Source organism: Syngnathoides biaculeatus, chromosome 10 (genome assembly GCF_019802595.1).
Source record: "Syngnathoides biaculeatus isolate LvHL_M chromosome 10, ASM1980259v1, whole genome shotgun sequence".
Lineage (NCBI taxonomy): Eukaryota > Metazoa > Chordata > Actinopteri > Syngnathiformes > Syngnathidae > Syngnathoides > Syngnathoides biaculeatus.
In genome coordinates this window covers 16,345,597-16,628,049 of record NC_084649.1, presented here as the reverse complement: position 1 = coordinate 16,628,049, position 282,453 = coordinate 16,345,597, and the positions used below count along the sequence as shown (strand labels likewise).

Genomic DNA, 282,453 nt, shown 5'->3' with positions numbered 1-282,453 from the left:
GCATCTATTATGTCCAAGCATCCCTATATGTTTGAAGTGTGAAAATCAGTTCAACAATATCTCACAGGTGTCAAATCCAAGGCACGGGGGCCAGACCGGGCCTGCCTCATCATTTTATGGGTCCGACGAACACAAGTCCTGTGCCTCAACTTCTGTGATTGTGAAAACCGCCACCTAAGTTTCAAGTTGTCATGAGTAATAAAATAGATATTGGAAGTATTTTGATATCCAACCCCTATTTACACCAAATTAAACAAAAGATGTCCAAACTTTTAACCTTGACTTTGGATTTCTCCATCAATTTTTTTATCTACGTCAGAATATAATGGTGCACTTCAACATTCCCAGGATATAATTTCATTGTCATAATGGCCCTCTAATGCAATCCATATCTATAATTTGGCCTGTGAAAAAAATGCATAATACTCCTGTATGTATAGCTCCACTCAATATAGTACATGGTTTTTTTTCCCCTCTCCTGCAATTCTCTCCAAAAATGTTTAACCTACTTACCAAAATCCTGACTGACTCTTTTAGATGCTCTGTTTTGTTTTGTCTTGCACTGTACATGCCATTATTTTTATGCACATCCCACCTGTAATGTAAAATGTCCATGTTAACCTCCAGCTAGGCTTTACCATCTAAATTTGTATTTTCAGAAGCATGTCGAAAAATCGGGCACACAACTCGACAGCTGACATGATTCAAAGCAGCGGGCAGGAGACCAGGCCATGAACACACGATCCCATTCTAAAAAACTTTGGAAAAAGCCCGAAAACAAACCCATAAATGCTAAATATATAATAATTAACATTTGTTTAGTCATATTTTTTTTCCGGGCCCTCGAAGGACTGATTTTAGATAAGTGTCCAAAGCAAGAGCTGGGACTTCCCACCTCCCCCTCTTGAATTGAATCAGTCAACAAATTTGGACAGTTTGTGTCCACATTTCCTGGAACAACATTTTCAAATAATAATAATGACTTTGGGGGAGCAGGGGGGGGGAAGAAAAGTGCTTGAATTCAGCTTTGAGTGATTAGAAAGAGAAGGAGGGGAGAAAAACAGCATCCTTATTATAAATTTCACAGTTTGTTAGCAATGTTCCTTTTAAGCTTTCCTGTCACAAAAAGCAAACAGCTCATCGATTCTTCAAGCATTACTGAGGGTTGAAGTTCCGTGGAGTGGAATTGTGTCCACTAGTCGGCGGCTGAGCCCCCTCCCCCTCCCTCTCCCCCACTCTCATGAGCGCATGCAAACACTCTGCAATCTTATCTCCATCTTCAAACGCTTCAGTCTTATTTGCGCCACGGTGAATTAGCAAAGTTTCTTTTTATGCTTGTAGGTGTCATGTTTTTTTTTTATCTCCATATTGTTCAGCGCTGAAGCAAAGGAGAAGAAAGGCACACCATGAAAAGATGTTTGTTGCTTTGTTTAGTTTGTTTGCAGATAAAAGGAGAGCAGGGAGTGTTTCAATTTCTTACCTGTCATACAAAATGTAACGAGGTACCCACTGCTAATATGAAAATAGTCAAAACAATAAATGGCACACTCACGTGGCAAAGGAAGGATTACTGCATGTGCTTTGGAGGAGATTCTTTTTTCACTTTGAGCTCCACTGTCATGAAATGCATGATTTTTAGTATGTTATTGATGAAAAAAAAAAAATGGCAGCCGGTATGGACCCATATCCCCCCCCCCCCACCCTACCACCACCACCACCACAAAACGTGATTTTGACATATATGGCTTTTTGCAACTCCTGCCATGAAAATCCTCTCGAGAGGATTTGTTTTCAAGAAGAAGCAGGAAGTGACATACAGGGCCGTATTGCACTCAGGAGGGAAGGTAACTCTTTGTTCCTTCATGTTAGCCAAAATGCCGGCCCGTTGTATTGCTGGATATTGCTCGACCACTCAGGAGAGGATGGATTCGCTCTTCATACTTTTCCAAAAGACCCGGTTCGTCATGAAAAATGGATTCCACAGGTGCAAAGGACAAGAGCTTTGTGGGTTCCAAATAACAGGAAGGTGTGTATACAGCTACAAAAAAAATAAAGGTTGGGGGGGGGGGTAATACGTAAGTCATGGGTGCTAAATGTGTCGATGTGCCACCCCGGCCGAAGCCATAATCAGCAGATGTCGTGCCGCCGGGGTGGCTCATTGCGGTGCCGGGCTGCAGTGGATCATCTCCGCCGCAGAGGTGGATCGGACGGGGAGGCGGTTTGGCCATGGCGTCGTCGTCATTCATGGGTGGCATCATCACCACCGCGGAGTTGGATCGGGCAGGGAGGTAGTTTGGCCACATGCGGTTTGGCCGTGTTCTGCATATCACCTAAATATGGCTCGAAACGATAGGATAATATTGCTCCGGTCACTTCACTCGGTTGTGAGATGTTCTCGTCTGCGAAAAGAGCTTCCGTGTCAGATAAATAACAATATCTCTGTTGTTCGTCTCCCATAGTAGGTGGCACAGCGTGTTTTCAATAGCGAATGTCGCAGTGTGACGTCACGGACAGAAGATGCAGGCAATCTGGCTACCACTTGGATGTCGAATGACACTTCCGCAACTTTGCGCATGGATGACGCGCTCTGCTCATATTTATCTTTTTTGTATAGACATTGAAGTGAATAATGTTATATTTATTTTTCATTGCAATATCTATTTTAAAATGTTTATAGGGATGACACTTTACCTTTAAACATGCTTCAAGCAGTCCATTCTATTCCCATTATTTGTATTACTGTCAGTTTACTCTTGTACAAACATATTGTATTTAGCAGCCAGGTGAGAAAAACTTTGCAATAGTTATTTAAAAAATGACTGAAAGAAAAAAAGCAAATGACAACAAAATTGTAGAGTGAAATCTTTCAAAGTCAAAAACTGGTGTTGTACGTGATTTTTTTTTTTTTTTACTGGAGCAGATAAGGCAAAAATGTATTGCAGTATTTGTTAACCGAACAAGCCTAGCTGCTTTTAATTTGTCGGCTCAATACCACATTGGTATGTAATGGAAGTCTAGAACATTCACGGAGATTTTCCCATCCCCTGGAATGCAACACTGCATACTGATGGGAAGTAAAATCGAGCAAGTTTACCCGGGCCAAGTACATGAGTGCATCAGTATCCTCACATAACTTTTCATTTGACTAAAAGAAGGAATGCTCAAGTACTGATATCAGGTCATTAAAGTCTTATTTCAAGGTATTGAGTACTCATGAAGGGTGCCCGCCAGTGAAACTTAAAAAAAAAAAAAAAAAAGTTCTCTTCACCAGTAGTTGGCGTTACATTGACAGTTTGACACGTCGCTGAATCATCGTGCGTGCTATTTCTTATAAATGTCTTTGTTCACCATTAAGCATCATTGTGTTTACTAAAATTTCAAAAGTGCAATTGGTATAGGTGAGTACTCAAGAAGGCGTTTGTTCGTTCTGGTATCTATCTGGAAAAAAAAGTGGTATTTAATATCCATCCATCCATTTTCTGAGCCGCTTATCCTCACAAGGGTCATGGAGTGCTGGAGCCTATCCCAGCTGTCAACGGGCAGGAGGCGGGGTACACCCTGAACTGGTTGCCAGCCAATCAGAGGGCACATAGACAAACAGCTGCACTGACAATCACACCTAGGGACAATTTAGAGCATAGGTGTCAAACTCAAGGCCTGGGGTCTAGATCCGGCCCGCTTCATGATTTTATGTGGCCCCGGGAAGCCAAATGTACGGTGTCAATTTCACTGATTCTTGTAAAAATCTACCAAAATTTTAAATTCTCATGTATCATAAATGATAACGTTGAGATATTACAAACATTTTTGTGTTAAACATGAATTACCCCTGATTTCTGATTCCAAAACTAGTTCATAAATTAATGTAAATATGATGAGACGATTCAATATTTTTTGTTTCACAGTCATAACGGCCCTCTGAGGGAAACCAGAACTACAGTTTGGCCCACGAGAAAAATGAGTTTGACACCCCTGATTTAGAGTGTCCAATTAATCTTGTATGTTTTTGGGATGTGAGAGGAAACCGGAGTACCCGGGAGAAAACCCACACAGGCACGGGTAGAACATGCAAACTCCAACCAGGTGGGTACGGGATCGGGACCTCAAAACTGTGAGGCCAACGCTTTCCAGCCCTGGTATTTAACATTCCTACCAAAAAGAAGAGTTGTCCAAATCATATTTGAAGATATTTAGAGGAGGAAAAGTTATCTTGATTCATCTTTGGTGGATTACCGTGATCTGGATGACCAATAATATATCCAAAGGAAAAGAAAAAATTTAACGATCACATTGGTATTTTTTTTTCCTGTCACTGATATTGTGACACTAATTTAAAAAATGAGTTGGAATTATGCTTTTAGGCTAACAATTTGTTGGAACACAATACACGCTCACTATTTAGCGAGGTGAATCCGGAAGGAAACTGAGAAGTGACCAAGGGCAAAATAAAATCCCGAGCAAAAGTGATTCCAGATAAACACCACACAGGAGGGCCAGAGTTAAGAGCCTCAGCCAAGATTCAAACCCAGGATCCCTGGTCTGTGAGACAGACATGCTAAACACTAGCACACTATTTTTCCAGGTGAGAAAACCTGACAGTATGATGCAGTAATTCACTCAATGTCCAGTTCTACAGTATTGGTTGGGGTGGCACTAGAAAAAAGAAAAAAAAAAGTCCGTTGTAAAGTTCCCAACTGGCAAACTTTACAGGGTTTCCTTTGAATTTGGAGTTTGCTCTTTGTCTCAGTCAAGATTTGTCCTCAAGTGGTAATTCCATTACGATGAAGGTGATTATCAGTGCTCCACATTGACAAGAAGCGGTGGAGACGTGCTTAAAATATCAACTTGTGATATTTGTCTAATAAGTGTGCTAAATTGCCGCTCTTAAAAAGCAACCCTGCGCTCCGAAGAAGGCAAGTTTGTGGCGTTCTCCCGCTAACAAGAGTGCTAACAGCCATGAGATTGCAACAGCCGGACCTGCACGGACGCGTCGCGCTTTTAACCACCGCTTCCGCTACATCCTTGTTAACTTGTTGAAACGTCTCCACATCTGCTTGGAATTAACCATTGCTTCCTTGTTGGAAATATTTGATCACACCAGAGGGGAGGAGAGGGGTATAGGACGCTGACGGTGGCGGGGGAAGGGGGGTGGGGGGGGATGTCACTTTGGGTTGTAATTGAATGAACGAGACATGATGGGAGTCGTGCAGGTGTGACGAGGGGGGGCCTAATGAGCAGAGCGACGACACGGACATTCCTCATTTGGAACACGTTAGCCCGTGCGACTTGAGGTCACGTGGGGTCATAGTGAGGTTCACCCACGCTATAGACAATGACCCGACACCATATTGCAACCACCTGCACAGTCCAATGGCAAAAACAAAAGTTCTAGCAATCCCGCAAGTATAATGTCGACTTTTTGTCACATGTGGCTTTTGCGGTGAAAGTGTGCAAGTTAATGGTGGGAAGCAAAGAGGCAAGACTGAACGATTAAACAAGGTATAGAGTTGCTTAAAAGGGGCAACAAGGCAGGTGGAAAACACTAAATGTGCAATTAACAAAGCAAAAATTCAAATTAACAAGCCTGGGGAATAGACTCACCGTGACGGGAAACGTGACATGAATCGGTCGATAAACGATAAAAAATGATAGACACTGACTGAAAGAAATGAGGGAGCGCGGATCCAGGCAAACTCACAATACAATGAGGCACACCTGGAAGACACAGCAGGAGAAAGGTGATTGGTAGACAAAAGGAGCACCCCCCCCCCAAAAAAAAAAAAAAAAACACCGTAACACTTATTAGACTTTATGGAGTAGCACAGTTTCAAACAAATTTCCGTTTCTACAACAGATTTGGACAAGTTGGAATCAGAATTAGCGGTCTTAGCCAATTGTGTAACAACAACCCCCCCCCCCCCCCCCCCCCCCCCACAATATCTTAATGCAACGTTAACTGCCGATATGAGAGAAGTACTCATACAACACGTTTGTCTGACAAACAGTTCTACCCACAAGCATATTAAAAATATTAAGTACAGCCGTAACTAAACGTGTCTTCTTGTGACTACATATTCTTGGCCACGGTGCAAACTATTTCATTCAGGCCGTTTATAATTTCAACGCCATGCAAGTTCTTGCCGTCATAAATCAAGGAGCCCCGTTTTGAAAATATCTTGAAATATTGCATTCCATTTTTTGGTTCTCTCCATCACTTCATCATTCAGTGGCGGCATCATGAAAATGAAAACACACAAAAAGTCAGGTAAAAAGTTTATCCTTTAGACCAGGATCACCACTGGAGGAGAGTCGAGAGGTTTTGAACACTTCTCGAACTGGGGGAAGGGGGGGGGGTGCAATAACGTGTCAAGATGACATGAAGTCTGGAGTTTGACTTAAGAGTGTAAAATAGGGTAGCCCATAATTCAAAGTGGTGATCAAACACAGTCAAAGGCCACGTAAAGGGGGGCAATTGCTGGCAGATCCCCAGGGAGAACTAGAGTGGTGGACACACAAGGTGAATGCCAAATGGGATGGAGAATTGCTGTACGAGAAATAGGAGAAAAAAAAAAACATTTAACTGTCATTTAAGTACAAAAACTACATAAGTTGTGTTAATGATAAAAGCCAACTATACAAGATGTCATTTAACATCTTTTGGATCAGTCATTATCTATCTTAGAGGAAGGGGCCAGGTCTGTGGTTTTTATCCAAATTCAAACAATGGCAGGCGCAAAGAGATTAGCGTGGATGCTAACCAGAGCAAGCATATTAATTAAAATAACGTGTATGGCCGACCATGCTAATCTCGTTTGGTCCTGCGTCCCCACGCAGATTGTTTGCAGGGAAATGATAAATATTATCTCAAAATGTATTTATACTTTAAAGGTGTTGCCAGCTGCAAGCAAAATAAAGTAGGCAAAAGTATTTATGTTAAGTGCTAGCTAGCTTTATTTGCTCATGTGTGATGTCACATTATTTTGTGATTGTGTGATAGTTGGGCAAGTATGCCAGCTAGTACTTTTGTTAAGCCACATGTGAAAGGTTTTTTTCTTTTTTTTGGGGGGGGGGGCGGTGTTGACCAATTTAACTACTGAACAGTTTATGAAACATGGTTTCCTGACTGTGTACATGCTAGATGCATGGCGGTGGCACTATATGACACTTCAAGTGCTTTGAAGACATCTTGTGGCATCTATACGAATGAAATATATGAAATATACCCCTCTCAGATACCTTTTTTTTTGGGGGGGGGGCGTGTGGGGCTATTTCCGGCAGGGCTAAATTCCCATCCCCCTTCGAATAAGACTATAAATGAAGCTTTAGTAAACTACTGTATATAGTTGAAAGTGAAGCAACAGCGCCTCTGGTGGTGGCCTCCAAATAATGCACTCAACTGGTTCAAAATGACTGAATTTCTCACAAATCAATAGAATGAATGCGCCACAATCTACTTTGTATGTTTGTGCAGACAATATGTGCAGGCGACATCATCTGGATGGGTTCAGGTGGGCCGGGCCATGATCTCTGGCACACCAGTGACACATCCTGTCGCTGTTCATTACGTGCGTCCGTGTCCTCGCATGCGCGTCGCATGATGACGAGAGATGGACCACAACGGGGTAAAATTAAGGCTGATCTGGACAGGGAGGCAGCTGGAACCCAAAATGCTCCAACAATACGATGCTCGGAGCAGCCAATCAGCGAGAGGCCGCCGATGTGAGAGTTTGTCTCATGTGGAAGCCGGAAGGGACTCGGGGCTAACAAGCGGAAAATACAAGCCACATGACAAAATCAGTGAGGAGGTTGGGCTGCTCCTGCTCCAAAAAGGGCAACAATGCCCTTTTATCCCTCCAAAATAAAACATGTCATGCCATTATCCAAGTCTCTTATCCTAACAAAGGTTGCAGGAAAACTGGAGCCTATCCCAGCAAGCTTCGGGTGGAAGGCAGACTACACCCTGAACTGGTCGTCAGTCAGTGGGAGGGGAGATAGACACAATCACTGAGCGAGAATCGATCCCACGCTGCACGCACCAAAGGCAGGCAGGTGTGTGTACCACTACACCAGTGACCTAAAAATTATCTCATCACCTTTCAGCAGAATTCATCTGTCCTCTCGTCATCGACCGTCGCGGAGACAAAAACAGACATTTATTCAAAATGTGTTGACGTAGCGATGGTTGTGAGAGTTTGGCACATATGCTGATCTCGTGTCACCTCATAAATGTTTGAAATGGTGACAAAAGAGTCGTGGTCGCCTAAAATGATACCAAAAATAAGATGGGTGTGATCGTGTGTGTGTGTAATGCAGCCCTATGGGGGCACAAACCAGTGCAATCTGTAGGCCGGTCCCAAGCCCGGATAAATGCAGAGGGTTGCGTCAGGAAGGGCATCCGGCGTAAAAACTGTGCCAAACAAATATGAGCGTTCATCTAAAGAATCCCATACCGGATCGGTCGTGGCCCGGGTTAACAACGCCCGCCCCCGGCACTGCTAACCTGCAGGGCGTCGGTGGAAATTCAGCTACTGTGGGTCGAAGACAAAGAAGAGGAGGAAACCGGATCCAGCATCAGAAGAAGAAAAAGAGGAATGCACAGAGCCTACAACTGAGTGTAGGGACTTTGAATGTTGGGACTATGACAGGAAAGCACAGGAGTTGGTTGACATGATGATTAGGAGAAAGGTTGATATTCTGTGCATCCAAGAGAGCAGGTGGAAAGGTAGTAAGGCTAGAAGTTTGGGAGCAGGGTTTAAATTATTCTACCACGGAGTAGATGGGAAGAGAAATGGAGTAGGGGTTATTTTAAAGGAAGAGCTGGCTAAGAATGTCTTGGAGGTAAAAAGAGTATCAGATCGAGTGATGAGACTAAAATTTGAAATTGAGGGTGTTATGTATAATGTGGTTAGCGGCTAGCACCACAGGTAGGATGTGACCTAGAGTTGAAAGAGAAATTCTGGAAGGAACTAGATGAAGTAGTTCTGAGCATCCCAGACAGCGAGAGAGTTGTGATTGGTGCAGATTGTAATGGACATATTGGTAAAGGAAACAGGGGCGATGAAGAAGTGATGGGTAAGTACGGCATCCAGGAAAGGAACTTTGAAGGGCAGATGGTGGTGGACTTTGCAAAAAGGATGGAGATGGCTGTAGTGAACACTTATTTCCAGAAGAGGGAGGAACATATAGTGACCTACAAGAGCGGAGGTAGAACCACGCAGGTAGATTATATTTTGTGCAGACGATGTAATCTGAAGGAGGTTACTGACTGTAAAGTAGTGGTAGGGGAGAGTGTAGCTCGACAGCATAGGATGGTAGTATGTAGGATGATTCTGGTGGTGGGTAGGAAGATTAAGAAGACAAAGGTAGAGCAGAGAACCATGTGGTGGAAGCGAGAGAAAGAAGAATGTCGTGCGGCCTTCCGGAAAGAGGGGTGAGACAGGCTCTCGATGGACAACCGAAGCTCCCGGAAGACTGGACGACGACAGCCAAGGTGATCAGAGAGAGACAGGCAGGAGAGTACTTGGTGTGTCATCTGGTAGGAAAGGGAGAGAAGGAGACTTGGTGGTGGAACCCCAAAATACAGGGAGTCATACAAGGAAAGAGATTAGCGAAGAAGAAGTGGGATACTGAGAGGACTGAGGAGAGGCGAAAGGAGTACATCGAGATGCGACGTAGGGCAAAGGTAGAGGTGGCAAAGGCTAAACAAGAGGCATATGAAGACATGTACACCAGGTTGGACACGAAAGAAGGAGAAAAGGATCTCTACAGGTTGGCCAGACAGAGGGATAGAGATGGGAAGGATGTGCAGCAGGTAAGGGTGATTAAGGATAGAGATGGAAATGTGTTGACTGGTGCCGGTAGTGTACTAAATAGATGGAAAGAATACTTTGAGAAGTTGATGAATGAAGAAAATGAGAGAGAAGGAAGAGTTGAAGAGGCAAGAGTGAAGGACCAGGAAGTGGAAATGATTACTAAGGGGGAAGTCAGAAAGGCACTACAAAGGATGAAAAATGGAAAGGCAGTTGGTCCTGATGACATACCGGTAGAGGTATGGAAGCAATTTGGAGAGATGGCTGTGGAGTTTTTGACCAACTTATTCAACAGAATACTAGCGGGCGAAAATATGCCTGAAGAATGGAGGAAAAGTGTTCTAGTTCCCATTTTTAAGAACAAAGGGGATGTTCAGAGGTGTGGGAACTATAGAGGAATAAAGTTGATGAGCCACACAATGAAGTTATGGGAAAGAGTAGTGGAGGCTAGACTCAGGACAGAAGTAAGTATCTGCGAGCAACAGTATGGTTTCATGCCTAGAAAGAGTACCACAGATGCATTATTTGCCTTGAGGATGCTCGTGGAAAAGTACAGAGAAGGTCAGAAGGAGCTACATTGTGTCTTTGTGGATCTAGAGAAAGCTATGACAGAGTAGTACCAAGAGAGGAACTGTGGTACTGCATGCGTAAGTCTGTGTGGCAGAGAAGTATGTTAAAATAGTACAGGACATGTATGATGGCAGCAGAACAATGGTGAGGTGTGCCTTAGGTGTGACAGAGGAATTTAAGGTGGAGGTGGGACTGCATCAGGGATCAGCTCTGAGCCCCTTCCTGTTTGCAGTGGTAATGGATAGGCTGACAGATGAGGTTAGACTGGAATCCCCTTGGACCATGATGTTCGCAGATGATATTGTGATATGCAGTGAAAGCAGGGAGCATGCAGAGGAACAATTAGAAAGATGGAGACATGCACTGGAAAGGAGAGGAATGAAGATTAGCCGAAGTAAAACAGAATATATGTGCGTGAATGAGAAAAGTAGAGGGGGAAGAGTGAGGCTACAGGGAGAGAGATAGCGAGGGTGGACGACTTCAAATACTTGGGGTCAACAATACAGAGCAATGGAGAGTGTGGTCAGGAAGTGAAGAAACGGGTCCAAGCAGGTTGGAACAGCTGGCGAAAGGTGTCTGGTGTGTTATGTGACAGAAGAGTGTCTGCTAGGATGAAGGGCAAAGTTTACAAAACAGTGGTGAGGCCGGCCATGATGTACGGATTAGAGACGGTGGCACTGAAGAAACAACAGGAAGCTGAACTGGAGGTGGCAGAAATGAAGATGTTGAGGTTCTCGCTCGGAGTGACCAGGTTTGATAGGATTAGAAATGAGCTCATTAGAGGGACAGCCAAAGCTGGATGTTTTGGAGACAAGATTCGAGAGAGCAGACTTCGATGGTTTGGACATGTTCAGAGGCGAGAGAGTGAGTATATTGGTAGAAGGATGCTGAGGATGGAGCTCCCAGGCAAAAGGGCGAGAGGAAGACCAAAGAGAAGGTTTATGGATGTGGTGAGGGAAGACATGAGGGCAGTTGGGGTTCGAGAGGAAGATGCAGGAGATAGGCTAAGATGGCAAAAGATGACACGCTGTGGCGACCCCTAACGGGACAAGCCGAAAGGAAAAGAAGAAGAAGATCGTGTGTGTGTGTCCGTGATAAAATAGCAAAGCAAATTAATTTACATTGCATACAAAAAGGTATCTCAATGTGCTTTTCGTAAAAGCATTAAAAAAACAAAAGGAAAAAGAAGCCGCCGATAAGTACAATTAAAACAGCGTATAGCCGGAGAAGTATTTTTTAAAAGTTGAAATGCTCTAAAACTAAACAACAAATACGGAACAGCGAATGATGTGTGGCTCATGGCCAATCATATGCATGACAATGTTTACCCGTTGTTGTATGAGGTCGCCGTCCTGCTGACAAACAGCGTACGGTGAAGAAAAAGTCAATATTACAACTCAAATTGGGAAATATACTCACAATTTGTAATGTTCTGTTTATTGATAAAGCACGTTAATGATAACGACAGGGAAAGCACGGGTATTGGACCTTTTCACTGAGACTGTCCCTCCACGGGTGCATTGGACCTGGTTTCGTCCTCATTCTGTAGTCAAACCTTGTGATTGTTTTCAGGAATTGGGACCTACTGCACGTGTTCCAATTCAAGATAGCCCGAGCAAAGATACTGTTATGATTGTATTTGGCTTTGGGGAATGGAAAGTGCGAAAGCCGGGCCGTATTCCATTGATCGCAAACTAATAAAAAACAAATGGGCAAACGAACAAAACAAAAATTAAATAGAAGCACGTGTGCTGAAGCAAGTTTGGTCATTTTTTTCCCACTGTATCTTGAAATTGCATCTTGACTTACAAGTGACCCAACTTGCAAGCGTTTGAAATACAAGCCTATTTTGTTGCTTTGATCTGCGAGAAAAAAAAAAAAAGATATAAATTGACGCACAAATGCTAGAAGGTGGCAGTGAATTCCGCCCAATTCACAAAAAGCAGCAGTTTGGCACATCGCGAACAGTTCTTCAAAAAAGATGCTTCCAGCTGTTTATTGCAACTCTCGGCGAAGATTTACCGTCAATCTAAATATAAAGAATTACATGCACATTTAAGGCAACCACATAACTGCCTTTTGACAACCTGATAGCTTAATGCTAACACACAATGCAAAACGACATAGACATTAAAGGGGAATTCCACTGCTTTGCATTAATATATCCAATAGCTCATGTAATATGTACTCCATTTTGACAATGTGATGTTAAATCCTCTCTCATTTAAGTGTTTTGAGAAGATTTTTTTATCTTTTTATTATTATTTTTTTTTTTTTAAATCGCCAATTCCGAATTTTCAGGGGCGCTGCCATTTTCGCGAGTCACATGACCTACAAATGTGCACAGATGTGACGTGTTACGTGCCGCAACAAAGGCTCGATTACATGGGACACCATTTATGCCCAGCGCTGATTTCTCGGAATTATCCTCATCTGATGAAGAAATAGCAGTATCGGATGATCGGGAAGACGGAGGAATACTTCCATACACAGGCGTGAGCAGCACAGCCCCGGAGCTCACTCGCACGGCTCGGGGATTGAGCTCATGGCTCGGCCGCTTGGTTGATCTGGAAGACTGATGAATACTTTGGTACCGCTCATGGCTCATGGCCTTTGTTGCAGCACGTAACAAGTCACATCCACGTACGTAGGTCATGTGACTCGCGAAAATGGTTGCGCCCCTGAAAATTCGTAATTGGCAATAAAAATTTTCTCACAACACTATTAAATGAGAGAGTATTTGACATCACATCGTCAAAATAGAGTACATATTACATGACCTATTGGATACATTGTTAATGCAAACCAGTGGAATTCCCCTGAAACAAATAGGGTCAGTGGCAGGGTGTGATAATGCTTTAAGGAACCAATATTATAACAGAAATAATGCTGCCACACATGTAGCTGTACTGTACTGTTTATATTTAACTTTAGATAATTTTTAATTACAAGGGCAGTTGCAGAACAAATGAAAGTCGTCAAAGGCACCAGTGTATTACGAATTTGCGTAATGGTGGTTAGTTTCACCATACTGTGTTGGCAAGGAACTCTTGGAACTACAATAATTTGTGTTTATGTACTGTGCAGTGGTATAAAAGGTGCACTTAACCTGACTTCAGTTTACCAATTGGAATACTAAAAATCACGCGGACAATGAAAATGGCATTTGGAGAAGGGCAAGGGAAATTTGAACTTTTCTAGACGGAATGTTGGTATCTACCTCGGCGACAACAGTGTGAAATCGACAGACAGCGTGTAATTTCAACTAAAACTCAACACGGTAACATGACAAGAAATGCATATTTTTTTTCCTAACTTTATAAAACAGGTAACAGCACAAATTTTGGGGTTTTCCAATTTTACAGAGAACACATTCCATTAAATCCCAATGAAAACATTTAGAATGCAAATGTGACATTCCACAAACATTCCCTCCTAAAACACATTAAAAACACTTTATAAAATAATGAAGAAACTGAAGACAACCTATTGATGTGATTACAACATACTCTTTTATGTCAAAATGTGTGACCAACTGTGTCAAAAGGGTGGTTTTCAGTCATGGGGGGGATGAGGGGGGGGGGGGGGCAGAAGTAGACGCTGCGGCGCGTCATTGCGAGGATGAGCTCGAAATAGACGTCTCTACAAACTGAACCGCCAACTTGTGACTGAATGCTATAAAATGTACCACTCAAGCTGCAATAATAATCAAAATTGACCCAAGAAATTATTTCGGCATCGTTCTGACACTTGTTATAATGAGCGTCGTTTCTGGATCAAGTCCCTCGACAGTCTTAAAATATGTATCATATCTAGTTGGCATTAGCATTTGGGCTACAGTAGTTTCTTTTAAAAACTTGATATGTACATGAGTGGGGGGGGGGTACAGATAAAACACTTAACTGGCATTTTAGTCTCTGTCAAAGTTCTTTAAATCAGGTTGTAGTTTTACAACAAAATTTGTAAAACAGTGACGTAGTAAGACAGCTTTTGTGTAAGATTTTTACCCACTCCTATTTCTTTTCTTGGTAATAATATCAAAACAAGGCTCAACTCAATTCGCCGCGACTTAAATGTATTTATAGAGCACTTTTAAAACAGGTGAAATAAAGTGCCGCACATGGATTTAACAAAAAAAAAAAATTAAACATAAGTCAAATATATTTTAAAAGCAATTAAATAGTAACCGATTCCGCCCCCAAAAAAAACAGGTAATACACTAAAATAAAAACCAAAGTCTCGGATCTGGACAGTGGGGGTAACCACATTCTTCTTTTCCTTTCAGCTTGTCCCGTTAGGGGTTGCCACAGCGCATCATCTTTTTCCATCTAAGCTCGTCTCGTGCATCTTCCTCTTTAACACCCACTGTCCTCATGTCCTCCCTCACAACATCCATCAACCTTTTCTTTGGTCTTCCTCTCGCTCTTTTGCCTGGCAGCTCCATCCTCAGCACCCTTCCACCAACATACTCCCTCCCTCGCCTCTGGACATGTTCAAACCATCGTAGTCTGCTCTCTCTAACCTTGTCTTCAGGGCCACCGTCTCTTATCCGTACATCACGGCTGGCCTCACCACTGTTTTATAAACTTTGACCTTCATCCTAGTGGCTACTGTTCTATCACATAGAACACCAGACACCTTCCGCCAACTGTTACATCTTGCTTGGACCCGTTTCTTCACTTCTTTACCACACTCACCATTGCTCTGTATTGTTGACCCCAAGTATTTGAAGTGCTCCACCCTCGCTATCGCTTCTCCCTGTAGCCTCACTCTTCCCCCTCCACCTTTCTCATTCACGCACATATATTCTGTTTTACTTCGGCTAATCTTCATTCCTCTCCTTTCCAGTGCATGTCTCCATCTTTCTAATTGTTCCTCCGCCTGTTCCCTGCTTTCACTGCATATGACAATATCATCTGCGAACATCATGGTCCAAGGGGATTCCAGTCTAACCTTATCTGTCAGCCTATCCATTACCACAGCAAACACGAAGGGGCACATAGCTGATCCCTGATGCAATCCCACCTCCACCTTAAATTCTTCTGTCACACCTACAGCACACCTCACTATTGTTCCGCTTCCATCATACATGTCCTGTGCTATTCTAACATATTTGTTTGCTACACCAGACTTACGCATTCAGTACCACAGTTCCTCTCTTGGTACTCTGTCGTAGGCTTTCTCTCGATCCACAAAGACACAATGTAGCTCCTTCTGACCTTTTCTATACTTTTCCACTCGCATCTTCAAAGCAAATAATGCATCTGTGGTACTCTCTCGGGATGAAACCATACTGTTGCTCACAGATACTTACTTCTGTCCTGAGTCTAGCCTCCACTACTCTTTCCCATAACTTCATTGTGTGGCTCGTCAGCTTTATTCCTCGATAGTTCCCACAGCTCTGAACATTGCCTTTGTTCTTAAAAATGGGAACTACCACACTTTCCTCCATTCTGCAGGCATCTCCTTGCCCGCTAGTATTCTGTTGAATAAGTGGGTCAAAAACTGCGGGGGTAACCACATTAAGATTTGAAACCAAACTGCAGAATCTTAAAAGGAATTCTAGAGTGCACAGGTAGGAGGGAAGCCAAATGAGGAGTTATGTGCTCCTTCTTCCGTGTGCCAGTTCAAAGGTGAGCAGCAGCATTTTGAAGGAGGGATGACTGGTGGATTCCAAAGTAAAGTACATGTAGTGTGAGAAAAGGGTCACCTTTGTCAACTTCCTCAGGTGAAAAAAGTTGAACTTAGCTAACGCACACACACCCCCTCAATAAAAAGACCTTTATATAAAACCTTCCCCGCCCCCTTCCCCACATCAATAGTCGATTCCTGATTCAATATCCCTCCTTCATTTATAGAAGCAAGTGATTTTCCCAGCTTTTACTAAACTTCAACACCATCCATTTCATTCGCCGCTTATCCTCACAAGGGTCATGGGAGTGCTGGAGCCCATCCCAGCTGTCAACAGGCAGGAAGCGGGGTACACAGTGAACTGGTTGCCAGCCGATCGCAGGACACATAGAGAAAAACAACTGCACTCACAATCACACCTAGGGGCAATTTAGAGTGTCCAATTAATGTTGCATGTTTTTGGGACGTGGGAGGAAAATGGAGTACCCGGAGAAAACCCACGCAGCCATGGGGAGAACATACAAACTACACACAGTCGGGGCCAGGATCGAATACTGAACCTCAGTACTTTGAGGCAAACACTTTACAGCTGAGTCACCGTGCCACCGAACTTCAACATATATATATATATATATATATATATATATATAATATATATATATATATATATAATATATATATATATATATATTTTTTTTTTTTTTTTTTTTTTAAATTCTCAGAAAATATCAAAATAAATGTTTTCTTTTTAAGGAAAAAAAATGCTTTTTGTCCAAATGTAAATGTAAACACAATCCTCAATAAATTGCCATCACAAGCAAAGACTCCAAGACATGGACGTTGTTTGATTCCATGCAGAGCAAATATTACACTACTGCACTACTGCAAAATATTTTGCGGCTTGGAAGGAGCATAGCTCGGGTCAAAGGTTACCAGTACATTATGTCGCCAAATGACAAGAGGGCACATCACCTTTGGTAATATTCCGTGCGATTGACTCGCTGATTTTCTTCCTCTGGTCTCCTCAATTGCGATATAGATGGACAACAGTGAGAAAAACAATTCTCCTCCATTTATTAGCCCATCTTTTTTTTTTAAATAGTTGCGAGAGGGGTCGGAAATGCTGCTAATTCGGCAACACTGACTCAGCTTCTGTAAACTAACTCCTCTCCGTTCGCAGCCATGTTGTTAGTGCAAGTAGCGTGCATCACAGATTACCAATAAACGCTCATTAAATCAACAAACCCGATTAACTGCCCTGCCCTATGAATCAAATTCCTTGCGCGGATGTCGTCACTGTGCAAATAAATCTGTAATGTGATGTGTATTTCTGAAGCAGATAATTATGTTTTCAAGCTTTCTCGCAGGCCGTATTTGACTATGGGGCAACAAAGCATTGAAAAGACGCATTTGTGATCTTTCTGCCAAAATGAGAAAAGGAAACGCACTACGACATCGCTAACACAACTCTCCAAATTGCATGTCAAGCTGTGAATGTAAAGAAAAATACTTTTGCCGGGTTTCACTGGGGGTTGCCGCCGACATTTTATTACAGCAGCTAGTGTAACAATCCATTTTACGCGACTAAGAGTGTGTGTGTGTGTGCACGCGCTTGCGTGTGTGTGTCATGTGACGGGACCAAAATGTTTGGGTATCACGCTCTGATGTGCATGCCAAATCCACTTGTCCTCTCACACAAGCTAGCTGCGAGCTGAGAGGCTAGCGGAGGCCGCTGGGATGGAGGTCGCGACCTACCGCAGACGCATTTTGTTTCCCTTCGCCGATTATGTGCGCGTTAAGTTTTAATTCCATTTATGTACGATTACTTTGGATAATCTGTGCCAAAGTTGAGAAGATAATACAAAAACATTTCAAGCTGGCATTGGTTTCAAAATTTAAGTAACAGTTGTGGTTTAAAACCTGGTTTATAACTTCAAATAAGGGGGAGTTTATTCACAGGAGTACAGAAACATTGAAAAAAAAATGTATGCATAATGTTTTTACTTTTACCAACAAAGTAGGGATGCTCACAAAATATGGTACTGTGCCTTTTTTTTTTTTTTTTGTAATTAACATGTTGAGTGAGCGGGGCATCACATAAGTCCCAGCAGCTACACTTGATAGCAGCCACAAACAAGTATAGGCAAATCAATATTAACATTTGACCTGTGCAATAATCTTCAGTTACTTTTTCCTTTTGCACACACACACACACACACACACACACACACACTACTGTACAAAATGTTTTAATTCCCTATCACACTTTTTCTCATATGTCAATATGAAACAGTAAAGTCTCGGTTCTCGAACATCCCCGTTTTCGAACAAATCTGTTTTTCTATTTCTTTTTTTTTTTGCTTCTGTTATCAAACGAAAATCGATACTCGAACACCCGCACAAAACCCAAAAATAACATATTGCACACGGCCAGACCAGCTGTCCCACGACATGCTTTGTTGTGAATTCCCACGGCACCGAAAAAAAACCAGAAATGACATCACGCCCATGGCGCAACCAGCACACTTTTGTTATTCTGTATAACAGCCTCTGTAGAGACGTGTCCCGATAGTGACTGTTTTTCTTCTTAACGAGGTCTACCCGTATTAACCCCCAATTATTGCTACAGAGAAAGCAAGTTGCTTGTTTAAAGTTATTCTACACTTTTCTTAATAAAATAAGTTCACAAGGCTGGATATAATATGGCAATGCACTCCCAGCCTAATATATTCTACGACTAAACCATACATTTTAAGCAAAAATATAAATGTATTTCTTTAATTATTTTATTATATAAAGTATTTAAACTATACATGTATCCCTACTATGTAGTTTATTATCTGGAAAAGCTAAAAAAAAAAATGCTTTAAAAAGCCTAGTTTTTTTAGGCTTGGAACGCATTATTTCTTTTTCCATTCATTGTAATGGGAAACATCGATTTGGTTTTCAAAATCACTTCTTGAACCGTTTTCTGCAACTGATTGTGCTCAACAACTGAGGCCTCACTGTCATAGGATACAGCAGGTTGGCACAGATGAATATAAAAGATTGCTGCAACACTTTTTAGAGGAATGCTTCACGCTAGAACACCAATTGTCATTAAACCAACAATTACGTATTTCAAAAATTTTTTATCATCATTTTAATATGAGTATGTATTTTTCTTTTTCCTCCATGAGAGTCATCCGACCCCCAAGAATCCCAATGGTACTGTTTTCCACCGTCCATGAACCAGGACGTTACCAGAATCAGAATCAGCTTTAATGGCCAAATGTGTAAAAACAAGGAATTTTTCTCCGGCAGTCGGACATTCAAAACAAAGCAACAAGAACAAAGAACAGGACATTTCTGTTGATAGGAACTAGCTCTTGTGACAGGCCGTGGTCCTTCAGAATCCGCAAGTAGTACATCCTTTGCTGGGCTTTTTTGGAGGATGAAGTTGATGTTCGTCTCCCACTTCAGGTCCTGGGAGACTGTAACTTCCAGGAACTTGAAGGTCTTGACGGTTGACACAAGACAGTTGGACAGAGTCAGGGGCAGCTGTGATGAAGGATGCCTCCTGAAGTCCACAATTATCGCGACAGTTGTTGTTGTAGCCGAGTACAATGGTCGATGTTCCATATCAAGGTCGAGAAAGTAAGCCAGACTAGCCGGGGCGCTCCACAGGTGTTTCACAGTCAGCGTGGTCGGTTTTTGAGCACAGTTGAGATTATGTGTATCGTGGGGGGGATGTCACACAATGGGCATTTATCGACAATGTTGTTGAGTCGATTCTGATAGTGGTTGATCTTGTGACACTAGCCCGAGTGAAGTTGAGATAGCGTTGATCTCGCGGGCCGCGCGATTTGCCTTTCGGATTCGGCTACTTGAGGCGGGTAACCGCCCAACACGATGTTGGGTTTGTGGCCGGCGATCCCGTCAGCTACGGCAGTTCGATGAATCACCGAGGCCGGGCCTGTAGATCTCTGCATCGACGGCCGGCCGATGACTGTACTGCTCGATCACTGGCTCAGTTTTGCGCAATACTCTGGGGCACGCTTCTTGCCTTGTCATCTCGTGATTAGGATGTCCTGCGAGGTAGCACTGAAGCGGATATTGTTTCATGAGCATCACGTTGTGCTCGCGTACCAGAAGGAATTTCGACTCGGCGTGTAGGTGATCGATGGAAGCAATTTTGTGGCAGCATCGCTACAGTCTTTAGAGTGTTGAAGGCCAGGTTGTGTTGACCACACCAAAGTTCTAGTCTTGCCACTTCCTGTCGATACGCAGACTCGTCACAGTCTTCGATGAGGCCGATGACCGTGGTATCATCTGGGATTTGCTAACACGCAAACTAGCGGACAAACTAAGGCAAATACAAAACTTTAAGGCTTGTTTTCGCTTTTATTATTTGCTCAGCAATGGAGTGGAAATCTCGATGTAGATGATTGTCACTTCTATGAAAACAAAATCTAATGATGGCATGGACCAATGTAATTTCATCATGAAATGTGTTGTTGTGATAGCATCAGAACCTACCAGTTATTTACCAAAATGGAAGTTATTTTAGAGTAAAAATAATGATATTCCTGTATCATTGGTGTTAAGCCCGAGGCCCGGGGGCCAGATGTGCCCCGCCACATCATTTTATCCGGTCTACGAAAGCAAATCATGTGCGTCAACTTTCATGATTCATGCTCAAATATTTAACTGTCATATTTGAATATAATTTCAATAAGATATTGCCAGCATTTGTTTTTCTCAAAACGTTTTTGACAGTAATTTGAACAATAATTGAACAAACTATTATCTGTGACTTGTCATTTCAAAACTAGTTAATTGATTTCTTGTGTATATTTAATAGGACTATTCATATAATTTTACAGTAATAAAAGTAATTACAATTTGGTCTGTGACAAAAATGAATTTGACACCCTTGTTTTCAGGAAAAATGTAAATTACGGAAGGCGACATTCATTTGCAAGAGTCTATTTCAACATTTTGAAGTTCAATTTTGCTTCTAGCCATTCATTTACATTGCACCCGAGCCTATCCCGGCTGGCTTTGAGTGAGAGAAGCAGAGTATTCCCTTGACTGGTCGCCAGCCAATCGCAGGGCACAAATTGACAAGCAACAACTTACAATGGCAGCTAAGGACAATTTAGAGTCTTGAGTGAAAGCTAAATGGTATGGGAGGAAACCCACGCGAGCACGGGGTGAGCACGCTACAATCTGAGAACCGTGAAGCCGACGTGCTAACCACTAGCACACAATTACAGTTAAATAAGAGGAATAGGCAGCACGCTTGTCAGATGTGTTAGGTGGTTTTTCGCCCGCCATAGTTTTGCCACTTTGTTTTATTGACTGAGGCGTGACAGCACATGTTTCTTCATTCCCAAGAAAACAGTACATTTTTGCTGTAATCCCGCGGCTGAGATTGTACACAATTTAAAAAAAAAAAAAAAGGCTCTTTGTTAATGAAGATAAAAGTAATGCCTCCATTTTGCATGCTACCACAATTAGTCTCACTGCAACCATCTGAAAGATCCTTCCAGAGAAGGGAGATCACTTGACCGGCCCCCGCCTGTGACCAAATCCCATCTTTCCATTAGGTGCTCTCTCTGTGAGCACAACATCTATCAAGCACTCGAGCTAGCTGGACACAGATACTACTTTAAAAAAAAAAAAAAAAAAAAAAGCAGGGGGGGCATCACAAAGAGCTCACAGAAGACGAGTCACACGACGTCTGTGATTGAAAAGAGTCATTCTTCCGGCCAAGTCCACAGCAGAATCTTATACATTTGTGCTGGTTCCCTTTCAATAAATAAATACTTTACACAAGCCAAACACAGACTATAACCATTTCCAAAGCACAACCTTTAGGCCTTATTCCATTTTGATCACCTTTGAGCTTGTCCAAGGCCTTTTTGGGTGAGCTCCAACCTTCCCGAATGGATTTTGCACTTTTCTACGACAAGCCGAAAGAAAAAAGAAGATTCCCATATTCCAAAAAAAAAAAAAAAACATGAATGTTAAGATCATTAAAGAAACAAAATTATTAAATGTGAATGGTTGCTGGTCACCAGTTTAGGATGAACCGTGCCTCTCACCCTAAATCAGTTGATCTTGGTTCCATCTTAACGATATTAAAAATAAAAAAATGAATGGATGGAATCTGGTAGAAAACTTTTTTTTAATAATCTACAATTTATAGGGGTAGAACCTAGAATGAACAGTTTGGCCAAAAATGCACAATTAAATAAGGAATTAAAAAATGTTTTTGTTGCATTTTAATTGATCGAAATGGGCCACCATAGAACCGAAAGGATATAATTTGATGACAGTTTCAAAAAGATGAAGTTTAAAATTACAGACAATAATCCCCACCCTTGAAAAATTTCCTCACATACACATTAACAAGATTTTTTTTAATAAGTACAGTACAGATTCTTGAGGGAGAAGTTGCAATACATTTTTTTAGTATTTAGGTAATAATTTTTTTGTTAAAAACTTGTTAAAAATCTCTTGTGTGATTTTTATTTTTTAAAATTTTTATACTTTTTTGTGTGAGTGTCAACTTAAAAGAAGTATCCGGAAAGAGCACATCCATCCATGTATACTTGCATCTAGTCCCGGCCATGACGGCATTCGGTTTTCCTCAGTGGGTTCAGCAATTCTCCTGTTCGTTATGCAAAGTAATCAATTCAACACATGGGATGATCGATCACAATTTCATACACAACAACACTCATTAATGAGGCTTCAAACTGAATGCCAGCCAAAATGGGAGGGGGAGGGGGGGGGGCAAACTTAGTTTTCATTGAGCGTAAGCGCCATGCCCACTGATTTTCTCTTTCATAATGTGTCTTAGAATCTTTTTCTTTGGGCGAGGAGACAAGTAAGTGGCATCGATAAATCGCCCGTGGCGAAGGGATGTTCATCTCGCGAGTCCGTCTGATCCCTACTAGCCTTCCTAGTTGCCGTGGAAGACCAGATATACAGTTTTCACATCACTTTGTATCAGTTAAGTCCTTTGATGACCTCACTAAGTGTATATTTCGTATATATTCTGAGTCTTTGTGAATTGAAAATTAACTTCAAATGATTCGTATCCAAATAGTTGGCTCTTGGGAGTGCCTGTCTATCCGTTAAGTGTGAAATTAAATAACATTAAATCTTGGATCAGCTGGTTGCCAAGTGTGTGAACGCACCATTCTGGATTTTGCCAGATGTGCGATAACCGTGGCGTTATTTGACGTAACCCACCGACGTCGAGTTTCTCCTACAATGTCGTGGCAGCGAGGCTTGGCAATTACTTTGAGCGATAAAAATGGAGCCACAACAATATCTTAGCTATCAAGAAAGCACAGCTAAAGTGTCTGCTTCCGATAATCGATATTCCTGTCCGCAACGCGTGCACAAATCTGCGCTCTAATTTGCAACCGTAATTATAAAATAATACTTTTCAGAATCAGTTCTCTTTGAGATTTAAGAACAACTATCTGCTCCACAACTGTCAACGTCCCAGCTTGGTCAGCACTTGCCGTTGGTAATGGCGTTTAAGTGTTAGAACAGCTGCTTATTTTAAATCATGCCCAATTTCCATCATTTCTTGTGGGAAGTCTGTAAATAACTGTATTGGCAAAGTTTGTGAAACCAAGGCCTAGGTGAATAAAAGCTACTCTAATATATCAAAGATATGTAGGACAGTTCAGACCAAAGTCAATCATAAGTAAATAAATAACACGTAAACATAATGCAGATGATCACATTTTATTTGAGCAGAAGAGGCACATCCCAACACTAATCTGCTGAATTTTTTTTTTTTTTTTTTATAAATTAAAGTAGCAAAAGGAATATTTTTTCCAGACGTCAATGACGTGACAGAGCCACAGGGGTTGGAGCCGGGCCCTTTGCTTTTTTCCAAGTAAAATATCTGGTCATCTGAGCGTCCCTAACTGAGCTGTCACAGGCAATTAGCAGAGGAACAACTCGCATTGCTATCCAGGGAGCATGGGGCGCTCACGAGAGAGCGCCGGCCACAACTGGAATCAATGTCACCGTTCAGAGCATCACGCATTGCCGATTCACCATGTAAGATGCATTCGGTGTGCTCTCTGGCCATGTAAGGCCTCCATTCATCTGCAGAGTTTTTTCCACAGAAACATTGTGGGCCTAATAACGACACTTTCCTGAGGAAAATTCAGCCCTGCCTCGCGGGGGCTCGCAGCGTTGTGCGTGTCACGATGTTTGTCTGGCTCGCTCACGTCCAGCCAAAACGCTTCGCCCTCGCTAAACCCGCCTTGTAATCTTGTTATTCCTTTTTGGTTAACTTGTTTGTTGAGTAATGCAGGCGAACGAGTCAATTAGATGTATTTAAAATAATGTAAAGTGCAGTTGGCATTGTTGTTTTTTTTTTGTTTTTGTTTTTTCGTTGACGTTCCATTGACGAGACAGAGGTTCTCCTCCTCCGTTGATATACTTCCTGAGAAATCAGTCACAGTTTTTGGACGTATGAATGTTGAGGAACTGATTGATACATCTTGGACAAGCAGCGGCGCTTTCATGTAAACAATTGACTGGGCCAATCTTAGAGATGTAAACCTTACTGGAACAACGAGATTTAACAGGAACACACTGCAGCTCCAAGTCACCAATTAAAATTTAATGCCGGAATACCATTTTATTAATTTTCATCTATACTGTATTTCGAGTGAATGATACATTTTACACGGATTGAATGCATGAAACAACACGTACGCAAAAGGTGTTCAAATTGCAAGTAAATAACTCATAATAGCTTTGAAAAATAATGCAAGTTTCAAAAGTTATATAGCATTTAGTTGAACTGATTGACTCTCTGGCCTTTTGATTTCAATTAGGCTAAACATGAAAAAAAAAATGCAGTCTGTAAACATTTTGCTTATTTCGTGATGGGTACACCTTTAAATGTAGTATATTTAGACGAGTGATTTCCAACATTTAGAGCGCCAAGGCACATATTTTACAATTGAAAAATCCCACGGCACACCAACAAAAGTAAATGTCACCAAAAAGGAATCGATTAATTACTGTATGTATTTCCTGCCATCTAATAGAAGAGGATTTTTTTGTTCTGACTGTCATAAATAGATGAATAAAGATATATTATTTCTTGGAATATTTTTTTCATAGCAATTACATAAAATTGGATAACTTCTTTTTTTTAACCCATATTTGAAAGCTGTCTGATTCCAGTCTGAAGATGTGCTCCCCCCTCCATATCAGAATTGTCATTTTAACCATGCAGTGTACATTCAACAGCAAATATAGACAAAAATATTTACTATTACAAGCATTAAATTTATAATGTTAGGATTTTAAAAAAAAGGATTAAACGATTTTGGAATGTGAAACTACATGGGAATATTGTTTCACAACTCCAATTTCATAAACACCAAAACAGAATGAATAAAAAATGGAACAAATAGAAGATGTCTTAAATGTGTACCGATATGATTTGTAATTTCCTTAATGTTGTTCTGATGATTTTGACTTTGTACAAATGTCGAAAAACAAAAAAAGAATAAAATCGGCACATGACTGGTAACCTTTTATTGCTCAGTGACTGTGTTTTTATGTGTCAGAATCATTTACTGTCAAAATGGCTGTCAGTTGTCATACTAAAGCGACTCCAACCACCGGAGACAAATTCCATGTGTATTTTTTTTTTTTTTTTGATAAACATACTTCGCAAAAAAGATGATTCTGGTTTGCAATCTGATGTGTGACAGTTTGACTGCCAAGTAACGAAAATAAAATCTAGAGGTATTTTGTGACACAAAATTATCCTAAAAGTTCGCTCAGTAAACAGCAGTGGAAAGTAGCAAGCAGTGGTGGGGCCGCCCAAATTTGAAGTTTGCTTAGCCCCACCTAAAACTTGCCTTTACACACCTTATGAATTCACCCTCAAATTATTATTATTATTATTATTTTAATTCTGCGCAGACAGCACACACATAGGCAGTGACAAATAAAGTGAACCTTGTGAAAATAAATTGAGAAATGAGCAAGTTATAACTTAATTTCAATGTCCGCACATTGCCTTTGAAGGCAACAACGACCTTTCCAATATGGCCATTACTTAGGCACCTCCTGTAGTTAAATTGCCACAGGCCGCTGGCGTAAATTCTTCATATCCATGGTCAGAACCGCGGCTAACACACGTTTCCAGTTGTGTTAACGCTAACGACCAGGTAACACTTGACTGACAACCCTGACACAGACCATGAAATGACAGTTGACCATGCGGTGATGCTACAATGCCTCCTCCTGTATGTTATGTCTCACCGCAAGCTTGTCAAGACTTTGCTCTATCTGTTACGATATGATACTTCTCAATGAAGTATATTATGCCAAGTTTTTAATTATTAGCATACGTGTTAAGTGGCGTTTTTTTAAGAATATGCGGCAGAAAAAGTTGGCATGCCGAGCCAGATCAAGATTTTACAAATGTTTTATTTCTAGTTGAAACTAAATAAAATTAGACAAAGCATAAAAGTAACTTAGAAAATAAGAATTAAAAATGCCAGGGCTAGGAAAAAAAAAAATTGTCTACATAATTACAGGTTAAGGTTTGCTTGACAAAAGGGAACGTCTAAAAATTAGGTGATGGGTCTTCTTTAGAGATTTTGCGTTTTTGCTGAATGAGTGTTTTCATGCATCCAACCATTTTCTGAGCCGCTTGTCCTCACAGGGGTTGCTGGACTGCCAGAGCCTATCCTCGCAATCATCGGGCAAGAGTTACACTTTGAACTGGTTGCCAGCCAATCACAGGGCATGTGGAGACAGACCACAGTCGCACTCACAATCAAACCTATGGTCAATTTAGCCTTCAGTCAACCTACCATGCACATTTTTGGGCATATGGGGGGAAACCGGAGTACCTGGAGAAAACCCATGCAGGCACGGGGAGGGCATGCAAACTATACACAGGCGGAGCCGGTGTGACGGTCTGAGCGCTCCCTCGTGCTGAAAAGTCTCCTTGTGATGAATGCGTATGCGTTCCTAACAGGGGAAATCTGGGTACGTAGCAGACTCTTACTGGGAAATTTCCCGGTCCCATAGTTCCCCTTCTTCTACATAAAGGGAGCTAACATATGTTACAACTTAACCCTAACCTTGAAACATAAGTTGATAAAAGACATGCACATATATGTACGTTCCCTGTGTTCGTCTTTCTGAGACGTCCATAACGAACATGAACACTCGGCGACAAGTTGTTGAATGGCACAAGTTGAAGTATGAATGGGGATTTTTCAGAATGGCCGGAAGTTTACAAAATATCCGCGCATGTGCATTACTCGTAAAGAAACTTTGTAGCACCGGGAGCGCTCAGGTGTGACGGTCTGAGCACTCCTCCGTGCTGAAAAGTCTCCTTGTGATTAATGCGCATGCGTTACTAACAGGGGAACTTTGGGTACATATTAGACGCTTACTGGAAAATCCCCCGGTCTCATAGTTCCCCTACATAAAGGAAGCTAACATATGTTATAACCTAACCCTAACCTTAAAACAAAAGTTGATAAAAAGATATACATATAGGTACGTTCGCTGTGTTCGTCTTTCTGAGACGTCCATAGCGAACACGAACACTCTGTGACAAGTTGTCGAATGGCACATGTTGAAGCATGCACGGGGATGTTTCAGAATGGCTGGAAGTTTACAAAATATACGCGCATGCGCTATATTGCGTTAATCACAAGAAAACTTTTCAGCACCGGGGAGCGCTCAGACCGTCACACCGGGATTTGAACCCCAGTCCTCTGAACTGTGAGCCACCAGTTGCACCACAAGAGTGGGTCTTTTATTTTTAGTTTAAAAGAAGTTGCTGGCAGTATTCGGTTGCTTGCATTGCCAGAACTACAGTACATGTGCCAAATATAGTCAAACTCTAGTTTATGAAAGCAAAATTTGTGAAACAGTGCAAATGTATGCTTTTCAGTAGGTGGATAAATATTGTATTTAAAATTAAAAAAAAATCATTTGAAAAATGCCACAGGTGGGAGTGAGGGATTAAAAAAAACATTGCATGATGATGAATTTGCCTTTTTTGTGCAGTTACTAAGTTTCCAACATTATTGTCTATTACTCAGATCAAAAGGTGACTTTTTAAACTTCTTTAATCCTGCCTGAGACCAGCGCAAAATGTTTTAACATTCCTTTCCTCCGAGATGAAATCCTCATATTGTATTCTTGCGAGCAAACTTCGGGCCTCTGAAAAACGCCAGTTCACTTAGACACACACTGCAACAATGGCACTTTCATAATGAATCGTAATTAGTGTCAGTAGTCAATATTACACACCGTTATGCAGTACTGACCACAATGTGGGACACGCATCATATTACTCCATACTCAATAACTTCCAACAAGGCCTCCATACAGAGGATTCACAAGGGCTAAGCCAACACATTGGGAGAAACCTGCCTGTGCTCTCGACCGACAAAATGAAGATTTGAAAAAATAACGTATTAAAGTACGTTTCCACTCTAAAAATGAAAACTGACATAACGTCAATTTGGCACTTTAGCACGATTCAGTAGTACGAAAAGTGAGCGACAGCAGAGGAACTGCTACGAGATACCACGCCAGCTGCTGCAGTGCATTCTGGGACGCATGGAACCAGCATTGTAAAATATTATTTTGCAACATTACTTTTAGTCAAACATTTTGAGCGTTTTACTATTGTTTTCGCTGTAGTCCCCTTGTCCATTCGATCCAAAACCTTTTTCTGTGCGGCTGCTCCAGTAGAAAAGGCAGATCCCCCATTCTGGAAGAACAGGTTAAAAAAAAATTAATACGGTAATGTTTTGCCCACCTGACTAAGATTTGTTTCATTTTGTTAGTGCACACAACACTTCTCACAGCACAGTTGGAAATGGGAGATTGCATATAACATTAATACAATCCCTTCAAATATGGAAAAGCAGGTCACGCAAAGGTGCATGATTGTCATAATTTACAGGATTGCTTCTTTTGCCTGTTATTAATGATAACAGCCCTATAGTGTACTGTAAAAATGAATGGAATAACTTGAAATAATCCACATTTGAAGCAGTCCATGCTACTATTAGTTACTGTCTATTAAGATCAACAAATTTAGCAGGGCACTAAGGCCAAGCGATGATTATGATGATGAAGCTGGCACTGCCACCACCATATCTCAATTTTCCTCAAAAAAAAAAAAGTTGAATGACAGATCGAGAAACTAATAAATCAGGTCACTCCTCAAATTGAGTTACCACTGGACTAGAAATAATCTGCCTTCAAAAAAAAAAAAAAAAAAAGTCCACGGCCCATTTAGTCACATGTACATGCATCAAATGAATTTTATGGATCCTCGTCAGTTTTTCGTGATAACTGCGTATGTACAATAAATTCACTAATTTCATTGCAGCTCTTGCCAGTTATTCATTAGTCACCACCTTACACAGCAGAAACAATAATAATTAGTTTAAGAGTTAATTAGGGAGTCTAAAGAACAATCTAGACTTTGATACATGTGCCGGTCCCCCCGTCCTGTAGTCCAGGTTTGTGAAAGTTCTTTCTTCATTTTATAATACATACATACATACATACATACATATATATATATATATATATATATATACATACATATATATATATATATATATATATATATATATCCATTTGCCCTTCTGAAGTGAAAACAGCAGGTGACAAAATTCAATATAAAAAGATTATTTTCTTCCCTCCTGCTTGGCTCCATTTTGATACATCGACACCTATATGTATGTATGAAGACATCAACATTTTTAGAATTGCAAAGCCCCCCCCCCCCCCCCCCCGCCTGCCTCCAAATCTCTTTTTGTATCACAGATGACCTCTTCTCACGGGAAAAAAAAATGTCTCTGCACAAAAATCCACAGAGAAACAGAAAAACAAGCTTTACGCAACAAGAGTGTGAAATCAGCATGTTCCGAGACAGGGGGGGGGGTTGGGGGGGGTGGCTGAGCTCACAGTGGGCACAAGTGTTGACTTCAGGCACGGCGGTGACCCCCCCCCCCCATTCACCATCTTCCTGCCAAAAAAAAATAAAATTAAAAAAAAAAAAAATTACCTTTCATTCCCAGCAAGTTGCTAAGGAAGCGATTTGAAACCATACGTGCCGGTGATACAAGACAGCACGAGGGGAATAGAAATGAGGCAAGTGTTGATGTTATACATGGAAGAGATTCCTCAGGGCCGAGATAATCCACCGCAATATTGCAACGCCATTCAATTACAAAAGCCATCTATTGGTTTTCTTCTTGTTTGTTTCTGGGGCTTCCGCGAACACGGCCGGACTGCAAACATTCCCATTTAGGGTCGCAAAAAAAAAAAAAAAAAGAAGTCACCCGTAACGTGAAATGAATAAATATGGCCACACAACAAGTTTAAGATTAATTATAATCAGTCTTGAATAATTTACGTGAAGGGTTACTCGAGTAAACATTGAAGCATCTTTAAAGAGAATAAGTTTGTGAAAAGTGGAAGTGACTAATACAAGTATCTGACATTTGCTGTACTTCACATATTCAGCTTTTTGTTTTACATTTTTCAAAAATTGTTTGAACCAGGGCGGCACAGTGGATCAGCTGGTAAAGCGTTGGTCTCACAGTTCTGAGGACCCGGGTTCAATCCTGAACCCTCCTGTGTGGAGTTTGGGTGGTGACCAGTGGCGTTTGGGTGGTGACCAGTTCAGGGTGTACCCCGCCTCCGTGGAGCATAGGCTCCAGCACTCCCCATGACCCTCGTGAGGATAAGCAGCAAAGAAAATGGATGGATGGAGGGTTACTCGAGTAAACATTGAAGCATCTTTAAAGAGAATAAGTTAGGGAAAAGTGACCTTGTGGAGCATTATTAGAGATGAATACAAGTATGACATTTGCTGCACTTGATATATTCAGTTTTTCGTGCATGTATGTTTTACATTTTTCAAAATTTGTTTGAACCAATACAGGGCTTTCTCACTTTATGATGGAGTTAGGTACCTCTTAATTTGTTTATAAATCGGAATTTTAACTAATGGTATCGCATTAGTAAATATGTGGATGAAAAGTACTTCCAGGCTGTAAATTTAAGAAATTTGGGCGAAGTTAGTACTGCATTACTGAGCATGCCATTTTGTGACATATTCTTACATGATGCTGGAATCTATTACTAACCTATGCTAACACAGGCGTGACATCATAAAGTTAATATTTGTAGGATAAAAACATTTTCAGCCCATCCATATAAAAACAAGTAAATGAAAAACAAAGTGGGGCAGTCATCGGGAGCGCCTCCTTTCGCCACGTGACGATGTATTCTTACGTCAAACCCGCCTCACTGTCATATAGCACTAAAAGCAGTAGTGAAGCTCTGATTATTATTATTAAATATTTGCATGTCTGCGTATTCTTACGATGCAGTCAGTCCGGTCGTGGTGCGAGGACCCCTTGTATGTTTGCCAATGAGCAGCGTGACAATTATACGCATGCGCATGAAATTGATTGGCAAAAGGATGAATGTTGCCTCGTTTTCGTGGCTTTTTGTTGCACTATGCAAGTTTGTGTCGGTTGATGGCAAGCAAAGATATGCAGCGACATTTCTGCACGGCGGCTCAGCTGGAGAGCAGTGGCCTCGCAGTTCTGAGGGCCCGGATCCGATCCAAGCCCTCCCATGTCTGGAGTTTGCATGTTCTACGGGGACTCCTCTTTCCTTCCGCATCCCAAAAACATGCAACATTAATTGGACACTCTAAATTGCCCCTAGGTGTGATTGTGAGTGTGACAGGTTGTTTGTCTTTGTGTGCCCTGCGATTGGCCGGCAACCAGTTCAGGGTGTACCCCGCCTCCTGCCCGTTAGCAGGGGTTAGACTCCAGCACTTCTGTGACCCTTGTGAGAATAAGCGGCTAAGAAAATGGATGGACGTCTCGATATGTGATTTAGGCCAAATCCTCTTCATAATTTCCATAATAGTAGGCCTATTATAAAAGTGCAACTAGCGCCACATGTACCACAAACAAATATTTAAGAGTGAGATGCAAGTTATTGGATAGTGTGAGAGTCATCTTTTTTCATTTCATTGCTATCATGCCTAAAATGATTAAAGAGGAACAATATTACAGTGTTAAGTACCATCAAATATTGCAAAAATCTAAAGTTATGCGTCATGTTTATTGTATAACGCACTTCAAGCAAGTCAAAGGAGCAAGTAGAGGCTCAACTTGTCTCACTTGTGAGCTGCACAATCCGAAACTTTCGTAGAATTTCAGGTAATTTGATTCATTATATTTATCATTTATCATTTTTATTCTTTAAACTAGGGAGGGTTTACGGCCATGCTACCCTGAGAACGCCCGATCTCGTAAGATGGTTGGCACTTGGATGGGAGAATGCCTGGAAATACCAGGTGCTATAAGATTCTCTCCTCGGCTAAATATGGGTTCATCTAAGATGACACGCTGTGGCGACCCCTAAAGGGACAAGCCGAAAGGGAAAAAAAGTAATTCTTTAAACTCAGGAGGTTCTAATTTTCTCGTAGGTGTGAATGTGAATGCAAGTGCTTGTTTTTCTTTGTGCCCAGCAATTGGCTGGCGATCAGTCCAGGGTGTACCCAGTCTTTTGCCCAAAGTCGGCTGGGATAGGCTCGAGCACCCGAGTGAGGATAAGCGGTACGGAAAATGGATGGATGAATTAAAATAAATAACTGGTATACATTTTGGACAATGTTCAGAAATGGTCCGGCCATTGTGGTTTAGCAACACAACACTGCCCCCTACCGACCCTGAAACCTATCGAACTCTTTTGCGTAAACGGCGACGCAACTTCCGGTTGAAACATGGCTGCGCACTAACAAATGTCACATTAGTTTTGAGCAGCCGGACAAAAACAAGTAGTCAGTATTGCTTAAAACCTTAACTCTACTTACCACTCAGTATTGCTCGAATTCTCATCTCTGCTGACCCATTGCCCGGACGCCCCATTCACGACTTCAGAGGTATTCCGTTAAGTTTTCCTCGATATTGCCAGACTTTACTTTACTGTTAGCAATAGCTCGGCAGAGCTACAGCCAACGTGAACATTACCGCGACTTTGTTTTAAAGCATTTTCCTCAGAATTTGTTTTTCTTATTTTAGGGTACTAAAAGCATTACCCTGGCATCATGGTCCAACTGTGTAAGTATGCCTAAATTGAATAAGAATTCATCATTGTCCCGTTAGAAACTGGAGAGGCTGTCCTCGCTTTGCGACACGAATTCCGATGGTTGCATCCAGACCACATTTTGGACACAAGTCAGAGTCGAAGCTCACGCAGTTTTAAAGCCATCATTTCATATTCGTTAGAAAGAGTAGTTTGGAAATGTAGTTGCTTACAATTCCAGCTTTTACAGTTGACTGACAATCCAGGTATGTGAATGTTGCATTAAAAAAATGAAATTATACAGATGAAAATGTTAAAAAGTCAACGTCGTTTTCTGTGTTTGAAAGTAGAGCTATAAATTTATCCTTTTCCAAATCTCAGACGAATAGATTGCACCACAGGGTGGTGCTTCAAGGTCATCGTTGGAACTTTAATACTGCTCAGAGAGCTCATTTACAACATGTAGTAACTTGCTACACTTGAGTTGACCAGAGCGACTGTTTATGTGCTGCTCTGTTGGTTAGCAACAGCATTGGAATGGACGTAGCAGTCAATGGTTTCATCCATCAATTTACTAAAATACTCATGATCTTTAGGATCACAAGTCAGGTGGGTCTACACAAGCTGACTTTGGACGAGGTACACCCTGGACTAGTTGCCAGCCATGTACACTTTCACGTCAATGTCTACAAACTGAGCGCAGTGACAGTGTGTCACCATTTATGCTTCTGCTATGACTTTTAATTTACAGTACTTTCACTTACTGCATGGGGCCCCATAGCTCAATGGTTAGAGCATTGGTTTGGTGAACCAGGGGTCATGAGTTCATTTCTCACTGGGGCCTCCAGTCCCCAGAGGAGTTGCGTCAGGAAGGGCATCCAGTGTAAAAATTGTGCCAAACAAATATGAGCATGCATCTGAGATGACACAGCGTGGCGACCCCTAACAGGACAAGCCGAAAGAAAGTTTTTACTTGCACTTACTGTCATACCCTCGTGGGAAAGGTGAGCCCAAGTCACCAATGTATTTTTCAGCAGTTAATTGATCAACAGGAAAACAATAAAGCCCAAAAATAATTAGCACAGCCGCCAGGAGCTGCTAATGGCCACAGTTCATGCAGTTTTGACGACACCACATGGTCAGACCCCGCCTCTTAAAGGCCGTGTATGCATCTGACAGATGATACAGTACTGAATAAATTACATTAAAAAAAGCACATTTTAGTAAGAACATGCTTAGAACAGCTTGGGGGGGGGTGTATCATGGATTTTCACTTGTTACAGGTGCGTGTGGAATGTATCCCCCGCCATAAACGGGTTTACTCTCCTATGCATTTTTTTTTTGCCTCGTGGAGGTATTGTAAATCAAAACAAAATCTGAAACCCAATGTTTTGTTGCAGCGTCGCAGCTCTTAAAGCGGTACCACGGGGGTTACGTGGTCCTCCGCATGGCTCTGGCGGGCCACAAGCAGGCCAACAGACCCTTCTACCGCATCGTGGCGGCGTACAACAAGCGAGCGCGGGACGGCAAGTACATCGAGCAGCTGGGCACGTACGACCCGCTGCCTAACATGTACAACGAGAAGCTGGTCAGCTTCAACTCGGACCGCATCAAGTACTGGATCGGCTGCGGCGCGCACCCCACCAAGCCGGTGGCCAAACTTCTGGGTGCGTCTGAGTTTAGTCATTTGTTACAGTTATAACAGAGCTGTCTGTTATAAATCTATTGAGCTACGTGAGTGGAGAAATAAATGCAAAAACAACATCCAAATTTGACCGCTGAGGATCTTTTAAAATTCTTAAATAAGTTGAATGAGCAAACAAAAATGTAAAAAAAGGAAATAAAATGAAAAAGCGATAATACAGTGCTACTTCAAGAAAAATAATCCAATATTTCTAAAAGAAATGAATACTACAGTAAATAAGTTTCCAAAGGAAAATACATAACCATAATTGTTTAAAAATAATTCTAAATGAACATTTTGTTTGAAAAACAGAGGAAGAGACGTATACTTAATTTAAAGAAACCAATACGAGAAATATTTTGGAAAGAAAAACTTGCAGTAATTAAGAAGATACAAAATGTACAGTGTCAAATTGATATTTAAAATGCAAAAAATAAATACTATCATGCAGGAGTAAATATAGTTAAAAAAAACATACTGCTAATCCAAAAAAAACATTAAATGTACAATATATATATATATATATTAGTAAAAGTAAAAAAAATAAAAATGTAGTCGACATTCTTCGATTCTCCAAAAGTGTCAGCATCTTTGTTAAATGCAGTTTCCGCGTCACTTGTCTGGCGTACCTAATGATTAGCCCACTGAGTGTGCAGTCCCCCTGCGTGTAAGGAGAAATGAAAATTGATACGACACAAGATGGACAAGGTAGCCAAGCTCAAGTGGTTTTCCCCAGTTGTAAACGTTTGCGTTTCTGCAGGTTTGGCGGGCTTTTTCCCCCTCCACCCCATGACGGTGACGGAGGCCGAGCGTCGGCGAGCCCAAGCGGCTCAGACGGAAGTGGAAGTGAATAAAAGTCAGGAGGCGGAAGTGTGAAAACCTGCCATGTCACGGCGCCACACGGAGACTGTTTTTGTATTTTCTTTGTATATAATTATGTTGGACTTGTGTGCTTGAGCCACTGAGTCAACCACAAATGAAAAGTGAGGAAAATTCAAGCTTCTATTTATAGACACATTTACACAGCACTAGTGTATCAGACAACAAAGTAAGTGTGCCACCAGGGTTTGAATTTGAAATGTAAAATGATCACATTTTCAATAGTTGTCAATGTTAACAATTCAACCGGCTACAATTCGCTGTCTGAAATTCACCATCTGTGCCACCAGGCAGGGTTACTTCAGGTCAGAATCCAGTTACACTTTCTTAGTATGTGACGTCACGTGACTAAGAAAGCACAACTGCGATTGGCTGGGTGTTCGGTTCTGACCTGAAGTAACCCTGCCTGGTGGAACGGATGTTGAATTTTAGACAGTGAATTGTAGCTTAAAGTACAACTTTTGAAGGGTGGACCCTGCCTCTCGCCCAAAGATAGCTGGCATAGGCTCCAGGACGCCTGTGACACTTGTAAGGATAAGCAATACAAAAAAATCCATCGTGAAAATTGCTTTATATATATATAAAAACAGCTTTAATCTCAATCTTACAACTAATCTAAAAATTCTATATTGTAAAGCAATGATAGTATTCTCGCACGATGACAACTTTAAGCTTGAAAAAGTGAATTTTTTTTTTTTACTTGATCTTAAAGATATAAGTAAGATGGCAGAAAATAGTGGGTTTGGTGATCAAGAATTTAATGACTTCATTGCCAGAGTGAAAAAAAAAAAAAAAATGAATGCCTGCTAGTTTTGATTAGCATTGATCCTGACCTGATGGAAGGAGGTGGACAAGTTGGTGGCCGGGATGTGGACGCTCCGAAAGGATCTCACCCACTCTGGTCCTATTTTGAGAGGCGTGCAAGTCTTCAAGGGTGGGCAGGGTGGTGCAGACAATCCATTCAGCGGTTTTGAGTATCCGTTGCAGTCGGAGAGTGTCCCAAACCAGACTGATGGAGGTACACAGTACTGTAGAAATAATTGTGGACTTCAGGAGTCATGCTTCACCACAGCTGCCCCTCAAACTGTCTTGCGTCAACCGTCAAGGCCTTCAGGTTCTTGGGAATTACAGTCTCACAGGACTTGGAGTGGGAGACAAACATCAACTCCATCCTCCAAAAAATAGAAAATAAAACAGCAGAGGATGTACTTCTTGGGGCTTCTGTCACAGGAGCCGCTGAGACAGTTCTACACAGCAGTCAAATAAACTCATAACTGGAAAGAAAACATCACTGGTGGTATAACTGACAGGGAGAAACAATGGAACCAAAAGAACCAGCAATGAGGAACACTTGGACAAAACACGAGTGGCTAGAGGAAGCTGATTGGTCAACACAAGGTTGAGGTTAAACGAGAACAGGTGGGCACGACTAACAAAAAAAAAAAAGATTTCAAATCATGAATCCAATTTTAATATCACTCAAAGTGGACCCGAGGAAATACAAAATATCAGGGGATGGAGCCGGGGGCAAAAGGTATACAGTGCTCACACTTGCTGGGTACCGCTCACCACAAGCAACTCCAGAGTGGAAAAGGGTCCAATGCCCTCTTGGGACTGGTACCGGAGGCCAAGTTGTGCGTGGAGGTGACCCAGACTATCACTCGTCGGAACTTCTCGGCCTCCTTCTTAGAGCCAACTTCTGGAGCCAGGAATCGGATCACCTTCGGCCACTCTTCAGCTCACACTGCACCCACGTTACCCGTTTCGGGTCCGAACTCCATGGACGCAGGCCCGGCCTCCAGGCTCTCGCCTTCGAGCCCCACATCAAGGCCTGGAGGGGGTGACCGGTGATTGCACAATGATTCGCCGTACTTGTCTTTTTATGTTCTACAATCTATTTGTCGTCATGATCATTCTTATTCTGATATCATTGAAATAAAGGGATGATTTTATTAAACCTTATTATATTATAATTATAGTTTTGTCTTGACTTAAGAGTTTCATTACCACATTTGTGTCTGGAAATGTACCTCAAATCACATTTTCCTCTCTACATAACCTACAAATACAGAAAATTAGAGCACAACCATGGCAGTACCTAATGTAGTCATTGATCTAAAAAAAAAAAAAGACTGGATGGCTCATTGGCCAACAAAACTGAAGTCGCCATCCGCCATCTTGATACTCCCAAAACAACTCTCTTCATCTGCATTAATCGCCAGTTTCGTGGCTGTGAGAAAACATTCCACAGGTAAATTAGAAAGATTTACTTTGACACTGTTAAAGTTTGTCTGTAAAGTTTTTTTTTTAATTTTCTGATGAGCTTAATTCACTTGAACAAAGTTTTGTTTGCGGTTGTTGTTGTTGACTGTTCACTCTCTGCGTCACCTTTATAGGCCGACAGTTTTTCACGAAAAAGCCATATAAATATTTTTTCCAAACTTTGTCAATGGATAAGCAAGAAAACACATTTTCTGTGAATTTTTTTTGATGAATTTCATAATACAGAACTCTGCAAATTGAATTTGATTTTCAAATGCAAGGAAACTAGTTTAAATTTTCTGTCTGAAATAGAACATTGCAGAGACAACAAATGAACAATGCGTTTAGCATGTATTTGCCCATTGCGAGTCCTTATTTCCACAAATATAACTGATTGACTTAAAATTACATTTCTATATGACGAAAAAAAATGGTGAGTTTTGCAGTTATGATGCTAGTGCTTCACAGCGTATTTCGGGAAAAGTTAACGTGTCATGTAATATGCAAGGTTTCTTGGTTGTCACGGTGTTATATGTCTTTTTGCACTTAGCCTTTTTTGGCTTACCAAGTCGAATTAAAAATCCTTCATGTGACCAGAACTGAAAAAAATGTCAAGTTCACGCGACCAGTTTTGAGAAAAACCACGCCATAATCCGACCTGTTAACCATGTCCTCCACACGTTTTGGGAGTACCAAGATGGCGGCCAACTGATGCGTATGCTCTATCCGGTCTTTATTTTTTTTTTTTTTTAGATCATTGAGCGTCTTCCCAGTTCTTCTTCTTCCTCTTCTTCTAAGAATTCGATGATTCCTTACCGCCACCTAGTGATATTTTCCTTCTCCTCCAAGGAAACTAATGTCATTTGTTTGTCGCTGGATTTCATCAAGTTTGCATTAAAAGTTACACGCTTATGTACAAAAATAAAGTAAGCGCATGTGTGCGTTTGCCGGCGTGCGCCGTAACAATATTTAGTCACTAGAGGGCGGACCGGACCCGTGAGAAGCTGCAGAACCGATCTCGCAGCTCGACTCCGATCCTGCTGATTTGTGACGATAATTACGATTTACTGTCGGCTACGTGATGATCTGTCGGCGGTGACGATTGCCTAAATGCGTCAAGGCGTTGGCTCGTTGGTTCGCGTGCGAGGCCTTTTGTGCTCACAAAATTACAAATTATGTTTTCCTCTGCTGACCTGAGTGGAAACTGATTAACCACAGAGCTGCACTTCGCAGTGTTACGCTGTTAAATGTTAACCCACGTCGACATCATTTAGGGACTACTTACCTGTACGCATTTTTTTTTTTTTTTGGAGGGGGGGGGTGTCAGCAATACGCTTCTGTAAATGTATATGACATTCTATTTATATTGTTTTTTTTTTTTTTTTCAAGATCCAAGGTTTTTTTTTTTTTTGCAAAAATGAATATTTATTCAAGGACAGTTACATTTTTCAATCATAAAGTTTTTGTTTTTAAAAATAAGCTCTTGTTTTTTCTTTAAGTTGGATTTTTTCATGATTCAAATCAGATTTTTTTAAGGAATCAAAATGTTTTTTTCAAAAATTAAGTTGTTTGTTTTTCAGTTATAAAGTTGTTTTTTTAACTACAGAAATCATACTTTTTTTGAAAAAATTAAGTAAATTTCAACACTGGAATTGCATTTTATAGGAATACTTTTTTTCTGGAATTAAGTTGGTCTTTTTTCAATATTTTTTTCAAGTTACATTATTAACAAGATTTCATGAACAAAATAATTTTCTAGGAATGACTGTGCATTTGTACTTATATAGTAACGTTTTTGTTTTTAGAAATAAGCTCTTGTTTTTTCTTTCAGTTGTATTTTTTTCATGATTCAAATGCGATTTTTTTTAAGGAATCAAAATGTAATTTTTTCAAAAATTAAGTTGTATGTTTTTCATTTCTAATGTTGTTTTTTTAAGCAACAAAAATCATACTTTTTTCAAAAATGAAGTAAATTTTAAGACTTAAATTGCATTTTTAAAGGAATACATTTTGTTCAGGAATAAATATTTTTTTCAAATAACATTATTTCAAGAGAAAAAATCATTTTCTAGGAATTAATTTGCATTTGCTTTTAAATAATATAGTTCTAATTTTTAAAAAATGTCTATTTCTGTTTAACTTTTATTCCTCCATTTCAAGAATTTTTGGGGGGAATAATTTTTTTTATTTAAAATAAAATCTTATCTCAAAGAAGTCATTTTGTAAAACAAACTCACCCTTCAAAAATCAAGCAACTTTTTAAACATAAATTGGATTTTTTTTCTTTAGCATTTTCATGTAAATCCAAAATATATAAAATTTGATAAAACAATTAACCTTGTCAAATATCATTAAAAAAGCTTGAAAATGCACCGCAATGTGAACCCGTTCCAAGTCAAGTCCATGTTCTTTTGTTCCGGTCCATTTAACCAAAGCGGTTTATGGAGTCGCTACGGCAACCATCCAAGCTCTCCCACCTATAGCAAGTGACAAACGAACCAGGAAGTGGAAGACAACGCCGTCGCTGTCACCTGTCACTCAACCTTTGTAACCTTTCTGGATGGAGGCCAATCACAATGAGGCACAGCAGGGTGTGCGTGTGCATGTGAGAAAGACAAGCACACGCAACAAAATTCATATAAATAAGATTTTATTTTGCTTTCTTTTGGAAAACCACTATGTATAACAAACAAATGGAATTGTTAAATACTGTACACAGCATACTGTACTCTCCCAGTGCATGTCTTCACCACAGCAGAGAAGTTATTTATTCTTCAGTTGTTGTTGTTGTTGTTTTTATTTCCTATAAGACATTTGAATACCTTTTAAGATTAAATAGTACCAGTGTATGATGTAAACATTTTGTTTTTTTCTCTGAGGAGGTGTGGGGGTGACTTTTAAAGTCCAAGCAAAGATTGTGTTTGTGAGCAGGAATAAAATATAAAAATAAACATGTATGCTTTGACCTTAGTTAGCAGTTTTCTCCCCAAAAGTTGAACACCGTGTTCTTCCGTACGCGTGCTACATTTACAATAACATCCTCGAGTGTCCATTGGGTAAGGTGGGAACAATAAAAATTCAGGTTTAGATAGAGATAGATAGATAGATAGATAGATATAGCGTATTTCTATCATGTTTTCGCTCAGTGTCGGCCGCCGGCAGCCAAAGTCTCTCGGGCCGCACCCGCCGCAATCATGTCAGGCAGGAATGCACGAGCAGAACAGGAAAGTCGGTTTCCACGCACGCGCCGGAGGTCAACCCTCACTCAACGCTCGCCCTCTCGCACGCGCACGATCAACCCCCGCGCGCATGCCGTTTGCTTCTTTGATCAAGGAGTATTAGGGACACCATGAAATATTGTAATGCGGCAATAGCCTCCAGATAATAAAGTCCAGAAAGTCAGATTTTAAGGGGGAAAAGTACTACTTAAGTAGTACTATTTTGGGAGAAAATTATTTTCTGGACAAAACAAAATTGACAACCCCCCATCCCCTAAATTTCTAGTATAGAGTTCTTATGGGGAGAATAAAAAAAAAAAGTCTTTAAAAAAAGTTTCAAAACAATACTCTTAATGTGAATAAAATTGTATTTTTCAAGAAAAAAAGTAAAAACATTTTGATACAAAGCCATACCATTAACCTATTTTTTTTTTTAATAAAGTAGTTGTTTTGAGAAAAGTCTGATTTCTTAGATTGGTTCAAAGAAAATGTGGCTTCAATTTAATTCTCTTATTTTTATGCTTTTTTTTAAACTGAAAATGACTATTTTTATATTAAAATATTCTAAACAATTTATTTTGTACGTACTATTTTATTTCATTTCCGCGTGACCCTAACACTCCTTTGTAGTTGTTCAGAAGGGGAAAAAAAAAAAATCATCCCACCGAAAAAAAGGCAGAAATATGAAATGGAGGATTCATATCGAGGGAGGTAGCAAATGTGTACTAAACAATGTCTCACAGCTTGACCACTAAATATAGGGAATATAAAATCAATTTCAGTTAGATTACATTCACTAAAGCTGGGCATACAATGTTCAGAGCGTTCGTGTCAAATTGCAACTCTCACGTTGGGCCTGAACATGAAAGAAAACTCAACGAGTGAAGGGTTGATTTGTACCACTGGGGTCCACCAGGGGTCAGTAGAGCGCTTTCCTTTTGTTGCCCGCTGTCAAAACAAATCAATGCATTTTTTCCATCGTAGGTGGACTCGGAATGCAAAAACTCAAAACAACGCGAAGAACACACAGCATTGTGCTTCTCCCAACTGTGTTGCGTGTGCCTTACAGTGTGTGACCAGCTGCGAGGCGACGCTTTCGCCGCAACCTCCAAAAGTCAACAAAGAAAAAGAAAGAAAAATGAAAAATGCAGTAACAAGTATGGTCGCGGGGGAGAAAAAAAAAAAAAATTAGCCACACAAACGACACTCAGTGGCTGTTCTAGCCGTGATTTTCCTATTCATGGAATGGGCGGACGGACCATATGCAGGTCATATGAGAGCCATAAGGGAGCAAATGTAAACTGCAGCTAAAAAAAAAAAAATCTAAAAACGCACCCCTGTTCTACTTTTTAATTTAATAATTTCTTCAGACTGGAGCCTTAATCAAGATGGGCGGTCGGGGGGAGGATACACCAGTCAGTCCGTTCGTCCATCAGTTTTCTCACAAAAAAACTTTCAAGCTTCCGCTATAAAGCATTAAAAAAAATAACTAGAATTACTGAACTTAATTTTGTATTCATCAAAAGGAATTCAAATTGTGGGAGGAGTGTGTTGCCTCCCAGTTAACATGAGTTGGAACGTGATCTCCAATCATAAGCGGGTGTGCACACTTGTGCAACCACATTATTTCAGTTGTTTATGTTTACTTTCCCTCTCATGTTTCTTTCTTGCACTGCACAGGTTAAAGTTCACAGTTTTGAACCGATTAACCTCAGTGTCGGTTTTTTTTCTATCACAAAAACCTGGCACTTGAACAGGGGTGTGTAGACTTTTTACGTCCAGTGGAACTGGTCTACGCCTGAATATCGGACAAGGTGCTGCAAAGCCTTAATGCCTGACCCTCACACCTGCCATTCCATTTAACATGTTTGCTGAGTTGCATGTAAAAAAATGAAAAAAAAAATTAAAAAAAAGAAAATTAAAAAGGCAAAGGTGCCAGATGAACCACGTGGAGTTCTTTTATCTTTTATGGATCCGATGCAGCTCTTAACTTTCTCGTGGGCACGCTTACGACTTGGGAAAAACAAAAACAAAACATCTGGTGATTGTAGAAAAAGCAATGGTGGTAATCATGGAGTAGATGTGTATCGTAATTTTCGGCCTACAAGCCGCAACTTTTTTCACACCCTTTTCACCCTGCGGTTTACGCCGTGATGCGGCTAATTTGTGATTTTTTTCTCACGGCCGCAAAGGGGGCACTCGAGCGATAAAGGTAAGAATGAGATCAGTGGAATATATGTGCTGAGGAAGTGAGTTTTACCGGCCCTGTTAGCGCTGCGTTAGCGCCGTGTTAGCATGTTGCTGCTGGGTTACTGGAGTGTCTCAATATTTACCGGTAAGTTTTATTTTAACCGGCCCTGTTAGCGTTAGCACTAGCATTAGCTGCACTCAAGCTAGCGCTAGTGTTAAACTCTGTGTACTGTCTTTCTTTATAAATATCTTGTGTTTCAATGTGGGCACTTACAGCTTTTACACAGCTGTGACGTATGTATGTACCAAATGATATTTCCTTTACAAATGTACTCGGTGAGGCTTGTAACCAGGTGGGCTCTGTAGGCCGGGAATTACGGTAATTGGGATAATCCTTCATTTGACCCTAAAATAACTAAATAAATTTTAGGGATGGGCTGAATTTCCTTCGTCGACTATGGGGGGAAATTGACATTTTCTTTCAAACAAACGAATGATCTGAACTCCTGTTTCCATGTCAAGTGTCGCATTGAGCAGATCGGTGATTCTGAACGTGACCCGGTGGTGGTACGCCAGCTCCCTCGAGAGGAATCCATGTGGCTCACTAAATAAAATGTTCAAATTGTGCATAATGAACATTACAGTGGCTTAGAGTGAAAACAAATTTAAAAAAAAAAATACTCTTTGTTTTTGATGAACGCCTAATACGTGAAATATCATTCGAAATTAGTCATGATGTGGAACTTTTTTTTTTTTTTTTTTAGGGAGTACCTCATTCAAAAAGTTTGACAACTGACTTTTTAAGTCCACTTCTTTAGCGGACTCAATACGCGATTGATTCATCGATTAGTATGCCCATCCCTAGTAAATGTCACATGGTTACTTTACTGACCTTTTGTCCCTAGTGAGATAAAAAGCAGCATTTGGACAAAAAAAACAATAACGAACAAACAAAAGCCCCAACACAACACGGTCAACCTTCCAGACACTAAACACTGAAAGTGAAAGGTTCAAGGCCCGCTTGCACCTTAAAGGACTATAAAATCTTTCCGAGTGACGTGAAAATCTGAAGAAAAAAAAAAAAATAATTGCAAATTTCAACGCAATTGAACGCGACCTCGGGCAGGCGGCGTCAGCAGTAACTGGATGCGGTGCGCGTGTTCCCCGTGCCGTTCAACACCCGAGGGGTCCAAAACTGAAAGCAGCGGTTTGGAGAGGGGCGAGTATCCTCAAACTAGATGCACGGGCGCTTTCCGGCTTGTGAGGCAGTCCCAGTCCGAGTCCGGGTTGTCCAACGGGAGCAGGAGTTTTTCCACAGACTTCGGGTCCACAAAGCCGGGCCGGTGAGGCAGCAGGTAGTAATGGGTGTTGCTGTCCTTATTGCCCTCATTGTCCACGATAGGCAGGATGCAAGGTGAGCCCTCGCTGTTCTGTCTCTGTAGACCCCGACTGACGAACTTGGGGTCCGGTGCAAAGCTTTGCGTGGTGGGCATCACGCCGTTGAAGTACATCGGGAGGCTCTTGGGGCTGGGGGTGCGGGAGCTGCCCAGGGACAAGGGATCCCTCGGGGGCAGCTTTGGCGGTTTGTCCTCGTCGCTGTACACCTCTGCTGACCAGCGGCGGGTGTCTGCTGGAAAGAGCCCCAAAAATAAGAATCCGTGAGTCTCTGTAACTTGCATTAACAACACAGGCTAAACTGAGCTCCTCCCTGACATACATACATAGCTATAATCTCAACATACGTCCTTGACACCAATTCCTATTTGACCAAGACTTTGGCAGCACCCTGTCGCACTTTTTCTAAAGGAGTACAAAAAACTTTGTAGTTATACGGGGGGGAAATACTGTAAAATATTGATATAAAAATCTTTGGCATTACAAAGAAAATCGACCTTGATTGAAACTGTCAGAGATATTAATCAAATTGTTTATTATTGAGGTCGGGTAGGACAAGGTGCTGAGGTTCTGGCCTTGGCTTTCACAAACTCGAACCCTACAACAACTAAATGTAATGACTGGAGTATAAAACTGACTTTTTTTGGGGGGCGGGGGGTTCCTTGGCGGGCAGGTGAATGCATGTGAGGTTCATTGACAACTGTAAATTGCCTCAGACACGAATGTGATTCTAAACGTGGTCGGCCATCTGAGCCAGCTGAGATAGCCTCGAGGGCACCTGCGTTTCTCGTGAGGATAAGCGGCACAGGATGGATGGGTGGGTGAAAAGCTACTCCTGAATACTAAGAGAATGAAGAAATTATGTGGCGTGAACTCAACCAAACAAATTCAATGTCCAAAAGGATGTTTCACCACACCGGCTTGCACGATGTGGTCAGTTACAAGCTAATGTCCCAAAGAGGCGTCACGCTGACAAAATATCTCACAAATTTGAAACGCAACACTTTCCATAAAGACATAAGGGCAAAATGTCTTAAGTGTAAATTAAAAAAAAAAAAAATTGAGAAGACATAAGACTTTTGGCCAGTGTTGACATGTCAATTAATGTCACTAACAATCCAAATTTGAACTGGATCCAATTCAAACTGTGACATATGTTCTTCACTGCACGGAAAAATACATATCTTCTGTCAGTGTGGTTGTTGTTTGCATTCCTTGAAGAGTCTCTAAGCAATGATGTCACAAAATAAAGTAAAATATTACAAGCAAACCTACAACCATAATCATAAAAATAATGTTAACTGGCTACCTGCTAACTTGAGCCGCGGCGGGATCGGCGGAGGAACCGCCGACGGTTCTGCGTTGTAAGCAGAGCGATTGTGATAGTTGAGGCGCAGTAGGGAATGCTTGTTAAAGGATCCGGCCGGTCCGGAGTGAGAGCGCTGGAGTCTCCTCTGAGATTTGTCCTGCTGCCGGTGGCAGACCGCCGGTAGTTCCTGGCGTCCGTGCTCCTGCGCTTCCTTCTGCTGCGGGGGATGTGCGGGGAGCTGCTGAGGTTGGGGTTGCTTCGGGTTTTGCGGTCCTAAAGGCCCGTCGTAGTACGCGTGGTTAATCTGTCCGTAGTCTCTGAAGCTTCTCCGAGCGGTAAGTCCCGGATGAAAGGGAGACGGTTTGGAACACTGATGAGACACCAGGCAGCAGCTCTCGTCCGTGCAGGTGAAGAACTCCACCTCGTTGTCCATGGCCTGCTCGGATGAGACGTCGCCGTGCGGCGGGATGGGCGGCGGGGTGGGCGGCAGAGGCTTGGACCACCTGTTCGGAGTTTGCGGCGGACTGCCGGACTCGTGAACGGAGAGCCGTTGTAATGAAGGGACCGCCTGGTCGTCGTCGGCCGGACTCAGCATGGTAACTTCGGCGCCGCAGGACAAGGAGAGAATGGAAGGCCGGGATTTCTTGGGAGGTAATTTCTGGCTGCTGGAACTGTATTTATGTCCTGAAATGACACGTGAGCGTGTCAGTCGTCGAACAAAACACGCACTACAATACAATCCACGGAGCTGAAAAGCCAAAAAAAAAATAAAAAAAAATGGCTAACTGATGCCCACGTGCCAACAACGCTAATAATTGCCCATATTACTAGTTTAAACCAAAAATTATTTCTTCATTTTTCTTACTGAACAATTATCGACAAATTACAGGACGAATTAACAAACAAACCAGGAACAGAAGTCAAAAGACAAAAAGGGCTACAAAATAGTGCTCTGGGGTTTTGTTGAGCAGGCACGCGCAGGGGTAACGACATTTTTGAAGCGAGAAAAGAAAAGAAGGAAAAATTAAACAGTTTTTAAAAAAGGGTGATCATTTAATATCATTTGAAACTCACTTACAACATTACCCTTAAAAATAAACGTCTTACAAATTATTTGATTGACAAAGAAAATGCACCACAAGTGTGAGTTGACCAAAGACTCTCCACTTCCACTAACAACCCAGGCTAAACATAGCTCTCCCGGATATACACCTGTCACGTCAACGTACTTCTGTGACACCAGTTACTTTCTCAGTTCAGACAGGGCTAAGGGTTTTTTCAGAAAGAATACAAAAATTACGGGAGAGTTTCAGCGAATACCTTGGCGTAGGTGCACAAGGGGGGGAAAAAAAAAAACAACACAAATTGGAAAATTCTCGACTAGTGAACGGCGACTAAGCAGGGGATTGCTATACAAATTTGGCATCAAAAGTTTGCCTTTACAAAGATAATGATGCGAGACTCCCTTTCATCGTTGTGGTTGTCATTTGCATTCCTTGAGGTGCTTTTCTAACCAATCATGTCACTAAAGATGGTAACCATAAAAATTCAAAGCAAACCTGCAACCACAAGCATAATAACATTGTTTAATGACTGCCTCTCTGATAGTGTGGGCATTATTTTAACACAGCTTTGTGCTGGCTTTTATTAAGTTCTGCGGGTGTAACCATTGTTGTACCCGGTCCATTAAGATATTGACGATGCTCCAAAAACAGGTCTGGCGAGCCAATGACAAAATAGAAGCAAAGCAGCATGTGCCTTCCCAAAGGCTGATTGGAGGAATCTGACGAATGACGACACTTACTTTCATAACTTAGCAATGGCGGACTCCTGTGCTGTCCATGAGAGCTCTGATCTGTGTGCGCGGACTTCATCGTGAAGTAGAAGCTGTCAAGGATAAAAGCGATTACTACCACCCACTTCAACCGCGTAACATTCCGTCCTTGATGATAGCCTCCCAGCGTACTTACTTGTCCATGTCGTGGGTATAGCTCCACGATGACTTGGATCCAGCCATGCTGTGACAGTAGCTGGCCCACAGGAAGGGGTGTTCTACGGGAAAAGATGTCTCCTGGGCAGTCAGGCCCACTGTGGACATGCTCCAGGCGCACTCGGGTCGCATCAAAGCTACGAAACACTCGGATCGTCTGCCCGGCTGGCTACCGCTGCTGTGCCTGCAACAGGGGCACCGAAATACATCAATCACAGAGCAAAGAATCAACCCTGACGTATTTGGATTGAAAGCAAATCCACACATTTGGAAAAAGGAAGGAATTTGGACATGCTTCAAATATTCTTGAAACGTGCTATATCTATCCAGTTGTTGACAAACAGACTGCAGTTTCCTACCGCTATAGCTGCTTGTACTGACTGGACTGAGCATTTCTAAAGCAGACGGAGCGCTTCCGTTGCTGCAATCCGGCTGGGCCTGAAGCGCAGAGGAAGGGGCTCCTCCTGTTACTCGAACGGCACCTAATGTTGCAACAACTCCTCATGTCAAATGTCCTGAATGTTTGTGTCATGTCAAGTATGCGTCGGGGCTGAGTAAACAATGTCTACAATATTCAGCAGGGTAGGAGACCCGAGTAGCGTATCCATTTCTTCCCTCGGCCTTTTACTGGGGGGGGGGGGGGGGGGTGTCACAAAAACACACACCAAAGGCCAAAATCGAGATGCGATTTGACCGGATTAACCTGTTTAGTATTTCACAATCGGCAGAGAAATAACGCAGAAAGCGGCAGATGTCTTTTGTGGATGTGTTTCTCTGGAGAGATGAGCAGTCCTCCTCACGATGTCCATTTGATGAGTGACAAAAAGACTAGCCCCCCCTCCCTTGTAAAAACTCATTCCTTGTCTCCCATGAGCCATATTTATGTGCAGCAATGACAGCTGCTTGGAAACAAAGCCCTAAAAGAACAGGAAGCGCGAGGGCATCGGTAGAAGCCAAACTGCGCCAATGGGGCACGGCATTGCCATCCGCCCCTGGGTGCCCCCGGGTCCGTCGACTAGGTTTGGCAGCCCAGAGGGGGGAGACGGTAAGCAATATGATCCTCGATAATGAACCCTCAGGGGCTTGTGCTTCCTCTTGAAACAGGTGCAAAGACAGTTCATCCTGGCGCTCAACCACCGGAGCACTTACAGGCAACGGGATTAAAACAAACCACACGTGGCCGTGCCGTGTGGAACCACTTCTTTCGGCTCATTGGGCTAAAGAGTGGGGTGACATGGAGTTCATTTGTGTTCCTCAAGGTCCAATTTACCACGTACATTTCCCTTGTAAGGTCAGTACTCAGAGGTACCCTTTACAAGTGATGATGTACTCTACCCCGATGCACACCATAAGGCTTATTTTCAGACTCGAAAGTGGGTTTTTCCAGGGCTCAAATTGGATATGATCAAGAAAAGAAATTGTAGGAGTCCATTGAAAACATTGTGGGTATACTTGTGTAAATTGTCATGCAAATTATTAGATTAGCTGCTATCTCTTTCCTGGGGTAAAATGACTGATTCAACGACACTAAAGACCCGCTCTTGTTCATCCCTGTCAGTTAGACATATTGTGCTCGTTTATTGTACAATAAGATACATTTTCCTTAGTCCAAAAGGTCACCGGTCAAGCGAGAGGGGTTTGAAAAGTCCATTCGTGTTCTAGTAGAGACCAGCATGTGCCTCATAAGGCTTATTACTGGAGATGGAAGTACACGTTCCCCAGGGACAAAAAGCCTGCCACTTTCTGTACAATGTCCCCAAAATGTGCAACACAATCGGGCTAATATTGTCCAAAGTAACTTTTCCAATGCCACTTATAGGACTCGAATGTATCATTTCCCAAGGCAAAAAACATCCATGGTCAAGAAGCATCTGCCCTGCTACTGACTACCGACCAGTTCAGGGTGTAGTCTGCCTTTCGTCCAAAGCTAGCTGGGATAGGCTCCAGCATTCCCGTGAGCCTTGTGAGGATAAGCAGCAAGGGATTCATAGGTCCATCTGTCTCCATTTAGGTATAAATCGACCTTAAAGTACCACACCATTGAACTAGTTCTTCTACTGCACTGCAGGGCTAACATTCCACTCCATATGGCTAAGTATTAAAAGTCCAAAGTACCTTTTCATAAGGACGAGAGAGTGCATGGTGATGAGACAGGAGTTCTAAGAGTTTACCGGTGTTAAGTTAGCAACACTTTCATTGAGATATGTATTCGTGGCCCGAAGTGGTACATGGTCAATAAATGCAGGCTATTGTTGTAACATCAATCCATCCATTTTCCAAACTTATACTCACGAGGATTGTGGGCGTGCTGGAGCCTACTCCAGCTATCTTTGGGCAGGAGGTGGGGTACACCCTTAACTGGTAGCCAGTCAGAGGCAGGGCATATATGAAAAAAAAAAAAAAAACATATGCACTCACATTCACACCTACGGGCAAATTAGAGTCTTGAGTCAGCCTACCACGCGTGTTTTGGGGATGTGGGAGGAAACTAGAATGCCAGAAGAAAACTCGAGCAGGCACGGGGTGATCATGCAAACCCGGGTCGTCAGAACCGGCAGGGAGATGTGCTAACCAGCTGTAGGAGGTGCATGTCATCTGGCCGCCTGAGTGTCCGGATAAAACAAGAGATACAGTACAGTTCATGGTAAAGAAATAGGGGTTCTATCTATGGGTGTCACTCGACATGAAATCATCCAAGCATGGTTGACCAGGTTCGAGCACCTCATAGCACCTTTTTTTCGTTTGGGTCATGATATCAGGTAGAGCGCGGTGCTGTGGCCCCAAAGATGTCGGGTCAACAAGTACGAACTATGCCATGCATCACCGCGTTAAAGCGGATGGGGAGCTTGCAACGGTACCAAAATATGACGTTTTGAGGTTTCAAATGGTGCACAATGACGTAGGAATACGCCATCATTTATTATCAAGATTTCTTTTTCATACACACATGTACTGTAATGACTTTTACAAGTGTATTAGTGTAGGTTAGTGAGAGACTAGGAGTCGATCTGTGACTCTTGACCGGCAAAGGCACCCGCAGTTCTACAGAACTAAAAATGGACAGCCGTGCTCCCAAGCTGTGAAAGTCGAGTATCTCTGCTACAAAAGCCGAAAAAAAAGGATTGTGAACATTTGAAAAGCCGCTCTTTGCGACAGCAAATCAGGCGCGCTCTGCCTTGCAGAAAGAGAGAGGGAGTTGCCTCCGCCGCTGCACAGCGCGCGACAACCCCTGCAGCGGTTTCCGAGCAACCATACCCGCTTTACCTGTGCGGCAAGCACGCAGCAGCGCACACCCCCTCACTTTACCGGATCGAGACAATCGTGGTTAAAAAGCCCTCGAGCACCGGGGCTGAGTCACGCCACGGAGAACGCAGAGACGCACATGCATTTGCCATTTGGCGACACAATTATGAGAAAGAAAAGATAAACAGCACAGACAGTCAAAGGAGACTGGCAGCGAAGTAAGAAGCCGCATTAACTGTAGAATAAACTAATGAATGTAAAGTTAATAACCAAAGCATGCTGTGCTGTAGTCATGTTTCTCTATGTATTATTTGAAGGCTGTTTATTCTAGTGGCTTGGGGGGCGCTTCTGATTGGCTGTCCCGATCGGTCCATTCTTTTAAAGCGCAGCCATATTAAAAAAAATAAAAATAAAATTTAAAAAAAAAAAACACAAAAAAGGGAAGTTTAAGGTGAACCCTCGTGAGCTGCATCACTCGATGCCGGCTGACAACATGCACACACACGAACACGGCGAGACAAACAAAGTCGCACACACTTAACAGGACTCGAAGTGCAGCACTCACCGATTCCTCCTCCTCCGAGATCCCCGCAAAAAAAAGCACCTTTTTGTCCTTTTCTTTCTCTTTTTGCGTGTTTGTAATGTTCCAATAAAACTCCTTTTTTTCTGGCTCCTAAAAGGGCTCCGGTTTATTTGTACCGTTTAGATTATTTGGAGTTAACATCGGGAGCCAGCAGACGCCTACGAATGGCTGACGCTCCCCCACCCACCCCCAACCCTGGTACAATGTGACACTTTTAGATAAAGTGTTGAATGGGAGCGAGCTGACGTCTTATAGGCTGCAGGCAGGAGCCCCAGTCGAGAGACGCCCTGGCCCTCCCCACAGGCACACGCTCGCCCTTAAAGGCACACGCACGTCTTTTTTTTTTTTTTTTAAAGTGGTTGAGGATTTTTTTTTCTTTTCAGAGGTTGCATGGCTGCAGAAAGAGAGGTGATAATCACTATAGTGCATATTGTTGCTATAAGGAGTCGAGCTTTTTAACAAGTACTGTTACGTTAGAATAGCGGCACGGACCTGTGTGGAGTTTACATGTTCTCCACGTGCCTGCGTGGGTTTTCTCCGGGCACTCTTCCTCCCACACCCCAAAAACATGCAAAACTAATTGGACACTCTAAATTGCCCATAGGTGTGATTGTGAGTGCGACTGTTTGTCTCTATGTGCCCTGCGATTGGCTGGCAACCAGTTCAGGGTGTACCCAGGCTCCTGCCCGTTGACAACCGGGATAGGCTCCAGCACTCCCCGCGACCCTCGTGAGGATAAGCGGCAAAGTAAATGGATGGATGGATGTTACGTTAGAATAATTTGATTTGAGGAAAAATAAAAAGTAAGTACTCCTCAAAATATTTACCAAGGTACATGAGTAATGGAGTTTTTTTTTAAACAGCCCATGACTGTAAAATAGAAAAAAACAGATTACAATATATAATTTCAAACAATGGGCACAGTAGTGTAGCTGTCGAGCGTTGGCCTCACAGTTCTGAGGACCGGGGTTCAAATCCCAGCCCCACCTGTGTGGAGTTTGCATGTTCTCCCCGTGTCTGCGTGGGTTTTCTTCGGGCACTCCGGTTTCCTCCAACATCCCAAAAACATGCAACATTAATTGGACACTCTAAATTGGGGCGAGCTGTGATTGTGAGTGTGGCTGTTTGTCTCCGTGTGCCCTGTGATTGGCTGGCAAGCAGTTCAGGGTGTAGCCTGCCTCCTGCCCAATGACAGCTAGGATTGGCTCCAGCAATCCCGCGAACCTTTGTGAGGATTAGCAGCTCATAAAATGGATGGATGGATAGATAATTCTTCTATTGAACTTTGACAAGTGGATTCACTCACATTTTATCAGCAATGGTAATGGGAATTTCATCATTCAAAAAAAACAACATGATTTACTTACATCGTTATCTGGATTTTGGCCTGTTTTACTGCAGCTTCTCATCTCACCTCCCCTCACCTATCCTGCTTGGAGAAGGCCTCGCCTGGCATCTGCCAGTGGATTTAGAACTTCCTAATGGGCAGGACGCAGCAGGTGAGGTTGGGGGCACCACCTCATCCACACGCACCATCAGCACCGGGGCACCCCAAGGTTGTGTCCTCTCCCTGCTGCTCTTCTCACTCTACGCGAACGCCTGCACTTTAAGGCATCTGGCTGTCAACTCCTGAAGTTCGCTGATGACACCACAGTCATCGGGTTCATCAAAGACGACAATGAGTCTGCGTATCGACAGGAAGTGGAGAGGCTGGAGCTTTGGTGCGGCTGACACAACCTGGAGCTGAATGCACTAAAGACTGTGATTGTGGACCTCAGGAGGCGTACTTTACCACAGATGTCCCTCACGCCGTCCCAAGTGTCCTGTGTCACCCGTCGAGATCTTTCACTTTGTCGGAATTACAGTCTCACAAGTACTGAAGTGGGAGATTAACATCAACTCCATCCTCAAAAAGGCCTAGCAGAAGATGTACTCCCTACTATACATCATAAATGACTCGTCCACTCACTGTAGTAGTCACACCACTCTACACCATCTGCACAACTGTTGATGACCAAGACTAGCCTCTCGCACCTGAGTAGCATCTGCTCCACTTGCACAATCGACTGAGGAATATCTGCAACACTGGCACAATCGACATTGTCCCAGATTACTGCACGACGAGTCACTTTAAACTGCATACATTCCTTGAAGTCTTGATACTCTTTGCACAATGGTCATTTCACGGGATTATTGCTCTATTTCCTGCTCTAAATGCTAGAGGACTCTGCATCCTTTGGACAATTGTCCAAAAAAAAAAGCTCTATCATTTCCAGATTACAAGCAGCCTTTGCTGCACGCCATTACTGTAGCGCAATGTCTTTATGTCTCAATTGACTTTCCATGTGTTGTCGTTATGCATGTCATACCAGAGCGGCTCCAACTACCGGAAACAAATTCTTTGTATGTTTCCGACATACTTGGCGAATAAAGATGATTCTGATATAAAAATAAACCCGACTTATTTTCAGTGCGCTGCTGTGCATATGTTTCTTTCTTTTTGCTCTTTTTCAATGCAAATAACCCATTCAACAGGCGGAGCTGATGGATTTGATAAGGCTGGAGGAACTGTACGTTGCATTCCCCTTGCTGTGCTCAACATGCTGGTTTTACACTACAGCGATACACTTTGGAAAACGCAGAGCGAAACAATCTATAGTATGTTTGTTAAGTTGCAAGTGAAGTTATTGTATACTGAAATGCATTTTTTTTTAAACCAGACAAGATGAAACACAGCATAGCTTGTCTTTTTCGTAGTCCATCCATTCATTTTTTTATACTGCTCATGCTAACTAGGGTCATGGGTGAGCTGGTGCCTATCTGTAACGGTAATGACAGTCTGCTACTCTGCTTCAAGTGAATAGATTCCCTTGAAAACTTTGCATCTGTGTGGGTTGCGCCACCGTGGAGACCGTGTACGGTCATTTGCCATCTGGCTCCGTTTGTCTGACGAAATTGAATCAAGCGGATACTATGAGATACATTGAATTGGTGACACACAGCTATGTGATACAAATCCATCTGACACATGAAAAATTAGCAATTGTCAATACCTGCAGTTTTCTGCAGATAAATATACAAGCATCCACCGGATTGTAGCTCTGAGTCACGGAGTAAAAGTAGCATTTCTTTGTGACAACAATTTTCAGGTAAAAGCTGCTTCTGAGATTTCGCAATCCAGTGGGAGGTCGGACATTTGCTACCTGGGCCGTCAGTCGGGACTTACCTGACTTAATCGAATGCTTCATGACAAAAACATCCATCCATTTTCTTTGCCGTTTATCCTCACGAGGGTCATGGGGAGTGCTGGAGCCTAAAAACATAACAAATGTAAATTAAATACATAATAATAGTGTCATGCGGCACGGTGGATCAGCTGGTAAAGCATTGGCCTCACAGTTCTGAGGTCCCGGGTTCGATCCTGGACCCGCCTGTGTGGAGTTTGCATGTTTTCCCCGTGCCTGCGTGGGTTTCCTCTAAATTGCCCCTCGGTGTGATTGTGACGGCGGCTGCTTGTCTCGATGTGCCAAGCGATTGGCTGGCAACCAGTTCAGGGTCTACCCCGCCTCCTGCCTGTTGAGAGCCGGGATAGGCTCCAGCACTCCCCGCGACCATCGTGAGGATAAGCGGCTTAGAAAATGGATGGATGGATAATGGTGTCATGGGTAATCATCCAATTTTGCAAATGCTCTCACAGCTGCACGCTGAACGCCCACAGACCTTAGGGTGCCTGGATTGTATAACGTTTAACACATCCTCATATTTTGACAATAGTATACTTGAGCTGTAAAACATTTCCGGAACAAGATCAAGAGATAAGCAGGAAATAATAATAGTTGATAGGCACCACTATTGGATTTTTTTTTTATTAATGTTATAGTAACCATTTATAACTCAAATGGCAGCCAGCAGAGCATAGAATGAAAGTGACTTCCTGATCGTGATCGGGTGAATGAACAGACGGGCAGTGCCAACAATGTTTTACAAAGAGATTCTGCCGCTGTCAGCACCAGATTCTTTTGTGACGTACAGTATGAAGTAAAATCAAGTGGGGTGATTGAGTGTCGGCTATAGAACACCTCCCCCTCACCCCACACACCTTTCGCAAAACATTCAAACATTGCAGCATTTGCATTGATACATTTCTCCCAAAAATACGATGTAATCTTTGTCTTGCTAAGAGCAAGCTTTGCATGCAATGCGTAACTTTTCCCTCCAACGGGGCTTCACCACAAAGAAAACAAGCACAAGAGCTCACACTTATTGGACCTGCACACATGCAGCGCGGTGCCAGCTGCACAAAGCCTACATTGTTTTGTCGCAAAGCTTATCGGATCGCCCCAAGCCTTTTTCTCGAGCTGATGATCCTGTTTGCTATTGACCTAATTTAGTGTTGGGCCACACCGCATTCAAATTAATTGTATGAATAATGTAAGCACACTTATTTAAAGCAGTAAAGGCTTCTGTTTAAATCTGGTGCGGCACATGGCGTAACTCTGCGTTGAGGTGGGTTAGACCCCGCGTTAGTAATTTCGTGGACCGGCACAGCCCAGCCCTTTTAAAAGAGAGACGACCGCTCTGCTGATGGGGTGAACACAGCCGACTTCATTCCTGTCCAATCATAGCGCCCAAATGGAGTTCCTTTCATTCCCTTTAAATGCGGAACACTAACAGTCTAACAGATGGAGACGTCTCTGTACGGAAAAGGACAATGTGTACATGTCATGATCCTGCGGCTCCAGCCCGGGCTGCGCGGATCATGACAGTACAATTACAGCCATGCATGTCTTGTCGCTGCTCTTAAGAATGTTTGCGGGTACCCTTAATAAATACAAAATGAGCCAGCGTTTGTGTGCTTCCCCTCCCTGTAGCTGTATGCCAATCAATGGAATAATTAAAAAAATATATAATAATAATAACAATGCATTAAATTAAGTGAGCTCCATAATGATGATGACACACAGTGAGCCTTGTGCTCACATTAAAATCACAAGCCTTTATGTTGCACCATCTACGAAAGAAACATTACGTCCAATCAAGATGACTAACACCAAAAAAAAGAAAGAAAGTGACAACACCATCAGTCACGAAATCTGTTGCTTGCCATTAGTTTGTGACTACCACACACAAGGATTTGAGATTGAACAGGTTTACCATTGGCAATTGTGTTCTCTGAGATCGGGAAGTTCTCTTTGCACACCGTATACCACAGGATACTCGCCCAGAATAATCTTTCAGAGACATCTGATAATCGATACGTTCCTTACTTGTTTAGAAGAAATGCTCAAATCTATCCCGATTTTCTGCTTACAGCTGTTACGGCTTTACTTTGATAATCTTTTTGTTAGAGCCCATTCCTTTGTGCTCTTTGGTAAGTGACGATCTCGACTGCTACGATAGCTAATCGCACTTGCCAACGCTAGCTGCCATATGCTTGTCTAGAGGTTGTGTGTTATATATATTTATGTGATTCTTTTATCATACATAGTTAACAAAGACAAGCAACGACCATTTGTTATTGTACTTTCAAACCCACCCCGAATAAAGCGGAAACGTCGTAACGCGCCCAACGCAACCAGTTGACCCACACACATCTCTGCATGCAGACGTGCCCCTGTAGTGACTGTTTTTCTTCCAATTGAGCAATAATGAGTAAAACTGCCGACTTCAAGAAGGATTTGATAGCCGAATACGAATGTGGTGTGCGTTTTTCCGAGCTATCGAAGAGGTATGGCTTGGCGAAATCGACGAAAAGTTGCTTCTTATTTTACTTTGCAGAGCACTGCAAAATTTAAATGACGTTGTTATTAGCCACTTCAGGAAGGTCCTCAAAAGATGGCAGAAACAGTCAACATTAGATTCTTTCTTTGGTAAAAAGCGCCTAGTCCCCCCCACCGAAGACATTTGAAACAGTTGTTTTGCATTGCTTTTTTCTCTTTGTCCCATTAACCCTACCTCTAGTTGCAAGTTATTTTTTTAACGTTATGTACTTTCTGTGCAAATAAAAAACAAGTTCTCTGTTTTTCCCCCCTCATTATTGCTTGTTTAAAGTAATTCTGCACTTTTGTTAATAAAAAAAGGTTTACAAGGCTGGGGCCAAGTCCCTACAGATACGGCAATGCACTCCCAGCCTAGCATACTATCAAAGCATACATTTTAAGCAAAAATAAATGTATTTCTTAAATGATTTAACTATATAAAGTATTTAAACTATACATGTTTTTCTACTATGCAGTTTATTATCAGGAAAAGCTTTAAAAAAGACCTAAAAAAAACTATATTTTAGGCTTGGAACGCATTATTTCATCTTCCATTCATTGTAATGGGAAAACATGCTTCGGTTTTCGAACGTTTCCCTTTTCAACCGGCCTTCTGGAACAGATTGAGGTCGAGAAACGAGGCACCACTGTACTTGTATAATAGTCGGTAATCTTAAATTATTATCATGCTGGAGGTCAATAAATGTTTTCAAAACAGTGACCGTTTGGCCAGTGGCTGTCATTAGATTTTGGAGGTGTACCTAATGTTGTGGCTGGAGCATGACACCCTCTCATACTGTCAGTTTACAGTTGTGCAGCCTACTTCTCAGTGAAGCGGTGGTTTATTAACTATGTCGCCCTCACCGAGCCAGGCTAAACAAACCCGAGCAGTGACGAGCACACAAACCAAACACACCCATACAATAGCGACAATCACCTCATGTGTTGAATCAATAGTGGCCCAAAGCAGAGGTGTGTGTGTGTGTTAAGTGAACAGACTGTTCTTGTGTCTGACTTTGTAAATGCTTTACAGCTTGGGCCCCTAAACCCAAAAGGCTTATTATTACTACATTGAAGGCCTAATTTTGAGCACACATTTGGGATTCCTCAAGGGCCAGAAAGGGTGTGCATTATAGTCTAGTAATGAATGTTACAGTAAATATTAAACGGTCTGTTGAAAAAAAATAGAAATATGACACACTAAAGAGAAGTGTTTTTAAAAAGCCCTCCGGATTTTAATGCATAAAAAAAAAAGTTACATTTGTAAGGCTCTAAAATCACGAAAAATAAGCCCCACCCTCAAACTGCAGGACTGCTTAGGCATGTTTGCTGAAGATGCTGGAAATGAGCCCTACACCTGTCAATCAAATACATTTTCTCGTACGCTATGTACTCAAGTCTCTGTAGTCAGTTACTTGCTGAATTATGTGTGTCACTGTCTTTAGTAAACAGTTAACGTTCCTGTTTCTCTGTCATGCGGGGACACAGACGGAACAAAGAGAGCAAGGTGTGGACATATCTGAGCCCCACCACGGTCGAGCGAGCCCCTTAGCTCGTTATTATATTAACTTGCTAGCCTGTGAGCTAATGAGCTACTGAGTAATAAACAGTTCACTCTTCCGTAACTGTATCTGTTGTATGTTTCTACACACGGCATATGGAGCGAGGCTGTGGGGTAGTGGACGGATGTAGCCCAAATAACATAACACTGTAGGGAAGATGCATTTTTCTGGTTGTCGGCATTGCTTGATGGCTAATTGCATGATGTAGTGCGAGAGATGAGTGAAGAAGGGCCGACTCATGCCGTTCCCTTTTTGCATCAGCATGCGCCTCTTTTAGCCCCGCCCAGGAAATCAGGAGAACCGAGATGTTGAAACGCATCTTAAACTATATCTAGAAATCCATCCATCCATTTCCCTTAAAGCTTATCCTCACGAGGGTTGCGGGGAGTGCTGGAGCCTATCCCAGCTGTCAATGGGCAGGAAGCGGGGTACACCCTGAACTGGTTGCCATCCAATCGCAGGGCACATTGAGACAAACAGCCGCAGTGGCAATCACACCTAGAGGCAATTTAGAGTGTCCAATTATTGTTGCATGTTTTTAGGATGTGGGAGGAAACCGGAGTGCCCGGAGAAGACCCACGCAGGCACGGGGAGAACATGCAAACTCAACACAGGCGGATTCGGGATCAAACCCGGGACCTCGGAACTGTAAGGCCAACGCGCAATTATCTAGAAACATATTTAATGTATTTAGAAAAAAAAAATACAGTCACTTGATGAAATCATAAAATGACAATGAAATAGAGTTATCACAGCACACTTTATTGCTATCCCAAGATATTCCAGCTCAAGTAGTTAGGTATGTCAGCTTTGCACTCGTTGTCCCCCCCCCCCCACCAGCCACCCCCCACCCCCACTGAGTTGCCTGCGTCATGATGTCATTACTCACAGGACGCACCTTATAAAGCAAGTAGGGAAGAAGCGCAAGATGGCACAGGAAGGAACATTTAAGGTGGTTCTTCTTCATTACTGTGACTCACAGGCAGTTTTCTCCACCACTTAAAAAAAAAAAAATACCCTTTTTAAGTTTGCCTTCCTTTGTGCGGCACACAGGAAGGAGTTCCCCTTTGTGGCATTCCAACACAAATGTAGCACCGCAATGTAGAAGGGTGGAGCGTGGTTGGCTCGTCAAGCGTAAATGATTTCTGCACATTGGAGGTCAGAGCATTGATTGCCCCGGCCTGCCGAAGGTTCTTAAATTGCACGCATATTCAGCTCGCAGCCAAAGTCCACGCAGATATAAACACACAAACGAGTAAGAGGCTGTAAGGTGACGTCAACCCCGTGAGCTTCTCCAGCGGCACTGTGTACCGATAGGCGTCCGACTGCCACTTTGTTTCTACTTTGCTGACATAAAAAAAAAAAGAAAGAAATCTCAACCATCATTCATTGAGGGTAATCCTGGAAGCATCTCACTTCCTTTTTCCTGACCCCATTTGAAGTTCCTGGAAGGTAAACCCTAATAGGCGCACTTTACAATGCAACTGTTGCCATATAAATCTTAAATATTTAGCATGGGGGGCAATCTTCTAACAAGTGTAAAAATAAGATAACCAGATTACAGGGAAAAACATGCAGGGATGTCTTCACCATGGAGAAGTGTGCCCAGGAGGTGTGTATCATCCCACGCATGCTAAGATTTCTATTGTTCTTCTGCTTTCCTTTGTTGCTCAATTTCCAGTTAAACGATTGCAATCTGACTTCTCTGTTCATCAAAAGGTGGCCCTCAGTGGTGATGTAACAAAGACCGAAAAACAATTACAATTTCATCAGTCTTTAGGAAATTTTAAAAAATACATGGTCGTTTACTGTATCGGTGGTATTATTAAAAACATTTAATTGTATATTTTTAGGCTTAATCTAATTTCTCAGGTAATTAGACTTATTTTAGAGAATCTAATTTGATACATATGTACACATGTGAAATATTTAATTCATATCTCATGACATAATTTGACCAGCAAGTAGATTTGTGTGTTTTGACCCATGTTTTTCCAGGAACTCTTCGGAACCTTTCAAATTTTACGACTTAAAAGGTTTTTCCTTTCAATTTTTCAATGTATTAATCATTGTCATGGCGGCACGGTGGATCAGCTGGGAAAGCGTTGGGACCCGGGTTCCATCCCCGCCCCGCCTGTGTGGAGTTTGCATGTTCTCCCCGTGCCTGCGTGGGTTTTCTCCGGGCATTCCGATTCCCTCCTACATTCCAAAAACATACAACATTTATTGGACACTAAATTGCCCCCATGTGTGATTGTGAGTGTGACTGTTTGTCTCTATGTGAACCTGCAATTGGCTGGCAACCAGTTCAGGGTGTACCCCGCCTCCTGCCCGTTGACAGCTGGGATAGGCTCCAGCACTCCCCGCGACCTTCATGAGGATAAGCAGTAAAGAAAATGGATGGATGGATAATAATTGTAACTGTAGCCCATAATATAACACAAAATATCCCAATACAATATACAGCAAGGTGATTTTCCCAGAAAGATGCAAAAGGAAAACAATTAATTAAGTGCAATGAATGGCGGCTTAAATTCACAAAAAACGCCGGCTCACAGAGTGTGTATACAGTACATTTAATTGCGCTCCTATAAGTTGTTTTTCTCATACAGTAGTTACTTTATGCATCCAAGCGGTGCAGGTGTGCACTTCAAAGCTGATGACACATGCTAGTAGACTAGAGCTCTATTGTGATGTTGTCTCTGAGAGCCTCGCACACAGACTTGTTTCGTTCCATGGCAACCAATCACGAGGTGACGGGGCTGTCATCACTCACCCGAGCGTAACCCTTATTAAAGCACCTTTGTTAACACAACCGAGCTGCCCGAGATGTTTCGCTTCTTAATCACTTCCTCCATTATGGGAAATGGAGGGGTCGGATTGTAAATTGCCTCACAATACAATGATTTTCTATTGTAAAGAGCAATACACGCCACAAAACCGTAACGCAACTCATTGTTGCATCATGCCTCCACATTGTCATGCTGAGTGGTTGTAGCGTTACGAACGGGTCGGCCCAAGCCAGTCCGCCTTGTTGATGATGACAGGGTGTGTTTTGTCTCCGAGAAGAAGGCCGGGGGAGTAAATGGCGAGGACATCTCTTGAATCAAAGTTATGTTAGTAATCCTCACGTTGAAGTGAGCTGACTTCGTAATGGTTTGGGCGCACTGAAAGAGCATGGGAACATAAGATTCCATTTGCCGTCACGCTAAAACCGTAAAACCGCACACCCTCCCTGTAGTGTCTGACGTCTGGGGAGAAGCTGTGAAAATGACAGCTGTGGTGTGAAGGAGGACGTCATGCAGCTCTCCAACTCTCCAGCTGTCGTGTGTATGCGCACCGCTGGACTAAGCCCAGATGGAAAGTGACTCCAAATATGCCTTGTTTCCGGCACATTTTTCCCACAGCTTATATTGAACAGTGTTTGTGAACATCTTTTAGTGATTAGTCAGTCCTGAACGGGACTGTGAACAGATGTATTCCCTGGACGGTGTTTCAAAAAGCCAAAACAGGAGTTTCTGGCGCATGGCCAATGACTATCCCAGGCTTCCGGCGCTCTTGATGTTGCCTACAGAGCAAAAACGTTTACCTGAAATCAATCAATCTGAAAGTAACAAGCCTCAGCGAGGCCAGCTCAATCCGAATTCCATTTCCCACCGGGGATGTGAAAATTGCACATCTGAGACTGGAGCCTCCTTTGAGGAATTGATAAAGATTTCAGATGTCGAGCGAGGGAATCGGCTGGTTTGCGATCACTTTTGTGGTGTAGTGCGGTATGTCTGGATAGCCGCAGGGTTAAGGAACTTCTGCTCTGTTTCGTGGCGAGCCAAGAGGGCAGGAAAACGTAAAGATGGATGGTCCACAGATGGGGTGCAGTCAGTCAGCTGGATAAGTCTTGTTTCCACATTTTCTGCCCGTGTGAGCACATGCAACGGATGACGGAAGTTGAATCATTTGGGCCAGACTATGTGCAGTGTCAGAGGTTTTTTTTTTTTTTCCCCCCAATCCATCAGGGGCTTAGGGCTTCGGTGGAGACGAGGGGGATAAGGCAGGCTACCTCCAGCGGACGCATTAATTCCTCGCAGCAGAAACGATCCGCATCACTGATCGCATAAACGTCTTCACAGTGAGGTCTGGAGGCCATTTTCCTTCTCTTACAAGAAAATAAGCTGTGCAGGTGCATACATTTGAAACTGAATGCAGCGGTCCAGAGAGGCAACCGAGCGTGGGTGATTATGCTCAGCCCAATCCTTAACTCTATCTATGGAATTTGAGACCTGCTTAGGCCTTGAGGCCGTGTGCGAGCAACTATAATATACTTGACGAATCAGAAACCACCAGCCACTTTACACAAAACCAAAATATCCAGTGAACGCCTTGACAACTCCACATTTCCAGGAAATCACAAAAACTTGGTTAGAACATCATGCAACATGTGCAGCCAACAGAGCTCAGCTAACATTAAAGCTAGTGCTACTTGCACTGATGCACATGGATTGGGAGTTTGGGGTGTGCTGATAGTTAGAAGGCAACGCGTATCTAGTTTTGGTGACATTTGGTACAGTAAGGGAATAAAACTAAATCAAAATGTGTTTGTCCTTTTGTGCTAACAGGAACAGATTCAATAACATTAAAAATGAAGCTACTAAGGGTAAATAGGACCACAGAACAGAATTTTTCTAATAACAAATATAAATAAAGACTAATGTATACAATAAAATATAATGTATTTAGTAATACTGCAATTTCCACCCTGTAAGCCGCGACTTTTTTCACACACTACCAACCGACTATATGTGCCGAGGAAGTGACTTTTACCGGTCCGGCCCTGTTACCGCTGCACTAGCGTGTTACTGCCGTGTCTCAGTGATTTTTTACCAGTACGTTTTTTTTAACCGGCCCTGTTAGCATGGCGCTAGCGTTAGCGTTGCGGCGGTAGCATTAAACTCTCTGTGTACCATCTTTCTTTGTAAATATCTCATGTTTCAAGGTCGCTTTCAATGTGGGCAGCCGCTTTTACACAGCTGCGCCCTATGTATGTACGAAATGGTATTTCCTTTGCTAGACTGTGTATATTGTAACCAGGTGTACTCTGTAGGCCGGGAATTACGGTACTTAATTTTTTTACTAATTACATTAGTGTAGAAGGCACTCATTGATGATCTCGTGGTACACATGCCTGACTTTGGTGCAAGCAGTGTGGGATCAATTCCCACTCAGCGATGTTGTCGATAAGTTCAGTATTCTGCCTCTCGCCTGAAGTTAACTGGGATAGGCTCCAAAGCACTCCCGTGACCCTTGTGATGATACGCGGCTTGAAAAATGGATGGAATGGAATGGATTGATGGAAAATTCTCTATTCTCTGTCATCCAGGTTCTGGTGATCTGCAAAGGTTGAATTGTTGTTTTTTGTTGAAGATGTTTCTTGAGTAGAACAACTGTACTTGAGTAGAATTTTATAATCCTAATCATCATGTTACCACATGATTAACATTTCTCTTTTTGATACACGATTGTGTTTTTGTTCTTTGGTTGAATTTGGAATGGAGTGATGGAAAAATTTCTATTCTCTGTCATCCAGGTTCTGGTCATCTGCAAAGGTTGAACTGTTGTTGTCTGTTGAAGATGTTCCTTGAGTGGAACTTTACTTGAGTAGAACCATACTTGAGTAAAACTTTGCAATCCTAATTATCATGTTTCCAAATGATTAACATTTCTATTTTTGATCCACAATTGTATTATTGTTCTTTGGAGCATCCGGATTCATTAAGCTGACTGAACAGATCCCCCATAATAAAAGAACAAAGATTAATCGTCACTTCTACCTTGATAATGAGGACCAAAAAGTAAAAAAGAAATTCTGCTTGACAAAAAAAGACTCAAGTTGAGTCAGCGTCGCCACTTAGTAAATGAACAAATGGAAAGAACACAGTGTGGAGGTTTGAGAAGGGCTGTAATTATCTTGGAGCCAGCAGATTACTCTCAACTGTGTAGAAAAATAATGGGTTATCAGTGCTACATCTTCTACTAAAGCTAGGGAAGCTCTTGCTGAACAAAGTCAGAAGAGGACTTTAAGACAAAAGACCTGTTTCGTTATAATTAAACGAAATATTCTACAAGGCACTTTGTATTTTGTACAGAAAATCTCACTTGACTCTAGCCACACTAGTGCCTTCCAAACAACCTCTGGAGACACTGTCGCCTACTCACTGTTGTGGTCACCCGGCAGGAAGTAGATCAGCCGCGGAGCCGCCCCAGACCAAACACTGCGAGGGCCTCTGGAGCATTAAGGCGTGTAGGAGGTGTGCACCGAGCTCTGAAGGCACAAAGTGCTTCTTACTTCTTTGCCAAGTTGGTTGTGTCTACACTGCCACGCATATAAATTCACTTTTAAAAAAAATGTGCGCACAAATAGATCTCTTGATCATCATTGTTTACACAAATACGGGATGCTACGTGCATTTGCTGCATCCTGAATCAAGCCAGATTTCCAGAGCGCAGGAAAGGGTGTCATTTTACACAACTCTAAGAGATATCACACTCGCATACGTGTGGCGCTGACCTCAGACTGCCTTGGGTAAAGGACTGCCTTTAAATAGGGACTCGTGTCAAAGTGGTTTAGACGTATTGTGACACATTGCTCATGTTAAAAGAGCCTCGTTAGTATTCTCTAACAAGATACATTATCGCAAGAATGGACGAGAAGAGAAAGTGGTAAAATGCTCTGGCTTTCTGTTGCAGTTTCATGGAGCGACAGCTAACTGAACAGGAAGTGATGGCCCTCGGGTATGCCTGCCTACCTAATAATTATTCCCGTCTAATTAAAAAGTAGCTTTGATCCCTCAAAATAGCCTCAGAGGATGTACTGCCACAAAGCTTCAGATTAAAATGTGTAATTTTCCATGAGTGCATGTGTGATCAGTGTTCTCCGTTTGTAGGTGACAATGACCAACCATCCAATTACCAATGAGACTTACTGCCTACCAGTGCTCCTCTGTAATATCCATGTCAAACATTATAGATTATTCTCGTCTACAGACTACAGTTTATGGCTTTTTGAAGAAAACGGCAACCAGGTTGATGTTGGTTGGTGCAGTTAAAGCTTCATGGACCAAATATCTAGATTGAGCCAAAGTTTGGTGCTCGTCCAGTTTGCTTGCCTGAGCAGCTCCTCTGTATTGTTTGCACATGAGCTCATCTTAGTTGCTTCACTAAATAGGGACTTTGAGCGTTCAGCAGGGCAGTTCAAGGAGAACCGCCACAACCAAATCTAAGGCCAAGGTTCTCAGGTCCAAACGTGGTATTGTACCCTCTGAGTTAGGAGTATGATTGTCCTTCAAGTGAAGAAGATTTGGACGAATCTTGCTGCATGACAGAAACAAAGGATAAGGTCTATATTGACTGGTAAATCTACTACTGTCACCACTAATTACAATTCTTAGTTGTCTTAGAAAGGACAATCTTATGGATACGAGTCCCGGAAGTTAGTTTCCTTGGCTTGATGCCTGGGCTCGCACTTCGAAATCTGATACTCAACTGCTAAAAGTTCATTCCAACACAACCGATGGATGGAAGTACAAGGGGAGTGATGTTTATCTATTTTTGTATGTCTTTATCCAATTTACCTTTGTGGTATTATGACTAAATTGACTTTCATTAGACTTGATTTTGTTTGAAATGGCCTCATGGTTAGGAGCCGTAGTGCTAGTACCTGTAATTTAGCAGGCTGTGAATTTCAACTCCAAGGCCTCTACTTTGACAAACTGTGCAAGTGCGGCCTGGCGCGTGGCATGACTCTGCCACGTTAGACCAGGTTTTAGAAATCTTGCAGAAGCGTGCGGCCGGTATATTTAAAGGTGACCGGGACATCTTTCCCTTTAAATGTGGTATCCGAGTAGGGCAGTGACAGTCGGATCTGTTTGAGACCAGGATGTCTAACTGCGTAAAGTATGATCACACGGAACTACAATGACACCTCTGAGGGGGGATGATGTCAATGAAAAGCAAGATACACCTTTTCTTTTTTGTGCCGCAGGCCATGGAAAGTCCCCGTCACGTAAATTCTGATTATTTTGTGATCTAATGGGACAAATGACAATATAGAATATGTAAAACCATTGCCTTTAAACATTGATTTTGTGTAGGCTTCGGAATACTTATACTAGAAACTAATCCCCAAAGTAAAACAGAATATATGTGCGTGAATGAGAGGGGCAGAGGGGGAAGGGTGAGGCTACAGGGAGAAGAGAAAGCAGGGGTGGACGACTCCAAATATTTACGTTCAACAATCGAGAGCAATGGTGAGTGTGGTAAGGAAGTGAAGAAACGGGTCGGGATGGCGGAAGGTGTCTGGTGCTCTATGTGGCAGAAGAGTCTCTGCTAGGATGAAGGGAAAAGTTTATAAAACAGTGATGAGGCCGGCCATGATGTACGGATTAGAGACGGTGACACTGAAGAAACAACAGGAAGCAGAACTGGAGGTGGCAGAAATGAAGATGTTGAGGTTGTCGCTGGGAGGGAGCAGGATGGATACGATTAGAAATGAGCTCAATCGAGGGTCAGCAAAAGTTGGATGTTTTGGAGACAAGGTGAGAAAGAGCAGACTTTGATGGTTTGGACATGTCTCAAGGCGAGAGTGAGTATACTGGTAGAAGGGTGCTGAGGATGGAGCTGCCAGGCAAAAGAGTGAGAGGAAGACCAAAGAGAAGGTTGATGGATGTTGTGAGGGAAGACATGAGGGCAGTTGGGGTTAGAGAGGAAGATGCACGAGATAGGCTTAGATGGAAAAAGATGACATGCTGAGGCGACCCCTAACGGGACAAGTCGAAAGGAAAAGAAGGAGATACTAGAAAGTAATCCATGTAAAATATTACTGTCTTAAATCTTTTCCACATTAAGAGTCAGTCAATCAAAGTTTGTAGTTGGAATAACCTCAGGAAAAATTAGTGTCAGCATTAAACAAACTGAAAAATCATGTTGTGTGACAAAAAGCAGACTTGACACTAATTGCATTTTCCTACACAGCTAATGGCTGCTCTGACAGCTTACTCATACAGAGCGGGAATTGATATTACTAATGGGGAAAAATGCAATTAATGGAATGGACCAGCTGGCTTGTCCCTCGCACCTCATGAAAGCCACTCCCTGTCGTCTACCGGCCTTTAATGTTTGCACGGGCACGTGTCCACATAACGTAATGCCGATCGCTCATGTGACACAGCTGTAACTTGGCAAACATGGCCCTGTCATATTGCTCCAAGCTGGTGTAGTATTGGTGTTATTAACATATTCAGCCAAATGATGGTGAGCTTAGGAGGAGGAGGAGGAGGAGGACTTTCTAAAGAAGCCAAACATTCATCAGCTAAATTGGTCCAGGGTGATTCAGATGGAAAAATGGAGTTAGAGAGGAGGAGCACAAGGGAGATTGAGAGGCATGGTTCCGGGAGAAGTCACCAGAGGGAAGCCACCCACTGTGACCACAAAAGCTTGACTCATGCGCTTTAATTGGCAGAGGACAGGGACACACTATCGGGTCTCCTCTTGCGGGACATGCTAAACTAAAGCAGACGGGACAAGTCACAAGTGTCACTCCTACTGCCAGGGCGAGGCTGCATGGAATATTTTACCTTTGAATAGCTCAGCGTGACAAGATATCTTTTTTTTTTTTTTTTTAAGCTATCCCCGCCTTTTGTTACACTACTGGGAGCCATTCATAAAAACTGATCTGCACTGTTTGGATACACACTGTTGACAACTGGAACACTGTGTCCCGTATATGTTGCAAAACATCACAATTCTCTGTGAGGTGAGTGGAGGAAAACAATATGTATCCTCTCACACCAAACGGAAAAACACTGAATGAAAGTGAACAGTTATCCCCTTTGTGGGGCACTCAGGTAAATTCTTGATCCTGCAAAATTTCAACAATACCCAAATAAAGGAATATATTACAAAACACATTGAATTGTGCTTTTCAATTGTTGATTGTTCACATCCCCTGCAATTGGCTGGCAGCCAGTTCAGAGCGTAACTCAGCTCCTGCCCGTTGAAAGCTGGGATAGGCTCCAGCACTCCCGCGACCCTCATGAGGATAAGCGGCTAAGAAAATGGATGGATGGATTGTTAACATTAACGCTCCCCCCCCTCTGAATTTGATTCGCTTTGTATGCCTGTGAATGTTGTTATACATAAAGTTCACTTTATTCTCAGAACTACCTAAGTATTTACAGATGTAGCCACAATTACATTGTCATGTAGTTTCCAGGATTACCAAACAATATGTCAGTCATATGATATCGATAATAGAAAACAAGGGATACGACAAAATGCATTTAGATTTCCTCTGACTGCAATACGTTATTTTCCCCATTGTAGTTATATCACTAATTTGTAGTGTAATAGTTTAAAAATGCATATACATACAACAAAAGTATAACTATCAACATGGATAGGAGCGCTCAGGAAGGGCCAATTTCGATAAGGGGCATATCCACAGTTTGGACACGTTATGTATTGTACACAAGGTTATGACATCCAGTACAGGAGAGATTTTTTGAGCAACATAAGGTAACTAAAATATGAAAAGTTTCTCTCAGTCTGATGTAATGGGCTACATCGATTCAAAACGACAATAACAACGGCCATATTATTTCATACATTTTTTGTTAGTGTGCGTTATAAACAGGGCACGATTCTATATGGTTTTTGTTTATGTTTGTTGTGATCGTTGTACTTGTGTGAGTGCATGGATAACAACTGTGCGAACATACAAGTGTCGTGTGTGTGTCTTAGCACCTCGGCTCCGTTTCCTGTTTTCATCTGCGTGTCCCCAGTCACTTTTGTGTACACACCTCCAGCCCGTGCAGCAAAGCTGATAACCTCCACCCACCACCACCTCCCTCCCTCCCTCCCTCCCTCCCTCCCTCCAACCCTTCCTCCCCGTAAAGATAAGAGCTTGTGATTATGGCTGATAGAAAAGCAAGCCTGCACTCTTATAACCCAAACAAAATACATGTGGTGTGTGTGTGTGTGTGTGGTGTGTGTGTGTGTGTGTGTGTGTGTGTGTGTGTGTGTGTGTGTGTGTGTGTGTGTATAAAATCGCATCGGGGGAGCAGCTATTCCAGAGTGTTCCTTGATTGGACAGGTTGAAATCTAATCTGACAGTAGAGAGACAAACAGTGACACGGACGCGCACGCACACACATGCACACACTTTTCCTGGAGAGAGAACTGAGCATGGCAGCTATTACGCAACACCCCGGGGGCGGAGCCATGTTCGTCATCACTATTTTCACTGAAGTGCAGACAACCTGTTCCAGCTGCAGTTCGCACCAACTATCAAGGAAAAAGAAAAAAGCAACACAGTGTACCAGTGGCTAGCACGTCCACTTCTCAGTTGCGAAGTTCTGGGTTGGTGGAGTTTGCAATATCAGCGGTTTCTTCCCACATTCCAAAAATAGACATGTTGGGTTCACTGAAGACTCAGTTGGCTATAGATCAGAATGGTTCTTTTGTCTTGTGATTGGTTGCCGCCCAGATTAGGGTGTACCCCGCTTCTCACCCAAAGTCAGATGGGTGAGGACCAATGACATAGAATAAAAACTCGACTGCGCACTCTGCATCCAACATCAGTTCCACCATGGTCACCAGGCTCTGACTTCCGGTCGGGGCAAAAAGCATGGTAAACAATACACACATTGTTATGGAAAACGATGCGATCAATCGATATACTTGGGATGTTTTGGATCCCTAGAGACATGAATACAATCTAAACATTTGCAGCATGCCCAGGAAGGTTTAAAAGATACATTGACAGTAATAGGAGCTACTTAACGTGCACTCAGTGTGGAAGTCTATGGAATACTCTCGGTTACTGTTTGTTTTTTTGTGTTTCACGGGCGTCTCGGGACTAAAGTACACAAGAGAGGACTTTCTAGCCATCAGAGAGCCTTCTTCGAACCTTTTTTTTTGACAACTCTCCCCAATTCACTGAAGCTTTTTCCAGAGTCACTAGTTGGCGCGCTCTTCAAAGCCTCGCGATCCGGTACACAAGTCCAGCTGCGTAAGCGGGGACATCGTCTAACGCTTCCGATGAAAGACTTTGGACGTTCTGCGGCTCTGTGCTTCACGGTGACTTTGCTTTGTGGACGATTGCCCGACGCTTCTATCCCGCTGCCCGGTCTCAACCTCCATCGTGCTGAGTGTCGCCAAGCTAGACTAACAAGCTTAATCGCTACTCTTTTTAGAAGGCCAACATTACAGTTAAGATAGTTTTTTGTTAGTCACTTGAAAGATTTGAGGATTTTGTGAAATACTGGATTTGTATATTCTTTTGTTTTTCTGCCATTGTCATCAAATTTTAAACAAATATTTCGCTTTGCTTGTGGTGAACTAATATACAGGTTTTACTTTTGAAAAAACAATAGAATAAATGGAGTTTGCCTCGATATTAAAAAAAATAATATTCCACCGCCTTTCGTTTTCCGTGTTAGCATAAAGGTAAGTGCTCTTTCTTTGTGATTTCTGTCACATCGAGTAAAAGATCAAGGGCACAAAACTGTGCCTTTGTTATGCAGTCCTGAGTCCCTGACGTGCATATGCCAGGTAGTCTGGGCTTGATGTGCTGTCGGTTGCGTCTTCAATAAATGCGGTTAGAAACATAATGTCGTCCATCTTGCCTATGTATGAGTAATGGGAGCTCAGGGAACGAAAATGGCCACGAGTTCGAAGCAGCCCAACGGGTGACGTCACATGAAAACAACCCAAGGAAAAAGGGACGGGGAAAAAAAGTTCATTGTCCGAATTGAGGAAAAATTTTGTCCTACAAGAAATCGCGGAAATGGGACTAATCTGTTCGAGAGTTCAAAATGTGGTTATTATACCCTTTAATAATGCACATAACCCTAACCCTGTCATACAAGGGTAAGGAGGAACTGTCGCCAGCATATCCACCTCCCAGTTGTCAGATTCGAGACTCAAATCTCAGTTTCCGGCTTCCTGTGTGGAATTTGCTATTATATATATATATATATATATATATAAATAAAAGAGAGAGAGAGAGAGATGAATACATGAAACAAAAAGAATCACGCTGTATTCAAAACAATAGGACTTTGCTTTTTATTTCTATTTCTACTTATTTAAGAACAAATTTCAAATGGGCATTATTTCGAATGGATAATGCATTCTGATTCACTGAAGGGGTTGGTCCGGAAAATGTCAGAAAATGAGCAAAAAGTTTGGTAATTGGAAAGAAGGCAAAATAAATTATTTTTGCAAATATCGTACTTTGATGAAACAACTGGCTTGGTTTAATGGGGGACTACAGAAATGTGAAAATATATATACAGTAAAGAGGCTGAGGATTTTGATCATCTTAAGTTAGATAAGAATACAGTCCTTTTTTTTTCTTACGAATATAAATTTTTGTTCGACTTTGGAGAATGCTGTCACAGACTAATGACACTTCACAGTATTTTGAATAATTGGATTTCAAAGCAGGAGCTTCCACTCTTAAGTGTATAAAGACCTAAATGAATGAATGGCCACATGCTTTGACATCCTTAGTCATGCCGCCATCAAAGTGTGCTTGTGTGTTGGCTTTATATAAAGCAAACTCTTTTGTTTACAGTTTCCCCCAGTGTGGTTAGCATCTGACAGCTTCTCAACCTCCCCCACATCTCTCACAAGGGCAGGAACGTGGTCGCAAACACTGGGAGGGTCCAGACCGTCTCTTCCCGCACACTGCATTTTTTGAGGCCCTCTGATTTAAGTCTAGTGTTTCATGTTGTTTGTTTGACCCGTTGCCATAGGGACAGTGTCATCCCTTAATAGCTGACCTGAATAGATGCTGCATGTGTAGGTAGTATGGCATCTAGAGAACACACAAGAAGTTGACCATGCAAACTGTTAGTGAAACAATGAACATTTTTGATAGATTTTGTTAAGGTTTCGACTTGTGACTTGAATGAAGCGTTGCCGTTGTTCAACATTCAAAGTCGTTACATTGACAACGGTCCCGACTGGTACTGTAACTCTACCCCGTGTCGAGTCGCGTTGGGAGTCTGTCTGTGGAATGACAGTGATGGAGAGAGTCCCAAACGCAGACCACCAGATGGAGGGAGAGGTGGGGGCTTTCAAAGCTGTTTGTCTCCGCATCAACTTCCCGTTCCTTTCCTGCCCAGTCAGCTCTTTGATAGGCAGAGGGCGAAATTACCTCCATCTGATTGTTTTACAATCCTCTGGCACCAGACCGTCTGCCTCAGGTTGATTCTGCACCTGTGTGTTCCGGCAGGTCACAAGCACTAACCACACACATGCGTACACACGTACACATGCACAGACACACGCACCCACACACAAGGAGTTGCCACTCTCTCACTCTTCTATTCAGTACTTTGAGTGCGGTGTGCGCAATCACATGGGCCTATAAAACACTGGCCCAGTTCAGCCTGACAATAAAATCTGTAATTTTCTGTTAATTTGTCTTTTTACCATGTCACTCGTCTGTATCAATGGCACTGTCACACAATGGAAGTTGCTGTGGGATTTTTTTTTTCTTTCTGCCTTTGGAGGTAGTTCCTGACCTGGCACAGAGGCATGTAGTTTCTTTCACGCAGTCTCAGTAAAATAATATCTCTATGGTTCATGTCTGTTTTAACATATCATTTTGACTAACCCACAAATCAGATAACTGGATGTGTGCCGATGTTTGTGTGTGAAGTACAAAATGTAATTTTCTGCCTTTTTTCCTATTGCTGCGAAGGTGTTTTTTTTCTTATCCCTTGAACCATGGGTCGACTTTAACCCCCTTTCTGTGTCAGTATACTTTGCATATAAACCCATTACATGGGAAACCGTTGTGCAGAAGCCATCTTTAACAGGGTGTATGAAAGGCTTTCTGTAATAGTTTTGGGAATGTGGAGTTTCAACACCTACTATTGCCCTTTTGTATCGAAAGCAATTGTTAAAATCCAACAAGTATTTTGCATGTCACATCAGACGCAGATGTCACGCATCTCACAATCAGACTGATATACCAGGATTTTGTGTCACTCTGTGAAAATGCTCACACGAGCTGAGTTCTGTGTCTCTGATGCAGAATCTCCGCCGAGTCTAAGAGTCAACTTTACTAACCCACGTCGATGTTTAAAGGTTGAAGTAGGTTAATCGCTGTCCATCGATCCATTACAACTGTGTTTTAATCACAACTTTATTCAAATCACAACATGCACCAACCAACACGTTACGGCGCACATGGGATGGCATACTAAGTGTGGAAATATTTTCCAAAAACGAAACCAGTAGCATGGTCACATGAAAAATATGCATCATCAAGGAAATAGAAACAATGAAATGGAGAATACCATAATTTCCGGCCTACAGAGTACACCGGATTATAAACCTCACCCAGTACTTTTGGAAAGGAAATACCATTTGGTACATACATAAGCCGCATCTGTGTAAAAGCCGCAAGTGCCCACATTGAAACCCACATTGAAATACGTGATATTTACTAAGAAAGACTGTACACAGAAAGAGTTTTCAAAGTTTTAATACCTTAACTTAGCATCGCAACAACACGGTAGCACGAACAGGGCTGGTTAAAAAAAAAAAAAAAAAAAAAAAACACCAGTAAAAATCACTGAGACACGGCAGTAACACAGCAACATGCTAGCACAGCGCTAATGTTAGCACAGCAATAACAGGGAAAAAAACATTCTGGTAAGAGTCCCTTCTTCGGCACATATATTCCAATGGTCTCACTCTTACCTTTTCCGCTCGAGTGCCCCCTTGCCACCATGAGAAAACTATGCACAAATGTGAAAAGGGTCGCTGCTTACAGGCCGGAAATTACGGTACTTTATTTTTTGGAGCCTTGCTATGATGTCCCATTTTACAACAAAATATGCTACGTAACACATGAAGAGGCTGGCCGGCTCGTCGAGGTTAAAAGCAATAATTACAACAAAAAGATCAGCGTAATCCCGTGAGTCAGTTGTATTTTTGTATCATTTGTTTTTATTTGGGTCTATACCATTCCGTCCAAATATATCTAAACGGGTCCCTGATCCAAAAAGGGCTAGGAACCGCTGTACCATCTAAAAAAATATTAATGATGTAATGAAATTACTGGACTTCAGTTGACTTTAGTGTCAACGAAAAAAAATCTGAAATCAGAACTGCCAATTTTACTTGTACAGTTTCAAGTAAGAAATAATTACTTGAGTTTTAATTGAAGTTTCAAAATAAAAGAACTTTTAAAAATTACACAGAATGACTTTTGCGGACTAGCTTGTCAGACTATCATGGGGCAAACACCGAATGTTAGTCACCAGTGACTGGTTGGACCTGATCTGTCACAATTATCTCTATCCTTTCACCAAGCACAGAGGGTGGGGTTTAGTTGGAGCCTGCCTCAGATAACTGTAGAAAAATTGATTTACACTACCTGAAATATATTTTGAAAAAGAAGTGCACCTCTGTCTTCAAGGTGCACTTTTCCTGCTTTTTTCATAACAAATGTTCAGACAACATGCACTGACCTCTATGCATCGTATAAACTCATTTCTGTTAATCATGGCACACCTAATCTTTACTATCTTTAATGCATGACTTGGATCCCCACTGCATGTAGTCAGTGAGAGAAGGAAAAACAGGTCAGCATATTGTGCAACTGCTTGGCACTATATGATCATTGTGTGCTTCGTGCAGTGCGAGTGCTGAAGGATGCATTTAGGATTCAAACTGCAAGAATTACACATTTACAATCCATGTTTTGCCCATAAAAGCTTACAAAACTACATTACTGTAGATGTGCGGTAAGTGCTTTAATTGTTCTTTCCTTTTTTATTTAATGTATGTCCTGAACATATGATGGGTTTTTTTGTTTTGTTTTGTTTTGCCAGTAACACTTGTTTTGAATAGGACAAAACGTACTAATATTTCTCAAAACATAAGGTTCATTATTATTATTTTCTGTCATTCGGGTAAAATTTGCTTTTGAAAATAAATTCCATTTCAATTTCCATTTTCGGAGCCACTTATCCTCACAAGGGTCACGAGAGTGCTGGAGCCTATTCCGGCTATCATCAGGCAGGAGGCAGGTTACACCCTGAACTGGTTACCAGGCAATCACAGGGCACATAGAGACAGACAACAGTGTCCCTCACAATGACACCTATGGGCAATTTCGAGTGTCAAATTAATGTTACATGTTTTTGTGATGTGGGAGGACACCGGAGTGCCCGGAGAAAACCCACGTAGGCATGGGGAGAACATGCAAACTCCATACAGGCGGGGGCGGGATTGAACCCTGGACCTCAGAACTGTGAGGCCAACACTTTACAGCTGCTCCACCATGCCGCTGATGTCATTTACCGTTCTCTGTTAACTGACTGCAGTAAATTACATTGCACTCTTATTGTTTTATAGTAATATCTATGCCCTCCATTTTAACCTACCAAGTATGGTTGCTTATCCGACAGAAGACTACACTTAATAAACGTGTTTACTTGCCACTTAATGTTTCCGCATCATCTGAGGCACTGTACAAGACAAGGGAATTGGAATTCATGCAAGTACAAGGTGAACCTGCCCCCTGCTACTGAAAACAAGCGTTGTGATCCAAAAAGTCATCATGCTCCTTAAACCTCCAACACGAGCAACTACGTGCACCGCCACCTGTAAATGTTTGTGCATATACTCGAGACAAAAATCTGCCTATATGAGCTGCAGACTGTTATATGTCCGTGGTTTACAAACACTGTATGTCTGCCGTTACCAGACACCGTGGCTATTCTGGCCCCCTCTACCCAAGTGACCCCACCCCCCACCCCCACACACACACAGACACACACACACACGCGCCCCCATCCTAGTGTCCGGTCTCCATGTGGAAGTCTGCAAGCCAAGGTCACCGGGTCACATTCCTCCAGCTCTTTGGCATTCTGCCCTAGGGTTCAAGTAGTGTGTGTGTATGTGTGCGTCTACTTGTGTAGGGTGTGTTCTGTACTGCCTACAGATAGGGGCGCGCGCGCACACATGAAATATAGAGCCAAAAAGGGACGTGCTATACAGGAGTGTGATTAACGTGGCTGTCTACACACGTACTTTCAGCAGCCCAGGGTGAACACTGCTGACACGTGTGAATGTTTGAGGCGGGGGGTTGCTGGGGCTCCTCCAGAATCAATTGGGTATCGTCATATAACATAGTATGCGATAACTATTGAATGCCAACATGCAAATATGTAAATATATATAGTATGCAAATGAAAAAAAATATATAAAGTCAAAAGTAAGAATCTGTTGTCTGATGTGGTTTAGTGTCATGCTTAATGGCTTTATGGACACAAAAAAAATCTTGTAAGACTGAATAATTAATTAGTGAATCAACCATGAGTTGTCTGAAGCAATTTCTAGCATCTTAACCATTTTTTTAAAGTGTAAGACAGGTCAAAACAATTTTTTTAAAGCATGTTCAGCTTCAAACAGTCACGTCAACAAACTCTGGTCATGCTTGTTAGTGTACCATACACAGGAAGCCAGCTACCCCGTTTTCCGCATTGGTCATTTGACGTTTTGTATATGGCGGTGCAAGTACCCTTCTCGTGTCTTATGCAGTACACAGAATGGCCTGTGAAAGGCAGGATGGTTGGAAAGAGGATCTAAGAGAAAGAAAATACCAAAAAAAAAAGGGTAGTAGAAGAAGAAATAGAAGAAGCTAGGAAACTATTAATTTAATGTATTAATTATCGTGGCAAAATTTTCTCCTTGTCCTTGTCATAGTGAATGACTTGTGAGATGAATTATACAATCACTCAACACAACCGTGCTCCTGGATTTGTGTCGGCAACAGCCTGAGCTGAATTCAGGCTCCTTCATGGTTGTCTAGTTTGCTATTTCAACTTAAAGTTTACAGTTTTGGCTGTAAATTTTAAACCAGTTAACACTTACAAGTGTTCACCAGTTCCATTTTGATTGGCGCTTTTCTAAATAACAATCTCAAAGACACATAGAAGATTGTGAGGTGTTTTAGTTTCAAAGTGAATATAGCCACATTATCTTCCATTCTTACTTTTTCTAAATGAAATGGCCTAATGTCACCATTTTAAGACATTAGACAACAGCCAAAATTTAGTGTATCATCAGTTTGTATGCAATATGTTAATATGCACTGATGATTTAGCCACCGATGAGTCCACTCATTATTTTCTACAATGCTTATCCTTATCCTATCCGTGTCTGAGATGGAGCTTGTACCAGCAGACTATGGGTGAGAAGTGGGTTCCATCCTGGACTGGTCGCCAGTGTATCACAGCCCAAGTAAAATTAAACCAGTGATTTCCAACCTTTATGGCGTGAAAGCAATTTTTGAGCAGTTAAGTACCGTAATTTCCACCCTATAAGCCGCGACTTTTTTCACACGCTTTCAACCCTGCGGCTTATGTGGTGACGCGGCTTATTTGTGCATTTTTTCTAACAGCCGCAAGGGGGCACTGGAACAGAAAAGGTAACAGTGACACCGGTAGAATATATGTGCCGAGGAAGTAACTTTTACCGCTATATTTTATATATATATATATATATATATAATATATATATTTTTTTTTTTTTTTTTAAACCGGTCCTGTTAGCGCTGCGCTAGCCTGTTGCTAGTGTGTTACTGTCGCGTCTCAATGATTTTTACCAGTGTGTTTTTTTTTGCATCTCAGCGATTTAGGTATATATTTTTTTAACCGGCCCTGTTAGTGCTGTCCTACCGTGTTGCTACTGTGTAGCTGCTCCGGCTGTTTTTTTTTCTTGTTTTTTTTACGAGCCCAGTTCGTGCTACTGTATTGTTGCTATGTTAAGCTAAGCTAAGGTATTAAAACTGAAAACTCTGTGTCCCATCTTTCTTTGTAAATATCTCTTGTTTCAACGAGGGTTTCAATGTGAGACTTGCGGCTTTTACACAGGAGCGGCTTATGTATGTGCCAAATGGTATTTCCTTTACAAATGTACTGGGTGAGGCTTATAATCAGGTGCGCTCGGTAGGCCAGAAATTACAGTAAATGTTTATAATTTTCCCCAGAACACCTGAAGAGCGCTCACGGAACACTAATGTCCACAGTGGTTGAGAATCACTGAAATAGACTATTCACTTTCTTCCCAACTACAGTATGCACAACTTACAGTCTTAAACGAATCTAACATACATCTTTTTGGGAATGGAAGAGGAAACCGGAGTACCCGGAGAAACCCATGGGGGAGAATATGCAAATTTCACAGACAGCCCAAATTCAAAACCTGGATCTTTTGACTGTGGGGCAGATGTGCTGACCACTGCACGTCCCACGGTACTGCCCGCAATGAAGATTTGTCAAATAAACAAAATGGCTGATGAGTTGTGCCTACGGTTTTGTCTTAACATCCAGCATTTGGGACAACGAAAATTCTAACAGACTCATAACAAATCATAATAATAAAAAAATATGGAATGGTATAATAATTGTTGATAAAATTAGCAGCACAGTACCTACAAAGTCACGTGTGTACAGTCAAAATGGTAGACGCAAATTACGAAAATGGAAATTATGACCCAAAACAAGGGCATGCTGCATGGGCCATGAACTTCCTGGAGTTCTATTCCCTGGAATTACAAGGGTTTTGCCGGAAATCCAGCTCGAGGCTATAGCATACCTCCCACCACCGCCGCCCACCCCCGGAAAGGGTCGCAGAGTGTGAATAAGTCCACAGAGCAAACATGGTCGTGGGTGACAGGCGGACTGACTCAGCGCCACATTCCAGTGGAGTCAGCCATCTACTTTACCCTCAGCACACGCACCCCTCTGCACGCAAAAACACACACGCACACAGCATATGCATCACCTCTTAAATCTGCTTCTCCCCATTGCAGTCTCCACAATGCAGGTGCGCTGTGCTTAGACCAGCTAATTAACCCTGGCAAACTGTTTCCCATAAATGCATTTGTCACATCTTCTTACTCACAATGTGTGCATACCATTTACTGATCACACATTAACCTTGAACTACGTTCTTTTTATTTGACTGGCATATGGTCTGGTTTGATTTGGCAGACGGTGCAGTGCCGACAAAATGAATGAGGTTTGAATGTATTCTGTTCCACACGTAAAGACATGGGTCAATGGTACTATGAACTAAGACAAGCCGGAGAGTCTGAGGACTCACCTCAAGAGAGCGAGAGAGAGAGAGAGAGAGAGAGAGAGAGAGAGAGAGAGAGAGAGAGAGAGAGAGAGAGAGAGAGAGAGAGAGAGAGAGAGAGAGAGAGAGAGAGAGAGAAGAGAGAGAGAGAGAGGAGAGAGAGAGAGAGAGAGAGAGGAGAGAGAGAGAGAGAGAGAGAGAGAGACCTAGTATTCATGTAAAATGCATGACAGTCAGTACAGTATATCCCCATGCAGCTGTTATTGCGTGTCTGGATGCTGAGCTGCTGTCCACCAAGAGCCCTCATTCATTCACTTGCAGACTGATCCCCAAACCGGTCTGTCAAGGAACTAACATGTAAGAGCAGTTGACATCATCTTGACATACATGTTAGAATTATACGCGCCAACCTTTTCATTATAAAGGCTGTTGGGACACCTATAGCTAAAGCATGATGACATCATTGTGAGACGAATCAAATTCACACAGGAAACGGAATTGGCAACGTGCAAAGTAAAGTATAGTCCATTTCATACACAAGGTCACTCAACGTGCTCGACATGATTCAAAGCATTTAAATAAAAAGAAAATGAAACATTTAAAACATATAAAAGTAAGGGCCTACAATTAGAACAGCTTCCAGTTCAAGAAATATAACTGAAAGGTGGAAATACTCTAAAAAGCATGAGAAAAAAAAGTTTTTAACCTGGATTTAAAAACATTCACACTTGGGGTGACGTCACTTCTGTCGGCAACTTATTCCATTTGTGTGCAGCATAAAAGCTAATGTTGCTTTACCGTGTTTGCTTTGGACTCTGCGCTGCACGATTCAACCTGAATCTGTCCATCTCAGAGCCCTACTGGGTTTGTATTCCATTCGCATTTCCTTCATCTATTTCATTCATTTGGTGATTTATAAACCAGTAGCAGAACTTTAAAATCTATTCAATAGCTGACTGAAAGCCAGTGTAAAGGTTTTAGAATTGGCGTTATGTGCTCTGACCTCTTTGTTCTGGTCGGAACTCGAGCTGCAGCTTTCTGAATGAGCTGTAGCTGTTTAATGCTCTTTTTGGACCAGAACCATTTAAGGACCATTCCATTTAGTTCTACCCACGTTTCCAACTTGTTCAGCGGTATATTATGATCTACTATATCAAAAGCCGCACTGAGATCCAACAAGACCAAAATTGACACCTTTCCTGAATCAGTATTCAAACTTTAGCAGTTTGATAAGAGCAGATTCTGCACTGTGACGACTTCGGAAACTTGATTGAAAGTTGTCAAAAAGTCCATTTCAATTTAAGAAAATCCTTACTCCCATTATGACGAAATAGTTGTAGTCAGTACAAATAACTGACAGCAGTTCTGAAAAATTCACCATAAATTTTCTATTGGATCATGGAGGTCTATAAATAATTAAAACAATAACCTTTGGGTGATCTTTAACTAAAAAAACATATATTCAAAAGAGCTCAAATCAACCGGCATGTTTTCTTTACACTGAAATAATAACTTAAAAATAACAGTAAAACCACTGCCTTTTTCCCGTATTCGACGCTTGTTCATAAACTAAAAATTTGCTGGTTTTTCCTCATTTAAAAATGCTATAGCAGATACTTTCTGTTAACCACATTTCATTTAATAACAAAAAGTCCAGATCAGATCAGCAATGAGGTCATAAATCAACATAGATTTATTTTTTTACCTAGCGACCGAGAGATAACTAGAGAGAAGGGTTTAAAGATTCAGATTTCATCCTCACTAAGTTACTAGTTGTACTTTTTTTGTGCGACATCTCTGGTGTAAACCAAATAGGAAGTGAATATTGCTTTTTCCACCAGAGCAAATTGGTATCCTGACACAGGTCGCCCTAGGGTAATGACACACCAAGCCCGTGTCGAACATCTAGCCGCATTCAAGAAGGATTGTTGCGTCACCCGACTTGACTGGTATCTCAGCCAAAGTAATTATGCTTTAACAAAATGTACACAATAGGATAGATTCGATCAATTAACATCTAAACCCGTCAGCCTATTAAAGTAGCATGGAGGAACATAGGTTTGTTTGTTTTGGCTCTGGGGCTCCTCCTACAGTGGTGACTTGAATTTCACTTCAGGGGCACTGTAGAAAGTGCAAATTCATTTGTTCGATGACAAAGATGGGAGAAGCCAAGTCATAAGAAATGAGGCCTTGTCATAAAAGCATGCGTTGATCTAAACCTTTTCTCACCGGTTTAGCTCGTCTTCTCCACTAATATTACAGACCGATAAGTCATCTAAGGTTGCAATGCAAAAATCCAAATCCAAGTCCTGTACATTAAAAATCTTTTTGCTGAAATAGAACAGCTTAACTTCTATACCAGTTATGTTATACGTTTTGGTTAAAAGTATTAACCATGAATCACTCAAGGGCCGACATTTTAAAATATTGTAAACCAGGGGTCGGGAACCTATGGCACACGAGCCATACCTGGCTCTTTTGGTGGTTGCATATGGCTCGCGGAGCCCTTATAACGACATACTGTACATGTGATTTCTGTCGTGCAGTGAAGGTTTGTCCAAGTGGGGTTACCGTAGTTAGGTGTGGGAGGCAACGCAAATGAGGTAGAGACAGCTTGGCCTAGCGGGGTTGCCGTAGTTTTTGCGTGGTAGTATATGTCCAGAGGTGCAGAAGGGTCTAATGCTGATCACGTCGGAACAACTGATTATGGAAACGCTTTGACAGAGGTCGCTAAAAGAAAAAAAATATGAGTACCACCAAAGTTTTCAACAAGAATGGACAGCCTTTGTGGAGAGGTAGGGTTCTGCTGTGTGTTTAAATTCACAGATGCAGAGTATGCCAAAGCATTCGTACTCTACGTTGCCAATAAACATTTTGCCAACTTCGCAAAAAGGCAAGATAATCAAACGAATAAAATACATGCGTTCTCGGCAAGAACTGTTCACTATCATACCGGCGTGATGGCAAATCAAATTGAATTACGATCACGATGAACGGATGGAAGTCTCAATGCCTGCGTGAAGCTTAATCTAACAATGTATGAACTCCAAACCCATCAGCGAAACCGTGCAGCACTAGCTGTCGCATTAACGGTAAGAAGTACTTTTGTCATCATTTGTGAGCAACAGTGTAACAATGTTATTTAAAATAATTCAGAGATTTATTGTACTCTAAAAGTGTTGGTCTTACAGAAATGCGCAAATACACCTGCACTTAGCTTTTAAAATACTGCATGGCTCTTTGGAAATTACATTTTTAAATATTTGGCCTTTATGGCTCTCTCAGTCGAAAAAGTTCCCGACCCCTGTTCTAATCCAAGCCCTAAAAATGTAATATTTTTAACTGCCTCATTTGTTTTGTAGAACTCAACTTAAATTGGACATTGAAAGCTATTTGTGAGGAGAGAGGTGTGGGTGGGACAAGATTTCATGCGTTTCAGTCATCAATATTTTTTTTTCATTAATTTATCTGTTAAGGAAGTATTTTAGAGGAATTTGAAGTCTTTATGTTTTTTTGTTTTTTTTTAAAGACAGATCCAAGATGGCAGCCGCTCGTCATGTTGCTAATGACATAAGTTAGGTCAAGTCAGTCTTATTTGAATACAGTAAAAGAATGAATGCGGAAAATAACGCTAAACAATTTGTTTTGGCGTCCAAATGTTTGCCTTTCTTGGGGGCCAAGAAAATTGGTTGCAGTTTTTGCAGAATTCTGCTAACAAAAAATTTTCCAAACACTTGGCAGAGGTAACACTGTACAGAAAAGACTGTGTGATAAGATCACGCAGCCCCCCTGCCTATTTTTGTGTTAAAACGGGGCCTCTCTCTCAGGTGTGTGTGATTAACCCTGCGTGAGTCAGATACAGGTGTTTTGCAACTGAAACGAGGCCTCTTAACACTGCCGCCTTTCCCATTTTTTATTAGATTTTTAGCAATGAGACAGCCTGCATCTTGACACGCAAGCCTGCTGTCAATCAATAGACGTACAGGTTATCATTCAACACACTGGCGACAGGCAGAGGGTCTGCAGTGAGGGTGTCTGCGTTTACACGTTGGCAGATTCAGATCTGCCTTAGATAGGAACACTCGTGCTCATGGCTTGAAAGTAGATAGCAGATGCATGTACAGTTTGCAATGACTACGAGTGAGGATAAGGGCCACTGATATAGGTCATATTAAGAACCATGGTAGAGAAACTCTTGAATTTGGGTCATCGGATAAGATAAATAGACCGTGGGGATACAGCAATTTCTTCCCAAATGTGTCAGTGTTTTTTGAGTCAGGGGTCTCCAATCCAAAACGTACCGCCCACCACCAACCTGTACTCAGGCTGTCATGCAGAGGGCTATTACCAATGTATAAACGTGGTGATAACTGGTATTGTCGCCTGCCTAGAGTAATGCAATGTGGATTTTCCTGTAATGTCACCAGAGTGACGCAGAACCTCCGTCTCCAGAGTGCTAACTGAGTCATGTGTCTGCATAAAATACGAAACCCACGTTTGAGCTTATTACTTTCAGATGTGTGTGGTAACTGGGAAGCAGTTATGCAAAAAGCTATGTCAACAGAAGGCCACTTCTTCACATTTGTAGATTATTACAGTCAAGTGACGGTGTTGTTCCATTTTGAAACACAGAGGCTCATAACAGCAGCACTGTAACGCAACTGACCAGGTCACAAATCAAGACGATTTTTCTGTTCCGGACATACTCTGCCCTTATTTGTTTCCAAGGAGACATTGGCGACTTATCAAAGAAGCCTAACTAAACAGGCTTCTTCACGGCTTATTCTTTGGCTTTGGTTTGGAGGGTGGACTCCAGGCAATAGTAGTGGGTCACATTGCTGATTATTGACGCAGATGGTGTGGGACAAATTCCCACTCAGATCCCCATTCACAATCGCCCTTCTTTATTTAGTCACGCGTACATTTTAGTGATATTTGCTTTCTGCGTTAAACACATCCCACCCCCATTGGAGGACCAAATCCAGATCCTGTGTCAGCACTCGGAGCAATGAACCTAACTGGAAATGAACTTTACATATTTTTACATTTGGGATGAAACAGGAGTACCATGAGAAAACCCACACAGGCATGTACAGAACATGGAAATCCCACACAGAAATGCCTCAAACTCAGGGGTAAGGAGTAGCTCATGCTTGCACCAGGCCGGGGACTTTCTTTTTGTGAACAGCAATCGTGCTAACCACTTTCCATGCTGCATGGATGCTTGAGGGTGTCCTCTCCTGACCCTTTAAAGATAGCAAGATTCTCGATGGACATTGAAGCCACACAGTGGCTAGAAATTGCTGGGTGAAAGGCTTAAGCAGCCTGTCCACCAGCACTTGAATTGGATTTGTATTCAGAAAGACGGCACACTGGCCAGCAAAAGCTTAGCGTATGAGATAGAAAAAGGTGATGCAATAATATGTTGGTAGAAAACAAGTTTTATTAGGGAGCTATCAATGACTGCTAAAAGATGTGGCCCAGTGATCAGGTCAGCCTCTGGAGTTCCTGGGCACTAAATGGGAACCGCTGTGGCCCAAGTCGGTTTTTCAAGTTGGTGTGAATTGTATTGAACGTCTTTAAAATGGGAGTAAAAAAGGTTTAAGTTTGGGATCTGAGATCAAATTGCTGCCTGAGCCTTTCCGAGTGGCATTTGCATGTTCTTCCAATGCTTGTGTGGGTACTTTCTGCATACTCTGACTTCTTTCCACGGTCCAAAAATATGTATGTTGGGTTAACTGAACAACAAACACAAACTAACAAATTGTCTGTCTTAATGGACACGTTTTGACAGGTATAGGAACTATATTTCATAGTTTAGACAATAGAAATTATTACCTGAATTTAGTAGGGATTTATTTAATCCGAAAACAATTACTTAAATGAGAATAAACCTCAGGTTTACCTTGCCTCGGACCTGAAAGCACCTTTCACACTACCGACAAAACTGTCTTCTCACAAAACATTGGCTGAACGCCATCTGTGAAAGGGTCTGTAGTAGAAAAAAGTGTGTTGCTTGGTTTGCAGTGTTAGAAATGTGTGATTTTAGCATTTTAAACAATTGAAATGCTGTCTTAAAATGAACTTTACCATAGGTACACGTGTTTCACTTGTAAAACCTCTTCATTGTAGGCAAAGCCAAAGCTTTCTGTATGTAAAATAATTACATCCAGATCAGCAGGAAAAGGCACCAAGCTACTAGTGCCAGATATGGGCATGCTTGCGCTGGGCTGGCATCCTATAACCTGCCCCACAGTGAACACCATGAAAAACCAGGAGCAGCATTAATAGGGCTGAACAGTCTAGATTCACTTCTTCCACCCTGTTGTGTTGAGAGGAATCCTACAAGAAGTATTTCGTACGTCACACCAGGGACTGGCACAAACATCCGTCATCTAATCTAATGATCTGATTGCGGGATTCCGTGTCGGTGGAAGCGTACAAAGTCATGGTAATTTCCTACCTAGCTCAATTCTGCGTGAAAGCCACAGTGTGATAAATGGTTGGTTTATTAAAAGAGCTATGGTCTAAACATATTGCAGAAACTGTTGGTGGAAAGCAGACCATGTATTTTTTCCATTTCCAATTGTCAGTCAAAAAACTTTTAAAAATGCAAGATCTTTTTGTAAATTTAATTGTCAGATTTTTCACATTTTAATTTTAATTACTGTTTTTATCATTTTGTTAATGGTTGGTTGAATTTTGCTAACAAGAATGAGTAACAATATGTTTGCTTGTTAGTTGCCACACTCAATCAGTATCACGACCACATTCTTTGGAAGTAAATATGTGCCACCAAGATTTGAATTTGAAATACCACAGAAAACAGGATTTGAATTTGAAATGTAAAGTGATCACATTTTCAATAGTTGTATTTCAGTGTAACTTTTCAACGTTAACAACTCAACTGGCTACAATTCACTGTCTGAAATTCAACTGGCTTCAATTCGCTGTCTAAAATTCACCGTCTGTGCCAACAGGCAGGGTTACTTCAGGTCAGAACCAAAGAGCCAGCCAATCCAGTTACGTTTTCTTAGTATGTGACGTCATGTGACTAAGAAAGCATAACTGCCATTCGCTGGGTGTTCGGTTCTGACCTGAAGTAACCCTGCCTGGTGGCACAGACTGTGAATTTCAGACAGCGAATTGAAGCCAGTTGAATTGTTAGCATTGAAAAGTTACACTGAAATACAACTAATGAAAATGTGATCGCTTTACATTTCAAATTCAAATCCTGTTTTCTGTGGCATTTCAAATTCAAATCCTGGAGGCACATATTTACTTCCATAACATTTCGTCAAATGATTATTCAGCCATATTATAACATAGGCAGATGTGTATTGTTTAGAGGAACAGACTGTATGAACAATGAAGGCATGATAACAAAAGGATCAGCAAGATTTTCCAAGTCTGTGTTTGGAAACCATCTATCAATTTTCTGAATTGCTTATCCTCACTAGAGTCATAGGTGTGCCTGCGCCCATCCCAGCTGACTTCTAACGACAGGAGGTGAACACCCTGAATTGGAAGGCACAAATAAACAACCACTTGCACTCACAATCAGACCTACGGAGAATTTAGAATTTTTGTGATGGAACCAGAATACCTGGAGAAAAACAGCAATTCAAAATTCAAACACCCAATTTCAGAACTGTGACAGAGGTCTGCTAACCACTTATTTACCGTGCAACCCTTGAGCATTTCCCAGTTGTACTTTTTGATTTTTCTTGTCTTTGTGTGTTGAAATAAGAAAACAAAATAATCATTCATTTTTTTATCTTCCAATCGCAATTGAAAATGGAAAAAATAAACGATGCGTGGATTAAAGTGGCTTAAATCAACTTGAATAATTTCTAGCTTCAATGCAACTGCACAGGATAAGTGGTACAGACAACAGATGGGTGGCTGCTTGAAGGAAACAATTCAAAGACAAAGCACTTTGACAGCAGAACCAACCTAAAACAACAAATAAAACTTAACTGAAAACATTTGCCGTCAGTCATTCGCTCACTGATGCGAAAACGTGCATTTTCGTTGGCTTTCTGAGGCTCGAAGAGGACAGGGGAGTGGAGAGAGATCGGCCTAACATGACTGGGCATACGGGCTGTGACGGCTCCAAACCTGCGCTTAGGAGGATAGACAGCCCGAGGGCAAGACCGCAGCAGCCGGTATGTTTCTATAAACAGGCGGGTCGTCTGCGTGTGATGTGCGCAGCAGATGCTGATCTCTGTCTGTCCTCAGAAGGAAGCAATTATTGAGTCAGGCCTCCAATTTATAGCATACATCAAATCATCAGATGACTGGCAGCCTTGAAGGGTGACTCATGCATTTGACAGGGAAAAAAAAAAAAAAAACACGAAAAAAAACATCCACTGTACAATTGTCTAAAAGAAACAGGAACATGCCTTTAGGGTAAAACTTCAGACACAAGAGACTACAAATGACAACTGTTTACTGCTCAAAACATATCATCCAGGGGTACAACTTATCATTACGCCTGTCTGATTGTGCCACACTTCCCAAGTTCTATGGCCTTCGTGCCTCTTACGTAAGGTTTGACCTGGTAAAATTCCACGGTGCTCTTGCATCGTCCAAGTCTTACTTACGCTCGGCAGCGACAACAATTTCTCACTGTTTGAAACCAGCCACCCACTCAGGCGATGTTTTTACAGCTGCTTACAACCCTCGCTGCCACACTTCAAATGAGATTTTGCCTTTAAGAGAATCACTCATCTGGATACACTGTGTGTCATTGTTTTCAGGGGTCCTGTCTACCGCTCTGGAGCATCTCCAGAAAGCCTGTTGTGGTCCATTGAGGAACATAACGCAACACATTTCAAAAGTCACGTACAAAACGTGCACATCATCTAAACACGAGTTACATCACATCATCTTTTCAATCTAAATTTTTATGATGAGTGCACAGCCCATTTAGTTTCATTTTACCATACACAGGAAATTGCTCATATGAGTGGCTCGAGCAGGTAATAATCAAAAATGAATAAATAGCACAGCAGGAAAGCAGACTAACTGTGAGATCAGGCATTAGTTGCTTGATGAGTCACAGACCAGAGAATGACAGATGAGAACTATCAGTTTGCTTTGGGATGTAACACAAAACCAGCATACAGGAAGGAATACACACACATACAGAGTTGAAACAACAGATGCAAAACAAGTTCCAGCTCTGCTTTATCACTTATAATCACCTGAAATTCAAGTGCAATGAGTGTATCATCAATGAACGGGATCTGTTTGCCCCATCCTGGATGATAATGTGCATATGTTCGGTCTGGAAGTAGTATAAAAAAAAAAGTAATTTAAGCAAGTAATATCACAGCTGTGTGAACGTTGTACTTGGATATTTTTTTTCGTATCGCTATCGCAAAAGATCTTGTCACACAGCTCAACCGGGCGACAAGGTGACTGAGGACATCACATCTTAGTTGTTTTACATTTGGAGAGTCAGTTTATGCATGTACTTTACCAGTGTGGGCAAGTCAAACAAGCGTTGTGCAACAGGAAGAGAACAAGTACGAGGACAGACAAATTAATCACTTCAGTGATGTAAAGATTCAAGGTTGACTGTTCATTTTTTTGTTGTTGTTGTTGACTGACCCATTTCCGTGCAAAAAAATGTTTAATTTTTATTTCAATTGCACATAGAGATTTTTTTATACTGTAGAATGTATTCTTTTTTAACCTATATTTTCTTTAAAGCCAGTGATTGAATGTATTGATTTCATCATTTTAGTACCTATGTAATAATGGCCAGTGAACACTGACAAAACCATTTTATTAGATTTCTTTTTTTTTTTTTTTTACATGTACTCAATGTTTATGATTTTAATGTTGTTTATTGGTGTTTTAGTATTTCTTTTACCTATTTATTTACATATTACATCGTAGACATGTGCAAATAACACTAACAAGATTTTTTTTTTTTGTTTGTTTTAATTATTAAATGGAATATCTTGAACTCGACAAGATACACTGAACCAAATCTGAATGTCCTTCCCTCAAAAATAATAAATATTGTTTTCAAATTCTATGTAATATATTATTTTATTATTTATTATTTTTTATTTATTTTATTTGGGGTGGCCCGGTGGGGGAGTTGCAGAGCGTTGGCCTTAAAGTTCACATCCCAAAATGATGCATTAATTGGACACTCTAAAATTGCCCCTAGGTGTGATTGTGAGTGTGACTGTTGTCTGACTCCATGTGCCATGCAATTGGCTGGCAACCAGTTCAGGGTGTACACCGCCTCCTGCCCAAAGACAGCTGGGAGAGGCTCCAGGATGCCTGCGACACTTGTGAGGATAAGCGGCTAAGAACATGCATGGATGGATGGATGGAGATTTTATTTGATTGTTTTATACTTTATGGATTACAGTATTGTTTTTCTTTAACACTTCACCCAAATTGGCCAGTATACAATTCCCATCAAGAGCATTTTATTGTAGTTATTTTCTTATTCTTATTTTAATGTATTCAGTTAATCTATTTATGTATATAAATACAACCATTTTCTTTTGTATTGTGTATTCATTTAAATACAAACAAACACTGCAAAGTAAATGTGAAATGAATAAAATGATAAAAATAGAAGAATTCCAAAAGTATTCAATAAAGCAATAATCAAATCGAATTTCAAAAAAATATATGTACCAATGGAATTTAGCCTCCTGATGTATCCTTCATTAATAGCTGCAGCAGATTGTTGGGTGTATTGTAGTATTAAATGTCATCTCCAGAAGTCCTATGACCTCCCCAAAGACATGAGTGCCCTTGTGAACAGTGTGCACAAGGTAAAGCACTTCTCTCATTCCCTTATACTCACATTTTTCAACTACCCCATAAAAATTCCCTCTGCACAAAGCCCACGGAGCACTGCTATGTGAGCACATGACAGCGATCACTCCCAACGATATTTGTCCCCAATTTGAACTGAGAATGGCTTTCAAGGGTGACTGAGAGCTTTCCCTGACATGCAGGTTATTAATCAATCCAGAGTGCGGGCCCTGGAAAGTGGTTATACTCTTTCAGTAGGTTTCAAGGTGGCTTTTCGACTCTAGATTTCTGTGGGTTTTGATATTGAGTATCTATTAAACTGTCACAAATGCATTTGTAAATAAATTTTATACCAATTATGGGGAAAAATTATCCATAAAACTGGCTCACATGACAAGGCCTAAATATGCCAGCATGTAAAGAAATGCAAAATATTGTATAATGACATTCAATATCAAATGTGCTGCCTTTACAAAGGTAATAATGCTCAGTTAGTCATTACAAACAATGGGTTCATTGTGGTTGTGGTTTGCAGCGGTGTACAAGTGCACTGGAACATAATGAGTTAGTGTTTTTCATTCTCTCAGTCGAATTTGAATATTTGATTTTCAGTAGCTCTTGTATTAAGTCTGATTGCATTATGCACGGTGTAATGTTGTGGATGTTCAGTGTATGTCGTGTTTGCTTCTCTGCACATGTGGATTTGTGCACAAAATTGCAACACACTCGCAAAGCACACACGCAGGCTAAAAGACACGAAGAAGAACGAGTTTTACAGCTGGGAGGGGGAGGAGTAAGGATGCCGTCTTAACCCTTTGCAGGTGCAATGCACGTGTTGAGACTGATTCAGACTCTTGGAACAATAATTGTAAAACAAACTGGTTTCCAGTGTAAGACCTAATTTTACTTTAGAGTGGAATGCAATCCCTTCAAGCTAGTTAACATCCAAGGTGTTGTAATATTAAAAAAAAATGTATAATGCTTCCTAAAGAAAATAACGTACAGTGGACTCCCGCATATTTAAGCTTTGGGATAAGCAAATTCACCTATTCAAAAATGATTGTGTTTTTGAACCAATCCACCATTATTAGTGGAAAAATGTAGCTATTATCTTTATTTGTTTTTTTACAAGTCTGAATGATTTTTAATTTTTGTAGAAATATAATATTTACTGTATGTCTATAAGCACGTACACAGCCACGAGACTTCAGATTTGTTTTTGGGATCATGGTTTGTGGTACATTTATGGTTTCACTTTTTAATTCATATACTGCCGTGGATGTTTCTCAACTGGAGTCCAACCGTTTACTAGCACCAACAAATATATATTAAAAATGTGTTTTTCAACAAGTAAGTATGTCTCAACCAGCTTGTCTGTGAAATTAATTTGTCATCCACTTTAATGACTAACAGATTACCATACAAGGCAGTGTTGCATCGTTTTGGAATTGAGATCAGCATAACTTTTTAGTTGAAGATAAAGGGGCTGAATCGCAACACATTGAAAGTTGGAAATGTTTAGGGACCTCAGACCCGAACAGAGTACTAATATTTATGTGTATGGCATGAACGGAGTACAGTGATGCCTCGGTTCTCGACCACAATTCGTTCCAGAAAACATTTGTTCAAAAACCGAATCAATGTTTCCTATTATAATGAATGTAAAAAGAAATAATGCGTTCAAAGCCTAAAAAAATTTGGCTTTTTAAAGCATTTTTTTAGCTTTTCCTGATAATAAAGTGCATAGTAGAAATACATGCATAGTTTAAATACTTTAAATAATAAAATAATTTAAGAAATATATTTATTTTTTGCTTAAAATGTATGCTTTAGTAGTAGAGTAGGCTAGGCTGGGGGTCCATTGCCATATCTGTCGCGACTCGGCCTCAGCTTTGTAAATTTTCTTTATGAACAAAAGTGCAAAATAACTTTAAACAAGCATCTTGCGTTCTTTGGAGCCATGATTGGGGGTTAATATGGTAGTCCTCAATAAGAAGAAAAACAACTGTCACTACCAGGACACGTCTGTGTACAGAGGCTGCGTTATACAGAATAACAAATGTGCGCTGGTTGCACCGCGCGTTATGTCATTTCCGTTTTTGTTTTTTTTTCTGGGGGGGCGTTCGAATTGACAATAACGGGTGGGTCAGCTGCTTGCGCCGTGCGCATGATGTTATGTCCGTGTTTTTTCAGCGACGTGGGAATTGACAAAGCATGTTGTGGGTCAGCAGGTCTGGCCGCGCGCAATATGTTATTTCCGGGTTTTGTCGGGGGCGTTCGAGTATTGATTTTCATTTGAAAACAGAAAGCAAAAAAATTCTCGAAATTTTCATTCGAAAACCGATTTGTTAGAAAACGGGGACATTCAAGAACCGAGGCTTTACTGTATATGTGTTATGGTAGTTAGTGGAAAGTGACAATAGTGAGAAAGAACGACGTAGTTCAGGGAATTGTTCATGGTGTATCCAAAAGCCAGACTCGAGACATGAGGCAAGTGAAAGTCGCTCACGATGCTTTTCTGAATCAATTTATCTGCAAATCATTTTTATTTTGCTATCAAAATTCTTTTCAGTCTTTTTTTGTTGTTGTTGCTTAGTTTCAGATGTCACTCGAGCAAAAAAAAAAAATTATATCCAAGTCACTGTTCTCCTTTTGAAGTTTCTTTTCACAGAAAGGTAGTTGTGAACGCTTTTTGGTTAGAAACCAATGTTTTGGGGGAAACTAACCCACGTTCTATTGCTGATTCCTCCTGAAAGAAAAAAAGATAGAACCTAACTTTTTCTGGTGGGAAAAAAAGTCTACCTCCTTTTGGTAATTTGAGTGCTTACATTGTCACAGAACAATATTCTGTGGGTTTCAAAAGAGCAGCCATGATGCTCTAAAATGGCTGGCAATATAGGGAATTGAGAACCCTTGAATAGGAATAAATTTTAAATATTTTAGGGGAACCTCAATTATTCCCAGATATTTGCCATTAGTCCCAACTCCCGTAAATATCTCCTGGGAATCATTCATTTAATCTAGGTTCAGGTCGTCTTGCAATGTTTAAGTAACAGTGTTAACATTCAAAAGAGAATTTAACCACTGTAAAATAAAGATAAAAACATGTAAAACTTCTCATACTGAGCGTGACCGTCAACAAGTGGCGTTTTATAGGCAGTCCTGGTTTGTGGGTGTTTGTCTGGTCGTCAGCAGCATAAGAATTGGATGCTGACACGAAAAGGCCAAAGAAAAAGCAAAACACACTTGAGGTGTTCATCACTGAGCCTGAGGCTCAGAAAACTTAATGATGACTTGAACTCCAAGATTTGTTTGGCTTTTTGAGGCAAATTTTTCAAGAAGATTTTTGCTGAGATCCCACTGTTATACAACAGGTGCTTGTCTTCTGTTTTCCCGAGCATTTGCGGCAACTAGCTGAGCGCAAATTAGCATTCTGCGGCCGGAAGGGGTTAGCTGACAGCCCTGACTGTGCACAAAGGGACTGGCTAATAATTTGTCAGCGCCTGTCAGGGTATTAGGCCAGCATGTCAACAACAGGGCCAGTGTTTCTCAAGCCAGCGATGGAGATTAGACAGCAAGTCTGATCCGGCCACTAGGCGAGTTGGAGGGGCGGGGGGTTAATGAGAGGGAAGAGGGGAGAGGGAAGTCAGAGAGAGAGAAAGAGAGATTAGTTAGTATTCCTGGTTGTTTTGCAGGGATCCGTTTTGGGCTGAGTGAAGTGAATACATGTTCCTTTTTTTACAAAATAACAGTGCAGTCTGAGTCTGAGATGTGTTGTTAACGCATGGAAGTGTATACAAAAACACAGACTAGCAGGGCAAAACGTGTTTTTTTTTTTTTTCAGATTCAATGAGATTACCTCTTATCAGATGGCCACACTGTGTGTACCTGCATGAACACACAGATGAAGCTGCAGAAAACCTACAACAGCTACAAGATGCACATCTGACACCTAGCGGCTACAATACATACAACAACTGTCATTGATGCAGCTGTCTGAAGCTGGAGTGGGGAGCCTCTTTGTTGTCAGAGACCTTTTATAAAGGGTCATATTTATATGATATAAATTATGAGTTGGGGCAGCACAGTGGATCAGCTGATAAAGCATTGGCCTCACAGTTCTGATGTTGGCAACCAGTTCAGGGTGTACCCTGCCTCTTGCCCGTTGACAGCTGAGATAGGTTCCAGAACTCCCCGCGACCCTCATTAAGCTAAGCGGCAAGGAAAATAGAAAGGTGGATAAATTATGAGTTGTTCCATTTTTCAAAGCAGTTTCTCAGTTTTTTTTTAATTCAACTTCCAATGAATTTAATTTTTGCTCTTTATTACATGTAAAATACATATGGGGGCCTCAGTTTATTACAGGATACGTTCAGGAATTCGGAAAGTACTGTAGTCTATCACTAACCTTGTGATAATGTCATAATTACAATAAATATTTGGGCAAGAGGTGGGGTATTCCCTACACTAGTCACCATGAATCAAAGGGACAAAAGTAGACAACCAGTAATTCTTTTAGTGACACCATCAGTGAGATTGAACCAGTAAACCATCAGAAAGTACGCATCGTTCATGTTTCATTTTTCATTCATTTTATCATGTAGTTTTCATTCAGTGTATTCATTTATTGGTGGCTACCTCTGGGTACTCTCTCTTCTTCTCACACCCCAAAAATGGTATCAATGGTAGTGTAAATGGTTGGTTGTCTATATGGGCCCAGTATGCAGTGATTAGATCAGTCATGAACGTGATGACAAGTTCCATAGACAAATTATACGTTTAATTGATCTATTTTTATCAAATGTACATGCACTGGGCTCAATGTTATGTAAGTCTACGCAATCCAGTGCATGAGCAATCCATGGTTTAACAGCATCATATTGTTTATTAATATTTTATGAAATTCAAAAACAACAATTTGATGGTGTACTTTGAGCATATTTTTTTTTTAATGGAGAAGAAAGAAACCCAACCTGAAAGAGGAATCGATTTAAGTTTACTGCGGGTACATGTTGCAAAAGAGATTAGATAATACGAGAGAAACAGATGGTAATCGGAATCCACCACCAGGTGTGCACAATCACGGTGCAAAAACACTTTGCAAAAAAAAAAAAAAAAAAAAACGCTAACTGCACAAAAAAAGTAGATTATACGATTAAACATGTTTCTGCAAAAAAAGGACAGGCTAGAGCCATGTTTTATTCATGGTCGACAAAGCAGTAGGAAAAAAAGAAAGAAAAACAGAGTTTCATCACCGGATTTACGTCAAGATGCTAAAATGAGATAGATTTTAGAATACCTCCTTTTTTTTTTTTATCTCTGAACAAGCCCTTTCTGGAGCTGATACAGCTTCAAAGCAGCCAAAAAGGAACATGATTTAAAACGATAACGGCTGTTTGAAAATGCTACAATCGCACGTCACAAGTGTGCATGTGAGGACACGCAGCAATTACTGACAAAATGAAATTAACTGAGCAAAATCCACCCCACCATTATAAGGAATGCTTGGGGTAATCAACAACACAGTGAGCCCATGGTTGTTGAAGGAATATCCTATGTCTTGTGTATATCTAATGTAAATCTATTGGGAGGAAATGTTGGTTTGCTTACATGGGGGAACAATATTTGCAAATGGTCATGCAAACTAAGACAATGAGGGGAGAAAAAAAAAACAAAGCTGAAGAAGCAATTCTAAAAACATTTGCATTATGTAACTTAGAGGGCATGATGTTTTATTTTGTTTTTGTTTTTTTAATTGTGGCTGTGATGTACAATCATGAGTTAAATTTCAAAATAGAGGCCTTAAGCTTATCTCCTGCCAGACCAGAGAAGACAATAGAACAATAAACCACAAACAAATGTCAGGAAAATGCAGCGGAAAGTTGAGTACTGCCTGTACAAATAAGCGTGGTCAAATGCAACAGCCAGTTTCCGACGTCACCCGACTCACTGTTGATTAAATCCGAGGATTAAAGCGTGACAGCACTACAATGTTGATATTGTTCGTTAACCAGTCTATGGTATTTTGCATTCTGTATTAGCATTGAGCTAGTTGACTTTCAAAAATTAAAGTTTTGTGATCGTCTCCCAGTAGTTTGACAGTAGGCTTTGGCTGGGAGTGGCAATAAACTGCTTGAAACAAGTGTTTGCTAGTGGCTAGTAACTAGCAGCCACTAGTGGGCTCACAGACTGCTGTGACGGTTTGAGCACTCCTGGTGCTGCAAAGACTCTTTGTGAGTAATGCGCATGTGCGTATATTAATGCGCATGCGCGTATATTTTGTAAACTTACGGCTATTCTGAAACATCCGTGTCAACATGTGGCATTCGACAACATGTCGCTGAGTTTTCATGTTAGCAATGGACGTCTCAGAAAGACGAAGAAAGCAAACGTACATACATGTGTATATCTTTTTATCAACTTTTGTTTAAAGGTTATGGTAGGGTTAGGTTATAACGTATGTTAGCTCCCTTAAGTAGAAGAAGGGGAACTATGAGACCGGGAGATTTCTCAGTAAATGTCTGCTACGTACCCAGAGTTCCCCTGTTAGTAACGCATGCGCATTCATCACAAGGAGACTTTTCAGCACGGGTTAGAGCTCAGACCGGCCAGCCAATCCTCCGTGTGCTGCACATGGCTCCAGACAACAGAAAGACACTTCAGGGAAAGTTAACAGTTTATCACATTCACTAGCACATGCACTACAAAACTTACAAACTAACGAACTAGATCATCAGACCTGCGGCGAGATTGTCTAATACATCACCGCCGGGTTTGGTGTTGTGTTGGTGTGGGGTTCCACAAAATTAAGACATGTCAAGGAAAGTTCATTGTTTATTAAACATGTCTGTGGCTGACACTACAGACATTGCGTGAGCCACAGGCGCATATTTGCGTGACAGGTGAAGGTCGAGTGGTGCGTGTTTACAGCGGATTGAGCAGACACCCCCCACACCATCCTACAACTAAAAAAGCTCTCTATTTTTCTAGCCTTTTTTTTATTCATTATTCATTCAAATTTACCAGGCTTGTTAACAACACTCTTCTCTCTGGTGTCAAATTTATAAAGACATTTTTATTTTCACTTTACAGAGAAAAACAAGAATTAACAGGGCTACTTAGGAGCAAGGGGTCGAAACAACTACCAGTAGGTTGCGAGACGACCGTTTTCCACCTCACCTAATACTTCCTGCTAAATGAGGATGGGAGGGGGGCAATACCACACTCACCTTACAGGTGAGTTTGCATGCCAAACGCGTTCATGGTAAACCTGCAAGCGCTGAGCTCATTTCTCCAGCAACTTACTACGCTGGTGATAAGAAATATGGTTGCATGTTTGAATCTGCTGGTTCTGTGTTGGACCTCGAGACTGACTTTCTGCATGACATCACCTGAATGGTTTCAGAACATTTCTACCAATCTCTTCAATTTATCTGGGGACATTATGCTCGGTGGCCTCTTTACCATCAACCAACTGACCAGCAACCTCACCCAGAGGACCAAGCCGAATGACATCAGATGCGAAAGGTATACTGTACTCGGATATGTCTGCCTTTACACTGTACGTGTAGCTTCCTGTGTCTAAAAAAAGTCACATGCATATTTCAGGCTTTTTTTTATTGTTAAGGGTGGATATTTGAAGGACCTCATAAGGATATAACAAAGCTTTTTGTTCGCCTTCTCCCCAGTTTGAATGAGCTCGGACTCGGGCTTGCATTGGTGATGAAATATGCTGTGGATGATGTTAACGCGAACCCGGCACTGCTCCCCGGCGTCAAGCTGGGCTATGAAATCCATGACACGTGCAAACAAAGCGCTGTCATTGTGAGGCCGACTATCTCTTTCCTGACAGCAAAAAAAAGCGGAGAGCTATCCGTGGGGTGCAACTACACCGACTACGAGACCAGAGTGGTGGCCGTGATTGGGCCCTTCAACTCCGAAATGGTGTCAGTAATTGGGAAAGTCCTGGGATTCTTTCTGATGCCGCAGGTTTGCTTCTTCATTAGACCTTCTCCTCGACCTATATTAATAACAGATTTCAGGATGATGCAGTGCAAAAAACTGATAAACACGGGTCCAAAATCTGCTTCACATGAAAGGACAAAATAAAATTTCAACAATTTAGTGCCACCTATCTGTCGAGTACAAAGTATGATCCATCCATTTTCTTAGCCACTTATTGTCACGGGGGTCGCAGGAGTGCTGGAGCCTATCGCATCTGTCAATGGGCAGGAGGCAGGGTACACCCTGGACTGGTCGCAGGGCACATAGAGACAAACAGTCGCACTCACAATCACACCTAGGGGCAATTTGTGTCCAATTAATATCGCATGTTTTTTGGGATGTGGGAGGAAACCGGAGTGCCCGGAGCAGTGTTCTAATTGGATCTTTCTAATTGGAAATAAGTCCGATGTCAATAAAGAAATGAGTTTCGGATCGGACTGGATCTATAATCTTAGATTTTGCCACTATTAAGGTCCAATCCATGTTATACTTCAGCAATTTTTGCAGAGCCTACGTGATCACAACAGCTTGCTCAGGTGCTAATGGTTTTCTCAACCCCCCAAAATTGTTTGGTGGTGTGTGTTTAAGTTTTATAACCTTAACCACCCAAGCCCCTCGAGAAAAACAAAGAAATTGAGTAATTTATAGACCGCCATCCCACCGCATGCTTGGGTCCTAGTAAAAAAAAAACATACATCTTAATACCTCTCTAACATTGTCAGTCAAAATTGGGTGTTATTACCTTTGCAAAGACAGCTCTTGTGCTAGATTTCATTAGACAACCAATGTGTACAACACATGTTTGTCCTTTAGTCGAAAGTCAGCCCAATAACCTGTTTTGTGTTTTAATATTTAATATTTACTTCCACTTCAGATTACGTTGGAACATTTGATTTCTACTGAAAGTGCCATCATGTGACTATTCCCGCTTCAGATCAGCTTTGGCGCCACAAGCAACAAATTCAGCAACAAGCGCGTCTACCCGTCATTCTTCCGCACAGTGCCCAGTGACAAGTGGCAGGTGAACGCCATGGTGCTTCTGTTGAAGGAGTTCGCGTGGAACTGGGTGGCGGTGGTGGGCAGCGATGAAGAGTACGGCCAGCAAGGCGCGCAGGAATTCACCAAAAAAGCCGAGACTATGTCAACGTGCGTGGCTTACAAGGGCATGATTCCGATTTACACCGACCCTGTCGAAGCGGTCAAGATTATTGTCGACAACATCCAAGCCACCAATGTCAAAGTGGTGTTGGTCTTTTCTCTTCCAGACCCAGCTGTGGTCTTCTTTAAAGAGGCAAGTCAACACTTATAATCATGCAAATAACAACTGTAATGCTAAACTATTCATTCCTTTTCAGTCAATCAGTTTTCTTCTCTATTTATGAGTCCTAATGGCAAAGATATGAATAAATCACTCCAGTGGATGCTAGTGTGTTATCCTACCACCCACTGGACAAATATTTCTTTCCTGCACTCCACTTCTAGCCTTTCGACATCTTGATTTTTCAAGACGGGCTGACCAGTGACTTACATATAGCTTTGAGATCAAGAGTTTGACAAAGTATTTATCTTTTTTTTAAAGAAGATATTCCTAAAAGTTAAAATGCATGTGGACTGTCACCAACTCCTTGCAAAAAATCGAAAGGCCTAGATAAAAAAAAAAAGCAGTGATTATACGTGGAGTGTTCTCTGTGGCAAAAATAAATTATGACAAAGGCAATTAAATTATTACATGTAAAATATTTATTAATTAAACAGATGTTTGTAGTTTTAAAACTGCTAGCGAGATGTGAATATTCACCAATCTCCACCTCCTCCCCGTAACTTACGTAGACTGAAAAATCAAACGCAAAGGGGGGGGGGGGGGTGTAAGCTATCCCTTTCAATAAGAAATATATCATTTCATGATTATATATATTATCTACTTAAAAACCAAGTAAGTACATTTATTTCATATCCCATTTTTATAATGTGACTGATTTCACTTTTGAATGATATTTCTGTTTAAAAATATTTATTTTATTACTCAACATTTTTTATTTAATGTGTTTAATTAACGGCACTTGTATTCATTTAATGACTTATTTACGGTCACTTCAAAATGTCTTTTCAAAGTACATATACATAAATATAAATATAAGCACACGTATATAAATCTAAATATATATATAAATATAACATATATAATATGATATACATAAAAATACCATTGGATAGGGTTAAATATAACTGAAAATGCATAGACTTAGCAAAATGATCCAGTAAAAGTACTGTTTTTCTACATTTAATTATGAATGGACAATGTAATTAATTTCAATGAAAGCATATTGTAATGTTGTTTTTAACTTTGGCACAAATTGTAATTGATGCATGAAAGGGTTACATTTTGTAGGCATCATTCGCAGGTTATAAAGAGGAAAATAAAAGGCGTGTGGATCGCCAGTGCAAGTTGGGTCATTCACAATCGCCTGACATCCATCCCCGATATCCAAACCATCGGGACGGTCATCGGATTCACCTACAAAACAGAGACCCTGGATCTGCTACCAGCCTACACGGAGGCGCTCTTTACCAAACTGAGCGAAGAAAAGCAGGCGTCACATATTGCGCCAAAGCTCAACGATCCGTGTCCACAATGTTGGGACTTGTCACCTGCAAACATGAGCTTAGTCATGGAAGCTGCAGTGCAGAGAGCGTCTTATAGTGTCTATGCCGCCATCTACAGTGTTGCACAGTCATTGCACAAAATGTTGGGATGCAGCCTGACCACCTGCAAGTGGGATGCCGAGACCAAAATTCTTCCTTGGAAGGTGAACCTACTTTGACTAGTGGCCAATCTGGTTTGGTCACTATTCATGTCTTTGAATGTGTGTTTGTTTTGTTTTGTTTTGTTTTGTTTTGCAGTTGTTGCGGGTGCTACGAAACACATCTTTTGACATTAACGGCAAACATTTAGTGTTCGACAGTAGCGGAAACCCCAACATAGGTTACGGCGTGATCCAGTGGGTTTGGAACGACTCACATCTGAGTTTTCTGGTTGTTGGAAGCGTTGACGAAGAGCTGTCCATCAACAAGTCTCTTTTCAAATGGCACACTGAAAACTCAGAGGTAATTTAAAAACAAACATTCGAAGGGGACATATTGTGCAATTTCTTTCATTAGAAACAGTTCCTAGATGACTTGAATAATAAAAGGTCACTCGCGCTCACTCTCCCTCACCCCCGTACTGCAAAGCCATTGTAGTGCAGCTTTTGTAACCATGACAACTGGGGGAGAACAAGAACAAGCAACAACTTGTTCTCAAACAGCCCGGAGGATTCAACACAAAGCCACCAAATTACAATATTAACTAATGTGCTGATTTATCTATGCACCACATGCACCAGACACATCGCAAACACCCGGCCTACGAGAGAAAACTTTGCCAAAAACATTTTCATCCAGCTGTTGGTTGAAAATGCCAGATCTTCACCCAGCGGAGCTCCAAGGTCATGAGGTGGACAAACTTGGTGTGGTGGCACTATTATGTAAATTATCAGCATTGTTAGCTCACAATCCGGCACAATTATGAATGGCTCCCTTACAGACACATTTTTGGAGCCAGGGAGAGAACTAAAGAGTTATTTGGTTGTATATTTTTATACTCCAGAGACCCAACTATTTGTACACGGCCTAATGAAAAAAATAAATCAGTTTTACATAAAATCTCCCCTTTAAGATCAAAATACAACTACTTACAGAGTTGTAAGTAAACAAATGCAATGCCATCATTTTTGCAGATCCCCGAATCCACTTGTTCTGCAGCATGTGGGATCGGACAGGTGCGCAGAGTCAAAGGCTTTCATTCGTGCTGTTTTGATTGCATTGACTGTCTGCCGGGCACTTATCAGGCCAATAAAGGTACAATTTCTGCCTCTTTATTAAATACTTCTTTAATAAACTGAAATACAACTCCACTTTTAAACTAGGTTACATATTATGACACACATTTTTACATGTAATTTAGATCAGAAATGTAAAGTTTCTATTTAAATGAATACAACAAAAATACAAATAATTGATATTCTTACATATTGCAACATCAAAGGCTCACTGAAGGGAAGGTCTTTTTTACATTTTTAAAAAAAATATAACAAATGTGAATTGCAACTATAAATATACTATTATAATCCTGACACTTCCCTACTTACAAAAAAGTAGGGAATAATTTCCTCTAAAAACGTAATGTGAAGGTAAGAACTACTATTATGATAAAAAGAGAATTTGAAATTTGGACATGCGGAGAGGTCTTTAAAAAAGGGTTAGCATGTCCAATGAATTGAATATTTGCAAGTATGCGGATGGCTTGTATATACGGTTTTAGCCGATATTTCAACCTAACGCTATATATGGCACCCTCTAAAAATAATTTAGGAGTAGAGGTCAGTTGCTTTGTCTCACTACTTGCAAAGAATAAATCCACCCAATAAACATTCAGTCTACATTTGAGGAAATTTTTTTAAAAAAAGCATTATCCTTGCTCATGTGAATATGTTAAAACTAGAGGACATCCAGTGTACCCCATGCCCTAGAGGCCAATGGTCGCAGACTCGAAGTACCAACTGCACTGGACCCACCTTTGAAATCTTGTCGTGGGACACGACAGCAGCACTTCATCTGGCGCTGGGCGGGTCACTGGTGTTGCTGTGTCAGGTCTGTGTGGCCGTCGTGCTCTTCCAGCACTGGCGGACCCCCGTGGTGGTGGCCTCCGGTGGACCCTTGACCTTTGTGGTGCTTTTCAGCCTGATGGGAGCCTGCATCAGTCTGGCACTCTTCCTGGGGCAGCCGGGGGATGGGGTGTGTCACCTTCAGCTGCCCCTCATCTCCATTTTACAAACCATTCCACTCTCCGTTATCACATCCATCTCCCTGCAGGTGAGCAATGGCATTGGGTTAGTACAGTGGCCAGAGGAAATGAAACTTTGATATTGTTACATTATTCTTTGTTGCCATCAGTTCATTCAGTGGTGAGATGACCAAAAAAAGCATAAGATGCACTATCAGAGTTAAAATTCCTACATTTAGGTCGACATCATGTGTGAAGATGAACTTTTGAGGCATATTTTCAAAAACTATTTTTTTGGAGCTTCAAATTGGGCCACTTTTGGGATGTTCAACTTTTGATGTTCCAATAAATGAACAATTATAAATGGTGTCTTGTTCTCCTACACAGATAGTCCTAATAACAGAGTTCCCCGACAAGGCTGCCGCTCATCTCCAGACACTTCGAGGTCCTGCTTGCTGGGTTTTTTTGATCATCTGCTGCACCATGCAGGCGGGTTTTTGCGGCTGGTTTATCCAAGATGGGCCATCGTTGTCGGAGCACGTGGCCGACATGGAAATAAACTTCCTGAGAGCATTCTTGTCATGTCCGGTGATACCGATGGGCGGACTTGGCCTGATGCAAGGCTTCAACGTTTTGATGGCCCTTATGTCATTCATGTGCACCTTCATGGCAACGAAACCTCCACATCAGTACTACCTTGCCAGGGACATCACCTTTTCCACATTAATCTACTGCCTAATTTGGGTTATCTTCGTTCCCATCTATATGGGTCTGAATGAAAGAAACAGGTATATTATTCTGATTTCTTTCAATATGGTCAGCAATTTCGGCCTCACGGCAGCCTACTATTTCCCCAAATGTTACCTACTGTTGAGGAAACCTGAGCTCAACACATTGGAGTACTTTTGCACCTTTTTGGAGGGCACATTGGTGACTAATCAGGATCCACAGCAGTAAGCCCAATAACAACAATGTATTCCGCGTGTGGAATAAAATGTTTTTGTATGCTGTAAATTATATCAGGTAAATGATGTAACTATTACTAATGTTAATGTTAATGTTCCTTGAATCTGTTGTATCTGCTTTTGTCAAAATACCCGTTTTTGCTCATATGTGAAATGTATCAGGCAGTCACATTCTTTATAAAATATTGTGTTCGTTTTGTGCGTGAACTTTATTTAAAAGTGTGCCAAAACATTTTCACTTCAAAATTTCTGGATATTTTCCAAACATTTAATATTACAACGAAGTGTATACTGAATAATCGGTGACCCATTTGCAATTATTAAGTCCACGCCACGAATATGAAGACAGAGTGACTATGATTGGTGGAATCAGCAAGAATAGGATGTTTGGTGTGATTGTGAATGTTATTATCTTCGTATATCACTTTCAAATATGAATAAAATACATGCCAAGTGTGCAAATACGTGAAAACTACTTTAACAAACACCTTAAAATAGAATTTAATAGCGTTTAAGGCGTCTACCTACCACACCGGTCGTTGCTGCTCGAGCGGTGCGTGCTGGGAAATGAAGTTTTCCAAACGACTTAGTCACGGTTGCTAACAACTCAAATTGCCGCTCAACCTCAGAGAAATTCTACCGAGAGACGGCTCCGGTTATTCACGTTTTTGACGCAGGTAACATCAATTTGACATTAAATTCTCAAACGCACATGCTTAGAGTTCGTGAGACCTATTATAGAGTATTGTAATAGTGCACAGTAATTAGCATTTGATCTGTCGCCATATTGTTTTCACCTGGGTAATATTGACGTCATGGATATTGTTTACTGTACCACGAGGTAAATATCCGGCTGAATTCAGATATTTATAGGAAGACGACGATGGCATTGTTTTGTTTTTTTTTTAAATAAAATAACGAAATGTGTTCACGTCTTTTTATATCCTGTAGAGTGCAGTATAAACATGTCCAGACGAAGAGCAACCAAAAGTGCCCATTCAGACAGTAGTGATGTAGATGTCGATGGTACAGGTAATTATGAGCTAAATATACTCCGGTCACAACATTGGGTATACATGCACAATGAGATCCAATACACGAGCTAATAAAATGTCATTAATTTGTAAAGAAAAAAAATGCATTTTGACACAATTCTTATGCAATAGTTATTGCAGCTGTACCTAAAAAAAAAAAAAAAAAAGGACTAGTTAGAGTAAATGTGTGTTTATCAAGACATGATACTCTTTGAATATGTGTGCAGAGGCTAATGTATCATTTTTCAACAGAATTGGAGAAAGCCAAGCTGCTGAGACATTATCGGATCATGGATGCAGACCGGCAGGCCTACAGCATTCAAACCCAGCAGCAAATGCGCAAGCAACAGTGAGGAGAAAAGTTCTTTCGGGGTTTTTGTTTGTCTGTTTGTTTGTGTTTTCTAAAATCTATATGATTGCATTTTTATTGCAAGGCAGGAGATCGAGAAACTGAGCGCCGAACAGGAGGAGCTGCGGCATAAGCTCAGTGTTTGTAAAAGCTTGTCCCGTCAAAAGAAAGACAAAAAGGATGCAGAGAGTTTTCAAGCGATGCTGGAAAAGAGACAGCGCCTGGAGGAGGAGTTTGAGAAGGAGATGCAGCATCAGAAAGAGCTGCAGGAAGAGGTAAGCAAAGTCGTCTGGAGTCCACCCTGAACTGGTTGCCAGCCAATCACAGTGCATATCGAGACAAACAGCAGCACTCACAATCACACCTAACCCTAATTTAGAGTGTCCAATTAATGTTGCATGCGTTTGTGATGTTGGAGGAAACCAGAGTGCCCGTAGGAAACCCACGTAGGCACAGGGAGAACATGAAAATTATACACAGGCCGGTTCAGGATCAAACCCAAGACCTCAGAACTGTGAGGCCAACGCTTTACCAGCTGCGCCACCGTGCCACCGGGCTTGGGAACATTTTTTTAAATTGTGGTGGGGGGGAATGCGTAATGCAGTGTCCTTCAAGTAATGCTGCAAGCATTAAAGATTTTGTGTGTCGTATGGGCAGATCTCAAACGTGGAGCTGAAGCTAAAAGAGCTGAGGAAAGGGAACGCCAGGACCAGTGACACCCAAAAGTCGGCGTACAGGCGGAATCAGGAGGCCGTACATGCACTGGAAAACAAACTGGAAAGGGTGAGTGTTAAAGCTCATCTTTCGCTGTGTGGCTTCCCATAGGAGCATAACAGTACTGATCCAGATGTGTCTCCTCAGGCCTTAACCCGATTCAATGAGCAGCTGATCAAAAACTGCCATCTCCGAGAGGAGCTGCAGACTCTTCATGGTGAGCGCATTCGTTTCCAGCGGCTACACAACAGGCTGGTCCAGGTGAGCGTCTCAACACACTTCCCAGGCGCCGCAGCATCCTCGCAACACAAATGCTAAGTAATCACAACACATTATCCCTGGCACTTCGCTGGGATTGGTTGCTTGCTGTAGGAGCTCCAAGATATCAGGAAGAAGGTTGGTGAAGCGATCAGTCTGTCGACCGCCGCCCACGATGCAAGGTACGAGCTTTGAGCTGCAGTACACACCTTGTGGATGGGGAAAAGCAGAAGTACTTTAATGTGAGGGTTGTATTTTTTTGTTCATTTGGTTTAGTTTGTTTTTTCAGTTTTGGTCAGCCTTGGCAGAGGTCTATGCAGTATTACAGTGGTTGTCAAACCATTATTCAAGTACAGTACAATATTAAAACAATGTAAAAAAAAAAAAAAAAAGAAAAAACAGAGGCAGAGATTTCTGTCCTAAAACGTACATTTACTGACCCTGTCAATACAATTGAATTATATTTTTTAAAAACATACAGTACTTTAAGCAAAAAAAATTACTCCATTGGCAAGATTTAAAAAAAGAAAAAAAATTGAATAAGCTTTTGCTAGTCATATTTGTTGATTGTTTCATTGCATTTCATGTTTTAAATATTTGTACTTATTTTAATAAATACTGAAAATTGTTAATAAAATAAAACAAAACTAATTATAAATAATGTAATTTAAAAATAATAATAATAAATGATAATTTTGTTGTTAAAATGTAAATATTTTACCTCATTTATGAATGACATTCCCCAACTGTTAATTTTGAGAATCAAATGTGGTCCTGGAGCACAACATTTTGCACACACACGGATGCTAACTGTACCCTTATTTCTGATAATCCACAAGAAAAGTCTGTGGCGTGATAGATGTCATATTTCGTGCATTTAGGGTGGAGGCTCAGTCCAAATTGGCGATGATGCGAGAGAAAGCAGAGAAGGACCTTGCCCAATACAACACAGAGATGAGGGAGCTGGAGCGGGTCATTTCACACGAGTGCAACCTCAAAGACTTCATCGCCACCAAATACAGCGAGAAGACAGGCCAGGAAGGGACTGAGCCTGGTGAGAGACATACTGGATTTGGGATCGGAAAGAAAGTCTGTCACTCTCCCTCATCGTGTATTATCTTTTACAGTAACTTTGTTTTTTTTTTGTTCCAACCAGTATCAAATTTGAGGGATCTTGAGAAGAAAGACTCGAGTGAGGAATCGACGGATGACCTGGAGGCATTTTTCCAGAGGATTCAGTCTGTCACGGGAGAGGAAGACCCAGAGTTGCTGGTCAGCAGGTTCATCCAAGGTACAGCCGATGTGAGCTCCAACTGCACTGTAGCTTTAAGAGCAATGTGAAATCTGGGTAGATTTGTAAAGGATACACTTGAATGAGTCAAAATGGATGCCATATGTCTGACTGAATGTAGGCAGTGGAACCATGTGGGTTCCACCACCCAATCAACAGATAACGGGAAAAATATATATTTTTTTAAATCAATTTTGAAAATATTGTCTAAATATCAGGAAACCCCCTAAATATTAAGGGTAGGGGGGTGGGAGGTAGTGATGTTAGCGTTTTATTTACTGTATTGTTTAAATTATGACTTTGAAGTTGGCATTTTACTTTATTAAATATTTTGAAAACAACTTTCTGAAAGTTTTGGGATGTATTCTAATCATTTTCTAAACCGGGAATTTTTGGATTAGTTTTTATGTGGTAATTTTAGAAGGAATATTTAAAATATTTACATTTATTTACATTACATTTAAGTCCACATGAGTTTAATCATTTGTCATTTTCTAAAGATATTTTGTTAATAAATGATAACATTTACTTACCAGCATCCAGAGTTAATACGATAACTCAATTTATTTTCAAATTTTGAATCAGTTTTATTTGATATTGAAAATCTTAAACATTACTTACGTTCTTAACATTTTGTGTGGGTTATGCAATAGTTTCCTAGGCTTTAATTTTTTTTTATGTATTTTTGTATTAGCAATAGTGTAAAACTGTACAGCATCATCCTGAGAGCTGTTTTTAATATTTTGATTGCTTTTAAAATCTCAATATTGTTTGTGGCTTCTACGATAGAACCTAATAAACGTACTTCATGAAGTGTCCAATGCATATTTCATTGGATCTTTTGCTCTTTTTCTGTGCAGCTGAGGATCGTAACTTTGCACTCTTCAATTTTGTGAATGAGCAAAACAACGAAGCTGAGGCGCTGCGGAATCAAATCAGTCAGGCGAGTTTGTTCTCTCAAAGCATCACCACGCCACCACATGACAGCGTGTGTGTTACTCCAAGCTATCCAATGTGTGTATAATCCAGATCCAGAAAGAGATGGAGCACTTTAAAGTGAGAGGTTTGCGACAAGAGGAGCACCATCGCGCCTCGCTGAGAGACGTCAGTGCGCGGCAGAAGGACGTCGAATTGCAAACTGAGGATTTTGAAAACCGCGCCGCCGTCATAAGCAAAGTCCTGCAGGAGGTTAAAATAGGTCTGCCGTGCTTTTCGACACGCAAATAAAGCAATGGTTTATAGATTAACTTGTATGTGTAATCATGCGGCCAGTGAGTCTGTGTACAGTTTACATTACAAAGTAGGTAGAATACTTGTTTTACTGTCACAGGAGTGAGCAGCATTGTCTCGAAAGTGGAGTGTGACGTGGAGGACTCCATCAGTGACAGCAACATTATGCCCTACTTGGGTGTGGTGGAGCAGAAGACCAACCAGCTCCTCAGCATACAAGCATTCCTTGAGAACAAGGTACTGTAACTCCTTTCGTGTGTGTATTTTATATTTATATTTTATATATTTATTACAGAGCCGTGATTCGATTGTGAAATGAATGCGTGTAAAGAAACCATATGTTGTCATTCAAACAGCTTAGTCGCTGTGCCTACTAAAAGTAATGTTTTTTTTAATTGGTCCTTAGGGCATTACAAGGCCTAGGAACTCTGCCTAGCAACAAATGACAGCAGCAAACTACAAAGTGAACAGGAAAAAGATAATAGCAATGATGTACAAAAAAAAAAAATAGTTCAGACAAATCATTTAAACAGCTAAAAATGTATTCTTTTTTTGCTTTCGGTTTGTCCCATTAGGGGTCGCCACAGCGTGTCATTTTCGATGAACGCATATTTTGTCTGGCACAGTTTTACGCCGGATGAACTTCCTGACCCAACCCCTCTGGATTTTAAATACGTTAATTGAACATGATAAAGCCCGCGTTAGGGCGCTACGGTTTCTTGGCCGGTAAAGTGTTGGCTTCACAGTTCTGAGGTCCCGAGATTAATCCCGGACCCGCCTCTGTGGAGTTTGCATGTTCTCCCCGTGCCTGCGTGGGTTTCCTCCAGGCACTCCGGTTTCCTCCCTCATTCCAAAAACTTGCAACATTAATTGAACACTCTAAATTGCCCCTAGGTGTGTTTGTGAGTGAAGCTGTTTGTCTCAATGTGCCCTGCGTTTGCCTGGCAACCAGTTCAGGGTGTACCCCACCTCCTGCCCGTTGACAGCTGGGATAGGCTCCAGCACTTCCCGCGACACTCATGAGGACGGATGGACGGATGGGTGGATGGATGGATGGATGGATGGATGGAAAGGTTGTGTTAAAAAGAACTAATGAACAAGAAGAGGGTGTGCAACTTCCTGTTGTTTCAGAATAAGAGTGACAGATCGCCAGGAGTGTTTGAGGGATTTTTATGTCTAATCCGGCTGTATTATTTTCGAAGTTTAACTTGTCATATTTGATTTCTGTATGTTGTTGAACACCGGAATTAGGATAGAACTGACACATTTAAAATATTGTTTCAAAGAGTTTTGTCCAATACATTTGTTACCCAAAGATAGTGTAGTGGTACACAAGTCCGCCTTTGGTGCGGGCAGTGTGGGATCCATTCTCGCTCAGTGATGGTGTCGATATCTACCCTGCGACTGACTGGCGACCAATTCAGGGTGTAGTCCGCCTTTCGCCCGAAGCTAGCTGGGATAGGCTCCAGCTTTCCTGCAACCCTTGTGAGGATAGGTGGCTTGAATAATGACATGACATGACTTTTGTTAGCTTACATGCAGTGTGAAAGAAAAGGTTGATGGATGTTGTGAGGGAAGACATGAGAACAGTGGGTGTTAGAGAGGAAGATGCACGAGATGGGCCTAGATGGAGAAAGTTGACACGCTCTGGCGACCCCCAACGGGACGAGTCGAAAGGAAAAGAAGACGATATATATCCATTAAAAAATATACATTATATTTTTTTATAAATTAATTGTTATAATCCATCTAGGTCCGAGTATGTTTTTATGCCTCAACCGTTTTCATTTAAAAATACAACTGTGTACACTTTCTATGCATAACTATACTTTTATTTCCAACTGCAGCAAAGTGGCAAGGACTACAATCCAACCGATCTGCCCAAATTCATTTTTGGCGAGAACACAGAGATGCTCCCGGAAAATATTATCTTCCAGCCTTCAGTCCAGAGGTTCAGGGTTTTCGTTCAAACAAGATCATTTGTGATTTTCTGCACATACAGTTACAGTTAGAGGCTTTGTGCTGACGGGTGTGTTCTGTGACCTCCGTAGTGCCAACTATGACGTGGATGACTTGCTTGTTGTGAATGAGGAAGAGCGCCCACTCTCAGAGGGAGAACTCCGCAGAAAAATAATGGAAGGGGTGAGTCAGATTCAGATTTTTATATATATATATATATATATATTATATATATATATATATGCGGCGGCATAGTGGAGCAGCTGGAAAGCGTTGGCCTCACAGTTCTGAGGACCCGGGTTCAATCCCAGCCCTCCCTGTGTGGAGTTGGCATGTTCTCCTCGTGCCTGCGTGGGTTTTCTCCGGGCACTCCGGTTTCCTCCCACATCCCAAAAACATGCAACATTAATTGGACACTCTAAATTGCCCCGAGGTGTGATTGTGAGTGCGAATGTTGTCTGTCTTCATGTTCCCTGCAATCAGCTGGCAACCGGTTCAGGGTGTAGCCTGCCTGCTGCCCGATGACAGCTGGGATTGGCTCCAGCACTCCCGCGACCCCAGTGAGGATAAGCAGCCAAAAGGGTGGATAGATGGATATATATATATATATATATATATATGCATGTATGTGTGTGTGATTGTCTTTGTTTTCTTTACAGATGGTGCAAAGAGAAAAAAAGCTTAAAGTGAGCAGGAAAAACAAAACAAGTCCACGTGTTCTAGAGGAACCAGCAATGGCGCAGATACCTGTATGAGTGGTACAACCGTACGCAAGGACTCATAAGGATGTCTTTTTAAAATTTAAAAAACACTATACAGAAAAAGTTAGGGATTACAGGTGTAATTTTAGGATGAAGGTGAAATGCATTATAGCCTCTCTAGCAGAACCTAGTTTGACCTTCTCTCAACTTTTGAATGCACGTCCAAGTGTTTAATATTGCAGTACTTTTTGCACAACTTGTTGTTCTCCATGGCGGCACGGTGCATCAGCTGGAAAGCGTTGGCCTCACAATTCTGAGGACTCAGGTTCAATCCCGGACCCACCCGTGTGGAGTTTGCATGTTCTCCCCGTGCCTGCGTTGGTTTTCTCCAGGCACTTCGGTTTCCTCCCACATCCTAAAAACGTGCAACATTAATTGGACACTGTAAATTGCCCCTAGGTGTGATTGTGAGTGCGGCTGTTTGTCTCCATGTGCCCTGTGATTGGCTGGCAACCAGTTCAGGGTGTACCCCGCCTCCTGCCCGATGACAGCCGGGAAAGGCTCCAGCACTCCCCGCGACCCTTGTGAGGATAAGCGGCCAAGAGGGTTACATTAAGTTAACATATAGAGGTTATAGTGCATTTTAGGTTTAAACTGAGATTTCACCACAACATCACAGACGTTTTGTTTGTAGGGTGTATAAAGAATCATTTTTCATCTCATTTTTTCTTTGATTGGATTTTGGTAAAGGTCCATTCTGATCTCGGTTGCAATTTGTTTATTTAGATCTAATTAGCTTTAGAGCCATAGAGAATCTGCAGTAACCAGCTGCACTTTTTAACACGTGAACGGCCATCTGGCTTTGGTTGGAAGTGCACTGGCTCCAACACAAAGGTTGGGGGCAGCAAAAAGCTTTTGTCATTCTAATTGACATGCTGAGATTTGGATTTGGGTGTTCTCAACATGATCTGAGGATTTTACCACCACCAATGCTATTGAAGTTCTTTTAGCTTTGGTTTTATATACTTATTATCACTATGATCAAAAATGAAAGACATAAAAATGTGCTCAATTTAATAGTTATAAACAGAGATTCTCCACTGTGACCACTTATTATGCCTACTATGGTGTTGGTCCAAGTCACAGAGCTAAACAATAGTTTAAAAAAAGGAATAAAATGTTAGTTTGTCATTAACGTATGTGAAGATTAACAGGTTTTGGAAATAGACTTTATTTTCTTCAAGCTGCTGCACCTCCCCTGAAGTCCACTGGGTGTGTGTCACGGTTTAAAAAACCTTTGTTTGAAAAACATGCTTATGCACAAAATGTTCACTAACTATAGTGAATGTTTTTGTGCATTGTAGAATACCTTTGACTCAATACACTGTTTATATGTCCAATCTCGGTATGAGATTATCTCTATGTTAGTCATTTACTGTCCAGACATTTGAATTGTCATCTTATGTAAACAACAGTTTCCTGAAAAACTCGAGACTGACTCATTTTAGGGTGTTATATTTGTACCACCGGGCCTGTGAAACAATCCACAAAGCCTGTAACTATATTTGGGATCTAAAGGTCATGGAGAGTCCTGAAGTGTTTGGGCAACGACAATTTGAAAAGGGTTGAAGAAAAACAATGAACATGTGCTCGCTTGAATTGAAAAATGTTTGTAACTGTGTGGACTTCTAGGGAAAGAGACTTGAGGAGTTGGATGTGAAAGACAACAGAAACAAGCGTACACGTTGTTTTCACATGCACACTATTGTCCAACAACAATAACAGATTTCAGGAGACGTCCTAATCTAACCCTGCTGTGTGCACCTCAGACAACTGGGACCATGTGATACAGTTATGGAAAAACCGAGACTTTCACAACTGACTCACTATGCTGAAATAATCGTCATTTTTCATATGCTCATGAGTACTCTAGTCTGTCTACCTGTGCTGTTACACCTTTTGTGTTAAAAAGAAAAATCATTGCATAAAGGATTATAACAGCCTGACGACAACACTATTGGTTCCCCTCACTTTGGGGTTCCGTAATGTTTGTTATTAAGGTAAAAGGTTAAAGCAAAGCTACTCTGTATGGTTGCATTAAATTCACAAATTGGAATTCTTACTTTTTATGCTTAGTAAAATTAGTAAACTTCAACTGAGTGTAAATAAAGAATGTGAAGCCTTTTTTTAAAAAAAAAAATCTTTATCTTCCAACAGCTGCTTCTTCTGAAGTGACTTGAGTTGACTGCCACTACACAGTGCTTGCATGACAAATTTTTGTTCACAAGTCAAAGAAAGAAATCAGCCAAATGAGGGCTCCTATCTTGAAAATCTTGTACGTCGGATCACTCGTATTTCAAGGCAACACTGTATTGGGATGCTGAATAGAAAAATGAATACTGACAAAGTCAACACAGCTAAAATGGTTTTAGAACACACAACTGAATGCCACAAATCGCACCCTTTATCTCTTCAGGGTTGAACAAAAGCTGGGAGTCTACACATAAATCTAGTATGAATCCAGTGTGGTGGTGTACAAAGGCACAATCATTGGAATGCTGTCATCAAATACTTGTTTCAACGAGAGAGGGCGCACAAATGGGTCAATCTGGTGTAATCGTCTGGAACTCGTGTTGCCCTAAAGGATTTTAGGGGGGATGTGGAATTGTTAGTCCTAACATGAGTGACTGGTCGAGCGACGGCTCGAGTGTTTTATTTAAGTTAAACCCACTTGCAGTCTCTGCCAAAACAGAATATGGCAGATAAAAGGGTCCGCCGCGTTAACAGCGATCAGGGAAACGTGATGGAGGAGAGGCTGCCGTTTTTGTAATTCTACTCTCGCCGCCAAGCCCTCCTCCGCCTCCTCCTCTTCTCTGCACACGGCCCTGCATCTCCATAGAAACCCTCCCTTTTAATCGTAACACAAGCCTCATTTCCTGCGACTGACAAAGAGCCCTCAATGCCCGCCTGGGCCCACCTCCTCCCGCGGCCTCTACCTATAGCGGGAGCAGTGAAATCTCCACCCTCCCTAGGACTGCTCTCTACAGTAACACTGTATCCTCTCCTTTTGCTCGGCAACTTTCTATTTGCACACCTAGATGAGCTTGATTGTCTGGATTCCTCATTTCTTCTGCGGAACCGCTTGTCATTGAAGTCACCTTGTGTGTAGTTTTGAACCGACTCTGAGCGCCCTTCCTTGACCTCTGTGTGTCATCCTTCAGTGTCTTGTTCTTCGGGAGGGAAAATACACTATTGCCTCACAATCTAGACCGGAGAGAAAAAGTCTTCCCAATTGGTCTCCTTCGCTGCCATCCTCCTGTTTGTTGATTTGGGAATGTTTCCTGGTAGTTTCCCCAGCCTGCTCCCAGAGCCCTTCCCTCGCCTTGACTTATGTATCCCCCAGCCGCACCCCCCCCCTTTCTCCCCACCCAAGTGCTACTGCCACCGCCGCCGCCAACAGCGCTCCCACCCTCCCTCCTTCCCTCTCACCCACATCTCAGTGATGTTGCTATGCAACTACCCACCATGATCGCATTTCCAAGCCAGTCATATCGGCGGAACCATTTTCAAACGGCTCTCACCCTCCCCAATCATGTCAATCTTTATCGATGCAAATATCGTATTTCCCGTCTCTCTTTTTCCTATAAATCGTTCTTCTGCACTTAGCGACGCTTGACCGCTGGATGGCAGCACGGCAGGTTTCGCCTAATGTATTTTTTGCTTCTTACCGCTGTTGCTAAGCAATACCGATTGTCGTGTTTCAACCTGTGAAACATTTTGAGATCTTTGCAGACATCCCTGGCACCATTTTGTCTTTGTATTCTCCACAATGCAACGGGATAGTAGTCTATACGGACTTGCGTGCGTAACAGGAGTTTCAACTAAAAACTTGCCCTTCTAGAGCAATAGTTGGCGTCATTTTGACTTCTTTGTATAAGGCTGTAGACAGGAAATGTGCACATGCGTGATTAGGCCTGCGGGTCTCTTATCTGCTACTTTGCTGACATAGGACAGGAAGGCTTGTCCTTGTTTTTCTGATCCCTTTTAGTTCGTATTTATTCATTCATTTTGTTGTTGTTGTTGTGGCGCTTCACTTCCAAAGTCTCCAAAGCGCCCTCCCCCCACCTATAGCTCCTCTGTTTGTGACTCCCTTGTTGTCACCGTTTTCGTTGCTGTGCAGATGGCTCTTTGTTGGCGCTGCACAATGGAGCTAAGGTCAGTGCGCCTCATGCAACCAGCAAACGCTAAAGTTCTCCTTTCCAGCTGCTTCTCGTCTTTACTTGATTTTTTTTTTTTTTTTGTACAGCACAGTCCAGGCATAGTTGCTCTCATTGCAGTATTGCATGAGGTAAATACTGGAAACTCTTGCAGCAGTGACTCTGCAATTGTTAGGCCCCTTGTTAGTTTTTTTTTTCATCCAGTCTTTTTACACAATTTAGAAAATAATCTTATAAAAAGTAATATCCAAAAACCTTGAGTCATACGGAAAAAAAATATCGGCGCTAAGTAGCTCTTTGCAACCACCAAATTCTCCAAAAGTCGTACAATGTAGAGTTTTCTGCATCAAAAGATAGATGGACTTCAAGGTTCAAAAACTGTGACATGATGTGATGTGATGGTATTTTGGGCCGGGCTCTCCTCCACTTGTTTCAGAATAACGCACATGGAAAAGAGATCACACCAAAGTTCTTGTCTGCTAGTTTTATGGCCAAAATTGCTTCCTGTCGCAAAGTCAGGCAGTCACGGACCAGTCGTAGCTTCACCTCAGTGTTTTTTGTCTGTTTGGAACAGACGGATGAATATAATTAATGATTGATAATCACGTGATCAAAGGCAAAGAGGTAGCTAGTTCTCAGTTTCAAAAAGCCGTATTGTAAGCTATATATTCTGATGTTCCAAAAGCTTTTTTTAAGTTTTATTGGAAGACCCCTAATCTACGTCATGTTGTTTTCCATACCCAAGCTTAACCCCCATTTAACATATTTGTCTAATTATTGAGTTTCTTCAACATTTTCCTTTATGGATGTGCGACGACCAGTCCGTGCAATCCACTGAGGAACACACAGAATGCAAATGCACCATCTGCTGTGCCGTTCCATGTAAACGCTGGTTCATTACTAATGTTGTACTAGTCGAACCTCTTGAATTATTCACGCTACCACAGCATACTCCATATTCTCAAGAGTGTCAACAGGCCCCGGTTTGTTTAAAAGGCGCCGAACTCTTTGTCCTTATATTGAAGCGAATGTTTTGTGTCGGCGTGAAGTCGTTGCAGCACGGCGGCACAAGTGTGCAGGGCCATGAGGTCTGAGGACAGGAAGGGGCAGGTAGAGGAAAAAGCGGGAAAATCAGGGGAGGAGGAGGAGAGTAGGAGGAGGAGCGCTTCTCGCCATGCTCTGGAAATTACTGGAAATTTCCACTTTCACACAGTAAGCGGGAGGGTGGAGCTAGGAGGTGAAGAAGGTGGTTGGTGCTAGTCTCTGTAGTGCACAGAGGAGAAAGACATACTGTATTTGTACAATGCAACTTGTCAAATTCTTCACTAGAACAACTTATAACATCACAACTTTTATGGATGTGCATCAAACCAGGCAGTCATGTCTGACTATTTTTGGGTTGGAACTTTTGGGGGAGTGTTTCCTGGTTTAAATTTAAAAAAAAAAAAAAAAAAAACACAGACTTGTCCCAGCAGTACTCTTTCATGTACTTCGCCCTCCAGAGAGAGAGGAAGATTACCAGGACTTCCTCTGTCATTCCAAGGAATCCGAAAAAAAAAATACCCATTAAAGCAAAATGGGGCGACTAAAGACACAGAGTTAATCTCATTGTGCTGAAAACATCACAAGAGTTTATTCTTGTAGTCAAATTTGTCCTGTTAGCGATCACTTATGTCCTTAAGTGGTGGTTTCACATTAAAGCCAAAGTAAAGGCACTGGTATCCTTCTGTCTTGTATTTAGTTGTACTAGCAACTAAATTATAGCCAGAAATCAGCAGCCACATTAACTGCAATTGTTCCTCATGTAACTGTCGGCTATTCAAGTCAAAAATTAAATCAGCAGTTGCATTCCTTCACTTTCCAGGCGTACATGTAACCCCATTTTTCCAAAAGCCAAATGCACCACTTCAACCTTTTTTAAGTCAATAGCAAACACATTTTAAGTCTTTTTTCGTCTTCTTGGAGCGGTTCCAAACTCGCACACACCAGGGTTTTGCAAATCCTCATCAAGCGCTAATCCTTGGAAGCAACACTGAAAAGGCAAGTCAACCTACAAGATCCGCACACATCCCGGGGATGTCGACATCATCTCCTGAGCTACGCTGGATCCGGTTTTCAGGCATCTGTTTTCATATAAACTTGGAGAACCCACTTTTTAAATTCGGGTTTTGCAACTAACTTTATTGTTTTTGCCGCTGAATGCACAGCTACACACTTTATGAGACAATTAAAATAAATCCCAAAATACTCACTTTAAAGACGTAACGGAGTAAGGTGTTCACATAGAGATACTGTCACCAAGTGGCATTTTATATGTATGACTAATAAATATCATCTGGTTGGAGGGGGGGGGGGGTGTCTGTAATTGTATTGCTCATTTTATACTTAGCAGCTAGACACTTTCTTATGCGGCCGTGAGGTCTGTTCCTCATTCTAAGGCAATCATCAAGCTTCCCCACTGGTTGTGGCGTCATATCGATAAATGGTAATTCGGGTTAGGGTTAGTTTAATTTGTTCTGTGTCCATTCTTGTAACATAGCACTTGTATTTAAAATCATCTTTCCTCTTTAAAATGAACGGAACACCAATTAATCATGAAAAATAGCATACACAACTGACTCAGGAAACTGCAGTAATACTAGTTGTTGATTCACAGACATAATATAGATGTATGTCTGTGAGTATGGTTATTTTGACTGGCAACATGTTGCTGCACCATTTCTGTTCTAATATCTGTTGCTTAAAGTGTTGTGACATGGTATCAATCCTATTCATAACTTTGTCTATGGTATTTTGCATTATATGTTTGCATTAAACTTACAGTTTATGTGCTTGTTTTGAAGATGCATATTCTCACCATGCTTGCATGGTTTATCTTCATGTATTTCGCTTCATTCCACATTCCAAAAACATGCACGTTAGGATCTTTTTTTTGTCTTTCTTTTTTTTTTTTGGAATGCAAAAGTAATGTTGACTAGAATTTTGAACCTAAACGACTAGACGGATAGAAGACGCTAAACTATAAAACATTTTTGTTATTGCACGTGGGAAGAGCATTGCGGCAAAGATCAATGTTTTATGGCAATGACTTCCCATAAAACTACAAATTCTAACAACTCGACTCCAAAGTTCAGCCCCCAAAGCCACTCACGCTTATCTAGGTGGAATTTGGTAGTCATGTCTGCCATGAGTAGAACTATGGGGGGGGGGGGGGTGTCTCAAAAACCCATGCAGGACATTCGTAGTCTGCCATATTTGTTTTTGAACATCTGTGGGGAAGCAAGTAAATTATTACAAATAACTTGCTTGAACACCGTTTTCTCTTTCGTTGTTTTCATTGGTTTGTTTTGTTTTCTTTGTTTGTTTCGTCTTTTTTATTTCCTCACATGTGTACTTTTCATTTTTTGGTTCTTTAATTATTATTGTTTTGTTCAAAATAAACACACCAAAAAAATTGCCATTGTAGGGTCATTTTGGTCAATGGTTTGTGTCCTGAGATGAACTTGTCTCAGTGATTTTTTTTTTTCTGATTCCTACCAAATCTTCGCCTAACATACCTGTAGTAGACAGAAAGGCAAGACTTAATTGGCAATATTCATCAGCGTTCTCCAGAAGTTCCAACTTCATTTGAGTGCACCACTGGTGTTCATACTTTATTTCATTATCTATAGTGATGGCATACAAAGGCAAAACCATAAAAAAACCTCACACTGGACTTAAGCCTGTATTTCAATAATAGACTTTCATGTAGGTCTAAACCCAAAATTAACCCAACCAAATTTGTTTATTTAAGTGTCTGTTGTTTATTGTGACTGCAATAATTTATATGTTTGTTCCATGCCGATAGTCAAAGGTGATATTGTCCTTCTTTATTAAGACTGTAACAGACGGATCAAGCAAGCCTACTGTGCTCCCGTTGAGAAGTCAATTTTATTATTGTCCCCGAACACTGCAGGACTCGCTGGACAACAGGAGAAAGACCGCTGGATCGTGCGGGACCCTCGCTGTTCGAAACAAAAGAGCTCAGATTGCGGCCACCAATTCCTGCTGTTATCAGGACCCACCCTCCCTTCCCCCAACCCTAATCCTGACCCTTGCTCGGAGCACTGACATTCCACAAGTCAGGTCAAGCCTTTTGTCCTCACAAAATGGAGGTGAAATGAAGGCGCTTTAAACCTCCTTGCTGTCCTGTGTCATGCCACCACGCAGGAGAACACTCCTGAAATAATATTTCCAGACTTCCATAAGGTAGACTGTGGCCTGTCTTGCCGTATGATTCCCCCCCCCCCCCCCCCCCCCCCCCTTGTGCATCTGGAAAAAGTGGTAAAAAGCTGAACTGCTTGCACAACTTTGTGTCTTTTGCTTTCTTTTTTGGCGACCTGCACTACAAGCTGCACACAGGCCGCCCTTTGAGTTACACAAACATGGATGGAAACATGTTGTGGTAGGCAAATGAGGAAGGAGTGGAAATATCATCACAATTCGCCTACCCCCCCACCCTCCAACCTCCCCTCCACCCGGCTGATTGTATTGGCGCCCACTTTCCACTCTTCCAGAGCTGAGCATGAGTAATGTCTTCTGCCATCACTGAGTTACTCCCATGTCTCTATTGTAGGCACTCAGGCCATTAGATGCTCTGCAATCTGCACTTTGGTAAGAGGGTTAGGACTCGCAGAGACCGTCTTTATCGTCAATATGATTTTCAGAGGTTTTAGATGAGGCGTGGACAGCTTATAGGGCAACAAAATCTCGGCCGGTCTGCTCTAAAAATCCCCAAAACGATCAATGTACATAGACTCATCATAGATACTCGGGGCCCTCGGTTGATGTTTGCATTTGGTCGAGCCCTGCGCACATATGCAATAACTAAAACTAAAATGTTTTGCAATTTAGCATCGCCCACCTGTCAAGTATATTAGGTTTAAATTGGGTAAGAATTTGAAAATATTTTTAATGTATGGATGTACTTCTTGCGGCTTCTGAGGAAGGACAGCCCGTCACAAGAGCTGCTGAGATAGTTCTACGCAGTGGTTATCCAATCAGTACTGTGTAGCTCCATCACAGTCTGGTTTGGAGCCGCCACAAAAAAGGAAACACTCAGACTACAACAGGCAATCAAAACCACGGAATGGATTGTCAGCACCACGCTACCCACTATCGAGGACTTGCACACAACGTGAACAAGATCCAGAGCAGGCAAGATCCTCTTGGACCCTCCACATCCTGGTCACCAGCTCTTCCTGCTCCTTCCCTCGGGAAAGCAATACAGATCAATGAAAGTCAAAAGTAGCAGGCATTAGAACAGTTTTTTTCCTCTGGCAATTGACCCTCCGTGGATATTGCGCAATCCGCGTCACTGACCAATCAGAGGCCAGAGATCTGCATAAACCAAAGCCCGTTTTTGCTCCCGCCATTTTCTTAGACAACATTGCATGGTCCAGTATTGTTAGCGTTTTATCGCGTATTTGGGTTATTTAACAAAAAATATGGTTAAGAGGTGTAGTCACGGACTTTGTAATAGTGACGACAGGTATCCTGAAAGGCTAGTTGGTGGAGTTCGATTCGTACCCTTTCCAAAACCGAAGACCCAGTACGAAAAATGCCTTCGATGGATCAAACTTTGTGGAAGACCGCATAATCAACTAAATCCATCTAATATCAACCGGAACAGATATGTTTGCACAAAGGTATGCCTTATATTTGATTTTCAAGTCTCGTATAAATGAATGAGACGTTCTTCGCTAGCGTAACATTGCTACGTGTGAATGATTGAATCCAATCAGAAGCATGGCGTCTCTCTCAGTTAAGAATGTATTGTATTTAGAATCTATAATATATCGTTGATTTGAATGAAATCCGAAGGATGGAGTCTGTCTCAGTTAAGAATGTATTGTATTGTATTAGCCATTTTTACTGTTTGTCTTACGTCAGCGCACGTGGCGTGACGTCACTTCAGGAGGCGTGGTTAAGTGCCCAGTACGGAGGAGTCAATTAAGTCATGAAATGTCGTACCAGGGCAGCACCGACTGCTAGAGACAAATTCCTTAAAGCTGATTCTGATTAATAAATGTTTGAGTTTGAAGGACCCTCAGAAACGACAAAATGACCCCAAAATGCGTGTTTTGAATCAAAATAGCTGATTTCCTCAAACTTTTCAGGCAGAGTTTAACTTCTGACTCTTTTGTGCAAATTCCATGGGCACGGGTCCTCAGTTTACGAGGAAGTGCAGTTGGGCAGCAATAACTCAAATATGTACATAAATTGCAATGTGATGTAATCCATCACCAACCTTACGCAAATGCAGTATTAATGGAAAGTCATAATCCATCCATCCATTTTCTTAGTCGCTTATCCTCATAAGGGTCACGGGGAGTGCTGGAGCCTATCCCAGCTATCAATGAGATATATATAGAGACAAACACCCACACTCTCAATCACACCTAGGGGCAATTTAGAGTGTCCAATTAATGTTGCATGTTTTTGGGATGTGGGAGGAAACCGGGGTTCCGGAAGAAACCCCACGCAGGCATAGGGAGAGCATGCAAACTCGACAAAGGTGGGGCTGGGATTGAACCCGGCCGGGTCCTCACAACTGTGAGGCCAACGCTTTACCAGCTTAGACACCGTGCTGCCATAGTTACATCATATTTTTTCAAAAATGTATAATGGCCTTCAGAGGACTTAAACCGCCTCATAATTTTTTTTAAAAAGTATTACTTTTCTTTTCCTGTATGCAAGCCAACAGTCAAATCAACTCAATGACGAAAGAGGCCCCAGATCCTGCCGGGCCCGCACGCCTTTGAACTTTGCGTCTAATTAGTTTTCATAATTATATTTCTGAATGTGAGGTGAGTCACTAAATAGGCTTACGGCCCCAAAGGCTTCCTTGAAATCAATGGCTGTAGCAGTGGCGGGGAGGAGGCGAATTAAAAAAAAAAAAAAAAAACAGAAGAAGAAGCAATGATGTTCCCAGGAGAGGTGCTAAAATTAGACATTTGTGACAAGATACCCTGCATGGGTTGATTTAAAATCATTTTGAAGTAAGTATATTTGGAATGAAAGACTAATATAATATGTAGGCCGGAATGCTATCATCCTCTTTTGAACAGAAATCCTACAGAACCCAGTGAACCACAATCAGAAAACTGAAGGAGATGCATGCTGTCGGGACCAGTGTCTGGCACCAGACACATCAAAACACTTATTTGCCATGCTTACACATTGCATCTTACTTCCTTAGTTATGTCTCTAGCCCCTTCCACACCATTTGTTGACGTCGGGGTGAAAATAATGGGCAACTTTTTGTCTTTCGAAGTGGTTTGCTATCAGAGCCTGACAATTCCAGTACGCGTGAGGGAATTTTACAATATTCGGACAAACTGCAGGTGTGACGTTTCACACTCGGTATTCATTTCTTCAGGGCTTTTGCTGAGAAACCAATTGCTGATGTCCGACAACAACAGTTTTATCAGGCATCATGCACCTGATTGCAGGATGTCATGACAGTGTGTGAAAGGTCAGAAAATCGGGTCAATATTCTGCTTTTTTGCAATCTGTGTAAAAGGCAAATGCAGATATGCTGGGTTTTCTGTTAAGGCGCTTTCTTTTTGCATTGCTGGTCGAAGTATGACAACCCTACTCCCCCCCCCCCATGTCTTTGATCTATCAAACAAGCACCCACATGGAATGGATTGTTGAAGTTGACCTGTGGATTTTCCGACTTTTGGGATGATATCATAAGCATGCGAAAGGGAACTCTGCAAGCATTTGGTTTTGCACAACAGACCTGTAAATGTATATACAGTATTGACATATGACAAGAATGCAGTCATTGTAATTATTGGAAGGCCTGCACTCGTTTCACTTCAACGAGCCATTCCCATCTTGGGGTAATGGGAGACAATGACACTTCAAGCCAATTTGTTAAGGCCAGTCTACAAGGTAATTTTTTTCTTGTTGCCGTCATTCCAGAAAATCTTGTTTCACAAAGATGGGATATTAGAAATACAATCAAGGTACTTGTTTTTTTTTTTTTAAATTCATTCATTGCCTCATTTGTGAGCCTGTTGTCATTCATATACTGGATTACGCAAAGCAGGCTTAGTGTGTGATAATCAATTGTAGCGATAAACTCGTACTTTAATTAATAATGTCTCTTAAATTCAGCTCTCTTTTTCTTAGAAGGCTCTTCTTTACCGGATCGATATCCCACCCCACTAGCCTCTGTGAAAAAGGTAGATAATTGCTCGAATGACAATTTTGCTGGACGTCTGTACAAAAGAGGCTTCTGATGCTACCTCCGAAAATGGATTGATGCCCATACTGTATTGTTCTGTTTTCTACAGAGCTGGAAAACAGAAAAAGGCAGACTCGGAAAAAAGTTTACTGGAAGTGTGAGGGCGGTGTGAGTTGAACAACACCTGCCAAACAATGGTTAAATGTTTATTTCATTTACGTGCAGAAATGGACTACAGGTCACAGGGCATTCAAATTTACACATTTGTGTCTGGTGTGAAAACTATTTGTTCCATTTGGTGATTAGCAAAAGGAAGCAAAAAGCTTTTGGCGCACAGGCCTCATTTGAAGTGACAGCGGCACGAGGCCACACGGGTGCCTGTTGTCACTTCCTTTGGTTTAACAGTTGAATGAGCCAGTTGAAGAAGGACGGAAATAAAAATTCTAAAAAAACTGGCTGATCGGGTTATGAGGCTTAGCCATTAACAGGAAGAAGACCGTTTGTTTTAGAATGTTTCGACCGACTGTAAATTGCTCAAAGCTGAGGTTAGACCCAGGCTTAAAAAAAACAAACACACTTGGATGAGTTTATAATAAAGCAGTGTAATTTGATTAAAAATTGCATTTTCTTCTTCCCCACCCCACCACCCGCTTGTCCCTTCCTCAGGAAATAACAGGATCAAATGCAAAATCAACTCGTGTAATGGACATCTTAATAATGGCTGCGAAGTGATACATATGATTTGGCAAAATAGTCCGAAATTAACAAGGTCTTACTATAATTGTGCCGCAGAATTCACAAAGCATTGGATTGTTGGTCCACTAATGTGGATGTGAGCTGAAATGTGGGTGAAAATAAAAAGGTAGGGGCATATTTTAAGCGAGTCTTGTCCTCCGCTCCCATTCACATCAACATAATGTTCATCACGTGCGCACTTTTTGGCGACAATGACCACAAGTGTCGCTATTTCATCCACAGCTACATTATAAATTATAAATGTAGTTAGGTATCATTGTAAAACACAACATACGGTGTGTATCTGCCGTATACTGTGTTTCCATGGCTTGGCGGCGGCAGAGGCCCACTGGTTTAAAACTCGGAAATGCCATGTTACCTTTGAGCTGAGTTGAGTGGGTGGGTACCGATCATGAAAAAAGCAAGTTACTTGAATAACTATTTATCACAATCACATCAAAATTTGCAAGGCTTATGATGTTTGCGTTCTTTTGCAATCAATCGACTAACTGCATACCTGTAGCTCGCAAACTTAAACAGCGTCACATACTCATCTTAAACAATAGTATGCATAAAATAATATAGGGGTACGGTTTTGACGAAATGGGACCCTAAAACATTATGTAGCGATTCAGACAATCCATATATATTTTTGCAATGTTAACAATTTGCATCCGTTTCATTGAATGAAAGTTAATCCAACATAGAGCATGTATGAAAGGATTTTTTATGAGGAGGGGGTTTAAACAATGCCCCCCAAAAAAGTTGTTTGTATCGTTTTTGTGATAGTGACCTCCTTGGAACGTAACTTTGGCACACTGTATGTTCCACACACCTGAAGTAGTGACTAAACCTCCATACCAAGCAAAAATGCTCCATACCATTCTAACTATCCTACGTTAGTCATAGTTAATCATTAGGTGTAATTTGACACCAATCTCCACAGAGAACAGTTGCTAACATTAAAAAAAACAAAGTCAGTGCAATATTTTTCCCTATTCTGCCCTATTAAAACGGCATCTTTAAGTTTAACATGTATCCTTACTTTTAATGAAAGTCAAATCAATAGATTTTTTTTGTTGTTGTAAAAATCACTACTTCTCAACAATTCAAACAATTATAACTTAAAAAGAAACGTGGAAACATGCAATTTACGGAATTACACATATAGTGCTGAAAAAAACAATTTAATTTATGAATTCATAATTTGAGTCAATTCAAACTATTCTCGCTATATGACTTGACCTAGTCCCTCCTTGTGTAATTTGACACCAATTTCCATAGAGGAGTGCAAATTTAAAAGAAAGAAGACAAAAACGTCAGCGTGGCCACGTCTTCGCAATTTTTTCTTTATGCTGCCTTGTTGAAAAACTTTTAATACGAAACGTCTTATCGAACGGTTGGTGTAATCAAAAGCTCGATGGCAACTTGAGCAACTTGTATCCATTGTTTGCATTAAAACCACAAGAAACAAACACAAATCTGTCGTCGTCAAGCGGTGCTTTAAAACCACTGACCAATCAACGACGAGAAGACGTAGAAGGCGGGAGTTAACGCAGCCACTGACGTGACGGGCCTCCAATCAGACGCCAGACGCGTCGCTATTGTCCAATCGGTGGCCGAGTTGACCTTCTGCCTCCAAGTAGAGTGCTTTTCAAGCGGCTCCCACAGAAAAAAAAAAAAAGACTAGACGGGCAGACATCATTTCTCTCTCAGCGCCACTGGACTTGTATCCGAGACGACGACCAAAAGACAATTAAAACAAGGATTAAGCAGTCAAATTAACCCAACTCGCCGTCAAAGTAGACATGGCCGACGCCGCTGTTGACACCACCGCGACTGCAGAGGTTACAGCCAAGGTGCGTTTCATTCATTTTAAACTCACGCCGGTTCGTCGCACATAAAGCCTGCCAAGTTGATGAAGTGCCTCATTTTAGTTACGGGTCGATTGAAGTTTGCGCTTTTTCGGCTAAAATGGCTGGTTTGGCAAGTCTGGCTGTTTTTAAAATGGCGATTTAAATAAATGAAATTCGACGCCTACTTCGAGTGCGGGTGGTTTTTATGTATTTTGCTAGCATCTTGTATTATTTTCAGTGGAAAAAAGCAGGCGTTTAATCACGTTTAAGGTGTTTTTATGGCGGTGGAGAACATGGACAAAAGCGAGGAGGAGGAGAAAGCAGCCGGTGCTGCCTTTTGCTGTGGGCGGGAAAAGCGCGAGGAGCCCTTTTGCAGTTTTCACTTCGAACGCGCGTGCGCCGGGAGAAAAGAGGACAAACGAGCACAAACTCCATTTATATAGGGAAATAACGTCATTTAAAAAAAAAAAGTGTCAGGCCTAAAAAGTCAAAGACAGCACTTTACCTCGGAAAGGAAAAAATGCGATAATTTTGTCATTGTTTTTTTTTTTTAAGGAGCTGAAAGAGAAGAAAGAAGTTGAAGTAGAGAAAAAGGAAGAGAAGGAGGATAAGACTGACAACGGGGACGCACCTGCTAATGGAACTGTGAGTTTGCTGGCTGCTTTGAGAGGCAGAAGCGGGCGGGGAGGAGGGAGGGGGGCGCTTTTGTTTTACTGCGAGAAGCCCCCTTCGTGGTGCAGGTGTCGCCATTCTGCATGGGCCGTGTGCTCTTTGTGTGCCTTGCGGAAAATGGCACAGATGTTGGTGAGCGAGGCGCCTCCATTGGGGGGTGTCTTCCCAGAGAGCGTGCTAGTGGTGATTAATCCTTTGGAGAGCAAAAGAAAACACGCCCCCCGAAACACACACACGCCCCCCCCCCCTTCCCTTGTGTGTCAATGGAAGATTGAAACTACCAGAACTCTAAATTTAACATTTTGCTCCCTCAGAATGGTGCTAACCACAGTGACAAAGTTGAGGATGCCACAGAGGAAGAAGAACACAAGAATGGAGATGGTACTTCCCCCACCCCCAATCCCACGACCATTTTCAAATAAATTTCCTGTCCTGGTCTCCTTCAGCTGAATTGACATTCGCATTTGTCTGAATGACACTAAAGGAGAAATTGCCTTTTTTTTTGCAGGGAAAGCAGAGGAAGAGGCGCCCCCTGCTGAGGAGACGGATGCACAGCCTGTGAAGCGTGCTGCCGATGATGAAGAGGAGGAGGTGAGTCACGTGTGCCGTCTTCGCCATCACCATATTTAATGAGGGGGGACAACCAGCCTCAAAGGCCTATGTTTAAAAAAAAAAAAAAAAGTTACAATGTTAACAATAAATTGCGAAATTCCAAAACTTCATTACTTAACCAATGCAAGCCAATAAATTTCAGACCAGGAAAAAAAATAATCTTACTTTTGAATAAATGATTCCACATTCTTCATGACCATAATGTTGGAAAAATTGTTTTGCAACCATTTCAAATAACTCCTAATTCCTCTCCGCTCCCACACGCAATCATAAATATTGCTTTCTTTTTTTTCTTGCAAATTTTCCATCAGGAAATTTACAAAATGAACAGAATGTTCAGTAAATTCAGTTTCTTAACCAACCAAAAATTCTATCATACCTTTCTGATGTGGTATTATTTTGCCCCAAGATCTTATTTTCCTTTTCCTTCCCATTATTGTGGTCGCTTAGGGAAAGGATTTATTTTTTTTTTAAATCTAAACTTCTTAAATTTTCCACTGATTCAAAAAAATTGTAACGACAAACAATAATCTTTTAAAGTTTATAAATTAATGGAGAAATTACACTAATTTCCAGCCTACAAGCCGCAACTTTTTTCACACGCTTTCAACCCTGCATTGTGCATTTTTTGTAACGGCCGCAAGGGGGCGCTCGAGCAGAAAAGGTAAGAATGAGACCGGTGGATTATGTGTGGCGAGCAAATGACTTACCGGCCCTGTTAGCGCTGCGCTACCGTATTGTTGCTCTGTTGCTGGCGTGTCTCAGTGATACTTACCAGTAAATTTTATTTTAACCGGCCCTGTTAGCGTTAGTGCGAGCTTTAGCGTTAAACTCTTTCTGTGAACTGTCTTTCTTTGTAAATATCTTGTTTCAATGTGGGCACTTGTGGCTTTTGCACAGATGCGGCGTATATTTATATGTTTATGTATATATTTACAAATGTACTCAATGAGGCTTGTAACCAGGTGTGCTCTGTAGGCTGGGAGTTACGGTAATTCATGTTTGGCATTTTTCACCAATTTAAATTTTTTTTCTTAGATTTTCTAACTAATGGAGAAATTTATCAAATGACTCAAATCATTCACACTTAAGTTTCAAAAGTTCTCCAACAAAATCCATATTATCATAACAAAATTCCCAAATTAACACATTTTACAAATTCACAATTTAATTTAATTATATCATCCATTTTTTTCTACGTTTTAAGTTTACAATTTTGCATTTCAGCTTCTCTTTGGCATTGACAAGAAGTTGTTTCTTTTCTGTTGTAAACATTTCCACAAAAATTTTGCTCTTCTTTGTTTTCCGTAGGAGAAAGCAGACACCAAAAAACAAAAGACTGAAGAGAATGGAGACTCAAAAGAAGCAGAAGTGGAGGCTTAAAAATGGCTGTTTTGTATGCAGCTCAGTCTTACTGGTCAACATGGTGTTGTAGAGCTTGTGCTTCTTTCTTTCTTCCCTCCCCCCTCCTCTATTTTTCTCCCATGTTCTCACGTTGCACTGGAGTTGTGAAACATTGTGGCCCTCTTTTTTTCTTTACTGTTATTTATTGGTCTTTAAAATGAGTTTTTTTTTTTTTTTTTTTTTTTTTTTTTTTTTTTTGTATGTGTGTGCAAAACGGGGCCATGCTATGAGATGAGTTGTTTTCCATTTCCTTGCTTCTGTTTGTAAGCACAACCTCTATCAAGTCAGCTCTGACCAGCCGATGCTCAAAAGTTCAGGCAGCTGCTCATGTTCACTTCAATGACCAAAGATAAGTTTTAAGCAGGGGCTAATAATAATAATAATAAAGGATGCTATTAGTTTGATGCTTAATCATTTGTTGGTGTTTAAGCTGCTAGTTAATCCTCGGCCGCCCCGTCCGCCTAACAGATGGTGCTCATGATATGAAGGGCCTCCACACCACTGCCATTTTGGTGGAGGCGAACTTTCTGTTGTTCCGGCAACCTTAATTAACCCCTCTTAAATCTTAGTGCTTTGGTCTCGTTTGTTCTGTATGCATTCCACGCAGGTTTGTACCATTTATACTTTTTTTTTTTTTTTGGTCATTTTCTTACAGAGTTTACATTTATGGCTGGGTAACCTGCTTTTGTGTCCAAGACTGCCTCTCTAACAACCAGCTGTGACATCTGGTTACTTCAGCCACTGCTTTGTATATTCTCAAACAAATAAAATGTCTTTTTACTTATTTTTTTTTCCCCGCCGTTTTCTTCTTTCTCTGTCCGCGCATGTCTTATACAGCACTGATTCTCAGTGTGGTATGCCTACCACTATTGGTTCACAGGCTCACCCTGTCACAGGTTATCTTTGTTTTAGCTGTGCGGTGTTTGTTTTTCCCATTCACTGCTCCAGTCTGCCACACCCGCCTCATGAGCCTCCCACTCACCTGGGCACACACGTGCTTCAAATTAACAATCTTCCACTATCAAAGCCTCTCCTGGTCACTGCCAGAGTTCTGCTTGCATTAGTGATGGGCACGGGAGTTATTTTAAGTGTACTGAATCACTAAAGTTCAAAAGATTTGAGTCGCTGAATCTTTCAGGTGCTTCCTCATACAGTTAGTGATTCATCTCGGAGGTTCACATTCACTGAATGACGGTTGTAAACTAAGAAAGGGGTGTGTATGGGGGGGGCGTTTAAAAAAAAAAAAAAGTGCTCAAGTGAGGTTATCCCCTATCTCAAGCTATTGAACAGCCGGCTTTGGTTGTGACTCATGAACGACAGTGACGCGACCTCAGCTATCTCACATTTCCATCCGTGTCCCCTCTACATATGCACAGGCTCCTGCTGGCTGATGAGACTTAGTCATCTAATTCATGTAAAGTGTACATGAACTGGTCGGCAAGGTGGTGCAGCGGAAAGTGTTGGCCTCACAGTTCTGAGGTCCCGGGTTCGATCCCAGCCCCGCCTACGCGGAGTTTGCATGTTCTCCCCGTGTCTGCGTGGGTTTCCTCGGCACTCCGCTTTCCTCCAACATCCCAAAAACATGCAACATTAATTGGACTCTCTCCCATGACCCTTGTGAGGATAAACAGCAAAGAAAATGGATGGATGGATGGATATGTATTATCAAAAAACACTGTTTAATGTATTAAGTCTATAGACTCTGTCCTTGTATTTAAACTGGAGTAATACCAGCCCAGGCGACACGGTGGGTCAGCTAGTCAAGCGTTGGCCTCACAGTGCTGAGGACCCTGGTTCGATCCCAGCCCCGCCTACGTGGAGTTTGCATGTTCTCCCCGTGACTGCGTAGGTTTTCTTCAGGCACTCCGGTTTCCTCCCACATCCCAAAAGCATGCAACATTAACTGGACGCTCTAAATTGCCCCTAGGTGTGATTGTGAGTGCGGCTGTTTTTCTCTATGTGCCCTGTGATTGGCTGGCAACTATTTCGGGGTGTACCCCACCTACTGACTGTTGACAGCTGGGATAGGCTCCAGCACTCCCTTTCACCCTTGTGAGGATAAGCGGCAAAGAAAATGGATGGATGGATGGATAATATTTCCCCTGGAACCATTTCACTGGACAAAGTCACTACCACCAACTACTGTGGCCTGATTTTGGAACACTAGGAGAAGACATGGTGAGCAGGAGAGGTTTAAATTGCTGATTTGAACCAACCATGCACCCAGGTGAGGAAACTGGCTAATGAGGTGGGCACAGCTGACCATCAAAGTGCAGTTGTGTAGCAGTGAATGGAAAAAATGCTGAGCACAGGTAAAACAATGCAGCTCGGTATTTGAATTTGTGCCAATCGCCAGACACATGGAGACAAACAACAGTCATCCCACCGGAAAGAGACCCCGCCGGGGACGACCCCGGACACGGTGGAGAGACGATGTCTCTCGGCTCGCCTGGGAACGCCTTGGGATCCCTCCGGAAGACCTGGAAGAAGTGGCTGGGGAAAGGGAAGTCTGGGTATCCCTGCTGAAGCTACCCGACCTGGAGAAGTGGTAGAAAATGGATGGATGGATGGATGGATGGATGGGGTAGGGAATGAGAGAAGGATTCCAAATGCTTCCAGGTAATGTACACATGAAATCTAGACAGGTGTTGAAAGAATTGACACAGGAGTCATAAAAATTATACATTTTAATTTTAAAAGGTTTTTTTTCTTTACACACTGAACAAAAGAAGAAACTATTGCGACAATATTTTCAAAAAGCAAGCTGCTTGTGTACATGAAGTCAAATATTGATATTCTACTGAGGCAGCAGTAATCAGTTTCTACGAATTGTTTAATTAGGATGGGGAGGGGTTGCTTCCTAATGAAATTCAACGTGATATTTGCTGCTGCTTTGCTGGCTTTAACGCGCCCAAAAGAGTCTTTTTGGCGCTCTGTGTTGTCCACCTTCAGAGGAGGAGGGGGTCGCTTTGTGTTCTTCTGAATGTTGATGTTCACACCCCCGTTTCAACTTCTCCTCTTCCTGATAATGACAAGAATGACTGTCATTATTACACTGGCTGTCCAGGTGGGTGGGTCGCAGCACGGCCGTGGTTTTAAGGAGCGACAGAAACTTGGGGCGGACGGAGGTCCCGGACACACACATCCGAGTGTGTTTGTGTGTTGCTATGCTAATGCTAACTCAAACACATGGCAGCTCATGCAGGATAATCGATAAAAAGAAAAGCTGGATGAAGACTGCAAGTGAGGGGTGGGGGATGAGGAGGTCACCCATCACCCGTGAGGACATGGGCTCTCGAAGATCGTAGGGTGTGTGACAGGGAACTGATCCAGATAAATGCAGGCTTTGGGTAGAGCTATGTCATTCGAATCCATACGGATTCAACATGCATACTTTGTCATTTCTTTTCTGCAAAATAACGCTGTTATTCGCCCGGTAATCAGCATTCTCGCACAGGGTCGGCAAATTACGCGCCCTCCTTTGTTTTTTAATTCAACCAATGAGCTTTTACAATATCAAGAGTTCCGTAATATTGGTTGGATTAAATTTGCCTTTTTTCCCCTTTAAAGTTGGTTAGTTAAAGACTATCATGTTGTATAAATAAATATAATTAATTGGTTAATTTTAATTTTAAACTTTTATTTTCAATTAATTTATTGTAAACATTGAAATAAATAATAGCACTATAAACAGTTTTTACATATGCAGCTCAAATTATAAATAATAAAATTAAAACAAGCAGGATTTATTGTAAAAATTGTTAACCAAATAGTACAAGTGCCCAGATCATTTTTAATTTACTGTCACAATGTCAATAGAAAACAAAAAATAAAAATATATTTTCCTGCTTCTAAAGTTATTTTTTTTTTCAGTCACAAATCAGAGAAGGCTAATCCAACTAAATGTACGGTAAAAGTCGCTTTTTAAACAGTGATTTTATTTATTAAGGGAAACACAAATTCAAAGCTACCTGACCCTTGTTAAATCACAAATTAACTTTGGCTAATCACATTTTTGGAAAGCTAAGTCACCACACCCAAGCCTGAGTACCCCCAGACCTGTTCTTTCAAGAATTCACTGAAATAGAAACCAATTTGACAAAATAATGGCAGCAAAAATATCTAAAAAAGTTGCAACAAAATGCCACAATTCCAAAATATTCAAGAATAGATGTGAAATAAATGTACTGATATCTCCCAGTGTGGGGAAAAAAGTTACTAGGCCCTTTCTAAAGCATTGGGACTCCAGCGGACCATAGCGAGAGCCATTATCCACAAACGGATAGAACAAGAAACACCATTGATGGCTCACGTGAGTGGCCAGCCAAGAAAAAAATGACACCATGATTACAGGGACGACTCATCCAGGATGTCACAAAACAACCCAGGACAACTTCTGAAGAACCTAAGACCTCCCTTGCCTCAGTTAAGGTCAGTGTTCATGACTCAAGAGTAAGGAAAACCCTGGCAAAAACGACGTCCATGGCATTCATGAATGAAAAAAACATTCCAGTTTTGCTGATTTAGTACAATTCTGAAAGGAAGAGAGGGAGAGTGTCCAGAACTATCTCCACAGAGATTAAACCGACTCATTGCCAGTTATAGAAACCACTTGATTTAAGTTACTGATGCTCAGGGAGGCCTAACCAGTTATTAGGGTTAAGGGGCAATTACTTTTCTTTTTTTTTTTTTTTTTTACCGGGCCAGTTAGCTTTGAATATTTTTTTCCCCATTAGTAATAAAATCAACATTTAAAAACTGTATTTTATGTTCACTTGGTTCATCTTTGTCTGATATTTGCTGTTTGGATGATCTCAAACATTAAACTAAAGAAATTATGCCAAAAAAAAAAAACAATCACTTGCGAATTGGGCCAATACATTTTTTCACGGCACTGTACTCTATTAGGCTAAAGATATTTTACATTTTAGATTTAAAAAAAATGAACCTCCTTAACGAATAAACAGCCATCTGTCCGTTTTGAAAATCAAACGTGGCCGTTGAGCACAAACGTTTGCCCGCCCGGGTTGGAGGGTCAGGTTACTAGCATGAAGCCTTGTTCGCGTGCTTAGCCAGCTCAGCTAGGCCTACGCCATGCGCCGTCTTCTGTACTAATAGATTCCTCGCACCCTGCTGTAAACCTGATTTCTACCCTGTGGGAGATGCTACACAAAATGCAAACGTGAATGCAAATGCATGATGTAGCCTCCCTGCCTACGGATGAGTGCTGAGAAATATTGTCTGCTCGCGGCAGGATGCGTCTTATCTCGACGGCGCTAACTGTGCGCCAGCAGCGGCCGCGTCTCGCTTTCGGCGGGCTCACCCTCCGCGGCGGGCAGCTGGTATACAACGCAGAGGGACGAATACACGCAGCCCACGAACGACATCAGGCTGGCAAAGTACATCACCCCCTGGGCGCCGCCCACCAGCGAAGTCAGGGGTCCCATAGCCACCGAGACTAGGATCTGGGCCAGGAAGTACTGGCAGCTGAGCAGTGAGATGTCCACCCCCATCCCGCGCCGAGTGCCCTCCTCTGATGAGCCGCAGAACTGGAAGGCAGGGGCACAGAGAACACAAAGCAATGTCATCATCAGATCATCATCTGCCCATTATCAGCCCCCATGGCCCCCTAATGCTCAGGGCTCTGGGAAGTTGCCTCCTAGTTCGAGGCATGCAATTTTCCCAAAATGTCTTTCAGATTTAGGAACTTCCGAGCAGATCATTTCATTAATAAATAAAGAGGTATGTTCTTTAGTTTTTTCCCATGAAGTCTATTTTTCACTCTAAATGGTATGTAGGTCCCCCAATGTACCACAAAAAAAATTTCTTATGTTGAACTGTAGCACCGCCTGTTGGGCAATTGGAACAATGGATATAGAAATGGCATAAAAATTAGACCCTGTAATATATTAATTCAAGGATTTGTTTCCAAATACATTACACAGGTAAATGTTTGAAGATAAATCCTGAAAACATATTCAAAGAGTGAGAAGTATGTCAAACTGAATTGAAGAATTAAAGTATAACAGAGTAAGTATAACGTGAAAAACAGTTCCCTTTTCAGTTTTCCTGATTTTTATTTTTCACTTTTTGTTTTTTGGGGGGGACACGGTTGAACCAGTGTCAAGCGACACAGTTAGGCATCCACCCGAGAGCAACCCTGCGGACAGGACACGTCCCACACTGAGGGACCCAGGGTGGTCCGCCGGCCCTTCCCAGGTACCTTGAAAACTGGGCACCTGTTGGTGGCCACAGGGACCCAAATGTCGCAGCCATCCCCTTCCACCATCTCCCCACATTCCCCCACTCCCAGAAGAAGAAGAAGCCCCCCCAACTACCCGCTGCGCCTGCGATGTGGCCAGTCCCAGCCCAGCCTGAGGACAGGAGAATGTCCCTTATTTGTTGAGATAGGAGGGCAGATAGGGGCACCCAACAAGAGAAGGATTAGGGTGGGCACCCAGGGAGCAGCCAAGGGTCATGAGAGGGGGGCCCCCACGCCAACAACCCATCCAGCCTCAGGAGCACCAGCTTGTACCTAAGTCTAAAACTCCCCCCTATGACTATGAATGCCAGGTCCCCAATTGGCAGTCCCAATGAACCCAATTAAGCGCGGGGAGGCTCTTAAAAATGAACACGCGTGGAGTCTCGGGGCTGACCTTGGGGCTTTGGTAGTATTCACACAGCAGAGAGTAAGGCAGCGTGCATAGGGAGGAGAAGAGCACCCCGTAGGTGACGCACAAAGACAACACCACGTAGAGGTTGGTGGATAACGTGGCCAGACCCGTGCCCAGGCCGAACGCCAGGTAGGCGAAAAAGTAGAGCGTGCGCAGAGAGAAGCGCTCCTCCAGTTTCTCCAATATGGCTGGAAATAAATGACAAAAGAAGGCAGATACAGTCGGATAGGAAAAAATGTGATCTTGTAAGACGGTAGGAGGGGAGAGTGGAGACTTACCTGAATAGAAAGCGGCGCTGAATGCATAGATGCACATGCCCCAGCAGCCCATGCTGACCCCAGCGTTGTAACGCTTGTAGGCCTCGGAGTCATGGGGCGCTTTGGGGTCTCCTTCGAATACAACCTCCCCCATGAAGTCTGTGTAGAAGAGCAGCATGCCTTCGAAGGACAGCCAGCCTGCAAGACCATATGGGCAACAGCTCGAGATTGCAGGACTGCGGGCCGAATGCTACGGCGGACCCTCGAAACGCCAACGCAACGCAATCCAAATAAAATGACAGGGTATGTATGAATTTAATTTGTTCTGTGATCATGTGTATAGCTCAGAACTCTTCTGTCTTTGATCATTTTCCCCATTGAAAGGAATTGAAATCCCAATTACGTTCAAGCATCTAAAAAGAAAACCAACAAAAATATTAGTACTGTGTTTTTAATGCCAAAAAATGCCCTCTGTAATGTACTTTATTAAAAATAAATACAGCAATGACATAATTAAACAGAACGTAAAGAAAAAACACTACATTTGTGCTTCATTTCAATGTTCATTGTGCTGCTCCCTGAGGTGTGCACAGTATACAACATAGAGTAGCAATAGTAGGTATACTGTACATGGAGACAGTCTTCAGCTCCTCAGTATCCGACTCTAAGTTCCGAGGGTCCTCTGTGTTCTCAAAACAGTATTTTTCTTTTTGGATTAAGTTATTTACTCACCCAAAAAATGGTTAGTGCATAAGCTGCGCAGAGAGGGAGGCATCCGGTAGATGGCTATACACAAGAGCTTCATTGACATTTGGGATTCTCCCGTCTCAGCATTCTCGCTGATGTCGCTCTCGTAGCGCACGCCGTTCAGCAAAATGTTTGCGACCTTCGTCACAAAATAAGCACAAGTTTGGAAAATATGTCAACTGTTAAAATCCAGTGGTGGACCATCAGCACCGGCACGTCCTTGTCTGCTGGCCTCAACACAATCAGAAACACTGACCTACATTGGCGACCTCGATTCTCAGTTGTTCCATGGAACTATATCAGTTTATTCCTAACTCACTTTTCTCTGTTGCTTTTATTACCTGAATGTGGGTGTTAGATTATTATTTTTTTCTCCCATCAAGTGTCAGTCTCTCCATCCTGCTCTGTCTCCCTTATCTACCCAGGGTCTTGAGAATTGATACTGCGAGAATATGTAACTGTATTAGCTTAGGGACTCTTCATGTTTCATATTAAAGCTAACCCTTGGACAGATCAGGATTTTTTCATCAATTGATTGGTTGCCGAGAGCTATTAACAACCATTTTTGACTTGTGACATACTTCTGGAGTGAACTGCGCAATAAAAAGCATTCTTTGTGACTATGACGTATTCTATTTAAATTTTATTGTTTCTATCTTCTTATTAGATAAATATTGATTCCGTTTTTAATAATCGAGATGTTATAGTGGTGGTATTCAAAAAGAGATTAAGTCAGTTATGTGCCCACTGAAGGCCCAGATGCCAATTGCAAAATTATGAATTTCTAGTCTTACCTGCTGGCTAAATGTCACAGTTCTCCTGCGTCCGTTCTCCATGCCGACTATCTGTGTCGCCATGGGGTCCTCCATGAGTGCCAGACTCTGAGGTCGCTTCAAGATTCCGGCAGCGGAACCCCGACGTGGTCCTGGGCCGGGCTGCTCCCCCGATGTGACCTGAGATGCTGTTTGGAACTGCGAGGTACCTTCTGTGTCTGGATGACAGACCACATCAGATGGCCTCTCTGCCTTTGTGGAACCTTCTGGGGCAAGGGCAAGGGAGTCACCCGGAGGCATGGCCACAGAGTCGGGAGGCAGGAGCCCCTGTGGTGTCTGTTGCCCAGTATAGCAGTCTATTAGAACACTGTCTATGTAGGATGTCCCCAATGAGGAGGCGAATTCATTGATGCCGGTGAGTGAAGTGTCCCGACTTATAAAACTGCCATATTTTGGCGTAAGGGGGCTCAAGGGGGATATGGGGCTAGTGAGGCCAGCACAGAGGCGGGCGCTGGCACTGCAGGAATGCGCCAAAGAGTCAGGGTGACTTGACTTTGACAATTGATAGCTGTATTGAGCTTCTTCGTCCTCTTCATCAACTGCCAGCGCAGATCCCAGTGGGGCGGGAGGCGATGGAGGAAGAAGAAGATTGGGACTCTTCAGGTGGTTTTTGGCGAAGGGCTGGCTCTTTGGCAGAGGTCGCTCGGGGATACTTGTAAGAGTCATGGCTGTGGCGATCACCAGGGTGATGCTGGTGAACATATAGATGACCCGTAGCTGACCTCCCATTGATTTTCCAAAGTGGGTTTGGTCCCAGTTGATGCCGCCCACGATGTACCCAAAGCCGCCTCCAAGTCCTGTGACAAATGGGTTAAGACATTGATTTGTATGATATCCTGCACTCAGGCTGGATCGGTACAACATAGGGTCCATAAACCAAGATCAGGTAAAACACTTTCTGATAATTAGGTCGAATCTGATAATTTTTTCTTCCGACCAAAGTCAGAAAAGGCCTGAAAGATTATCTTGTCATTATTTAAAAATTTGTTTCAAATATGAGTCACCCGTGGCCCACCTGCCAGCAGAGCATGAATGTTCAACCCCCGGTCCTGGTCCTCTGGGCTGCACACATCCATCATGTAGGCGTGACTCGGGTTGTCCGCTGAATCTGCGCTGAAGTCCATCAGGACGACGCCGCATACGGTCAGGAGTATGCCCCACTTGTGATTGGATGCCGTATCCGCCAGGGCTCCTCCAATGTCCCGTCCGTTCAACAACAGAGTCAGACCGACCAATGCCCCTGGTGGTAAGTACCGTTACTAGTTTGGGAAGTACAAAAATCCACAAAACCCTTACTTCTATGCAACAGGAAGCCTTTAATAGTGGATGATTTATGTGTGCTTGTCATGGATGATATTTTCCTTAATCCACATGAGGGACAAAAAAAAAGCAACAAACCGCCTACTCTTATATCTCTTGCAATTCCCCGCTCGACAGCAAAGGGGTAGATGACTCAGGCACTTGTGTGTCTCACCTATGGCCAATGCAAAAATAAATGGTCTCCTGCGTCCAAACCGGGATGTGCAACGATCACTCCAAGCTCCAATGAGAGGCTGAACCAGGAATCCTTGAAGACAAACACAGGCCTTAACGTTAGCCGTACTCCTGAACTCGGCACACGGATTCCCCAAATTTGGTGCTCTCCTTGTCCTCGCCCAGGTATTCCAGTTTTCTCTAACTGTCTTAAAACATGCATTTTAGGTTAATTGAAGACCTAAAATTGCCCATAGGTGTGAATGTTGGTTATGAGCAACTGTTTCTCTGGATGTGTCCTGTGGTTAGCTGGGATAATGTAGATTTATATACCGTCTTTCAAAGCACCCAATGCAATGGACTGATGACCGATCAGTCGCAGGGCACATTTAGACATCCAAAGGAATGGTTGCCTCTTCGTACATATGCGCCCTGTGACTGACTGCTGACCAGTCCACCGCGGATCCCTGTTTCTCTCACTGAGAGTTAGCAGGAAGTGACACCAGCGTGCTCACATTTGTTAAACCCCGCTGCTAGCTGCGCTTCGTCCCTGTGCCCCGACTTACCCAGTATGGGGCTAATGAACCACACCAAGCTGTAGAACTGATCGGGCAATCCCATCTGCAGAAGCACGGGCGTCACATAAGCCGTCTCCATGGCGTAACTGAATTCGATCCCGAACAGGATGCAGCCGTTGAAGAGCAACTCCTGGAAGGTGCGTCTCGGGGGGAGCTCGCTGAGGTCTAGCCTGTCCAGGGGACACGGCGTGTTGGGCGGCGGAGGCGGCGAGGGTCGGATCAGCTTTTGTCGCTTGGGCTGCCGCTGGAAGTTGTTGGCGCGGTGGCTGAGGAGTCGGGTGGAGGATGTCGGGAAGCTGGCCGTCTTGGGCAGCGAGCTCCTCCAGAGTCCACCGTGAGCCGAGGGTAGCCTGCCCAGCCCGGGGGTGGCCAGGAGGGGGTCGCTGGGGGTGCCCATGCCCGGAGATGACATCTCTAATAATAAATAAATTAATACAGAAATATATAAATATAGCACAAACTAAATTCCAAATCCCTAATCTTATAATTTTACTCTTAAAACGAAATAGCTTACTGATTATTTCATTTTGAAAATGTCCATGTACAGGCCATTGTAACTTACATTAACAACCAAGGGCAAAATTAGTACATTCATTTTAATACATAATTATTCAACTTTGTTTTAAACAATCTTTGTCACCTTCTTTCAGTTCTCTTCTTTCTGTTCAGTTACATCATCATCAAAAGCCGTTTTTTCAAGTTAACAAAACATGTATTGTACATAAATGACAGCAAAACTGTATATATTTTTTCGCAACTTTTGTATGTAAGTACAATTCATAATCAGTACTTTTCCCACTGCTACTCGTTGTAAATCCACGATTTGAATCAGAACTTCTACTATTATTTTTCCACGAGTACAAGACTTTTGCCACCTCCATCTTATACCAAGTGTATGAATGATCAATGCACAATATTATCGAAAGTCACTTTTTCTCATTGGAAGAAACAGAGGGCCACATAATCCAGTTATTCTTAGGGCCCCATGCGGGCGTTCGGCGGCTCGAAAGTCATCGCTCATGGTCGTCGGGGGGCGGAAGTAGGTGCGCGGGGTGGGGGTGGGGGGGTGTATCCACCGGGTGGGAGGACACTGCAGACGCCAATGCGCATGGAGCTGCGCATTGCCCATGTGCTCGCCCTGTGAGTATGCGGCATTGCGATGCCCTTTCCCTTTTCAATATTTCACGTGGGAAGCGGGATTTAATGGCGCACCATGCAACGGAAAGGCGATCTTATGTTTAGCCCTCAACGATATACGAACCCATCGGTGTAGTTACGCAATCGTGATCACGGAATAACACCCGAGGCAAAAAAAAAAAAAAAAAATAATAATACTGTAGATAATTACCTTGTCGGGCTGCCTCGTCATTCATATCCGGGCGATGCGTATAGAGCAACCATTGTGGTTGATAATAAGAGGTGTCAAATGGATTACGGGAGCCATGATAGGTGCTGTTTAGGTTGCTTTGATGCAGTCACTCGGAGGTCTCGTTTTTCCTCACCCCCCCCCCAAAAAAAAAGCCTCTTCCTGCCGGTCCCTTCTGTGACGTCACGCTCCTCCCTGCAACATCAGCACCACCGAACGTCTAGCTCTGAATTGTCAACATAAATACGTATTGCGCCCCAGAAGTCATTTATGAGCCCACCCCCAACACCACACACACATCCACACACAGGAAAAAAATAGTATACTATAGTATAGTATATAGTAAAATACAGAATTGGTGTCCAGAGAATATGAAATAATTTCGAGAAAAATATTGTATTCAAAAGAAATGATGTACGTTGTAATACAAATGCAAAATTTAAAATATTTTATTAGACATGTTCACTCCGGTCACTTATCAACTTAAAGAGGAAAACAATACCTATGACGCACCGAATAACTCTGGGAAAATGTATCTTTTAAAAGGTCGTGGCTTTAAAAATAAATTATAATAACAAAAACTGCAATGTAAACAAAACTAAGAAAAACTTTTTAAATCATTATTAAAATATTGTCATATGTAATTTTGTAGCATAGTCATAAAAATAATAAAATGATTGTGCGACATGATTACATTACATCATATTAGTTTCGTATTAGTGGTTTTGTAAAATGTGCTCTAGTGAGTCACGTAAAACATTTCATTTTGGCCCTTGAAATTGGTGAATATCAATATTTTTTACAAAAAAAATATAGCAGTTAATTGAAAACTTGGCGTAGGGAAAAAAGCTAGTAAAGTACTGCAAATAGGGCATGGAAGAGTGAAAATGTTTATGTCATAATCAATTTCACCTTTGCCCTGTCTTTACTGGTTTGACAATGTCCCGCCTCTTTTTGTCGCCTTATTTCCATTTTGATTGGCCGGCGTCCTAGCTGTCCTAAAACGATTGGACGATATACCTCGGTGGGCGTATCAGGAAGTGATTGTTTTGCAACAACGGCATGATAGTTGTGCTTGCACTGGATCCTTCATTGAATTCCATTTTTTGTCGTAGAACATGGCCAGCGTCGACCTTGCTCGCGTCGGGAAGAACCTCCTGAAGAGCGCGGACACCGGAGATGTAAGATTTAAAAGTAATAGAATATCAACTCTATCGAGTAAAATGTTTATGGTCGTATTACCATTATGTACTGTCATTTTTTTAAAGTGATTGGACCCACCTAGCTACTCCCTTGGGGTGTTTGGCTTCAGGTTTGAGACCTACTGTCGTTTATTGCTACCATTTTCCTTCCTGTTGCTATTTGGTCTCAACTGTATCTCCGGGGTGACTTGCTCACCTGCAAAGGAAGAGTTGAGAGGATGCAAAAGTATTCAGCGTGTAGAAGTACAGATATTTTTTTTTTTAATAGAAATAATGATCGTTATAATTTAGAAAATCGTAAAAGTAGAAGTGCTGCTTCGACTTCTTCAAGTAAATCTTCAAAAAAGGTACAAACTCTGGAATAGCAAAAGGGCAAAATGTCAGTGGATTTCTATGTATATTTCGATTCTGTTAATTAATGGCCACAACGTAAAAAAACGTTTTCCTCTATTGTTGACTTGCAATGTGCGTGTAATTACCTTGTTAATAACAAAATGAGAAAAAAAAACACATGTTGGCTAATACTTGTAATTGTAAAACAACAATAAATACACCTTGCCTGTATGTGTTTTTGCTGATTAAACCCAGAATTTTTCAATGCCAGAAGATGGTGATTTTTAGGCTGGTACAAGATAACACGTTCACGATTCCGATTCTATTATCAATCTGATTCCCTGTAGATTCACTTATTAATTGTTAGTGGGTGAGGAAATGAAAAATAACATGATGTCATCTATTCTCTCAACTTTTTGCTTTATTTATAAAAAACACAACCCCAAATAACTGGATAAAAGAAAATATGTACAGTATTATCCACAAATATCCAGTGGAAAAATAGCAACAGGGATTGAATTACGTTCACCACATGTTATTCTTGTTGCCAACAACATCAAAAACATCCCCTTAAATAAGACCATTGATACCATTAATATATTGCTTCTCTGAATCTGTTCTCCTGAATGCTCGCTGGTTTATTTACTCCATTTTGTGTGTTTTTTCTGCCTTAAATCAAATCAAGATCTCAATCGCAGTTGACTTTACCTCTCTCCAGGGGCATCTTTTTTAATTTGTCAAAATCTACTAAAATTGAAAAAAAGTAACAACTTAACAATTATGATAAAATAACTCAATTACAAATACAAAAAATACTACTGAATTATATGTAAGGAACTAAGTATTTGTACTTCCCAACACTGAGAACAGATGACAGTGGTAGTTGACCTTGTCGTTTTTCTTTTTCCACAGAGTGTGGAGTTGCAGTCTTTGTGGCAGGACAGGTCGGTGGTCTTGTTCTTCCTGCGCCGCTTCGGCTGCCAGGTGTGCCGCTGGACGGCAGCGGAGATTAGCAAGATGGAGCCTGACCTGAGTGCCAACGGCGTGGCACTGGTGGGAATTGGGCCCGAGGAGTTTGGCCTTGAGGAGTTCCAGAAGTTGGGATTCTTTAAAGGATGTAAGTAGCATTTTTTGGGGCACACTTGTGACTGTCGTTTAGAAGTATAACTTTGGTACAATGTCGTAGGACCACCGTATCAGAGAACTAGGTTGAACTGAGGAGCTTTGTTGAGACAAAGGTAGTGCTTTGCTTCCATCTTGTCGCCTCTATATGCAATAATGAAATTTCTTTGTGGCTGTAGTGACAACTACTCACAGAATATTTTCAATTCACGGCAGAGCAGTAGTCCCATTGTTAACACAACATTGTGGACTCACCATTCACTGGATGTTTCGCCATATTGTACTGAGTAGCCAGGACGGAGACGCATGCATCACTTTCAGACATCCATTTCCTATTTTGTGGTTATCCTCATGCTATTCTCCTTAGGGTGATTTAAAAATAATCAAAGAAAAAAATGTATCTTTGACAGAGGGGTGTTGTAACATTGGTACATTTACTCCATTACAATTGCTTAGACTTTTTAGATACATTTTAATTGTCAGGGTAATTTAATGCAACATACTTTTTGCTTTGACGCAGCTGCCCTGTGGATTTCATCACAGTTTTCCTCGTAGGCATCACTTGTATCCTTCATTGGCAGTGTTCCAAAAAACCAACAATATAAAAAGCAAAACGCTTATTGAATTCATCTTCTAGTGAAATGAAGTCTCAAGATTTGGTGACGTCTTACAAGGCAAAGGTTTTGTGTGAATTTCATGAAATTGATAACCAGAAGGTTTCTTTTCTTTTTAGCAATTTACATCGATGAGCAAAAGAAATGTTACAAAGATTTGGGCTTTAAAAGGTGAGTCAATTCAATTTTAACTGGGTTCACTGCACTCACTCTCTCTCTTGAATAATGATTAGTAATAATCATAAAAATAATAAAATTTAATTAATATTATTTCAAGCTCCTTTCATGGGAACCCAAGGATACCACACCATAAATAGTGGTTTAGATCCATCCATCCATCCATCTATCCATCCATCCATCCATCCATCCATCCATCCGTTTTCTTTGCCGCTTATCCTCATGAGGGTCACGGGGAGGGCTGTAGCTGAGAAAAGGAATAAAATAATGTAAATGTGTGATTCAACTACAGTGAATTGCAGATGAAAGCTAACAAAATAAACTGTACTTACAAAAATGAGTCAAAACAGTTTTCAGTCACCAAATGCAAATATGTTGAATTTAAGTTAAAGTGGGCGGAACCCCCCCACCCCTCCTCCATCTTGTAATTATGCTACCATGACACATACCCAATTTCTTTCTCTAAATGTGTCACTTGAACCATAGATGTAATATCCTTTTAAAAACATAATGATACCCTCCTTGGATTGACTTGCAGGTACACAGCCTTGAGCGTGATTCCCGCCGGGCTGGGGAAGAAAGTCCGAGAAGTATCTTCAAAGGTAGCTGTGTTTTTTTTTTTTTGTTTGTTTGTTTTTTTGGCACGCCAGCGTGATTGTCCTGCAGTTGCTGGAACATGTCCTGATGCTTGTCTCCATTTCTACGTCACACGTAGGCCAACGCTGATGGCATCCAGGGCAACTTTTCTGGAGACCTTCTCCAAAGTGGAGGCATGCTCATCGTAGCTAAAGGTACACCATAACGATAAACGTTCACAAGCATTGTAATCTTTAAAAATAGTTTTCCCATTGCAAATATTAGGACCATTAATAACCCTTAATAACCGTACAGGTGACGGTATTCAAGAATAAAAATAAATTGACCACTCTAATACAACACAAATCTTACATATAAGTAATTACTCATAAAATCTTTAACTCTTCGCAAGGTTTAAATGTTATAGCAGAATAGCAAAATGAATCAACTTCTGTATGATAGAACCGAACTACGCCCTCCGTTGAACATGCATGCCATACATGGAATAATGGTAATGAAATGGAATAGTAATGGAATCAGTAAAAGACATTGTCACACATATAGCCTACAATTTTGTCTTCAATTGACCTAAATTGCATATGTTTGGAATGTGGGAGGAAGCTGAAGTACAGAGCAAAGAGCAAGCACTTTGAGAGTCCGCAAACTCCAAAAAGAAGTCTGAAGCTTGAGGTCCAAACCCGGAACATCTGAATTGTGAGACAGATGTCCTAAGCACTACGGCGTCATGCTACTTTTAAAGCACACTTTTTGTTACACTCAATATTGCACAACCTTCGAGGCATTTGACAATTTGAGATTTCAGTATAAATGACGGAAAAATTGCTGTGGGACTGATTAAAGGCATCTGTGCAGCTGTTAAATTATATGGTGTGGTATGTTGAAGTTCTTCCACAAGAGGGCGGTCCTCAACAAATAGTCCACGCTGACTGTGCTGCAAGAAACAAAAAATTGCAATGTGGGAGAGTTGGGAGAGCCATCCAATAGTAGAGTTTATCAGCTTTTCCTCATCACATTGGGCCTGTCTTGCATTGGCTTTTTTCCTTTTCATTGTGAAGGTACCAGTGATGGTATAGAGAAAAAAGTGTTATTATTATTATGATTGTTTTGTACTGATATGCATTTTATTTTCGTTAATGAGGATTTGATTTATACATCCTTTCAATGCATGGTGCAGTGTGGTATAAATGCAGTGTACAGAATGTGAGTCACCAACAATATTAGCCTATGTTTGACGGTTTCCAATAGTAAAGCATAAGAATACATTTGAGGTCAACACTATCATTCAGCTCACACATATATGTACATTACACGTGAAAAGTCTTCAAAATCACTTACAGACAGAAATAATCCATAAGAAAAGTGAGTGAAGAGTGGAGTGGTGGTCTTTTTGATTTCTGACAGACTCGACACGTTCAGTGGATTACTGCTGATTACTGGGATGAACACATAAACCCGAGCCAAACCATAGAGTGGTGCTCGTGGTTATATTCTCTCTTTTTGGGAAGCATTTTGACTTTAATAAAATTCCACTACAGTAATCCCTTGTTTATGGCGACAGGGTGGCTCAGCTGGAAAGCGTTGGCCTCACAGTTCTGAGGTCCCGGCTGGGTTCAATCCTGGACCTGCCTGTGGAGACTTTGCATGTTCTCCCCGTGCCTGCATGGGTTTTCTCCGGGCACTCCGGTTTTCTCCCACATCCTAAAAAACATGCAATATTAATTGGACACTCTATATTGCCCCTGTGTGTGTGTGTGTGATTGTGACTACGACGGTTGTCTGTCTCCATGTGCGCTGCGATTGGCTGGCAACCAGTCCAGGGTGTACCCTGCCTCCTGCCCGTTGACAGCTGGGATAGGCTCCAGAACTCCCACGGCCCTCATGAGGATAAGCGGCTAAGAAAATGGATGGATAATCCCTTGTTTATTGCAGCTCTTTGGCCCGGGAACAGCTGCCCCCCTCCCATAGCTGAATTTTGTGATGTGCCAATCATGTTTATTTTTTAGTGTCTCTGTTTTTTTTTTTTTTTTGTGGTATTCGTGCTTTTTAAAACAATGAATCTCCCCATTTCCTCACATTAATTTTTCCCACACTCTTCTTAATCTCTATCATACTCATAAACATCTTAAAGACTTTTATGGTCCTAAACATAATATCAAAATTATATAAAGTATGTATCCATTACTGAACATTTGAATTTAAATGTGCTCCACAGCTGTATTGCTCTAACCTCAATACAGATGTCACCTTATTATTATTTTATTCTTTTTTTATCTGTAGCGGACCAAGATTCATTTATGGCATGACGGCAGGACGTGCAAACCTGTCTTTCTTCAACACATTGAGCAGTTGCCATTTTTCTGCGACTTAGCTGCTACTGCTAGTATCTTCCTCTACTACTAACTAACATATAGCGGCATCATAGGCCTTGAAATAAAGGATTGTAATTTATTTCACTGTTACATGACGGGAAGTTAGTCTGTTTATCTTAGATTTATTGATAGAGTCACGAAACACGGCAGGGATCTCGTTTGATGCGCGTCCCGCATCCTAGATGCACAAAAATGATCAGGGACACAAAAAGCATGGGGAATCTGCATTCAATCTGTTGTTATGTCAGTGGCAAAATTTCAAGTCATGTAGGTAAAAAAAACAAAACAAAACATTGATAATGTGGCCAGAGAAAAATCAGAGTTGATCTTCATTATGTACCCAAACAGAGGAGGGTTTTCGTGAAGGGAGACAAAAGAAACAATCACAAATTCTGCCACCCTTTTAGCCAATCTAATCTGCATCGCAGGCAGTAATTACCGAAAATCACCGACTCTGCGCAGACCAAAGAGAGAGAGAGAGAGAGAGAGAGAGAGAGAGAGAGAGAGAGAGAGAGAGAGAGAGAGAGAGAGAGAGAGAGAGAGAGAGAGAATGTAGGTTGGGTTAAACACTGACAAAGATCGGAAAATGAAGGAAGAGAATATTTGGAACAATTGGCGCTTAAAATGGAACTGCCAGCCTTTTTTGTTTGTACTCTTCAGAAGGGAGTTCCTACTTGGAGCTCTTATTAAAATTATATGTAATATGTGAAATTCCATTATTAATCAAAACAAAAAATATTTTGAAAAAAATATAACCTCTAAATCACTTCAATTTAAATTGGTTGAGACTTCACTGTTTTCTCAAGATTCAAAAAGAAAAGGAGAAACTCAAACTTCAAGTTCAGCACTTTATTTGAACACATATAAGTCTCTTTTTATGTATTTCCTCTCAGTGTGAAATGCAGCCCCAACTTTTATTTTGTAAATGAGAATATTTCACTGCTGTGGTAATATTTTTGATTACCAGTATTGAATTTTTAATATTCATACAATTCTCTATGATGCTGTAATATCATTATATATGTGGCATACAAAAAAAACAAACAATTAATGTATAACATCATTTATCTTGAAAGTTTTCGGGAAAATAAGTGGGTTTAAAAAAATTGCTATCAAGGCAGGCCGAAGAGGAAGAGCAACGGATAACACAAAATATTGTACAAACAGTATTAAAGATAAAAATCGGCAAGAAAGCGGGACCATGAAGGAAGAACCGTGATGTAGCAGGGGGTTGCTATTACTATATTTTGTTACGGTAAATTAGAGGAAGTGATTGTTCCAGGGCTGGGACTTATCTTTTACATGTGCATCTGGGACTCACATAGTCTAAAGTGTAAAATGATCTATACATGGTAACCGAAAGACACGTCTCGGCTCTCCTGCTACAGAATGGGCCCCGCAGGCAACCATATTGGTTGCAAGCATAAGCACAGCACCAGCACTGTAATTTAGACTTTAATGAACAAGCGCACTTGTAGCGCCGTGCATTGTCTCCTTTAACCTTCGAGAAATTCAACCACACTTTTGATCGTATCACTCTCTCTCCACAATGATTGTCAATCACTTGGAGCACCGTCTCTGTGCGGTCGGCGGTTGTGTGCTGAATGCCAGATTAGTGGGTGAGGTACTTGTGCCTATCAAGCATTGAAAGCTGTGACCGTCGTGTTAAGTTGTTCTGGTAAAAAGAAAAAAATGCCATGATCCCTCTTCAGACATGAACAATCAAATGGAAAATAACAAAACTCAGCATGAGTGAAAGGGTATGATTGTGTGAAAAATGGAGTAGTCATACAGTGAAGAAAATAAGTATTTGAACACCCTGCTATATTGCAAGTTCTCCCACTTAGAAATCATGGAGGGGTATGAAATTTTCATCATAGGTCAATGTCCACTGTGAGAGAGATAATCTAAGTAGAAATCTCCAGAAATCACAATGTATGATTTTTTTAACGATTTATTTGTGTGTTACAGCTGCAAATAAGTATTTGAACTCCTGTCTATCAGCTAGAATTCTGACCCTCAAAGACCTGTTAGTCCGCCTTTAAAAGTCCACCTCCACTCCATGTATTATCCTGAATCAGAATCGTCAGCTGCATGAAGACATCTGTCCACCCCGTACAATCAGTAAGACCCAAACTTATAACATGGCCAAGACCAAAGAGGTGTCATCTCTCTCACAGTGGACATGCACCTATAATGAAAATTTCAGAACCCTCCATGATTTATAAGTGGGAGAAATTGCAATATAGCAGGGTGTTCAAACACTTATTGTCTTCACTGTAGCTGGCCATCACAACACAACAAATGCTCGGATGTTATGTTAGCAATCATGTTAACTCAACATTGGCTACCACCCACATTTTAAATTGACAATGTAAATACAGCAAGGTTATATGGCGCAATGGCCGTTTAACAATAATTATACAAATCATATTGTAGCATTTCTGCTCTGCACAAAATGGGCAGTGTGGTTCGCGCACACAATAGTTGAGTGGTGCGAGATGGATGGCCTCCAGTTGTGAAAATCCTTCATTGTCGAGTATCCTAATCTTACTGCAAGTTAGAAACAAGATTGGAGCGGTACAATGTTCAAAATAATGTTCATATTGCCTAAATAAATCTAAAACAAATTTGAGTATTTTATCCAAGATCATGAACAGCACCATTAACGATGGAGCTTATCGATACTCTAATCATTAAAAATGTAGCCCTGAGGTCACTTTAAATATCAGGGCTCGATACCCGTCCATCCAAGCAAACCGATTCTGTTCGAGTTTTTTAGGTTGCTTATGTAATGCAACATTTTTGTCATTTTTCATCATTTACTCTTAAAATTGGCTAGGAAGACTCACCACTAGTCATGGACTTCATATTTTGTATCATTTCTGTTTGCCAAGGAGGAGAAAAGACCTTACTGCACTTCATCCAGGACTCCCCAGGAGACTACGTACCTTTGGAGGACATTGCAAAAGCTTTGTCAATTTCATCCCACGCAAAAGAGGGCCAGAAGCCAGTGGTAAGGACGCTTGTGTTAGTATCGAAAAAGTGTCTGTCACTGCAGATTACCGAGATTAGAAATTCTCAGTGAGGGTTTAAACGGAACGTCAGGGAAAGCATGTGTTGGTCATAACCCACACGTCAGTCTCTTTTGGTTTTACGTCAGCACCACTGCGTGCATTCAACATGCTTCTCCACGGAGAATATCATGCTTGTTACTTAGCCGACACGGCCCATCTGCCTTGCGGGGGTTGTACATTACCTCGCTGGAATTGTTGTAGTTATATTACCAAGATTCTATAGATAGTCGAATTATTTGCAAAATCGTTCTTGCGCCAGCGGTTCCTCAAGGTTGGAGGAAGAGCATTGAGATGGTTATCGGCGCGTTATCGCACACTGGAATCAAGTACGTGGCCAATCAGCAGTATTCACGCTTTGGGGGAAAAAAAGAAAGGAGACCTAAAATGTTGAACACAGCCATTTTGTGGCGGACATAACTTAAACTTAATCGCGTTCTTTCCGTGACCGCCAGTTGGACGACTCTCTGAATATGTGAACATTTTGATCGAAATTTGTGCCTGTTGGAGTTGTTTGAAAAAGAGCAGAGTGACCAAGTGGTTCGCACAGAATAATTGAGCTAGAAGTGGAAGGTATTATATATTTAAATTCTTATAAGTCTGACGTGACGTCCAGCATGTCGACAGAGAGCACCTCGTTGTCACAGCGTATGACAATCCAGTGGAATATAAAGTATTTTATCCATCGGAGGCATTAGTCTGGTATATTTGGTGTTCAAAAACATCTTCGCACCTCCATCACAGTCTGGTTTGGTGCTGCCAGAAGAAAGAACAAACTCAAAACTTAACAGACAAAACTGCTGAAAGGATTGTTAGCACTTTTGTACGCACCCTTGAGGGATTGCAACCCACCCGAACTAAAACAAGAGCAGCCAAAATTCTCTTTGACCCTCCACGTCCTGGTCACCAGCTCTAACAGCTCCTTCCTTCGGATAGGCAGTACCGAACAATGGAAACCAGAACTAGCAGGTATTCCAACAGCTTCTTCCCTCTTGCAATGAAGTTCCTAAGCAGCTCAATTAAGAGTTCAACTGCAACGTACTGCCAAGAGATGGCGTCATGAAGAAAGAATATTTCATGGAGACTTTAAGGCAACATCTCAAGGCCTCAGCCAGGAAGCCAAAACCTGGGCACAAATGGGTCTTCCAAATGGACAATGACCTGAAGCATACTGACAAAATGCTTCAAAAGTGGCTTGAGGATAACAAAGTCAGTGTCTTGGAGTAGCCATCACAAAGCCCTGATCGGAATCCCATCTAAAAAGGCGTGTGCGAGCAAGGCAACCGACAGACCTGACTCGGGATTCCAGCAGAGTACTGTCGGAAGCTTGTGGAAGGGAGCCCAAAACGTTTGACCCAAGTCATGCAGTTCAAAGGAAATGCTACTTGATACTAAGGAAATCTAATGTAAACTTTTGACCTCAAAGAAAATAATGAGAAATTCTCTCTGTCATTATTGTGGCATTCGACAAAAATAATTTTGGTGATCCTGACTGACCTGAAACAGGAGAGGTTTAGCCTGATTTGGCATCAGACCCTGGGACAAAAAATGAAATGTGTGTTTTTTCCAGAATGTATGTAGACTTATGGCTTCTACTGTACTAGGCAAATAAAGATGATTCTGACAAAATTCATAAACGTCTTACAAACACTTACCTTGTGCCTCCTCAGTGGGAATGGACGTTTTATAGTATTTTGTTCCATTTATTACTTTTTTTTCTTGTATTGCACTAGTCTTGCCTTCTAGCAATTTGATGTCAATAGTAGTGTCTTTGTGTTGAATCAAAATAAGAAATTTGGAAACATCTTTTACTTTGGAGAAATATCATCATCATCACTGTTGCAGTGTTTCTACTTTTTGTGACATTTTTGTTTGATGGATTTGCAGTGGGGTTATTCTGATGGGTGCCCAAGCTGAATATAGGTTGAGTTACACTCCAGTAGTCTGTCCTATGACAGTCAGGTCCGTCAGGTTACACACCGGCACCGCCCTCTCGTTTCTTCAAAGCACAGCCGACCTCCCCGTGACCCGTCTGAGGAGTAACGCACGTCCTCTCCGAACACAAAAGACGTCGTTGTTGCACCGTGCAGTCCAAATGCTAAAGAAGACGAGTGCTAGTCACAAGCTAGTGCATGCGGTTGTTTTGCGAGGGGTGTCATACTTACAGTAAAGCTTTGTGAATGTGTCGAGGTCAGGGGCTGATCCCAAGAAATTCAGCTTTTTCTCAAGAGCGACTTCACACTTTTGCTTCTGTGAAGCGCTGCTTCTTCTGTGGGTGCTGGAAATGTCTCCTGTCATTCATTTGAGGCCGTAGAAAGCCTCAAATTTGTGATTGTTCTTACAGTGTATCCAGAATTCACTCTAAGAGCTATCCTGTAGTATTTGTTGCCTTCATTTAACTGTTTCCCCCCCCTAAGATTCCTTTGTTAAAAATTATTAATTAGTTACTCTATCCACCGCAAAAGCTACAGGAAGTGATGTGGCAATTGCCAAACACAATGCGCTACACTATATGCAATGACGAACAACGTTTTGGAATATGACGAGTAGGTTTTCAACGTACAGGAGCATATGTTTCAGTGACAGGGCATAAGCTGTTACACAGTATGCAGTATTCCTACATATTGGGTGCCCCTCAGGTGATTAGTTTTTTAGCACTGCACAGAAAGTCTTTCCCATGTCTGTTGGCTTGTCATATAGGCAAAAGTACAGACGACAGTAGTAAAAAGTACTGTGTGGGTCCTTTTTTTTCAGCTGGTATTGTATGGAATGACCTCTTTGAATATCTGTCTTGTCTGTTGTAACAACCAACAGCACAACAAGTCTCGGGCATTGTGAATATTCTGCTCTGGTTCAATGTCCCCCACACTGTCGAGCAGCTCTTTTTGACTGGCAATATGGCGACATGAAAATGGTCACGTCACTTGCACGAGCGCTATACAAGGACGGGAACAGCAGCATGGAATAATAGTACATAATGGCGACAGAGCAGGCTGTTTGCCTGATGTTACGTCTCAGCGCCGGATAAGACTGAAGACCAGGAGGTGCATTCTGAATCATATTTATCGATTTAACTGCTGCATACCTGTTATATAATCACTTTAAAATGTCAGATGTGGTTTGTAAATGGGTTCTAGAGCTATCAAGAAAAGTAACATATTTGTGTCTGTGAAATAAGAAAGTGGCACTAAGCAGCCCCAAAAAAATGCCCTATCAATTTGGCAAACCACAGAAAAAAGTGATGTTGATAAGCCTGGCAAATTGGAATGAAAAACAAAAATTCCCCAAAAAACAAAAAAGTATAAAGAATCTTGAATAACACAGGCGACCTCTGAGTTCTCAGAAACTGTGGGCTTGTTAAATGGATGAAAATAAGCACACAGGTCAACTTACACTCTTTGTCGGTGACATAATGTCACAGCCGAATACGGCATCTCACGACAGTGAAGACGGTAGGAGGAAGCCCAGGTATTTAGGGAGTCAACATTATGAGGTGGAAGTCCAAATTATGTAAAAAATCAATTTCAATTTTAGGCCCTGAACCTGTAGTTGATGAAAGTGTAACTTTTTGATTGGATTTATGGAAATAAATAAAGTATTCTATTTTATCCTACTGTTTGGGAAAGCATCTGTAGGTCATGTACAGTATTTTAGTCATCAATTTGTTTTTCATTAATTTATTTATTATGGAGGATTTTTTTAAAAGCATTTGAAGTTCTGATTCCATGTTTTTGTTTTTTTTAAAAAATTCCACTTAAATGGTGGCCGCTTGTTAAGGTTTGTAATAAAAGGACAGAAAATGCGGAGGGAGAAATCCTGAAGTAGCTTCGGAAGAGACAGTAAAGTCTCATTTGAGGTTTATGAATCTGAAACCTAAAACAAAATGAATCCCGAGGTTCTAATGTGACACCGCGACCCAGCGAAAAAGAAAAAATATAAATATACCCTTTTGCAAGGTAGTGAAAAAATAACCTCTACTTGATATGTGCTGCAGTGGTATGATACTTCGAAAAAGTCTTATTGTGAAGGTCCCTCTATTTTCTTATAACAAGTACAATGAGACGATAGCAAAAAAGTGTGCACTTTTTGCCAGCAGCGTCATTCTTGGATTGCACTGGCCACAGTATTCGATGTCCTCCAGCTTGCGAATAAAAATTTTCAGATTTCATGCTTCCGCTGTCCGTGACGCTTCTCCAACAAGGGGCCACGCAGGAAAAACAAAAAATGTATTGTGTCACTTGGTGTAAAAAGAGAAATGACAACCTTTTTTTTTTTTTTTTTCAGTGCAATGATGACGTTTGCACTCGATGAGGACGTTGGCGAGCAAGTTTGATTAAAATCTCATTCAGGCAGGTGAAAGATGAAATGTTTGAATGTACACAAATGATTATTTTGTCAATCTTACCAATGTTAATAAAATCAAGTCCATACTTTCTGATTCCAAAATCTTGGTTTCAGTTTGTTAATTTTCAAAATATTCACTTTTTAAAATTTTATGTGAAATTGCTCGGTGTTGGTGGGGCAGTCCTGTCCCATGCAAATGATCTTTTTCAAAGGGGCCAATGGGTTTTCGGAGCCATGATGACCGAGAGCTGAACTAGGGAATCACACCTAGCACATTTGGAGGTACAGTGTAGATATTTTCCCATCTTGATGCACCTGTTTGCCGCCCTATTCCACAATTAGTGTTGCAGGTCAGCGGATATATTGCCCGCCCCAGTTCCTATGTCAACAGTTTTGTAGAACACACACATACTGTATGTTCTGCATGTTCTTCCAAAACGAAGCTAATGCTGACATTGCTGTTAATCTGTGCTAACACTGCAGCTTCGCTTACCTTCTGGCCTCGATGCTCCAACTTTCTTTCCAAAACTCGAAAATCAATGCAACCACTTGTTAATACCATGTTTATTTTTTTATTATTATTTTTTTAAACATTTTTTTTTTTTTACCATGTGTCACATTTGATTCAGTGAAACATTTAAAAGATGGTGTGAAAAACAAAAAGTCAAATATAGAATAAAATGGAGTTCATCTTGTTGGGACATTCACTTTAATGGCAATTTTTACAGTTCACAAAAATAGCAGTCTTAGAAATCAAATTAACAGCAGGAATATTCATAAAACATTTATACATTTGAAATTGGGCAAACCAACAATGAAATCTTATAAATAGATAAATTCCCCTCCTCTCACATATGTGTGTGTGTGTGTGTGTGTGTGTGTGTGTGTGGTGTGTGTGTGTGTCACATATATGAAATACACTCTAGTTCTATGTGTGTGTGTGTTTGCGTATGTATATATATTTATATATCTATATAAGTACTTGGCTGGTAATAACAGCACAGTTTCACCATGTAGATGTCACCTGATGTGTCTACATGTGAATAATCCTGTGAAGAACATCAAAGAAGTACACTAACAAATGTATATCTAGTACTTATCTTGTAGACTATAGGACATTCAGACTAAACAGTCACAAGGCAACCTGAATGTGTGTGTGTTTATTTTAAGCTCTCTACACCACAGAAGCAACATTAATTACACCACTCTACGCCCTCCAACTATCTCCGTCTATACTCCGATTTGAGTCTCCTGCCGTTACTTGGTAATAAGAATATAGAAAATAACAGTCCCAGCCCCATTCGTCCGGGGTCTTATTGGCGGTCACAAGGCATTGTTGTCCTTTCCTCTCCATGAACTCAATGTGAGGTTCTACTTGCCGCTGCCTGTTCAGTCGGCCGTTCTTGTGTAAGCGTTTGTGTCCAAAAATTCCTACAGACTACAACGATTCCAGAAAGCTCAAATCCACATCGTCACCCAAAAAAAAAAAAATGCGATAAAACAATACATAATGACTTGTTATAGTATGTATCATTTTTTTTTAAACTTGCGTTGACATTTTTGCCAAAAATCAAGGGTGATAAGACAACAAGCAAAGCATAATGACACCAAAGGAGAAAAACAAAAAGATTGTAAAAGTGGTACTCACAATAGGAAATGCAAAAGTTGTTACTTTTTTACATCTTGGCAACAAATGAGGTCTTCCTTGTTACCTCCTTGTCCTTGTACTTGTTTCAAAGTAGTAGGCAAATGTTTTTTTTTTTTTTTTTTTTGGTTTTGCAAAGTTTGGGTGACTTTTTGTGTTGGAATCAGCAATCATGAGTCAACGTGGAAAATATGTATTACAGCACTAAAAATGAAAAGGGAATTATTGTCAAAAGTCGTATTCACAACAGCAAATTTCTTTTTTTTTTTTTAAACAGCTTTGCTACAATCAGGATTTCTCTTGTTTGACTATTCAAAATAAATTGGCTACCAGACGTGTTTATACAACAGACTCTTTGAACTCAACACTTCCAAGATCGTATGACTCAAAATTCGACCAAAAACACAAGATGATCAAAAAAAAGAAATAATCCAGAAATGCCTTAAAAACTGTTTTTTGAGGGTGGGGGGGTGGGAATTAATTATTACAGTTAGACAATATGTACAATGTGAATAATGAAACTAAAAGCAAAACGGGGACTTATTGTCACTTGTCGCTAACTTTTTTTTTTCTTTCACATTTTTGGTGACAGTAAAACCTAACAAAATGGGAAATATCATTTGTAATCTTTACTACATTGCTTTTATAATATGACAACAATTACCGTACTACATAACATAGGGATCTGTACTGTATGAAAATATTTCATGAGGTTAACATTTAACCGTCTGAAGAAAATGTATTCCTCAAACTATCAGTTAAAATTCAAACAAATCATGGGTTGGACAGGTTCCTCGTTCTGGGTTCACATTCTTAAGAATCACTATTTGTATCCTCAACTACAAGTAATGTGCACACTCAAACAAAAGCTTCTGGAAAGACAAAATTTAAATCTTTGCTGACTTATTTTTAAAACCTGCCGCTCCCTCAGAATGTTAATTTGAGGTTCAAGCTGCAAAGATTGAAGTCTTAAATCTCAGGTAATTTTCTGGATGTAGCAGTCAATTGGCAAACTCACAGAGTGGAACTAATTCTCTTGTAGCTGCCAATGTTTTCATTACTTCGGCAAACGCTCACGGTGGTACACTTCACGGCGGTTGAATTAAAACATTCATGAATTAATCACAAAGATTTGCTTTAACGATCTGCACAGAACATTCCTGGTAAAATAAAAATTGCTTCACAGAAAATGTTAGTGTTGCCTCGTGAATCCACCAAAAAGTTTGCTTTCAAGCTATGAAACTAACCCAAGATGTCACCAGTTCCAAATACAACAACTGTGACTGGAATAATCGGTGTCAGCCCAAATGAACGGAGTCCTTGCAGACAGTCAGCGTGAAGACTGGGTCTCCTTTACGACATACGAAGCATATAAAGCCTTCTACCAGATGCGACACTTCTGCTCGGGGTTCATCGGACTGCCTTTTTGGCACTGGAATGCCTCTGAGAAAGCTTCAAAATTTTGGAGCGAACCAAGAACCCTGAGGACAAAAACAAGACAAAGATTGTCAGGGTATGTTTTAATTGGGTTAGAGGCAAGAAGGTGGACCCAAGTGCAGGGAAGGGTGGTAAGGCTGGAGGGTAGGATGTACTCAAAAAGGAGGTTTTATTTTCCCAAAAATATAAAGGCAAAAAAGCCATGTGGAAGGTAACAAAGTCCCAAAAAATAGGTTCAAAGTAACAAACAGGGGAGACTCAACAGTCATCACAAAAAAACAACACGAAAACTTGCATGACAGGCCTCGGGAAATATGACATACACACGACACGAGTGGCTTGAGGGAGCTAATTGGTTGACACAAGGTTAGAAGGCTGACGAGAACCGGTAAAGACATGAACATTACACAAGAAAACCTGAAAAAGTATTAAACAAAATCTAATCAAAATGAAGTCAACAAAAACACATGACAAAGATGAGTTTGCAATATCCGTCTTTCAAGCCTGTTGTGAAACGTAATTCTAAACCTATCCCTGGGATTCAGTCAGCGACAACCATGTAGCTTGTGTGCGTGCCTTGTTCAAGGGAATTAATTGACTGCAACTCAACCTAACATTTTAGATTGTTTATTAAAGTAGGGTACCTGGAAAAATAGTAAACAGGGAAAACTGGCTTGCACCCCCCACAAAATTGGAGTCCCCAGAGGAAACCTGGAGTGTCCGGAGAACTCTGGACTCCATAGAGAAAATTGGAGTCTCCAAAGAAAACCCGAAGGAAAAACCTGAACTGCCCAGGCTATACAGATGCAGGTATGGGAAAAAAAACAAACTCCACACAGAAAGGCACCTTGTTTACAGCAACTGACTGGAAATTAACAGAACATCTTTGGTTGTGGGGGAAACCAGAGCATCCAGTAAAAACTGGAGTACCTAGAACAAACAGGAGTTCCTGGAGAATCATAGAGTCCCCAAAGGAGCCTGGACCCTACTCCAGTAACTTAAGCTAGAGTCTCAAGGGAAAGTCGCTGGAGAAACTTTGAGTCACTATATATATATATATATATATATATATATATATAGGGAAATATATATACAGGGAAAACTGGCGTACCTAGAGAAAAATTGAGTACCCGAACCAAAGCATGGGGAGAACATGTAAACCCCACTCAGAAACTTCAAAATGAAATCAAACTTGGAACATTCTTAGTGTGAACCAGCAGTGCTAACCACTGTTTCACCATGCCACAACGAACTCCACAACTGATAGCTGTCTGATTTCTCTCTTTTTTTTTTTTTTCCCTACTGTAGTTTCTGGCCATCAATGGATTATTTAAGATGATGGCACTCATCTCACTTACCTGTATTCTAATGGGCTGTGAGAGTCTGTCTTGATGGACTGGCTCGCATATTCGGGCCGATAAGCACCACACCAAACCTGGATAAAGCAGAGGGATCATTTAGGCAGGGCTTTTTGAAAAGGACCGGTCCACTGCAACGTGCTTCTGACTCTTTGTACCCCTTTAAATGATCACTTATCACTGTTTTATTGTAGTTTTTGCTTACTTGGGCAAAGTTAAGAAAGAACAGCTGCTTGTGATCCATGTCTAGACCGGGCAGGCGAGGCTCTTCCCCTTCAGTCTCCACCCACTTGAGGTAAGCCTGTAAACAAATAAAAGCCAACTTCAAAACACATCCCATGTGTCGTGTGTAGCTTTAAATCCTTCATGTATTTTAGCATCTAACAGTTCACCTTGTAGGCTTGGCGAACCCCTCCATTGTCTGCGATGTTCTCCCCTAAAGTGCTGATTCCGCTTACCTACAAAGACAAGCCCATGAATGCACACAAACGCGTCACGGTCTGTTTGATCCTCAGTCATGAACAACTCTTACATTTTGCCCACCCGCCAGCTTCCAGTTGAACTTTCCGTACTGCTGCACCATGCACTGTGACTGCTCCTTGAAATGCTCCGCAGAGTAATTGCTCCACCAGTTGAGCATGTTTCCGTCCTTGTCAAAATTACGCCCTGCCGGGGAAAAGCATGTAAGCTACGTTAATTTGATCACATCTTGTTCTCAGATGTCGATTATTTCAGATTTTGTCACATGTACAGTCCACCCTGAAATCTGTTCTCTGTATTTCATCCATTGTCGAGGAAGTGTGGGCCTGTAAGTAATGCCATCAGGCCAAAGTGGCAAAAACCAGAGTACCCCAAGAAAAACTGAATACCCATGGAAAACCACTGAACTCAAGGGAACTTGGTTTAATCAGAGAAAATTTGAGTATCCAAGGACACACTTAATACACTGAGAAACTACAATACAATACAGAAAACTATAGTAGCTGGAGAAAACCTTGCTACTTGGCAAACATTTGAGTAAAGAGAAAAAACTGGACTACCTAAAGAAGCTTGTAGTCCACAGAGAAAACTGGAGTATTCAAAGAAAACAAAAATATTCAAAGAAAGCTGGAGTACCAGAGACAAACTGAAATTCCTAGAGAAAACTTTAGTGCCTGGAGAAAACAAAAGTACACAGGAAAGCTGGGGTACCCAAGGAAATCCTGAGCATGCAGAGAAACTTGGAGTGTTCGCAGAAAACCTGTCTACCCAGAGAAAAGTGCAGTATCCAAAGAAACACTCGATGCACAGAGTAATGTAGAGCACCTGGAGAATATCAAGGAATTGAAGGAAACCCTTTATAGACTCAAGAAACTGGAATACCTGCAAAAAATTGAGTATCCACATGCAGGCACGGTAATAACATGACTCAACAACAAAGTCGCAGGTTCTTGCAGTACTAGTTCTGTATTCAAAGTTGGCACCATTTACTAATTCATACCATTGTCATCAAATCCATGTGTGATCTCGTGGCCGATGACCATTCCGATTCCACCAAAGTTCAGAGCCTGTTGTTGATGTTTACTGAAGAAAGGTGGCTGCAGGATACCCGCTGGAAACACTGGAAACACAAAATTAAAAATGTAACTGAAGAGGCTGTTCAGAGGTGTGAAGATCTTACCAATCTGGTTTCTGTTGGGAGAGTAAAAAGCGTTCACCACAGCAGCACCAATGATCCACCTGAGGAGCGACCAGGAATGTTTACAATCCGGTCATAAAGCATTCCCCAGCACAAAATACTTGAGCCTTAATCCTTCATCGAGTATCAACTTACAAGTTGGGATCCACTGGCTCTCTGAGCTTCTTCAGACTCTTGTGGGCCTCGGACTTGAGATTCTCCAGGATGTTCTCGAAGTAGTGTTCCTGGCTAAAATTCAACTGAATGGGCAAAGCAGTCCAAATGAATGGATGTGTATATATATTTTTTGTAATTCTCTAAACTAAAACACATGATCTTTATTCTTACATGTGCATATTCTTGGTCCAGTTTGTGGTTACTGTTTTGCAGAATGTGATCTGGATAGCCGATATGCTCTTTGATGGCCATGGCCTGCAGGAGATACACCACAATTCGGATGACCATTTTGAATATCTGCATGGATGCAGTGACACTCTGTTACTATCATAAGTACTCTACTTGCTAGTGTCCAACTACAATATAATGTTCATCTCCCTTTTTTTTGGTTTTAACCATTCCCATCTATACATATTTCAAATAATGAATCTTTCTCTATTAATGATGGGGGACATAAACAAAACTGCATGTGCAAAATATGTTGTCTGTTGTTAGGGCAGAGTGCAGGTGTGTGTAGATGCGACCAATCTCTATTTCGATGACATAAATCGCGCGTTGACAGGATATATTGGGACGGGATCCATATACCCAGTGGCGGTCTTTCACATGGGCAGTATGGGGAGCTGCCCAGCATGGCATTCTGTGTGGGGCGGCATGAAACAAAACAAAATTGTCTGGACTTGGTTATCGGGGATGGACTCAGAGTAGAGATGGTGTAGCTCCATATGAAGAGGAAGCAGCTGAGTTAGCTTGGGCCTTTATCACAGATAACTACTGGTGGTATTCATGGGAATATACAACCAAGAGGACATCCCAGGCCAGAGGTCGAAGATGGTGGAAGCACATTCTCCCAGCTGGCCTCGGATTGGCTAGAGATCGACCCAGTGAAGCTTTAGAAGGTGTCCGCATCAATGGTAGGCTAAGTCTCCCTGCTTAGACTGCTCCCCCATGACCAAGACTCAGTTGAATGCAGCATAATGCATGGATGGATCGATGGATGTAAGCCTACCTTTTCTCTGGCCTTCTCCTTGGAGGGTGCATCCATCCACCTTAGCTCCTCCAGTGTTTCGACAAATGCCGTCTGAATCTTTCCGATGAGATCACTGACCTGTACACACGAAGAAACAAGGATGATGGTAACATTCACTGTGGTTGCCTGATGACCTGCTCAAGGTGTTGTCCACCTTTTGCCTGAAGTCAGCTACGAAAGGCTAAAGTGTCCCGTGACTCTCAACAGGTTAAAGTGGATAGAAATGGATGGATGGATCATGGCAACTCCTCTACACTTGTTTTATCCAAAGCATTTCTATCTGCTCTTTGCAACGTAAATTTTACAGGACATCATGAGAGTGAGCGAGACGTTCCTCACCATTCGTTTGCTTTCTCCAGCAAACGTTTCACGCACGTAAAGGGCACCGACAGCATTTTCCATGCTGCTCTGGACGTAACGGACACACTCTCGCCACCAGGCATCCTCCACCGTGGTGCCATACAGAGTCTGAGATGCACACAAGCGTTAACCCAGGAGCAATTTTTAAAAAATTCCGTACGCAATCTTGATGTTGCGGTGGAGTTTACCTTCCTATAACGGGCTCTGGTTTCTTTGAAACGTCGACTCAGGCTGTTAACTCGATCGATGACCAGCTGCCAGGTGAGGTAGTTCTGCATTGTTCTGAACATATGTCCAAATATTTGTACTATCATTTCATTTTCTCTCTTTTTTTCCCATCACGCTTATACTTCTGTATCTTGTGCTGACCGAACACTGTGTCTGGAGAGGACTTCGTTCATCTTGTCCAGGTACGGCGAGCCATATACCACCACTTCCTCTTCCAGCTGCGCTTCCAGAGACACGCTGGATAGCACACCCCGGATAAACCGTGTCCAATTAAAACCCTGCAAAACAAATATTCTTTTTTTCTTATTATATTCTATATTACTATAGAAATGCTGCAAATCAGTTTTCTTTTAAGTAGCTGAAGGCTACCAAGCTTGAAATTATGTATTTTGTATTATTCTGATGAAAAAATTGCTTAATAGAAGCCTGAACCTGCTCAAAAACTCGTTAATATTTGCCAGCATGTGTATCCCAGTGAAAAAAAAATGTAGGGGTCCTAATCACAATGTTCCCAAATTCAATTCCTAGTAGTCTGCAGTGAAGTTAGATAAAAAATTGCCCGATATTTGAAAGTTGGTGGAAGCGTTTTATCATACCCACAAAAAATAATGAATGCATTTATGCTTGAAATTGAACAGGATGTCTTGGCTGGTATTGTGTTTTGAAGCAGTCATTCTGGTTGGAGTCCATTGCTTCTTGGCCTTGACAAATTCCTCATTGGGAATTTACCTGAATGAGAACCAATAAGACACAGGTATCCTTGACAGATGGGCGATACCAAATTGTACGCCACGTAAAGATGGCAGAACATCAAGCGTCAAATGATTCCTTCAAGAACAAGAGGGTTTAAGGGGCCTCTGTGAATTTGGAAACACCCGTCCTTGTACATGTCATGTGGTTTAACCAATCAACAAGAAATCAGTTGGGCACGTCTTTGATTTCACGGTGCACGAAAACGTCTCAAGGACCAGTGCCTGAAATTGAACAAAAAAATTGTCTGTTTTTGGTTTGTCGCTGCCATTTTGGACAAATTCTTGGTCTCGTACTTTGACGAACTCCTACAAAGAGAATTAGTCCAAATTACCCCTCTATCCGAAGCAGGTGCAGTCTCCTGGACAGATGGGCAGAGATTGCAAAGGGCAATTAACAAAAACAAATGAAAGGAATTCAGTATATAAGGTCGTCGGAATAACAGCAGCTGCTGTCACATTGCTTTATGACCATAATATCTAATTCTTGTCAGTTACAAAAAATGAGCCACAGGCTGCTTCACCAAGTCTTAACACAAAGACATTACAGTATTATCTAATCACGTATAGCAGCCCGCTCTCGTAGATTCCCATTGCCACGTTCGTGTTAATTACTTTCTTTTGTCTAACTGCTGCATTGTAATCAACTGTTTCCCGTTGTCGTGTTTGTTATCTCTGGAACCAGACACTCACGTTAAAGCTGAATGTGCTCTGCAGCTCGTTCAGCGTCATCTTGTTGTAAAGTACGGTGACGTCCTGCCGCTCCTCGGCTGGCAATGTGGCCTGGAAGGAAGAAAATCATCGGCGTCATTGTGCAAATGGTGCAAGGTGAGCAGCAAACATCCTGAAACTGGGAAAAGAGAGGGGCTACTGAACAAAAGCAGATTCACGGTGATTTGGTCGCTATCTTTAGCAACTTTTCTCTTGCAGTAATTTTTTCTGAAAAAAAAAAGACATGAGCAGCAAGCTTTTTTTAATACATTGTTTTTGGGATGACAAGAAAGAAAGCCACTGGCTCGATCCTGCGGAACATTGTTTAAGACATGATGCCCGTTGTGTTTACATTTTGACTGAAAGGGCACTTTTTTGTAGTATTTTATAATTAACTGTAAACATGTACATTTTTATGGATGTTCATGGCAGTTAATGCTTTGAGAAAATAATTACACGAAAAAACATGAAGAAAATTTATTTTTAGGTGTCACAACATGGTGAATCAGCTGGAAAGCGTTGGCCTCACAGTTCTGAGATCCCAGTTTCAATCCCGGACTCGCCTGTGTGGAGTTTGCATGTTCTCCCCGAGGCTGCGTGGGTTTTCTCCTGGCGCTCCGGTTTCCTCCCACATCCCAGAAACATGCAAAATTCATTGGACACTCTAAATTGCCCCTAGGTGTGATTGTGAGTGCAAATCGTGGTTTGTTTCTATATGCCCTGCGATTGGCTGGCCGGTTCAGGGTGTACCCCGCCTCCTGCCCATTGACAGCTGGGATAGGTTCCAGCACTCCCTGCGACCCCTGTGAGGATAAGCGGTTAAGAAAATGGATGGATGGATGGATGGATGGATGGATGGATGGATGGATGGATGGAGGTGTCATAAAAGAAGTGGAATGGTGGGCGACAGGTTAGTATATCAGGTTCACAGTTCAAATCTGGTCTCGCATGTGTGGAGTTTGCATGTTCTCTACTGCAAAGTCATAATTACAATAAATATCCATCCATCCATTTTCTTTGCCTCCTGGATTTTTTTTTCTTGTGACGCCACACTCACGTTGGCGATTTCTGTTTCCAGGTCCAACACTTGCATCATCTCCTCCCACACACCCTCATCATCCTGTGTCAAGTTCCTGTCTTCCCGGGTCATCTTGGCGATGGAGACCATGAAGTGGAGGTAGGCCTCTCGTACCTATGATGACATGACTCCAACATATTAGTTAACAAAGTGAGTTTTATTATATTTACAGTGATTAATGTATAGTGTTATCAATAAGCTCCATCTGTTGATCACACAGGAAACATAAATTCTATGCAGTGTTACACATTCCTCAAGAAAATAAAGATTGATGAAATTGGTCACCTTTTTGTAGTTTCCATCGTTAAAATAGTAATCTCGCGATGGCATTCCAAGTCCTGGCTGGTCGATCTAAATAATATACAAGATCATAAATCATGTATTGTAAGATCATGATATAATAATATCACAGATACTGTACATATTTTGTACCAATTCATCAATCCATCAGTTTCTTTATCGTTTAGCCGCAGTAGGGTTGCGGGGGTGCTGGAGCCTATCCCAGCTATCTTTAGGCAAAAGAGGGGCTCCACCCCGAACTGGTCACCAGCCAATCGCAGTACACATATAATATAAACCAGTGGTCTCAAACTGGGGGCCCGTGGCCCATTTGCGCCCCGCAAGACCATATTTTCGAGGGCCCCACCTTCATATGAAAGTTAAATGTTGGTGCAGCCTTTGAGTTTTATATTAATGGCACTTTTACAGCGTTGTGTTGTGTTTAGAATTGTTTTTTATATGTATCGGTTTGTCTCTGCCCACCCGTCAAATGTGAAATGAACCTACAAATTATATATTTTGTTATCTCCCTGTTTTTGAAAATGTCTTTGTGTGGGTGTTCTGAATTTTGCGAATTGTTTCAGATGGAAGGAGGATATGGTTTAATGAGCCAGTGGTGACTTTGTGCTATTCATTTGCAGTCTGGATGCAGATAGGTTAACATCTCCTCCTTAGTCTACACGGGTGTCCAATAAGACCACAAAAAATATCTCGAGTTTTTTTTGCTAATGAGTTTTAAAGAATAGTCACCAAAGTGGTCGGAAAATTAGCTATGTTGGTAACATTGCATTGCCGTTCAGATTGTTGCAAAGCCAGACTCTTTCTTTAAATAGTTAGTCTATTTTTTGTCCAGGTTATATTTGTTGGTAGAATGATTCGTTCAGTGATGAAAACATGATTCCTCTGTGGATGTGCAGTAAACAATCTGAATGTAAACAATTATGAAGAGACGTCGCTCTTACGTAAACGATATGACGTTGAGAATCCCGGTCGTCGGTCCACACGTACATGTCCAGGAGAACCTTCTTGTGAAAGCGAGCCGTCATTATGGCGAGGGTGTCCTCGAGACTCCATTCTTCCTCTGCGGGAAAAGAAAAACATTTTGTCCATATGAACAGAACTCGTGTAGAACCCATGTCATTAAATATTGAGGACTTCGACCATCGAAGCATCAAATAATAAAAAGAACATTTTGGATGTTTTTTTTTTCCCAACTGTCCTGTTCAGCTGTATGCCTTTTGTACTGAAACAGTTTTGCTTAGCAACAGGGGAGTTTCAAATTCTCACGCTGCTTATTTTTTTAATTTTTAAATTATTCTCATGTTTATTGAAATTGCAGCTGGGCAAGAAGAGTATTAGGGGACAGAAGGGAAAAGGGGGATAGGATTGTGATCCATAGCAGAAGAACAGACTCGATAGTTGGCCACAAGTAATATTACAAAAGTCAAAACGTGTTCTTATACTGTATCACAAGCAAGTTAGTCAACTGCTCCACGGAGTTGCTGAGCTGGCAGATTGAGGAAGGGTCCACCTGCAAGTGGGCCCAAGTCAGCAAGCCCATCCCATTGGGGACCCAGCCAGGGATCTGCCACGTACTTATCAGGACCCAAATATGGACACAGCAGATACAAAACTGAGTCAAACAGAAGTAGCTGTCACAGGGCCCTTTTCTGGACGCTTGTCTGACAAAACCACTGAAACCTGACTGACAACAATTCTTGGTTGCAAAGCAAGTTTCTTCAACTCAGTGGCAATAAATATGTTAATCACTGGTTCCGAATTGCTCATCAAAATAACAAATAATTTCTGTCTCACTACATCGCCCTGGTTTGTTGACCTTCAAGATGCACATCAAGAGCATCCCAAAAACTGCATTCTTTTCACTTCAAGAACATCGCCGTCGTCGCCTTTTCTTCTCTGCAGCGGAAACACCGATCGAGGCTTTCATAACGATCAAATTCTACAAGACTAACTGTATCCTCTCTGGCTCACCCACCCAATTTCCCGATAAACTTCAGTATATCCAGAACTGAACTGCCCACTTGCTCACGCACACCCGCTCCCGTGAGCACGTCAACCCTGGCCTACGGAAACTCCACTGGCTTCCCATTCCACAACTCCAGACATTTCTAAGTCCTTCTACTCAATCAGGCCCCTCATCCCTAGTTCTTTTCACCACCACACTCCCTCCCGAAGTGACCACTCTCCTGATGGCAACCTCCTCTCCACCTCACCGGACCAAGTGCCCTGTGTGACTGCTCAAATCTTTCCATCTTTCCAAATAGCTTCAACCATCCATCCATTTTCTTAGCCGCTTTATCCTCACGAGGGTCGTGGGGAGTGCTGGAGCCTATCCCAGCTGTCAACGGGCAGAAGGCGGGGTAGACCCTGAACTGGTTGCCAGCCAATTGCGGGGCACATCGAGACAAACAGCCATACTCACAATCACACCTAGGGGCAATTTAGAGTGTCCAATTAGTGTTGCACACAGGCACAGGGAGAACATGCAAACTCCACATAGCCGGGTCCGGGATCGAACCCGGGATCTCAGAGCTTTCCAGCTGTCCCACCGTCCTGCCTCCAAATAGCTTTTTATGTGTAAACTGTTTAATCGTTGTGGTCTTCTGCAAAGTCTTTGCACGCCCTTTAAAATTGCTCTGTTATAATTCACCCCCAAAATATTTTCTTGTCTCCTTGGCAAGGAATTATTTCTTACTTACAAAGTAGAAGAGTTTTATTTTTGAGGGTGTAGGGCATAAATTTTTTATGCATTTCTTTCTTTTTTTTTTTTTTTTTTACCAGAGGTTGCGTTCCAGTCCGCAGAAGCCACAGGCCAGTCGCCGATAATGTCGATGAGGCTCAGCAGGGGCTGAGAATCGCGTTGCTCGATGAGGCCTAAATAAGTAAACAGTTTACAACATTAAGACGTCTGCACAGGTCCAACACAAGAGCTCTATTCAACATTTTTTTTCTTTATAATCTTTGTCCATGTAGGAGTTAGATCTCTTTCAAGGTTCGGTAATCATAGTAGAGATTAGCGCAAACATAGTGAGTTTTTTGACCTGAGAGAGCCCATACCAGAATCTGGTGACATCCTGCAATAATCTATCGCACTTTTATTGTAGCCAACTGGTGAACTTACTTTCATTCAAGCAGGAGGTGTAAAGGACTTTGGCCTTCTTGATGGCATCTCTCTCTTCTTCTCTCTCCGTCTCTAAAGCGCCTGAAAAGCAGGACAAAACATAGATCCACAGCCTTTGTATTAATGCCAAATAAATATCCAACGTGGGAAACATTATATTTAATTCAGAGCAGCAAGGAATTTTGGGATAAATCAAACCAAATAAATACTAAAATAACATTTTTATACCTGAAAATATTTCATTCAGAGAAGAAAATTGATGGGGTTTGTTTGATTTAAAAATATTTGTATTTATATTCAATATCATATTTAAAGATTCTTTATTCTTCATTATTATTTATTCTTCTTATTTATTCTTAATTTAGTACAGCACATTGATTCAGTGTGATTTGTTTCATTTAAGAATATTTACCTTTTTATATTTACCCCTTTTTCGGTGTTTTCTTTTAAAACAGCAGTTTTTCAATACAAAATATACATTCCATTAAAGAAATAACAAATAAAATGTAATAGAGAGCACAGAAATTAGTGAGTATAATTAGTGAAAATATGTACATGAATAATTCGTTTTTATTTAAAACAGCAGTATCAGAAATGTATTTTCATTAAAAAATGTTTTTAAAAAAACCAACTAAAAAAACGGTAAACCAATTTGAAATTAAAAAAATAGATAATTTTGATAAATACAGTAATGAATCAATATTTAATTTTAAAAGCATCAATCATTTGTAATTTTCATATAAAACACCAGTATCAAAAATGTATTATTAAAAATATTTTTTAAAACATTTTTGAAAAACTCCAATAAAGACCAGTATATCCATTTAAAATATCTTTTTATTAAGAAAATAGATAATAATACAGTAATGAATCAATATTTATATTAAATTTTAAAATAATCATCATTTTTTTAAATTTAAAACAGCAGTATCAAAAATGTATTTTCATTAAAAATATATTTTTTAAAACATTTTGGAAAAAATCCAATCCAAACCAGTCAATCAATTTGAAAGATGTTTTTTTAATTAAAAAGATAGATAATTTCGAAATAATACAGTAACAAATCAATATTTATAAATAGTAATATAATAAATTTTGAAAAAAATCCATCATTTAGTTTTTATTTAAAACAGCAGTATCAAAATGTATTATTTAAAAATATTTTTAAAAACATTTTTGAAAGACCAGTAAATCAATCTGAAATATTTTTTTTATTAAAAAAATAGATAATATAGAAATAACACAGTAATGAATCACTATTTGTATTTCATTTTAAAAGAATCCATCAGTAGCGTCGCGTGTATGCTGATATAAAACTTGACATTTTTAATATAATAGACTCGTAAATCAATTTTATTTTTTAAGTGATTAATTTTAATGAAAAATGACATGCTTTAAGGGAGCGAAAATTGCCTGCGTACTGGATGTGTGTACAAATATTTATTGATTTGTATTTTTTCAATCCTTGACATTATATGAAATAATTCCTAAAATGTGAATCTGATTAATGTTCACGTTTAAACGCCTTCCCCAAAATTCAAAGCTATTTTATCACGAGTTGCCACACTGACTTTCTCCTCACACATCTTTAAAAATAAATAAATAAAAAAGCCGGCCTTTCAGGACAGTCACGTACAATCTTTGATCTTTTTTATATTTGGCAACCCGACTGACCTTTAAGTACAATCTCCAGCTTGTCCCTGAGGATGTCAAAGACGCTGTGACGCGAGCTGGTCTCGGGGATGACGTGGCGCTCCAGCCAACCCCCGCAGGCGTACTGATAGAAGTTATCGCAAGGCTTCACCGACGCATCCATGTTCTGCAGGAGCCGTGACGCTTTAGGAGAGGAAAAGATCAGGGGGGTGGGGGGCATGGGGGTAGCTTTAATGTTGGAATGAGACTCGTTTTTTTACATTTTTAAAAAATTCTTCAAAGCTTTTACCTGCTGTGACACAGTCTGCAGTTGTGCACACACTGTTGAGGTTGGAGCGAAACAGCTGACCTGGATGCAAAAAAAATAAAATAAAAATGCACTTGCTCCTGTGGAACCGAAGAAGGTCAAATCCTCCAAAAGTTGTACTATTTTGGCTTTAAACAAAGGTTTTGACTTGGAGCTTTATACAGCACTAAACAGTAGCAAGATTCTCATTTGAAAGGGGCGTGGCAAGTAAAATGGAGTTTTTCATGGCGAGTATACAATCCGCCAATCTGCCCAACTATGAAGTGTGAAATTAAACGTCCAAGTATTTCTGAGCTGCCTATTTCCAAAAATGTCTGAGCATGAGCCGGTCTGGAATTTTGACGCATTGTGGCATCACAGCGGGATTCGGACTTTCCGCCACCGTGACTCACTATTGTCAAGGAATATCTGAGGCCTACAGAGAAGCGCTTTTATCCCAAAAGACAAAAGGTAAGCAGAGCTGCAGTGCAAGAACAGAAGAGAGCTGTAGATGTGTTGATGAGTGTATGCGCCACATGGACACATCACCAAACAAGAACGGAGTACATGCTGCTTATCGGAAACTAGCGCTGTTTGGTAACGATAATCTGCGTCCAACAAATTCTATGCAGCTCTGCTTACCTTTTGACTTTGACTTTTGGGAGGGGTACTCCACCTGTAAATGTTTCCACTTGGTAGTACCTCTAGATCAAGGGTGTCAAACTCATTTTTCTCGCAGGCCACGTTGTTGTTCCGATTTCCCTCGGAGGGCCGTTATGACTGTGGAATAAAAATATTTAATCATCTCATCATATTTACATAATTTATGAACTGGTTTTGGAATCAGAAATCAAGGGTAATGTGTTTTACAACTATTCATGTTTGGTAACAGCAAAATGCTTGTAGTATCTCATCTTTATCATTTATCATATAAAACAATTTGAAATCATGGAAATTGACTCTAGATTTGGCTTTGCGGGCCATATAAAATCACGTGACGGGCCAGATCTAGCCCCCGGGCCTTGGGTTTGACACCTGTGCTCTAGATGATCATGTTTTCAGACGGCTTTTGTATGAAAGTGGCTCTGTAGCTTCACCCATCATGTGAAGTGTGGGTGTGTGTTGGGATGGGGGGGGTCACCACTCAATATGTTTCCCTAAAAGTAGAAATCCTTTTCCCCTCAGTGTTATGACGCTGTCGTAGCTCATTACCGGTTGTACCTGCTCTGCCCTGATCCCGGTTTTAGTTTTGCAGGGTTCTACGCAGCGTTTTGTGAACAAAGTAGTTCTACTTGGATGGTCTGCAACTGGTGCGGTGAATTTGAGTGCATTTTTTAAATGCCGTTTGAAAAAAGGACCACTGAGTAATTGTGTAGACTGCTGGTGTGGAGCATTTGGGATGGATTGGTCGCACAATGGACTCTGGTGTGTCAGCGCTGACTTTTGTGCCACGCTGCTGACTCGGCAGCAGAGAGACTTAAGAGTATTAAGTGAGGTGGCGCGTCCCTGTGACACCTTTTATCCCTCTCACTGCGCCGTGCTCGCTGCCTAAGATGACGGAGCCGCTCACCTCCGAAGTCCGCTGAGCTCCGCGACACGGTCGAGCGCTGAGATTGTTCTAGAAGGTGGGGAAGAAAAAAAAAAAAAACAAGTTTTTTTTTTTTTAAAAAAGTAAATTCAAACTCAGTTAGGGTACACATAATCGGCATCGTAGCTTTCCACCAGTCGTTTGCAAACTTTTTATACAAAGTATCACTTGCCTCTCCATGTACCAACATAATGACCAACAATTAGTAAAATGTTTATTTGATATTACCACTGTGATTGTATCTAGGAAATAAAAAAAAAACTGTACTTAATGATTTAGTTAAAACATCCTTTCATCCATCTTCTTAGCCGCTTATCCTCACGAGGGTCACGGGGAGTGGTGCCAACGGGCAGGAGGCGGGGTACACCCTGAACTGGTTGCCAGCCAATTGCAGGGCACAGACAACAGACAGACAACAGTCGCACTCACAACCACACCTACGGGCAACTTAGAGTGTCCAATTAATGTTCCATGTTTTTGGGATGTGGGAGGAAACCGGAGTGCCCGGAGAAAACCCCACTTAAAACATATTGAGTGCCAAAGTTAAATTAAAAATGTACCTAAATACAGTTGTAGGATGCATGTGAACCCTTTGGAATTTCTTAAATGTCTGCAAAAATTGTCATCTGAGGTGGAACGGTGACGCACCTGGGAAAGCATTGGCTTCACAGTTCTGAGGGCCTGGGTTCGATCCCGGCCCCACCTGTGTGGAGTTTGCATGTTCTCCCCGTGCCTGCGTGGGTTTTCTCCAGACACTCCGTTTTTCCTCGCACATTCCAAAAATAGGCAACGTTAAATGGACACTCGAAATTGCCCCGAGGTGTGATTGTGAGTGCGGCTGTTTGTCTCCATGTGCCCTGCGATTGGCTGGCAACCAGTTCAGGGTGTACCCCGCCTCTTGCACGCTGACAGCTGGGATAGGCTCTAGCACTCCCTGCAACCCTCGTGAGGATAAGCGGCTAAGAAAATGGACGGATGGATTTCGTCTGATCTTGATCTAAATCACAACTGCCCGCATTCGCTAATACCGCACAAACAATTACGTTTGAATATTTTTATCGAGCATAACATAAAAATTCAGAGGACATGGAGGAAATAGTATGTGAACATTATGGTTTAATAATAGTTGACTCTCCTTTGGCAGGAAAAACCTGTACCAAACATTTTCTTGTTGTTGCACAGCGGACCAGGTTTCATTTTGGACCACTGCTCTTTTCTTGCAGTTCAGCAAGATTCCTGGGATGCTTGGTGTCTGCGTCGCTCTCTTGAGGTCATGCCACAGCATCTCAATTGGGTTGAAGTCAGGTTGAAAGTGAACGTTTTCTTTTTCTCAGTCCGTTTTGTTGCATTGCTTCTGTGTTTTGGCTCAATGACCCATCCTCTTTTGAGGTTCAACTCTTGGACGGAGCCTCTACCTTTTTATCAAACAAACGGTTCCCTGGGTTTGGTGCAGATTATTATTATGAACATTTGAAAAATATTCACTTTTATGATTTCTTGTTTATTCCACCCCCATTGGTTAGCCGGGCCATGGTACACGAGGCCCACAAATTATGCCATGCAACAAGTGACAGAGAGAGAAGTGCAGTTTTGACTGACATGCAAAGACAGCTGAGCTGTTTTCACGACACATCGACACGACTCATTTTCGGTACCTTTCAGCGCAGATGTGTAGAGGACCACCAAGCCGGCCAGGGCGCAGCTGACCAGAAGGAGGAGCACAGACAGGCCAATTTCAGCCACCGTCCAGCCGCGTTTTCCAGATTTGCTCGATTTCTCCATGATGTCCATTTGACTTTCCGATTTGCCCATTCTCCTGATTGCAGCCTCTGGGGTGCAAAAAAAAAAAAAAAAAATAGTACAGCGGTACCTCGATTTACAACTGCCCTGACTTTTCAAAATCTGAGCTGGGTGGTGTTAATTGATTATACTTCATTTATGCAGAAAGTGAAAATTGCAGGTGATTGTGCAATTAAGAAGCTAAATGTAAGTTCTGCTAAAGACAGCTGAAGGTGGGGGACGGGCGGAGATAAATTGCATTCATCTGGCCATGCCATCTTAAGGCACAGCACACTTGTGACTTTTGGCTTATTTACACTTTGCTAAAAATATTTATTTCCATACAACTTTAATCATTTAAAACACCATGACTTTTGTTCACATTGCAACTTTATTTTGTGGCAGCACAGTGTCTCAGCTGGAAAGCGTTGGCCTCACAGTTCTGAGGTCCCGGGGTCAATCCTGGATCCGTCTGTGTGGCGTTTGCATGTTCTCCCCCTGCCTGCTTGGGTTTTCTCCGGGCACTCCGGTTTACTCCCACATCCCAAAAACATGCAACATTAATTGGACACTCTAATTTGCCCGTAGGTGTGATTGTGATTGCGACTGTTTGTCTAGATGTGCCCTTTGATTGGCTGGCAACCAGTTCAGGGTGTGCCCCGCCTCCTGCCCGTTGACAGGCAGGATAGGGTCCAGCACTCCCATGACCCTTGTGAGGATAAGCGGCTAAGAAAATGGATGGATGGATGGATGGATGGATGGATTTCCTATTTATATGATTGTGTTGAACTATACTGTAGCTTCTTTGCAAGATTCTGGATGTATGTGTGTGCATGTGTGGGTGTGTGTGTGAGTATGACTTTTGGCACTTTGCTAAACATCCCCATTTCCACACAGATTTAATAACTTCAAATATAATGACTTTTTTCCGCATTGGAATTTTTATATTGTCTTTTAAACATATTGTTACAACAGTTTTTCTTGAACTATTCAGATTTTTTCAACATAATATTTTGACTCGATTATGAGCAATTCTGGACTTTTTGTCCCATGTATATGATTGTGTTGAGCTATACTCTAGCTTCTCTGCAAGATTCTGAATTTGTGTGCGTGGGTAAAGTGTGTATTTCTTCATCAGTTTATGTCAGTTGTATACGTGAAATGTTAAGAGTTCTTTTCACATTGCAACTTTCATATTGTGATTGGGTGTGTAGGGGCGGGGGGCTGGAGTGTGATTATTGCCACTGGGTAACTTCTTTTTACAAATAAGAAAGTTAAAATTTCACAACTTAAAGCGTTGCATGGTCAGTCAATTGAGGTCTTATTATGACGAGCAGAACGAATGAATTACTTCGTCTTATTTCATAGGCGTAAATATATGCAGAATAAGTATATGTGTTGTAATTTCTTTCTTACAGTGTAGTGCGCAATGTGAAACAGCACAGGCTTATCACTGCTTTCCATATGCTTTCAATAGTTTGGGCGTAGAATTGAATGTTTTGGCGAAGGCTAATTTCACCATTAAAACTCTCTCTTTCACGCACGCACACACACGTTCAGGCCTAAGCCTGTTTCAAGAGAGCTCATTTGCATACCCCATAATTACATGCGCGTCAAGTCAATATTGCAAAGGAGCGTGTGTGGCTTTGGTGGACGGAAGGACAATGCCAATCAGCAGCGTGCCGTTGCCTCTGTTGTGTTGTGCGCCACCTGTTCCTCCATCACGCCCCCCCCCCCCCCCCCCCGCTATCATTTAGCCTGACAGTAAATCACAGGGTCATATCGCGCCGGCCCATGGACACCCCCCCCCCCAGCCCCCACTCATGAATACTCATGGGTGTGCATTTAGCCATGAAAAGTGAGTGGGATGGGGGGCCTTGTTAGAGAGGCGCGTCTGTCTGCTGTTATAAAAGCATTAAATGGAGGCCTTGTGTAACATATTATAACACTGTTATATGTATTTAATGCCCAGCGCCGTCATTTAAAAGACTTTGGACTTTAATTCACCTACTGCATGGAAATTATATCGCACAAATTTTTGACCTTTACCGGGCCGAGACACATTTTCTATTTGAAAAATTGTACAGCACGCCTAGAAACTAAAATGCTACACCAAAAAATGGATACGGCTGTCATTTATGTAATTTCTGCCATCTAATAGAAGAGCCGTTATTTGATCTGTTTGTCATTCTACAACGCTGGCATGGATAGATGAACGAAGATCAATTCTTAAATAATCAATTTCAGACCAATTTTGATCATTTCCCGCTGCACACCTGAAGAGTTCTGGTTGGGAATCACTGATGTAGCACATCATGCACATTTATTATTATTTTATTTATTATTTATTATTCTTATATCACAAATTTAATCCAGTATATGCTCGACCAATTTCTGCAATTGTCAAAATAGGTTGAAACGCTTCCTGGTGACTCGGGTGAATGGCACACGGGGCCGTCACAACACACTTGTAGAAACTATATCATGCCATCCATCAATTTTCTGAGCTGCTTATCCTCACGAGGGTCGCAGGAGGGCCGGAGCCTATCCAGCTGTCCTCGGGCAGGAGGCGGGGTACACCCTGAACCGGTTGCCAGCCAATCACAGGGCACATGGACGCACTCACAATCACACCTAGGGGCAATTTAGAGTGTTCAATTAATGATGCATGTTTTGGGGATGTGGGAGGAAATTGGAGTTCCCGAAGAAAACGCACGCAGAGAACATGCAAACTCCACACAGGGAGGGCTGGGATTTGAACCCCGAACCTCAGAACTGTGTGGCAGATGTGCTCACCAGTTGTTTCACAGTGACGCCACTAATATTTTCATCAAACATTTTTCCAAAACACTTTCTTTGAAAATGGAATGTTTGACTCACTTCCAACAGTGACTTCAGATGAGTTGAATTTGTTAAAAAAAAAAAAAAAAAAGCTGGGGGGCACCATAAACAAATGATAATAAATAGCTCTCAGCTGTCTTTTTTACTGACCGAAAAATGTACCAAAAAATGGAAAGCATTTATATTTAGAAACATTTGAAATATAATGATCAATTCCTTTAAATTTCCCTTATTTTCTTTCTTCTATCTTTTTAATCAATTTCAGATGTAGGGTGTAGCTATTGCACCATTTTATTTACAGTGCACCTGCTTGTTTCAATCATCATAATCAAAATGTATTTTGTACACAATAAAATTATTACACATCAGAATACAATGAAAAAATATTACTCTTTGAAATTACTCCCTTTTTTTCCCCTATACATATTTCCATACACGTATGCACTTAGTTACATACATTTATAGTATTTCCATCAAATTCGTACAATTTCAAAATTATTCTTAACCCTGATCTTAATGGACACATTTTTTATGTTTTTTTTAATGTTCTAAATGTGTTGTTCTAAATGCGTTGTGGCATATTCATGTATTGAAAACAACTTTTGTTACTTTATGTGATTTTGAGCTATAAATATATTTAATTTATAGAAATACATAGGCGGAATGGTGGATCAGCTGGTGGACCGTTGGCCTCGCAGTTCTCATGACCCGGGTTCGTTCCCGGCCCCGCCTGCATGGCGTTTGCATGTTCTCCCCGTGCTGGCGGGGGTTTTCTCCGGGCACTCCGGTTTCCTCCCACATCCCAAAAACATGCAATATTAATTGGACACCCTAAATTGCCCCTAGGTGTGATTGCGAGTGCGGCCGTTTTTGTCTCGATGTGCCCTGTGATGGCTGGCAACAAGTTCAAGGTGTACCCTGCCTCCTGGCCGTTGACAGCTGGGATAGGCTCCAGCAATCCCCGCGACCCTTGTGAGGATAAGCGGCAAAGGAACATTTATGGATGGCTATAAATACAATGTAGGTCCAAATTTGGGCATCATTTGTACACTCCAAGTAAGGAAAAGTGCACACAAGGACATATTTATGTCAAGGTGCTTATATTAGCATAAGTAATACCATTTAGACATTTAAATGCCTAAAGTTCTACCCCACACGAAGTAAGCCCCCAAGTGGAGTCATAAATCTTCAAATGTGACACCAATGTAAATAATTACGTTCAACTACCACATGAAGTATTAACACTTAACGCGTACTTTTCACAACCCCTCTAAAGTGACTCTTGCACCATCCTCATCAACATCATTATTAGCGGTCGCCCCGGCAACGGAGAACGGCATCTTACCTTTGAACGGGAAAGGTGGAGGTGGGTGAGCTGCTCCCCTCTGCCCCCACCACCACCACCACCACGCATACACACACACACTCTCACACACACACACGCACGCACACGCACACACAGCGCGCTACTATCTCAAAACACCCCTGCTGAGTGAGCATTCACTCAGAGCTGGTGCGTGGAGAAATGAGTCCGTGCTGCAGTTTGGTCGAGGGGGAGAGCCACTTGTGAACCTCAATGCCGCTCGGGGGGGTAGGGGAGGGGGGGGGGCGAGCGAGGCGACAGACACAGAGAGAGAGAGAAAGAGAGAGAGGGAGGGAGGGAAGAAGGTGCGTTACTGATAAGAGGAATGCTGGGAATGTGTGTGTGCATGCATGCTTGGTGGTGGGATCGAATACAAGTGAATTTTTTGTTGTCTTTATTTACTTGAATCATAATATCGAATAGTTTTGGTTTTTAAATGTCATCTCTACGTCAATAATTTCAAAATATATTTTCAAATATAACTACAAGCATGTGCCTTTTAGGGCCACAATTTGATCAAAAGAATTTGGAAATATACAGAAAGATGATTTTAACAATCACGCATTTCTTTCTGGGTTACAAGAAAAATCCATCCATCCATCTTCTATCGCTTTTCCGGGTCGGGTCGTGGGTTCAATTGCTTTAGCAGGGATGGCCACACTTCCCTTTCCCCAGCCCCTTCATCCAGTTATTGAAGTGCCACTGACTTCCCTATTGTAAAATAGATATTGTTATGAAAATTACATATAATATTCCTCAATTCAACATCTATACGAAAAAATAAATACAAGCGGTCAGCATGTCATTCGTGCGCAGAGTTGCGGAAGTCCCACTCGACAACCAAGTGGTAGCCATATTGCCTGGAACGTCAGTTTCAGCTGTCACACTGGGACAGTCGCCATTAAGAAGGCGTTGCGCCACCTGCTATGGGAGACGAACAACAGAGATTTTCGGATTTTTCCGATGCCCCTTCCGACACGGAAGCTCTTTTCGAAGAAGAGAACATCTCACAATCGAATGAAGTGACCGGGGCAATATTACCCTATCGTTTCGAGCCATATTCAGATGATATGCGGATCACTTCTAACTAACTAACATACTCCCCGACAGTATGTATGACAGTACGTAGCGTACACAGCCGTTCCCTGAAAGAAGGATTACGTCATCCCCCACAAACTTTTTTTTTTAGAGCTCTATACATACCTACCTGTCACCTGGAACCCTAGAAGCTCTCGTCCTTTGCACCTGTGCAGTCCATTTTTCACGACGAACCGGCTCTTTTGGAAAGGTGTGAAGAGTCAATCCATCCTCCCGAGTGTTCGAGCAATATCCAGCAATAAAACGAGCCGGGATTTTGGCTAACACGAAGGAACAACGAGCTACCTTCCCGCTGGTAAAACTGGTATAAACACACGAACCCACCAGAGTGGGCGTCTGCCAATTACGTCACTTCCTGCTTCTTCTCCAAAACAAATCCCTTGAGAGGATTTTCAAGGTTCATGTCACAAAAAGCCATATACGTCAAAATCCTGTTGTGTGGTGAAAAACCCTTTTAGTGTCAGTTGGGTGGTACAGTGGATCAGCTGGTAAAAGCGTTGGCCTCACACTTCTAAGGTCACGGGTTCAATCCCGGCCCCGCCTGTGTGGAGTTTGCATGTTCTCCCCGTGCCTGGGTGGGTTTCCTCCCACATTCCAAAAACTTGCAACATTAATTGGACACTCTAAATTGCCCCGAGGTGTGATTGTGACTGTCTCTATGTGCCCTGTGATTGGCTGGCAACCAGTTTAGGGTGTACCCTGCCTACTGCCCATTGACTGCTGGGATTGGCTCCAGCACTCCCCGTGACCCTCGTGAGGATAAACAGTGAAGAAAGTGGATGAATGGACATACTAATAATCATGCTTTTTAAATGGTGATCCCGAGGCGTTCCCAGGCCAGACTCTCCGAGCGTGTCCCGGGTCGTCCCCGGGGTCTCTTTCCGGTGGGATGTGCCCGGATCACCTGACTAGGGAGGTCTCCTGGAGGCATCTGGATCAGATGCCCCAGCCACCTCATCTGGCTCCTCTCAATGCGGAGGAGCAGCGGCTCGACACTGAGCCCCTCCGAGGATCTTGTTCTTTAGGTCGTGTCATGACCCACAGGTGAGGGCAGGAACATATATCGACTGGTAAATTGAGAGGTTCACCTTCTGACTCCATCTTCACCACAGCAGACAGATAAAAAGTCCACATCACTCAAAAACAAAATACTCAGTTTTTTTTCTTGTTTCCTCCTGTTTTGTTCATGTATACACATGACACTTCCTGTGTGTATCAAATAAGCTTCATAAATAAACTGACCTCGCCCCGCCTCCGCCATTGATTTTTACACACTGGTGACGGCATTATGTCTCGTATACTGGTACGTGGTAATGAGGTACAATGCAGTTTTATCAAATACTCTGCCCTTATAAAGACAGCGCTTAGTTTGGATAGATAGTGGTGGTGTTTGACGGCGGTGTCCAACTGCACTGCATCGTACTGAGAGCTGTTTGTAAAAATTGGCCGGTCATCATTTTTATCTTCGTCTGCGATGAACTGATGATGGAGAGTGAGCGCCGGCTCGGACGAGACCAGATGAGAAACGACCTTCTGAGGGTTTACATCATATATTAATATGCTGAATTATATGGATTGGGGAGATGTGACTGCTGTGGGCTTGCGGCATGATGAGTGATGGCCTGCAGGGCGGCGAAGGGGGGGCGCAGCTTTGCAACTGACTTAATATGTGATGAACAGATTTCATGGAGCAGAGGGGAAGCTTCACCTCAAGATATTCTATTCAATATGTCCAGCCCTTTGTTTGCCTTTCACTTCCAATAATGAATAATATGTGAAGTACATATTTATATGCAATTATTATGAGGTCTTCTTCCCCTGCAATTACTTACACGACACCTTAAATATGTCAATTTTTTTAAATTGCTATTAAAGTAAGACGTATGTCATATCAAGAAAAACGTGTTGTTATTATAATGTGACGAAATTATAACTATGAGTTAAAAAAGTCAATAATAAATAACATTCACTTTTTTTTTTTTGCATGGCACCCAAGATCAAGTGGTGCCTTGAGTTATGAGTGACCTTTTTTTTGCTTTGACATCTGAGTCCAAACTTGAGACACAAGCGCTTCATGATTCCAGATGACTCGTTTCGCAACAAGCAGCACTTCGGCAGACATAATTAGTAAATATTTTTCAAAAGAGAAAAAGAAGAGACGTTATGGTGTTTATTGCCACTAAATGTTACTGTCAATCTAAACAGAAAATAAAGAAAGCGACACTTTTTGTACTTCAAGCAACCACATAAACTCCGCTACCCGAATGCTAACATACAATGGGAAACTCAATAGGCTAACACTTAGCATTTGGCGGTGCTGTTAACCTTTTGTCTGCAGATACCTGAACAACACATATAGACAGATCATACAACAATACACATTCTTTATCCTCTGCAAAGAACAACCAATATTACTGCCGTACTGCAGATTGTGGCGCTGAGCCGACTTGTACATGTACCGTAATTTCTCGCCTTCGGAGCGCATCGGATTGTAAGCCTCACCCAGTACATTTGTAAAGGAAATAACATTTGGTACAGACATACAGTAATAAGCACCTGCCCACATTGAAATACGAGATATTTACAAAGAAAGACGGTTCACAGAAAGAGTTTTCAAAGTTTTAATAGTTTATCTTATCTTAACATATCAACAACACATTAGCACCAACAGGGCTGGTTTAGAAAAAAAAAAACATACTGGTAAAAAAAAAAAAAAAAAACAGTTGAGGGAGGCAGCTACACAGTAGCAACATGGTAGTACAGCACAAACAGAGCCGGTTAAAAAAAAAACATACCTAAATCATTGAGACGCGCCAGTAACACAGCAGAAACACGCTAGCGCAGCACTAACTCTAGCGCAGTGCTAACGCAAGTGGCGCAAACAGGGCTGGTTAAAAAAAAAGAACTAACCGGTAAAAGTCACTGAGACATGGCAGTAACACAGCAGCAACATGCTCGCAGAGCGCTAACGCTAGTGCAGCGCTAACAGGGCCGGTTAGGACAAAAACATACTGGTAAAAGTCATTTCCTCTGTACATATATTCCACTGGTGTCACTCTTACCCTTTCCGCTCGAGTACCCCCTTGTGGCCGTTAGAAAAAATGCACAAATTAGCCATTAGCGCATAAACTACAGGGGTTGAAAGCATGAGAAAAAAGGCGCAGCTTATAGGCCGGAAATTCCAGTATACTGGTGTGTCTGTTTATACTGCCCCCAGGTGGCACATCAGAACAGGAACAGATTAATGCAATGTCCATACGTTCAATTAGGAAATATGAGATGAGACGAGTGTGTTCCGAGCGAGGTCACGGAACAAATGAAACTTGTATCTCAGGGCTCCATTGTGCTGACTTTCTTTCTGAGTTTTCTATCAAGCGCTGAATCTCACTTTCCGGGACGGTTTTGCTCGAGATGACGCCCGGTGTCATAGTCGCTGCTGTCTTACAAATGGAAGTTGGCAAAATTGTTGCACTGATGAGTCAGGAAATTCGCTGAGAGCAAAAAAAAAAAGAAAAAAAAAGGACCATTTCCCATATGTCAAAATAGGAAGTAAATCTTGATATAGAGCAGTCGTCAGCTGATTGATTTTCTGTCTTCAACTCTACATTCAACTTAAAAATGACAAAAATTGAATTACCCCACACTGGCTCTCAGACACACTTTCAGACAACACAAATACTTGTGCACTTTTTTTTGGGGAGGACGGACTGCATTATCCTTCCAAAATAAGACCTCCTGTAATACCGTCATCACAAATGCCTTTAATGCAAGAAATAAAAAGTCACAAAAAGCTGCTTTCTTCTTGCCGACTAATGCGTTTCTACTCAGTGTGAGTGCTTTTATAGTTTCTCTCTCTTTCTCTCTCGCTCTCTCACTTTTTTTTCTTTTTGTACTTTCTTTCGGCCTCCAGCTGTTTTGCAGCCAGCTCTGCTTTTCTTTGCCGCACGTGTTGCTGGCTTCGTTTGGTCATTGTCACGATATCCCGACTCCATTCGATCGCTGCGTTGATTGGATGGTAAATAACCAAAAGAAAAAAAGTGGACTTGGCCGCCAAAAGTGAGCCTAAAAGCTTTTTAATTTGTATGTTGTTTTTGTTGCAATTGTTAAGATTGCTAGATAGATAACCACAGATTTAGAGCATGGATGCAAAATTGTCTCATACAATTCGATAGCGTCATTGTGGGTTATGTATTATTATGTAGGTGAACTATTTAACCGGCAAAGAAAAGCAATCACTAATTATGAATAATAACAAAGAAGGTCAACATGTGGAAAATATTAGAACATCCATCCACCCATTTTCTTTTGACGCTTATCCTCACAAGGGTTGCGGGGCGTGCTGGAGCCTATCCCAGCTGTGAACGGGTAGGAGGCAGGGTACACCCTGAACTGGTCACCAGCCAATTGCAGGGCATATAAGGACAAACACCTTGGAGCAATTTAGAGTGTCCAATTAATGTCGCATGTTTTTTGGACGTGGGAGGAAACCGGAGTGCGCAGGAAACTGACACGGCCATGGGGAGAGCATGCAAACTCCACACAGGCGGGTCCGGGATCGAACCCGGGACCTCAGAACTGTGAGGTCAACATTTTACCAGCTTCACCTCCGTGCTGCCCAATGTTCGAACATGACAAGCACAAATCGTGTATTTAAATAACGGTTTTAATATTGTCTGTTTTTCTATTAAATAAACATATAGAACTACATTTAAAATTAACACAATAAAGTTGGCCATTTCCATGTAAAAAAAAAATTGGAATATTCTGCGAAAAACATCTCGATGATCACAGCATTAAGTAATGTTCTTTTTCTTGTGAAAAATTGTTTCTTATTTTGAGAAATAGTAAGAATAGTACAAGTCTGTGTGAAGTTTGCATGTTAACCCCATGCTTGTGTGTTTTTTCCCCTACCCAGGTACTCTGGTTCCCCCCCACATTCCAAAAACATGCATAATAGGTTAATTAAAGATTTTAAATTGGTCATAGGTGCGAATGGTTGTTTGTTTATATGTGCCCCACTATTGGCTAGTTAAGAATGGGCGGCACGGTGAATCTGCTGGTAAAGCATTGGCCTCACAGTTCTGAGGACCCGGGTTCGATCCCGATCCCGCCCCTGCCTGTGTGGACTTTGCATGTTCTCCCCGTGCCTGCCTTTTCTCGGGGCACTCCGGTTTCCTCCCGCTTCCCAAAAAACATGCATGAATTGGACACTAAATTGCCCATAGGTGTGATTGTGACTGTGGCTGTTTGTCTCTGTGCGCACTGTGATTGGCTGGCAACCAGTTCAGGATGTACCCGTCCTCCTGCCCGTTTACTGCTGGGATAGGCTCCAGCACTCCCTGCGACCCACGTGAGGATAAGTGGCAAAGAAAATTGAGGTATCTTGCTTGGGAACAATGTTGCAGTGATGGGAGGAGATTCATTTATTCATTTATACACTGCATGTGTGCTTTTAGGTTGCCCTCAGCCACCAAGTGAAGGAAGTCATTAACAGGTTAGTTGGTTCTCTGCTGATTTACCGCCCGCTTTTTAATTGGCCTCATAGTAAGGCACAGCCCGTTAAGCATGCCCGTAGCGACATATAAACCTTAAATGAAGTCACGCTACTGATGGACTGCGGAGCAAGTGAACTGCCCCCGCCCACCATCAATCATTTGCTAAAACACTAAACATGGCCGAGCACACAGTGGGGAATACGTGATCGTGCATAATCGCTATTTGCGTTGCAAAGCATCCATAGTGATGCCAACTCCATCCATCCAACTATTTCCTTTGTTGCTTATCCTCACAAGGGTCCCAGGGTGTGCCGGAGCCTATCCCAGCTGTCAACGGGCAGGAGGCGGGGTACACCCTGAACTGGTTGCCAGCCGATCGCAGGGCACATAGAGACAAACAGCCGCACTCACAATCACATAGTGGCGCAATTTAGAGTGTCCAATTAATGTTGCACGTTTTTGGGAGGAAACCGGAGTGCCCGTACAAAACCCACGCAGGCATCCTTAGCGCTCTTGCTTTATGTTAGCATACTATCTGGTAGTATGTTAGCTTTTGCCCATCGGGGCTCAAGATATTCCGCAATTAACAACATGGGTCCACCCAGTTTGTTAGCATGCTAGCTTCTATTGTAAGAATTTGAATTTTGTTGGAGCCAGAGTTAGCATAGTTTTATCAGCAGATGCTGTGGTACAGCTTTTACTCACATATTCAGATTCACACCTTTGCCTGCCCAAAATATATATACCGTAATTCCCAGCCTACGGAGCGCACCTTGTTTTAAGCCTCACCCAATACATTTATAAAGGAAATACCGTTTGGTACATACCTACGCCGCAGCCGTGTAAAAGCCGCAAGTGCCCACATTGAAACCCACATTAAAACACAAGATATTTACAAAGAAACACGGTACACAGAGAGTTTAGCACTAGCGCCGCCGCGCTAACAGGGCCAGTTTAAAAAAAAAAAAAAAACATACCGGTAAAAATCACTGCGATAGGGCAGTAACACACTAGCACAGCACTAACAGGGCCAGACCGGTAAAACTCACTTCCTCGGCACATATATTCCACCGGTCTCACTCTTACCTTTTCCGCTCGAGTGCCCCCGAGCGGCCGTTAGAAAAAATGCACAAATTAGCCGCATCACTGCATAAACCGCAAGGTTGAAAGCGTGTGAAAAAAGTTGCGGCTTATAGGCCAGAAATTACGACGTGTGCATATATATATATATATGTACATATATAATATATATTCCTCTGTAGGCCTACAGTATATTGTTTTGTCAGCTATTAAATTGAATGTCCAAGAGTGTAACTTATATATGGAGCCTAAAACCCCAATATTATTCATTCCGCATTGTGGCAGCACTAATCTCCTTCATCTTAATGGCATCCGCACAGCGCCAACACAAGAAGGCGGCGCATACGATCGATCCGTTTCCCTTTCGTTATCGCACCGGAACCTTTTGCTCACTGATTCCCAAACAGCTGCCCCCGAGCCCTCCATCAGATTATTCAGATGGCCTTCCACGCTCACTTGTTAGCGCCACTCACAATAAACCTCGAAAACCAGACCGTGAAGACGCTTGCACCAATACAGATTGAGTTCCCGTTTCCTTCAAAATCTGGATAGTTTCACTTTGTATGACTTTGATTCTTATATGGAACTATAAAATGTTTAAAAATGACATTGTTGACTTCACCACATGGCACTGGAACCACACTATGCTTCATGTGCTCGGTAGAGTTTTTTTTTTTTTTTTTTTTCAAATTTATGTTGTTGTTGCGCCTAATGAGCGATGGTGGCAGGACATAATTGTTGGTAGCCCACCAGCGGGGGGTTTAATTGGACAAGCAGGGAGGAATATACAACCTGGCGACTGGCACCGGCGCCTCATAATGGGGTGCAACTGGGCGCCAGTGTGGTCAACTAATCAAAACGGGACCGGGCCTGCTCGGTGAGCCGTGACCGGAATACTGAGTGGGCATCTGCGCCGAGCCGCTCTGCATCAGCGGCTCGGTGGGAGATGCAGGGGGGGGGGGGCGTATCGTGAAACAGCCGCGACCCTGCGCCACCTTCGGCACATCTCATTATTAGCACGGCCACGGATGGACGATTTCAATGCTCGTGAAGCCATGATGGATATGTTCTTCTTCACTTTTACAAGACTTGTTTTGAAGTGCAACATGTTGCTCGACGGCGAGAACGTCACTTATGGGCAAATTTGCCTCAACAAGACAGACAACTGAGTGGGGGGGTGTATATTTTGTACCTGGGTCCACTTCTTAATTCGACCACTGTCACATAGAAACCATCAAAGGATTGTTTTCACATGCCGTCACCCATTATGCTGCTTTGGGCAAATAGCTGACGGCGGCCATTTTATTTCCCTGAGCTCATTACTCGTAGAAGAACTTTTAATAAAATGCCGATTTGCGGTGCCGTGGGTTGCTCAAACAGACCTGGGGTGAACAAAGATGTTAGTTATTACAAAACGCCCAAAGTTATCACTAATTAAGGTGATGAAGCTGCTCGGTGAGCATTATCAGCGCGGCGGTCATGCTAGCTTGATTAGCTTGAGGTGGAACGTAAACACCGATGAGGATAAAAGATGTGAACTCACGTGGCGATTAAAACAGCTACCAGTTCAACAACAGCGACTCTGAAAGCGGGCTGCAGTGTGTGCTGAGCTCTGTAACGTCCGTGCACCATTCCTCGTTGATATAAAAGCATATTCCACCGCCTTTCGTTTTCTGTGTTAGGATACAGGTACAGGTAAGTGCCCATGTAAAACCTTACTTCTTCACTTACCTGTATGCCAACACGGATATCGAAACGCAGTGGAATATTTTTTTTTAATATCGAGGCAACCTCCATTTATTCAATTTTTTTTCCCACAAAGTAAAACCTGTATATTAGTTCACCACAAGCTAGCTTGTTAGCTTGGCAACACGATCAACACGCTGGAGGTTGAAGCCCGGGACCGTGATAGCAGCATCAGGCACTCGTCCACAAAGCCTCCACGAAGCACAGAACCGCAGAGAGTCCAAAGTCTTTGCAGGTTTTAATCAAGAGCTTAAGTCCATCCATTTTATTGGCTAGGGAGCGTAGGTTCGCAAGATGGATCATTGGGAGCCTTAGACGATGTCCCCGCTTTCGAAGGCGGACTTGTATCCTGGATCGTGAGCCTCTTCGTTGCGAGGCTTTTCAGGCTTTGAAGAGGGCGCCGACTAGCAACTCTGGAAAATGCTTCAGCGAATTGGTGAGAGTTGTCAAAAAAAAGTCAGAAGAAGACTCTGGTGGCTAGCAAGTCCTCTCTTGTGTACTTGAGTCCTGAGACGCCCGTGAAACACAAAAGCAGTTACAGGGAGAGCATTCCGAAGGCTGCCACAGTTGTAGGCGTTAGGTTGGGAAGTGACATGGCAGCGCGCATTGGTGTATGGGTAATTAAGCAAAAAATGTGTCATCAATGAAAACAAGCCATAGGCCTACTATTGCCGTCTCACAGAGAGTTGGAACCGGACTTCCCAGCGTGAATTCAGCCATTGTGTTAAAAATTGTTAAGAATTATGTGTTCACCTTGAATTATTTTTGTGGATGGCTTGTGGTCCTTCACCCCTCCAAACAGTGTGGGTGTGGTATGAGGGGGGGTCATTATATTTAAGCATGCAGCTGTCACCTGTTTAAATCAATATTTAGTAAGTAATGTGAAAAACAGATGCTGATTATCATATCTATGAATGTGTTCGGATTGATGCAGACATATTTTGCTGGTCAAAGTTGGGTGTAAAGTGGCTTTGCCCTGACCCAATAATCGGAGATCGGAAAAAAATGTTGACATCATCGAGGGCCCACCTAAACTCGCTGGCCTTGGTAGGAAAAATATGAAATTCGGTTGTTTAAAGGTCCAGTCATGAAATGGATGCTTTTTATATGTTATTAATGGAAAAAAATGGCAGACGGTATGGACCCATCGTTTTTGTCACCACAAAACATGATTTTGACATATATGGATTTTTGTAACTCCCGCCATAAAAATCCTCTCGAGGGATTTGTTTTCGAGAAGAAGCAGGAAGTGACGTACAGAGCAGTAGCGCACTCAGGCGGGCTCGTATGTTACTAATAGTTTTACCTGGGGGAAGGGAGCTCGTTGTGCCTTTGTATTAGCCAAAATGGCGGCTTGTTGTATTGCTGGATATTGCTCGACCACTTGGGAGGATGGATTCGCTCTTCGTACTATTCCAAAAGACCTGGTTCGTTGTGAAAAATGGATTGCACGGGTGCAAAGGACGAGAGCTTCGTGGGTTCCAAATGACGGGTAGGGTTGTATACAGCTACTAAAAAAAATAATAGTGGGGGCGTAATCCGTAAATCAGGGGTGCTAAATGTGTCGATGTGCCCCCCGGCCGAAGCCGTGATCGCGGACGCGGCGATGTCGGTGTGGCTCGTCGCGGCACCAGGCCACGGTTGCTCATCTCCACCGTGGATGTGGATTGGACGGGGAGGCGGTTTGGCCGTGATCCACATATCGTCTAAATATGGCTCAAAATGATTGGGTAATATTGCCCCGGTCAATTCACTCGGTTGTGAGATCTTCTCTTCTTCGAAAAGAGCTTCCGTGTCAAAAATCAGAATATCTCTGTTGTTACTCTCCCACAGTCGGTGGCACACCGTGTTTTCATTGGCGAATGTCCCAGTGTGACGTCACGGGCAGAAGATGCAGCCAATATGGCGACCACTTGAATGTCAAATGAGACTTCCGCAACTTTGCGCATGGGTGACGCGCTCTCCACTTTTTTGTATAGACATTGAAGTGAATAATGTTATATGTATTTTTCATTACAATCACTATTATAGAATGCTTATAGGCATGACACTTGACCTTCAACGAAACAGTCCTGTTGCTAATATTGTTTGAGTTACATTTATCATTCGTACTGATTCTGAAGGCGCTTCAGAAGATAAGATTGCCACGAGATGACATTGACATTGAGGCTGGAATTGGAACATTTGCAAATAACTCTAACATAAGCAGTGCAGCACAGAGAAAGGCTGCAAAATGAAAATGGGATAAATTGTTTGGAATAGAATTTTATGGAAGTAATAAAGTATTACAGTTCAGGTTGTAAATATATAACCTCTGATCGGGTAACCTGATGGGTCACCAATACAACAGTCAAAAGCGTAAATAATTTTTTTTTCTGTCTCTGCCTTTTTTCGCGCCTCCTCTACCTCTAAAAACTATATCATCGTGAAAACTAACCATCTTTGCACTAAGTTGGGTGTTGAACATTACTCCTAAAATCGTCAGAAAAAAGAGTAAAGCCATAAATGAAGATGATTTTGTGGATTTTCAAACAGGTAATTATTGTTTAAGAAATTGAGATGACACAAATCAATGTATTCAGTCACATTAAAATCGCCATAAGTTAGTGTTGATTGTTTTGTACGTTGCTTTTTCCCAATGTTTCCAGATTTTCATCGCAAAAAAAAAAAAAAGCCGAGCAAATTCAGACAAACTAAAGATGGCATGTTTAATATTTTCACGTTAGATGCATTGTCACATTCTCCTGAACTCACCAATGGAGAAAATACAAATGCATTACATAGGGAAGCCCACAAAAATACTTTGATACAAACAAACAGTCGCACCTATGACCAATTTAAAACGGGTTGTTTTAAAAAATTATTATTTGGAACCATTATAATTACTTTGTTACATTTATTCATTGTGAAAAAAATATTGTACCCATCAAGTTTCTAGTTTGCGAATGGCGCCCTCTGCCGATTATGTTGTTAATTAAACGCGCATGCCCCTTTAAGGGTTGCAGTAAGGCATGATGGGTAAAGTTGTCGTTAGCCAATCACATGGCCGTATTTGCGTGTTGCTATGGTGATGGTGACTGGGGGGTGGTTTGAACGGGGAAAAAAAATAACAGTATGGCGTCACTCCTCAACGCGGATAAAACTTACGCGAGTTTTGGTGTCGTGTTCTCTTTCAAAATGATGTCATTAGAGTGAAACGACGTTTCACTTGATAACGTAATGAAGTTCGAATCAACCTGGCAAAGGCAGAAGTGGAGAAAATGTTTGTGTGAGACCGAAAAGAATGAAAGGTAAGTAGTTAAAATGCCTCTTTGAAGGGCTTGAACCAGGTTAAAATTTTTGGGGAAACTTGAGTTAAAAGCTAACACCACTCGGTTATGTTCATGTTTTCATCGACGTTTTATTTTTCTTTCGTAAGAAAAGGAAACTACACTTAATAGGGCGGTGCGACATAGCCTTAAAAAAATTCTCCTTTGCGTTTCGCTGTTTTTCCCTAGTGGAATTCAAATCTTTTCTTCACATACTAAACAAGCTTCTAAGCTATTCCCCCCACCGAAAACCATATAAATACTTATTATTTGAACAGGAAGAGATATATTTTAACAAATACCTTTATTCAGCACATAATCCATGATAAATTATGAATTTGGGTGCAGATCTAAATGATGTTTACATTTCTGAGCCATCAAATCAACCAAACATACAGTGTAAAAGTCCACCTGGACATCAAGTAATACAATTGTCATTAAAAACCCACTTCCATTATCAGTTAAGCGCCCACTAAGAGAGCGTGAACATTTTGCTGGCTATGATACTCTCACTTTGGGGGAAAAAAGATCTGTAACTCCGCTCTTAGGTATGTATGAGAGCCAAGCAGAAACCAAAGGTTCGATCTCGTCGTCATCCTTGGCCGCTGAGCACGCCCAGCCAACAGAAATATCAAACGGCGACGGCGACCCTGGGCCTTCTGCCATCAAGTCATGTCTGGCGCATCACAACAAAGAGCAGGTGAGCAAAGATATGTGATGTCGCCGCACAAGGGTGGATCGCTCCGTTTAAAAGTGACACCTTTTATCAAACCATTTGTTGGCTCTATGGTCCCTCAGTGAGCATGAAATATGAATTTAACCCATTCCTGAGATGCAAAAGCTTTCTGCCGTGAGGCCTGAAATCAGGTCATTTGAATTTCTCGAGCTCATCTACTTGACTATCAAAGATCTCTGACTACCTCTCCATTCCTGAGCCAGTGCTGTTGTGGTCTCACAAGTGGGTCTTCTATATGGAGGCAACCAATCAGAGGAAAGGTTGCGGTCTCAGCCAAATTCGCACAAAGTTGATACAAAACAAGGTCAAGCAGAAGTAGCTATCAGAGGGTCCTTTTCTGGACAAAGCCAAGTTTTCTTTTAAACTGAATTGACACTTTTATATTAGAGAGTCACTCTTATCGAGGTCGAAGTAACCAAAATTTGACACCTTTAAAAAAAACAAAAAAGTAATGTTTAACTTTCTGGAATAGTTGTACGTCAGTCGTAATGATTGCTACTTTAAGTGTCATCTTATTTAGTACTTTGCGAAATCCAAGCACTTTAAAGCATTTTGATGGAACAAAATTATCCCAGTACTAATGCAGTATTTTAGCTATTCTGAGTTGGTACATTTGTGTGGCCATGCTTGATGCACAGAAGCACGTTATGCTCTGCACTCCTTTTATGATAATGGAGATAGATTGAGTTCTGCTTTCCTGGGTGACAGTTTTGCTCCAAAATCATTTTAAAAGTACTTCATTTTTTTAACAGCGGAAGGGGACTCGAGTCACCTTTCAGAACGGAGAACACCTGGAGGAAGCGGCCTCAGAGAGCAGCCATTGTCTGCGGCCGTTACTTGGGTACGACTGGATAGCAGGTAGCCAACTTCTGTAATCTGTGCATCCAACAAAACCCATCCATCCATTTTCTTTGCCGCTTATACTCACGAGGGTCGTGGGGAGTGCTGGATTCTATCCCAGCTGTCAACAGGCAGGAGGCTGGGTTCACCCTAAACTGGTTGCCAGCCAATCGCAGGGCACATAGAGACAAACGGTCGCACTCACAATCACACCTAGGGGCAATTTAGAGTGTCCAATTAATGTTGCATGTTTCTGGGATGTGGGAAGAAACCGGAGTGCCTGGAGAAAACCCACGCAGACACGGGGAGAACATGCTAACTCCACACAGGCGGGGCTGGGAGCTCGAACCTGGGTTCTCAGAACTGTGAGGCCAACGCTTTACCAGCTGAGCCAACAAAACCCAATGTAACCCAGTTTACCTTTTGACCTTGACATGATAGCAAAAGCCTTGCACCTTTGGCGGATGTGGGTGGGTTGCCTCTGCTTAATTGTGCCTCTTAAAGCTCAATTTAAAGTTGCTATTAATCTTCTCTTCGTCAAGCTGACCATGTTATGGGCAGAGAAGCGCACCACGAGGGAACATATTATGTACATTAGCTGGATTGTGATGTCACAAAATTCAGAACAGCTCGTTCTAAGACATATTTCTGAATGGGTGAATTATTTGGTTGATGATTGGTGGAAAGGCACTCCAGAGGCCCAACTGTTTTTGGAAATAACACACTAACAGATACTGTACAGTTTACATAGTGTTGCCTTGAAATACAAGTGACTCGACTTGCAATTATTTGTGTCATGAACCAACGGTGCGTGGGTGGACCCAAATGCAGGACTTCGGGGCAGAGGCATAATGTTCAATGTGGTTTATTCTGGAAACTGGGTCATACACGGTGTAGCAGTCCGACAGGGCAGCGGCACAGAAATGCTAGGCTCGGCAGGATCCAAAAGACATACAGCAAGGGTTCGAAGACTCCGAAGCGAACTAACGAACTCAACAGGACTCTAGCTTACACGTAGAAGCGGAGAGTCGCACAGGCAGTGAATGCAACTCACTAACACAAAGTAACAAACTGGCAAATGCCCCTCTTGGCAGTGGCCAAGCCTTGCTCATGACAATTTGAGATACAAGCCATCGATTAGCAAATATTTTGCTGTCGCTTGAAGTTGTGAATGCAATTTTGAGACTGCTTTATGGTAGCAGGTGACTCTGGTCGTGTCACAACAAGCTGGAGCTTGGCTGTAACATTTATTCAAATATAAAAAGCACTTTATTGCCACTCAGCTGAAGTGTACTTTCAAACTAAGCTTTATGCTTACAGAGCGCCGTCGGGGAAGGAAATAACTCCTACCTCGAGGCACCCCCCTATGTCCCCTTGAAGGACCTGTTTGGTAAAATCAAATGTAAGAGTTTTCACTCTGGTCTGTTCCTGTTCAGGTGTCCTCGATGTGGAAAAGTCCCTACAAGAACACTCGGATGATTTCTACGAAGAACTTCAGGCTTTTCGAACACAAAATCGAAGCGAGTGCATGCACCATCCCCAAGCCAAGTGAGTTGTTCACACTGTCATTCATTGTCTTGTGATTGTCGTCTTTACATGAAAGTGATCGTCACACTCTTCACACCATTCTGTAGATTTTCCCTGGATAAGTGCTCTGCTCAGACACTGTTTGCAGACATTGGCAGTCCGGAGACTGACACAGATACTCATCAGTGTAAGACTGTCATTTTGCGGGTAAGAAGACTGAAGTGTGCTACTGATGTTTACCCGTGCTGCTTTTTTGCAGGCACCTTCTTGTATAGGCTGAACAGCAGACTGTTTCCCGTTCCCGTTCACCCCCAGGATCGATGTCCCGTGTGCAAAATTCCAAAATCCTCACACCCGCACGCTAAAGACAAACCAGCTCTCGTCAGGTAACAACCGTGTAAATGGAAACCGCCATTTTTACACACCCGTTTTTGTCCCAGAGTAAAATCAGCAAAAGACGATATACTGTAAATAATAATAATACTGCTTGACTAAATTTTTTTTGTGTTTTAATTTCACCTCATTATTTTGTCTGTCATTTTTGGGTTATTTTAAAGCAAAATAAGTATTGTACATAAGATTGGGAGTTAAATTCTAGTTAGTTATGTAATATATATGTAAAAACTGAAACACATGTAAAATATTTACCCCCCAAAAAATATTTACCAAAAAAAGATCAAAAATGTTATATATATATATATATATATATACATATATACACAAACTCTAGTTATGTAATATACATGTAATAACTGAAACACGTGTAAAATATTTACCAAAAACAAGAACGTAGTAATAGAAATAATGAATAAGTCATAAATTTGTAACTACAATGGTTTCGCGGTGGATAGGGAATGCGCCGCCCTGTGAATTTTGAAAATCGTATCTCAAAGCCCTCAATATTTAGGAGATGGTTTATCATGAGGTTTTAGTTCTAATTGTCAATATTTGAAAAAATAAAATGAAAAATATTTCATTTTGTTGAGTGAATCTAACTACTGAAATAAATTACATTTTCCGCATTCAAATATACTTATACATCACAATTAATATGTCCCAAAAAAAAAAAAATACGAATAAGTAAAACTAAATTCCTAAACTCTGACCCAATGTTAAATGTGCTTGTTCGAGTAATTTAAATCCATTATTTCCCGTTGTAAAAAAAAAAAAAAAAGAACCAAACGACGATCCATTATTTATGGGAAATAGTTCTGGGTACTTGAATCTGTGTGTGTTTTTGTTTTATTATTCAGAGTCAGCATCCCTCGCTCCACTCTCCTACCACCTTACGAGTACAAAGCGCATCGCCGCAGCAGCTTCGACCCATCTGACAGTTTGGGTTTACCATCTGTACGTAAAATGGACGTTGTGATAGTGTACCACGATTAGCTGTTTTTTTTTTCACGTTTTGCCTTTTCTGTTACTGTTATGCAGCACTGCCTCTTGGGCTGGTCCCACACGGTTCAGAGCCACTTACGTCCACCTAGCAACCTTGACCTGCGAAGTCACCTGGAAAAGAACACTGAGCAACCAGAGGTGAGATCTTCAAGTCTGACGTCATGCGCTGGTACACTGTCAGTCTTTTCAGATCATTAGTTTCTTACATTGTGCAAGTGTTGCCGAAAACACAGACTTGAAATAGTATTGCTGAATGTTTTTAGCAAACTCAACACACTGCAAATAGCAGAAATTTTGAAAATAGTGCCCTGTGTAGAACGACTAATATCACTGCCATACTGATGTGTTCAGAAAGGAGTTGAGATTTTATTATGAATCGCAATAGAGTTCTAGACAGGACACTCACTCCCTGCTGCAATATAATTGGCTGCCACAAAGAGGCAAGGCAAGTGGGATTCATCATAAAGCGTCATTAAACAGCATGTCTCACCATAACCATTAACTGGTAATTGATGATATGTGACAATTTCAATTATTTTCTCATTTTTTTGTCTTTGATACTATACCATAATTTCCGGCCTATAAGCCGCACCTTTTTTCACACACTTTCAACCCTGCGGCTAATTTGTGCATTTTTTCTAATGGCCGCGAGAGGATACTTGAGCAGAGAAGGTAAGAGTGAGACCCGTGGAATATATGTGCCGAGGAAATGACTTTTACCGGTATGTTATTTTTTTAACCGGCCGTGTTAGCGCTATGCTAGCGTGTTGCTGATGTGTTACTGCTGTGTCTCAGTGATTTTTCCCGCTGTTTTTTTTAACCAGCCCTGTTAGCGCCGCGCTAGAGTTAGCATCGCCCCAGCGTTAGCGTCGTGCTAGTGTGTTGCTGCAGTGTTACTGCCGCATCTCAGGTTTTTAGGTATGTTTTTTTTTTTTTTTTTTTTAACCGGCCACGCTCGCTTTAGCACTGTGCTAGCATGTTGCTGCTTTGTTCCTGATGCGCCTCAGTGATTTAATCAGGAATTAATAAATACGGGTGTAAATGTTTTGTGTTGAGGGTCACCGATGGTGTAGTGGTACATAGGCCTGACTTTGGTGGGGGGAGCATGGGATCGATTTCCACTCAGTGTTGGTATCAATATCTGGCCTGCAACTGACTGGCGAGCAGTACAAGTTGTAGTCCTCCTTTTGCACCAAGTTAGCTGGGATAGGTTCCAGCACTCCCGGAAACCTCATGAGGAAAAGCAGCTTGAGAAATGGAATGGAACTGTTGATTAAACACTTCTCAAGGGTGGTGTGTTTTGTGTGTTTTTTTATTTTTCAGGATCAGGTGACCACAAGTCTTCAGTCTGACCAATCACCAGTTGTCGCTCCACTGGCTCGCCACCTCTTCCAGCACTTCTCGCCCAAAAGAAAAAAAAAACGACCCTCACCTTCAACCATAGGCTGACAGACCTTCAAAAGTATTTCCATCCATCCTTTATTTGTTTGTAGCGCTCGTCCTCAGTTAGAGTTGCAAGTGAGCCAAAGCCTTTGCCACCTGAGTTTTGGGTGAGATTCAGGGTACCCCCGGGACTGGTTGTCAGCCAATCACAGGACACTTATAGAGAAACAGCTATTCACAGTCACATTCAGAATTCAGAATCTTCAATGAACCCAACGTGCTTTTGGAATGTAGGAGGAGAAGAATCGAGAGAAAACCCACGCAATCACATGGGGATCATGAAACTCCACCATGGAGGACTTTAGCCGGATTCAAACAGAGACTCTTGACCGGAAGGCAAACGTGTTAACTACTAAGACACTTTTCTGCCTCAAAAGTCGATTTTAGAAGAAATTGTAAATGTTATGTATTCATGTGTGTCAAGTCTTGTCAAATAAACATACTAATCATTTTAGTGGATGGTACACATCAGCAGAGGTGCCAACGGAACCTGTGAGGTGTCCTGGCTGGTCAACCAGTATTACAGTAGATAACAATGTTTTTGTAGCAGGAGCCCCTCTCACATGGAGTTTGCCCAGACTTTGTGGTGGATGGTAGTCATACACACTACTCATGAGTCATCTTTAGAACTTTGATTATGACTTCTGTAGTATCGTATGAGCTATGTTAGCAATAGTGGAAAAAAAAACTTCGCCACCACCAATAATTGACACCCCCCCCAAAAAATATTGAGAATTATTAAAACTGTAAATATCTCACAGCTGTAATTTCAAAACTTCATTAACATTAGCCTTAAAAAAAAAAAGTTTAAAAATATATACTGGAAGCGCCCATGTACATTTTCGGCGAAGACAAACAACCCGAGCTAAACTTAGCTCCTAACCGACATACAAAACTTGTCTCTTGTCCTTGACAACAAATACTGCCCTGTTTCAATAGGGCCTTGGTGGCATCGTAAAGCATTTCAGAAAGCGCATAAAAAAACAGTGGGTGAATTTTGAAGACTTAATTCCGAATATGTGCAAAACCTTTCGTGACTTTCCTTTCTCGAGAAGTTTTGCAGGATCTGTGTAAAAGAGGAAAGTGATTTAAGATTATTTCTTCTTCTTTTCCTTTCGGCTTGTCCCATTAGGGGTCGCCATAGCGTGTCATCTTTTTCCATCTCCTGGATCCTCTCTAACACCCACTATCCTCGTGTCCTCCCTCAACATCCATCAACCTTTTCTTTGGTCTTCCTCTCACTCTTTTGCCTGGCAGCTCCATCCTCAGCACCCTTCGACCAATATACTCTCTCTCTCTCACCTCTAGACATGTCCATCGAAGTCTGCTCTCGGACCTTGCCTCCAAAACATCTAACTTTGGCTGTCCCTTTAATGAGCTCATTTCTAATCCTATCCAACCTGTTCACTCCAAGCGAGAACCTCAACATCTTCATTTTTGCTACCTCAAGTTCTGCTTCCTGTTGTTTCTTCAGTGCCCCCATCTCTAATCCGTAATCTAATCGGCTTCACTGTTTTATAGACTTTCCCTTCATCCTAGCGGAGACTCTTCTGTCACATAGAACACCAGACACCTTCCCCCAACTGTTCCACTTCCCTTGGACCCTTTTCTTCACTTCCTTAGTGCACACTCCATTGCTCTGTATTGTTGGAGTCCAGTCCAACCTCCTCTGTCAGCCTAGCCATTACTACCGCAAACAGGAAGCGGCTCAGAGCGGATCCCTGATGTAGTCCCGCCTCCACCTTAAAGTCTTCTGAGAGTAAAGTGACTTAAGATGGCACTCCAAAAATTTGTGCGCCAGCAACATTATTTTCAAGCCGTTAGTAGTAAATTTATGTCATTACATTCTGTAACTTTGAAGTGATTTTTAATTGGATTAAGTTGGAGATGATTTGAAACTATATCGTAGGAATCAGATTTTAACGGTACTAAACGTACAACCAACGTCGTCGCCATCGAAGCCTTGAAGTGAGCGTCAGTTCTAAATCAAAAGCATCTGAGCATTGTGCCACCGCGGAAACAAGATTTATAGTGCTTTCAACTCATAACATTTCACAATCGTGTGTGGAGTCATTTTGAAACTATTGGGAGGGATGCAGTTTATTTTCTGTCGTGATGTCAAAATGAAGGAAGTCTGTCAGAAGCCACGCTGTGTTGTCAGCACAAAGTAACTGAACTTCACATCTCTTGTTCTGTGGCTGCCGTTCTTTTAAGATTTCTGGTGATGCTCAATATTTAAATCATCATGTAACTGGAGGAAAGCAGCATTTTATATTGTGCTCTGGTTTTGAAGCCGAACGATTTCAGGGAAAGCGGAGCTGGCGAAAAATAAAAACTTTAAAAAAAAACATTTAAAAAAAAGAAAATTGAATTTCAGATGCCATGTAATTGAACCATAAATCAAATGCTAAAATCACCTAATTAAAAAAAAGTAGGAAGATGAAGAGGATCTATTTGGTGTCGTTGTCTTGTGAAACAACAGATTGACAAGTTTGTGAGAATTTTGGGATGTTTTTCTAAAAACTTTAAAAGGGAAGTGATGACTTCAGTGGGCGAAAATTATGTGGCCAAACACAAAATATTACCACAGTGTGGCTTGCACACTTCTCACTGACTGTTTAAAAAAAACTGAAAATAAATGGAGCAAATGATAATCATGATGCAACAACAAAGTTGTCCGCTCAGACTCGCTGTGTAGGTTTTCCGTGTCCCCAAGCACAGGATCAATAGCCTGAATGAGATACCAGGAGATATGACCGTATACCGGGAGAGGTGGAAGGGGCTGTTGAGGACACAAAACTCAGCAGCAGGACCCGCTGAGCCACATGCCTGGACATTATCGAAAGTCTACAGGTACAGTATGTGATCACACAAATGAGCCATTTTGAGATTTCTTCACACTTCCTGTTAGAATGACAACGAATACTTTGCCACCCCTAGATGTCACGGATCCAGCCACAGTTGTGTCTTGAGATGCGAGTGATCCGATTCAGGAGTAAGTCGCAGTTTGGCAGATAGCGAAAAACTAAAAAATATGATGCTTCATCATTTGCGTATACATGAGTAATAATGGGCGCGGCACGGTAGCTCAGCTGGTAAAGCGTTGGCCTCACAGTTCTGAGGACCCGGATTCAAATCCCGACCCTGCCTGTGTGGAGTTTGCATGTTCTCCCCATGCCTACGTGCGTTTCCTCCAGTTTTCTCCCACATCCCAAAAACATGCAACATTAATTGGACACTCTAAATTGCCCCAAGGTGTGATTGTGCGTGTGACTGTTTTGTCTCTATGTGGCCTGCAATTGGCTGGCGACCAGTTCAGGGTGTACCCCGCCTCCTGCCCGTTGACAGCTGGTACAGGCTCCAGCACTCACCGTGACCCACGTGAGGATAAGCGGCAAAGGAAATGGATGGATGAGTAATAATACTCCCTCACTGTGGCCAAGTTGGGTACACCAAAAGGTGTAGCACATCAAATTGAATTCGAGCATGAAATCATGATGCACCAATTTTTTAATTCTTGAGATTCTATTCAAGAAATAATTTGTTTTTGTGACGTGCATTTTTTTAGTCTGGTATTTTTCCAATGATAGCATCTCCATTTAATCTAGTTTGGAAAGATGACTTGCGATAAGAGTGTTTTGCATTATGAACGTGCTCCAATTGAGTCATCTCAAGGCATCACTGATTTTGTTGCTGTTTGAGAGCTGACCACGCAGTTGTGGCAATTTCCTGTGTTTTGGCAAGTCATGAATGAATGAATGAATTATAAATGTTAACGTAAATAATCTTGCCAAATAACCTGACCTGCTGTGTTCTGGCAAATCAAAGAATGCTCAGCTCACCTCACAAAGGGGGTGGGGTGGAATTCTGCATGAGAGTGGTTGCATGTAAGCGACAGCCTCATTTCCTTCCACCAAACAATCACTTCAAGGAACCGACCGAGGTTTCTGCGCCAGTCTGCCGTCTAGAACGTTTCCTCGGGGCGCGATGAAGGAGGTACAGCTGCTCCTGCTGCTGGTGATGCCGCACACGTTGGAGGTTTGTTACCTTTGTTATTCAACATATGTTTTTGCGACTTTGTAGCGTTTTCAAATATGATTTCACATATGACTTGTTTTACTTTTTGGAATTTTCCATTTACTTTAGTGCAATATTTTTCATTTTTTCTGGGGTATGTGTAGTCAGTTTTAAAGTATTAAATGCCCTTTCTTGTCTTTTACATTTGGAGTCTTAGTTGCTCCGTTGAGCCTTTTTATTTGTTTTAAAATGTACCCTAAACGAGGACTTCTCCGTTGCCACCTCCGTTTCCTGTCACACAATAATTTCTCTGCTGCGGTCAGCACATCTCGTCAACTGCAAGAGTTTCATTGAGTTTGTTTTGTTGTGGTGCAAGTTAACAAATATGCTTACAAGAATTTTTTGAGGGCTTCCGAGATGGTAGCGATAAACAGTCGCTGTGGCTCGCCAGGTGGAGAACAAAGGCCGCCTCTGTGGTTTTCTCGCTGTAGTTTTTGGAAGGTTTCGTGCTACTTTTTCTAAGCGCTTCCAGCATCATTAGTTATTGCCTTTACATGAAAGGATGAATGATGTTATCTTGGGTACCTTCTCAATGTGCCCAATTGTGAGGGGCATTCTGTCCCCGTTGGAAGTACTGTATGATTTTAACAACCAGCTAAATTATTTGCTCATTTCTGGAATTGTGTCTGAGAACAAGCCGTTCTTTTTTGACTGTGAGATGCATGATTGGGGTGAATTGATATAACTGCACTTGCAGCGAGTTACCCCACCAATGTTTTGGTTTCTAGACAAGATGAAGAGCAGGGCTATCATGTCAAAGCCAAATAGTAATAGCACATATTAGCTTTGGCTGCTGATGACTCAGTATTCAAATAGCTGTCTTGTTATTAATGTTTGTCCACTGTTTGTGCAACATTCACGAATCTGCACACCAATTGACAGGTTTTCATCCTCCGGCTTGGCAACGAAGTGCTGCAGCCATGAGTTAAAAAAAATATATATATATATGTCAATGCTTTTATTTTGTCTTCATGGGAGGTTGCCATGTCATGGTTGCCATGGTAACAAACATACTCTGCAACTCTGCATTGGTTCCGCAATACAGGAAGCAGTGGGGTGAGCTGTGGCTCGTTTGAACGAGACTGCCTTCATGTTCTTCCCCAAAAATAATCATAAACAATTGTGATTTTTTTCAGAGTTGATCAAGGATGTTTTTTCAACCCGGTTGTATTTATAATCCCACCAGGAATGAAAACTAAATATTTTGTTGGTATTTTATTTGTATTCAAATGAAAGTATTGTCCGGCCTTGGCAGAGGTTTACTGTCTGTTGCAAAGTTGAATACCTTATTGAAGTTTTGTCATTTCTGGCAGGTGTTGTCGCTGCCCTATCATGCGGAGTCCACTAAAAAGTGCAAAAATCCAGATCGAGAGTACTTGTTAGAGGCTTTGGGCCTATGCTGCAAAAAGTGTCCCCCTGGTAAGTTTTGGAATGTGTTTGCCAAGGAACACACACACATGAAATAACTGTAAAGATATGAGTCAGTAAAAGTCATTTATGTACTCCAATATTCATGCAAAGTGGAGACCTTTTTATAAAGCTACAGATGACAACAACGTTAATAGTACCAAAATATTTAAATTGATTTTTTTTTTTTTTTGGTATCCAAGTATATTTTCAGACTTGAAAACATCAGATTTTATTTAAAAAGAAATACATTTTTACACTTTTTGTTAAGTATATTTACAATTAGAAAAGGATAGTTATAAAGAATAATTAATAAATAAATAATAAATGCAAATTAATAATAATTTTGCAGTAATAAGAATAAAAAAACTTGTCAAAATTATATATATTGAATACGCATAATACTGTATTTCATATTTTTTACATTATATTTTCCCCTTTGTATTTTTCTGTAATTGACTGTTAGATGTCGTGTTTTTACTGCCTTAAATACATGCAATTAAAACATGTTATAATTAACTGTTAACATATCTGGTACTATTTAAAAAAAAAAAAAAAAAGGTGGCCACTGAGGAAATTATGAAGCTGTCCCAGCACCTATTTCACCAGAACTGTCCATCCATCCATTTTCTTTGCCACATATCCTCACGAGGGTCGCAGGAAGTGCTGGAGCCGATCCCTGGAGTCAACAGGCAGTAGGCGGGGTACACCCTGAACTGGTTGCCAGTCAATCGCAGGGCACATAGAGACAAACAGCCGCGTTCACAATCACGCCTAGGGCCAATTTAGAGTGTCCAATTAATGTTGCATGTTTTTGTGATGTGGGAGGAAACCGGAGTTCCCGGAGAAAACCCACGCAGGCACGGGGAGAACATGCAAACTCCACACAGGCGGTGCCGGGATCGAACCCGGGACCTCAGAATTGTGAGGCCAACGCTTTACCAGCTGAACCACCATGCTGCCCACCAGAACTGATTGAAAAGATTTTTTTCTACTCACTGTCACAGATAACACCGACACATAACAATACAACAGACGAAATGGACAAGAAACCAGTCAAACTTGGCGGCTTTTGGTCTTTTTTGCCCCCACAGGAATGCGACTGACTCGCGAGTGCAACAGAACATCAGAGAGCGTGTGTGAGCCGTGTGAACGCGAGCAGTACATGGAGAGCTGGAACTACGCACGAAAGTGCTTCCCTTGCGCCAAATGCAAAACTCGTGAGTCGCTTAAAATCCTTCCCATATTTTACTCGTTACTTCATAATAGTGCTTCCCACCCCTCTCTGTGTACAACACAGATAAAGGCCTGCAGTATGCCGACAACTGCTCATCCACTGCCATGTCCAAGTGTGTGTGTCGACCTGGCATGTACTGCATCATGGAGTCAGATGAGCAACACTGCACTGCTTGTCAACACCACATGTCCTGTAAAGCTGGTTATGGAGTCTTCTTACCAGGTGTTGAGATCTCTACCATTTTTCATTTGTATTTTTTTATGTATTACAGGCAACCCTTTCAAACACAATTGAAGTAAAATTAGCCATGTGCTTCAAAAAGGGACGACTTGGTAATACAAACCCAGCCCTTTCTCTAACCTTGTAAAGCCCTGAGAAGTTGACACCACCCAAAAAGAAAAATTATTAGACTATCGTGAAAGTTTCATTTGTAATTATACCACAAACTATATTTAGTATCATTATTAACTGTTCTTACATTGCCTTCACAATAAATGCCTTCCAAATTATTTGCTTTTAAAAGCAACCATCCTAAATCTGCATCTGTATAAATGTGGAAATGTTCAAAGACTCTCCATAACAACCCAAGCTAAATATCGCCCTTCCCTGACGTGTAAAGTTTCTCTCAGTCGAGATATACTTGTCACTTCAGCATACTTCACTTCCTTGAACCAATTACTGTGCTACTTTCGTATTTAGAAGGTTTTGGCAGCATCTTGAGGAATCTTACGCACCTTCATTTTGTGGTATCTCGTTTCAGAACGACCACAAAAACATTCATTTGTTGAGTTTTTCAGCAAATAGCTGGGGACAGGTCCCAGAGGGGAAACAAATGTCAGTTTGGGAATAATTAACTGCACATATTCATGGGATTACTGTGATATCCAATTGGATATAGATGACTCGTTGTAGCTTTAACTATTATGATTATCTGAGTTCTGTATGTACATTCTCTAGAGAAAACTGTGTGTTAGAACACTGATCTAATAGGGTCAAATTGAATTTGTGAACAGAATCTGAGACGAGAACAGGAGGATTTTGTGAGACTTTGACCTATGGTAGCTCACTCCCTACAAGTTGTGGTGTAGCAAATACAACAGTAATGCGCAGATACGTACCGAGGCCTGTCGTTAATACTGAAAAAACACAATCGGTGCTTTCCGCACACCTAAAAATGATTATAATTGCTAATTTTAAGAGCTTTAACCATATGTATACCACAACAGAGCTAAAATATACACATAGTAGAGAAAACAGAGGCTGAACTTAGCTCCTTTCCAAGACGCAAATATCTTTAACCACTAAAATGTTACTTTAACGTACAGTACTTGAGACATATTGCAACTTTCCTATTATGCAGGGCTGTGGTACCATGTGGTAGTATTTTTTTTTTTGGGGGGGGGCGTATTTTTAGATCAAAGGATTACCAAAATACACTTTCCCGAAAGCGGCAAGTAGCTAAATAACAGAGGATGGGTTCCCAAAAAAAAAAACCAAAAAACCCCAAAAGGTGAATATTTAGGTGATTACAGTATGTCTGTTTTTGTGGTTGTAGTTTTGAGCAGGGCTAATGATTAGCTTAGCAGCTCACAAACAAACAAAAAAATTTGAAATGATTCAATGCACTGCGGGCGGCACAGTGGATCAGATGGTAAAGCGTTGGCCTCACAGTTCTGAGGACCCAGGTTCAATCCCGGCCCCGCCTGTGTGAAGTTTGCATGTTCTCCCTGTGCCTGCGTGGGTTTTCTCGCGGTTTCCTTCCACATCCCAAAAACATGCAACATTATTTGGACACTCTAAATTGCCCCTAGGTGTGATTGTGAGTAGGACTGTTTGTTTCAATGTGCCCTGTGATTGGCTCGCAACCAGTTCAGGGTGTACCCCACCTCCTCCCCGTTGACAGCTGGGATAGAATCCAGCACTCCCCGCAACCCTCGTGAGGATAAGCGGCAAAGAAAATGGATGGATGTTTTTGTGGTTGTAGTTTGGAGCAGGGCTAGTGATTATTTTAGCAGCTCACAAACCCCCCCAAAAATTGTAAATGATTAAATGCACTGTAAAGTCACTGATAGTGTCGTGGTTCACATGCCTGACTTAGGTGCGGGCAGCGTGGGATTGATTTCCGCTCTGTGTTGTTGTCTATGTGCTTTGCGACTGACTGACAACCAGTTCAAGGTGTAGTCCGCCTTTCGCCCGAAGCTAGCTGGGATAGGCTCCAGCTTTCCCGTGACCCTTGTGAGGGTGAGCGGCTTGGATAATGGATGGATAAATGCACTGAAATGCACTAAAACGTTGAACACAATGGAACTGTGATTATTTCACTTACCACTGGATGGGGTGCGAAGAGTACCACACTGAGACAATGATTGGTTTGGATAATTTCATGCAACCAGAATATTAGACACCCTTCTTTATGATGATGCTGCACAGTTCTACAAAACTGGACCTTGTAGATTGAATTTTTGTTGTTGTGCTTTCCAGGGACAGAGTACGCAAACGTCAAGTGCAAACGGTGCCTCAACGGGACATTCTCCGACACGTCCTCTTCGAAAGAGCCTTGTCGGCCTCATACAAAGTGAGTGAAGTGCCCCCTCGGCTCCGTGTGACTGTTCACAGCTTACTTATCAGAATTTTTTGTGTGTGTGTGCGCAGCTGTCACGGGAGACCTGTGTTAAGACCAGGCACTTCCACGTCAGATACGGTTTGCAAGCCTGGCCCCCTGCCACATGTGCACACAAGTGGGAATCCTAATCAAACTACGACCACCACCCCAGCGAGCGTGGTCTCAGGGACTACGGATGTTTTCTTTGGACCGGTTGTTTTGAAGGACTTATCGGCATCCTCGTTGACAAAAAGCCCAAGATCTGACGGTGACCTAGGTGCGATCCCACGTGAGCCCGAATCTGTGAATGTGTGACTTAAATGAGACGTATGAAGAAAATATCCTAATAACATCTCTGGGACGTGATTTTGTCTAAATACATCAAGGTTCAAAAATTCCTTCATTCAGTAATATCCATCCATCCATTTTCTTTGCTGCTTATCCTCACGAGGGTCGTGGGGAGTGCTGTAGCCTATCCCAGTTGTCAACGGGCAGGAGGCGGGGTAGACCCTAAACTGGTTGCCAGCCAATTGCAGGGCACATTTGATTTATTTATTATTCCATTTATATATTTATATTTTTCAAGTTAGTGAATTAATCAGAATTTTCCCGCCAAATATCAGAATCGGTATTAGCCTAAAAAAAAAAATCAGTTGGACCCAGTGTGAACGGTAACTCCAATTTCAAATGTTAACATGGTTTGTCATAATTCATCCTGGTATAACAGTATGAAATTCCATCCATCCGATTTCTTCACCGCTTATCCTCACGAGGGTCGTGGGGAGTGCTGGAGCCTATTCCAGCTTTCAAGGGGCAGGAGGCGGGGTACACCCTGAACTGATTGCCAGCCAATCGCAGGGCACATCGAGACAAACAGCCGCACTCACAATCACACTTAGGAGCAATTTAGAGTGTCCAGTTAATTTTGCATGTTTTTGGGATGTGGGAGGAAGCCAGAGGTCTGGTATTGAACCTGGGTCCTCAGAACTGTGAGGCCAAGGCTTTCCAGCTGAGGCACTGTGCCGGCTATAAAGCCATTGATTAATATAATTAAAATTTACATCCACATTTTCGTCCCGACTTCTACAAGCTAACCCCGCTATAAAATGAGCTACTAACTGCGCACCACATGGAAGCCCCCACACAAACGGAAAGGACTGTGTTTTCCTTGATGGAAGCAGCACTTCATCACCAAACCGCCGGATTACAGCTGCTAATTAGGGTGCACGTCTATGCATGTGACACATCCAGAAGACACACTGCCAAACACCTACGCCAACCTCACCAAGAAATGAAGTGTGTGAGTTTAGCAGAAGATAACGCTAATCTGTGCATCCAACAAAACTCAACTGCAGCTCTGCTTAACCTTTGGCTTTGATTTGTTTCAGTCAGTGTCGTCCAGTGACTTTGCCGGGCCAATTGTTCATACGGGCCGTTCACATCCTTTTTCTGTCCACCTCAGTTGAAGCAGTAGCCAGCGTCGTCGGCACAGTCACGTTCTTGGTCATCGTTGCCGTCGTTCTCGTGGTCCTTTATAAGACCACCTGGAGCAAAGGTCGGTGTATTTTCTTTGGCTTTCCTGAATTTTTTAATCACAGGTACAAATGTTAACAAAGAGGAATTTGGGGTACAATAACCATTGGCGTTGTTGAGAGATAGGAAAGCTTCTGGCTTGGGCACAATACAATTAATTTTTAATGATTACCAGCAGAAATACCAAACTTAAATGTTCTTGACTTATTAAATCCAGTAATACTTGCAAAAGGCCTCCAGGTGACAGTATCACTCTACAAACACCTTCCTACATTATATGTTTCCACAAATGTTGGCTCTCTTGTTTTTCTTTGACTATTTTCGAATATGTAATACAATAGAGCACAAAACACTGGCATCGAGCCAAAACCTTGAATATACAAATTCTGTCAATTTAAAAAAAAAAGAAAAAATCTTTTTTTTTTTTTTTTAAAGAAAAATAATTCTGTTGGTCAGTCCCTTGATGGAAATCTTTTTGTGGGGGATTTTTTTCTCTCCAAATTTTGACAAATCAAAAATGTTGAAAAGGTCTTGTTTTCTATGTTAATGGGTCACCAAACATGACATTTTTTGCTTTCCTGAAAAGTGATGCTTTTGGAGATACAGGGATACCAAACGATGCCAGAGATGGATTTAAAAAATGTTATTTCATTTTATGTAGCAGATGGTAATACATAGAGAGAGAGAGAGAGAGAGAGAGAGAGAGAGAGAGAGAGCTTGTCAAGTCGACTTTGGGGGTCCATTACCACCATCTGCTTGACTAAGGTCAAGAACGGGAGGTTATTCAGCAAATTCACAATAAAAACATCAGATTCATCCATCTTTCATCGCGCTTATCCTCACTAGGGTTGCGGGGATGCATTTCAGCTGACTGAGGGCGATTGGCGGGGTGCAACCTGAACTGTTCGCCAGCCATTTGCAGGAGAACAAAAAAAAAAAACAAGATTGGGGAAAAAAACTACCCCAGAAACTTAAAATAATTCAACATCCATCCATTTTCTTTTGCTGCTTATCCTCACGAGGGTCCCAGTTGTCAATCGCTAGGAGGTGGGGTACACCCTGAACTGGTCGCCAGCCAATCGCAGGGCACATAGAGACAAACGGTCGCGCTCACAATCACACCTAGGGGCAATTTAGAGTGTCCAATTAATGTCGCATGTTTTTGGGATGGGGATGAAACCAGAGTACCCGGAGGAAACCCACACAGGCACGGGGAGAACATGGAAACTCCACACAGGCCTGTCCGGGATTGAACCCGGGTCCTCAGAACTGTGAGGCCAACGCTATTCCAGTTCATCCACTGTGCCATCCAATAATTGAACAATACATGTTGATTATTTTTGTGTTTTTTTTGTATGGCTTAAACCATTTTTTTTCATACTTTTAAGCATAGTTCAGTCACACTTTTAAGCACCTAGTAAACATCTGTATTTAATTTGTAAAACGTTGTTTACAAACATTTGTCTCTGTTCAGATTTTAACTTATGTGAAATACATTTGAATTGAATCCTTTTTAAGTACATTTTTCCCCATGTTTAAGTGCAATGTTAATATTTAAATGGTGCATAATGTTACCATGACATACTATATTTCTTTGTAGGAATGAAACATCAGCCTGTTCAAAAATGAAAAGTTAACTCCAGAATAATTACAAAACAACAAAGTTTATTTTTAGAGAACTTAAAAACGATAACAAAATCTTTTGGGGGAAAAACAGAAAAAATAATAATGAAAAAAATTGAAAACTGTAAAAAAACATTTTGAAAATAACTGCAGCTTAATTACAGAACAGCAAAACGTACTCTGTTTAGAGAGCTTAAAAACAAATGGAAAATTAAAAAGACAAAACCTAATAATGACATACAAATGAAAATGAATTAAAAAAAACATATAGCTTTTTAAAACAAACGTAAATTATAGTGAATTACAAACAAAGTGTGGTTGACCAGCTGGTTTTATTGCATCACTGGACTCGCTGCTTCTTAGCCAGCATCCGAGTTCTGATTGTTGCCATGTGATGTGCTGCATTTCTTATTTACACAAATGTACCACTGGCAAAACTTTCACACCCGTCCTTACTTCACACTTTACTGCTTGCTGTCTTTGTCAGGCTCCGCGAACTTGCATCCTAAAGCTGCCTCGAACGGAAATCTTGAGAGTGGCAATGAAGTGAGTCATCATCATCATCCTCGTCATCATCTTTGGCTTATTTGTAGCGCTCACGAAACCATGACGTATTGATTCCCTCCACCTGCCCTAGTTCAAGACTCTGCGGGCTTCTTTCACGGCCATCTCTCCGGGGGAGCAACGGCGCCTACTGCAGAGTACGGATGGCAGTTGCGATTCCAGCCACTGCAGCGGTGGCGACGCTCGCTCTTCGCACAACAGTCAGGAGTCCATCGGAGCCGTGCAGTCCGCCTTAGCCCTTCGCCGCCCTCAGGATTCTCCACCGGGGTCCGGCGTCCGTTCGTACAGCGTGTGCCCCGCGAGCGCCGGGCCGCACGTCAACGTCAGTATCACGTTAAACATAGGAGATTGGGGCTCACCCTCACCATCCAGAGACTCGAAAACCCCCCTTGGACAGGAGGAAGAATCCTTCCCTATGCCGAAACAGGAAGCGGGAAAAGAGTTGCCCGAGCGGGAGAGTGTGGAATAAAATACTTGAACTCCTCCTAAAGTCCGATTTGGACATGTAATATGGCATAATTGGAATTTTTTTCACCTGCTACAATCAGGTACATGCGCACACATTTTGGAGGGCAGGTGCTCTAGCCCAAAAAAGCTACCCATCACCAAAATTACTCATGCAATCTAGAAAACATTAACCTGTGTATTTATTTCTCTTCATACAATCAACACTTTCATTACGTATTACCCAATGAGATGACGTGTGGGTACAGCAGATACCAAAAGTCAACACCCCTGTTCAAATGATCACCGTTATTTGGAACGGAGGGGTCTGGGGTCAAGGCGGGAGCAGGTTTACAATTCCCCCAAGTTCTTAGAAATGAATCCACTTCAGATTTCAAAACAAAACAAAAGGGGGTGGCTCCTGCAAAAAGGGTACTTTTTTGGGTTCAGGGCAAAAGGGCAGGTGCTTGACCACCACCTAGAATTTTTGTGTGCACATGCCTTTTTATGATCAACCTTAGCAAATGACCTTCCCCATGTTCCACATTACTTGTTTATACGCCGTGTATATACAGTCGTCCCTCGCGATAATTATTACACAGCACAGTACAGTTACTCAAATACAAATCTCCTAACATAAATAAACCTAATTGAAAATATCCAACCACCGCTAGTTAGGACAAATGATCTATGTAAAAAATTAGATTTTGCTCCTTCCATCACTTTTATTAAACAATCGATAAGAATGCCGTCGTCAAGAGCACATTCTTAGTACACCTGCTGACAGCCTCGAGTGACACTGTCACTGATTACCAGAAGTGGCTCATGCTATCGCCAGGAAGTACTGGAGCCAGCCAAGATTACCTCATATGTTTACGTCCACATCCCTCAACAGACTACCCCTGCTTTTAAAAGGTACTCACATGGATCATTAATATTGCGTAGAATGCGAATGGTGACGTCAAGTTGACAAAAATAATACCTGGACCTCACATGCATGTGTTGTTTGTTAGTGATAAGGTGTATGAATGAAACTTTAAAAAAACATAATTACTTGGTTGATTCTTTGTGGCTTTTGTCTGCTGTGTGGGGGGTTGTGAAGGTAACCCTGGCAATAAATGATCATTGTATGCAGTACCTGTAAATGTACTATTCCTTCAGATACTGTATTTGTGTATACAGTGAAATGGTCATGTTCAAATCTACAGTACTGTGAATGTGCTCCCCCCACACTTCCACATGCACGTCGAAAGAAGTCAAATGTTTTGAAGAAGACGGGCTTTTTTTCTTTCTTTCCACTATTCATACTCATTGCATCCTTCCATTCTCTTTACCACTTATCCTCACAAGGATCGCGGGTGAGCTGGAGGCCATCCCAGCTGACTCTGAGCGAGAGGTGTACAGCCTGAACTGGTCACCAGCCAATCGCAGGCCATGCTGACAAAGAAGCATTCACACTCACGTTCACGCCTATCGAGATCGTGCACCTACGTCATAAAATCACGTGATTTTTGTTTACCTCGCAATATTGCTGGTCTAACAAAGCATTGTTCAATGCTAAGTCGGTTGGTGAAGACAAGGAAATATGTCTTGGAGCTCGACGCCCAGAGTCTTCTCCGATACTGTCAGATATTTTGAAGGTGAAAATAAACGACGGTTTGTGGAAAAATGAGATAAACTCAGCATAGTGGACCCGTATTTAATGCCGAAATTTCGTCGGTAAGAATTTGGACTGTTAATTTGCTTATGCTTGTATTGGACAACTGGATCTACACATGGATCTGGTGAGTAAGCCGTCGAGATTTACACGGAAGAGTTTGAAAGCGTAGAAAAGTCTGAACGCACACGAATACTTTGTTGCTGGATCTGTTCTCATCAAGAATATAGTGGCGGCTTGTGAACGCGAGAATGTGTTCGACAACACGTTGACCTTTCCCAGAATCCATCGATATTTTCAGCTAGTATTCAATACAAGTACTAATATTTAAATAAATGACCCCTGGATTTACACAAACTCGCATTCATTAACTATGATTGAAAAAAAGACGACAGTTGACGGCCCGTGAACGCGGAGGTGCGTTCGGCGACATGCTGACCTTTGCCGTAATCCATAGATCTTTTCCGCTAGATCAGGCAATACAAATACTAATTTTTAAATAAATGACCGCTGGTTTTACACAAACTTGGATTCATTAACTATGATTGAAAAAAAAAAGAGAGGACGGAGTCTTCTGCATGGAACGTACATGGAAGCGATTACGACCACACTTAACCTCCGTAAACCTCTGCGACAGACAGTTTTTTTTTTTTTAACATGCATTGTTCTCAAATGAGCCAATTTGGCATTATAAATGTTTTTTGGTAATTTGAGATTGAGAAGAATAATTCCTACCTGAGATGAAGTGATCGCTACACAGTCAAGTGTATTTTGGTTGGGCACCGTCCATCATGTTTAATTGCCGAAATCCAGCAATATTTTCTCGTCTTTTCATCTGATATTCCATTGAATGATCTCTTTGAATATCTGTCTCATTTGTTGTGACAACCAACAGCACAACAGGTCTCGGGTATTGTAAATATTCTCCAGTTCAATGTCTCCCACAATGTGGAGCAGCTCTGTTTGACCGGCAATATGGCGGCGTGGAAAATTGTGACGTCACGTGCACGAGCTCTATAGACAATTTGAAGTCTTCAAATAACCTACCCTAGTAGCTTTGGGATATGTGGGGGAAACCCACGCAGGCACAGGGTGAACATGCAAACTCCAGTTGCGCCACCGTGCCACCTATATACAAAGGGTATAACAAAAATTTCCTGTAATAGAGTAGTTTGAAAGTAGCCTTCGGTACTACTTCAGGGTTTATTCCCCAGTTAGCTGGCATAGGCTCCGGCACTCCCGCGACGCTTGTTGGGATAAGCGATTTGGGAAATGAATGGAAGATAATACTGCCACTTGCTGGATGAGCATGGACATTGCAGGCTTTTTGACAACCGAATGCCCAAGAAATACTTTATAAGTGCACATTTTGCATTGCAGCTCATCTGCCTTGAAAGTTAAAACGTTGCTCGGGCGGAGGAAATACCAGATCGCGTGCTCCACTGGGTTTGTTTGTTTATTTATTCATTTACTTATTTATTAGGAGTTAAGGTAAAACCAGCAAACCCGAAGTCGAGAACCTGGTGGAACTCTTGAATGTTCAATCATTCAGGGGAGACTGAAGGTAGAGTTTCCATTTTAACATTTCACCCAGACGCTTCAGTGGAGGTTTCACTTTGAAGATAGATTAAATAATGAAGGTTAGTTTGACTGTCGTGTGTTTTTGGTGCAAAACGAGGAGACCTTGATCTATAAATGTATTTGCGTACGAGGCACCCCTCGTCTTTGCGGTCAGTTGGTTGCGCCTGTTGCCGCTGTGAGTCGCTTTGCTCGCCTTCCTGGTCGAGACTTGCCTCACAGAAGCTGCCTATGGCTCCTCATCGCTTCTGGTAAGCTGAATGTTTGCTCTCTCTCTCTCTCTTTTTTTTTTTTTTTTATCCGGTTACTTCATTCATTGACATTTTCTTTAAGCCAAAATGCGGCCTCTTGAGGTTTCCGGCTTCACGTGTTGCTTGTTAAAGGACTATTTAAAGGGGTTGTGTCCTGTCTTGTCTCTTCCAGCCGCCGCTGCTGCTGGCGGCCGTGTTCGCTCTTGTTGACAAATATGGCTCGGTAACAAACAAGATGGACAAAGGGCATTTAAATTAGCCAGAAATTAAACTTGTTTTCTGTGGTGTGAATGTAACGTTCCGTGAGCTAATAAACTCCGCGAAAAGGTGACTTTAGTAAGGCAGCTTGTTTTATAGCGACCCCGGCAGGGAGGAGCAGGGACACTGCAGCCACTTTACTACTGCGGGTTGATTGTGGGTGGTTTTAATTAAAATTATAAATAAAAAAATATAAAATATATATATACATTATATATATATATATATATATATATATATATATATATACACACACACAATACCTCGGCATATACTTTTTTTGTCATTTTATTCCATTTGCTTGTTTATTGATTGCCTTCTGTCCTTTTTCTTTTACCTCATTCTTTCCATTGTTTTTTTTAAAATCATCAATTTAAACTAATACATGACCTTAAAGACTCATTTAAAACATATTCTAACTATCCCTCAAAAAAATAAATGCATTGGTTTTCCCTACGTTTGTTTATGTCCTCCATGCTGAAACAGCCAAAACGTTTTCACTGGTTTGAATTTTTTTGACTATAATAGTAAAGACAATCTAGAGATAAATACACGCATTTCTTGACAGTCCAATGCAAGTGTACAATAATCTGAACAAGGTTTCTTCAAGTTGTGCGGTGAAAATCATGAGAATTTCAATTTTGCCATAGCTTTCTCGATGGAAGCCATTAACAGAGCAAATGGTGGCCCCACTGAAAAACTTATTGCATAACTGTAAAGACAAAAGGGAATATCGGTAAATGGATAAACCAATTTGAAAAAAATCACGTCAGTTGCGCAGTTTCATCACACTGAGGATAGAAGTGCATAAATCATCCTAACTACTCATTAAATCATTGACACTAATTTCTTAATAAATTGATAATAATGGTAAAGAGATTCAATTTCTGTGAGTCTTTCACAAATTCATACATATCGCATAAATCTATTTTGCTATCATTGAAAGCAAAATGGGCGGTACGGTGGGGGAGCTGTAAAGCGTTGGCTCCACAGTTCTGAGGGCTCAAACCCGGCCCCGCCTGTGTGGAGTTTGCATGTTCTCCCCATGCCTGCGTGGGTTTTCTCCCGGCACTCATGATTCCTCCCACATCCCCAAAACACTAGACACTCTAAATTGCCCATAGGTGTAATTGTCAGTAGGCCTGTTGTCTGTGTCCATGTGCGCTGCGATAGGCTGGCAACCAATTCGGGTTGTACCACACCTCCTCCCCGATAACAGCTGGGATAGGCTCCAGCACTCCCGCGACCCTTGCGAGGTTACAGGCCCGATGACAGTGTTGCGTTCCAACTGAACTTTATCGAATGTTGACAAAAATGATGCTATAACAGCTTACGTGACACTGCACTCGCTGAGGGTAATGTGTTACCGAAAACTGTGCTGTGGTTAATGATTTATTTCTTGTATTTTAACAGACATTAAAAAAACAACAACCAAGGATTTCATCTTGCCCCCTCCCCATGGCAGTTAACCGCAAAATTGAAGATTAAAGTGCCCCAGAGAGTGGTGCAACGTACCCCTTTTCTTTGCAAATGGCTTGCTGTCTGAAGGACGAGCTCCTGTGTTCCATCTGCCTCAGCATCTACCAGGATCCGGTCAGCTTCGGGTGCGAGCACTACTTCTGCCGCAAGTGCATCACCGAGCACTGGAGCCGGCAGGAGCCGCACGGCACGCGCGACTGCCCCGAGTGCCGGCGCACGTTCCCAGACCCGCTGCTGTCGCCCAGCCTCAAGCTTTCAAACATCGTGGAGCGCTACTCGGCCTTCCCGCTCGACGCCATCCTAAACGCGCAGCGTAGCTCGTACCCCTGCAAGGACCACGAGAAGGTCAAGCTCTTCTGCCTCACTGACAAGAGCTTGGTGTGCTTCTTCTGCGACGAGCCGGCGCTCCACGAGCAACACCAGGTCACCACCATCGACGAGGCCTACGAGGAGATCCAGGTCGGTCATGGGCACGCACACACAGACACTCGTTCCCTACAGCGAGGCTGACATTTTCTGAGCCTCATTCGGGCTCGACCTTACACTGTGCCGCTCACTGTTAAAATGACATTTATTTAACATGTCTTGTGCAAACAATTCAATTGCTGTGTCCATGAGTACATCTGATAAGTTGTGTTTAGTAAAGAAAGAGGGGACGGGCTTAAAATGGTGAAACCATAAATATATAATTGGTACTGGTGCCAAGATAAAAGTCACGGTTCACTGTGTACCTTTGTAATAGGTTTAGGGTTATGTACAGTACAGGAGGAAATTGCAAAACAAAACGCTTAGGTTTTGTGTGTACAGGAACAGATTTGAAATCTAGGTAGAGTTAAAAAAAAAAATCTTTGACGCAAATTTGACACAGTACATGAAGGAGTGCTGTTAAGAAATAACCCTGCCAAATTTGAATTACTTTTTTCTTTTTAATTTCTGGTCTACAGTGCTCACCTGGTTATAAGCCTCACCCAATACATTTGGAAAGGAAATACCATTTGGTACATACATAAGCCGCACCTCTGTAAAAGCCGCGAGTGCCCACATCGAAACCCACATTGAAACACAAAATATTTACTAAGAAAGACGTTTTCAAAGTTTTAATACCTTGCCTCAGCTTAACATCGCAACAACACGGTAGCACGAACAGGGCTGGTTAAAAAAAATAAAATAAATAACAACCGTGGATACTACACAGTAGCAACATGGTAGCACAGCACTAAAAGTGCCGGTTAAAAAAAACATACCTAAATCACTGAGACACGGCAGTAACATGGTAGCATAGTGCTAACAACGCCGGTAAAAAAAAAAAAAAAAACATACCGGTAAAAATCACTTCCTTGGCACATATATTCCACCGGTCTCACCCTTACCTTTTCCGCTAGAGTGCCCCCATGCGGCCATTAGAAAAAATGCACAAATTAGCCACATCACCGCATAAGTCGCAGGGTTGAAAGCGTATGGAAAAAAGTTACGGTTTATAGGCCGGAAATTACGGTAGTATCATCTCCAAGTATATCAAATGCGGCTTCAAAATCATTAAAAAATGTATTTTTTTTTCCTCACCATTCGTATATGCTGTGGGCATGTTTTACTGTACTGAGATGACCTTTAAAGACAACAGAACCCACACATGGTTCTCATGGAAAGATGATCCCTTCCACTGAAAGGTGATATAGACATCTGATGCAGGAAAGGTTTATTTTCCAAATAAGATGTCAGAACGGCTCAGCATGTTCTGCCAAAAGAATGGGCCTGGTCCCAGTGATGGGTCGCTGTAGAGTTAATGTGGGTATATTGGTAAAATGTGTTCCAGTTTCCTTTAAGGTGGTTCTTTTGAGTTTTATTTCTGATTGGACTGGTTGTTTCCTTTTTCGTTTTCAAAGTCAATTTGTTCCACCGACGCTTCAAATCTATTTCTGATCTAACTACAGAAGATCCTTGATTTATAAAGCTACAACAGATAATGTTTTGAAGTTAGGAAAGGCACTACATAAACTAGTTTGTGCAACAGCCTAAGAATAAGTCATTAGGCGACACAAGAAGGGACGCTCAGTTACTGCAGTGCTTCGTGTTTTTCACTTGTTTTATATTTAAAGTGCCACTGTCATGAAATGCATGATTTTTAGTGTGTTATTAATGAAAAAAAACGGCAGCCGACATGGACCCATGCATTTTTTTCACCACAAAACATGATTTTGATGTATATGGCTTTTTGTAACTCCCGCCATGAAAATCCTCTCGAGGGATTTGTTTTCGAGAAGAAGCAGGAAGTGACGTGCATGGCAGGACCGCCCTCAAGTGGACTCGTTTGTTACTATTAGTTTTACCGAAGGTAGGTCGTTGTTTCTTCGTGTTAGCCAAAATACCGGCTCGTTGCATTGCTGGATATTGCTTGAAGACTCGGGAGGATGGATTTACCCTTCATAAGTTTGCAAGGGACCCGGTTCATCGTGAAAAATGGATTGCACGGTGCAAAGGACGAGAGCTTCGTGGGTTCCAAATGACAGATAGGTGTGTATACAGCTACAAAAAAAAAAAACAATAGTTGGGGGGGGGGGGCGTAAATCCATAAATCAGGGTTGCTAAATGTGTCTATGTGCGCATCGGAAGGCTTCCTTGCAGCAGCCGGTGAATGACGGTCTCCGCAGGTCTTGTGGATCACTACCGGCCTTGTCGACAAGGCCAAGCCTGCGCCTGCCTTGACGGCCGGGGTGGCTCGTCGCCGCAGTGGCTCATGTCTGCCGCGGAAGTGAGCGTTTAACACCACCCCGGGGAGGTGGATAGGCCGCGCAGGTGGTTTGGCCATGGTCTGCATGTCATCTAAATATGGCTTGAAACAATAGGGTAATATTGCCCCGGACACTTCACTCGGTTGTTAGATGTTTTCTTCGAAAAGAGCTTCCATGTCTGAAGGGGCGTGTCCTACAGTAGGGGCCACAGCGTGTTTTCAATGGCGAATGTCTGGGGTGACGTCACGGACAGGGGATGCAGCCAATATGGCGACCACTTGGATGTCGTCGAATGACACTTCCGCAACTTTGCGCATGGATTGAGGCGCTCTCCGCTCATATTAATTTTATCGTGTAGACATTGAAGTGAATAATCTTATATGTATTTTTTATTTCAATATCTATTTTAGAATCTTTATAGGGATGACACTCGACCTTTAAGGCCTCCAATTGTATTTCGAAAGCAGTGGTCCCCAACCTTTTTGTCACTGCGGACCGATCAATGCTTGACAATTTTTATTGCGGACGGGGGGGTCGTTTTTAGTTGGGAAGTAGCGCTTGAACTCTTTTAATAGCAAAGACAGTTGATCGTGCATCAGCTGGGAGAATGAAGGCTCAGTCTCACACAAAATCCCCACTAATGTTTGAAACATCAAATATGCCTCTGTTCGTCCCCACATATCCAGTTTGGCTTTAAATCCCGCTACTTGCCAACTCTAAGACCGTTGTCATTTTTTGTGACAGATTGAATTCAACAAGCGGGCTGAATATATCGCAGAAGTAAGCCAGTTTTGCAACCCATTCCTCGTCACGGAAATGTGCTGTTTAGTGGCGGCGACTTTTTCTGAGAGAAATCTTTGCAGCGGCCCTCGTCATTCAAACACTCTCAGTTGCGATTTCACTCTGGATAACTTATTTCCGTGTAAAAGAGAAACCGTGTGTACTCAGTGTCCATCTCCTCAAAAAGGCGCCAGTTAAGGACGTGTGCTTGTTAATTTTCCTTTCTTGGAAGTTGTGGGCTCTTTTTCTGTCTCTTCACTGAGCCTTTTTCCCTTCGAAAAGAAACTGTGCAAATATGTTTTTATTTACCCATTTTGCTAGCTTGTGGAGGCAAATTTTGGCGCTCAAGTGACCGAACTGTAACCAATAGAACGCGGTCATTTTTCAAGTTAAAATTTTGTTCAGAGTTGGATAATGAATACAACAGAACAAATTGATTATTTCTTTGGCGGCCCAGTACCAATTGATCCACGGACCAGTACGGGGACCACTGTTCTCAAGTTTCATTGGTAACAGTGGTCACATTTGAAACTGATGTCACCTATCACAACCATAGATATGAAGATTATCTACGCCAGCCAATTGATTTGCCTACATGGCAACTATGTTGAAGCAGTCGACATGGATATTGAAGTTAAGTTGTACCTTGCTCATTCCTCAACTGATTTGGATGACATTTACTTTTTTGTTAATGTCAAAGCGTTTGCTATCATACACATTTGCACAGAAAAGAAAAAAAAAATTCACCTGTGAGAGGTTACTTCCAGTTTCCTTATCGTAATTGCACGGCATTGTACGCAGCCACACGTAGGATATTGGTACCTTTTGTTTTTTTTTGGGTTTTCTTGCCATCCACAGATATGGAATGTGATGATAACTTTGGCCCTCTTAGCTTGGTGTCGACGTGGGCACAGAACAGAAAAAGGGCGGGCTGATGGACAACCATTTCCTCATTCAAAAATGCCAGTGTGTAGGCAAAAAAAAAAAAAAACAAAAAAAAAAACAATCTACCGACCCTAGTTTTGAAATGTTGGAAATTGGAGCCACAACAATTTTTTTTTTTTTTGGCTCGATGGATGACATGTAATCCGGCAGAGCACAAAATGCGTCTCTTTCTCCGGATTCTACTAGTTTGTCCCACGGCTCGGGAGCTCTTCAACAATCTGGCGTTTTGTATTCTGTCCGTAGCCTTCGAGGCTTCCCAGATTTGTGGCGCTGAAAGGAAGTATGAGCGCTGAAAACAAAGCTGTGTCCCGTAGTGAGTTTTAGGCCGACAAGAGTGTTCATGTGTGAATTTTTCCCCAAGGAAAAACACCAAAGCACCGCTTTAAAAGGTGAATTTGTGTGGAATTAATCTTTGACATCATGATGTGGTCAGCAAATGAATAACAACAGCGTGTTCGAGAGAAGCATGCTTAAGTATGTCACCTGCAGGCACAAAAATAAACAATCCTCACTTGCCAGAACTTCAAATTGCGGCTGCTTTGCAGTACTGGCAGTGTTATTTCTTCCATTTCATATTACCACTAGTAATATGAACATTAAGGAATATAGTAAATGTACGAGTGTGATGACAGTAAAATTTTCTGCTGCAAATCTCAGCTGATACCTTCTTTTGTGGAGTTTTTTTTTCAAGGTTTCTCTTAATTTGTCCACTGAAGGAGGAATTCGTCTTGGGTCGGACAGTTGCGTACACGAATACCATCAATCATACATCAATATCACAATTAAACACTTGAATTCCATCCATCCATTTTCTGAGCAGATTATCCTCACAAGGGTCACAAGAGCGTTGGAGCCTTTCTCAGCTGTCAATGGGCAGGAGGGGGTACACCCTGAACTGGTTGCCAGCCAATTGCAGGGCACATTGGGATAGAAAACAATCCCACTCACAATCACACCTTGGGGCAATTTAGAGAATCCATGTTTTTGGAATGTGGGAGGAAAACCAGAGTACCCGAAGAAAACCCACGCAGGCACTGCGAGAAAATGCAGACCCCACACAGACGGGCCAGGATTTGAAACCCGTTCTTCAGAACTGTGAAGCCAACGCTCCAATCAGTTGCTCTACAGTGCCGCTTAGTTCAATCAAAAGTAAAAAAAAAAAAAACCTGCGACTTTGTACTGTTTTCATGTTTGTTTGGGGTTTTTTCAATGTCTCAAAAGTATTTTCTTTCAAATGGTTGTCATACTAGAGCAACTCCAACTACACAAGATAAAAATGACATGAATCTTTTTACATACTTGGATAAAAAAAAAAAAAAAAAGCTTATTTAGTTCTTATTCTGATGCGGGGGCTTCATTGAGATATTTTGGCTTCCTTTTTTGGCTTTCAATTGTTGAAATATTACCTACGTGTGCCCAAAGTTTGGGACATACTTTTTCCTGCTGTTTTTAAGATTGGATTTGAGGAAAATATTAAAATACAATATTATCACTCCATCTTCCTTCTGCATTCCAAAAACAAGCATGTTGGATTGATGTAATACTACTAATACGAATTGGCGACGGGTGTGAATGGTTGTTTGTCTTAATCTACACTGTGACTGATTGGTGACCAGTCCAGGGTGTACCCTGTTTTTCTTTCCAAAAGTCTGATGGGATAAGCACAACTCGTGACCCTGAAAATAGGAAATGAATTGGTGTACTTAAAATTCTGAACACTTTTTTTCTTAAACTGGTATAGCACCCATAGTGGTGTCCTGTATTCGTCCTGTGAGCTTGCGTCATCTCTCTGAATCACCCTCTCAACAAGCACGTCCTCCGCTGACTCACTGTGGTTTGTTTCGTGATCGGTGCCAAAAATATCTTTCCACACATGCTGTAGACACTACACAAAACAGATAATCATGACCAATCCATCTGCTCTTTATGCACAATGAACAACAATGATCTTAGAGCACAGTTTGTGTTAGTTTGACGACTTGTCATTGTTAGCCTTCTTTCGCAAGCCGTGTTCCAAGACAAAACAAATAATAAGGCCTGTCGTATTTCAAGTATGAACTGGTCTGAACATTGTACAAGGTATCTTTTTCCTCATGATACTCCTGTAAAAGTCTCATTAATAAGAGAGAGTAAAAAAAACAGCAACACCTTGTTCAGTCTTTTATTGAATGTTGTATACGCACTGGACAGAAATAAATCGAGCTCAACGGCAATCCTACGAATGTGTACTCAAGACTCCAGAATGATGGGCCTTTGCTTGAACAAGATTCCCAAGTTGTTAGTGCTTTGCTCATATGCGCGTTGGTAGGGTTCAGGAATCTCTCCAACAACTTCTCACGTTCAATTTCCGTTCAATCTCTCTAAACTAAGTTACTCCACCCTCAATTAGACTTTGGTCTAATTCTTCATTTCATTTAGTGATTTCATCCTGACGGGTCTGTGCACATCAATTAACACATTCAAAATATATAGTGAACCTTATATAGGGAAAAAAATGTAAATACCCCAGTTGGTTTAATCCTAATTTTTATCAGTTATCTCAAATAAATGGAGAACATTAACTCATCACATACAGTCCTCATATATTTTATATTTAATATACCATTGCGGAGATTCAGCACATTGCACTCATCACATTCAGAGAACAAGCTGAAATGCGATCTACCTCCCTAACACCGAAACATGATGGATGGTCTCGAGACCGGTTTTAGACAAGATTTGACTACAGCAAGTTTGTAGCAATACCAACACACAACATTTCGAGGTTACAAAGGGCATACAACGAATTAGTTTTTTGTAGCAGCACAATACGTCACATGGTACAATAATTCACACATAGGTACTGCCTTACTAACTGTTTTGCATTTGAAAGTTTTATATTCATGGTGAAAAACCATTTCCATATATATATATCGACTTTAATTGTGCATTTACTGCTGCATGACCATAATTTAGTAGTACACTACAACCCTTTCCGATTTACGGACATATTCGAGTTACGTCACCACCGTGGGAATGGAATGCGCTGGAAACTGAGGGACCCCCCCCCCACTGCATTGAATGCTTGTGAATGTTGACCACATGTAATGCTAGCTGGTGGTCACTAAAGAGGGCAGCCCGTGTTGGTCTGTAGCAGGCTTTAATCTCCTTAGCCTGGCACGTCGCTCAGGGGACCTCTAGCCTTGAGGCGTATTGCATGCAGGGGTTTTACCTCAAGCTGGTTTGCATCCTTCAGCGAAATTTGCAATGCACAAACAACTCTCCAAAAGCTCCCGATAGGAAGAGGACAAGTCTCGCACACACATCTGGCAGACGTTCATTCAATGCATAACTGCTTGCGTGCAGTGATTTCTCAACATAAAACCAAGGTTCTCAGCATCGGTTCCATTTAGTTCACCATGCTAGGATATTTATGTATATGTAAACCCTTAAATGTCATATTTGTAATACAAGGTAGGTAATTGTGTCTGATGTGTGAACATTGTGACATGACCTTATATTGGTGCAAAGGACAGAGCGCAAGCCCCCAATGAATTCTAAACGAAAGGGGAGAGAGTGCAGTGTAAGAACTCTCAATGTGAAATATACCCTACCTGAATTTGGAACAGATCCAGGAGTGCCGCTATGAGAAGGTCAACTCGTAACGTGTTCAACATGATGTATGGATCTCCTCAGTGGGCGACCTTTTTCTTATGCACTACAGTTTTTAAGCTCGGACCTTGTGGAGCTGTGTTGAGTTTGTTACAAGTCATAAATTTACCGTCAGTGGCGTTCTGGGACCAAAGTAATGCTCTGTGAAAGCAAGCAAGGGGTTCAATCAGGGTTCAGGAATCAGATTTTAGAGCCCTGTTGAAACTGTTTTGATCATTGGTATTAGACCAAAATCGTTTTTGATGACTTTCTTGTTTTTAAAAACTCTGCAAATTTTCCAGGTGTGTTCATTTGGATAAAGTCTAAGTCTGGTGTGGCGGAGAAATATGTTAGAATAGTACAGGACATGTATGAGGACAGCAGAACAGCGGTGAGATGTGCCATAGGTGTGTCAGAAGAATAGAAGGTGGAGGTGGGACTGGATCAGGGATCCGCTCTGAGCCCCTTCCTGTTTGCGGTAGTAATGGATAGGCTGACTGATGAGGTGAGACTGGATTCCCCTTGGACCATGATGTTCGCAGATGATATTGTTCTCTGCAGTGAAAGCAGGGAGAAGGTGGAGGAACAATTAGAAAGATGGAGGCACGCACTGGAAAGGAAAGGAATGAAGATTAACCAAAGTAAAACAGAATGTACGTGAATGAGAGAGGTGGAGGAGAAAGAGTGACGCTCCAGGGAAAAGAGATGGCGAGGGTGGATGACTTCAAATACTTGGGGTCAACAATACAGAGCGATAGAGAGTGTGGTAAGGAAGTGAAGAAACGATTCCAAGCAGGGTGGAACAGTTGGCGGAAGGTGTCTGGTGTTCTTTGTGACAAAAGAGTCTCCGCTAGGATGAAGGCCAAATTCTATAAAGCAGTGGTGATGTACGGATTCGAGACGGTGGCACTGAAGAAACAATAGGAAGCAGAACTAGAGGTGGCAGAAATGAAGATGCGGAGGTTCTCACTAAGAGTAAGAAGGTTGGATGGGATTAGTAATGAGCTCATTGGAGAAACAGCCAAAGTTGGATGTTTTGGAGACAAGGTTAGAGAGAGCAGACTTCGATGGTTTGGACATATTCAGAGGTGAGAGAGTGAGTATATTGGTAGAACGGTGTTGAGGATGGAGCTGCCAGGCAAAAGAGCGAGAGGAAGACAAAAGAAAAGGTTGATGGATGTTGTGAGGGAGGACATGAGGACAGTGGGTGTTAGAGAGGAAGATAAAGGAGATCGGCTTAGATGGAAAAAGATGACACGCTATGGCGACCCCTAATCGTGACAAGCCAAAAGGAAAAGTAGAAGAAGAGGTTTCGATAAAAATTCGGAAGTCATAAATAGAAGCACAGAAAAGGCTCAAGAATCCATGCCCGAGTAGACACACACTCTGCCTTTTTTGGAGTTCTCCTGGGGTTCAATAAACAACTGACAAGTGCTGAGGTGACTGTGGCTCTCTTTTCCAACATGTGGTAGCATTACAGCTAGTAAATGCAGTGGTGCCTGGTTCTCGAACACAATCCGTTCCAGAAGGCTGGTTGAAAACGAAAACGTTCGAAAACCAAAGCACGTTTTCCCTTTACAATGAATGGAAAATGAAATAATGCATTCCAAGCCTAAAAAAACGTTTTTTTAAGGGATTTTTTTTTTTAGCGTTTCCTGATAATAAACTGCATTGCAGAAATACATGTTTAGTTTAAATACTTTAGATCATTAAATCATTTAACAACTATATTTATTTTTTGCTTAAAATGTATGCTTTAGCCTAGTAGAGTATGCTAGGCTGGGAGTGCATTGCCGTGTATGTACCGACTCGGCCCCCAGCCTTGTAAACATTTTTTTTTATTGACAAAAGTGCTGAATAAATTTAAACAAGCAATAATGGGGGGGACAGACAAATAGTTTATTTGTACAGAAAGTACGTAGCATGTAAAAAAAAAAATAATAATAATAACTTCCAACTAGAGGTAGGGTTGATGGAAAAGAAATGCAAAAGAGTTTCAGATGTCTTCGGTGGGGGTGATTCGCTCATTTTTCACAAAGAACGAATCTAATGTCATTTGTTTCTGCCGTCTTTTAAGCACTTTTCTGAAGTGCTCATACCAACCTCATTAAAATTTTGCCGTGCTCTGCAAGATTCAGCTTTATTTGGGTGATAAAGTTCTATTCTGTTCTATTTAGCGCGGATAGCTTTAATATCGGCACTTTAGACATCCTTCCTGCATTCAGCCTCATCATACGACATCTCCCTTCCTCTCCAATACTATCCCCAGCTAACTGCTGCTTGTTCATGAAAATAAGAAGCAACTTTTCGACTTCCTCCTAGATTGCTTGGTCAACACGGTTGCTCCTTTAGCAATATCACTTGCTTTGAGGGCATCCTTGTTTTTCAGAATGGTGTTTATGATCGTCGTTTTCACCATGCCATTCTTCTTGGATAGCTCAGAAACACGCACACCAGATTCGTGTTTGGCTATCAAATCCTACTTGAAGTCCACAGTTTTACGCACCACTTTCCTTTTTTTTAACACCAGCAGTTCCAGAGCCATGATCGGGGTTTAATGTTGCTCAATTTGAAGAAGAAAAGTCAATACAGTACTGGGAAACGTCCGCGAGCGGAGGAGTGCGTGAGTCAACTGGTTGCACCACGCTCCTTAAGTCTTTTGCGTTTTATTTGGGGGTCCGTTCGAAAGCACAATAACAAATCGGCCTGGGTCAGCTGGTCGGGGTGTTTGAATACCGATTTTCGTTCGAAAACCGATTTGTACGAAAACCAAGACGTTTGAAAACCGGGGTACCACTGTACACTGTAAAAACCCATGGAAAATGCTATAAGTAACACATTTCTCAAGTATAGTGGAGATTTCCGAGATTCACTTCTACACAAAAATCTGATACACCGAGCGTGTGAATACTGAACCGCGATTACAGCGGGGGTAATACTGTAAATGCAGCAGCTCCTGACGCTCCGAATACTGTAAAATTATGTAGTCGCAATGAGTCTTCTTCTTATTTTATACATACCAGGAACAATATGAGCTACTCAGGCATTTGCAGCGAGTGCTAAAAATGTCAAGAATAATATGAAATATCACCATTTAAAAAAAGAAAAAAAATTAATTATGGCACTTTACTTGTCAGTTGCAGAGTAACACAAAGTCACATCTCATTAATTAATGATTGAGTGTGTGTGTCTGTGTTTTTGTGAGTGTGCGCTTGAGAGACCAAGCACTCCTGCTGTCTGTTTGCCCTAAAGAAGTCTTTACACTCTACTTGACAGCAGCGGATAACCAGATGCATGTTGGAGGGGGGAGGGGGGCTGTCTTAATTAGAGCATATTTGGGGACTAGATAGATACAGTGGATGGCATGTGAAGTAATAAGCCATCAGGCAGCTGTGTGGTAGAATTGAGCCCACGCTGCCGGAGACTTAAATGACTGCAACGGTGGATCCGCCCTCGCGAGTCTGCCATTGAAAGCATCCAGATGCACCTTGCATGTCGTCTGCTATTAACACCCACTCCCGTTGGCCTGTTACCAGCCCGCCAGACACATGAAATATGAAAGCGCATTTGCATTTCTGCCACCTCCGTCAATGCCGCACCGTGCGGTCTTCATTACCGTTTTGAAGTGTTCTTCCAGGCTGCCGCTCACGCTCCCTCTGCTGCCACCACTCTTGGCTCTGCCTCTGCAGTAATGAGTCAGGCCTTCTCAAGGGCACCCACGGATGCCGCCCCCACCACCTTCGTGGTTTTGGATCGCCTAACCTGCTGTCCTTTTTAACAGAAGTTTCAATTGGAGTCTTCGCTTGTTTTTGCATTTATATATTTATTATTCTTGTTTTTTTTAATTTATTTATGTATGTATGTACGTATGTATGTTTTGTGGTGACCGAGCTAGTCTCCATTCTATCTCTTTAGCCAAGCAATCTATTTGTTGCGCAAAGGCAGTGACTGTGGTGGGTGACATTGGTCAAGCAACGAGAACTTTGCCTCCTTTCTAGGATATCTAAACAGTAAAGCCTCGGTTTTCAAACGTCCCAATTTTTGAACAAATCAGTTTTCAAACAAAAATTGAGATTTTTTTTTTTTTTTGCTTCTGTTTTTGAACAAAAATCGGTACTTAAACGCTGCTGACAAAATCCCGAGATAACATATTGCACGCGGCCAGAGTAGCTGACCCACAACGCCCTTTGTTGTGAATTCCCATGCCAATGAGAAAAAAAAGGGAAATAACATAATCAGCGCGGCGCAACCAGCTGACCCACCCACGACAGGCTTTGTTATTGTCTATTAGAACGCCCCCAAAAAACCCGGACATAACATCGCACGTGGCACAAGCAGTTGGCCCACCCACGACGGGTTTTGTTATTGTCTATTCGAATGCCCCCCGCCCCCAAAAAACGAAAATGATATAACGTGCGCAGCGCAATCAGCGCACTTTTGTTATTCTATATAACTCAGGCTCCGTACACAGACGTGTCTCGGTAGTGACTGTTGTTTGTCCCAAGTGCTGACATCAAAGCCATCTGTGCCCAGTGGAACGAAATCCATAATTCCGTCAAACTTCATCAACCCAATAAATCTGAATGTAGCGGAGCACTCCTAAATTGTAATGATGTCGTAATGAACCACTTCAGAAATGTTATTAAGAGATGGCAGAAACAAATGACATTAGATAAGTTAAGTCACCACCCCCAAAGACATTTGATATGTACAGTTGTTGAAGAATTTCTGCATTTTTGTTTTCTTTAACTCGAGTTATGAATTTTTTTGTGTGTTACTTTTTGTAAACATTTGAAATAATGCTTTTTCTCCCCCTCATTATTGTTTAAAGTTATTGTGCACTTCTGTTGATAAAAAAAGGTTACAAGGCTGGGGGCCGAGTCGCTACAGATACGGCAATGCACTCCCAGCCTAGCATGCTCTACAACTAAAGCATACATTTTAAGGAAAAAATAAATATATTTCTCAAATTATTTTATTGTATAAAATATTTAAACCATACATGTATTTCTACTATCCAGTTTATCATCAGGGAAAGCTAAAAAAATGCTTTAAAAAGCCCAATTTTTTATGCTTGGAATGCATTATTTCTTTTTCCATTCATTGTAATGGGAAACAATACGGTTTTCAAAAAATTCACTTTTCGAACTGTTTTCTGAAACGGATTGTGGTCGAGAAACGAGGCATCACTGTCGTAACAAATTACGATTTTAGTACTCTTGTATAGTTTTGTATTTTCCCACTCATTACGGTGTTCTACCACTACAGTGAGGTTAATTGTTCACACAGACCCTTGTCAAAACATTTTTTTATTTTAATGACATTGTTCCAGGCAGCAGAATGGGCAACTTGTTACCACATCTGCGTCACAATTCTGAGAATCTGGGTTTAAATCCGGCCTTGTCTGTGTGGGAGTTTGCATGTTCCCCCGTAGCTACCAGTATTTTCTCCCTCATCCCCAAAACAGGCATCCAAGGTTAATTGGAGACTCTAAATTGTTCATAGGTGTGAATGTGACCAGGTTCGCGATAGGGTCTAGCGCGTGCAACCAGAGTGAGGATAAGCCGTGTGGAAAATGGATTGATGAACCTTGTTTCAGTGCACAGTGGTGCCTTGATCTACAAGGGATATTTCACTACAAATGGAGAAACACATGTAGATAGACCCTATAACATTACTCACAGGGTTATATTCTCTATCCTCTGATGAGAGATGACTAATTACTGAGAGGTTGTTGCAGTTCTCACCATGTATGTGCATATACAGTATCAGTTCTATACTGGATTTACATTGTATTTGCATGGTCCAAGTGACACCATTCCAAACTTTTGCTCTCATTTGGCACAGTTGGTTTATGCATTATGGCAGCGTTAAGAGGGCGGGAAGAAAACTCACCGAATGGGATATCTTTAGGTGAGAATCAGCTGCTTCGAAGTGTGGATAAAAATCTGAAGCACTCCGCACCTCACACCTAATAGAACACTGACTGTTCACCTTGACCGAGACATTTAACAGTAATTGATTTGCTATAATGGGAGGTCCAGTTACACAATAGGAGTGTAAGTTGTAAGGATTTCTTTAGGGAAGAAGTTATTTTTGCCGATGAAACGGAGGTTGCATGTGGCACGACGTCATGTTCATCTCGATGCGTATCGTCTGAAGATTAAAAGATAAATAGAAGCACTTATGCGAGAAAGTGGAGTTGGTAGTGCATCCATCAAAGGCAACATTTTGGCTTGTTAAGATGATTAGTTTTGGCCTGCACTTAGCTTGAGTAAAAGTCAGAAGTCTGTGTATCTGTTGTGCATTAGAAATGTTGCTCCGCGCATTAAGCGCGTGTGTGTTCTCTTAAACCCATTTTAAAAGAAGGCATGAAAGATTGCTTTGAGGGTTAATGGATGGCACGGAGCTAAAAGCAACAGTGACAAAATATATGCTGATAATTCAGTATTGAGTCGAAGGATCTCGTTGACTTCCAAGTTCTCATTTCATGCCCCCATCATAAAACCTCTGTCAACTCAATATGCGAATGTAACATCGTCAAACAAGAAGTTCACCAATGTATCATGCAGGAGTCCTCTAATTTTACGATAGTACTGTCATACAAAGTTTTAAGGTTACGCAATGCACTAGTTTGAACAGAATTTCCTATCACACACAGCAAGAAGGCATGCTCAGTTCAAACCATGCTTAATGTTTCATTTGTTTTATATTTGTAGCCTTGAACTGTTTACTGTTCTGACTTCACAGCTGCATGAGTGATGGACTACAGTGCACGGTACGGTTTTTGGTTTTCCCCACCTCAGTAAAACAACTCGGTACAGAAATCTAATGAAGATCACATAGATGTTTGTAAAGTGATACTGTCACGGAGTTATTTAGGTACTGCTCAAATCATATCTGTTGTATCCATGTTATTTTTAATTCATCAACACGTCATTGGCACAGTAAAAACATATTCTTTAAGATGAAGAGTCACAAGATTTGCTTTTGCTTGGTGTGATGTCTCACATCCAAGACTAGAGACATATTTATCCAGGTTGAACTCCCAAAAAAAAAATGTGACTTTAAATGTAATTAACAACATATTAACAATCTGAACCCTGATGCGTTCTCGTGTAGTGAGTAAGTGAAAGAGGTAGTGCGGTCCTTTTTAAAGTTCTGCAGCTTAAAGCAAGTCATCGTGTTTGGGCCTTTCCGCCATGTAATGTGATGCAGATTTGCAGTGAAAGCGGCCTACAGATGATATTAAATGCATGTGAGCAGGCCGTGGAAGATTTTGCTTTCACTCCACTTCCCTTCAGGGCGGACAGCCCGGTAAAGTGAAGGATATATATATATATATATATATATGTGTGTGTGTGTATGTATGTATGTATGTATATGTAGCCTATGAGTTTTGACCACGTCATTCGATGTTTTGGTTGGGGTTGTTGACCCGCTGCTGAATTCTTGATTAGCAAGGGAATTAAAACAGATTAGAGGCCCTTGTTCCCTGGCAGTGGGTTTGGCCGGACTATAATCTGTTGTAATTCCCCTTTGCCTGTGATTTGCAGCAGATGATTTAATTTGACCAGCTGCTGTTGGAAGTCCTCACTCCAGCACCCAATCACCGACCCGCTTCCACAATAGAAGCCAGAGGTTGTTTACCTGTTAAACAGGTCTTTTTTCTATCTGAGGGAGTGATGGCCGATCTCTGTTTGTCTGCCAACCTTCGTTTCCAGCTACAGTCCTGCTGCAGAAGGACACCGCCTGACTCGGACACAGCTTGGGGCACTCCCACATGCTTGATTTCAGTCTTGTATTATCTAGTGAATCAGGGGAATCTTGGCATATTTAGCAAGAGCAGTATTTGACTAATTACCAGCCTTGGAAGGGACACATTTTTATGGCATTAGTGTCAACGCCGCTATCCATCCACATAATATAGACAAGAGAGACAGAGAGAACATGTAAACTCTACACACATAATATGCTTTTTTGATGGAACATCTAACTTATAGGGCAAGATGAGAGATGACAGAAATGGCAGCACAGGACAAGACGTGGGAAATGAGCAAGGCAGTGCAACCGATGTCTGGTGTAGTGGGGTGCTTTAAAAGTGGTTAAACAACTGTAAGAATCTGAGTAGTTGTTGTTGTTAGTGGTCCCAGCATTTACAATTCAAGCTTATAGTGTGTCTGTGGAACCCACTCCCCAGGGCAGTCCCCCCAGCCCAATTAAAGCACCCTGATCAGTCCCAAAGGGTGGGGCACGGGTCTGCACCATGGTCCATAAAAGAAGCCCACAGAACCTTCAAGATTTGCAGACTGCTTGTTGTTGGATTAATTGGATATAAAGTTATCTCATACTTGCTGTTGTGGTACTTTTTAGTGCTTCTTTGCTTAATGTGATGCAATCAAGAGGCCCATTGGGTGCCATGGAAACCTTTGCTATGATGTGCTTTAACAATGTAATGCAATCGAGTTTTATTGGGTCCCGTAGAAACACCAGACAGGGATGCACCAGACAACACAAAGACTGATAATCTCTAGAGGATGATGAAGACATCACAAAGGCTCACATTGGCTATTTTTGTCACGGTTGCTTTGTTTGTCATGTTTGCTTTGTTGAGATGCGGACCGCACAAAGGAATAAAAAGGAGGGTTCGTGGAGATGTGGGCAGAACGGGTTGTACATGGTGAAAGAGACTCATCCCACGGTCTCCTCGCGAGCAAAAGTTCCTCTTGTCTTCTTTCCTTGAGAAATTGTCCTGCTATCACCGGACACTATATCACTGACCACATCAGTGAAGCTGTCTCTGACTGCAAAAGGCTGCGTAAGCCTGACACTTGTTTTAGAGGAACGGGCCTAAAGTTTTGAGGAACGGGCCTAAATCATACCAGAGTAATGCATGAGACTAGTTTCTCCACACAGGAGGCATCTTGATTCTGTCATTGCAATCAAAGGCTTTTTTTCTTCCAAGTATTAAATAAATACCAGTTGCCATGCGATATACTTTTTGCCCTGTGTCATTTCACATTTTACACATAACTTCAATTCTGATCTTACTTTTTCTATTCTCTTAGTATGTATGGATCATTTTGGTTGTTCCCAACATCTGGTGAAGTGTTCATGTCAATGGCACCTTTTGTAATATATTTAGTGAAAAAAATGGTGACGTATTAAATATTAATTTCACTCGCTGTTGCTATAATTCACCAGCGGATGTTGAATCGTAGGTATCCCGATACACGTGAATGACAAACTTGACGTCATTTTTCCCAGGTGAATTGATGTTTCAGATATTCAACTTAGTTTCGACTTTCAACTAAGGAAAAAGAATTACAGATACAGCATCTGAACCTCAAGCCTGAAATTTGTTTAAAATACAAATGTCATAAGTCCAGGATCATGCGAATCTAGAGATTCATATGTAAAGCAATTCATCTTGGAAAACCTAGAGCTTTTTAAATGTGGGACGTTACATGATTATCCATCATACAAAAGTGTACGGTTCCTTATCTTGTGACCAGTTTCTAATTTATGTTAGCACTTCAACCACCACTTTGCCCTAATTACCATTTGATGAGCATTGCAGTCCTTCACAATTTCTTTCTTATTACCCCAAATGCCATTAGGTACCCATACCGATTTAGGTTGATCGTCAGGCTAATAAGCGGAGGCTGTCACACAGCTGTGCCACCATGTAACAAATGAGCTTCCCTGCGGCAGTTCGAGAGCGAGGCAGTTCTTCCGGTGGGGACGTGGTTCAGGCGTCTGCAAATGTGTGCTGCCGTAATATGAGCAGCATCTTATTATGAATTCCCATTGTAAGCGCTAATTAATTGCCGATGACTCGGAGTAGCTGCTACTGATGTAGCAAATACAATGAAAGCTCTGACGTTGAAGACGATCAGTTTTGTGGTGCTGGTTGACTTCAAAGTTGTTCTAATTTAAGAAAATAATTCTCATAGGAAGTAATGAGATAAAAAATTTAATTGGTGCGAAGAATTATACTATCAGTAGTTCAGTGGAACCTCATTTTAACAGAATAATAGGGGGAGGGGTCTTCTGTCAAAGCCATTAAATTAAAGCCCTTTTTTGGTGGCCTGAAAACACCCAGTACACTAAATTGTTGTTATTTTACAGTGTGGCTTTTTCGAAAAAGTATCGGCTCTGAGCGGTACTGAGTGAAATGAGAGCCAGGCACGCTCTTAATTAGGCCAGCTCTTTCTGACAGAACGGAGACCTGCTTATTGGTCACATGTAAAATACAATTTCCCCTTCACTACGTCCGTTCAGAAGCAGCATCCTACGCGGTTTTATATTAATAACATGCTGACTACTAGAGACCTGACTAATCCTAAGAGGCTTTACAAAAAAATATATTTCTAGCATTCATTGGGTTGTTGTGAAATTCCTCAGGCAGTCAAACACTTATAAGGGTCATTTTCAGGATGTGTTTACACATTTTCCCCAATTTTCAAGGGTGAGCCAAGAGATGAAAGCGTTGTGTTGTGCATTTATTTCCATGTGGACTTCACTCGACCACCTCTTCGGTTGTTTGTTCGGAGAAAAAACACTTCGGGTGGGGGGGGGACTTTGTTGGCACTTCATGGTGAGAAACTGATCGACAAACCTGTTTGTGTGCATGTAAGAGGAGGTTGGATTGGATTTGTGTTTTAAACAGTATTAACCTTTGTATTAAGTCTTTTCTTGGTGTGTCAGTTGTAGCAATAGTTGAACGAGGTCCTGCATAGAGCTGAATGTAGAATCCCACGTCTTTTGACGAACACAGCATGGTCTGTCAGACTTTGTCTGCTTCAGCAATATTTGCCATTTTTGCTTTATTTCTTTGCCAGAAGTGAGGACAAATTGAATCAAGCACAGAATCCAGTATATAAGTTTTTTTTGACTCATAGCTAGTTATCACACTAATCTCAAATATGAGCTGCATGCTGCTTTTGCGCCGGCCGAGATAATTGTCAAATCAGACCTGATGGGATAAATTTCCAGTACAGTGACATAAGTTGCTTTTACACACAGGGATCCTCCAAAATTGCCTCAACAGAAGTAATATCTGCCAATGCCTTTTGTACAAAACCCAGCAAAACTGTGTAGCAGTAGTAGTTGAAAAATATTTCCTTTTTGTGAAGGGATGGAAAAAAATATTCAAATATTCATGCCGTTTTGTTTTTCTTTGGTATTCCAGTTTAGGGTGTTGCATTTGCATACCACGTGAGCTTCCTCGCTCTTTGCAGTAGAGCATCAGACCCCCAAGTCATCATTTGCATGATGCCCTGTATGTACTGAAGATTGCAACAGGCCACAAACGCCTCTTTTCCTCACGACTTCTTTTACCGAACATTTGGTGCAAAGGTGACGTCGCTGGAAAATCAAGCAGGGAACAATACGAGCAGACACCCGAATGCATTATGTCACGGTAATGATTTTCAAACGCGGTGGTACTATGTCAAGGAAAATCTTCTTACTATAATTTCTTGTACAATGTGCACCCATGTATAATACGCATCGCCAAAGTTGACTTCAAAATTCTAGAAAACACGATGCATAATGCACACAATGCATGATTTTGGTTCTCCCCATATAATTAAAACATGAAGCGTTACCGATATTTAGATTTTTCCCAAATACTAATTCTGAAGTTAAGAATTTTATTGGAACACTTAATACCAGTTACTTTAAATTGATTCAAACTAAACTGTCAAGCATTTAAAAAAAGCACTATTATTAAACAAAACATAACCATGAAGGAATTACTGATGGTTCTTATTCAGTCATCAGTCGTATTTAAAATATTTCACAAATTCTGCAAGCGTATTTAAACTTATAAGCACAACTCTCATACTTACCCTTGACATATGGAAATGAAAGTGTATGCTACACCTTTTTCATCACACTTGGGTGGCGGTGGCATGTTAGAATTAAACTTTGCAGATTTTTCTTAAAGTCGAGATGGCGTAATACATTTGTAAAATACTATTTTCATTTTTTACATTTTCACGTATACCTATGTATAATGCACAGTACCGACTTTTGATGCCCATTATATACAAGAGAGTAAGGTAAATGTTACATGCCTATGCGATCATTAATATCCCAGTTTCACAAAATGCAAAGAGGAGCCGGACGCAGAGCTCTTAAGTCTCAGAGACATTCAGTACAAGCCCCCAACCAATTTATTGGCTAATATTAGCCCTTTTCAGAATTATTATAATCCGGCAGCGTTTTGCCAATTGAAACACCAATGCACGCTAACACTCTTACTTACCCTACGAAAGGGAAAACGGGTTTTTGGTACGTGTCATCGTATGCGTGATTGTGGCCACACATTTCTTGACAAACTTCTTTTCTGGGAACATCATGAATAAGAAATCATTATTATTCAATTTATATATTTATGTTTTGTAGGTTAGTCAATTAATCAGAATTTTCCTGCCAAATATCAGAATCGGTATCAGCCCAAAAAAAACAGTTGGACCCTACAAAATACAGTGTTAACGAGAACTACAATATAAAACAGTAATAACTATTTCAAATGTTAACACGGTTTGTCATAACACATCCTGATATAACACAATCAATAAATATATTATATATTTTTTATTTTATATTCTGAGAAAAGCCCTGTCTGGGCGGCGCAGTAACCGACTGGTTAAAGTGTCTGCCTCACAGTTCTGAGAACTGAGGTTCTCATCCTGGCCCAGCCTGTGTATAGTTTCCATGTTCTCCCTTGCCTCTGTGGTTACATGCATTAATTTGAGACTAAATTGCCCTTAGGTGTGATTGTGAGTGCGACTGGCTGTTTCTTTCTTTGTGCCTTTTGATTGGCTTGCAACCAGTCTGCCCTCCTGTCCAAAGATAGCTGGAAGAGGCTCCAGCACTCCCGCGACCCTTGTGAGAATAAGCGGCTCAGATAATGGATGGAATGATAGATGGATGTGGCCTGCATATGGAAATTAAGTCTGTGGGATGTCAGATAACTTTTAGGGCATTTTTTCCTTTGTTAAAATCATTATTCATGCCCATGAAAGCGCATGTTTCTCACTGACCTAATGGTCTCCTCTATATGCTGAAGGAGCTGGAGCGAATAATAAAGATGGCATCAGTATGGATGGTTAGAGGATTTGTGTTAGCTTTTAATGCAAGGCCACGGGGAAGCGCACACTTTCAGACATGATAAATAATGAACAAAGCCATTTCAGCATGGAGCAAAGCATGACCGTGAGCATTGAACTTGGCATCTTTATCTGGGAAGGACTACATTACGGTATTCGTGTCATACATACAAAACAGGAAATGATCATTCTGACAATGTTTCGCTCTTGCTTCTCATCCAGGTAAAATTTTCTAAATAAAAGTGAAATAAGTGAAGGAATGAGTCTTAATTCTGTGGTATGTTAACTGAAATTGTAAATGCACATCTTCTCACATTATTTAAATAAGTAGTTACACAATAACAAATGTCTGTTAATGCGTCATGCAATGTGAGTAGGGGTTAAATGACTCTAGATTTTTGTTGTAAGTTGATTCTAATGTGATAGATTAATCAACTTTGACTATACTTATCTCATTATTTCTTCAGCGCAGTCCCCAACCATTTCGTATCACTGACTGGTTTCATGAAAAGACATACTTCGATGCACAGACAGAGAAAGAAAACAAAAAACAAACAGAAATGATCAAAACTACAACTCACCATTATGAATATGCAGCAGTTGTAGTAATTACCGGCAGCCTTGGTACTAGAACTGCAACTTGCAATATTCAATAAATGTTGTGTGTAGTGCACTGTTGGCCATACACCATAATTGATACAGAGAAGTAAACTCATGAATACTGATATATGTCCACCCATCCATTTTCTTTGGCGCTTATCCTCAAGAGGGTCACGGGGAGTACTGGAGCCTATCCCAGCTGTCAACAGGCAGGAAGTGGGGTATGGGGTATTTTGTTTTTTTAAGAATAAAATTTCCAACCATCATGGTAGAGTCTCCCACATTGTAGAAATAGCTGTGTGCGTGAGTCAATCTTGGATGTGGCTGTGTTTGCAAAAGCATGGAAATGTTGTTTTTCCCCAGGTAGTAATGGAAATTTAATTTGTTCCAAGTTATCTAATCAAACAGTCGTCCTGAGTTCCACTGTGTATCAATTTTAAAAACCGTGCAAGGGTTTCAGGCAAGATCAAATTAGCTCTTTCTTTTGCTCGCCCCTTCCTCTGGGCTACCATCCTAGCAAAATGTCCCTTCAGACTGGCATCAGGTAGACAGGTGAGAGACTTCCTAGAACACCAAAACACACACACACACACACATACACGAGCGAACACAAACGTCCCTTTTAGGATTAGGCCACCTGCTTTTTATCTTTCTTCGGGCATCTGCAGTGCACCGGCACTTCAGATCCAATTCCTGTGAACGTTGTAATAAAACTTGAGAGCTTTCCAAAGAAAATGTCTGTAGGACATGTAGAGGAGTTTTCTTCTATAGCACAAAGACTAAAGGTGTCTAAAGGTGACCTTATAGAAGAGTTAAAGCATTGCAATCCATTGTAACTGGTTTTAACAATGCAAAAATGAAACCGCCATTGCGGGCTGGGTTTCAAAGCGGATATTCGTTAAATCATTTACATTGTTTTTACTCAGGATGGATGTTTAAAGTTGCCAGAGCAAATCACCTTTACGCAACATGATAAAGGCTTTTTTTTTTTTAATTCAGCAACGTCAAATTTGTTTCTGAGGTTGATCATGAGTAGACGCTCAAAAAATAAATAAATGAAAAAAATAATTGAAACCCATGATCCGCCAGACGTTGTTGTTCCATTTCCTGGCAGTTTGCCTTTAATTGGCCATTCAAGGTTTATTTTGGCTATCTTGAGGTGTCTTTTGAAAGTAAACTTGCATGACTTTTTTTTTAAATTGCTAATAAATTGGCTATTAGCAAGATGGAAGACACTAAATTGCAAAATGTAGTTTTTATCACAGCTGGTGGCCAAGAAGATGTTAGCAAAGACTAATGACTCTCAGAACTTCACAAGGTCAGCACATAACCAAACGTCGTTTATGTAAGATTAAATCACATTTCCTGCAAACTATATATACTTTACTCACATTAAATCATTTGTCAGTCCTGTTTACTGCTTCCAGTTTTAATTCATATTACCATCCATCCATTTTCTTCACCACTTATCCTCACGAGGGTTACGGGGAGTGCTGGAGCCTATCCCAGCTGTCATCGGGCAGGAGGCAGGGTACACCCTGAACTGGTGCCCAGCCAATCGCAGGGCACACAGAGACAGATAACAGTTGGACTCACAATCACACCAAGGGGCAATTTAGAGTGTCCTATTAATGTTGCATGTTTTTTGGGGGGGAGAATGTGGGAGGACACCGGAGCCCAGAGGAAACGCATGCAGGCACGGGGAGAACATGCAAACTCCACACAGGCGGGTCCGGGATTGAAGCCGGGACCTCAGAACTGTGAGGCCAACGCTTTACCTTTTTGTAAAAATCAATTTCATTCATTTGATTTCTTTCACTCATCAGAAAGCTTTATATTCCAACAGGGGTGTGTTCGCTTTTTATATCCACCTGTTGCTCACCTGAATCATACACCTTTGCAGCAATCAGGACCCAGTTTAACTAGAAGGCAGCTCATTTTTAAGTGTGCCATCACAATTTTTACGGCATTGGTTTGGGAACAGACCACGCGATTTACATGTAAAATGCGTTTCTACTTACAAAAAAATTCAAGTTACGAAACGACTTCCGGAACGGATTAATTTCGTAAGTACAGCTACCACTGTAATGTGAAATGTTCCAAACAGCACTTGATTTAGAGATTTACGTCATTTTGAGCTTGTATCGAGTCCATTAGCTTCCCCTGTAATTGTTGCCGATTTTCACACCAGTCCCCCCCCCAATGTTCAACATAATAGCCGTGGACCACATTTTATCAATCCGTCTGTTAGCTGGTGCGCTGCCGTGATTAACATGGAGAGTCACGCGCTCTACCACTGCGCCCCACCCTTTATAACAGCCATTTGTTTTCCTCTCCTCATGTCCTTGAGAGGAGAAATGCAGCATCTTTTTAACAGCCATCGCTTTTAGACTTTTTTTTTGCAAGCTGTTGGGCTCAGGGAGTTTCAAGCACACGCTAATACATAGCTTGTGTGTTTTCCGTTCTCCTGTTGCGTATGTCCCATTAGATGCTTTAAATTGTCAAGGTTTTCCTCTGTCAGCAGAGATTTGGTCTCATATTTATTTCAGCTGAATACTTCAGTGATTTTCCCCATGACCACCCGCACCCAGTTGCCTGAGTTGGCAGCTCCATTTGGGGGATTTCTGCTGCCGTAGGTGTTCCAAGGGTGGTGACAACCGAGCAAAGCGACACGGCGGTATGGTTTCCTCAACTGTTGGTTTTGAAGTGGATGATGCTTGCCTTTATCCTATTTATGCCATCCCAAATTAGAACTAAGTAAATGAAAAGATGCTGACATGGACACCGCTGATGTGAGTGATCATTTTGCTACGAGCCAGGTGGGCAATCTAAAAAGCCAGAGTGATTAAGTGTCTGGAATCCTTTGCAGCCATAACACCTGCTACTCCTACGAAAAGACTTTTGATGAAATTTTGGAATGCGTCTGCGTGTGCGTAGGCTGTTATTCATTACGCACAGCGTTTGTTGAGTATTTTATATTTTTGCTTGCAAGTCAAAGCAAAAAAATCTGCCAAAAGACATCTTGAAGTCACTCACTCGTATCTCAAGGCATCACTGTACTGGTGTATTTAGGGTAGCAATGGTGTGTCAAGTTTGTCAGACCCTCGGAGCACGTGACTGTTCGATAAAACCTTGAGGTGGTCAAATTGGACAGTCACTGCAATTGTGCAATATACTATACAGGTGTTGACTCCCTTACCCAAAGTGTCTGGTTCTTTTGGTGTCTTTGTCTAGTTCAGTGATTTTCAACCACTGAGAGATCGTCAGGTGTGCCGTGAGAAATTATCCAATATCACTTTTTTTTTAAATTAACATTTATTAATAATTTTCTGCAAATATTATGTCATTGTCCACTGTCCGTGCTGTAAAGGCTAGCAGAGTAATGTAATATTTGTCCGTGTGGCAACACGTAGCTGATTGCCTCGTTCCTCCAAGAGAATTAGTGATGCACCTGAGAGGCCGTGGTGACAGTCATGGAGAAGTTTTTAAAAAGGACAACTGCAAACTCCGAACTGGGCCCTGGACAAGATTCTGACCCGGATGAAGGCCCTAGTATGAGTGGTGGGGAAAAAGAAAGCAAAGACGGTGAGCTCAAGGCAATATAGTGAAAGCTATCTTTCGTTTGGATTTACTTTCACCGGGGATGTAACGACACCTATTCCGTTATGCCTGGTGTGTGGCGAGAAGCTATCCAACAGCGCCATGGTGCCAAGCAAGCTTAAACGCCATCTCCAAACGACACACCCGTCGCTTCAAAACAAGCCGATAGACTATTTTGTTCGCCTGGGTGTAAACAGAGAAACAGGCAACGTTTATGAGAAAAACCACAAAGGTAAATGAGAAAGCGCTCAAAGCTAGTTACCTAGTCGCCGAACTTGTTGCTAAATCAAAAAAGCCGCACACTGTGGCAGACATTAATACTACCTGCCTGTAAAGCCATTGTCAACGAGATGCTCGGCCCTGATGCGGTTAAAGACATAGCTAAAGTCTAAAGAGAGACTGAGAGCTGTTGAAGAAGAGCTTCGTGTGTGTCTTTCTTCTATTCCTGCCAGGATATCGGCTTTGTGTTCATCTAAACAGGCTCAGGTTTCACACCGACTGAGTATAAATAAATTGAGAAATTATATTGTAATTAAATATACTATCAGTGTCTTTTTGTAACATTTTTGGTTAGTGGTGTGCCACAAAATTTTTCCAATGTAAAAAAATGTGCCGTGGCTCAAAAAAGGTTGAAAAACACTGGTCTAGTTAACCAAACCTGCGTGAGTGTGTGCCAATCGACCTGAAGAAGGCTCAGAGAGCCGAAACGTTGTCGGGCACGCATTATTCACAAGTCACAGCGATTAATTGATTATTTATCGATTTACCAGTTATTGGTCGATTTATTGATTAGTGATTGTTTTTTGTTTTTTTTTTTTTCATTTTAAAAAAATTTTTGTTGCATTTTTTTCAAGACAAATCAATTTTTTTCATTTTCATTTTGGATTAATATACTTCTAAAAACTACTTTTTCATCATAAATACAATTACGATTTAAAAATTCATTTACAAATAAATAACTACTTTAAGACATAAATACATTAAAAATGGGCAGAGACAGGGATGAAGGAGAGTGGACCCTTGCCCGGTATGGACAACGTCGTCGAGACAACCGATGGTGAACGTTGCGGGAAGGACTGTGCAGATTACTCCCGATCCTGGGACCGGTACTTCGGGTATCGAAATTCCAGGAGAGGGCGTACTTGGACTCCTTCGCCTAACCCTAATCGATCTGGTCACACCTGTATGATAGACGCAGGATAGGTGTATATGACCCAGTATCAATATAAATTAAACCATCCAACAAAGAAAGCGGAAGAGATGAAATAAGATTTCACAGCAAACTAAGCCAAACAACATCAAACAGGTGCTAATTAAAAAATGAAACATCTGCTCAGCCCAGATGTGCGTACATGCTCCAGATTACGGGATCCGTGTATACGTGCATTCTTTGTGACAGCTGCCCTAGCCGACCCCTGTGGAGTCTTGCTCCTTGCGTGAGGAGACCCTCGGAGGGCTGAAGCAGAACCAGCGTGAGCCCTGACGAGAGACGACGAGACCTTCTTTCCTCTGACGCAACCTGACCTCCCCTGGGATTTCATGCACTCTTTTCATGTCTTGGCTGTCCATCTGCATTCCTTGTTTTGTAGCTGTGGGTTTTAATCTCCGCTGAGGCAGAACAAGCAGAAACAACAAACAATGTGAAGTTGGATAAACAGAACTGGATGCAGTTGCGCTGGAGCTAATCCTGACCATTTCCATGTAGCTGGGCAAGCCAGAAGCGAATCAAGGATTGTGTTGCGTTATCAAGAATGGTGTCATGTTACTGTTAGTCTTGGTTTCTGATCACCCACCTTTGCTTGTCATTTGCTTGTGTTGCAGAGGGAGATGAAGGAGCAGCTGGCCACCCTGCAGGACAGCGAGAAGGGTCACACTGAGGCCCTGCAGCTCTTGCAGAGACAACTCACTGAGACTAAGGTATTGCATCCATTCTCCTTTCAAAATATTTCTTGTTCTCCCAGCTACTCTGGGGGGAAAAAACGCATTTATACATTTCAAACTGTAGAAAATGTTAACACAAGAAAGGCTGACATGGACAATAAGTCAGCTGTCCTGAAAATAGTAGACAGTGTTAAGTGTGTTATTGTTATCTACTAGAATTCCAACCAAATCAGACAAAACCTAAATTAAATACAAATTAATAAAATGCATTTAAAACATGAAATGGAGTCATAAAATTCTTTTCAACTAATCCTAAGAAAATTAAGCAAGGGACAAACAAAAGTTCGGTTGCAGTTCAGTTATATTTAATTTTTAAGTACATTTGTATCGAATCTTTGGAATCTGCTTATTGAGATACTGTTTTATTTATCTCGCATGACATACTTTATTAATTAAATCTTTTATAAGTGCAGTTTTTCAGTTTTCCAATAGTGTGGAGTAATAATTTGCATAATGTTACAAAGGTTTACAATAATCTTAAATATACAGTACCTTTTACTTTTAATGTGGGTCATTAGTGGAATATGGAGATCTTATTAATGTTTTAGGTTGTACTAGTTATACAAAGTTTTGACAACCACTGTACTATAATATATGGTGTATATCTTTTCACAATGCCTAAAGATTTTTTTTAAAACATTCCCTGTACAGGCTTCTTATATTTACCGTATTTTCCGCACTAAAAGGGGCACCTAAATGTCTTTAATTTTTTCAAAAGCCGATGGTGCACCTTATAATCCGGTGCGCCTTATATATGGATCAATATTGAGCCTTTTGTGCAGCTCCATCTAATGAATCCATAACGTAACCCCAGCCTCTACTGTCACGTCTATTCTATGCACCTTATAATGCGCACCGCATTATAATCCAGAAAGTTTTAAAATAGGCCATTCACTGAAGGTGCGCCTTATAATGCGGTGCACCTTATAGTGAGGAAAATACGGTAATCATTTCACTCTACTGGGGGATTATTGTATTTGAGGTCTGAGCGTCCTTATATTTTATCAGACAACAGTGGATTATTCACTCACTTCCTACTGCCTAAATGTTCAGACACTTTTGTGAAAATGTAAACCGTGCAATGCGCCACCTACGCTTTTTTTTTGCCACAAGCAATGTGCATTTGTACGTTGTGGATCATCAGATGTTTAGTTTCATCGATAGGAAAAAGAGGCATCCATTTTCTTAAGAAACGCTGTCTTCCCTCGAGAGTTTGAGTGACAGCTACCATAGCACACTACACTCGACTACACACATCGAGACCTGTGCAGAGTTAGAGCATCTCTTCACTTCCTGTCAGGGTAACACCAACCCATTCTGTTGATGTGCCCTAACTGGAGCATACTGTCCTTTCAGTTGCTCTTCAGTGCGCTAATCTTATTAGATTTGTCCCTGCCTGGAAGACGACCATGCCACCACGACCTGAGTGTCTGGGGCGTTTAGGAAACTTTTTGTTTCCTCCGTTTCCATCCCTCGTTTCATTTTTTTCGTCATTGTGCCGCACTGTGGCTGACAATGCCTGTTGCTGTAAGCAGCGAAATGGAGGAGCAATCACAGCAGCCGCTAAACTTTCGTTTAAAAGTAGCCACCTCACAATATGTCTAGAATACTTGTTTGTAGAGTCCTGCTCTGAAGGATGGACATTGTGGTTTCATCACTTAGTGGCCGGGGATTCTCTTGATCATATGCTCGCCCGAAAGGTAGCCAGGCTCTCATTTCCAAGTGCCCCAGACACCTGCTGGGTACCATCACGTTCTGCTGGGTCTCAGCAGCACGTCAGCGAGACTGATCATCGAGCAGCTTCATCCGCCCACACAACTCTTCAACTACCGAGGAGGGCTGGTACGCAGCCCACCCTAATGTCTTTACTGTCGCATTCTTTGACAAATCGCCGCCTTTATCCAGTGCCCACAGAGCATACCCACTCTTGGAAAGGGAGGGAGATTTTTAGACAGCTGTAATTAAATCTTAAAGTTTAGAAGACAAATTGATGATATCTAGAGACGAAAAAAAAAGTCCATTCAAGTGTCCTAATGATCATCAACATAACAAAAACGACACTACATTGTCTCAAAGGAGGAATTCCTTGTCCATTTCTATACGGGTTACTTGTCTTGTACAAGATTTTAGGGATTAGTATTCTGTGTCTCAGGAATAACCAATGTTAGTCACTACCAAGTGTGACAAGCAAAACATCTAATTATCTGAATGCACAAAACTGCAATGCCTGTGTGAACACACACACCACTAGACTAAATTTCGTCATACCCTTCTCAAGGAGTAGCACATTGGCCCAATGAATAACCTACTGAATAGAGATAGAGATCCATATTGAAGCTCAACGTTGGTGTAGTATTACACATTTGTTGAAGCCAGCTTTGAATCCATTTTCGTTCAGTAACTGTATGTCTTGACTGTCATTAAACCAGGGTGTTGTCCGCCTTTCGCCCAGAGTCAAATGCAAAAGGCTCCAGCTTCCCACAGACTATTAACACAGGACAGATATTTGGATGCTCGAGGGTTTTTTTTTAAGCTTTTGTTGTGAGTTCAGCTGATGGATCTCTGAGATATAAAAAGACATGCATTTAAATATTTATATGAGGTGGAAACGGAACAATAACGCCTGGCGGATCAAAAACCTTTTACGGATTTAGCATTGTTTGGGCTTGTTGGAAGTCTGCACCTGGGTCCTTGATGACACCTATCCACATATTGCAATTTTCAACTGATTTTCATCATGATCAAACAGTCCCAATCATTGCAAGAGCAAACAGATACCTGATCATTGACAGTTCAACATACTCAAAGAATCCGTTCAGCAAATATTGAATAAAGAGCAAGCATTCTGTTTTGTTTTCCCGATATTTAGATTTGACAACCTCCTCACCTCTCTTTTTGTTGCTTCTGACGCTTGCGCTTATACCACTCGGATGACTCATTCTCTTTGAGAGCCGTTCTCGTTAGCTCTCAAATTGGTGAGCTCAACTGTTCTGCTTTACCACCTGCTGTTCCCTGCAAATCGTTCAGCTGCCTTCAGCCTGTCTTGCTCATTGCAGCTCTTGGAAACCACACCCAGGATTTGCTTTGTCTGAACTTTTTCTGAAGCACAATGATAAACATTCTAGTAGTAATAAATTGATTCCCATCTCAATTGAAAAATGTACATTATTACTTGGCTCTTCTCTAGCCAATATTTGCAGAAAGCCAAGAATTTGCTGTTTTTGCATCTCCTTTCTAGTCTTCAGCCAAAGGTCTGCGTGCCACCATTGGCGACGCCTTTGAGCGCCTCCACCGCTTCCTGCGCGAGCGTCAGAAGAGTATGCTGGAAGAACTGGAGATGGACACGGCGCGCAAACTCACCGACATCGAGCATAAGATTCAGCGCTACAGCCAGCAGCTGCGCGACGTCAAGGAAGGCATCCAAATCCTGCAAGAGCGCCTTAACGAGTCAGGGCGGCACGACTTCCTGGAGGGGGTGGCAGTCACATCCGAGAGGTAAGGCAGTCCTATTGGAAACCGCATTAAGAGCAATATCTACATATAAAGGATATATCAAACTTAAGATGATTTCTAAAAGAGATTTGGAATTTTGGAACTCGAGTTGTTAAACAGGTTCCAATAATCTTCAAGCAGATATTTTTCAGTCTCCGAAAAGCAGATCTATGAGGGTTCAGAGAGGACGTTTTAATTGAACTGTATATTTCTGTGAAGTAGCATGAGAGTAGTTATTGAGCTAGTGGGATTCCAATGTTCCAAACATTTTAAATCAGGAAACCTTTTCTATGTTTCTGTGATTTACAAATGGAAGAAAATATAGAGTAGTTGCCCCCTCATTTGTAACCATAAAATATGTGATTCTTTAGCGAAGAAGGTTGGGGATAGCAGAACTGTCCAAAATGTCTACGTCGAAGAATTAAGATTAATTTAAGGATTCTGCCCCAAACTCCGATTGAATCATTGATAGAGGTACAGTATGTGCAGGGTCTTTCCATACATGGTTTATATTACGTCGGGCACTCCAGTATGACATAAATGCAGAATGTCTTTCTGCGCCCTGGTAGCATTGCAGAAAGTAACCCACTCATAAGGTTCTACGGGAGTTGAGATTATCTAACCCCATTCAGTCACTCAAGTCACTTAATGCTAATAAAAGCCTGGCATTTCACCGACGTACAAGATTAATCACCCGTCATCAAGTGCGACGGTGCATTATTAGCAAGAGGCAGTTGAGCAGGTTTGGCCAAGCATTGATTTGTCCCTGTTGCAGGATTAAAGGGAAGATCCATGAGACCAATCTGACATATGAGGACTTCCCGACATCCAAGTACATGGGGCCTTTGCAATACACCATCTGGAAGTCACTCTTCCAGGATATTTCTCCAGGTAAGCATGGGTAAAGGAAATCTTTGGTTAAGCAGGCCATGGTGCGGTTTAAAGTAAACATTGCTGCAATAGCTACATGCAAATGCAGGAGTACAATAGTGCCTCTTTCTATTCCCTTTGTTATTTTAAGGAGGTGATGCTCTTCTGTGAACCCGTCAACAGACTGCAGTGTTATTGTATGAATATCGTCGTACGCAATATTTATTGATAACCCATACAGCCCAAATTTGTTTGTGAGTCAGAATGGGCTTTATTCGCTAACTAATCTATGCTACATCATGTAAATGTAGGAGAAATATGTTAAAATAGTACAGGACATGTATGAGGACAGCAAAACAGCGGTGACATGTCCCATAGGTGTGTCAGAAGAATTTAAGGTGGAGGTGGGACTGCATCAGGGATCCACGCTGAGCCCCTTCCTGTTTGCAGTAGTAAAGGATAGGGTGACAGATGAGGTTAGATTGGAATCCCCTTGTACCATGACGTTCGCAGATGATATTTTGATCTGCAGTGAAAGCAGGGACCAGGTGGAGGAACAATTAGAAAGATGGAGGCATGCACTTGAAAGGAGAGGAATGAAGATTAGCCAAAGTAAAACACAATATATGTGCGTGAATGAGAAAGGTGGAGGGCAAAGAGTGAGGCTACAGGGAGAAGCGATAGCGAGGGTGGACGACTTCAAATACTTGGGGTCAATTGCTAGAAGGGTGCTGAGGATGGAGCTGCCAGGCGAAAGAGCGGGAGGAAGACCAAAGAAAGGGTTAATGGATGGACAGGGAGTGTTAAAGAAGATGCACGAGATAAGCTTTGATAGAAAAAGATGACATGCTGTGGTGACGCCTAACGGGACAAGCCGAAAGGAAAAGAAGAAGAAGAAATCCGATAAACACTTATATGTGGCCATATACTGTATTTAAAACAGTAAGTTCGAAAGCAGTTCACTGCAGGCTGTTTATGAGCTCAGAACCGTGCACCTCTCAAGACAATCCGTTCACATGTACAGCAGCAACCTCCTCAGCCCCCGTGATCTATAGCAAACAACGATTAACATTGGAGGCGGGTATTTTAGCACTGTATCACACAAGTTAGAATTGTGGCTATTTCATTTGTGGTAGAAACTCTTTGCCTCAAGAAATGCACACAAACTGATGCTGACCTTCCTCAGTTTAGTTCCCGCCCTTAGCTTACAAATGGTTGTTGGAGCCGTTGGGCCACATTGCCCTTCTTGCATCTAACAGTCCATCAGTCACTCGAGCTGTAGATGAAGGGCAGAGGATTTTTGTTAATCCTTCCTTCAGTCCTTCCATTTCAACCTGCTGCCGGTGAAGGGGAGTCCAGCCTTATTTTCCCTTCTTTCTTTGACAGCCAAATGGAACAATTGGTTCCGATCCATCAGGGCCGGTTGCCAAAACGAGACCAAGATGTTCTCCCATTATCCAGCCATTGTTTGGCTAGCTGCTGAGAACAAAGCCAAGATCTCACCACAAGGCTCAGCGTGAGGCTGTTGCTTGTTATTCCCGTGTGCCTGTCACAACACTCGCTTTGGATTGTAAATCTTTAATGGCTGTAACAAACACCGATCACGTTGCGTAAGTGACAAAGGTGCCATTTTGTCCGCCGGCTGGATGGCAGTCACTTACTGATTTTTACCCCGGCCTCTCTTATCCTTCTTCTTCTTCTTTTCCGTTCGGCTTGTCCCAACTAGGGGTCGCCACAGCGTGTCATTTTTTTCCATCGAAGCCTGTCTTGTGCGTCCTCATTTAAAAAGCTATCACAAAAAATCTGGCACTCAAAATTTGGTATTTATTGACCTGTGTGACATATAACATTTGAATTATTTGCTTTCTACGCAAGTAGAGTGAGAGAAGTGAGTTTCAACTGTCAAAACCTGGCAAAAAGGACCTGTCAATGTTCACTTTAGTAGTATTAGATCAGGGGTGTCAAACTCATTTTTCTCACGGGCCACATTGTGGTTCCGGTTTCCCTCAGAGGGCTGTTATGATTTAACCATCTCATCGTATTTACATCATCAATTTATGATCGCCTTTTGGAATCAGGGTAATGTGTTTTTCAAATATTCATGTTTGGTCACACAAAAATGCTTGGAATATCTCAACTTTATCATTTATCTTGCATGACAATTTGAAATTTTTGTACAGATTTTTACAAGAATAATTGAAATTGACACTTTAGATTTGGCTCCGCGGGCCACCTAAAATCATGTGTCAGGCCGGATCTGCCCCCCGGGCCTTAAGTTTGACACCTGTTTTTTAGATAATCTACTAAAGTGAATATTGCCAGGTCCTTTCGTGATTCGTTGCATGCAGCTCCCATTCTTCTGACAGAACTACCACATTCCATCAAAGTAATGTTTTGTCTGTCGTGTAAAAGGAGTCCGATTGTGTTCCTCACCAAAAACTGAACTGGCCAATTTAGCCAACTTGGAAGAAAGATCAAATCTCTAACCCCCCCCCCCAAAAAAAAAAAATGGCACCTACCACCAACTCGCATCACTTAGTTCATCCTGTTTCTGCTTGCTCTAAATGCTCAAAGCTGTAAATGTTGCCTAAAGTAAGAAGGGCTCTGGCTCGTGCAGAAGTGGAGCTGCCAGGTGGGCGTGCCGCATAACAACAGGCAATCAGTCATCTTTGAGGTCGGAGCACGCACCGTGAGCGCCTCCTGCAGCGTCGATTTTTCCTTTTGTGAGTTCGCCCTACACTGAAGAGAGAAGGAATCTTTTAGTAGGGTGCACTTATTATTATCAAAACAGAATGTCTCCCTACAGCGTAAACACCATATAATTAGCATGCATGCTTCCCCTCGCTCACAAATCCTATACTGCTGTGTTGGGAAGGAAAAGTTTCTCGAAATAATCCTCCACTCACACAGATTGCAATAATATGCACGCCTGGCAAGTAGTTGGCCGTGTAACTATAAATAGGTAATGCATTCTTATCTCTTCTGTGTAAGGCCACTATGTAGCACTTGAATTCCATCCATCCATTTTCTTAGCCGCTTATCCTCACGAGGGTCGCGGGGAGTGCTGGAGACTATCCCACCTGTCAACGGGCAGGAGTCGGGTACACCCTGAACTGGTTGCCAGCCAATTGCAGGGCACGTAGAGACAAACAGCCACACTCACAATCACACCTATGGGCAATTTAGAGTGTGTAATTAATGCTGCATGTTTTTGGGATGTGGGAGGAAACTGGAGTTCCCACAGAAAACCCACACAGGCACAGGGAGAACATGCAAATTCCACACAGGGAGGGCTGGAATTGAACCCAGGTCCTCAGATCTGTGAGGCTTTCCAGCTGAGCCACCGTGCCCCCCGTACTTTAATTCATTCTGTAAAAATCGTCTTGAAAATTGACAGTTGCTGATGCCTCGGCTGGTAATACAATGACTAACAGCTCACTTTTGTGGTTTTTGTAATTTTAATGTTGTTTTTTTTTTTTTTGGGGGGGGGGGCACAGACAAGCCAAGAATTCTCTTATTTTTAGCAGTTGCATCTGTGCTAAGATCCACCTTTGAAAGATACGTGCTGTTTGTGTAAAAAGTTTCCCACACCCAAATGAAAATTCAAGACACGTTGAAGCTTGGCCTTGGTTAGCGTGTTAGCACATATTAGCCGCTTACATTTTTGGGGGACCAACAAGTGTATTTCTTGTCATGTTGGCACCAGCACCTACACTAACCTCTACTTTTGTGAGTTGCAGTGTTTGTTCAATGTTTTGCACACACAAGGCTCTGTTTGCATGTTGGCACAAATTATAACTTGAATTTTTTGGGACCAGCTAGGAGACCTTTTTTGTTGTGATATTAGCGCTAGCATCGGTGCTAAACTCCACCGAAAGACAAATAGTTGAAGGTATGACGCTTCTGTAGGAATAAGACTCTGCTGGCAGGATAACACATTTATAAATTCTTATTTTAAGAGGGGGAGCACCCAGGCCTGTTTGCTCATATTTTGAGCTTCTTCCTTTGTCTTGTTGCGACCATCTTAGCGAAAAATCGCGAATGCAGTTTGTGTTCTGTGCGGTGGTGTATTGTTACATTTCGTTTAAAAAGTGCTTTTCAGTGTACTGAAAAACGTGAATTTTATATCAGAAACTGCAGCGAGTGGCCTGGAGCAAAACCAAATACTTTAAAGTTAAACTCCCCCTCCTGTTTTTACTTGTCAGTACCTGCCGCCTTGACGCTGGACCCCATCACGGCCCACCAAAGACTGATCCTGTCTGACGACTGTACGATCGTGGCCTACGGAAACCTCCACCCGCAGCCGCTGCAGGACTCGCCGCGGCGCTTCGACGTGGAAGTGTCCGTCCTTGGCGCCGAGGGCTTCGCGTCGGGCGTGCATTACTGGGAGGTGATGGTGTCGGAGAAAACGCAGTGGATGATCGGCGTGGCGAGCGAGACGGTTAGCCGCAAGGGCAGCATCCAGATCCAACCGGGCCGCGGCTTCTACTGCATCGTCATGCACGACGGCAACCAGTACAGCGCCTGCACCGAACCCTGGACCCGTCTCAATGTCAAGAGCAAGCTGGAGAAGGTGGGCGTGTACCTGGACTACCCAAAAGGCCTGCTCATCTTCTACAATGCAGATGACATGTCCTGGCTGTACACCTACCGTGAGAAATTCCCCATGAAGGTCTTCCCCTACTTCAGTCCAGGTCAGAGCCACGCCAACGGCAAGAACGTGCAGCCTCTGCGCATTAACACCGTGCGCCTTTAAGAGATCCGCCTGGCAATCTTCACTTTGATTAACCGTGTGGGAGTTTCAAAAGGTGTCCAAGAAATTGGTCTCAAAATCTTACGTGCGTGTTCTGTTAAAACTCTTGTTTGACCATCCATCGCGAAATGGAGGGAAAAGGGGCGTTAACTGTAGGTGAAATGGGGCTGCTATCATCTATTTTCTAGTACTCCCCCTGTTAAGGGTGGCAGGGAAACTGGACTTTGGCCAAAAGACACCCTGTATTTGTCGGCAGTCAAACTCGTGGAATTATGCTTCGTTTTTCCTCATGCGAAACTTTGCTCATGTCTCGGTTGCGCGAGTGGCAACTGAAGAGGACACTAAGGCAAAGGGTTGTTTCTGGGGGTAAAACTGGGCTGCAATCATCCATTTTATGCTATTTATCCCATTCAAGATGCAAAGGAAGCTGGAGTTTATTCCAGGTGCTTCCGGTCGAAACACAGACTACACCTTCAATTTAGTCATCAGTCAAACCCAAGTGTTCCACTTTGTTTTGGGTTTCCCGACAGAACCTGACTGATGTCTGACTTGTGATGGCAACCAGTGAAGATAATGGAAAATGGAGGGAAAAGGGCATGTACCGAAGGAGAAAGCGGGCTGCGATCGTCCATTTCGTAACACTTATGTTGGAAAAGGGTGATGGGAAAACTGCAGTCTTATCACAGCTGACTTTGGCTGAAATGGGGACAGAACCCGAGATGAGTCATCAGTCAGGCGCAAGGTCCTCTGCTCCACTTTTCCATTTTCTCCTTGGTGGAACCTAACCGGGGGCCACAAAATGGACGCACGTCCCTCGAGGCTGTGACGATGCGTTAACGCTCGCTTATCCGATTCAGGGTGTCAGAAAAGCTAAAGTCTATCCCAAGCGACTTCAAACGCCGACTACACCTTGGATCGGTTCCCAGTCGAGGGCAAGGCGTTACGCGTCGTCTTTCTCTGAGGACCCTCACAATCTCCTGTCTACTTTTGCCTCCTTCCGTAAGGGGAAAACGATGCTGCTATTGACAGAGAAAATGCATATGTTTGTGTTTAATGTGCCGTGACATGAATTTAAACATGCGTGACTGCAATAAATTGACATACAAGCAGTCCTCAGTTTACGACGGAGTTCCGTTCGTACGCCTACAACGGAACCACAATTTGTATGAATGCGCGGTAGTCGATCACTTAAGTAAAAGTCCTAATTACAGAAAATATATGTATGGAAGAAAAAGCATAAATATATAAATTAAAGAATTAAATGGACAAACAGTAAGTACAATAGTAAAATGAACATTCCTTTTCACTCCATCTAGTTTCTTGTGCGAAAAGAGTCTTCATCCATTTTGTGACGCTGTTGACTTCCGAGGTGTCATTTTAAACTTTAAATTCCCCGCAGGTCAATAACGTAAAGCCAATTTGTTCCCGTATCAAATGCGTGTCGGTCCAACTATAAAAGTACACGCCCGGTGGGCACGGGAACACCTAATGGTGTTTTGTAGCTTCGGCCTTGCGACATTTCACGAGTTCTATTGCTCATGTGACCCCCATCCTGTGTCGCGGCGGGTTCTGCGGTTCAAGAAGTTCTTTCCCAGTTTTTGATGTCGCTATGTTAATTTAAAAGCGTCACCTCCAGGGTGATATTAAATCATAGAGCGGAGCGAATCCGTTTGCCAAAATCACAGATGATTCCGTCGTGTTCATTGGCCCCACGTGCTCCGAGCGCTCAGCCTAATCGGCACATGTGTGCACGAGTCCTAAGAGCTTCTTGTCCCGTGGCCGAATCCAGCATGCTGGGAGATTTCTGTGTGTGTTTGGGGCTGTGGGGGCTGGGGGTGGGGGTGGGGGTGTTTAATCCAGTGTAGTTCGTCCTTCATTAAGACCATCTGGACCTTCTTTTGGAATCCTACAGAGCAAACCGTGGCCTCAGCCGTCCTTTAATGTGTCAGTTAACCAAGTAGGTCCGATTTGAAAATGTCCGGAATGTTTCTCGTCTTTTTTGTTGTTGATTTGCACAAATCCGTCAGTTATGTTTCTGATAAGTACAATCCATTCGTCTGCTTTAAAACCCAACAGGGCTCAACCAATCAGTACGCCGGAACTGAGAGGTTGCAAATCCGAGCCCCCGCGTTGGCGACACCTCAGCGACGTCACCGGTGACTGTTTTGCGTTTCCATATTTAAAACGAGATGAACGTGCGATGCTACGGAGGCCGCGGGGATGACAGAAAAATAATGTTAATGACGATATTGACGAGGACACTTTGACGATTCTATCGAGAATTGCGTATTTGAACGATGGCCGCCGTGCTCCCGTCGACGTGCGAACACTCCAGTGTTCTGCTGGAGACTTGTGTTGAAATGTATTTTAATGTACAATAAATGACTGCTCAAATCATCCTCTGTCTCTGTCTTTCATCACCTTTTCCGACTTCATTCGACGGAACTTCAAAGGTTTCCTGCCGGGATCGTATATATAGTGAGCTGTTTTACTAAATGACACAAACGTCAAGGAAAAAGCAGAGGATTATGGGGGATTATGCCGTTTTAGGACTCATCCTCTGCCTACCGTGTCTCTGGTGCGTGTGAGCAAATTATTATGGAAATCCATCTTACAGTTTATTAAATCAGTGACTGCGTGTTCTTTTAGGGCTGTATCCTTGTCTGAATGCATACTTGGAAGAATGTTTACATATGCTTATTTTTCCCTCGTGAGGACCCGTCGTGGATCCGCTTGATGAATTCTTGTCAGGACACATTCACATTCTTCTTTTCCGTACTTGTCAAGACGTACGCACGTGTGTGGATTTACAAGCAAGTATCCTCCTAAGAACGCATTGAAAAGAACTATCTTTGCAAAAGTGTTCATTGTCAAGGTTTACAGTGAAGAAAATAATGATTTGAACACCCTGCTATGTTGCAAGTTCTCCCACTTGGAATCATGGAGGGGTCTGAAATTTTCATCATAGGTGCATGTCCACTGTGAGAGAGATAATCTAAAAAGAAAAATACAGAAATCACAATGTATGAATGTTTAACGATTATTTGTGATACAGCTGCAAATAAGTATTTGAACACCTGAGAAAAATCAATGTTAATATTTAGTACAGTAGCCTCCTTACTGATTGTGTGGGGTGGACAGGTGTCTTTATGCAATTACGACCTCACACAGGTGCATCTGATTGAGGATAATCCATGGAGTGGAGGTGGACATTTAAAGGCGGACTAACAGGTCTTGGAGGGTCGGATTTCTAGCTGATAGACAGGTGTTCAAACACTTATTTGCAGTTGTATCACACATATAAATCGTTAAAAAAAAATCATACATTGTGATTTCTGGATTTTTCTTTTTATATTATCTCTCTCACAGCGGACATGCACCTACGATGAAAATTTCAGACCCCTCCATGATTTCTCAGTGGGACAACTTGCAATATAGCAGGGTGTTCAAATACTTATTTTCTTCACTGTATATTGCAGGGGATACTCGTGAGGATGCATCTTGTGGCAATACCTGTGAAGATATTGAGTACGTAGACACGGTCGAATGAGTAATTGCCAATCAGACATAGAAGTGTCTGTTTGTGAGGACTTGGAAGAAAGTTCAAGTGTTGTTTGAGGAAGAATTATTGTCAGGATGTACACTCAGAATAATTTTTGCCTCGTGTATGTACCGCTGTGAGTGTGTACTATACAATCCTTGTGAAGATTGGTTAGTGCGAAAACAGCATTAGGGGCCTCACTTTTCAGATAAGATGATCTTGTTGCCTTATTACACACTTGAATGCAATGCAGCCTTGCAGCAATATTTTTAAAACTCAACCATCTGTTTCTTTTTTTTTTTTTTTTTTAAATCTGAGAAGCAGCAACTCAGCCTCTTTTCCTTAACCCAAGGGTGAAATCTAAAGTAAAGTTACTGATCTCTTCTTTAGAACTTCTTGACTTAGCCATTTAACCATAATTCCACAGCAAGCTTATGCTTTGCAATAATTATGAAAAGGATGTCCTCACTGTCAAAATGTAATGTCATTTTGATATCAACACAGGAAAGGAAATGGTCAGTTAGGCAGCTCCACCTTCTTCCTGCTCGCATTCCATCCTCAGGCTGTTCTCGGCAATTTGTGGCGCCCCCTGGTGTGCACATCGTTCACCTGAAACGTGAGCGTGGGAGCTGGCGGTTCGTAGAACCGTGTGAGTTCCGTACTTTCGCCTTTGTTTATACATTTGCAAAAAATAATCACCCCAAGAACCAGCCACTATGGAAATATGGGTTCGGGTTCGCGATGCGGCGCTGTGCTTTCCGCCACTTTCTATGCACGTCATCCTGAAACAATTTACAATATGTATTGTAGATTAAAAATGCTCCGTTAAAATGTTTTTGATATTAAAAATTTTAAGCTTATCTAATCCATTTTTAGTCCATTTATTTATGAAGGAAATGTAAAAAAAATAGCAAATGAATATATTTTCTTAATAATTATAACTGTAATTTTATGGTTTCATTTTGAAATGGCATATCTTCATTGAAATTGTTCATTTAAATCCAAAATGGGGGGCGGGGGAGGGGGAGGAATGTAATTATTTGAATTTATTGGAATAATACATTTGCTGATTTTATTTTGAAATTTTATTATTTCTTTCAAATAATTGATTCGAAAATTGGTATGCAAACTAGCAGAGGTGGGTAGCAACATGCTCCATTTAGTCTTGTTAAATTTACTCAAGTAACATTGTGAATCAATTGAATTTCTGAGAGTACATGGAGTTTTCCATACTTTTACTTGAGTAGTTCTGCGAAAAAGAATTGATTCTTTTACTACAATAATCGACATGTTGCTCGCTACTCTGATTTATCGATTATTGGGCGCGCAGCCTATTTTTAGGCCCTATCTCGGCTTCCGAATTGGGCGGTTTTCCTCCAATCCAATGTCATGACGAGTGTCATTTGACTCCAATTCACCAATCAGATTGCACAAGATAGTCACATGACCACACAAAAAACACTTCCAAGGGACACTCAAGAGGATTTATTTTGTGTGTGTGTGTGTGGGGGGGGGGGGGGTCAGAAACGTAAGCGTTTACTTTACTGACTCCGAAAACTTACATCATAAAAAGAATAATCTTTATGGAGAGAATAAAAATCTAATTATGGGCATGCATATTATTCAAGAGTAATTATCTTAATTAGCTGATTTTTTTCATTATTTGTTTTTGTTTTGTTTATGGGTGCCTTCATGATGGGGAAAAAAATGCTCCCAAGTTGTATTTTGGGATGTCATTTCCTTCTGTGAAAAAAATAATTAATACAATGATTCTAAAACTCTTTAAAGCTGGTATAGATATCTCTCAATTTTATATTCATGGTTCATCGTTTTGGGCTTTGGGGTGCAAAAAAAAAAAAAGGTTTTTATTTTGAAATGTCATTTGCTCTCATGTAGGAAAAAGTAATTCCTATTCAAATTAATGTAATACAAAATTAGCATACTTCAAATGACTACTAATGTTCAATGATACTTCGTGAACTTTTTTTCCTTTTGTGATGAAAGAAAAAAAAAAAAAAAAGAAAATGGGGGGAGGTCAGAGAAACCAACGCAACTCATATTTAGAAGAATTTAATACAAAATTGGCATACATATTACACATAGGTGATTTTCCAACTCACCATCCATCCATTTTTTAATTTTTTTTTATTTTAAGCACTTCTGTCATCATTAAGGTCATACGGCTGAGATGCGCTCGATCCCGCACGACTTGGGTTGACTTCCTGGCCAGCCAAACGCAGGCCGCATGTACGCGGTAGACAAATAAGAACCCCGAAAAGTCTCCAAATAAGGCAGGACGCGTCTTTCTGGAATGTAGGAAGAAGATAAAAAGTACCCGGAGAAAAGCCACGCAAGTGCGGGGAGAACACGCCCATTCCACACAGGAAGGTCAGACGTCATTTGAAGCGAAACACTCGTACACTGTGCTAATCGTTTTACGCTTTTGAATAAAGAAATAAGTGAAATTAAACTATCACGTGATTTTATTTTGCAACGTCATTTCAGCATATTTAAAAAAAAAAATTCACATGGCCAATTTTCCTGATTTTTACATTTTCTGTTCTTATTATTAAAACAACTATTTCCTGATTTTTTTTTTTAATTTTATTTTAAAAAAGTAATTTCATACTATATAACTTCCCATGTAATTTCCTGTGTTCGAGTTTTATTCGTCATCCTCGCATTTTGTTTGCTCACCTGCGTCTCCCTAAACGGTTTAAACAGACGTCCTTGACCGCACCTCCTGTTTTATTTGACCAACCAGTCAGCCCAGTGTTTGATTTTAATGATGTAATTCTTTCATTACAACTAAAAATTAATATTGTAATAGTAACAGTCAAAAGCAGCATTAAACAATCAGTACTGTATTTCCTTTTTGTTTTTTGCTACACTTTTTTTTTTTGTCCTGGATGGTTTTTTTTTATCCACCATCCATTTTTGATGGCGCTAGTGCTTATCCCAGCTGACGAGTGAACCTCCCCATTTTGAAGATTTTTGGGACACCTCATGGAAAACCTCCACTTCCTGTTATTGTACTCAGTCTAAGATGATATTTTTGGGTGTCGGCATCATCTTGTACCAAGGAATTACAGTGAAGAAAATATGTATTTGAACACCCTGCTATATGGCAAGTTCTCCCACTTAAAAATGGAGGGGTCTGAAATTTTTCATCATAGCTACATGTCCACTGTGGGAGAGATCATCTAAAAAGAAAAATACATAAATCACAATGTATGAATGTTTAACGATTTCTTTGTGTGATACAGCTGCAAATAAGTATTTGAACACCTAAGAAAACCAATGTTAATATTTGGTACAGTAGGCTTTTTTTTTTTTTTTTTTTTTTTCAATTACAGAGGTCAAACGTTTCCTGTAGTTGTTCACCAGATTTGCAAACACTACAGGAGGGATTTTGGCCCACTCTTCCACACAAATCTTCTCTAGATCAAACAGGTTTCTGGGCTGTCGCTGAGAAACACGGAATTAGAGCTCCCTCCAAAGATTTTTGATTGGATTTAGGTCTGGAGTCTGGTTAGGCCACACCAAAACCTTGATATGCTTCTTACGGAGATACTCCTTGGTTTTCCTGGCTGTGTGCTTCGGGTCATTGTCGTGTTGAAAGATCCACCCACGACCCATCTTTGATGCTCTGACTGAGGGAAAGAGGTTGTTCCCGCAGTCATCCTCTCCTCAATACAGTGCAGTCGTCCTGTCCCATGTGCAGAAAAACACCCTCAAAGCATGATGCTACCACCCCCATGCTTCACAGTAGGGATGGTGTTCTTGGGATGGAACTCATCATTAGCCCTTCTCCAAACACAGTTAGTGGAATTATGATCAAAAAGTTCAATTTTGGTCTCATCTGACCACAAAACTTTCACAGCATGACTCCTCTGTATCATCCAAATGGTCATTGGCAAACTTAATACGGGCCTCGACGTGCGCTGGTTTAAGCAGGGGAACCTTCCGTGCCATGCATGATTTCAAACCATGACGTCCTAGTGTATTACCAACAGTCACCATGGAAACGGCCGTCCCAGCTCTTTTCAGGTCATTCAGCAAGTCCTGCCGTGTTGTCCTGGACTGATTCCTCACCTCTCTAAGGATCATTGAGACCCCACGAGGTGATATCTTGCATGGGCTTCCACTCCGATTGAGATTGACAGTCATGTTTAGCTTGTTCCATTTTCTAACGATTGCTCCAGAAGTTTCACCAAGCTGCTTGGAAATTTCTCCATAGCACTTTTAAGCCGTGTGGAGTTGTAGAATTTTGTCTCTGGTGTCTTTGGACAGCTCTTGGGTCTTGGCCATGTTACAAGTTTGAGTCTTACTGATTGTACAGGGTGGACAGGTGTCTTTATGCAGCTAACGACCCCACACAGGTGCATCTGATTCAGGATAATCCATGGAGTGGAGGTGGACATTTAAAGGCGGACTAACAGGTCTTGGAGGGTCGGATTTCTAGCTGATAGACAGGTGTTCAAACACTTATTTGCAGTTGTATCACACATATAAATCGTTAAAAAAAAAATCATACATTGTGATTTCTGGATTTTTCTTTTTAGATTATCTCTCACAGTGGACATGCACCTACGATAAAAATTTCAGACTCCTCCATGATTTCTAAGTGGGAGAACTTGCAATATAGCAAGGGTGTTCAAATACTTATTTTCCTCACTGCATGATCTGACTTTAGTCAGTCCTACGCTTTGCTTCTGTCTCGGTGCTAAAGCACTATGTTGAAGTGAGGGGAGGAGCTTCATTGAGTTAGTCCAATGCTGTGGTGCCGTCAACCAACAATCATTCACACACGTATGGACATATGTTTTTGTTCATAACTCCTGTATCACCGCATCGTCGTCGTCGTCCTTGTACTGTGACCCGTAATCCTCCTCGGCTTTAGCCGGCTCGTCTCCCTCAACCTGCATCCTCGGCATCTCGCTGGGACTCGCGCGTAAAACGCTGTCGCCACATCATCGTAATCTGGTAATCCCGTTTCAATCTGAGTCCAATCGCTTCACACCGGCGCGGCGACCGTGGCGCCTCGGGGGGCGGATCCCGAAAAGACGCTCGCGGAGGCCTCCAGGAGGGTCTCCACGCTCCTGAGGAGGAGGACGTTGACGCCGAGATAAAGAGGCAGCACCAGGACGCCGAGCACTGCCAGCGAGGCCAGCGTGAGGTCCGAAGCCCGCCGCCGACGCCCGTGCGGCCACCCGACAGGCGTCGTGGTGTGTCCGTTCGTCTTCTCTTCAGACGAACAACGGCAGGTCACGACCGTTGTCCGTCTGAGGAAGAGAAGCAAGCATGCGAGCAGGAGCAGGATCAAGTAGAGGAAGGCCGCACCCCAGCACGGCCGCGTCGCGCTGGGGAGGGGGCTCAGCAGGTTGGGCAGGCACCGTATCAAAGAGCCCCCGGTGACCAGACAAGCCGTCGTCCTGGCTTCTTCCGACTTCCATCGACACCGCAGGCTGAGCGCCACCGACACCCACACCGACAAACAGCACAGGTAGCCAATGGCGTGACGCCACCAGCCGCCTTCCTCCTCCTCCACGTCCTCCTCCTCCTCCTCCTCTTTCTCAGCGTCTCTGTTCGACCACAGGAGTCGGGCGAAGGTCTCCACGGCCACCAGGGGCGTGATGAGCATCAGCACGGCGCCGTAGGTGTGGCTCAGGAAGAGCAGGAAGCGCAGAGCGATGACGCCCGGCACCGGCGTCAGCCCCGTGAACCACGACTCGAAGACGCCCAGGAAGCTCAGGTAAACTGCGTAAAGACACAATTTCAATATGTAAACATCGCGGACACAATTTAATACAAAATTGGCATACATATTACACATGAGTGATTTTCCAACTCATTAAGTAATATTATTATATTTATATAATTATATTATAATATATAATAAATACATGTGTATTTTATGTAATGTTAAATAAATCAAAAGTATACTTATATATTTATTATCTATTATACAGTAATTATATTTAAATCAATAATAAATAAATACTACAATCTAATAAAATTTACAAAATAAATAAAGGGATAGTTATCATATATATATAATTTGTCAGTCAGGGATCTAGTAAACATAATATTACACATATTATTATTAATCGACAAAAGAACGAACATAAGGTAAAAAATGTTTTCGGAAACAAAGAAGACATTTTGATGAAAGTCATGTTTTGGTTTACACTGATGGAACATTTTTGAAAACGTCGAAAGCAATGTGACCTTTGACCCCCAACATTGACAACAGTTTGATCTTCAGAGACTCTAACGCAGATTTGTCTTTAATGGACCTAATCCAGTTTGTAAACATCAAAGACTGTTGCATCAGTGAGACAATTGTTTTTGTCATTAATTATTGCAATTTCGTCACCAGCGCCCCCACAAATATGTACATTTGACGCTTACAAAAGGCTGGGAAGGGCGCAGGAAAACCCGGACCGTGGAGACTTGTATTGATTGACGCAATGAAGTCTTTAGCAACCAAGGCTGTGGCTCACCCGTGAGCAGGAAGTCCGTGAAGATGAGGATGCAGCAGCCGGAGAATCCCACGGGGCTGCGCGACGTGGCCACCAACGGCAGGCACGGCAGGCCGCTCACCAGCTTGAAGACGCACAAGACCGACGCGCCGTCCAACACGCCGTCCATACCTGCAGCTGCACCACACACGTGCGCCTCAAAACAGGTTTGCCGCCTTTTGCCCGGAGGTGCAGCGCGAGCTCAGGAATGTCAGCCCCTCTGCAGACTACCAAAGTAATGGTTACTTTTCCACTTGTTTCTATCCATCCCGGGCTTGGGAGATCAATACTTGAACTTTGCACCGTTGACTACGAGAGAGGGTCTAGGACACGGGTGTCAAACTCCAGGCCCGGGGGCCAGATCTGGCCCGCCACATGATTTTATGTGGCCCGCAAAGCCAAATCTAGAGTGTCCATTTCCATGATTCTTGTAAAAATCTGTACCAAAATTTCAAATTGTCAGATATCATAAATGATCAAGTTGAGATATTACAAGCATTTTTGTGTTACCAAACGTGAATCGTTGAAAAACATGTTACCCTTGATTTCTGATTCAGGTTCATAAATTGATTATGTAAATATGATGAGACAATTAAACGTTTTTGTTCCGCAGTCATAACGGCCCGGTGAAGGAAACCCGAACTACAATGTGGCCCACGAGAAAAATGAGTTTGACACACCTGGTCTAGGACTTCCAATGCTTTCATACACACTACTGGGAAAAAAAAACTCCCTTATGCTACTGAAACACATACACACACTCCTCAAATACTCTCTCGGGTTGACACTTGCAACACTCATACACGCGCTACTGAAAAGCCCTCACACTATTAAAAAAAAAAATATATATATATATGTTAATTTGAAATGCTCCCAGACGTGCTACTAAAAAGCGTACACGCAGAACTAAAATGAATACACAATCAATACATATACAAACTACTAAAATATATACTCTGCATTTCAGTTGTGTGCAAAAGAATGTTTCACCTTTGTGTGTGAGGTAATCCTGAATCAAGTCCACCTCCAAACCCCTGAAGCCCTCACTCAAGCACTTTTTCACTTTAGTCAGCAACACAACATCGACCCACCTCACTTTAAAAAAATGACAACATTGCGAGTACTCATTACCTGGTCGCACACCGGGAGCCTTCAGAGCCGCATGTCACCCTGGAGTTCTTCAATACACTCCCTTTTCCTCTTCCCTCCCCACCTTCTTTTTTTTTTTTTTTGTTGTTTTTTTTTTTTTTGCTTTTGCTAATAACCCTCTACCCCCTCCTCCGCCCCACCACTACTAAACTCCCCCTCCCTTGTTGCCTCCCATGGTGCGTTGCTCGCTTGCACCTGGAGCAAAGGTGGGCGTAGCGCTGTTTGAACAGGTTAGGGGAACCAGTCGGGCAACTGGCTGGCGCACGAGACGAGCGTGTCGTGACAAACAAGGTGAGAGAGAAAAAGGGAGAGACAATTATTTGACTTGCTAAGACAACTGCATGCTATTACACCTTAATAACAACCCTCAGGCCTTGTTGAAGCACTGCTTGTACCGTACCTTTTTGTTTTTAATGGCTTTTTGATACTTTTACTGCGTAAAATGTTCATCAATTCTTGTCCATTCCTTTTTAGTTTTTTTCACTCTTCAAATTCGAGTTGGATTGCGAAAAAAAAAAAAAACAAACAGCTTGCGGGACGACAGGCTTCATAATTGGGAATATTAATACTCAGAGCGTGCCTCGAACTTATGTGGATGAACATCAAATTTATATGGATGAACGTCAAATTACACGCATGTTACTCAATTGTTGAGCAAGAACATTGAGGATTGGGTGGGGCCGCCCCCTCCACCCGCAAAGGGGGCCAAGCCAGCGAGCCCAGCACTGGACAAAGTAAATCTAAAGTAAGGCAAACTCTTGCCAGCAGTGGACCCCATCCTCTCTGGTCCCCTAGCCCGACTGAAGGCCCCCGACAAGTTCCAGGTGCCGGACCACCATACCCAAACCCACCCAGTGCACCCTACCGTCGCCACTGACCCCCACCCCACCCTCCGAGAGCATGGGGGGACCCAGTCACCAATGGGGTGCAACGCAAGGGCCGGCTGGCGCCTGAAAAAGGTCACAGCGTGGTAAAAGAAAAAGCCCACGTGAAGACCCTGCCCGTCGTGAGAGATGAGAGGGGAGAGGAAGTCAGGGGCACAAGGGGGCACGGGGTGAGCCCCATCTCCCTGTGGCCTGTCATCCAAATTGTGGGGGGAGAGCCAAGTCTAGAGAAATGTGAAGATACACCTTCCACCTGATGATTATGTTTACTCGATCCCTGACTGATAAGCATTATCCTGTACCGTGATCGTGTGTGGTGGGGTGTCGCGCGTTAAAAACGGGGAAACTAGTGGGGGTACATTCATATCTCAAATATTTGCAAGTCAAACCATAATAACTGCAGAACAACGGCGTGTATCTTGAAGACCCCCGGAGATCAGGTCGTTCCAAGTCAAAGGCACCACTGTATGTATATTTGAGTGATCCTTGCACTGCACTCACAATCACACCTAGGGGCAATTTTAGAGTGTTCAATTAATGTTGCATGTTTTTGGGAAGTGGGAGGAAACCCACGCAGGCACGGGGAGAACATGCAAACTCCACACAGGCAGGGTCCGGGATTGAACCCGGGACCTCAGAACTGTGAGGCCAACGCTTTACCAGCTGATTAAAAAAAAATGACACCACATTATTTACCCTCAGGAAAATTCCCCTTAATTAATAAATGACAGTGTTATGTTGCATTAGGGGTAGTACATACAGATGGTCAACCGAGGAGTTTTCGAAACTTTTACAGCATTTTCCAATCAACAATTGAATAATTGCCACTTCAATGTGTCAAGAGACTTGCAAGCCGAAATGAAAAATTGCCAATCAAAAACTGTTGGTTTCAGAAAACAACAAAATGACGATGCATTCTTCATCATCGGCTTTTTTTTTTTAATCAAAAATGTAACATCACAAATGTAAATATAGTAAGCAATTACCTTTCTTTACACAGTTTTAAAATGATACTCTGTTCCACGAAACTCCTGAAAGACTTGATTATCAAAATAGGTTTGAAAATGTTCAATATTTGTGAAATATTTAATTGTAATTACGGTTCCTTACCCTCTGGCATCAAATAATCTGTGTGCCCTTTGTACACTTGTTCGAATAACTCATTTCAAAACAGCAGGACAAATAGCAATTACAGTTATCTTTGGAGAAACTGACGATTTCAACTGAAATACATTCTTGACCACAAAATAACGATTGCAAATTGACAAATACTTACAAAGACAAACGTTTTGCAGGGCTGAAACATTTAGAAGACAAGTCACCGTGTTGTGAGCTCTTTTAACCATTTGTTGTCACTTTTGCTGCGATGATGAGCTTAATTTCTTTGGGGGTGTTTTGTTTTGGGCTACCTTGACGTCTTCCGACGATTTGCACACGTCACAGATCCTCTATAAGCGAGAAGATGCTCTTACATTGCTGGGACACTAAACCACCCGTCCATCCATTAAGTTGCAAATAGCTGTCAATTAATTATTCCAAAGAGAGATCACTGTTCGTTTTCCCCACGCACACTCGTTCACTTTAATGGACACGTTAACGAGCTCTAACCGCATGCTGCATGCTCCTACTCCCCCCCCCCCCTTCTTCAATGTGCATTGTTGAAATTTTGCCAAAAATGACAGGAACTCTCTTCTGATCAATGTAGGATTTTATTTAGTTTCTCCGTTCCATTGTAACTACCATAAAAGTATACTGCATCTGGATTGTTTGATTAATTGATTGAATAATCACAAAAATGACAGCTTTGTTTAATACTGAATTGATAAACCAACAGAGAGTTATGACTTTGTGTTATTATGTCATGTACGTGTTTATGACCGTGAGGAAGGGGATACTGTATATAAATAAATAAATATAAAAGTCGGAAGGGAGGGAGGTGGGGTGGCCTACTTATTGTCAGGTTCCCCGCGAATGGCGGGGGTCCAGTGCAATCACCTCCCCACGTGACCTCCTCGATCACGTGGGACAGCAGCGCCCCCTGGCGCCGTCACGAGCACACGCGCGAGGCTGGCTCGCGGGCGCGTTCACGTGCAACATTTCCACCAACATGGAGGAAGCGCGTTCACATTCCCTCTCGTCCGCCTCTCTCCCCGAAAATCCCCCCCAACATGTGGCATAAAATGGGTTAAAAAAAAAAGGAGTAAAGGGGAAAAAAAAGAGGAAAAAAAATAAAAGTGTTGGTTGACGGAGCTGGCTTGCTCGTGCAGGACCCAGAAGTGAACAACAGGCGACCCGGAAGGTTTCAAGTCCGCCTGACTGCAAATCGAGACGAAAAGAAGACGAGCGGCGATCGTTCGCGAAAAGAAGAAAAGAAGAATCCGATCGGGCGTCCGCTCTATCCTGCGCAGGCCGGGCAGCCATCCGTCAGGTTTGTGGCCGAATCCCTCGTCGTCGTCGTTCGTTTCGCTCGAAACTCGCTCGATTGCCGTCGTCGTTACGCAAGTCGTGCAAAAACAAAGTTGCCATTAAAAAAAAAAAAAAAAAAAAAAGCGAGCCACTCTGCGGCGTCTCTCGGATAAATGTGCCGTCATCCCGCATGACATTGCATGCGCACACCGTGATTCGAATTGTTGTTCTTCCAAGGCGTGTATCGTCCCTTAAACACATCCATCGTGCTTGTTTGTAAGGAAGTGTCATCAGGGCTGTTTTTTTTTTCCCCTCCTTCCTTCCCCCCTCTCGTGTCTCCCCTTCAACTAGCCGGGATATTTAAAGCTGCAAAATCCGAGTCAACAAGAAGGCAAAACAGTCGCCCGAGGACAAACCCTCGCCCACTGGGCCCGTTCCGAATCCCGGAGTGCGCCCACTGCTCGGCAAAAAAAAAAAAAAAAAATACATGCAAGGAAGGGGCTGCCATTTTTGTTTCCCTTTTGTCTCATTTTGGGAGAAAAGCAGACGAGGAGCGCGGACCGCAACTAGCGAGCGTCACAATGGAACGTTGCGTCTTCCGATGGATGCAGAGCCACAATTTCATTCTCATTATTATTGCAGCATTCATAAAGAGTCATATTAGCTGATGGTGGCATCTTGCAATTTTAAGAATTTTAGTACCGCGTTTATTATGATTATGCAACAGTAACCCGAAAACAAGCATTTTTTCCCACTAGTCTTTGCTTTCCATTTTACCTGCACTGTTTTTTTTCTATAATTATGGTTTTAGTATTATTTTAGTTTGACCTTTTTATTATGCTTGTTTTATGTATATCTATACACAGTTCTGTGAGAAAGTATTCACCTACTGCCTGATTTTTTTTTTCTTCTTTACATCTATCCAGTTTCAAATCATCAAACGCATTTTAATATCCCTCACAGACGACCCAAGGAAATACAAATTGCACTTTCGAAATGACAATAATAAAAAAAAAACAATATTTCTGACCCTCTGCGCAAAAGTAACAATTTAAGGTCAATTGCTGGTTAATTGGTTACTTTTTGGGGGGGGGGGCAACTCAGAAGTGGACTTGCTGGTGTGTTTCGGATCATGGTCCTGCTGCATGATCCGAGAGTGGTTGAGTTTGAGAACACGAACTGATGTTCTTGGATGTTCTCCTTCAGGATTTTCTGGTGCACAGCAGAATTCATTGTTCCATCAATCGCAGCATCTTATCCGGGTCCTGAGGTTGCAAAGCAGCCCCAGACCATCACACTGCCACCACCATGCTTTGCTGTTAGCATATCCATCCATCCATCCATCCATCCATCCATCCATCCATCCATCGATTTTCTTAGCCACTTAGGCTCCAGCAGTCCCTTGTGAGGATATCTCACCTGTCAATGGGCAGGAAGCAGGGTACACTCTGAACTGGTTCCCAGCCAATCACTGGTAGCATTATGTTCTTTTTATCCAATGCTGTGCCATTTTTACGCCAGATGGAACGCACACCTTCAAAAAAGTTCAATTTTTGACTCATCAGTCCACAAAATGGTTCTTCAAAAGTCTTGATGATCAAGATATTTTGGGACAAATGTGAGATGAGCCTTTATATTTTTTCCTGACAGTCGCGGTTTTGCTAGTGGTTTTCTTATGGTGGAGTCATGAACGTTGACCTTAACTGAGACCAGCAAGGCCTGCAGGTCTTTAGATGTTGTTCGAGGTTCTTTTGTGACCCCCTGGATGAATCGTTGTCGCACTCTTGGAGTAGTTTTAGCTGATCTGAGCTGGGCTAAATATAGTGGTTCCTTCAGATACAAGTTTAATTTATTCCGGGACCACGCTCTTAAATCAAAATACTTGTCTCAAATCATGTTTTCCCCATTGAAATGAATTAAAATACTAATCTGTTCTAGCCTCCATTCCCCCCCCCACCAAAAAAATGTATTTTTATTCTTTTAATAAGTCAAGATATTGCTACTAGTACTGTGACTCAGTAAGCTGCTGTGGTATTATCATTTTTTTTGTAGATGATAAGGAATATATGCCCGTGGGTTTTTTAGTTATCTGCCTGCATGTATTGCTTCATTGTTTAATTTTGAATATCCCTTGCTTCTAAAGCTCAAGCTAGCAATGTTTAAATGGATAAGGTGCTATTGTCTTTGTTTTGATGTTTAATTTGACAGTAAAGGAGCTGGAAGCCTCTTTTATGATCAAACTTCCATCTAATTGTGAAGTGAGTTAAATTTGGGTTGCACTGCCGCAACACAGCACCCCCATCTCAAAGAAAAAAAAGAGTTGGGCGAATGAGAGCTTGTATCTCGAAAAACACCTAAATCAGGTCACTTGTACTTTTTAGGAGTAAATCGCTAGCTTGCTTCTATAAATGAACATTCATACCGACTATGCTACTATATTTTAATGTTGGTCGCAATGGGGGTACTTGTAGAGTTAGTGTAGGCCATAAATTAAAACAATACAATGAAAAACAGCAATTACGGTGGTAACCGAACGTGCCTTCTTTTTCCATATGTATACTTATGCTGGTATGCAAACTACCAGTACTATACTTCATTTCTGTGCCTTTTGGAAGGGTCCGGAAGACCCCTGGTACCTCTCGTCCCTGCACTGTGCTCGGTGGAGGTAACAAGACCGTTTGGTTCCATGGTAGGCTGAGGTTCTCTTTACATGGTCCAGATGTGCGGGACCTAATTTCTGCACGAAGAAATAATCTGTTTTTCCCCCCACCAATTTTTCAGTCTTCTGGAGACGTTTCTCATTGCATATTTTGGCACTCTTGAACCATTCCTGCGTGTGTTTGCTTTCGCCAAGGCATAACACTGTTCTGCGTACGCCAGCCAACAGCAACAGAAAAAAAAAAATCGGTCCTGTACACCGCCTGACCCCCCTCCCCAAAATATTTGTTTAATGATGTCGGGCGCGGCGGATCGCTTTCACCTCCCGCAAAGCTCGTCTAACTTGCGGGAATTGCGCGACACTTAAAAAATGCTCCCCCGACACCGTGCATTGCTTTTCATGTTACACTGAAACCCTTTAGTAGTAGACTACGTACTGTACAGTTTCTATATCCTTAAATCAGTACTTGATATTTGCAGAAGTGCCGAGCAGTAAGTGTACTGTTACAGTAACCTTCTCGTCAGCCACAATTTGGCTACCATGACAACAGCGATTAGGTTTTAGTATAATGGATTGAAAAATAGATGGAGGGACAAAAAAAAAACAAAAAACAATCCCAAGTAACCAACGTTAAGCCTGTCAAGGTCAGAATGCTAAAGGATGTTGTCTCATTTGTCACTTTAATCTGAGAAATTGTATGATTTCTGTAATCTGAAAGAAAATGGTGTGGTCCCTTTGATCCATGTGATGGGGAATAGAGAGAGAGAGAGAGAGAGAGAGAGAAAGAGAGAGATTCTCATTCTAGTAGTATTTAGTAGTAATACTTATAGTATTGCAAATGGTTGCTTATTTATATGTCCCCGGCAATTCGGTGGCGACCACTTCAGTTCAGACCAGTTCTGTGATGTACCCCCGTGTCAAGTCCGAAGTCAGATGAGTTAGGCGACAGCACCCCTGCGATGTAGTGAGGATAAGCGGCTGAGAGAATTTTCTATACCGCGACGAGGGTCGCAGGGATGCTGGAGCACACCTATGGACAATTTAGAGTCTCAATTTAACCTACTCTGCATGTTGTTGGACTCTGGGAGGAAACTGGAGTACAGGGAGAAAACACACATGAGCGTCGGGCTCCATCAATCCATTAAATGAGCAACTTATCCTCACAAGGGGAGCAAGAGCGCCAGAGCCTATCACAGCTGTCATCGGGCAAGAGGCGCCAGGGTAGACCCTGAACTGGTTGCCAGCCAATCACGGGGCACATAGAGACAGACAACAGCAGCACTCACATAATCACCTACGGGCAATTTAGAATTTTCAATTAACCTACTATGCATGTTTTGGGGTGTGGCGAGGGAAACCGGAGTGCACGGAAAGAACATTCAAACTCCACACGGGCAGATCTGGGATTTGAACTCTAACCAGTCGTCCGCCGTGCCACATGCATTTTTTTTTTTTTTTTTTTAAACTAATATTAGGTTGGCAAGTGGCGCTACCACTTTTGTCCAATTTTCTCTTTTTGCCATGAGACGTGACAGAAGCACCCACAGGGATGAAGAATAGTTCGGTCCCTGGAGTGCCCGTGATTCATGTGTGTCGGAATGACAAAGAAATAAAATATTGAAGAAGGCTTTCCTGTTTGTGTGCTAGTTGGCGGACTTCGTGGCTCGTGGAGAACAACGGAAACAATTTTTTTGTAAAAGTGACAAACTACAAAAGGTTTGTTGTTGTTTTTAATGCGAGTTAGTCACACTGGACAAAGCCAGACTGGACCACTCGCTCTCTGGCATGTGAAAAGAAATTATATTTGGATTAATTATTGTGTATTTTTGTTTTTTTTCCTGTTCATCAGTTTATTTCATTGTTTTAAGCTTTTTTTTTTTCTATATTACGTTTACCTTTAGTTATTTTATATTATGTAAAGTTTATTTTACTTTTTGTCATTTAAGAACCCCCTTGTATGAAAAATGGTAGGCCACCGTCCTTGTGACGCATGGGACTCAAAATTACAAAAAAAAAAAGAGAAATTCCGCGAACAAAATTTGTGTTTTTTTTTAATTGATTTATTTATTTTAAATATAAGGGTATATGTGATATTTAGGCGGACAGAACTGGCCCATTCCGGTTCTGGGAGAGGGTGAACGTCTTCATTGTTACTTTAACTGCAAAAAGTTGACCATGAGAAGTTGTTTTTAAGGAGTACTTTGCCCCTTTTTACTAGCTTGCTCTGCTCTTATCTTTCAGCCTGGGCTAAATTGCTTCCACTCGCAAAAGTGGAGAGAAAAAAAATGATGAAATGCCGTATTTCATTTTAATGCTAGTTACCAGGTGACTTTCTTCATTGTGCAAAGGGGAAGGGGAACTAAATTGTTTGGATGATTGAAACCGAAGATTAGGATTGCATGTGGTTTGACACTGTGGACCGCGCCCCCTCCCTGCCACACTGACAAATGGTGCAGTCCCGATGAGTCACGCCATGTGACAGGAAGGCAAAAATGGAAAATAAATTGCTTCCAGAAAAGTTAAAAAAATCACGAAACACTCCTTGTTTGTATAGTCGTTACACAACTAAGATAAGGTTTGGTGCAAGATACTGGAAGCCTCCACCTGCCCCCAAAATGCAAATATTTCGTGCACAATATCTTCTGTGATACATGTGGCTGGGAAAAATGTGAAACATATTTTTGTTTGTATTTTAGTTAGCAGGATAGTTCATGTACAATGCTAGACCGCTTTTAGCCAGACTGGATTGTACCATTTGGTGTCTTGTGGAGGTGAAAACGCTTCCATAGTGAAAAGTTGACCTAGTATAACTGAGTTAAGTTGATTGAAGTCATGATTACCAAGGTGAGGTTTACAATTGATGTGACACGATGGGAACCCCCCCCCCACCCCCCTCTTCCACCCCAGAATGAAAAACGGTACGGTGACGGGCCCCAGAATTCACTTGACTCAGCACAACAGAAACTGAATATCAATGCCTCTAACAAAAGTGGGGGGAAAAAAATGTGAAATGCTCTTTTATGTAAGCATAAAACTTCGCAGCATACCCAAATAGACAGAACTTTACCATTTACTTTCTGTCAGGGTGAACATCTTCCACTGTAGCTTAAAAAATTGACCATGTGGAGCCGAGTTTAGGTTTTCAATCGTCCTGTTACTTTTAGCAATTTAAAAAAAAAATGATGCCTGAAATAAAAAAATATTTGCATTTTTCAGTCTTTTCAAGCATGAGTGTCTACGCGTTCCATGTGCCCCAGCATGAAACATGGTACAGTCCGGCGATCTTGACCCTTCCACGTGGGATTTGCATTATTGCAATAGTCTTGTTGTTGATGTACTTCTTTCTTGCCAGTATACCAAAGATCATTTGAAAGAACTTTTTAGTATGTATTTTGATCATACACGCACACACACAAATATTAGTAGTAATATTAGTTTCACCAACCTTTTGTGTCTGCTGCTTTTCCCAGTCAGTTGTAGGACTTATGCCTGTGTTTACGCTGATAACGCCTTGACAGCCGGGCCCCCCAAACAAGAGCGCCGCTCACGTGATCGCATATCTAACAACAGGCATGGATGCCTCTTTTTTCGCAAAAGTCTCCTTCACCTCGTTTGCCCAAAGAGCCAAATGAAGATGTAGTCCGACCCCCTTTAGACACATTGTTTCTAAATTACAGATAGTAATGCGCAATTGCAGATGGGTGACACTTGATTGCAGGTGGGCGTCACTAAATAGCAGAGGGGTGATGCAAAATAGCAGATGGGTGACACTAAATTGCACGGGTTAACGCTAATTTGCAGACGAATGATGCTAAATTGTCGATGGTTCGTGTCAAAGTGCACGTAGGTAATGCTAATTTGCAAATGGGGAGCACCAATTTGCAGGTGGATGGTCATAAATCTCGGGTGGTGACACGAAATCACACGGGTGAGGCTCAATTCAAGACAGATGATACTAATTTGCAGAGTCAAATTTACAGACAGGTGATCCTAAATCACAGACAGGTACCGTCATTTCCGGCCTACAAGCCGCAACTTTTTTCTCACGCTTTCAACCCTGCGGTTTATGTGGTGATCCGGCGCTAGCGTAAGCGCGGTGCTAGCGTTAGCGTGATGTAATAAGCCTCGGTAGTTTAACGCGTTAAATTTTTTCTGTGTACCGAGGCTTATAACCAGGTGCGCTCTGTAGGCCGGGAATTACGGTAATGCAAAATTCCAAATAAGTGACCGTAAACTACAGATGGGCAAACCAAATTGTAGATGAGTGACGCTCTATTGCTGACACGTGATGCTCGTTTATCCGACGTACACTAAAATTGTGTCGACACTTGAAAAGTCGTGAGGACCCACGTGCAGAACGGAACAGGGGGTTGGCCATTTTGATTAAAAGCATTTTTCGCGAATCGCGTTCTCGTACATCCTTCAATTGGAGGTTTTGACGTGTTAAAGGATGTGCGAGGGCCCTCTTTTTCACTCATGCAGTATACTTTGTAGTATAAAACTTGATGAGTATGGGAAAATGAAATAAAAATGGTCGCTCCATCAAGAAAAAGGAAGTGAGTGAAGATTCCCAGAGCAGTCCATTGTGACAACCAGCCATTTTGACCCCCCCTAGCCCTCCCTATTCTTTGTTTTCCAGAATGGCTGAACCTCGCTTTAACAGCCCCTATTTTTGGCCCCCACCACCTGCTATGGCTGTCACTCAGGTGAGTGTTATTTCAAGTCTGCCCCTCTTTAAAATCACTTTTAATAAAAAGTATGTGGTGGCGTTTTTGCATATATATCTACATATAAATCTGAGATTTTTGTATTGTTACCAAGCAACATGATCTCACGGTGGAAGAAAAAAAGCACTATCTTACGTATATTCAAATGGGACTATTTTTAGGGACAGGAACAACAACAAACTCCCAAAAATACTTTTTTTTTTTCTCCCTACAATATCCAACTAAATCCTTTCCTTTCATCAACTGAAGGAGCAGCTGATGGCGGAGAAAATCCGGGCGTCCCATCCGGCCCCCGTCACACTGCCTTCCCAGCAGCCTCTGCTGTCTCCGGCCGGAGGCCAGCACGTGACGTCCAAAACCCAGCAGCCGGACGTGGTCCTCCACGCCAGCCCCGCCCGACCCGCCTCCAGCTCCCTCACGGGTACGTGTCACGATTACGTAGCGAGGCGTCGTGCGTGATTATTAACTTTCGCCCTAGGCACCGTTAGTAAATAATAAGCCCTTCTGTGTATGTTAGAGCCGTTGAGAAATGGCCGTAAAAGCCTGAAATCAAAACTTTGATCAACCTGTGAGGCTACAATAAATAATTTTCCAGACAATACTCCATAAATACATGCAAAGCACTGAGTGGCTCTGTTTATTACATTCAAATAACAAGCAAGGAAGCAAGCTAATATACTATAGGTGACAATATCAGTCTTTCATGACGCAAAGTATACCAAAATGCTAACTTTTGGGGTTGTTTTTCACCAGAGATTAGATTTTATTAATGAAACACCCCAGATAGGCTTGCGCACATGTTTAAAAGTAAAAAATAGCAAAGTGGCACCAGGCACCTAACGCCCCTCCCCGCTCAACACTTGCACACCCTTGTAATTGTATGAAAACATTTGGTTTCAACTGGACATATACATGTGGATAGAAATCCAGATGCAGAGAAACCTGCATGAAGCCATAACTCTGTTTAAAATAAATAAATGAATAAAAATAATGATAATAATCTTCTGACCCAATCATTTTGTGATTGGCCCTGATTTCCTATCACATGATCGGATCGGGACAACTCTACTTTTATGTATGTCTTGCAATGCAACCCCAAACACAACTCCCCCATCCCCCGCTTCATTGGTTATTGCTATTTCTCCTGGTGCCTATGATGGGCACCCTCTAGTGGCATGAAAAACTAAATTGCAGAATTAAATGCTCAAACTTTGCCCAATAGTGGCGTGGCTTCAACTTTTTCTTAGTTCATTACATTTACATACATTTTTAAGTCTTCTTCAGTTGTATTTAAATTTTTAGTACAATACATTAGTGTTTAATTTTTTTAACTTTTTTTTTTTTTTTTACATTGTGTCGGTCCATTTGTATTTTTTTTTCTTTTTTTTTTTTAATTTACTATATTATACAGTACAATGCTCATGTTCAAATTGTATACAGTATTCTTTTTTTTTTAGTATTTAGTTATTTATTTAGTTTTTTTTTTAACAAGTGCAGTATATTTGTTTGGTACGGTCGGGTCATATTAAAATTTTAGATACAGTAAATTAAAAAAAAATGATTTTTCTCATTTATTCACATACGATTTGTATTTTGTGAAATGCATAAAAATGAACCATTTTAATTTCCTATATTTAAGCGCAATGTTAATGTTCAAATTTTGTATGCTCTTACTGTGGCTTACAATTAATATTAGATGTACTTTATTTTACTCATGATTGAACAAGAACCATATTAATTTAGTCATGGTTATGTTTTCTTTCATGGTAATGCTTCTGAAATGCTTGACAGTTTAATTTAAATCCTGTTAAAATAAAAACATTTTTTTCTGGTTCTTAATGTTTTCTTTGAAGAATTGTACCCATCTTACAAAGTCTGCTTGGTTAATCAAATGTATGGACAATGTTTTTTCATTGACTAAATAAAAGTCGGGCTGTAAATTTAAAAATAAGAGTAAGTAAATAGAAGGTATAATGTGTTCAAATAAAGTGCTTGAATTCAGAACATTTTTCCATCCATTTTCCTAGCCGCTTATCCTCACGAGGGTCACGGGGAGTGTTGGAGCCGATCTCAGCTGTCAATGGGCAGTAGGCGGGGTACACCCTGAACTGGTTGCCAGCCAATCGCAGAGCACATAGAGACAGACAACAGTCAAACTTACAGTCACACCTAGGGGCAATTTAGAGTGTCCAATTAATGTTGCATGTTTTGGGGATCTGGGAGGACATGCAAACTCCGCACAGGCGGGGCCAGCATTTGAACCCCGTTCCTCAGAACTCTGACACCAACGCTCTACAGCTGCGCCACTGTGCCTAAGTTCACAATAATTATTTGAAAAACTAACAAAATACAGATAAGACATTCTCTTTTCCCTTTATTTTGTCATCAAACCTTTACATTATTTTTGATGCAAGAATTTAAGAATATTTTTAAGTGGTCCTCAGTTCAAAATGTTTGAGAACCGCCGGTCTATAAAACGGCGATGACGTGTTTTCAAGGTCGCATCCTCGGCGACGTCAACTTGAACCTGGACGAAAAAGCCGCCATCAAAGCCAGGGGATTGTGGGAGGACTGGCGTCAGCTCATCGAGCATCCCGCTCGGGCGAACCACCTCTCAGGTAACAGCACGGTGCTCATTAAAAATGAAAAAATAAAAAGTTGGCCCACGCATTAAAGAACACAACATTTTTAGATTTGGTTGTTTGGAGTACGGTCAAGCTATGTTGCTGCTTGCCTTTTTTTTTTTTTTTTTTTTTTTTTTTTTAAACAAATCCTATTGGGAAATTGTCACAAACCCAAACACAAGCAATATTTTAAGTCATATTTTGTCATTGCTAGCTGACATCCAAGTGGTCACATAATTTAAACACACTACAAAATAAAAAAGTCAAAGTACTCTGAGTAGCCCCTACTTCCTCGTATGCTCAGAACCGGAAATGATCTGACAAGGAGACAACAGAGATAAAGGAAAGCATTTTATGCAAAATGAAGCATTTTCGTTGTGCAGGATTTGTCTTATTTAAAGTGACTTAGCCAGACCAACTAATCATGTGCTATTGAGCTGTGTGGCGTCCAACAAAGTTGTTGTTTTTCCTCCCATATCAGGGGTTTCGCTGGCCTCCAGAACCGGAAACCTCAACAACTCTGAGGTAACGTCCCCCGCCACGCCGCCCTCGGGAGCCTCCACGCCTCACCTGCTCTCCGGCTTCACCAACCCCCACGGGATGGAGCCCGGAAGAACCAACGGGGGTCTCATGGGTCTACTCGGGGTGTCCAAGCCGCCGAAGGACGGGCGTCGGAAAATCAAGGCGGAAAACGGCTCGTCGCTCTTGGTGGTGCCGTACCCCATCCTGGCGTCCAGCAATGACCAGTCCTCCATCAGCATCACAGCCAAAGAGAAAACGTACAGGTAGGCGCAGCATTTAGTAGGCGAGGTGAACAGCTCGTGATCCCAAGTACACCGAATCATGTGCTGTATAACTATGTCACAGATAAGACAGAAATATGGATTTGAATTTTTACTTTTCCACCTTATCTATCGTTCCACCCAAATCTAATCGATACCTCCGATGCTGTGTAATTGTATTGGGCCCATTTTCAAGTACATATACGTGTATACTGTATGTAAATATAACAAGGATGTGCGTTATTATATGTATGTGTTAGTACACATGGTACCTGCTGTAATCTGAAAAAAAATTGCTACATGATTTGAAGCACTGGTGTCAAACTCAAGGCCCGGGGGCCAGATCCGGCTTGTCACGTGATTTTATGTGGCCCTTGAAGGAAAGTCATATGTGTCAATGTCCCTGATTCTTGTGAAAAATCTGTACCAAAATTTTGAGTTGCCATATATCATAAATGATAACTATGCAATACAGTAAAACCTCGGTTCTCGACCACAATCCGTTCCAGAAGGTGGTTCGAGAAGCGATTTGTTCGAAAACCGAATCAATATTTCCCATTACAAATGTAGCTACCGGGACACGTCTGTGTACAGAGGCTGCGTTATACACAATAACAATTCGCATCGTGGATCAGCTGGTCGGGCCGCAAGTGTTGTTATTTCGCTTTGTGTTCAAATTTACAATCACAAAGCGCGTTGTGGGTCAGCTGATCGGACCCCACGCGTTATGTTATTTGCTGTTTTTTTTGGGCGGCGTGGAAATTCCCAACAAAGCGCGTCGTGGGTCAGATGGTTGAGCCGCACGCGTTGTTGTTTCCAGGTTTTGTCCGGGGCGTTCGAGTACCAGTTTTCGTTCGAAAATGAAAGCAAAAAATCTCGAAATTTTCATTCGAAAACCGATTTGTTCGAGAACGGAGTATTCACTGTATAAGCATTTGTGTGTTACCAAATATGAACAGAGCCTTGATATCTGATTCCCAAAGGAGTTCATAAATTTTGTGTGTAAATATGATGAGAAGATTTTTACGGGCGTAACGGCCCTCCGAGGGAAACCGTAACTGCATTGTGGCCTGCGACACCCCTGACCTAAAGCAGACCACGTGACCCGTTCGCTTTGTGTGTCCGCCGCAGGTGTAAAGTGTGCCCGCTGACCTTCTTCTCCAAGTCGGACATGCAGATCCACTCCAAGACGCACACGGAGGCCAAGGCCTACAAGTGCCCCCACTGCACCAAGACATTCGCCAACGCGCCGTACCTGGCGCAGCACCTCCGCATCCACCTGGGCCTCAAGCCGTACCGCTGCGCCTACTGCGAGAAGTGCTTTCGACAGCTCTCGCACTTGCAGCAGCACACCAGGTCGGATCCTCTGGCGTTTATTTCTTTGCGCCAAATGGACTTCGGCATATGAAGCAGAACTGGCCTCGGCCGTCTGTCACTTTTTGTTGTTCACGAATGCATTTTTTTTTTTGGCTCAGAATCCACACGGGCGATCGTCCGTATAAATGCTTCCAACCCGGATGTGAGAAGGCCTTCACTCAGCTGTCCAATCTGCAGGTAAACTGCGACGACTGCGCCAAATTACTTTCAGTTCATTTGCATTTATTCATGACAAAATAATATTGTATATTTTGTGATTATTTTTCTATATTCAAGTTCATCGTGACCATCATCAGTGTCATTTTGTTTTCTTGTCAGGTGAAAATTATTTTAGTATTTATTTTTATCAAAATGAAATATAGTTACATTACTTTTTGTTTCATTCAAAGTGAAAATACCTTGTTTGTAATTGTCTATAATTTTAATATTGGAAAGTAAACTAGTATAATTTTTATTATTATTTTAGTACTGTAGCCTAAAATTGTATATTTCTGACACTTTTATTTCATAGCCAAAATCCATTTTTTATTTTTCATTAAAAATTAAAATGCAATAGTATGTTTTCAAGATTATTTTGAGTTAAAATAGGTGTATTTTTATCCTTATTTAAATTTGCCAAAAATAAAATGCCAGTTCCACCATTATTTGTTTTACAGTCTTCATTACAAATTCAAAATTTATTATATTGACTTAGTATTAGTTGTCATTATTATTTTATTTTTCATGATTTTTAAAAAAATATTTAACTTTTCATTGAAACACTAAAATGGTGTCATTTCATTAAACCCTAAAATGGTACAGATTTATAATTTTGGTTACTATTAAAACAACATTTTTAATTTTTATTATTCATGGGAGAAAAGCTTTTTTTTTTTTTTTTTTTTAGAACAGTATTTATTGTGCTGTGAAACACTGCAGAATCACCGTTATTGATTTATTATTATTAATTGACATGTTATTCTCATTTAGGAATAATCAAATGTTCCATTTTTCAGATTTTATTTTGTTTTACTTTTAATTCCCCCTTCCTTATTATTCATGGGAGAAAAGCTTTTTTTTTTTTTTTTTTTTTTTTAGTACAGTATTTATTGTGCTGTGAAACACTGCAGAATCACCTTTATAGATTTATTATTATTAATTGACATGTTATTCTCATTTAGGAATAATCAAATGTTCCATTTTTCAGATTTTATTTTGTTTTACTTTTAATTCCCCCTTCCTTTTCTTTCAAGTCTCACCAGAGGCACCACAACAAAGACAAGGCGTTCAAGTGTTCCAACTGCTTCCGGGCGTACTCTGACGCGGCGTCGCTGCAGATGCACCTCTCCGCCCACGCCATCAAGACGGCTCGGGCCTACTGCTGCAGCACGTGCGACAGAGCGTACACGTCGGTGAGTGACCGCCACTTCCTCTTTTTTGCTTCCGATGCACTCGCGCGACAACATTTTACGCTTGGCCCACAAACATAACGGGAACAGCAAAGAATCCAAAGCATCCCACGTCATGTCCACGCCTTTCATTTCAGGAGACCTACCTCATGAAGCACATGTGTAAGCACGCGGCGGCCCAGCAGGTGGTACCTCGGAGGAGCGACGGCCCCCCCCACCACCACGCCCGGACGGACGCCTCGGACCTGAGCGCGGCCGCCATTTTGTCCCGACATCACCTCTCTCTCTCCGTTTAGTAAACGACGACCGTGCGACTGACGGACTCGGTATGACCAAAAAAAAAAAAACAAAAAAAAAGTGACAGAGTGTACTAATATCTTATGAGGAGGTACTACTTTCCTCACAGACACACACACATACACATGCGCGCATCTGGATTATGTCTAATGAGCACTTTGAGGCCTGGAAAAGGACAGACCTTTTAACGTTAATTGTGATGTCACAGATTGTTCATTTTTATACGGTCCCTAACTTTTTTTAATGCTCGTTAAGGTATCGTCTATATATAGTGCGCATCTTACGTTTATGTAAATATGATGTACCGGGTTTTTGTATCGTCTATTTATTCTTTTTGGCCACGTTCCCTCTTGAGATCACTTATGTTTTTGATAATGAAAACATAAAACAAAACAAAAAAAAAAGATGAATCCAAAGGCCAACATATTAGGTGCAGCCGGACAATTGAATTAGATCCGCTATGAAAGTTGTGTTAACAAAATTTGCCTTTTAATAAGACGATAATGATAAGTTTAACAATCTGTTTATTATTGTGGTAGCCTTGTGAGTCCTAACACAAAAACAACATAGGATGGACTGTCAACCTCTTTTTAAAGAATAAAACAATCATAACTTCACAGAGTGGTGAATATTTTTTTTCATTATTACAATGACATAGTTGTGTACATCAGCTGTCACGGGGTTAGTGGTTTTACTTCGTTGGATTTTAAATCTAGGAGATTGTTACAGTAAAAAGTGCATGTAATTTTACAGTGAAGAAAATAAGTATTTGAACACCCCGCTATATTGCAAGTTCTCCCACTTGGAAATCACGGAGGGATCTGAAATTTTCATTGTAGTGCATCTCCACTGTGAGAGAGATAATAAAAAAAAAAAAAAAATCCA

General features: G+C 41.8%; 13 protein-coding genes and 1 long non-coding RNA gene across 26 annotated transcripts; 10 read left to right on the top strand and 4 right to left on the bottom strand.

Annotated features, from left to right (window-relative positions):
• The first annotated feature begins 32,857 nt into the window (after positions 1-32,857).
• mrps16 (mitochondrial ribosomal protein S16) lies at positions 32,858-36,557 on the top strand. The gene is made up of 4 exons (XM_061832298.1): positions 32,858-33,015; positions 33,155-33,193; positions 34,559-34,825; positions 35,603-36,557. The coding sequence occupies exons 2-4, from the start codon at positions 33,181-33,183 to the stop codon at positions 35,716-35,718; spliced, it is 396 nt and encodes a 131-aa protein (XP_061688282.1). The 5' UTR covers positions 32,858-33,015; positions 33,155-33,180; the 3' UTR covers positions 35,719-36,557.
• Positions 36,558-40,429: 3,872 nt separating this feature from the next.
• Positions 40,430-103,930, bottom strand: errfi1a (ERBB receptor feedback inhibitor 1a). 6 transcript variants are annotated; one of them, XM_061832873.1, is made up of 7 exons: positions 51,894-52,114; positions 50,545-50,688; positions 50,378-50,443; positions 48,066-48,269; positions 47,900-47,982; positions 46,096-46,779; positions 40,430-45,021 (listed from the first exon to the last, which is right to left on the bottom strand). In XM_061832873.1, the coding sequence occupies exons 4-7, from the start codon at positions 48,215-48,217 to the stop codon at positions 44,621-44,623; spliced, it is 1,320 nt and encodes a 439-aa protein (XP_061688857.1). In that variant the 5' UTR covers positions 48,218-48,269; positions 50,378-50,443; positions 50,545-50,688; positions 51,894-52,114; the 3' UTR covers positions 40,430-44,620. The 6 variants fall into 6 exon arrangements, with proteins under 6 accessions (XP_061688857.1, XP_061688856.1, XP_061688859.1 ...); XM_061832872.1 differs by lacking the exons at positions 50,378-50,443; positions 50,545-50,688; positions 51,894-52,114 and adding exons at positions 55,138-55,224; positions 103,806-103,930; XM_061832875.1 differs by lacking the exons at positions 50,378-50,443; positions 50,545-50,688; positions 51,894-52,114 and adding exons at positions 55,138-55,224; positions 65,443-65,559.
• Positions 98,513-104,971, top strand: LOC133507345 (taste receptor type 1 member 3). Its single transcript, XM_061832286.1, has 8 exons — positions 98,513-98,715; positions 98,877-99,177; positions 100,127-100,483; positions 101,595-101,999; positions 102,094-102,297; positions 102,969-103,089; positions 103,733-104,103; positions 104,402-104,971. The coding sequence occupies exons 1-8, from the start codon at positions 98,513-98,515 to the stop codon at positions 104,969-104,971; spliced, it is 2,532 nt and encodes an 843-aa protein (XP_061688270.1).
• Positions 104,972-105,513: 542 nt separating this feature from the next.
• Positions 105,514-115,574, top strand: odad1 (outer dynein arm docking complex subunit 1). 2 transcript variants are annotated; one of them, XM_061832869.1, is made up of 15 exons: positions 105,514-105,656; positions 105,931-106,011; positions 106,266-106,362; positions 106,448-106,637; positions 107,020-107,145; positions 107,224-107,337; positions 107,449-107,516; positions 108,216-108,388; positions 108,491-108,625; positions 109,486-109,568; positions 109,655-109,823; positions 109,956-110,092; positions 111,703-111,806; positions 111,907-111,997; positions 112,474-115,573. In XM_061832869.1, the coding sequence occupies exons 2-15, from the start codon at positions 105,945-105,947 to the stop codon at positions 112,567-112,569; spliced, it is 1,650 nt and encodes a 549-aa protein (XP_061688853.1). In that variant the 5' UTR covers positions 105,514-105,656; positions 105,931-105,944; the 3' UTR covers positions 112,570-115,573. The 2 variants fall into 2 exon arrangements, with proteins under 2 accessions (XP_061688853.1, XP_061688854.1); XM_061832870.1 differs by lacking the exon at positions 105,514-105,656 and adding an exon at positions 105,666-105,820 and having other exon boundaries at positions 112,474-115,574.
• Positions 115,575-127,360: 11,786 nt separating this feature from the next.
• On the top strand, positions 127,361-131,031 carry si:ch211-222l21.1 (prothymosin alpha). The gene is made up of 5 exons (XM_061833750.1): positions 127,361-127,562; positions 128,115-128,204; positions 128,546-128,612; positions 128,740-128,822; positions 130,155-131,031. Exons 1-5 carry the CDS (start codon positions 127,512-127,514, stop codon positions 130,224-130,226), a joined length of 363 nt encoding a protein of 120 aa, XP_061689734.1. The 5' UTR covers positions 127,361-127,511; the 3' UTR covers positions 130,227-131,031.
• A 1,922-nt stretch (positions 131,032-132,953) lies between these two features.
• Positions 132,954-142,306, bottom strand: slc45a1 (solute carrier family 45 member 1). Its single transcript, XM_061832487.1, has 10 exons — positions 142,158-142,306; positions 140,798-141,223; positions 140,233-140,325; positions 139,774-139,998; positions 138,720-139,555; positions 137,911-138,064; positions 137,200-137,376; positions 136,904-137,109; positions 135,571-135,796; positions 132,954-133,269 (listed from the first exon to the last, which is right to left on the bottom strand). The coding sequence occupies exons 1-10, from the start codon at positions 142,180-142,182 to the stop codon at positions 133,241-133,243; spliced, it is 2,397 nt and encodes a 798-aa protein (XP_061688471.1). The 5' UTR covers positions 142,183-142,306; the 3' UTR covers positions 132,954-133,240.
• A 909-nt stretch (positions 142,307-143,215) lies between these two features.
• prxl2b (peroxiredoxin like 2B) lies at positions 143,216-156,109 on the top strand. The gene is made up of 7 exons (XM_061832665.1): positions 143,216-143,356; positions 144,623-144,827; positions 145,566-145,617; positions 146,162-146,225; positions 146,339-146,414; positions 151,487-151,605; positions 155,948-156,109. The coding sequence occupies exons 1-7, from the start codon at positions 143,294-143,296 to the stop codon at positions 155,972-155,974; spliced, it is 606 nt and encodes a 201-aa protein (XP_061688649.1). The 5' UTR covers positions 143,216-143,293; the 3' UTR covers positions 155,975-156,109.
• A 631-nt stretch (positions 156,110-156,740) lies between these two features.
• Positions 156,741-179,557, bottom strand: mmel1 (membrane metallo-endopeptidase-like 1). Its single transcript, XM_061833779.1, has 24 exons — positions 179,351-179,557; positions 175,041-175,214; positions 173,368-173,415; positions 171,801-171,860; positions 171,533-171,694; positions 169,859-169,939; positions 169,516-169,611; positions 167,679-167,797; positions 166,723-166,788; positions 166,417-166,551; positions 165,342-165,431; positions 164,041-164,177; positions 163,860-163,953; positions 163,651-163,779; positions 163,291-163,389; positions 162,453-162,536; positions 162,261-162,364; positions 162,108-162,166; positions 161,928-162,047; positions 160,980-161,113; positions 160,840-160,905; positions 160,653-160,748; positions 160,448-160,524; positions 156,741-159,133 (listed from the first exon to the last, which is right to left on the bottom strand). Exons 2-24 carry the CDS (start codon positions 175,195-175,197, stop codon positions 159,034-159,036), a joined length of 2,313 nt encoding a protein of 770 aa, XP_061689763.1. The 5' UTR covers positions 175,198-175,214; positions 179,351-179,557; the 3' UTR covers positions 156,741-159,033.
• On the top strand, positions 163,843-166,538 carry LOC133508072 (uncharacterized). Its single transcript, XR_009796968.1, has 3 exons — positions 163,843-164,081; positions 165,366-165,476; positions 166,438-166,538. It is a non-coding gene; the product is annotated as an uncharacterized LOC133508072 (long non-coding RNA).
• A 12,311-nt stretch (positions 179,558-191,868) lies between the features above and the next one.
• Positions 191,869-198,498, top strand: miip (migration and invasion inhibitory protein). The gene is made up of 9 exons (XM_061832479.1): positions 191,869-192,077; positions 192,644-192,795; positions 193,584-193,689; positions 195,108-195,219; positions 195,306-195,385; positions 195,458-195,584; positions 196,452-196,548; positions 196,633-196,734; positions 197,920-198,498. Exons 1-9 carry the CDS (start codon positions 192,071-192,073, stop codon positions 198,043-198,045), a joined length of 909 nt encoding a protein of 302 aa, XP_061688463.1. The 5' UTR covers positions 191,869-192,070; the 3' UTR covers positions 198,046-198,498.
• A 3,438-nt stretch (positions 198,499-201,936) lies between these two features.
• Positions 201,937-213,148, top strand: tnfrsf1b (tumor necrosis factor receptor superfamily, member 1B). Of its 5 annotated transcripts, none has more exons than XM_061832605.1 (9): positions 201,937-202,077; positions 203,430-203,535; positions 204,618-204,743; positions 204,824-204,982; positions 207,242-207,335; positions 207,413-207,639; positions 208,825-208,917; positions 211,006-211,064; positions 211,156-213,148. In XM_061832605.1, the coding sequence occupies exons 1-9, from the start codon at positions 202,027-202,029 to the stop codon at positions 211,549-211,551; spliced, it is 1,311 nt and encodes a 436-aa protein (XP_061688589.1). In that variant the 5' UTR covers positions 201,937-202,026; the 3' UTR covers positions 211,552-213,148. The 5 variants fall into 5 exon arrangements, with proteins under 5 accessions (XP_061688589.1, XP_061688590.1, XP_061688588.1 ...); XM_061832606.1 differs by lacking the exon at positions 201,937-202,077 and adding an exon at positions 203,147-203,322; XM_061832604.1 differs by lacking the exon at positions 201,937-202,077 and having other exon boundaries at positions 203,156-203,535.
• Positions 213,149-214,872: 1,724 nt separating this feature from the next.
• On the top strand, positions 214,873-255,596 carry trim62.1 (tripartite motif containing 62, tandem duplicate 1). Its single transcript, XM_061832603.1, has 6 exons — positions 214,873-215,012; positions 216,684-217,208; positions 243,976-244,071; positions 247,334-247,590; positions 248,363-248,478; positions 252,663-255,596. The coding sequence occupies exons 2-6, from the start codon at positions 216,801-216,803 to the stop codon at positions 253,211-253,213; spliced, it is 1,428 nt and encodes a 475-aa protein (XP_061688587.1). The 5' UTR covers positions 214,873-215,012; positions 216,684-216,800; the 3' UTR covers positions 253,214-255,596.
• A 3,254-nt stretch (positions 255,597-258,850) lies between these two features.
• LOC133507605 (uncharacterized) lies at positions 258,851-266,975 on the bottom strand. Of its 3 annotated transcripts, none has more exons than XM_061832832.1 (3): positions 266,585-266,975; positions 263,258-263,502; positions 258,851-262,511 (listed from the first exon to the last, which is right to left on the bottom strand). In XM_061832832.1, exons 2-3 carry the CDS (start codon positions 263,403-263,405, stop codon positions 261,769-261,771), a joined length of 891 nt encoding a protein of 296 aa, XP_061688816.1. In that variant the 5' UTR covers positions 263,406-263,502; positions 266,585-266,975; the 3' UTR covers positions 258,851-261,768. The 3 variants fall into 3 exon arrangements, with proteins under 3 accessions (XP_061688816.1, XP_061688815.1, XP_061688817.1); XM_061832831.1 differs by having other exon boundaries at positions 263,258-263,413; XM_061832833.1 differs by lacking the exon at positions 266,585-266,975 and adding an exon at positions 264,407-264,709.
• Positions 266,976-267,392: 417 nt separating this feature from the next.
• On the top strand, positions 267,393-282,185 carry znf362a (zinc finger protein 362a). The gene is made up of 9 exons (XM_061832830.1): positions 267,393-267,736; positions 275,013-275,079; positions 275,350-275,521; positions 277,599-277,718; positions 278,206-278,509; positions 279,638-279,862; positions 279,982-280,060; positions 281,116-281,274; positions 281,409-282,185. Exons 2-9 carry the CDS (start codon positions 275,014-275,016, stop codon positions 281,565-281,567), a joined length of 1,284 nt encoding a protein of 427 aa, XP_061688814.1. The 5' UTR covers positions 267,393-267,736; position 275,013; the 3' UTR covers positions 281,568-282,185.
• Positions 282,186-282,453: the final 268 nt, after the last annotated feature.

What these genes read in the sequence shown, in the direction of transcription:
- LOC133507345 (XM_061832286.1), top strand. Translation starts at nt 98,513, where the DNA reads ATGGTTGCATGTTTGAATCTGCTGGTTCTGTGTTGGACCTCGAGACTG. An exon ending in AATGACATCAGATGCGAAAG is followed by an intron (nt 98,716 to 98,876) that starts GTATACTGTACT and finishes CCTTCTCCCCAG; the next exon opens with TTTGAATGAGCTCGGACTCG. An exon ending in TCACATCCATCTCCCTGCAG is followed by an intron (nt 104,104 to 104,401) that starts GTGAGCAATGGC and finishes TCTCCTACACAG; the next exon opens with ATAGTCCTAATAACAGAGTT.
- trim62.1 (XM_061832603.1), top strand. Translation starts at nt 216,801, where the DNA reads ATGGCTTGCTGTCTGAAGGACGAGCTCCTGTGTTCCATCTGCCTCAGC. An exon ending in AGGCCTACGAGGAGATCCAG is followed by an intron (nt 217,209 to 243,975) that starts GTCGGTCATGGG and finishes CTTGTGTTGCAG; the next exon opens with AGGGAGATGAAGGAGCAGCT. An exon ending in GTGGCAGTCACATCCGAGAG is followed by an intron (nt 247,591 to 248,362) that starts GTAAGGCAGTCC and finishes TCCCTGTTGCAG; the next exon opens with GATTAAAGGGAAGATCCATG.
- znf362a (XM_061832830.1), top strand. Translation starts at nt 275,014, where the DNA reads ATGGCTGAACCTCGCTTTAACAGCCCCTATTTTTGGCCCCCACCACCT. An exon ending in CGCCTCCAGCTCCCTCACGG is followed by an intron (nt 275,522 to 277,598) that starts GTACGTGTCACG and finishes CGTGTTTTCAAG; the next exon opens with GTCGCATCCTCGGCGACGTC. An exon ending in GCCAAAGAGAAAACGTACAG is followed by an intron (nt 278,510 to 279,637) that starts GTAGGCGCAGCA and finishes TGTCCGCCGCAG; the next exon opens with GTGTAAAGTGTGCCCGCTGA.
- tnfrsf1b (XM_061832604.1), top strand. Translation starts at nt 203,346, where the DNA reads ATGAAAGTATTGTCCGGCCTTGGCAGAGGTTTACTGTCTGTTGCAAAG. An exon ending in TTGCGCCAAATGCAAAACTC is followed by an intron (nt 204,744 to 204,823) that starts GTGAGTCGCTTA and finishes TGTACAACACAG; the next exon opens with ATAAAGGCCTGCAGTATGCC. An exon ending in TTATGGAGTCTTCTTACCAG is followed by an intron (nt 204,983 to 207,241) that starts GTGTTGAGATCT and finishes TGTGCTTTCCAG; the next exon opens with GGACAGAGTACGCAAACGTC.
- errfi1a (XM_061832872.1), bottom strand. Translation starts at nt 48,217, where the DNA reads ATGCGACCCGAGTGCGCCTGGAGCATGTCCACAGTGGGCCTGACTGCC. An exon ending in TATACCCACGACATGGACAA is followed by an intron (nt 47,983 to 48,065) that starts GTAAGTACGCTG and finishes TATCCTTGACAG; the next exon opens with CTTCTACTTCACGATGAAGT. An exon ending in GCCGCGGCTCAAGTTAGCAG is followed by an intron (nt 45,022 to 46,095) that starts GTAGCCAGTTAA and finishes GGCTCTTTCCAG; the next exon opens with CAGACACCCGCCGCTGGTCA.
- mrps16 (XM_061832298.1), top strand. An exon ending in GCCGGTGGCCAAACTTCTGG is followed by an intron (nt 34,826 to 35,602) that starts GTGCGTCTGAGT and finishes GCGTTTCTGCAG; the next exon opens with GTTTGGCGGGCTTTTTCCCC.
- odad1 (XM_061832870.1), top strand. Translation starts at nt 105,945, where the DNA reads ATGTCCAGACGAAGAGCAACCAAAAGTGCCCATTCAGACAGTAGTGAT. An exon ending in CCTGCAGGAGGTTAAAATAG is followed by an intron (nt 109,824 to 109,955) that starts GTCTGCCGTGCT and finishes TTACTGTCACAG; the next exon opens with GAGTGAGCAGCATTGTCTCG. An exon ending in TTCCAGCCTTCAGTCCAGAG is followed by an intron (nt 111,807 to 111,906) that starts GTTCAGGGTTTT and finishes TGACCTCCGTAG; the next exon opens with TGCCAACTATGACGTGGATG.
- mmel1 (XM_061833779.1), bottom strand. Translation starts at nt 175,197, where the DNA reads ATGGGCAAATCGGAAAGTCAAATGGACATCATGGAGAAATCGAGCAAA. An exon ending in AGGAGAAGGCCAGAGAAAAG is followed by an intron (nt 162,537 to 163,290) that starts GTAGGCTTACAT and finishes TATCTCCTGCAG; the next exon opens with GCCATGGCCATCAAAGAGCA. An exon ending in TCCCAACAGAAACCAGATTG is followed by an intron (nt 162,048 to 162,107) that starts GTAAGATCTTCA and finishes TTGTGTTTCCAG; the next exon opens with TGTTTCCAGCGGGTATCCTG.
- si:ch211-222l21.1 (XM_061833750.1), top strand. Translation starts at nt 127,512, where the DNA reads ATGGCCGACGCCGCTGTTGACACCACCGCGACTGCAGAGGTTACAGCC. An exon ending in CTGCAGAGGTTACAGCCAAG is followed by an intron (nt 127,563 to 128,114) that starts GTGCGTTTCATT and finishes TTTTTTTTTAAG; the next exon opens with GAGCTGAAAGAGAAGAAAGA. An exon ending in CCGATGATGAAGAGGAGGAG is followed by an intron (nt 128,823 to 130,154) that starts GTGAGTCACGTG and finishes TGTTTTCCGTAG; the next exon opens with GAGAAAGCAGACACCAAAAA.
- LOC133507605 (XM_061832831.1), bottom strand. Translation starts at nt 266,654, where the DNA reads ATGGTTAAAAGAGCTCACAACACGGTGACTTGTCTTCTAAATGTTTCA. An exon ending in CCTGCAAAACGTTTGTCTTT is followed by an intron (nt 263,414 to 266,584) that starts GTAAGTATTTGT and finishes TGTGTGGTGCAG; the next exon opens with CTGCAGGTATGGACGGCGTG. An exon ending in CACGGACTTCCTGCTCACGG is followed by an intron (nt 262,512 to 263,257) that starts GTGAGCCACAGC and finishes GTCTTTACGCAG; the next exon opens with TTTACCTGAGCTTCCTGGGC.
- slc45a1 (XM_061832487.1), bottom strand. Translation starts at nt 142,182, where the DNA reads ATGAATGACGAGGCAGCCCGACAAG. An exon ending in GTTCATTAGCCCCATACTGG is followed by an intron (nt 140,326 to 140,797) that starts GTAAGTCGGGGC and finishes TTTGTCTTCAAG; the next exon opens with GATTCCTGGTTCAGCCTCTC. An exon ending in CATTCATGCTCTGCTGGCAG is followed by an intron (nt 139,556 to 139,773) that starts GTGGGCCACGGG and finishes CATTTGTCACAG; the next exon opens with GACTTGGAGGCGGCTTTGGG.
- miip (XM_061832479.1), top strand. An exon ending in ATGCACCATCCCCAAGCCAA is followed by an intron (nt 195,220 to 195,305) that starts GTGAGTTGTTCA and finishes ACCATTCTGTAG; the next exon opens with ATTTTCCCTGGATAAGTGCT. An exon ending in GACAAACCAGCTCTCGTCAG is followed by an intron (nt 195,585 to 196,451) that starts GTAACAACCGTG and finishes TTTATTATTCAG; the next exon opens with AGTCAGCATCCCTCGCTCCA.
- prxl2b (XM_061832665.1), top strand. Translation starts at nt 143,294, where the DNA reads ATGGCCAGCGTCGACCTTGCTCGCGTCGGGAAGAACCTCCTGAAGAGC. An exon ending in AGAGCGCGGACACCGGAGAT is followed by an intron (nt 143,357 to 144,622) that starts GTAAGATTTAAA and finishes CTTTTTCCACAG; the next exon opens with AGTGTGGAGTTGCAGTCTTT. An exon ending in AAGAGGGCCAGAAGCCAGTG is followed by an intron (nt 151,606 to 155,947) that starts GTAAGGACGCTT and finishes TTTTTTTTTCAG; the next exon opens with TGCAATGATGACGTTTGCAC.